Here is a 230,000-nt window from a genome sequence, read left to right as displayed (position 1 = left end):
ACGAGTAGACTGGGTTCGTTTATCGGCAGTGAATAGCCTAAACTACGGTAACGAGTCGGCAATATTTTGTCATATTTTAAACAGTACACATTTGATTTGCAAAGATTAGTTTTGTAGAGTAGACGGTAAAATAAAAATCTCTCTCTCTCTCTCTCTCTCTCTCTCGAGAGAGAGAGAGAGAGAGAGAGAGAGAGAGAGAGAGAGAAAGAAATTTTATGGCAGAACTCCTCTCTCTCTCTCTCTCTCTCTCTCTCTCTCTCTCTCCTCTCTCTCTCTCTCTCTCTCTCTCTCTCTCTCTCTCTCTCCGTAAGAAATAAAACCCTAGTTAACATATGGGAACTTGAGTTTAAGAATGAAATTAACATGACAATTGTTAGTTGTGGCGATCAATTCTCTCTCTCTCTCTCTCTCTCTCTCTCTCTCTCTCTCTCTCTCTCTCTCTCTCTCTCTCTCTCTCTCTCTCTCGTGTTATACAATACTTACAAATAGATGAAGAAACCAAACTCGGTTTTCTTAGTGTCAATTAAATACAAAACAAAAAAATTATACCGTGTATACATCCATTTCAATCATAGCTTAAAATACGGTATCCGAATTCGTCAGCAAACCGCTATTTTTTAGGAAACACCATTCTATTCCAGAAAGTTTTTACTCTTTAAATAGTCAATTGCGCTATAATAAAACATGTACTTGGGTTTTTAAATTTCGGGTGTGTTTTAAAAATCGAGTATTGCTGACTTCTTTTTGTTTTACTTTTGGCTGTGATTAGATCAGCTGATGTCTAGCTTCCGCTCTCACGAATATGCGCGTACGAATACGTTAACAAAGAATTGTTTACACCATTTCTTAATTTATTAAAACCATCAATACAGTTAATATTACATAAGGACCAATGTGTTATAAACTATATTTATTGTTTAGTACATTTAAAACCATCTCTCTCTCTCTCTCTCTCTCTCTCTCTCTCTCTCTCTCTGTCACATCGAACGTAATAGCGGTAACCTAATTGTTCGATGACTTTAAAAATAGGCCTAGTACTTTCTTCTTTTACCATTTTTGCATATGGTTTTCCTAACTGAAGTTAGGAAAAGTATTTTGGATATGGAAAGGACAATTATCTTTTGTAACAGTTTAGAATTATCGTAAATTATCATTCTGTCATTAGCGGCAGTTTGCTATTGTGGATTAAACGCATAAGGAAAAAAAAAGGTTTCCAGCTTTGCTACGAATTTAGGAATTTATATGGATACGGTAAGTAAAATATTTGTAATAACAATGTTTACTAAATGTTTGTAATATCATTAGTTATCACTTTGATCATGTGTGTTTAATGCGTTCGTTTGTTTATTATGATCGAAGATGGAGCGTAAACAAATGGAAGGTTTCCGTTTCAGGCGGCGTCATAAATAAAAACATTATATAAATGGCATTCACTTCATTTATTTGGAAGTTCTTAGAAAAAAAATTAAGTAAAGCATTGGTAATAACAAAATCAACATATAATCAATATTGGTAGGATTGCTGTGGATGCAAAAACTAACCTATACACAGATGTGTAAATGCGTCTGTTTCTTCGTTATGATCAGAGATAAACGTAAACAGAACTTTGGTTGTCGTTTTCTATTGTGCTTTTTGGCGTGTTTAGGAAACGCATGATATAAAATCTCCTTTATATTGATAATTTTGGATTTTCAATCATACAACAAAAGCTAGTCTATAGAGTGATGGTTTTGCTATTCACCAGTTGTCTTAAACAATAGATATGACAAACATTAAAATTTGTCTGTATTTTGGGTCATGTTATAACGGGAAATATACAGTGTTTACACCCATCCTGGTTGTAATTTTAACCATTTTTCAAGTTATTAGAACTTTAAAGTATATTAAAAGTTTGATTTATTTACAAGAACAATTTGATATTATAAAGAAATACAGTACAGTACAAAGAAAGTAATGGAAAAGGGTAGTAAACACGTTTGAATAAGCAAGTTGCCGGTTGCCATGGCCAAATGTAATTATTTCTGTTAGTTGTGTGTTTCGAAATCTGCAATTTTCCATTTATACGAGGTCATTCATCGACCAAATTCTCGCATAATTCGGGACCCTACTGTATATATATATATATATATATATATATATATATATATATATATATATATATATATATATATATATATATATATATATATATATATATAGTCCCTTTCGGTGTGGGAATACCTTAACGCGGTGTAAGGTTTGTGTATTGCCATGATCAGCAGAACTGTCCTAGTCAGTGCCACTCATACTATGTTGGTTTGCTGTGACCGACTCCTCCCACCATCACCAATCCACCGTGGCCAACGTGGTGATAAAAATTTGCCAAACCCAGACATGAATAAGGGCATGTGTGAGAGACCTTTGTTCTGTGGTAGACTAAAACCGACTGTATTTGTTGATGTATGTACTGTATAATTATATGCAATATAAATTCTCGTTTCACGGTACTTTGTACATGATCGGCGTAGACCTTGGTAAAGTGCATACAACTTTTTTGCATTTGATAGACAATCCTCCTCAGGTCAAAATTTCTGCCCTATGAAACCGCTTGTTGCATGGCAAGTGTCATAGACATTATAAAATTAAAGAGGTACGTATTGCATATTGTCACATATTCCCCCATATATCTTTCCTAAAGCAGTATTATATGGGTGTAATGTGTCATCTCCTTGTTGAATGTCACTGTAGGACATGTCATTTTCAAATTAAGAGATTTTTTTTAATAACGGGTTCTTAACTTTTATATATCTTACGATTTTCTCTGCGCATTATATGACAATTGCTTCCACGGTCTTTACCTTATCTTTTTCATAGACTGAAACATTTATTTCTACGCTTTCTCTTTTTTTCGATATGATGTCAGGAAACCCTGAGTAAGTAGGCCTATCTATTATTTGCCTACTGCATGCATTCTATTTTAATATCATGAATCATTGACATTGTTTTTAATTCTTCGTTTTATTTTGTTGTAGAATTAGTAATAAAGTCAACCGGGCCAATTGCTTTATTTACGTAATTTTTTCTTCATATGTTTTAACTAATGTTTTTCTTCAGCCTCATTTGTTAACTATCATGGGAAATTGAGTAGGTACTCACGGGCAAACTAATGATTTATCAGATATTATCATTCGGGCCATCGTCATACTGCACATCCCCGTAACAACCGTATCATCTGAAAATGTCCATTTCATAATCATGTAGCAATTACTTTAAATATTATTTCTTCTGCCTTACTTGCACGGTAAACTTTCCATAGCTCCAATTTTAAATATAATCTTCCCACCTAAATTGGGATCTTTGAAGTTCATAACTCCACTTAGGTCACATTTTCACATTTACTCATTTCACTTTGAATTTTTTCAAGTTTCAAATTTTTCCTTATTTTACGACCTCGTCATCTGTAAATGTTTCTATAATTTCATCGCTTCTCAAGTTCGTTTTCGGCATATTTAGACCTTGGTTTTCCGGAAGTGCCGTATGATACTGCACTCCCACTCTACTGTACATTTTCATGTAATTGGAAAGTACAAATATTCAAGAAGTTTATTGTGTTCGTGAATATTTACTTAATGTTCTCAGAATCAGGGATTTGTGTTAGATTATAATAAACCTACCCAATGAATATCAAATTAAACCCCGGAAGGCATGTTGATCAACAAATTCTTAGCGAATTTAATTGAAATTTAGTTGAGAACTCAGTGTCGGTGAATTTTTTGCAGACCCAACTGCGAAGGGATTACAATTGACTTCTGCATGTACAACGTTAATCTGACATTAACTAATCTTGGCACACAACTGGTTAAAAGGAAATCTTATAACCTCCAGATTTATCATGATTTTTTTCCAGACTTCTTAGTCAAAAGTAACTGTAGGCTGGATATGTATCCGCTAAGGGTGGTTCTACTGTATAGAACCAGGTAGTAGGTTGGCCATGGCACCAGCCTCCCGTTGAGATACTACCGCTAGAGAGTTATGGGGTCCTTTGACTGGCCAGACGGTACTACATTCCCTTTGCCTACACATACACCGAATAGTCTGGCCTATTCTTTACAGATTCTCCTCTTTTCTCATACACCTGACAACACTGAGATTACCAAGCAATTCTTCTTCGCCCAAGAGCTTGGGTAGTGCCCTAGCCTCTGTATCATGGTCTTCCACTGTCTTGGGTTAGAGTTCTCTTGCTTGAGGGTACACTCGAGCACATTATTCTATCTAATTTCTCTTCATTTTGTTTTGTTAAAGTTTTTATAGTTTATATAGGAAATATCTTAAATATTTTATTTTTCCTTGTTTCCTTTCCTCACTGGGCTATTTTCCTTGTTGGGGCCCCTGGGCTTATAGCATCCTGCTTTGCCAACTAGGGTTGTAGCTTAGCAAATAATAATAATGATAATAAAGGCGTTTCAGCGTTTCGAAAGATTTTCCTTATGCTGTCTAAACTACGCCATGTTAACAGTGCTTATTCTTAGTTCTTCTAAGTTCTACAAGATTTTTTTTCTCAAGTTCAACACACACACTGGTGTGTGTGTGTGTGTGTGTATAAAAGACTCCATTAGTACAAAATTTTCTAATACAGTATATTGCAAGTAATCTAAACTTTTAGTACGTTTCAATGTGTTTATAATTCAACTTGCACTGATAAATTGACCATCATTATGTAAGAGAGCTTGTCTTGATAGGTTGGCAAAGATTCCAATGATTTAGTGAAAGTTAAATTAATTAATCTTTCACTTATTACTTATTCGGATTTTTCATGGGCCATATTAAATGTTGCTTTAAGGGTCTTATTTTTATGGCAGTAGTAACAAATTCAAATGTTGTAAGCCTTATGCAAGGTTTTATACTCATATTTTTCTTTTATTCCTTTTATAGCGTCTACCAATTAAATGATTAGTTTTTCATTTGTTCTGATGTATCACACCGTCAGGAGACAGATTAGATAACAATGTTACAGATTAGTCAGTAGTATTGGTGAAACATTCTGTGGTGATTTTTACTCTTTGATGCATTGTAAATGAATTTCTGGTTTCGGTTAATTAAATTTCCTATCAGCTCTGTAAAAATTGAAAGCGTGGAGTGTATAGCCTCCACCTGGCAGACTTACCAGTATAGCAGTATTGAAAAGCGAACAATGCTATACGGGGTATCATATATTCGTAAAATGTCTACATAACAACAAGGTTCGAGTAATTTTAATGGGATATCTATTCAATGTGATTTAACCATATATATATATATATATATATATATATATATATATATATATATATATATATATATATATATATATATATATATATATATATTTATATATATATATATCTATCTTTTAACTCAATTTAATAGATCTGAATAATCTGCTCAATAGTCCCAAGTCATCTGTACTTTTACATAAAGGGTATTGGAAATTTAATATTGCTTATAGGGATCAGTATTTCTTGTTGGATGTTGGATTGCCTATCGTGAAAGTAATTTTTCTCTTAACTGTAGAGTTTAACAGCTGAAATGAAAGTAATTATTTCTATAAGTTTTCAACACAATGTTACGAAGGTACATATTGGTCCCTAAACTATCTTCTGGTTTTAGCAAGTTACTAAAATAACTTATCCGACTAATGTACTTTTTTTTTCTTTTTTATGTTCCAGGCCCAATGCAAATGGACGAATATTTGTAGTTATTGAACATTTTGAAGATGCATACAGGATTTGAGCTGTTTAAAACTATAACATTGCTTAGTTGTTGAAGGTAAAGTATAGTGGTTATCTTATATTCGTTGGAATATACAGTAGTTCATTAGGCCAGTTCCCTTTTTTACACCTTTTCATATTAATTCAACATTTCTAATAGCTACATAATAGTTTTTACCATTCAACCCATTGTTATTTAGAATGCCCTTTTCACTTGCTTTATTTTTAATTACTCAGAATTATAATTTTTTTCCGGTTATAAGAATTTTGGTCATGCGTTAAGACAAAGGGACCTTCAAAATAGGAGCAGGTTTTTTTTTTATATCATGTTGATTCTTTCTTTCACATAATCTATTTTAAGTGTTATGTAGCTCAAGTAATATCATGAACCATATATGTTGGAGAGTTGATATAGGTAGCAATATTTTGTTAGCCCCTTAGTTTTCAAAGTCCAGCCACACCATCCTTCACATTCCATGAGTAAGTCATGCTGGTGCAAAGGGCACCAGTCACCCGTTGAGATACTACCGCTAGAGAGTTATTGGGTTCTTTGACTGTCCAGGCAGTACTACATTGGATCCTTCTCTCTGATTACGGTTCATTTTCCCCTTGCCTCCACATACACCGGATAGTCTTGCCTATTCTCTACAGATTCTCCTCTGTCCTCATACACCTGACAACACTGAGATTACCCAACAATTCTTCCTCCCTCGGGGTTAACTACTGCACTCTAACTGTCCAGTGTCTACTTTAATCTTGGTAAGGGTAGAAGAGACTCTTTAGCTAGCAGCTCTTCTAGGAGAAGGACACTCCAAAATCAAACCATTGTTCTCTAGTCTTGGGTAGTGCCATAGCCTCTGTACCTTGGTCTTCCACTGTCTTGGGGTAGAGTTCTCTTGCTTGAAGGTAAACTTGGGCATACTATTCTATATAATTTCTTTTCCTCTTATTTTGTTAAAGTTTTCATAGTTTATATGGGAAATATTTATTTAAATGTTACTGTTTTTAAGATATTTTATTTTTCCTAGTTTCCTTTCCTCACTGGGCTATTTTCCCTGTTGGGGCTCCTGAGCTTATAGCATCTTGCTTTTCCAACTAGGGTTGTAGCTTAGCAAGTAATAATAATAATAATAATAATAATAATAATAATAATTAATAATAATAATAATAATAATAATAATGGAGAGGAAAAACTAGGTATATATATTATAGTTGATCTCTTCTGCACCACCCTACCCAAATGACAAGGTCTTATGGAGTCTAGGTTATATATAAAGTTTAAAGTAACATTTTAGTTTACTGGTAAACTGCTTTGTTGTTGGGTAACATTACTGTACTTAAACAATTTAACCCTTAATAATTTTTAATATTTGTTTATTTCTAAAATTGCATTCCATTTAAATCCCCAGATAACTTTCAAATTAATGTTTAGTAATGGTTAATGTGTTTTTGTGAATAACATTTATTTTCTTGGACAGCTTATGATAGGAATAAATTCAAATAAAATAAATTTGTGGGGGTAAAATGCTAAGTAAAAAATTTTTGAAGAAGGAAAAGACCTATTTTTGGGAAAGTGCTGTGTGGTCTCCTATGATTTTCCTGTGAAAGGTTAGAACAGGTAATCCTATACTACATAAATACCAAAGAAATATTGTCTCCCCTGCTCTAGGGCCAGTATATCAATGTGCAAAACATGAATTGTGTATACTGTGTAAGTGAGACCCTCGTGTTCAGACACATTAATACTCGACAATGCACTTCAGTTGCTGAAATTTCTCTGCTGTGAGTGACGCCATTACTATGCCCTGCACCTCATAACAAGGAACCAACTTCCCAATTGACTACCAGGCTACAAGTGCATTAACCAGCACCCATCTGCCACCAAGGAACCCCAAAATGAAAAAAAAAAAAAAATTGGCTCAGTCCCCTGCATGAGGCCAAGGAGGATGGAGGTTCCTGGAGACCACACAGCACTCCCCCCCCCCCCAAAAAAAAAAAAAAATAGGTTTTTCCTTTGTCAGTAACCCTCTTTTGTGGTTAAGGTTGTGTGTGGTCTCCAAGGAATAGCACCAGAGTATTAATAAGTAAACTCCTGCACCTGTCTACAACCAAGCAGGATGTACAACACGTGTAGGCCTACATGTTTCCATGAGGAAGAAGAGAGACTAACATAAGTACTGACTGAAGAATACTGGCTTCCCGACATTTTGTCTTTCGTCCATCTGCTTCTCCCGAAGGACCTAGTCGACTTGGTTTTTCTCTTTGACTACCACTGTAGGGGTCACGAATGTACCAAGTACCACACATGAATGTTGTACTGCTTGGATTTGCTTCAAGTAGTGTTTCTTAAACACCTTATGCTTAGACCAATCCTCAAAACTCTGGAGTGCCCGGAAATTGCATATTAGCAAAGAACACTAGGGAAGAGGCAATTATTCTCACATCGTGGGTTTTAGGGAGGGAGACAGGATCAACTTTTGTAAAAAGAGAGGTTATCAAAATACGGATAGCCCGTGTTGAGAGGGACTTGTTGGTCTGAATATTTTGAAAGAAAAGCTATCTTCTTACAATATAATTGTAAGGTTGATACGGGACAGTGGTTACTGTCTCCAGGCTCTAGAGCTGAAATGTAAAATGGATCTCATCTCTGAAGAGGCTTTTTGTTTTTGGGTAGAAACTGGAGACCCAGCGCTAGGAATAGAAGATGACCCGGGATTATTGTAAAGAACTCCTGGTCCCTCGGAAAGGTAACCAGTTCAGGTCCCTCCAAAGACAGCTAACTCTTGCTCCTGAGGATAAAATTATGAGAAATAGGCCTTTTTGCAAAAGTTCTTTAAGGGAGATGGAGGAATTATTCAATCTAGCCAAAAACAAAGGCACCCTATCCAGAGACCAAGATACCACAAGGATTAGTGGCAATGGTCTATGTAAAGCAAAAGACTGGGTGATCTTATGGAACGCCTTCTAGTCTAGATCCACGTCAAATGCATGCTTGAGAGGTTCTGTTAAAAGCTGATTTAAGACTATATAAAAGAAGCCAAGAAGTAATAGAGTTATCTGACTAGGTAACTTATTCCTTTGCAAAACCGTCCAAGTCTTTCACAGATTGGTATTGTCTTGTGGCTGAAGACCTCTTGGGGCTCATCAAATAGGTCAAGTTGTGGGCCAAGAAATCTTTCTTGAAAATGCAGGAGGGAAAATCCAAGCATGAAGGTTCTGGGTCAGAAAGGAGGAAGTGAAGATAATCTGATTCCCTACTTTCTGACACATTTGTGCAGACTAAAGCGAGTGTAGTCTTTATCTCAGATGCTGAAACAGTGGATACCACTATTTGGCCAGTGGCACTATTAGCATAGCTGTCCCTGAAAATTCATGATGGATATTCAAAGCATGTAACGGAAAGGAAACAGATGGCAGGCCAACACTACCTGGAAGGGCATCACCTTCAGTGGGCTGACCGTAGAAGGAGTTGATCAAAGCCTCTGACTATTCTAGTTATAACTGAGGTGTCCAAGGGAGATGCAGGCTTACCAAATCCAGGCGGGTGTGTCCCCTGCTTAGCGGGAACCTTGACCTGGATCAAACTTAAGACAGCGAGGTGTCTCCTGAGGGATACTTCTAGAAAACTGAAACATTTTCTGAAGAGCCCTGCTGTAAGGCTTCCTCTTCTGTAGTCTAGGTTGTCTTTGGATCTAATCGAAAACATAGAAAGGGGTCTTGTTCACTAAGACCCCATTTCCACAATCACTAGCTTTTGAAAAAGGTTAGATCAAGGCTAATAAGATCTCTGACATCCATGGTGGGTAAATTCTTGGCAGTCCCCACAATTGTAGTAAATCCTTTCACCCACATTGAAAAGAGAAAAAAGGCCTTGGCTGTTATGTTTCCCACCAGAGGATCCATATTCCAGGCAGAATTGATCCACTGCAAAAAAATGTAACATTATTCTATGTCCCAATCAGGAAAACAATCACTACATACCCGACAACACTTGTGGCCCCACTTGGCCAGTTTGTTGCATCCAACCCAAGTGCATTTAGTTTTGTTTTTATGCATCTTTAATGGAAATCTTATAATTGAAAAGCCCCATTATAAAAATCACTCTGAAAGGATAGCTAAAAGAGAGATAGGCTCGTCCAATAAGTGAGAAGACAGGCTAGGATCCCCTCCTTGCCCGTATATCATTGACCTTATGGTTTACCAAATCAGAGGTTGTAGGAACGAAATACAATAAGGGCACTTACCAAGTCTTAAAATAAAACAGAGATTTAATTAACCATACTGTATATGATTCTATCATATCTCCCGACAGTACCCATATCAGGTAAATGTAGAAGAACATCTATAAAGAGGGGAGGCTGCCCACTTACTTCTTATCATGGCCATATACCCAAATGGGGAGGACGGGAACAACCCCTCTCCACAATTACTTAGTATTCAGATACATTTGTGTATGTGAGAATACTATCTGATTACCAGGTTCTCACTTAATGACATATCAGCTGTATGATTATAGTAAGTTATAACACTGCTATAAAATAGCCAAATAACCAGAAGAATCATGGCTGTCACCTAACCCTATCAAGGTTAGAACTACTGTACCTAGCAACAATTAAAGACAATATCAGTTCAAGGATTCATCTAACATTTATACCAGTAACATACTTGGTTGTTCATAAGTGTACTAATAATTACTCCAACAGACAAAGCCCAATTCATGCTCTGCTAGCCTAACCATAATTGTAAATTTACCAGAAGTCTAATATGTTGATGGAGTGGTGAGAGAGGTGAATGCTTGAGTGCTTGGACGAGGATTGAAACTGGTAGACAAGAGTGACCATGAATGGGAGGTACTGTAAATCAGTTGTTGTTTGCAGATGAGACTGTACTGGTTGCAGACACGGAAGAGAAGCTTGGCCGATTAGTGACAGAATTTGGAAGGGTGTGTGAGAGAAGGAAGTTGAGAGTTAATGTGGGTAAGAGTAAGGTTATGAGATGTACTAGAAGGGAAGGTTGTGCAAGGTTGAATGTCATGTTGAATGGAGAGTTACTTGAGGAGGTGGATCAGTTTAAATACTTGGGGTCTGTTGTTGCAGCAAATGGTGGAGTGGAAGCAGATGTACGTCAGAGATTGAATGAAGGATGCAAAGTGTTGGGGGCAGTTAAGGGAGTAGTAAAAAATGGAGGGTTGGGCATGAATGTAAAGAGAGTTCTGTATGAGAAAGTGATTGTACCAACTGTGATGTATGGATCGGAGTTGTGGGGAATGAAAGTGATAGAGAGACAGAAATTGAATGTGTTTGAGATGAAATGTCTAAGGAGTATGGCTGGTGTATCTCGAGTAGATAGGGTTAGAAACGAAGTGGTGAGGGTGAGAACGGGCGTAAGAAATGAGTTAGCAGCTAGAGTGGATATGAATGTGTTGAGGTGGTTTGGCCATGTTGAGAGAATGGAAAATGGCTGTCTGCTAAAGAAGGTGATGAATGCAAGAGTTGATGAGAGAAGTACAAGAGGAAGGCCAAGGTTTGGATGGGTGGATGGAGTGAAGAAAGCTGTGGGTGATAGGAGGATTGATATGAGAGAGGCAAGAGAGCGTGCTAGAAATAGGAATGAATGGCAAGCGATTGTGACGCAGTTCCGGTAGGCCCTGCTGCTTCCTCCGGTGCCTTGGATGACCGCGGTGGTAGCAGCATAGGGGATTCAGCGTCGTGAAGCTTCATCTGTGGTGGATAGCGGGGGAGGGTGGGCTGTAATACCCTGGCAGTACCAGCCGAACTCGGTTGAGTCCCTTGTCAGGCTGGGAGGAATGTAGAGAGGAGAGGTCCCCTTTTTTGTTTCATTTGTTTGATGTCGGCTAACCCCCAAAATTTGGGGAAGTGCGTTGGTATATGTATGTATGTATTCTATTAACTTTGTGTTTAACCCTTCTAATTGAATTAATCGAGTGATGAACAAATGGAGCTGGAAATTTTAAAAACTCCAACACTTAGATTACAGTTATGAAATTTATGTACGTAAGAGGCCAAGCTGACTAAAGAATACAATTAATTCAATTTTATAAATCAATTTAGATATGTTATCAAATGTTAACACTGGGAAGGGAAGATAATCAAGATCCAACCCTAAATGAAAAAAAAAAAAAAAAAAAAAAAAGACTTGCAAGAATGATAACAACACAAGCCGAAGCATTATCAAACCCAAAGAATTGAGTAACAAACAAAATTACTCGACTGCCAAGGCTCTAACAGAATTCATGCTTCATATTATCAAGTTAACATAACAAAAAAAAGAAAGCCCGAAAAAGTGTTTCTTAACTTAAGCATTAAAGGTAGTAGGTTGGCCAGGGCACCACCCACCCGTTGAGATACTACAACTAGAGAGTTATTGGGTCCTTTGACTGGCCAGACAGTACTACATTGGATACTTCTCTTTGGTTATGGTTCATTTTCCCCTTGCCTACACACACACACACTGCATAGTCTGGTCTATTCTTTACATATTCTCCTCTTCCTCATACACATGACAACAAAGATTACCAAACAATTCTTCTTTACTCCAGGGGTTACTGCACTAATTGTTCAGTGGCCACTCCTACTAGTAAGGCCAGAAGAGAGACTGTAGATATGGTAAGCAGCTCTTCTAGGGGAAGGACACTCCAAAATCAAACTATTGTTCTCTAAGTCTTGGGTAGTGTCATAGCCTGTATACCATGGTCGCACTGTCTTGGGTTAGAGTTCTCTTGCTTGAGGATAAACTTGAGCACACTATTCTATCTTATTTCTCTTCCTTTGTTTTGTTAAAGTTTTTATGAGATATTTATTTTAATGTTATTACTCTTCTTAAAATATTCCATTTTCCTTTCCTCACTAGCCTATTTTCTCTGTTGGAGCTCTTGGGTTTACAGCATCCTGCTTTTCCAACTAGGGTTGTAGCTTAACAAGTAATAATAATAATAATAATAATAATAATAATGTTAGATGTTTGCAAAGGTCGTGGTGGCCTACTGGAAACTTCCCTGCCTGGAGTTTTGCCGGATGGGAGATAGAGTCCCACTCAAACAAGATATTTTCTTGTAGTGTCTGCAACCTCACCATCGGTGTGAGCTAAGGATGGGGTTTTGGGGGAGCCTGTAGGTCTACCGGCCGAGTCATTGGTAACCATTCCCTGGCCCTAGCTTTGGTATAAAGGGGCTTGGGCACTGATCATAAGGATATATGGTCAGTCACAAGGACATTTCCCTGCTAGCTTGAGCAATGTTGCTGTCCCTTACCTTTGGAATTCATGAGCAGCCTTTAACTCTTTATAAGAGCACATGGTGTAGTAATGACGTCACTGACAGCAGATGAATTTCAGCAACCGAAATGCTTTGCCAGTTCTAATGCCTGAAATCGAGGCTCTACCTTAAACACACTGTGTTAAGATTGTAGTGTGGCAGAGCAAAGTAAAGTCTGGTGTCTATTTCTAAGACATTTTTAATAGTAGTCGCACACAGCTGTTACTCCTTTCCCTCTCCGGTCCCCAATAACAAATGAACTGCGTGAAGCACAATGAGACCTTCGACACATATATATTGAGGTTTGTTAACACACTGGGTGCTGCTTTGTACTTGATACACTGGCCCTTGAGCAGGGGTGAAAATATTTCTTTGGTATTTAATCTGTATTGGCTTCTCTGTTCTAACCTTGCACAAGAAATTTTCTGGAGACCAAACAGAACCTCAACTCCTTTAAAACCAGGAAAAGGCTATACATACATACATATACCATGGCACTTCCCCCAAGTTTGGGGGTAGCCGACATCAACAAATGAAACAAAAACAAAAAAGGGGACCTCTACTCTCTACGTTCCTCCCAGCCTAACAAGGGACTCAACCGAGTTCAGCTGGTACTGCTAGGGTGCCACAGCCCACCCTCCCCCGTTATCCACAACAGATGAAGCTTCATAATGCTGAATCCCCTACTGCTGCTACCTCCGCGGTCATCTAAGGCATCGGAGGAAGCAGCTATAGTTAGGGTAAATAGAAGAACAAGAAACAAATTGTATGAAAAATTACACACAAGGATCAAATATTTATATGTATACTGTATTTCCATACAAGATGGCTAAAAGGAAATAATACCAATTATGATACATCAAACAGATCAAGGATGAGGATGGAAGATTTTTGTCAGAGGAGGAAAGTATAAAACTAAGTTGAAGGAATATTTTGTAAAGATTTTAAATGAAAAGAACCAGTAGAACAGAATGGGCCAATATGCAGTTAGATTGGTTATGGTGTTGTAAAAAATATAGTGAAGAAAGCACTTAATAAAATACAGAGGGGAAATAGGCAGCAGGATCTGCTGGTATACGTCGAAATGTGGAAATGTTTGGGAAGTGAAGGGATAGATATATTGGATTTGTTGTGTAACATCTACCACCAACAACAACTTCAGGATACATCTATAAGAATAACGTTCGGGTCCAAATATATAAAAAAGCAATATAAGATTACTTTCATTATTGAGGGATAAAACTGATATTCCACTAAATGAAGATTAAATAAAAGTTATAAATAAATCATAGAAGAATGAGAAAGCAACTTACAATAAGTATAGCAATTTTGGGCATGCAATGGGAAGGGCACTGTTGATGCAATCTTTCCATTAAGACATGGGAAAAAACAGAAAGAACTATTGTACACCCTGTATTTAATGATTTTGAATACAGTACTAATCATATAACCAAGCACTAAGGCAAGAATCTTTGTTATGTATGAAAAGTGTTGAGTTGTACAAGATATGTATGCAGAGGTAACCACATAAGTAAAAACCTCTGTTGGAACTAGAGGAAAGTTTGATTTGTTGGTTGGGCTACACCAGGGATCAGGCCTTAGCTACCCATCTTTGACCCCATGATGGACATCATAACAGATTTGAAATAGGAAGTCTCTTGAAGTGTGCCGTTTCCAACGACATTGGTTTGGTAAACTTGACTTAAGAAGGAGCAAAGTTGAAGATAGGAAAGTGTAAATACAGTAGGTAGGCCTACCTGAAGATCAAAGCCAAAAAATAAGCAAGAAAAAGAAAAGTGTATTGAAGGAAAAAGACAGACAGGGTACAGTGAAAATGAACTCATAAAATTAGATTCTATAAATAACTTAGATCATGTGTATAAGATTGAAGCCTTAAAATAAGTAAGACAAAGAAAAGTCCATTGATGGAAGGAAGAAGACAGGGTAGAGTGAAATTGGACTGATAAAGGATTAGATTCTATAACTTGGATCAAATGTAAAAAGAATATTGAGATATGGACTCAGAATATACTGCTTTGATGAATTGAAGTCATTAGGTATCTTGTGCACCAATAGGATAAGTTGGTAATTTAATTCTACAATTGTAACTAAAGACTAGCAATGGTTTACGAGGGTGAGATGTGGACTATAAAGAACGCCAAAGAATGAAAAATTGTAGTGACAGATAAGATATCAAGATTGATGTGTGGACTTGCAAGAGGAGGTAAAATTAGAAATAATTTTATTCGAATAATTATAGTGTAGTGATTTGGATTTAGAATAAATAGCCAATACTGGGGCCTGAGAAGAAAGCAACATAATATAACGCAAGTGCAGCTAGGGGCTGAAAGAATGCAGCAAAGTCCCTTAAATAGTCCCTAAATTACACATCATGAGGTGAAGTGACAGCACTAATCTCCTATGGAGGTAAAGTCATAAACAGAGCTGAAGGTAGGAGGCCAGAAATAAGGTCAAAAGTTTTCATGGAAAAATAACAAATTTGGAGATTTTGTATTTTTCCTAGCATACAAACCCATTTGCAGAGGTTCAGATCCGCCAGCCACCATCTGAGATCCGACCGTTCCTCTAGCCCTATATAGACTAGATGATCCCTGGAATTGCTGGACTAGATTCCATTGGGATTTCAGATGCCACTGGAGAGATCTCATCCTGAGGGGACTGTTGGGGACCAGTCTGGTCAGAGAAGTCTGGTGACCAAGAAGGCGAAGGCAACTCTGCGCCGGGAGCTCTTCCCGTCCGAGGAAGACCTGTGTCATCTTCCTCAGTCTCTGAATTCTTTCATCTGATGGGAAAAGCTTTGTGCCTTAGGGTGTCTATGCGCATGCCTAGGTATACCAGTTCTTGAGAGGGAAGCAGATGAGACTTCTCGAGGGTTACCAAGATCCCCAGATCTGGCAAAACCTTAGAAAGCTTGTCTCGTTGGCGGAGAAGGGCCGCCTCTGAGTCTGCCAGAATCAGCCAGTCGTCCAAGTATCTTAGAAGACTGATGCCGACTTTGTGAGACCAAGATGATACTAGGGCGAACACACTTGTGAAGACCTGGGGTGCTGTGGAAAGACCGAAACACAGTACCCTGAACTGGTAATGCTTCTGGTTGACCATGAATCTTAGAGATACTTCCTGGAAGATGAATGGATTAGGATCTGGATGTATGCGTCCTTTAGATCTAGCATGCACATAAAGTCCTGCGGTCTTATCGCTCGTTTGACAGTGTCGGCTGTCTCCATTCTGAACGGGGTCTTTTCAACAAACCTGTTCAGAACTGAGAGGTCGATGACTGGCCTCCAGATGCCTTTCTCACAAGAGAGAGTTGACTGTAAAAGCCTGGGTACCCTTCGAGGACCTCTTGGAGAGCACCCTTCTCCGACATGGTCCGGACTTCTGCCCTGAGGGCACACTCCTGTGCGGATCCCTTCGCATAGGAATTTAATGGAACTGTTACTCGAGTCAGTGAAGGGAGAGAGAGTGAACGGGACGCAATATCCTATCCTGAACGAATCAATGGACCACCCAGGGTTCGGCCGTGTGGTGAAGCCACCTCTGCCAGCGGCTTTGCAGGCATCCCCCCCACAGGTGGACAAATGGGAGGACTGCCTATTCTAGTGGGAATGGCCTCAGCCGGATCCCTGCTTTCCCTTTCCCCCCCACGAAAGGCTTACTTTGACCCTGTTGTTTCGGGTTTCTAGCCCTTTTTGCTTGTGGTTTCCATTGTGGCTGAGAGGGGTAAGGTCTGGCTGTCAGGACCTTCTGGATGAGGGAGTCCTGGCTGGTCTCCTCCACCTCTTTGCCACCCACTCGACATGCCTAATGGAGATGTCTATGGAATCTAGCTATGACAGCATTTCTCCTCTTTAGGATGGTGTTAGCCCAAAGATTCACCACCTGAAGGGAGAGGAACTCAATGGCCAGAGTTCCAGACAATAGGAAAATCTAAGTCTAGAGGACTCGCGAGACAGATCCTTAGATCGAATCAGTTGTCCTAAAGACCACAATCAAAAGTCGAGCCACAAAGTCGGCTGCATGGCGTACTTTGCCTCCTTCTTCTGGTTGAGGATCTCTGAGGCCGAAAACAAGACAAAGTCCCGTAAGCTTATCAAAGGGCTTAGTACTCGAGAATGCCTCTACGGAGTGGTCGAGATGCAGGGTAGGGAGAGATTCCCCGAGCATCTTGTAGTACCTGCTCTGAAACATATACGGCGGAGGGAGGAACTTGGAGGATGAGTTGGAGCAGAGTGAGGAGGTGGACCCAGTTGTCTGGGATACTGCCTTCTGTTTGGCACTCCTCAACCCCTTTGACCAGGGCAGAGCTGTACTGGCCCTCTGGGGTTTCCTTGTACAGTAAAACTGGTCAAGGACAGTTTCCTATCCATCTAGAGGAGCTACCGATGGATCTGGTAGCCCATTGATGGATCGGATGCAGGCTAAGATCGGCCAAAGGCATGATCAGACTCTTCCCCTCATTCTCTGTTAGCTTAGGGCTAGCGGCAGCTGGCAAAGCGTCGTCCTCGGGATCCCTTTGCCCTTCCACATCTGAACTCTCACCCATAGGAGCCTGGAATGGGTCGTAGTCGTCATCGGGATAGACCAAAGACAGGACTGCTAAGGAAGTACTCGCTTCCAGCGAAGAGGGAAGTCTGGCCGAGGATTTAGGGATGGTAAATGAATCCTTCGGCTCCCTGCTTCGAGGCATGCGAACCTCTGTCAGCGAGGGCCTAAAAGGCTCTGCTGGTCTATGGAGCGGGATGGAAATCCACCGCCGGAGGGAGCATGTCACACCCAGTCGTAGGTCGTACCTCCTTACACTATCTCAACTGGGAAGGGATGAAAGGAGTCCCTGTAGTAAGTTAACCTGTCTTCCTTTGGAGGCGAAGGACAGATCCTCTTCCTCTTCCCCCTAGGTCTGGCCTGTAGCATCTTGAACTGCATGTGGCTACCCTGGAGTTCTTGAACACACTCATTCCGAGGCCTCTTGCGAATGGAGAAAGGTTTGTCCCTACCAGAAGGACCCAGATGAGTGGCATCCTCCTAACTCCTACTAGAATCGGCAGGAGGGTAAGCCCCAGGGATGAGAGGTGGCAACAAAGGAATCCTAGGAGTACCTCCTAAGGACTGGAAGCGACGAATGACCCCCGTCACGGCTTGACGCATTACTGTACACTGAATAATGCTCCAAACCATTGGGGGATTATGGACTCCCGAAGAACTTATGTGGAGGTCCTTAGGAAGACACGGATCCTTGGGTTTAGGAACCTCGGCAGGTTTCTTAACCCTCTTGCCTGAGGGAGGCTTCCCAGCAGGCAAGATTGGCACAGGCTTACCCTTAGGGATAAGGTCTGGGCGTTGTCATGTGGGCGACTGATGTCTCTGATGCAATGGAAGCCTTTGAGACTTGAGATGGATGGGTGTCTCTCCTTGCAGGAGGGTTACCCTGGGAGGGGTGACCTTCTGCAGCAAAATATGGAGATGGTACTTCGTCCAAGGACAAGGTAGCCACCGGGGCGAGGCGAGGTTGGTTTTATGAGGATGGCAAACCACAAGAACCCTCTCTCGAACGAGAAGTAGGAACGTTAATCTCCGGCGTTTCAAAAGCGTCACAAGACGCTGTTCTGCCGCATGACGCAGCGTGAGACTAAGCTGGTTAAAGTGGTGGAAAACCAGGAGGGGGAGCAACAGTGGATCGTAAACCCCGGTTGCGCGACCCATAAGAGTCCACACGACGAGGACCTTGAGGAACCTCGTCACTAACTCCTGTTGGATGGATAATAGGATGAGGGCTGCGAGAACCCTAGGGTTCAGTGTAGCGCTGGTCGTGTGAGCACGAACGCTCTACGCGATGAGAGTCCGAAGACTCTGTCATGAGAGTAAAACTCAATGATGCGGGTTCGTGCGACGAGGAGAGAACTCCGTGCTACGAGAATCCGAGGGTTCAGCGTAGCATCCGGCACGAGAACCCACAGGCTCAGCGATATCGACGTTACAAGACCCCGAAGGGTCAACATAACGGGAAACTATGGTTTCCCTGCTACAAGACCCCCGAAAGATCAATGTGACGAATGGTACGAGTGCCTGAGGGCTCAGCATAACCTGGGTTGCGAGAGACCGTGAAGGGTCAGCGCAATGGAAAACCAAGGTTTCCCTGTCTAGAGACCCGGAAGGGTCAGTGTGACAAGAGGCACGAAAGCCCAAAGGCTCAGAGTAACCAGGGTTAAGAGAGCCCGAAGGGTCAGCGTAACAGGAAGCAGAGGTTTCCCTGTCACGAGAGCCCGAAGGGTCAGCGTAACTGATGGCACAAGAGCCCGTAGGCTCAGCCTAACCATCGTTACGAGAGCCTGTAGGCTCAGCATACAGTAACTGGAACTCGAAAGTTCCAAGTCGCGATAACCCGTAAGTTCAACGTGATGGAGGCCAGAAGGACTCCCAGGGTCTTATGATCACGCCAGCCCAAAGGGTGACTGTCACGAGACCCTGAGGGTTCAATGTAAGGAAAACCAGCAGGTTCAAAAAGATGTCTCCTCACAGACCGAGGAGACTGATCCAGCTCTAGAGATACCTCCGGAGAGGAACGCAGGCAGACTCCGCCCAAGGGGTAGACTGATCCAACTTTAGAGATACTTCCTCCGCAGGGAGGTTTGTTCTCCGGAAGGATAACATCGCTTAGGACAAGGCTCTCGTTCCGCCCCTGAAGGAGAACCAAAAGCGTACGGGCACCGCCAATGCCCCGAGTTGGTTTTTTCTCGCGAACAAGAGACTCATTCCCCCGAAAGGGGAAACCTGCCTCGGATAAAGCTTTGCCACCGCTTTTGGTGGATCAGCAAACTATTCGGCGTTGGAAACAGACTCAAGGCCTGACCAATTGGCTGCAGCGCCTGCGCCCACACAAAGAGGATCAACCTACGCGGAGGAAGATGACCGCCTTCACTCCGCTCCCCTCTGAAGAAGCTCAGAGAGCTTCCTTCGAAAGGGGGACCATCGATGCCCAAAAGAATACAAGATCCGAGATTCTTCAATTTCAAGGAAGACCCCGAAGGTGAAGAATCAGGCTTAGACTTCTTCTTCTTCTTCCTACGCCCAAACCCTCTTCCACTGGGAGGCAGGCCACTCCCGACACTCAACACAGGTGTCATCCCGTGAAAACCGATGGCCCCGCCAAGCCGGGCGCAGGAGGTGAGGGTCAGTTTCAAAGGATGACACGAAGGTAGCGCAGGTGCGGCCTTAGCGACCAGGACACATCCGCATAACGGGACAGCAAACACACGCACACCTGCACAAAAGAAAAAGAAAAAAACTTATTAATAGTCAAGGCAAGTTTTTAAGTTACGGGAGCCAAAGTAAAAGTGGTTACTCAGCCGACGGGTGTGAGTGAGCGTGGGTAACCGGTCTACCCCACCCGCTAACTACCAGATGGGAGTAGTTATCTCCCACTAAAATTGTCTTGGCTAGTTTTCAGCATTGCCGAAAATTTAATACCCCTATAAATAGCTTAGGAACTTGTATTTGCGTCTGAACAAATAACAGCAATTGACGGGGAAAAAGGCCTGAAAGAGCTTGAGTAGGTAAAGTTCATTAGCAGCAGCAACTGAAAAGAACAGGACTTATTTTTAACCAGGAAGATCTTTCCAAGAGATGATTTCAACTAAACCTTTTCCTTGAGTATTCTATCACAATGCCTTTTCAAGGGATGTTTTCAACTAGAGAGATGATGAATGTAAAAAAAGGCTAATAGGAAACGACCACATATAGAAATGATGAAAGGCTGAAGACAAAGATACGTATAGTCGACAAGTATTCAAAAGTACTGGAAACCTTGATCAACAGAAATTCTCCAAAAAGAAAAAAAAACCTTGAATGGATTGAAGAGGAAGGCATTAATTTTGTGCATAATAAAAGGCGGAAGCATGACGTCAGTTCGGACAATGAGTTCTAGAAAGACTGAATTCTACATAACAAATGACAAGCAACAAAAATTATTTGGAAATCAACACATCCTCGTGTAGCAGACAGCATTTATTAAAAAAAAATTCATACAAAATAAATGTCCTCTGCTGTTAAAGCAGCTTTTTTTTAATGTTACATACAAAAGAATTGTCAAAAGAGTGGGAACACTTTCTAATTCACAAATGTACATTTGCAATATCATATTGCAATATCATGTATATAATCTTTGCATTTTTAATGTCACTAGGCCTTGGAAGTTTTTATTTCTAAACACTGCTCATTCTAACACTTACAGTTCCAGAGGATTAGCAGCTATACACACAGGAACTTTATTTTACCAACCCTTGCTGTCATGAGGGAATAATTTTTTTTAGGAATAGATATTTTTCCAACAACCTCTATAAGTTTGTTTTTTCTAAACCATACTTCAATGTCCTCTAGAGAAAAATATATCTTCCAGCAATTCAAGTCAATAGTCGCATTCCATACTTTATACTTCACATACAATATAGTAAAATGACAATCATTACAGTGCACATATTTACAAGTTTTCCTACATGAAATAATATTGGCATTTATAAAAAACATTTATGGACTAGAAATATATCTGTGATAATAAAACAATTAGGAAAAGATATTATGAAATAGTACTGTAATGCTCCCAAATTAAACAGGTTTAAGATCTCTGTAGGTTCATGGGAAAAAAAAAATCCTACCAGCAAACACCACAAACTTCATAAATTCCAATACTTTATACAATACAATCACCAAACAATGAATATGCAAAATAGTATAACAGTAAAATTAACAAACCCAGTTATTTATGTTATTTAACATTATCCAAAATATATCACAGTCTTCATTAAAAAACTCTCTACTAAGAAAAAGTTTTGAATAAATACTTCAAAGAATCCAGTCTAAGGTATCCTTGTATATAGCAAATTCATATTAGAAAATAAAACTAAACAATTTCATAAACAATAAGAGAAACTAAAATAAACAATCGGCCCAAAACTAAATCAGAGCGTTCTTTTTTATTTTCATTATTTCCAAACAACAAAGTTGCAAAAACTGCAAAACAAAAACAATACCGGTACAGTACGCCCCACAATATGCTACATCCACTTTTTAGACAATAGTTGCCTAATCTAATTACCCACTGGAAGGGACAAGACTGGAGATCATTGTTTAGCTCACTTTGAGCAAAAAGTATACAAAAACTATTCATTACTAGCTTTTAACTATAAAATGGCCTCAATACAATATATGTACTCGAGACAAATATTTCCAGTTTATTATGGAACATTGTTGCTGGAGTCTTAGGTTGCGAGTTCAGTAATGTGAGATTGGTAGGCTACTTTCAGTTAAAAGATTAATAAGATTTTATGATAAAATATCTAAAAATTAAAAAAAAAATATTCATACAATATATATTTGCCAACTAAAAGTACAGTATTACTGGTTACAATGTCTGATAATGGTACAATTCTTCAAATTCATTCATAAACAGTACCTATATAATTGCCCAACATTGAAAATGTTACCACATTTATTTAAATGGCATGAATATTAATGAATCAAAATATCCAAGCAGTGTGGTCATATTACGTAACTACCATGATGCTCTTGATTTTCTCCACTTTTGGTGAAACTTAGAACTTGCACAACACAAACCCAATGAATATTGGGACAAGAATTTCTTGATACCACTACAGACAAAGCTAAAGTACAACAAAGGCATTATTTTCAAGTAATGGCACTTATTAGCTGAAACATTGTACATTTGACATTTTAGTTTAACAGAGGAAATGGTCAACAGAAAGAATTTTCGTAAGTTATGAAATTACTAACGAACATTTCTATCACAAATGGAGCATTACAAAATTTCTATTATATTGTCAAATTTTAATTAAAAACTATCCATAAAAAAAATTCAACAATACTCCATACGCTGATCTCTATATATTATTAAATGTAGGAGAAATTAACACATACAAAACTTGACAATATAGCATAAACCTAAAACAGTAATAGACCGTAGCAAGAAACAAATTATGGTTATTCAGACAAACACAACTGCTTATTTTCTTCTTGATGACTTTACAGAAGTTTTTGAATGCTTCACAAAGGTCTCTTCTACTTCTCTTTCCGAGGACGACCTGGCTTTCTCCGTGTCTGAATGTGAACTGGTTTTTTCAATTTTTGCATGGGTTCTGAAATGGGATGAATAATTAATATACAGGTTCGATAATAATTAACTAAACACTTCTTAAATAAGAATCACCAGTAGTGGCTTTAGTTACCAGTTACCAGTAATGATAAATAAAATCAGCACATCCTTACATCACATTATTAAAATAACAATCATACCCATTATGTGATACAGTAGTTCCTCTCAAATACTCTTCAAAAAGTTTCTAATAATTTTACTCAAAGTGAAGGAACAAACGGGTAACAAATTATAGTACCGCAACATATTTTCATTTCATTAAAACTGGGAACAAGTTCCATGAAATTTCCATAATTTCTCGAACGATACATACAGTATTAAAACTTGAAGGAAGAGTTGTCCCCTTAAATAGTTAAAGAAATGGAAATTTGATGACAAATTGTACATCCCATTATTTTCAGCTTTAATATTGTATTCATTGACTCTGAGGAGATTGCAATTAAGGTACAATATTTGGAGTCCCTAAAATAGAATAAAGAAACAGACTGAAATTAAAACAAGATAATTACTGGACCGACCCCTAACTAACTAACTATCTATCTATTCTATCTAGCAGGGAAAGGAAGAGATGATGGATTGGCGAGCTAAGAATATTTGTGGGTATAGACTGGCATAGAAAGACCATAAACAAATGCAAGAGGAAGAACTTTTCTGAAGCCTTTGTCCTGCAGTGGACCATCAACGGCACCTGCAGCTGATATAGAAATAGAGATATATCATATTATATACACGATTATCGATGGATGTATAGCGTCATCGTTTTGTTTACTGTACTAGCAATAAGTTCATTTAGCCATTTCTCACATCACACAATCGCATTAATATCGCCTTTGGTAGAAGGGAGTTAGCGAGTCATCAGCTGATTACCAAAAGAAATAACTTGCTATTGCACTACAGTATAATAAACGAAGCATAATATAAAAGTATTATTTTCTATTTCATATGAATGATAATTGGTGGTTTATATTTTATGTCTATTGAGTGAGTATTTGTAAGTGATTAGTTGGGTGTTTGAGGGTTGTCAAACTTCCCTATACAAATTTTTCCTAGTGTTAAGACGCAGGGTGAGTTTTGGGGTAATTTTTCAGGCAAAAAGCACCTTATGACTCGGGAAATACGGTACTTTAAAACAAAATTTGATACATCAATAAATTGGAGGCTCTTAGAATTTTCTTTCCATTTGAGAGAACTTCATTATACAGTAAATTATTTTATATGCAAGGTAAAATACATTTCATAGAATCACTATAAATAAGAAATGTTTCATAAACAACCAATGTACATACTTCAAGAAAAACTTACTGTATTTCCTCCACACAAAAGCTAACTCTTGTCTTCATTAAACCTTTAAATGACAGCATCTGAATTATTTCACAATTTAGAAAAAAGATCAATGATAACAACATTCAGCTGCCTCCTTCTTAGTCTTAAGATGGTAATTAGTGAAGTGTTACATGCAATAATTGTAACGTCTTCTACGTTGTTAGGATCCCACATAAAAGTTTTCGACTGGACCACAATGACCAAAATAAATTTGACAGGCTGCCCAATCTAGAGCCTGTGTTCCACATAAGGTGGGCCAATCATAATTTACTGAGCCAAAATAACAACTAGTTTACAATCAAGCAAATATGATATTCATGCATAATAGAAATCAGCAAAAAATTACACACAAACATGATTGGAATACAAATTCTACACCATATGACTGAAATATCCAACAAAAAATCTGTCCACAATTAAAAATAATTGAAAATCTAACACACCACAAAATGAACATTAATAACTTGCATAAAAGAACAGAGCTTGAATTTTTTTTTTTTTAAGTATCTCTTAGCTGAACTAACTATGTTCTCGATAATACAATAAGGCAACATTATTTGTGAATATATATTCACTTGTAAATGCCCTTTGAGATATTAATTTGTGCCAAACCAAAGCCATGACAGAAACAGTGGGTATGTTACTATTATTTATATACCTAATATTTTAGGATTTAAATTGAACATCTTCAACATACTTAACAATCCTTCCTTGAGGCTGTGGAGGTGAAAAGAGAAATTCAACTGCTTCCCCCATTAAACTCTGAAGGGCTGAAAGGTAAGCATGAAAAAATAACTAAAGAAAATTAGCAAACCCTAATAAAAAGATATTGCAAAAAAAATAATATACCACCAAAAAATATATGAAACAATCTACAGAAGCAATTTCAAATCAGCTGGCTTAACTAGACAAAAAAGCAAATCAGCTAGCTTAACTAGACAAAAAAGCCAAGTACTGTACAATGCAAAAGAAAATTAAGCGCTATTCGCTATGCCAATGAAATTACTTCTATTACTAATGCAAAATCTATAAATAAGTACAGTAACTATTAACCAGCATTAGCTCAAATAATTCTACAAATTGAAAGTGGTTGCATTTAAAAAAAAAACAACTAGATCATTCTTGTTGTACGAGTAACCATTCAATTATGTTACACTACTCTCTGTACTCTTTAATTCCTTTTCCTCCATTTCCCCTGGTCTATAAACCATATGCCTTTTAAAGGAAGGCTTAAAAAATTAATAACTTTGAAAACCATTGTAATGTAGTTTATAGTTTCTTTAGTACACTACTTATAATAAACCATCTGCCCTACCCATACAAACCAAAGAAATACCATTAATGATTTGTTTGCATAAAAACAGTATTTGTTACACAAAGTACATTATTGCAAATGAAAAAAAAACAAAACACAAGAAAAACATGGTTAGAATGAAACATTAGCAGGATGAGATTAGTAAAATCAAATGTTAGCAGGTAAAAAATACCTACACACAATACTGACTTTTGTACATACCTCTTGATTGTCTTGCGGTGATGACAGGCTTTGGTTCGGCAAAAATAAATTGTGGTTTGGAAGTGACTTCTTCTTTTTCAACTTTCTTCTCGGAATCTGTGCTCACTTCAATCGTTAATTTGGATTCTTTGTTTGATTTCTTATTCTCGTTTATATCAATACTTACTGCCTGACTTCCAGACTCTATTTCTAAAACAGATGCCTCAAGGTCTTTTGTTGTTCTTCGAATGGATTTGAGAGGCTTCTTTACCTTAGAGGATTCCGTCTCACTATCTTCTCCTGGTGATGATGCTCCATTATTAATCACTAATAAAGGTGAACCTTAACTTTATCGGTTAAAATCAATCCTAACTTTTGTACTCTACATAAACCTCAACTTATAAAAAAGGAAATTTCATCACCATTGCACCATTTGTATGATGAACATGGGTAATCCAGTTATTAATTTCACTAGTCAATAATTATTTAGATTTCCACCATAAAGACACATCAAACTATCATCAAATGGCATTTGCAAAGGCTGTCTATAAAGAAATCCATCCTTGAGATAAAAGTCACCACATACATACATACATACATACATACATACATATATATATATATATATATATATATATATATACATACATACATACATACATACATACATACATACACAGATATATATATACATACATACATACATACACAGAGAGAGAGAGAGAGAGAGAGAGAGAGAGAGAGAGAGAGAGAGAGAGAGAGAGAGAGAGAGAGAACCATAGTTAATGGATATTATAAAAGAAAATTAAGTTCAGACGGGAACAGACTTGATGCTATGGAATGCTCTGTATAACAGCTGGTGTTACAAAAGATTCTGTAAATACTGTAGTTGAATGCCAATATGTTGGATACAGGAGTTGATATTAACCCTTTTACCCCCAAAGGACGTACTGGTACGTTTCACAAAAGCCATCTCTTTACCCCCATGGACGTACCGATACGTCCTTGCAAAAAAATGCTATATAAATTTTTTTTTTCATATTTTTGATAATTTTTTGAGAAAATTCAGGCATTTTCCAAGAGAATGAGACCAACCTGACCTCTCTATGACAAAAATTAAGGCTGTTAGAACAATTTTAAAAAAATAGACTGCAAAATGTGCTGGGAAATAAATAACCCCCTGGGGATTAAGGGTTGGAAATTTCCAAATAGCCTGGGGGTAAAAGGGTTAAGAGATCATAAAATGAAAAAGCAACTGCCTGATTACTGATAAGTAAGAATACTGTATCCTATCAAAATTTGTGACATGTATGAGGCTGGTATATTTTATGCACTTGCAAAGAAATTAAGAAGTTTTGAAGAGATTTTATTACAAAATGTGGAGCTTCATGGCAGGAATGCACTGGAAGATCATATTGAAAATTAGTTAGTTGCTGCTAAGATGTGATGACCAGAGGCTGGAGAAGAGCTCAAAGATCGAGATGGTTCAGACATTGTGATGGTGTGGGGAGGAGATTTAGTCAAAATGGTAACAAGCATGGACATAGCATAAAAAGGACAAGTGTAATGCCGCCAAAAATTATGGATAAACACCAACTGCTATCTTTCAGCTTCTTTCTTTCATCACTTATTTCTACTATTGATCAGATGCTCCAAAATTTTATTTCTATAGTATAACCAGATCACTTGGTTATGTTTATAGATTGTCATGGAGCTGGCTCAAAAGAATTTGTAAAGTTATTATGTAAAAATTGGAGGAAGGCAAGTCAAGTTGAACAGTTAAATAGGAAGAGGTCGCCTGTAAATTTTGACCAGCAAAGAACTCTTACTACTGTTAGCTTTGAATAGCATAATGCAAACTGTTAGCAGTAACAGCAGTTAAATTCAGTGAAAGTTTGTGAAAAACAAAATACCAAGGCCAAGCAATGCAACTAATTGCTGAATAGATAGATTTTACTTTTATAACAGCCAGCAGTATGCCAAGTTACGTCCCGCTAGAAATGATATGCTTTATGGGGCATTCCACCTAAAATACTCTTACTTTCCCAACAATTTTTTCTTGGAAACTAATGATTTAATTTCACTTTAAATATATTTTTTGTTGGTTTAAATCCATCATTTTCCTAACTTCCTGTCTGAAGTTTTCCCTCCAGCCATAACTTCATTAAACCAAAGTTCTAAAAATAATCATAACCATTAGCAAACGAATGGTTTATAGTTATAAAACTTTTTTTATGAATGCACTCTTCAACTTCACCAGTTCTTGGGGCAAGTCTTAAACAGGTTGTACACCTTTAAAATACTGTATCATCACCACATGCGTATGTTACAATAAGGCTTTATAAGAAATCAAGAATTGTGTTGGAAACCAGTTTTTTTATATTTATTTCTAAACTGTATTAGCCTAATATTCATATTGCCTTTCTCTGGAAGCTGTTTTATTGGCATTTACCCTTGAAACTAAAAATTTTCCTGTTTTCTTTCCTTTCAATGCCTTTAGTAAAGTAATACAACAATCTAGTGGTTAACGGCAATAACCAATGGCTGTCTCTGTCTTAAGTCTCCAAGTCAAAAAATTTTCCTATCCTCTTGACACCATGTCAGTGTGGGAGGGGGTTAACATGTATATGAATAAGAAAAATTATAGAAATAAATTTTATTATTAGAATTTCATTTACTTCCACGAACCTCCCGTGATTCTCACATTGCTGGCCTATTCTTTCCACATCCTCCTCTGTCCTTAAACAAGTAACAACACTGAGATTACCAAACAATTCTTCCTTGCTCAAGGGGTTAACCACTGCACTGTAATTGTTCAGTGACTACTTTCATCTTAGTAAGGGTAGAAGAGACTAGATATGGAGAAGGACACACCAAAATCAAACCTTTGGTCTCTAGTCTTGGGTAGTGACAGAGCCTTTGTACCATGGCCTTCCACTAATTTGGATTAGAGTTCTCTTGCTTGAGGGTACACTTGGGGATGCTGTTCTATCTTATTTCTCTTCCGCTTGTTTTTTTTTATATATTATTTTCTTTGTAATAAATATTTTATAAGTTTGTAAATGACTAGGATATTACATCATTTCTAATCACTTTGTTCCTTCAAATATACTAATATTTGCTTATTGAACTTTTAAGTAAAAATGATATATTCTTTCTAAATGTGTTATGTCATTTTAACTAAATTTACAATAATAGCAAAGGTAATGAGTTACTTTATGAATAGATATAGAAAGATCTAAAAAAAAAAAATATAAAGGCAGTAAACAGTAAATGTTCTATAACAACTATGAACACTATTAATATTTTTGCAAATAGTTAAGATTCTATAAGATAGTATTGTAAAATATAAAGGAATCTTTATTATCAGTACACAAGACAATAAACATGATAGGTTGTGATGATTACTTTTAAAAAATAGCCTAAAAAATCATAACAAGGAGTGCAGCAAGTCAAAACACACTATCCCCTATAGGCCAGTGCTCCACACCGACCCACTATCCGTGGAGCCTCCGCACCCATTATTCCTGGGGTGATATGCCATGGCGCAATTATAAAGTTAACTGTGATGATTTGTAACGAAATAACAAAGTGGTAGAGGATGAAATATTTGGATATATGCTCGAAGTTAGTACAAAGGCGGTGATGGTATGCATTAGATTCTGAAGAATTGCATTTTTGTCAAGATAGCCACACCACCAGACTGGTGTAAAATGACATTGCTGCACTTTTCGGGTTATGTGCCGTATGAAGTTCGGTGCTGGCGTTATTACCTTTATCATGCCCACTATAATCAACAAGGTTAGTCTTCTCTGGATTTTCCCCAGAACTAAAAGGAAATTTCCTTTTAAGATTTGAGCTTTAAATTTGGTCCGCAACCAGAAAAACATATTTTTCCCCAAAACTATCCAACAAGAGAGACAAAGAGAATGTGACTCATGATTGCCTAATAACAATTTGCTTAAGCAATCTATGCAGTAATTACTGACAAAATTAGACACCACTAAAAATAAAATTTAAACAATGTTTGCTCAAGTCATTGGTCATTGCCATTTACCACTATACTGGCTCATTACTTTACTAAGGGCATAAGTTTATTGGAGAAAGAAAATGGGATTTTCTTAAATTTGAGGTGTAAATGAAGATAAAACTGAGCTTCCAGAGAATATAAACATCAAGGGAGGTTCATAGAAATAGTGTAATTAATAGAATGATTAAAAGTAACTACCATAGTTAGTTACTCCACATTTGCTAGTATATGTCCACACGAGCTTACTACCTAAAATAAAGCCAAGCAACAGATAACCATTGTATTCATCCAGATCACTAAAGTCCAAGAAAAACAAATCAGCATCTCAAATGAACTAACAGAATACAGTACAATCAATCCCCATTCATCATGCACTCCAACAAACAGTTAAAAACCAAGTCATAACAAAACACAGGGGAAACAAAATCCAAAACCCACAAAATTTTCACCTGCAGTGTTGGGCTCTGATCATTTAGTCTTATCAGTCATCATGCTTTCTATGAGTCACACTCCGATTACTGTACAGTACTATACTAAATTTAATCTAAAATTGAAAGAGAACAAAGGAAAAACTACGAAAGTAAAACTCCAGGAATTCCTAAATTAGATTAAAAGCCTTGAATGGTCTTGTAACTTGGTGCTTTTTGCATCGATTAAAATTAAATCATGGATTTATAAGATATGGAGATCAATCATAGCCCAACGAAGTACAGGGATTCAAAGTAAATTGAACTACAACTCACCTGGTGCTTCTGATGGCTCTGAGTATAACTTCAGTGAACTGATTGACCGTCTGGGCATTTTGAATTTCTTACCCTGAGAGATCATGGACTTTTTCAATAAACTACTTCGACGAAGACGTTTCACTGTTTTGCCCGCATCCAATAGTTTCAGAGCTATCTCTGGGCTCTCTGCAAGATGTTCAAAACCACAAGATCAATATAACAATCTTCATAGAAACAAAAAGATATGAATCTTACTAGTTTATGAAACAACTTATTACTATAAATACCTTATATTTTTTTTTAAATACAGACCATTACTTTACAAATGCTTTATTTGAGGAGTACCAAAATGAATTCAAATTCAGTATGAAGTAAAATTACTTAGAGTGACATAACCAAGTGGCGGAACCTAGTCTACTGAATGGAATTCTCTCCCACCTTGACAACTAGGTAGGTGAAAAGACAGTACAGGTAGATATGGGTAGGGATGGAGTTTTGAGTAAAAAGAAATTATTTGTACATTTGAAGCAGCAAAATGGGTGTTATTTGTTTTGAGTAAACAGTGAAAACTGAATTCAAGTACAGCATAGCCTAGATGTACTGTAGTTGAGTTGATCATCTAAAAACATGGAGCCTGGTGTATAACTACTTGGGTAAATAAGAGAAAAGATAAGCAAAAAATAAATATTTATTAAAATTATAAAACATTTCACTAGCACAAGACAGAAAGCTAATACTTCACAAGATCTCGACCATCCCTGCAACAGGTGTAAATAAAACTTGCCTGCTTTTACTTAGCTGAGAAAAAGATAAAGGCAAAATTTGAGACAATAATAAAGCATATGTTAAGAGAAGTGAGGTGAAGATTAGATAAAAATATTTTCTCATCCGTCATTGAGTCTATATTTAATATCATCACATAACTACAATTTTGGAAATGGCAATGTGAACTTTTAACTTTATTCATATCTGGACATTACTCTGCTTGTGTGTTGTATACACCACCAAAGAATGTTCACTGCACTGGTAATGTAGCTATTTATATGGACTAGATCTTTGGATGCAAAGATTTTGAAACTAACAATCTTTGCATTCGATGATTAACCCCTTTGCTACGATGACATCGGGATACATCAAAACATGACTGGTAATACTAACCATGACGTCTGGATACGATATCTTCATTATCATTATTACAAGCTAAGCTACGAAAGAGTATAGCACATTGTTATACATCACACTAAGTTCACACTCAGGGAATTTCATTAAATATTCTCCTCTCCCTAATATTAGCCCCTCCTCCTCCAGTCTTCAGCCAACCCACAGAGTTTTGGGGATTCTAGACTTTATTTCTGAATATTTAAGAGCTATTTTGTTACTATACAATAATCACATCACTCCCTCTAGCCAATGATGACATTCCCTACTCGAGGCATTACTCAAAACCCCCCTAACACCCCCAACTTGGAGACATTGGAGACCATAACATCTCATCCTAACACCAACCGAAATACTTGCGATTCTAGTCCTTATCAATTATTATGTAAGGCCTATTTTATTGTTTTTCGATGTCATAGTGTTCATAGTGAGTTAGTGGCAGTGACACGTATGGTAGAACGACAGACAAATGAACAAATCTCAAGTCTAATGAACTAAATATTACATCTCTCACTCTTGCAGAAATATGTATCTTCTATCATCAGTTTTTTTTTATCGTGTACATACCTTATAAATTACTGTATACATTACAGAATACGTCTTGTGTCAAAGGAAACAAACGAATATTATCATTATATTTGTGTATAACAAAGCCCATTACTACTGTCGGGTAGTTTTATATCTTTTGACAACTATATATCATGGAATTATTCCGGAATAACATAGACTACTTCAAATAATATATAAGTTTTTTACACAACATCACAGTGTTTTACCGTACCTTATAATTACAAATTATAGAATACTTCTTGTGTCAAACGAAACAAATGGATCTTTTCATTACATCTGTATAACGTAAAGTCCATTATTACTGTCAGGAAGTTTTATATCTTCCGACGGCTAAGTGTGGTACAGTAGACTTATTACAGAAAAACAGAAGTTTTCTTTTTATTTTTCACACATAACAGTACTTTACCATTATTTAGAGAAAATTATATAAAACAGAAATCTACGACTCATTTTTTTCTCTCTGTCTCTCTCTCTCTCATCAGTAGACAAGTTTTTTTTATCGTATGCCTCATAATTATACATTATTGCAGACATTTTATGTCAAAGGCAATAGATATTTTTTAATCATTTCTTTAAAAAGTGAAATATTTCATTAATGACAGTAGTTGTTTTATATATATTTTGAAGGCTATCTATCGTGGAATTATTAATAATCACTTGGTAATAACAAAATAAAAATGCTAATATAAAAACTAAGCATGACCTTCGATCAAAGGGATTAACCGGTGATGAGGTGTTGGACAGAGGTAGATGGAGAAAGCTGACCAAAAACATCGACCCCACATAGAAGTTGGAAAAGATGTAGACAAAGAAGAAGAAGAAGAATAAAAATATATCCAAGAGTCACAATTCTCGTATACAGCTACTGAGTGGGGACTGCTGCCTTGTACCGAAGGGGTTAATCATGATAAAATATCAAAGCAAGGCAATCAAATCTGCCATTGGTTACCCACCACTGAGACCCATAGGTAAGCTGAACAATTAAAAAATCTAAAATTCAACACTTGTAGCGAGTATTCCGGTAATTTCCTACCATCGGATTTCATAACCTGAACATACTTTGGTAGAATCTCCATCAAGAAAATTAACGATGCTATAAAGGATCAGACCTGATCCTAAGTGGCTTTTACAGTATCTAATTAGAAGTCTGAAACAGTTCATAAGGCTACCAGTGTTAAAAAAAAATATTTAAAGGCATCAATTATAAACATACCTATAACTTGCCCAGGTCTGGGGAACTCGGCCATATGAATTTGGGCCAAGTATGAATGGCAATTCTTTAGAACACTTGCAAACATTACAAAAATTTAATTCATGTACTTACCAACATTGTCGACATTCTGGTCTCTGTCCATTTCACTAGTGAAAACCATTTCCTTAGTATCATCAGACTCGTGAATAATCAATACTGAATCATCACTAGCTGTGCTCTTCTTTGATGACTTTCGGGTTTTAGTTTTTTCTGGTGTAAAATCTATTGTTGGTCCTTTATCTGCAAGAATTAAATACAACCTAATCATTTACATGTTCTGTACATTAAAGTAAATTATCATTTCAATGCATTTTAATATTTAGTATGTTATAATCTGCCTTTAGCTAATAACTGAACCATTCACTGGATGAAAAATGTTTGGGTTTCAATAAGCCAACGGGTACACTATACAATACCGTATGTAACCCTTGCCATACATTTAACCCTTTTACCCTCAGGCTATTTGGAAAATTCCAACCCTCAACCCCCAGGAGATTATTTTTTTCCCAGCACATTTTGCAATATATTTTTTTTTAAATTGCTCTAACAGCCTTAATGTTTGTCATAGAGAGGTCTGGTTGGTCTCATTCTCTTGGAAAATGCCTGAATTTTCTCAAAAAAAAAAATTACCAAAAATTCAAAAAAAAATTTATAGCATTTTTTTGCAAGGGTACGTCCATGGGGGTAAAGGGATGGCTTTTGTGAAACGTACCAGTACGTCCTTAGGGGGTAAAAGGGTTAAGAAGTGTCTACTCAATGCCCAGTGGTATAGTTATGTGCACTAGATATAAATATACTGTATCATTATTAGCCAAATTAAAATTTTAATTTCTCAGCTTTCCTTACTTACAAGGCAGGATTAACCAATCTTTTATATGGACTAAATCAGGTGGGAAAAATATCTCAAAATCATGTTATCGTTCTACAGTCATTTTCTGTTTTTATTTATACTGTATATATTTTTTTAAAATTATACACATATTCAACAAGTGCCTATTACCTACAGTGATCTACAGAACAATATTTCCTATTTAAGAAAATATATTTTTGTTTTGATAACTAGTTGGCATTACTCCACTTAAAGAAATGAGAATGCATTTATGAGAATTTACACCACTAAAGAAAACATACTGTACTTAGATTCCTTCTAATCTCTTCTGCTCTTGACAATTATTATTATTACTTGCTAAGCTACAACCCTATATGGAAAAGCAGAATGCTATAAGCCCGAGGGCTCCAACAAGGAAAATGGCCGAGTGAGGAAAGGAAATAAGGAAACAACATGAGAAGTAATTAACAATTAAAATAAATATTTTAAGAACAGTGACATTCAAATAAATCCATCATATATAAACTATAAAAACAAGAGGAAGAGAAATAAGATAGAACAGTGTGCTCAAGCAAGAGAACTCTAACCCACGACAGTGGAAGACCATGGTACAGAGGCTATGGCACTACCCAAGGCTAGAGAACAATGGTATGATTTTGGAGAGTCCTTCCCCTACTTTCCTCTTGGTAACTTTGAAGAGACTCTTTAGCTATGGTAAGCAGCTCTTCTAGGAGAAGGACACTCCAAAATCAAACCACTGTTCTCTAGTCTTGGGTAGTGCCACAGCCTCTGTACCATGGCCTTTCACTGTCTTGGATTAGAGTTCTCTTGCTTGAGGGTACACTCGGGCACACTATTCTATCTAATGTCTCTTCCTCTTGTTTTGTTAAAGTATTTATAGTTTATTTAGGAATTATTTATTTTAATGTTGTTACTGTCCTTAAAATATTTTATTTTTCCTGGTTTCCTTTCCTCACTGGGCTATTTTCCCTGTTGGGGCCCCTGAGCTTATAGTATTCTGCTTTTCCAACTAGGAATTAATAATAAAAATATTAAGAGCTGCTTACCATAGCTAAAAAGTCTCTTCTACCCTTGCCAAGAGGAGAGTGGCCACTGAACAATTACAGTGTAGTAACCCGTTGGATGAAGAAGAATTGTTTGGTAATCTCAGTGTTGTCAGGTGTATGAGGACAGAGGAGAAAGTGTAAAGAATATGCCAGACTATTTGGGGTATGTGTAAGCAAAGGCAAAATGAGCCGTAACTAGAGAGGAATCCAATGTAGCAGTCTCTTGCTAGTTAAAGGAACCAATAACACTCTGACGGTAGTATCTCAATGGGTGGCTGGTGCATTAGCCACCAACCTTTTCTAATTATTTCAAAGAAAAGGGTTTGCATACATATGCTCGTCCTCCCTTTTATCTGGGAGTATATAATTCTACACAAAACTTTTCTTACTTGCATCTAGCATCTAATCCATTAAATAAAAGTGACTGCTGCACTCCAAGGAAGGACAAGTCGATCCTACCACCCATACTCGACTTGCGATATGACCGCTTTCTTAGACAAGATGTTTCTTTTCCCGTGGAGGAGCTAGGTTTGCTACATATTCTGTTGAGCAACTACCACCTGGCAAAGATAAACATTCATGGACCTATGGGTATGCTTCTGTAAAATGGGCAGCAAAGGTTATCTATCATCACCAGTTTCCTGTCTTTAAAAACCCTGCCACTGATAGGTTCTTACTGACAGCTAGGATAGATGAAATATGTCTGACTTCGTGAGCTTGAATCGAGGATGCTCCTTTCGCCTTCTCCTCTGAAAGTCAATGAAGCCAGGGAAAAAAAAAATTCTTCGATCTCTTCTTATTCCTTCTGTTGCTCTAGGAGGAGTCAAAGTGTCCTTCCAGGACAGGAAGGTAAGTTGGTTCTTGTAGGGAAGAGATGAAGGACTCAAAGTTGTGAACAGCTGGATTCTAGGTCCTGGCAACAAACTCCTGAACCATGGTGAGGGAGTCATTCTACACTTCAGAATTCCAGCACTTGTGACACACGGCAACCTATACCATTCTCGAGGGGGGAGGTCTACTTGAGAGACCTGAGGACTTAAAATATGTTCCATGTAACTTTTGAGTTCCCTAGGAGGGCCAAATTGTCCCACACTCATAATCTTATGAGTATTGGTGATTCTCTTGAAGAGTCAAGGCCTAAGTTCTACTTGAAAACTTGGATCGAGGGCTGAGCAATATCCTTCACCCATAAGAGCGAGGAGCCTCCCTGAAAAAGGAAGATGAAAAATTGCTGATTATTATTATTATTATTACTATTATTATCATGCATATGCAAGTGCAGACTCTCTAAGATGAGGCAAAGGAAGAGGAGGAACTTCAAGTTCTTCTACAGGGTCATACAAGCCAATGATGACTCTCTCATGGGGAAATAGACTACAGGAACTTATTAGGAGGCAGCACAACCAGGTGATATGTCCTTAGCACCTTTCTGGAAGACACTGAAGACAGCAAAATCTCCTTTCTTCGTCAAACAAGTGATGACAGAGGAATTCCAATTTCCTTAGGATTACGTTGTTGTCAAAAGGCCACACTAGTGAGGGATTAAACAGCAACCAAGAATATGAGTACGGCAGGTTTGCACAGAAAACTGTCCCACACCTACAGTTATCAGGAAATACCTTCAGATTTTCTTCTTCCTCAATATCCCATAAACACAAATCTTCAAAACATGTTCATCTAAAAGAAAACACAAGGACGCCAGAAGTACGTTTTTACCATCCAGCGGCTGGAAGCGAAGTAAGCTAAGTAGCCTGGGGAGTAGGCAGAGCTTACCAGGCCATCTTCCAGCTAACTACTACCACCTTGTTAGAAGTTTCAAATGATAAAGGTTTGTATTCACGAAAAAATTAAAAATTTAGAAGTAATTTGTATCCTTCCTATCTAATACAGACCTGTAGCTATTTATATGGATAACCTCAAATCAATCAATCAAATAAATACTACACAAAATATAAACTTTTACTTTGCTTAAATCTATGTTCGATCGTAGGCAGGAATTAAGACGTCATTCAATTTCGTCAACTGATCTGTAGCTTTAGCCGACAACATAATGTACATAAACTGAAATATGTCTAAAATAATCCTGGTTTTCGATGTCATCTGAACTTCGTTTAATAATTTTTGTACTTTTCTATTATCAATTCAAGACGTATTTTAACAACAGCAATTACCGATTGTTTTTATTTTGGTCTTGTTGTGAGCTGTTTTCAAGGTCCTGACAGTACCACGATTATGCTCACATATAGTTAACAGAGTACAGTATTGTTGATATGATTTTGCTCCCTATCTGTGTTCTTAAAAAAAAGAACTGTTCAACGAACTCTCGACCAGTTTCTTATTAAAATGCGTATCGAACAACAATAACTACAATAACAGACGAATCAGCTGTTGATGCTGACAGCCATCTCCCTGGACAATTCTATCCTGTTCGTAATACTAGGCAGGCAGTTAATTCTAATAGCCAGGCCTTCTCCATCATGAGGCTCAATACTACGCAGTACTCAAGAAGTTTCATTCCAGCTGTTACCAAGTTGTGGAATGATCTTCCTAATCGGGTAGTTGAATCAGTAGAACTTCAAAAGTTCAAAGTTGGAGCAACTGCTTTTTTGTTGACCAGGCGGACATGAGTCTTTTTATAGTTTATTTATGACATATTTGTTTTCGATGTTGTTAATAGTTTATATATGACATGTCTGTTTTGACGTTGTTACTTTTTTTAGAATGATTTATTGTTAATTTGTTCTCTTCATTTATTTATTTCCTTATTTCCTTTCCTCACTAGGCTATTTTTCCCTGTTGGAGCCCCTGGGCTTATAGCATCTTGCTTTTCCAACTAGGGTTGTAGCTTGGATAGTAATAGTAATAATAATAATATGTACGCGATGTAAAAGATATTGAATATAAATATTGGTAAATGTAACAATTAAGTTTATTTTATACTAATGCAATATAATTTTTATAACTTAATTTGTTATTTAACCTTAGGGGTGTGTGTGTGTAAGAGGAGTGACCGGGAACCCCCGGCTCCCACTCCTACCCCCTACTAGTTCAACTTTGCTAAAATGTCTTATGGCTAGATTTCAGCTTTGCTGAAAGAATAATCCCTATAAATAGCGTAAGGTTTGTTAGTGCAGGAAAAAACAATTTATGTTTAGACATGAAAGCAGATGAGGCTGACAAAGCTATGAATTCAGGAACTGGCCATGGTGTAAGAATTGATCACAGAATTATTAATGAAATCTCTACTATGGCAAAGCAGCAGCAGCATATACCCATCAGAGAGAGAGATGGATCTGTTATAAAAACAGAAGATGAAATAAGTCAAATGTTGGATGGAAAAGTTTAGTGAGGTAATGAATAGGAGACATGAAGGGAATCATTTGATTGATATACCTGAGGCTGAGGAAGACCTTGATGTGCCCATGAATGAATTCAGTGTGTTTAAGTCGAAGCTATCCTAAAAAAACTAAAGAGATGGAAAGCCCCTGGATACAATGAAATAACTACCAAGATGATATTGGCCAAAAATTAAGTGAATCCCAGAATATTTACAAGATTATTTTGCAGAATGTGGCGTGGAGAGGCAAAACCTGATGAATGGGATTTAGGAGTGTTTGTGAAAATGGCAAAAAAAGATATGACTAATTGCAATAATTACAGAGGCATCACACTTACGTCAGTTGTCATGAATGTATATAGTACAGTATGCTCATTCTAAAGAGAATACTAGAGAGAAAGACTGATAAACAGCTGAGAGATGAACAAGCAGGATTTAGAAAAGGTAGAAGTTGTACTGACCAAATTTTCATTTTAAGACATGTGGTACAACAATGTGTAAAATATAGAAATCCATTTTTGATGGCATTTGTGGAGTATGAAAAACCCTTTGATAGCGGGCACTGGCGAATTTTGTGGAGAGTCCTGCATTATTATCAAGTTCCTCTTAAATATGAAAATTTGATTAAGTCTGTACATGAACATAGCAAGTGCAAAGTTTATGTTAGTGGAGTCCTATCAAATGAATTTCCAGTGAACAGTGGAGTACTCCAAGGGAATGTATTGTCACATATGTTGCTTATCCTTCTCATGGATTTTGTAATGATAGAGAATGGTGGAGAAGGATTGGACTGGATTGGTAACAGGATTTCAGCAGCCCTAGAGTATGCTGACAATGCTGTCCTTTTCAGCAGAACACCACAGGACTTACAAAGCTTACTTACCGGAATGCATAAAATATCACATGAGGTTGGGCTCAAGATTAATAGAAGAAAGACAGAGATGATGAGAACAAAATATGCAATGGAAGATAAAATATCATTGGAAGGAGAAAGTATTAATGAGGTAGAATCATTAAAACACTTAGGAACTATGATCTCTAATACAGGATGTTTCGAATTTAAGTTTAATGAAAGATTGAAAGAAGCAAATTAGGCAACAACTAGGTTAAGTAAAATTTGGAAATCAAATATCCAGAAATTAGATATAAAATTCAGGCTATATATCAGTTTAGTGAGATCGGTGTTACTATCTGGACACAAGTTGTGGTATAAGAATGAAACAATATCCAACAGATTTTGTAGATTTCAGAACAAAACCCTCAGAAGAATATTGGGAGTTAAATGGCAGGACAGGATTAAAAATGAAACTATAGGAGAGATTACTCGAGTGCCCTGTGTGGATGAGATCATGGTGAGGGGAAGATGGAGATGGTTTAACATGCTCTTCACACTCCCCAAGAGAGATTAGTTTACCAAACTTTCAATGTAGCTCCACAAGGCACTATATGAGTTGGAAGACCCAGGCCTACATGGCTGAGGACTATGAAGCATGAAGTGGGAGATGATGAGTGGAGAAGTATTGATTCAAAAGCTCGAGATAGAGATGACTGGCGAAATCTAACCAAGGCCCTTTGCGTTAATAGGCGTAGGAGATGATGATAATGATTATGCAATAGTGAGTATCTCAAGTTCAGTGTAAAATTACATGACTGGCAGTCTAGCTACTTTGTTTTGCTTGAACAGTATGGGCCTTTTTTCCATCAGTAAACCTATGTTATAAGGAAAAATCTCATGACTTCGGATGGTTAGATGTTGAGAAAACATATGAATAGTCTAGGTTTTTCTATCTTTATATCAACTACTAAAACAGCAACATAATTTATTGTCTACATCTTACCTTCTGAATAAATGTTCAGTGATTTAACAGATCGGTGTAATGACGAAGACTTAACAGATGAAGAATGAAGTAACTTTGTGGCAAGTGAAGTGCGCGTAGTTCTCTTAGCGCCTGATAGGACATCATCTATTGCAGGTATATTGGACATCCTTAAACTTCTTTTCCTTGAAATTCTTTTCCTTAAACTCCTCTCTTCTTCTTCACTGCTTTCTGAATCTGGAATATTTACCCCTTGTCTTAACACTATATATCACTGAGACAAATTATCAGGTTTTGGGAAATATTTAATCCAACATCTTATTGAAATTAATACTTTAGCTTCATAAAATCAATTTTCTGTAAGCTCAAAATGAAATGATTGATGGACTTTAGATGAACTAGTTCTGAATTCTGTATGCTCAAGTCAATCTATACAGTATAGATAATTTATAACTATGAACAAAATCTATGTACTCGAATGAAACAAACAACCAAGAACATCTGAAGTTATTTATAAACATCACAAGTGCTAGGTCATAGCTATATGATCTTTAATAAAGTCATGAAATGAGTTCATACAATCTTTAAAAAATTAACCAATTCAAGTAGAAAATTTTTTTCAAGCTACTTTTTCAAGAAAGATTTTAAATTGACAAAGTTTAATGTTATGAGGGTTTAAGTGTCAATATTATATTGCCTATCTGCAACTGATAAATTACATCTTTGGACTATACTCTATGTAATTAAACATCCACTTCATTCAACTTGAAAATGATTATTCAACCAGCTCAGAAGTTAAAATCCTTGACTTTCTGTACTGACACAGGGTCTGGTTCTTGGGGGAAAATATCAATTATATCATACAAGGCAAAATGTCTTACAAATTCGATAAAATGTATGATAATTATCTATTCTATAATAATGTAATATTTGCAGGGACACTTGATCATCAAAAGGGATGGAAAGTCAATACATAAAAAAAGTAAAAGTCTTCCTTTTAGATTTGTCCTGAAGACCTCATTATGTTTTTTTTTTTTTTTTTTTTGTCAGATTTCTCCTCCCCTTCTTTGGTCTTTCCCTCATATGGTCACTTTTATAAATCTTGTTCCAATCACCACCTCTTATTCAAGAATTGAAAAAAACTAAATTTTTACCTTTCACACTGGTGATGGGACTGGATGTCATACTTTTCACTGCATCTGCTGATGGGTTCTGAAAAAAAAATTACATAATTGTACTTGAATATTAATCCAAGAATATAAACTGGTAAGAGATTTTTATCCAGTAACTCCTGCAACAGTTGAAATCTTGCAATACCAATTTTCTACAAGTATATAAAGCGGCGTAATAATTTTTAAATGTGAATCATATCCCAGTAACCATGAATGACTATTTCAAATCTCGCTTCCAAATCAAACTATATAAAATTAACCATTCCACCTCTGAGGTCTTGTTCTCTGATAGCAAACTAACATAAAGGTCCTTAGAATGATTGGAAAAAAAAATCCAGCTGTCGTAAATATAGATAAAGACAGAGGGGTGTAAGCACTCAAGCTGATGCTAATAAGTTATAATACAACAATCATAATAAAAACAAATACAACTGCAAGAAATAGAATACTACATGGAAATAGAAAAAACACAGTTGAGTGCATTAAATGAAAAGGCAGTAAGAGCAAAAATTGAAAGGCAAGCAATATGATCATTATAAATAATTTTATAAATAGCTACTTGCAACAACTTGATTTCACTCATCTTACATTCCAAAAAGAAGATTTGCACCAAGTCCCCTTAAGGCAACGAGAATACTGCAGCAAACCAAAGGCTAGTATGTTTATCACAGAACACCACAGATGGCCTGAGCTGCCATAATATCATGAGTAACTGGAGTCAAGTTAGTTGGAACTTGACCATGGGTGGAAACAAGATTTGAAGAGAAATCAAGGTGAAACACCAATGCTTTATTGAAAATAAAAAGGTATTCCAAGAATGGGTTCTAAAGTTGAAAGGTCCATAAGTTCTACACAATTAGTCTTAGACATTCAGTTCATAACACTCGCTTATCTCCATCATTTTCCAACATTTAATATAGCTACTGCTAATGAGTTAGACTACGCAAGTATCAAGAATTCCAGCAAATATTTGCGTACTAAAAAAAAAGCTTTACAAAAAGAATTTAAGCAAATTTTATTTCATCTTACACCTTATCTGATTTTTTCTTTTACTGCACATAAAGGGTTTTAATTTTTGAAGGTTCTCATCTTTGGGACTACTTTACAGAACAAATACCACAGTAAACAAATCAATGACAAAATTTAATTGACTGCTTTGTGGTTACACAACTATTTCAAAGGGAATAATGAAAAACCTTAATAAGCGGATACATTGAAATTGGAAGTAAAAATATCCTAAACAAAATAAAAAGAAGTGCTTTGTCAATACACTCACTGATACAGATGATAAAAAGAACCAAAGCCATTATGACGTCAGAAATATTTAAAAAGTTCAGTCAATACTTACCAAGAAAGACTGTTTAGATGATTTTTCCTGTTTAGTTGATACAGGTTTCTCTATGAAAACCTCATCTTCGGACTCTGAAACTCTTCTGGAGGGCCTTCTCTTCCTCCCACTTTTCCTAACTGGTTGTTCTGGGGATGATTCTTTCACGGAGGGTGGAGTTCTTTCTCTGTTGACGCTAGACAAGCTATTTATGGATGAATCACTGGTTTTTTTAGATGCTGCTCTCTCCTTAGCATTCACAACCCCTGCTAAAGAATCTCCACTTCCAAGAGATTTCCTTGATCTTTTACGAGACTGAACTGGACTATCTGTCGTATCCTCAGCTGCACTTTCGCTAACAGAAGATCGAGACCTAAGAGTTCTCGATGGAGTTTTTGATTTCTTAGATTCCATTTTTGAAGAGACTTCAGTGTCTTCACTAATAGTCTCCAAGGTTTCGAAACCTTGACCAAGTCGGGAAGGTGTTTTCCTACTTCTAGATGGTGTAGACCTTTTAGAGGGGGTCAAAATTGCTTTGGGGGACTCTGACTCAGCTTTCACTGGGGTTCTTAAGTTATCATCATTGGAAACAGTAACTAGTTCAATCTTTGAGCTCTTCCCTTTCTTCTGTGTTAGTTTAGATTCTTCAAGGTTCAGCTGTTCTGAAATTGAGCTTCTACGACGAGATCGTCTTGCTGGGGATTTAACACTTGGTGTTTCAGGAGTTGCTGGATCTGCAGAGCTACTTGCTGGTTCATTTATTTGTTTTGATCTTCGTGAAGGTGTTCCAGGTGTTGTAGGATCTCCAGAGCCACTTGCAGATTCACTTATTCGTTTTGATCTTCGTGAAGGTGTTCCAGGTGTTGCTGGATCTCCAGAGCCACTAGCAGGTTCACTTATTCGTTTTGATCTTCGTGAAGGTGTTCCAGGCGTTGCTGGATCTGCCGAGCTACTTGCAGGTTCACTTATTCGTTTTGATCTTCGTGAAGGTGTTCCAGGCGTTGCTGGATCTCCAGAGCTACTAGCAGGTTCATTTATTCTTCCTGATCTTAGTGAAGGAGATGATGGAGGGGTGGGTATATCATCTTGTGACTGACCAGACGAAGACAAAACCTTTGGCTCTACTGCAGAATTAGTCACTCTAGCTGACCGCTCAGGAGACAGAAGTAACTTCTGAGCAACCTTATCAACTTCATTCTTCACAAGTTTGGTTCCAGAGGACTTCCTAGATGAGGGTGTGACAACTGATACACTTGGTGTAGCCAAATCAACTTTAGTTAGAGGAGTTGGTACATCACTTATCTTTCTACCAGATTTTAAGGCTTTATCAGCAGTGCCCAAACCTGTAGCACCCAAACGAGTTCTTGGCAAAGGGGTCACCTGAAGGTTGCTAACATTAAGTCTCTTACTGCTTCTTGTCGGAGTCGCTGGAGTAGTAGTGGTTGAGCTAAGACGCCGACTCCTTCTCAAAGGAGTTGTGTGTCCCAGCTCTACCATATGTTCAACGGAAACTTTGGCAAGGACTTCTTTTGCACTAATTGATGGTGACTGTGCAGGAGTAGCTACTGATGTACTTAGTCGACGGCTTCTCCGGCGAGGAGTTCTATTCCCTGACTCTACTGAATTATCACTTTGAATATCGGATGACTTTTCCATACCGACTACTTTACTTTTGGGTGAATCTACAGTAAAGGTTTTGTTTACAGTGGTTACATCTGCACCTTCCACATCATTTGATGCTTCCTTAGACTCAGACACACTACCTGTATCTTCATGGGGTTTTCTATCTGGAGACAATTTATGATGGACCTCTTCTGTTTCCATTTTATCATCTTTGATTATGGTTTGAGGTATTTTAGGTTCTTGTGAACTTGTTTCTTTATTTAACTCATGTTTTTCCATTACATTAGATTTTACAGGGGAGTCAATCTTTACCAACAAAACTCTTGTTTCTGGCAATGGACTGCTAGTTTCTGCCTTTCTTCTGGCCGGGGAGAATTTAGAAGGTGAGGGACTATGAGTGCTTAACTGTTGATCTGAAGCATCCTTTGAAGACCTTGTAAGTGTCAAAGACCTCTTCACTGTTTTTTCTTCTGACTGAGCATAGGATCTATGTAATTCAGGAATATTTTCCACAAAAGGACTGAGTCTTAACTCTAATGCATCATCCTTAGTAGAGGTTAACCTTGTATTTCGTCTAGTTGGTGTTGTGGGAGGGGAACTGGTTTCCATAAGACTTTCACCAAGGTCTCTGGGTTTGTCAGGTGTAAGCCTTAAACTTCTCCTAGGAGGACTTCTGTCAGAACTTAACTCTACTTGACTTTGATTGTGCAATATACCTGGGGAGTCCATTTTCTGCGGTGAGATTCTCGCACTACGGCGGGTAGGAGTAGAAGGAGCTGAAACGGACACTTCTTTAGCATCATCAGATTTTCCTTGCACCTCAGTGTATTCTTTCACCTCTGTCTTGCTAGATTTAGATCTTGCATTTTGTTGGTTTGAGGAAGTAGTATCTGATAAAGATTCTATTTCATTATCAAGGGATTCTTTCAGAGAAGTGTCTATTTCATTTCCTGAAGAAGGGCTACCTGATAATTCTATCTTGTGTGTTAGCTTTCCACTTTGGTCTAAAGTAGTGATAATTGCAATGGACTCTCCCTCATCAACGTAAGTACTATCAGAAATGGGTTTTTCGAGGCAGTCAGTGTGCCGTTGTGTGTCTGTAATATCGAGTGATTTTTCTTTTTGAGGCGTTATTCTTGCACTACGGCGGGTAGGTGTAGGAGGAGGCGAAAAGGAGGCAGCATTGCCGTCAGTAGAATCTTCAACTGCCCCAGGATGCTCTTTCACTTTTAAGCTCAAGAACTCTGTATTACTGGATGTAAGTCCTGTAGTTTGATCAGCTGGGGAAGTAGGGATTGATAAGGATTCCACTTCACAAACAACAGACTCTTTTAACATGACATCTTTTTTGTGTTCTGAAGCAGGAATTTCAGTCCCTATTTCCTGTTCTTTTCTTGTGGTCTCAAGGTTAGAGCTTTCGTAAGTCACTGTATTAGATAAAGATTGAGTAACACATTTACTATTATCCAATACATCTGATGAAGACTTCTTTTCCAAACTTAAATTGGTATCTTGCATCTTAGAGTCAGCCTCAATGGTCAACTCTTCTGGCTCTTTCTGCAGTCCAATTTCAACGGTTTCTTTATTCTGAAACACACTATTACATTCCTCTATCTCCTTATTTTCCCTGATGGAAATGCATTCAGTTTCTCTTGTCATTTGTGTTTGTACTTCAGTGATGTTTGACTGCAACTCCTTTCTCTGGGTATTACTTTCTTTGATGCTAGCTGCTACAGTGCAATTTTCATCTGTTTCCATTTCTTCAATACCTTCACTGATCCCGTTACTATATTCACTACCCTGAAATTGTTCACTGTGAGTAGTTATTTCTGGTTTCATAACAAATATGTCATCTTTTTCACATAGTGAAGATTCCTCACTTACTCTAGTCTCCACAATTTCCTTTCCATCTGACACTGCCTTCAGATCAGATTCCTGAACCTGGTCCTCTGTTTTTAATTTCTCAAACTGATCAAACTCGGCTGAAGAATCTGATTTGGCAGAATTTGTAACTAGAGGTTTGCCATGTACATCTTTTGCATGACCTAACACTTCCTGGGGTTTGTTCTCTGCATCACCAATTTCCATTTCTGGGATTACTGGTTCCGGATCATTTTCAGGAACAATTTCGTCAACTCTCCTTGAAACGTCAAGCGCGCTTGCCTTCACACTTTCCTCTTCTGGCATGTTAGCTTCCATGCTATTTTCTTCAGCACCTTCAGCTATTGCCACCTTTGCCTCATCAACAGAAATGGGTTTCAGGATGCCTTCCCTTGATAAAAGAGCCTCTTTAATATCTGGAGATGATTGATCAGCTTCCTCTGGCTCTTTCTCCAGGTCTGAATCATCCGAGAAATTGAGAGGACTAAAATGCTCAGAGGCATCCAAATTTAAAACAAAACTTTCTTCTTCAGAAAGGGCTTCATTAATCATTTCTGGAGTAATCATTTCCTCCTCTTTCTCACTCGCAAGTTGTAAGATGTTATCTTCTATTCCATTTCCATCACTTCTAATAGTTGTGTCACCTAAAATCGCTTCACCAAGACCCAAATTTTCCATTACAAGGTTTTCATTTAATGCTGCAACTACCCTTCCTTTCTGTACTTCCATCTTGTCCATGATTGATAAATTCTTTGTTTCGTCACTTTTGTTTTCCTCAACAAAACTTTTCTCTGCATCACTTTCAGAATCTGAGAACCTCAGAGATGTGATGTACTCTGAATCATTTAGATTTTGGGTTACACTCGATTCCACTGTAGTTTCAACAGTAACAGATGTTTTACTTTGCTCAAATTCCTCAAATACAGTTCCATGCCCTTTATCATCCTGACTGACTTCATCCAGCATTAGTTTTACACCTTCACCATCATCCACTTCATTTATTACATTTTCCTCTGAACATTCCTCAACTTCATCTGATTTCTGTGTTTCATGAACTGAAGTGTCCTCATTTTCCATTTCAAGAGTCAGTTTCATTTCCTCTTCCTTTTCCGATTCATTTCCTTCGAGGGGTTCACTAATTTGGTCTTGGTCATCTACATCTTGTCTTCTATTTTCAATGGTATCCTCTTCCTCATGCACAGAATTTTTCAATTCATGTTCTGCCTCCAGACAAATTGGCTCATCTTCATCATCCCCACCAACTTCAAAGGACCTCTCAGCACCAGCTAAATTCTCCTCAGATTCTCCCTCTTTCTCCTCTACACCCTCTGATATTTGGGTATCAGATATTTTCTCCTCTGTAAAACTGTAAAAGGAGTCTTCTACAACTTTTTCTTCCTCTATGCTGAATTCTTCAGTTAATGTCGCTTCAATTTTACCCGTTATTTCTTCATTGCTGAAAGGATAAAAAATTATGAGTTCCCGATAATAAATAACAACAATGTCATGAAAGACTGGCAATTAAAAGCAAAAACTAAATTGAAAGCATCTAGTGTTAAATAGATATTATAATAAAAGCATAAATAGATTCAGAATGCCACCACCACAAAAATCATCCCTTATGATACATAGAAACAATACAAAAATACAGCACACAATACACAACTTCAAAGTGATGTATTTAAAAATAAGGTGTGCAATCCTCGCAACTAAATACTGTAACATCTAATACAGTATAACACATGTACAATTACCACTACCCCAATCACTAGTTTAGATACAAAAAAAAATAATAGAAATGACAAATTCAGAGATAATTTGTATTTTCCCCTAATACAAACCTGAAGTTATTTATGTGGATTATCTTTCAGCATAGCTGGAAGGTAGCCATTAAACTTTTACTGCGAGGTGGCAACCCTGCCTAATCGCTTGAGTGGGTAGGCTGAGAGTGGTTGGGGGGGGGGGTGCTACCCAGATGCCTCTATATACACTCTCACAGCTGTGAGACATCAGTTTTGATTGCAGGCAGGACTTCTGGGGAACAGGTAATGGCAGGCCAATTTATATAAATAACTACAGGTTTGTATTAGTTAGGGAAAATACAAATTATCTCCAAATTTGTCATTTGTTCCCATACTAACAAACCTTCTGTTATTCATATAAATGACTCACTCTTAGGTGGGTGGAAGTCCTAGATCTGGCATGGACATTGACCCAATTTTACCTAGCACAGTATATGACCGTGGTCTGGGGAAAACTTTGACACCTCGCTGAAATATACAAAGTGAGTATATTAGCGGCCTGTGCAAGGCAGTGTAATTGCTCCATAGCAGAAAGCAATAAGGACGTGGATGGTATAAAACTTTTATAACTTATACTAGGTTATACAAGGGAAGTAATAATTACCTGCTGAGGTTGAAGCCAGCTTGCATAGGTACCCATTTTAACCAACTGCTACTTGTCCATTAAGAAGCCTGAGGTATCTTAAACCACTTGTTGAGCAGCCACCACAAGACCAATAGTTAACGTATCGAGTCTCCTGTGGGTCGCGTCTTTTAAATTATGGCTGTAAAGGTAGTCTGCCTCTTTTACATGCCCGCTTAAAGAACTTGCAACATGGAAAAGTTGCGTTTGAATGCCAGATTCTGATTTCCCTGACATCATGGGCTTTAGGTCACGGAGTCTGAGTAGGATCAGGAGCCAAGGTTCTTTCAAAGTCTTGGCGAATCCAGGAGGAAACCTTGTTTTTGGTAATCCTCCTCTTTACTCTCCCTGAACTAACAAACAGAGGTCTCCATTCTGAACTGAGTGTTGAACAAACTTGTTCAGAGGGGAGAGATCGTTGACTGGTCTCCAGCCTCCAGTCGCCTTTTCGCCAGAAATGTTCGACTGTAGAAGCCTGGGGACCCGTCCGCAACCTCTTGGAGAGCGCCCTTATGCAGCATGGTCTGGAATTCGACCCTGAGGGCCAGCTCCTTTGCATAGAAGCTTAGATGCACTGGATCCAGAGTAAGAGGAGGGAGAGATTGAATGAACAGGACGCAATACCCTAGGGCAATCACTTTGACCGTCCAGGGATCTGCCCTGTGGAGCGACCACCTCTGCCAGCAGCGCTGTAGGCATCCTCCCCCAGGTGGTAGATGATGAGGAATGCCATTCCTACTAGGAGTTGTCACCTCGGACACCCTTCTGTCCTTCCTTCTTTCCTCTAAAGGACTTGGACCCTTTCTGGCCTTTGGATGGAAAGGGCTGCTTAGACACCTTAGAAGGTCCAGAGGACCTAGATGTTAACAGATGAGAAGAGGAAGGTGCTCACTGAGGCCGTGAAGACTGGGAAGGTCTACCATAGGGCCGCGATGACATGGACCTATGAAGGAGAGAATCGTTCGACGATTTCCTCCATCACTCAGCAGCCCTCTCTATCTCTTCTGGGAACGAAGAGAGATGAACCCTTAAGGGTGGAATTGCTCAACCGAGAGAACTCCACCTTCGGCACCTACTTGTAGAACCTACTTATGACGGTATCCATTCTCGTGAGAATGGCGGTCGCCCCCAGGTTGACAACGTAGTGCGGTAAAAATTCAAGAGTCCAGGTACCTGACAACAGGAAAGACTACAGTCTTCCTGGCTGGCTCCTTTGAAAGATTGTGGGAACAAACCATGAAGCCTAAGAATCCTAGCCATAGATCAAGCCATGAAGCCGCCTGCATGGCATACTTCGCACCTCTCTCTGTTCAGGCGTTCCACTGCCGAGAAGGAGGCCTTCAGCGAGGAGAGGGTTCGAGTCGGTACTCCCTTAATTAGGGACTCTACTGAAGGGTCAAGGGTCATGGTGAATGTGTTTCCCTTCGATTTCGTAATATTTCCTTTGTAGAACAAAAAGAAGTGGAAGGGACCGAGAGGAGGAACCTGCCCTCAACGAACTAGAAGGTCCAGCTATATGGGCGATAGCTTTCCTTTTGGTGGCTGTCAAACCCTTGGACCAGGGCAGAGCTGCACTGGACCTGGAAGGCTTCTGGGTCTCGAATATATCGTCAAGAACAATATCCTTCCCTTCCTGGATGGTGGAACCAGGAGTAGACAGGCTGTTGATGGCCCTCATACAGGCAAGGACCTGCCAAAAGGTATGCTCAGACTCGTCTCTCTCTTGCTCGGAGTGATAGTTCGGATTGGCCGCCTTTGGAAGATTCTCATCCTCAGAATCTAAGGGGCCATCCACCTCCAGAGTCTGGGGTAGGTCAGGGTCGTCGACTGAATCGCTGGGAGGATCCGCCACAGGGGAACGCCTCTGTGCCTCAGCCATTCTAGATTCCCATGCCGCAGCATTCTTAGGTTTTTTCTTAGTGTCCTTTGATTCCCTACACACAGGACATTCCTCCGTGGTCTTAGAAGGAGGGAACCTGCGAGGTTTTTGAGGAATTTGACGAAGCCTTGGCAGTAGGAGCTGAAGGATCTTTCTCAGGAAAACCTCAATGTCTCAAGGGTTGAAGGGATGGATCGTTATCTCCCTCGGCGAACCTATGTCCCTACTGTCCCTTTTCTGTCTCTTAGTCATGACCTCCTTTACCTTCACTGGAGTATAGGGTAAGTTAGCCATATAAGAGTCAGACGAAATAGGACCTTCAGCGCGCAATCGGGGTCGTCAACTTCCTTCTAGGATCCTGACTCCCAACTGACGATTTCGACGAGGGTTCCAGGGGGATCCTAGTGCTTCCTTGAAGGAAGCTCTGATCCTCACTGGAATTCCTTAGGAGAGTGTCCTTTGGGTGGAACTCTCGGAGGAGCTCCAGTCAACGAAGGTGATAACCTCTGAGGCAGAGGAACACGTTCCTTCGGATGCGAAGGAAGGTCTGGACCAATAGGACCGTTCGCGAACCTATTAGGAGTCTCCTTCAAACCCTCTGGAAAGGGTGTCGGTCTTCCGCTGGAGGTGGAAGAAGCCGAGGGTCAAGGCGAAGGTGTTGGTACCGCACTTGCTTGCGGTTCTGACACGTCTGCTCATGCATTGCTCGCGGAAATCGCCGACTTGCTCGTGAAATCGCGAGACTCAAGAACAAAATCACAAGATTCACAAGCTGAAGTGCTTGCAACAGGAGCACTAGGAGCCACATAGGAAGAGGAAGGTCTAACGACTTCTTGTGGCCCCAGAGAAGCACCTATGTCCAACAAAGTCGGCAGAGAAGGCCTCTGAGTAGGGACTACTCTATTTGGAGAACGTGTCACAGCAGGATGAGTTTCCAAGCGTCACGTAGGAGAACGCTTTGCTAAGAATCCCCAGGCGGCGAAAGGCGCTGAGGGTTTAGCTGAATGCCTGTTTGAGGAATGGTCATTCGCATCATCAGGTCCGGTCCGAGGTCGTTTGGAAGAAGGTCTGGTTGAGGGGCTACGCACTAATAGACTGTGCTTGCGTCTACCTCTACCTCTGGACAAGAAATGTCTAGACCTTGATTGCAAAAGCATGGTTCATGATTGTGAACGGGAGCATCTAGATCTCATTCAAGAATGGCGTGAACGTCGCGAATGCCTAGCTCACGAACGTGAGGCAAAGGGAGAATGGTTCGCCAGCGGTTGGAGGTGAAATTGCTCCTCTAGAGAGGATTGCCAAGGAGTTAGTCAGTCTGCGCTCCTACTTGATCGCCCCTCGGAAGAGCGCAAGCGAGGAGCTTTAGAAAGAGATTTAGGGGTGCGTGAAGAAAAAGAACACGCTTTCCTCGCCCGTGAGGGAGAAAGATCACGCTTCGCCTTCTTCCTGCACTGCCAAAATTTCTTCTATTGGGAGGCAGGCCACTCCCTACACTCTGCGAGAGCGAACCCTGCTCGCAGCGATACCCTCGGCACGAACGACACAGAATGCGGGTTGGTCTCCAACAAAGACATGAAAGTACCCCACGCGGCACCCTCGCGCCCTGGACACGTTCGCATGAAGGCCATCGAAGAGAGAACACATACACCTGAAAAGAGAAAGCAAACACGTCCGATCTCTACCGAGCCCAAAAGAAAGAGTGACGTCTCACTGCTGTGAGAGTATAGAGAGAGGTGGCTGGGTGCACCCCGTCTACCCCCAGTTTACCGGCTCAAGCTTTTAGGAAGGGTTGCCACCTCGCAATTAAAGTCTACTGGCTACCTTCCAGCTATGCTGAAAGATAATCCACATAAATAACGGAAGGTTTGATAGTAAGGGAACAATGGATTATTAATTTGCATATTTTAAAGGACTTTCCGCATATTAAATACGTCATTATAAAACTTCTTTTAAATAACATCTTGCAACACATTCCAAATAACAAAAATTTACTTCAGATCATACAGAAAAACTTGTAAAGCCCACATAAACAGCAGCTAAATAGTAGACAAAATAAAAGAAAATAGTTCCTGGTAAGAGAACATTCTGGTTTGGCTCTACAATCTAAGATGACCTATACCGAGGCAAAATACGATTATAAAATTTCCTATTTATGACATCCCAGTCAACCTTGAAATTTACGTTTTTATGAGTAGACACAATTCCTTATAATTGTGCAATGGCTAAAAATAAATGTAGCATGGGATTGAAATGCAAGAAAAAGAATTAAATTACCATTAAATAATAAACATCAGTTGCCATATAACGACATATTTTACACCCGCAGGGCGGTGAATGATCTATCTTCCTTACAGTTTACCAATGTGTAAGACAACACAAATGCTGTATTTGATACAAAAAAAAAGTAAAATAACTAACATAAGTCTATGTATTCAAGTAAAATATAAGAAGGATGATGACATGTTAACACAAATAAGAATTTGGAAATTTCAAAATACCTTCCTTTAAGCCTACCCAAACTGGACGGCTACAATAAAGGGCTTGAGATAAACTGTATGTTCATTATAATGCTAGGAAGCTTTTTAGAGATTTTACTTTTATTGCTACCAGGTAGTTTAACCAGGCCAGTGAGTAAATATTAAATAATAAAGCAAAAATTCATGTTACAGCAATTATGAATATATTTTGGATTTGCAATGAAGTTTTCAATACGATATACAGTACTATCAGAAGATTTGCAGAGATAAGCTATGATAAAAGAAATGTATAATCATCTTTTGCAAGACGTTAATAAAGCAGTTTAAATCAAACAGGTCTTAATCGACATAGTTAAGCCAAAGACTTCGTTCACTACGTTATAATACCAAGAACAGAATACAGTAAATTACACTTATATATCATTTGAGCAAATTAGAGCAAATGCTATTGAAAACCCTAATTTTTCAAATTTAAAATATAAGTATTGTATAATTCATATACAGTATTTGAGGAATATTTTGTTTTAGAAAATATTAATAAATATATTTCCCTTGATATTTCTACAATTCAAAAAGTTTATCATTTACGTTTTCCAATAATGCTAAATTCACTGAGGATTTGCATATTGATGATTTCGGGAAATGTGTGCATACGTGTAATGGCTTTCTAAACGCCTCCCATTACTCCAAATTTAATGCTGACTCTAATTCTTAAACTATTATTTGTACTGTTGGCAATAAGGATTCTCATCATAAATTTATAAAATTATCAAATATAATTTTGATGTAATATACTAGTGTATTTGGTGTCAGTTCTATATATAATAAATGAAATCTTCAATTTATATTAAAAAAAAAAAAAAAAAGCTAAATACAGTGGGGTTATTTTTGTAGAAAAAAAAAATTAGTTACGAATGATAAGCTTCCAACTAAAATTATAATATAGAATGAAAATTAATTCACTTTTGGCATACTTGGATTTGGTTTTTCCTTTAGTATATGCAGCATAAAATATTGCAGAAAACATATCTAAACTAGTATAACAAGATTCCAACAATTGGATAGGCTCTCCTTACTGCTTACAATTCAGATATTTCTTCTCTACCCTAATTACTGGGAATTATAGGAGACCCATTTAACACATCTAAGAGCTCTAGTCTAAAATCAGTAAAGCTTTCACTCTTTCCAAAAATTAATATGTCCCACAGTTTTACCTTTGCATCAACTCCCTCTCAATACCAACAAACACATGTAATGTCACCTTCAGTCAGACTTCTGAGAAAAGAATTGCTTACTCTACACTCTTATGTTAGCTTCTTAATTTTAAGTGCCCTCCTCAGGGCTAACAGTAACGATATGTTAGTGGAGACGGAAGCATTAATCATTTGGGACCCTTGACTTTTGCAAGTGGCATACTGTATAACAGTATAATCTAACAAGATAAAAACAGACAAGGTGACAAGGAATTATGCTGAAACTGACAAGTCCATATTTTAAATTTCCGGCTAAATATATTCTCCTATCCTGCTCCTTTCACACTCCATTATATGAAATATCTAATGTTTAGTATTACTGAATGCCTTGAAGCCTACTACCTGGTCTCCATGCATCCAAGATATCTTTGACTGCTGTATCTAATGTTATTTAGATTTTAAATTGATGCAAAAAGATCTTTTCTTTATATTTATTCATCTAAACTAAATTTTTAATAAATTCTTTAGCTTTCATTTTACAGCAAATACTACTGAAAAGTAAGAAGACTAAACATTATGATAATTCTAGCAGAGCATACAAAAATTAAAGAAACTAAATTTTCGTCAAACCCAGAAAAACTTATCTACTACATTACAACTAAGGTCTGCAACATAATCTCACATTTGAATGTAGGTTGTTAGTTCATTTCTTTTCAAATGAATCAATGGCAAATGTTTGTTTTAAACTAAAATCATGAGTGCATGATATGGCTGCCAGCCCAGGTCTCTTTTTTTGTCAAGCTATTGTACTGAGACTTCAAAACTATAATTTTTCTACCAAAGTTATTATAAAAATATATTGAATGCATGGCCAATGTTACAAGCTTGTACAAAAGTAGATAAAAAAATTAAATAAAAATTGTCATTTCAATACAACTAAGCTATCTGGTAAATTTACATAAAATAATATGTACTTAGGGACATAAAACCTTCCAGATATCATTCACTTTATTCATCTTGCTTGAAGCTGAAAACCAAAAACACAAATCAAAGAAAACTGATAACATCCAAATTCCAATTGCAATGATTTTTTCATTTCAAACTTTTTGGAAGCTCCAAAAACATCCCAACTATTCATACAAGTGCCAAGAAATACTATGCAGGATCAATTCCATTACATAAGCAAAGTCTTCGCTGATTAAAATTTTAGATGATAGATCTCGCACATAATAAAGCTTCATGAAGTAATAACAAATTAAAGCCCAATCAAAATTTATCCCAAAATGCTAAAAAAGCAGTTATAAAAGTAAGTATTATGAAGCTTATACCAACACAATAATACCAATACTGTTTACAAATACCCAGCAAGATTATAGGATTTATCCATGCAAGTAGTTAAAATGACAGTAAAAATGAAATATGGGACTGCCTTTCAAAGCTAAACTGTATAAGTCTAACCTCCTTGTTGTACCACCCATTAGTTCGGCACTACTGCAGGCTCTGAGTGGTTGCCGTGGTGTTGGAACTCCAGAAAATGGATGCCTAACAGATGCAAGTTTAAATGTAAATAACTTAACATAAGACAGAGAACAGAACTATTAAGAAATTTAAAATACTAAATTCGTAGCTTGCTTTAGTGACAATTGTAAAAAAAAAAATAATGTACTGAATATGTAGGTCAATTCAACATTGAAATGACTGTAGTTATATATGAAGGTGCTACTATCATTCTATATTAGAAATAACATTCCAGCTTACCTTAAAACATTTATTTCAACTGAGCTCTGTTCTGCAGGTTCTCCTCCAACTTCAATGGATTTCTCTAGTACCTCTACCTCGGCTTCACGGTCTGTACCCTCCTCCCCCTCAATTTCCTCGAGGGAATCCTCGAATACATCTAGAGAGGCCTCTTCCTCCTGTACTTCAATAGACCTTTCAAATTTATCGCCAATATCGACACTCATGAAGGAACGTTCATTATCCTCATTCTCTTCCTCTTGAACTTCCATATATTCAGCATCAGAAAGGCTTTTCTCCAATTCTGAAGCCTCCTCCTTTTGGAAACTAGTCCGTTCATCACCATCATGTTCTTCCTCAACATCAAAGGTTTCCTTTTCTAACTCTTCTACTGGAATAAGGACACTTTCATCTTTACTAGATTCAGTAAATGACTGATTTGAAATGCCATTTGCATCTATCTTACCTTTGGGCAAATGGAACCTTAACTGCTTTGGAGTCAGACTACAATCAGTAGCTCTGATTTGTTGGCTCTCTTCAGCTGTAAATTATAAATTCAATCATTTTTTGTGCGAATAATTATCTTCTATAATACAAACTGGCCAGAGCCTTATGCCTAATATTATTAAACAAAAATTTAAAAAAGGATCCAAAAAACAACACTGAATATGTGCAAGTTAGATTATAAAGTATTCATGGCTTCAAGCAACAAGACAACGGTTCACTGGTGCAAGATATTTTGTCAAAACAGATTTGAAAAATAATGTTTTTGTTTATATATATTCATACATAATCTAAAAAATATTGTATACAACAATAACACTTCAACTTGAAAAAAATAATAAGAAATTATCCCTACTCCATCTACAACAAAACCTTTGGAATGTCTCATGCAATCCTAGAAATGTGATTAGCTATTTCATGAAACCATCGTACAGTAATTTCTCTTTTGATTTTTTTTTGCAAATTCCCTATTCAGTTTATATACCATTATTTGAGAGCTTTTGAGAGCTTTCATTCAGGCACTCCCTGCAATAACTGATAAACCATGAAGTTTATCTATCTATCTACCAAGGGACTTAAAAAAAAAAAAAAGGGGGGGAGGGGGGACTTTTGTCTTCCTTCGCTCCTTCCAGCCTGACGAGGGATTCAGCCGAGTTGGGTTGGTACAGTATTGCTAGGGTGCCCCAGCCCACCCTCCCCAGTTATCAGCTGATTAAGGCAAACTACAAAATATTTTTTTTTCTCTCTTGCTTAGAGACTATTATTATGGGAGCTATCATTTTTATTTTAACATATAAATATATGTAATACTTGATAAAAAAAAAAAAAGTTTTTCACTCTCATTTACTCTCAATTTTAATGACACAGTGAAGTTTTGAGGCATTTCATCCCTGTTGTGGATTCACGATAATTTTAGTCTTTACCTTTACGGTGCTTGATTACAAAGCTTAGGAAATTATTGACTTATTTCTTCCAATTCTTTATGTAACTTTTGCACAATTTGGTTTACCTTTTCATAAACAGAAAAAGGTAGCGTAATGTAATAATATATCACTCATATTCTACTTAACGTCATTGTAACAATTACGGTGATTGTTTACTATCGTACAAGTCGAAATGAAAGCAAGACAGGTGCGGTTATCCGAATTGATTGTTTATAGCCTAACAGCTGTTTTTCTTACGGTTATTTATAGCCGTGTGCATGACTAACGATACTTTTAACATGCATCCTCTTTTTATGGATGAAGAGGGAGAAAAAGAGGTTATTTTATTATAACGTGGTCTCAAAATAGGAACTTCCATATTGTACAATGACTCATGATAAAATCTATTTTTATTGGTGAAATTTTGGAGGTCACATAATATGCAAGATTACGAGTTACACGAGTATATAAGGCATAACTGTAACTTACTTTATCAAATTCTAGCCACAAAATCAACTTTAGAAAAAAAAAATTAATTAATTATTATTTACCGAGGAGTTTGCAATATACATTTACATATATTTATAAATCGGAGATGTACTGAGGGAGGGATAGGTGAACTGCGATATGGTGATGGATTACTCAACTATACTTTCATTTCACCTCTAGTATGACACCAAATCTTTTAAACCCAATGACCCAGGAAATTGCTCAATCGACAAAATGTTGTGCTTTTGAAAAACAATAACATGGGAGATTTAAATGAATTACTTAGATTCATATACAATAAAATTCCCAACTTGTAAAGATTACAGTATTCTTTAATTTTATTACTATTTCAATATTTAGTTATGAAACAATATTCTACAGGTGTATAAAATTTCTAAGGTAAAGTACCAGATATCATGATTTTTTTTTATTTTAATGGATACAAACGAGTAAAAAAGTAAGAGAGTTTTAAAATACCTAAATAAAACACAGCCTACATCAAAGAAACATTAAGCATCCTATGGAAAAAAAAACATAATATATTGGTATAATTATTATTATTCCTTGCTAAGCTACAACCCTAGTTGGAAAAACAGGATGCTATAAACCCAAGGGCTCCAACAAGGAAAAATAGCCCACTGAGGAAATGAAACAAATAAATAAATAAACTATATAGGCTACAAGAAGTAATGAATAAGAATATAAACTAGAGGGACACTCAGTAGAGCTTAAACTTCCGCCGCAGCAGGTTATTTCTCGACCATTTGCTCGACCTTGACCTTTGACCTTAACATTTATATATTAATTGGCGCAGATTTTCACACTCAAATATGAACCAAGTTTGAAATTCGGTGACAACTATGTCCAAACTTATGGCTGATTACATGAATTGGACCTTTTGCTTGACTGTGACCTTGACTTTGATCTTCCAAATTTAATAATTTCCGGCTTTTTACACAAGATTTATGCCTTGCTAGTTTCATTACTCTACGATTAAAATTGTGGCCAGGAACTTGTTCACAAACAAACCCACACACAAACAGGGGCGAAAACATAAACTACTAACTTCTTTGGAGAAGGGAACTAGAGGGGCATTCAGTAGAACGCAGACCTCTGCCGCAGCAGCTTATTTCTCAACCTTTTACTCAACCTTGACCTTTCCTCTTAACATGTATTAATTGGCGTGGATTTTCACACACTCAAATATGAACCAAGTTTGAAGTCTCTGTGACAACAATGTCCAAACTTATGGCTGATTACGGGAATTGGACATTTTGCTTGATCGTGACCTTGATCTTCCAAAATTTAATTATTTCCAGCTTTTCACATTACAGTTAATCCATCAAAGTTTCATTACTCAACGATAAAAAGTGTGACCAGGAAGCTGTTCACAAACACACGCACACAAACGGGCAAAAACATAACCTCCTTCCAACTTCATTGGCAAAGATAAATATGTTAAGAACAGTAATAACATTCAAATTTCATAATTTCCTTATGAAATTTCTTAAACATCAGCAAAGAACTAATTTCTGGTAAAGTAAAAAACAAGCATCTCTTCTATACCAAAAACAAAAGAATGAAATTCTATTGCCTCAGGTATGCAGACATAAATATCGTTTCATAGTTTATATTTTTTATCACTTTTCATTTATTGTTTATTCGATACTTCCCTATTTCCTTTCCGCACAGGGCTGCTTCCCAAGTTTGAGACCTTGGGATTGTAGCATCTTGCATTTCCAACTAGGGTTGTAGCTTGGCTACTTCTAATATCAGTAATAATAATTACTACTGTACATTAAAAAAAAAAAAAAGTACACATACCCATTTGACTTTTCCTGGCACTAGTTGCAATTCGAGGGAAGACTGATGGAAGGGAAGTCTCACTGGAGGCAGGACTAATTGGCTTCAGTATGGTTTGCTTCACCTTAAATATATTAAAAGGCAGTGATCAACACACAGCAATAAAGGTAATCTATAATTTCCCCATCATTAATTTACATGCACTTGAAGCCAATATCAGTACAATACAGTATAATCAAAGCCTAAAAGACAGACTGATATCTGAAAAAGGAAGGCAGTTTAAGAATTGTGATCACAAGTGCTGAGGAAAAGTTAGTCAGGAGTAGCAGACATAAGGGAGGAAGGGGAAAACACAAAAAATCATGGAAAATCATTTCAATAGATTAAGAACTAAAGCAGATCCAAATTTAGGAATAAAACATTGAAAAGAGGGGACAATGGAGAGAATTCATTTTATCTCAAACTTTCATCATGAACAAGGGTGATAAAGTGAAAATTCATTGTATAGGGGATTTATATAGAATCATGGACTGTAAACATTATATGTATACATAGATCATTAAAAACTTTTCACTGCAGTCCATAGGTTTCCAAAGAGTTTTATATTCAGACTTTTTCTTTAAATGTTTCTTATTTACATACTACTGTAGGTCTTCAAACTAAGGTAATCCATAATTAAGTCTACGTGGTTCATTTAAAGCCAAAGGGCATCAGACCCTTTACATCATGAAAAATGATTTTGCAAGGTTTTTGGATAAATAAATGTAATTATATGGAGTATATACAAAACTAACCTTGAGAATTGACTGTGGAGTATCAGCGAGTAAAGAATCACCAGCACCACGCATTGACTGCCTCTTCTTGTGAGAAACCTTTGGAGTTCTAAGAAGTGATAACAGATCTGCAGATATAGTCTGTGCAGGACTGGAATTCAACATAAAACAAATAGGTTTAAATTTTCCACATTTAATAAATTTCCTAGTCTACTAAATCCTGTACTAAGAATAATCACATAATTTTTAATCAATTTGCACTTTTCCTAACTATATAAACCAGACACCTTTAATGAAAGTATGACTTCACCGAGGCTGGTAACTTGCTTAAAACTTTTAACGAGGTAATGTTAGTTAGTAGTAGTATCTGCCGGGTGGTGAGTAGATTCCGCCCACCCATCAGGTAGCGTAACCTTAACCTAGGAGTTGTGGTTGGTTGAGATGGGAAGTGTAACCAAAGGTCTCAGGTTTGTAAAGTTAGGAAAAATACAAATTGATAAAATAATTTGTGATTTATTCCCATACGTAATACAAACCTTCGACCATTAATAGGAGACTCATCCCAAGGAAAGGTGGAATTCCCTACCGACCTATGCTAGTTTCCTGACCCAAGAAATATCAAAGCACTTTGGTCTTGGAGAAGAGAGAAACTGATGATTCCTGTCAACATCTAAACAACCTGAGCAAGGAGATGTCGCATGTGCTTAGGTAAGATCCCTACCAAGAGACTGGTAGACAGTCGTGGAGGAACCTATATCCGTAATAATATTGTCTGAACATGTGGTCATATGAGGAATTGAGCATATATTCCATCCATCCTCTCCCTCATTTGGGAGGAAGGTGGCAAAGCTTCATTACAGAACTAGTCAAACATAATGAAGTCACTGCTTCAACCCAAATCAGAAATAAGACCGAGGAGAACTTCCAGATATTCTATCTCTCCTTGGAGACTACGTTGCAACTCTCGTCTTGGGACGAGTTGCTAGGTTCACAAAACGGCTTGTTGAGTAACTACTGCAGGACCAAGGATAGGGTTCTCCAGGAATCTGTGGGTAAACTCCCATGGGTAGGCTAGTGAAACAGCAAGGGTTGTTCGTTGTGAGACTCCTACCTTCAGGACTAGCACTACTAACAGGTTCTTCCTGAAGGTTAGAAAGGATCTGATATCCATGACTTTGAGTGCTTGAAGCAAGTTGATACTTCCAGAATTTCATAGTGTCAGCACAGCTGAGGTAGCATGAGTCAGAAGAAGCAATGTTCTTGGATGTCTATCCCACTTTTTGGCTTGGGGAAGTCTTTGAGCTTCCACAAGTGTATCAAAGATCTCTAACCAGTGACGTAGCATCCTCAAAGTACAGTGTCATTCTACACCCTTCTAAAAGAGATTGGATTTGTGCCAGGATAGAAGGCTGGCTCTGGGACATGACCTCTGGACAAAGGAGTAGAAGACCTCCCTTCAATGAGAATGACTCATGACATCTGACATGTCATTCAGTATGCTCATTCTAATTACTAGGCCAAGGCTCAAGAGTAGTGTAAGGGTCAGCTCTTATGATGGTCGATCAACCATACAGGAGGGTCAGCTTGAAAGACCAAAAAACACTGGCAATATCCCTAAGAGACTCAAGTTCCTTAAACAGAAAGACCATTTGAAACTACTCCTAAGCTCAGACTGGTCCTCTGAAGGCTGAGCTCTTCAGTTTCAGTCTGAGGTCTCGTTAAAAGTTGTGTGATAGCCTTTTCAGGCGAGACTAAGAGGGGCTTTCTCAGCGAAGGAAAATAAAGCAAACTATTGCAGAGGGGCCCGTCCAGTGACAAAATCCCTTCTATAAGATGCCACTAGCAGGATAGTTCTACCCGCTCATAGCAGAGCATCAGCAAATCCGGATGCCACCCAGGTGTTGCACTCATGACCCTTTAAAGTAACATGAATAAATGAATTCATCCACAGACTGAGTTAGGTAAGACAGGAGCTATTACTATTATTATTATTATTACTTTCTAAGCTACAGCCCTAGTTGGAAAACCAGGATACTATAAGCCCGATACCCCAACAGGGAAAATAGCCCAGAGAGGAAAGGAAAAAGTAAAAGAAAATATTTTAAGAATAGTAACATTAAAATAAATATTTCCAATATAAACTATAAAAACTTAAATATTTCCAATATAAACTATAAAAACTTTAACAAAACAAGACGAAGAGAAATTAGATAGAATAGTATGCCCGAGTGTACCCTCAAGCATGAGAATTCTAATCCAAGACAGTGGAAGATCATGGTATAGAGGCTATGGCACTACCGAAGACTACAAAACAATGGTTTGATTTTGGAGTGTCCTTCTCCTAGAAGAGCTGCTTACCATAGCTAAAGAGTCTTCTACCCTTACCAAGAAGCCACTGAAAAATTACAGTGCAGTAGTTAACCCCTTGGGTGAAGAAGAATTGTTTGGTAATCTCAAGTGTTATCAGGAGTATAAGGACAGATGAGAATCTGTAAAGAATATGCCAAACTATTCAGTGTATGTGTAGGTAAAGGGAAAGTGAACCGTAACCAGAGAGAAGGATCCAATGTAGTTCTGTCTGGCCAATCAAAGGAGCAAATAACTCTCTAACGGTAGTATCAACGGGTAGCTGGTGCCACGGCCAACCCACTACCTGTCAAGAAGTTAAAGTATCTAGAGGGTCTGATATGTTGGAAGGCAACATACATGCTGCTAATTCCCAGGAATGGAAGAGCAGCTTACTGGAAACCATTCAGGAACTGGAGTTCTGAATCAACTGGGAGGTGATAACAGGTTCTTTGATGGCAATACCAGGAAAGTGAAAAGCCTTTCGGCCAAGTACGAAAATAAGAGTTACTGATCATACTCCGAGGGCCTGGTGATTGAGTGAATCTAGCACAACATTACTATATATAAAATGGATCTGTGTGTGTGTGTGTGTGTAATTTGTGTAGGCCACAGATGACACTTGTAGGGAAGACACAGCACCCCTCCCCTGGCATTTAGCAGCAGTTCACCAATGGAGGTCCAGCGATGTTCAAAGAAAACCACCTTTTGGCTCATATTGTCAGCCACATACACGATGGAAAGGATAGCAACACCTGTCACCTCTGGAAATCTGGCAGGTTAAACAGTACCTATAAACCAATTACAGTTATAAGGAAGATAACAATTCCAACTGTAATATCCATCAGACAAGATTGCAAGACTAATATTCAAACTGAAAGGAAAGGCAAAAAATTAAAATAGCCAGGTGCGATTGGCAAATAGTGCATCAGTACTCATCGGCAGCCGAAGTCAAAGTGAAGGTTACGCTACCTGGTGAGAGGGCGGGGCTTACAGCTGTGTTTACCACATTAAAAGCTTAACAGCCAGTTCCAGCTAAGCTGAAGTCATATTCCTATTAAAGGTCCAAGGTATGTACAGTATTACATACATACATACATATACCATGGCACTTCCCCCAATTTTGGGGGGTAGCCGACATCAACAAAGAAACAAAAACAAAAAGGGGACCTTTGCTCTCTACATTCCTCCCAGCCTAACAAGGGACTCAACCGAGTTCAGCTGGTACTGCTAGGGTGTCACAGCCCACCCTCCCACATTATCCACCACAGATGAAGCTTCATAATGCTGAATCCCCTACTGCTGCTACCTCCGCGGTCATCTAAAGCATCGGAGGCAGCAGCAGGGCCTACCGGAACTGCGTCACAATCGCTCGCCATTCATTCCTATTTCTAGCACGCTCTCTTGCCTCGCTCACATCTATCCTCTTATCACCCAGAGCTTCTTTCACTCCATCCATCCACCCAAACCTTGGCCTTCCTCTAGTACTTCTCCCATCAACTCTTGTACAGTATTGTGTAGGAAAAAAACTATTTCCAGCATGCCATGTTAAACACTACGCCTACCTTTAATTTTTCATCAAGTACTACTATATCATCAGTGTTATTTACATAATCTTCCAAAATTACCAGAAGTCAGATGTCTTTGATCTATTTAAAATCTGAGCTTATGGTAGAAAACTTACACTGTATATGGCACTGCATGTATTTATTAATTGTATACTGTAATACTAAAATTTTGATAAAACTTTAACGAATGCAGCAATAAATATCAAGATAATAGTCTTCCACGTTAATCATATTACCCAGGCACATGAAACTGGAGCATGAAATATTCTGCAAGGAGGAATGACTACAGGCATGTACTTTTACTTTAGACAAGTTTCTGGTAACTGTAAAGTAGATACTAATCATTATAAAGTAATCTGTGTACCAATTATAAAAAGATTGCACTACAACAGATAAAAATTATTGTTCAGCTTACAGTCACAGCATATATGAAACCACCAGCTGTATGCACACCATAGACTAAAATTGACACTGTCCTTGGCTGTAAGGTGATTTTTAAAATCACAAATTTTAAGTAATTTGTATTTTTCCTAACAATACTTACCGAAGAAACACTTTATAGGAGATTACTGGTAACTCCTCTCCGACGACCAGATTTTTACGTAGTTTCCCCCTACTTCCATGTTCTATACTGTCCTGAATAACGGGAAATAATATGACCTGGGGGCATTGCCCGGGCAGGTCGTCCGTCTTTGAGAAGCTCTCCCCAGTAAGTTTTATGTAATGAACAAAACCACGAGGTCAGCGGGGCACTGCGGGGACGGTTGGGGGGGCCCTAAACCTAAAGTGTTTCTTCGGTAAGTATTGTTAGGAAAAATACAAATTACTTAAAATTTGTGATTTGTTCCGACACAGAGACTTACCTTGAAACACTTTATAGGAGACTTACACCTTAGGAGGGGGGAGTGCCCTTTAGCCCTGACCCCGATGGACAGTAGGGAAAACTACGTAAAAGACTCATTAAGTGTGGTATAACACTTACCCTTCTGCAATATCTTCGTTGTGCTTGATATGGCGAATTTTCGTCTTGTGTAATGAGCGATATTTCTTGATGACGACTGACGGTACGAGAAAGATAGAAAAGGGGGGAAAAATAGAACTCGGCTCCTTGTGTCTAGATACTTTATGTTTCGCGATTGAGCCTGGGGCTTGAGCCGTCAAACCGAATGCAGGGCTGAGATGACCGGCCCGATAGAAAACCCGTCTAGAGACTTTCTCGTACAGTCCTTGAGATAATGTGCGGTGAAGGTCGACTGGTTGGACCAAGTTCCCGCTCGAAGAACCTGCGCTACTGACATGTTCTTTTCGAACGTTAGAGAGGTGCTAATGCCCCGAACATCGTGAGCTCTGGGTTTCCCCGGTGTAGGAAGACCTTGTTTTAAGTAGGCTTGCGTGATCACTTTCCTGAGCCAGAACGAAACCGTATTTTTGGATATGTTTTTCTTCATTTTTCCCCATGAGACGAAGAGATTCTTGATAGACGGGCGGAGGTTTGCCGTTCTCTTAAGGTATTTCCTAATAGTCCTGACCGGGCATAATTTTAGGTCCTCCGGGTTTCCTTTATTCGGGATTGCCGGAATCGAAAAACTCTCAAACCTCGGATCCCACACCGAGGGGTTCTGAGTCTTGGCGACGAAGGATGTGACAAACTTAAAGGTTACTTCCTTCCATCCCCTAGTGTGCTCCACCTCGAATGACAGTCCGTGTAGCTCGCCCACCCTCTTAGCCGAGGCTAATGCTAGCAAGAAGACCGCCTTGAGTGTGAGATTCTTGTCATCAATGTCCTTTAAGGGCTCGAATGGTGGTTTCCGTAACATATCTAGGACTCGCGCCAAGTCCCAACTCGGGATTCTAGGGGCGGAAGGGGGGCATGATTGTTCGAACGCTCTGATAAGCATGGAGATATGCCTGGAGGAGCCGAGATCTATGCCCTTGAGAAGAAAGACTTGACCCAGGGCCGCCCGAACTCCTTTGATCGCTGGAACTGACATGTCTAACTTGTCCCTGAGATAAACCATGAAGTCGGCTATCACGGGCACTGACGCTTCCAAGGGCTCTAACTTCTTGTCCCTGCACCACTTCACGAATACCGCCCACTTAGACTGGTAGACGGCTGTGGATGATTTCCTCAGGTATAGCGACATCCTCCTGGCTGTCCTGCCGGAGTACCCTTGCTTCTTCAGGAGCCGCTGGATAATCTCCAGGCGTGAAGACGAAGGGCTTGCGGGTTTTTGTGAAACCGCTGAAAGTGAGGTTGTTTTAATAGGTCTGACCTGCCGGGTAGAGGCCAAGGAGGTAGGACGGTGAGGTTCCTTAGGTCCGCGAACCATTCTCTCTCCGGCCACCAAGGCGCTACCAAAGTCATCCTTAGGTTGGTTGCTGCTCTTACTCTGTTGAGGACCTGCCTTATCAGGGAGAAGGGGGGAAAGGCGTACACGTCCAGTCCGTCCCACTTGTGCTGAAAGTCGTCTTCCATTGCCGCCTTCGGATCTGGGACGGGAGAACAAAATACGGGGAGTTGCGCGTTCAACCTTGTTGCAAACAGATCCATTACCGGAGATCCCCACATCTGTATAATGTAGCTTGCCACTTGTGGGTGTAGGGACCATTCTGTTGCTATCACTTGCCCCACTCTGCTGAGGCCGTCTGCTAGGACGTTGTTCTTCCCTGGAATGAACCTTGCCGTCAGGATGATGTCCTTCTGTTCCGCCCATTTTAGGATTTGAAGGGCTAGTTCGCACAACTCTTTTGATCTCAGTCCCCCCTCCTTTTTCACGTAAGCCACCACCGTTGCATTGTCTGACATTAGGGCCACCGAATGCCCTCTCATGTCCTCCTCGAAGTGGTTGCAGGCTTCTTGGACCGCTCTCATTTCCAGGATATTTATGTGTAGGGATTTCTCCCCCTCTGACCACGCCCCCTTTGCTGTCTTTTCCCGGAGATGGGCTCCCCACCCGTCCTTCGATGCGTCCGTGAAGAGAAGAACCTCCGGAGGTTGGGAGGACAGTGGCATCCCCCTTAGGGTGTTCGACCGATCCTGCCACCATTCCAAGGCCTTCCTGGACTCCTGAAGGAGAGGGACCACAATGTCCGGGGAACTTTTCTGGTTCCAATGTTCTTTCAGGTTCCATTGAACCACCCTTAAGTTCTGTCTCCCGTGAGGTACCAGCTTCTCTAGGGACACCAGGTGCCCTACCAACCTTTGCCAATCCTGCGCTCTTCTGGGGCGACCCAGAAGGAAGGGCCGGAGCACTCGATCCAGGTTGTCCAGCCTTTCCGTGGTTGGGAATGCCTTGACCTGTAACGAATCCAGGACCATTCCAAGGTACGTCCTCCTGTTGGATGGGGTTAGTTGTGATTTCTCCAAGTTGACCACGATGCCCAGGGTCTTGCACAATTGAAGAAGATCTTCGCCCTGTTGTTTCAAGACTTCCTTTGAGGATGAAAGGAGTAACCAGTCGTCCAGGTACCTGATGAGTCGAATGCCCCGTTCGTGGGCCCATATGGAGACCGTCGTAAAGACCCTCGTGAATACCTGGGGGGCTGTTGAAAGACCGAAGCATAGGGCCTTGAATTGTAACACCTGGGTACCCCACTTGACCCGGAGAAACTTCCTGCTCGACGGATGAATGGGCACTTGGAAGTAGGCGTCCTTGAGGTCTATAGAAATCATAAAGTCGCCCTCTCTCAAGGACGCCATGACCGTTCTTGGAGTGTCCATTTTGAAGGTCACCTTCCTGAGAAACCTGTTGAGGGCTGACAGGTCTATTACAGGTCTCCACCCTCCTGTCGCTTTTTCCACTAGGAACAGGCGGCTGTAGAACCCCGGACCCGGGAATGTCACTGTTTCTAAAGCTCCCTTCTGCAACAACGTCTTGACTTCTCCGTCCAACGCTGCCCTCTTCGCCAGGTCCTTGGGCACCAACCAGTCTGCCTGCGTTGCTGGAACTAGGGGGGGTGTCTCTTCCATGAAGGGGATCCTGTAGCCCTCCTTTAGTACTGTAACTGTCCACGGATCTGCTCCGTGGAGCTTCCATGCTTGCCAAGTGAGTCTGAGGCATCCCCCTACCTGAGGCTTTGGCAGGGGAGGGGGGCCTCCCATCTTATCTCCTACGGGAAGAACGGCCTGTTCTCCCCCTCCTGGAGGAGTAGAAAGAAGACCTATACGTTGGGGGGTTAGAAGATGAACCTCTTCGGGGGGGAACCACAGAGGAAGACCACTGTCCTGACGAGGGTTCCCTCCTTCCTTGAGTTGGTGTGGTACGCGCGGCCATGGGTGCTTCTGTCACTGTCCTCCTGAAGATGGGGCGGCGTGCCGCCTGTGGCTTCAGGGTAGGTAGATCCCTCTTTTTGGCCAACTTCTCCACGACCTCTTCCGCCTTCTTCGTCGGAATAAGTTGCTCCCCCCAGACGGAGCAGGTCTTCAAGGCTTTAGCTTCCCTGTCAGGAATCTTAATGGGAAGGTTCTTGACTAGGGCGTCTCTTCTCCGGAGAATCCAATTTGCGGAGAGAGCCAAAGACTGAAAGGTCAGGAATTTAAGGGCGCGGCTACCTGACCCCAGCAACTCATTCAGAGCCTCCCGTTTTGCAGGTTCCATGGAGTCTGTAGGAATCTGGGTGCCTACTAGGGTGGTGGCCCACCAATCCAGCCAGGAGGCCACATTAACTAAGTCCTTGGACATCTCCTCCATCATTGCCGACTCGGAAGAGGAGAAGAAGGTAGATGCTGCCGATGCCCTCCCGTCGGAGATGCCCTGGCACAGGATGTCTATGGTTTCCTCGGTCTTGCACGCACCGGTCGGCCTGTTTTCTAAAGAGTAGTATTTCGACTGCGACCTCAAACCCTGTAGGAGCTTTGCTGAGCTGTGAGCCCTGCAGGAGTCGCTATTGCGGGATATGACCTTATCAATGTGAGTCTTCCCAATCCCCACGTTACTGGCCTCAGGGAGAGAGAGAGAAGACTTTTTCTGGGCGGGGACCGCTATGAACTTGTTCAGGCCTGAAGTCCAGGGTTCTTCCTCTTGAGTGGCGGGTTCTATAAGGTTGTTATAACCCCTAATTAACGCAAGGACTCTCCTGTACGCTGAGTCCTCCGTCACCGCCGACTCGCCCTCCCCTCCTTCCGACCGACGGGGCGAATCGTGATCTCGGTCTCTGCCGTGATGGCGGGGTCCACGGTTCCCTCTATCTTCGACGTCCGCTGTACCTCTCCTCTTCGTGGCCTTTTTCGGTGAAACGGTGTCCTCCGTGAGATAGATCGACGGAGGTGTCCTTCCCCTTCTGGGGTCTCGATGGGGAGACCTGTCGAGGCTGCCCGTCCTAGACGACGGCCCCCTGCGCTGGTCGGGATAAACGTCTCCAGGACGGGTCTTAGGCCTGCAAGATGTAGCCCTTCGCTCATCTGGTGACTCCCTGACGCGGGATGTGGAAGTCCTTCTAGGGGAACTGTCTCCTGCCCGCTCATGTGTCGAACCAATAGGTTTGGAACAGACTTTAAAATTGTTCTCTGGGACAAACACCCACGTCCCTTTCGGAGAGACTGGTCTCCTGCTTTTGGGTGTAGGGGAACGGGGCCTCATCCTGTCCCGAGATCCTGTGGGAGACCGCGAAGGGGAGTTCCTCCGCACAGACCGACCTCGTTTCCGCGTCCCTACTGGGGGGGTTGTTCTCCTGCTTTTGGATGTAGGGGAACGGGGACTCATCCTGTCCCGAGATCCTGTGGGAGACCGCGAAGGGGAGTTCCTCCGCACAGACCGACCTCTTTTCCACGTCCCTACTGGGGGAGTTGTTCTCCTGCTTTTGGGAGGAGGGGAACTGGGACTCACCCTGTCCCGAGATCTTGTGGGAGACCGCAAAGGGGAGTTCCTCCGCACCGACCGATCTCGTTTCCTCCTCTGTCGTCTCCTCCGTTCACTGCTTGACGAATCCGAAGAGTCACGTCCTGACGAGAAAGACTGACCTCCGTATCGTGACCTAGCACGTGACTGCGTTTTCTTGGGGCTACGCCGTACCCCTGACGGAGAAGGAATGGGGAGACTCTCCTGTAGCGAAGTCTTCGGCGGCAACCATCCCGACGGGCCCGCCAAACCGGGGAAGGCCCCGCCAAGGCCTTCCTCCATGTCCAGTGGGGACCTCATCGGAGTCCTCGGCACGTCCCAAGCCAATGGATCTTCTTGCGGGGACTCCTCTCTGCCGACGCCACCACTCGTCGCTGATGACCCTGGAACTTCCACCCAGGAACCTGATGAAGAAAAAGGGACACTATTAGACCACATGGGGTCCCTCGACGAGACGTGGCCCTTATGAGAGAGAGCCACGTCCCCCGGACCCCCACTACACTCACTTACGGCCGCTTGACTTGCCTTGGCCAACGAAGGACCGCCCACAAATTCCCTCTCTTGGGAAAGAGGAGCCAACTGCATGTTCTCCTTGGACTTACCTCGCCCCTTACTTTGGGTAGGGGACGGTGGATGTACCCTACCTGACCCTTCTCCTGCTGAAGTCGCAGGGGAAGAAACGCTAGTCTTCCTAGGAGACTTCTTCGATGCCTTCTTCTTTTTGGTACGGAATTTTATCCACTGGTCCTCGGGCCAATCGGCACATTCGGAACACTTATCCGACGGCGAACAAGCTCTACCCCTACACGAGGTACACAACGTATGCGGGTCAACCTCGGGCTTAGACAGAAAAGCCCCGCATGATCTACCAGCCCTAGGCCCAGGACAACGGCGAACGTGTTCCATAACGCAACACAAAGGGCCGTAGACACAAGCAAGCCACAAAGGAAAAGCACTAAAACACTAGGAAAGCACAAGGAAGCGAAATCAAAAGCACGTAGTGAAAGCACTAAACACACACTAAGAGATCCCGATCACGTGGGAAGCACGTGGAACTAAACACAAAGGGAATCGCACGGAGTATGAGGAGCTTCGTGAAGCACGTGTGTTCACGAACCGACCAGAAAACTTACTGGGGAGAGCTTCTCAAAGACGGACGACCTGCCCGGGCAATGCCCCCAGGTCATATTATTTCCCGTTATTCAGGACAGTATAGAACATGGAAGTAGGGGGAAACTACGTAAAAATCTGGTCGTCGGAGAGGAGTTACCAGTAATCTCCTATAAAGTGTTTCAAGGTAAGTCTCTGTGTCGGAACAAACATATTTTTGAGAAAAATATCTCCTACTTGATAGAAAATACCAACAGGGGGTTAGCATCCTGATTCTATAAAAAGAAAGAAAAAGTCTTCCTAAGTAGAGAGCAAGGATTCATTATAGGTAATTAGGATATTTATCCTATACGGCAAAGACAAGGACATTGTCGATAAAAAGGTAAAATATTCTAAAAAGCTGGAACTATAGAAGGTAGTCATGACCGGAGCACGGTGGAATCAAGTTATATTTGAGGAAGTGATAGCCGAGATGGGGCACAAAGAAATCCTTTAAAGAACTGACCTTTTGGCTTCTTCACGAACATCACACACACTTTTCCTGAGAATGGATTCCATCATTCTTGTCATGTCTTCACCCAGAAGGCCACTTTCTCCGTGACTCTTAAACTTAGGAACAGGACTGAAGAGGCCAATCTCTCCATCCTCGTTACGCAATGGGGAATGCAAATCCATAATTCGTGAAGGAAATACTACTTGAGAAATATCCCTGAAAGATAATCAGCAAATTAATATATGACAAAAATGATATTTTAATTATAAAATAAATTTTTGAATATACTTACCCGGTGAATATATAATAGCTGAGCCTCCGGCGGCTCGACAGAAAAACACAAAAACTCGCGAGCGATCGCTATGAAGGTTGCGGGTGTGCCCACTAGCTCCAACTATCGGCCAGATACCGCATATACATGTAAACAGACCCAATTCTTCTCATCCCGCTGGGTCTCTATCGGGGAGGAAGGAGGGGCCTTTAATTTATATATTCACCGGGTAAGTATATTCAAAAATTTATTTTATAATTAAAATATCATTTCTAAATATTTAACTTAGCCGGTGAATATATAATAGCTGATTCACACCCATGGTGGTGGGTAGAGACCAGAGTTAATTAAGTTTACAGCGTATATGCTTAGAGTTTTTGACAGTTATATCATAACAAAACCCAAATATATATAGGTACCTGGTAAGGAAGTTGACTTAGACGATTACTCTGCCATATTAGTCTGTCTTCCTCACGAAGCCCAGCGATCCTCTTAGGATGCTGAAAGACTCCCAGGAGCTGAAGTATCAAGGGCTGCAACCCATACAACAGGACCTCATCAAACCCCTAATCTGGGCGCTCTCAAGAAATGACATTTGACCACTCGCCAAATCAAAAAAGGATGCGAAAGGCTTCTTAGCCTTCCGTATAACCCAATTAAAAAACATTTCAAGAGCAGATTAAAAGGATATTGGAATTAAGGGAATGTAGTGGTAGAACCCTTACCCACTACTGCATTCGCTGTAACGAATGGACCCAGTGTGTAGCAGTCCTCGTAAAGAGTCTGGACATCTTTTGAGTAAAATGACGCGAATACCGACTTGCTTCTCCAAACGGTTGCGTCCATAATACTTTGCAGAGATTTATTTTGCTTAAAGGTCACAGAATTTGCTATAGCTCTTACTTCGTGCGTCTCAACCTTAAGCAAGCATCGGTCTTTTTCATTCAAGTGAGAATGAGCCTCTCGTATTAAAAATCTGATAAAATATGACAAAGCATTCTTTGACATAGGCAATGATGGTTTCTTAACTGAGCACCATAATGCCTCAGATCCACCTCGTAAGGACTTAGTACGAGCTAAGTAGAACTTAAGAGCTCTAACTGGACACAGCACTCTTTCAAGTTCGTTGCCTAAGATCTCTGACAGGCAAGGTATATCAAAAGACTTAGGCCAAGGACGAGAAGGCAGTTCATTTTTGGCCAGGAAACCAAGTTGAAGTGAACATGTGGCTTTTTCTGTAGAAAAGCCGATGTTCTTACTGAAGGCATGAATTTCACTGACCCTTTTAGCCGAAGCCAAGCACACTAGGAAAAGCGTCTTGAGGGTGAGATCCTTCAGGGAGGCTGAATGTAATGGCTCAAACCTGTCTGACATGAGGAACCTTAGGACCACGTCTAAGTTCCATCCAGGAGTTGCCAAACGACGTTCCTTAGAGGTCTCGAAAGACTTAAGGAGATCTTTATTGTTGGAAAGATCTAAGCCTCTATGACGAAAAACCGAAGCCAACATGCTCCTGTAGCCCTTAATCGTGGGAGCTGAGAGGGAGCGAACATTTCTCAGATGTAAAAGAAAATCTCCGATTTGGGCTACAAAGGTACTGGAAGAGGACACAGATGCTGGCTTGCACCAGTCTCGAAAGACTTCCCACTTCGACTGGTATACTCTGATGGTAGAAGCTCTCCTAGCTCTCGCAATCGCACTGGCTGCCTCCTTCGAAAAGCCTCGAGCTCTTGAGTCTCTCTCGATAGTCTGAAGGCAGTCAGACGAAGCGCGGGGAGGCTTTGATGAACAATCTTTACATGGGGCTGACGTAAGAGATCTACCCTTAGAGGAAGACTTCTTGGAATGTCTACCAGCCATTGAAGTACCTCGGTGAACCACTCTCTCGCGGGCCAGAGGGTAGCAACCAACGTCAACCTTGTCCCTTCGTGAGAGGCGAACTTCTGCAGTACCTTGTTGACTATCTTGAATGGTGGGAATGCATATAAGTCCAGATGAGACCAATCCAGTAGAAACGCGTCTATGTGGATTGCTTCTGTATCTAGGACTGGTGAGCAATAGATTGGTAACCTTTTGGTCAACGAGGTGGCAAAGAGGTCTATGGTGGGTTGACCCCAAGTAGCCCAAAGACTCTTGCCCACGTCCTTGTGAAGGGTCCATTCCGTGGGTATCACCTGACCCCTCCGACTGAGACAGTCTGCCAAGACGTTCAAGTCCCCCTGGATGAATCTCGTCAACAGGGAGATGCCTCGATTTCTTGACCATATGAGAAGGTCCCTTGCGATCTCGTACAGCGTGAGGGAGTGTGTGCCTCCTTGCTTGGAGATGTACGCCAAAGCTGTGGTGTTGTCTGAGTTGACCTCTACCACTTAGTTTCGAAGAAAGCTTTCGAATTTCATCAAGGCCAAGTGGACTGCTAATAGCTCCTTGCCGTTGATGTGCATGCTCTTCTGACTTGAGGTCCACAGACCCGAGCATTCCCGACCGTCCAGGGTCGCACCCCAACCCAAATCCGACGCGTCTGAGAACAACACGTGGTTTGGGATCTTGACTGCTAGGGATAGTCCCTCTCTCAGACTGATATTGCTGTCCCACCATTTCAGGCATGCCTTTACTGGTTCGGAGACTGGGAATGATACCGTCTCTAACGTCTTGTCCTTGTTCCAGTGAGAGGCTAGATGGAACTGGAGAGGCCGAAGGTGTAGTCTCCCTAGCGAGACAAACTGCTCCAGGGATGAGAGAGTCCCTACGAGACTGTTCCAACTCCTGACTGAACAAACGTTCTCTTTTCAGCATTAGTTGGACTTTGAGCAGGGCTTGTTCTATTTGGGTGGCAGACGGAAAAGCCCGAAAAAAACTGGACTGCGAATCTCCATCCCCAAATATAGAATAATCTGGGATGGGATCAGTTGGGACTTTTCTAGGTTGACCAAAAGTCCCAACTCCCTGGCCAGACTCAACGTCCAATGTAGATCCTGCAGACAGCGAAGACTGGACGATGCTCTGAGAAGCCAGTCGTCCAAGTACAGGGAGGCTCGGATTCCCGATAGATGGAGGAATTTTGCCACATTCCTCATGAGCCTCGTAAACACGAGAGGAGCAGGACTGAGGCCAAAGCACAGGGCTCGAAACTGGAACCCCACATTCCTGTAAACAAACCTCAGAAACGGTTGGTAATCCGGGTGTATAGGAATGTGGAAGTATGCATCCTGAAGGTCGAGAGAGACCATCCAGTCGCCTTCCATTAATGCTGTCAAGACAGCCTGGTAGACTTCATCATGAAGTTTGTCTTGACAATGAACACCTTGAGTGCACTTGCCTCTTACGTACTCCTGCAGTGAACATGGCTGCCAGATCATTGGAGCCATCCCTGATAGCCTTGTTTATGCATGACATAATTGTACAGCAAAACTTCAAACGCTCGAAAAAACTCCTAACAGGAGATGGTCTAACTCTGAAGCCGACCATAAAATCTTGGAGCGTCTCATGGCCAGGCGCCAGGGAGAGTCTATGAGGTTTGAGAAGTCTATCTGGGCAGAGGCAGGAACTCCCAAGCCGAGAACTTCTCCCGTGTCATACCAGACTCTCGCTCTATAAGCCAGCTTAAAAGTAGGGAAAGCAAAGGCTGTCTCCCCCAAACTCCTCCTGGTGATTAACCAATCGCCTAGCAAACGTAAAGCTCTCTTAGAAGAGCGAGAGAGCACTAGCTTAGAAAACAACAGCTTCGAAGTAGCTAGGCCTAGTGTAAACTCTGACGTTTAGGCAAACGAGGAGCAGCAGTTACAAAAAGATCCGGACAAAGATCCTTAAAAATCAGCAAGATTTATTTAAAGTCCATAGAGGGCTGAGTAGCTTTAGGCTCCTCTCCGTCTGACAGAGTCCCCAAGGGAATATCAGTAGGAGGGGGATCAGCAACTTCCTCATCTGAAGGAACCTTGTCCGACAATTGCCGAGTCTCAAGCAAGGGAGAGACCTGCCGTGGTGGCAATGCTTGACAAGCAGAGTCCACACGCAAAGGAGCAACAGTAGCAGTCAAGGACGCTATGTCATGTAACTGCTTAAAGGACTGACCAGCAACAACAACAGGTGCGGGAGGACGCTCGACGTCAACTCGAGACTGCCTTGACTGCCTAGACTGAGCAGTCAAAACAACTCTTGACTGCGGTGCTTGACGCTCAACGTCAAAACAAGTCAACTATGCTGGTTGGCGAACGTCCTGAACGTCAACAAGAACAAGCGGCAGCGGCTGAACGTCCACAAGCGGCTGAGAGTCAACACGGGACTGCATCGAGTGAGGCTCTACAAAACATGATTGACGTGACTTTGTAACGTCAATGTCAACAGGACGAGCAAAGGCTCGTTTGGGCGGCTGACGGCCAGGATCTCGATCAGCTAAGCGGCGAGGATCATCGTGAACCTGCTCAGCAGAATAGTCCTCCATAAGAGAGGCAAGCTTATTCTGCATGTCTTGCAGTACAACCCATTTAGGATCAACGGGAATGGGTGCGGTAAGAGACTAGGGTAACGTCTGTGACTGCAAAACCTTGCCAACAAAAAGACTCTCGGAGCCTGTGTTACGCTTTTGTTTAGGCGGCGAGCAGTCTTCCGATGACTGCATAGGGTCAGAGCTGTCCCAATGGCTATAACCAGGACGCTGGACCTGTCCTAAGGGGACTGACTTTCGCTTAAAGGGCCTCGAAACCTTGCTCCACGGTTTCTTACACGAAAAGCCTTCGGATGACGAGGAGAAAATCGTCTCGCTCGTCTTATGGTAGGGGCGGTCTTGATGAGACACGCCTGAAACCATAGAGGGAACGTCTGTTCGCTGATCAAGGCCTCTCGAACCCATAAGTCGTACGACATTACTTCTCCCCTGGGCTTGGGAGCTTGCAAGAGGTCCCGGACTAGGCGAACGACAGGCACGAACAGACGAACCCTCGGTCGCAACACTGATAACACTTTGCGCAATTATCACTTTATCACTACGATTTTCTGTTTTGCACTTACTTCACTGAAATCGAATTTTTCAACAATTCACATTAGGCATGAATAAAACTGATTTCTACCTGAAGCACGCAATTCTACCCTACATCAAAAGGTTATAATTGCGAAATAAGTCGTATAATGTAAGCACATTAATACAAGCAAAAAACAGTAAACATATTTTAAGATAAAAAGATCAGTGACTGGGGAGGAGACTAAACACTAGTTCATTCAAAACTACGTTTTCAATCTCTCACCGCACAGTGCCTTGGGACGAGAATAAAAACTAAAAACGTTTTATCCTTTCTACCCGTACAGAGACTTGGGACGAGAGTAAAAAACTGACTCGAGAACAACGTTACTCGCTTGGGACGAGAATAAAGATCGGAACGTTCTCTCTTCCTCTTTCTCTCTCTCTCTCTCTCTCTTTCTCTTGATTTCACACCGAAGAGAAAAGCCCACTCACCTTTCGTCAATAAACAGGTTATTTGACCAAAGGAAAAAACTGAAAGGACTAAGAAAATGAAAATTAACAAGTTCCTTTAAATTAGTATTTAAAACATTTACGTTTGAAAGAAGAATGAACAAAACGTCAGAATCGATTTACTCTTTCTGCAAAGTGAAACCGTGATACTCTCTCTCTCTATCGTAACGATAGAGCGCAAACTGCGTAGCATAAATAAACCAAACGTTAGTTCATCTTTGAAACAGTACGAAGACTATTCAAAGAAAATCTTTCATGAAATATCTACTAAAAATATTCATTTAATAAGTTTTAAATCATTTGCTCTGTAAAAGTTATTTACGATTGAAATGGCTCAACGTTGTTTAACTTCGGTTTCCAAGTTAGGACCGCCTACTCTCGGATTAGGGGAGGAATAGGTAAGGTCGCATATAAACAAATCATTAAAATTTATCTTGATGTTTATTATAAATGGAAAGCTAATCGAGGAGGCCTAATAAAGGCGGTTGAGATATAAAATATATAGAGGAAAATCTATAATTAACAACAACAATTTATAACGTGATAAGATAATTGCTAAAAGCCTAAAACACACTTCCGTACTAAGGGAAGGGTCGGCCATTTTTAAAAGTCAAAGAAAGTCCAAAAAACAATCCAAAGTCATCAACAATTAAATCTATCCAAAAAAGAGTTCAAGATTTAAGTTGAATATAAAACACCTGCACTGCAAAAGCTCAAACCAAAAGGAAGTACTTCACCAAGACTGTTGAAAAACTCCAGGTTAACAGCGAGTAATGGTACGTCTTGTCGTTCAGACCGACAGAGAAGAATTGAGTCTGTTTACATGTATATGCGGTATCTGGCCGATAGTTGGCGCTAGTGGGCACACCCGCAACCTTCATAGCGATCGCTCGCGAGTTTTTGTGTTTTTCTGTCGAGCCGCCGGAGGCTCAGCTATTATATATTCACCGGCTAAGTTAAATATTTAAAATTGGCTGCTGGTGTACTAATAGAGATATTAAGTAACAAGGGATATAATATACTCCGCAGGGATTAAATATTATGCAGATAAACTAATCAAAAGATATTACAAAACTTGGAAAAACTACAGTAGAGTGAAATACTTTTACATTACAATACAAGCAAATCCTTAGTTCCCTCATCTACAACAGAAACAAACTAATATTTTACAAACTGTACTCACTTGGTCACTGATTTCCTTTTCAATGAGATATCTTCATAGACATACTCATCAGGAAGGTCCAACCCCTGACGTCTTTGAGATTTATTTCTGAAGGGTGTGAAAGGTGCATTCATGCCATAAAAAGATGTTCCTGCTTTTTGTTTATCCTCCATTATCTTCTCTAACATGCCTGCATGTGACTTGGGGCTAAACCTTGCCTGATGAATCTTGGCAGATAGTGGCTGTGGCTTGTTAAATATAGTTCGAGCTGGCATTTGCTTTGCTGCATTACTTGATGTAATCTGAAAAAAATTTTTACCTTGTCACATCTGCTAAATTTCTGAGAAATTAAAAAGGCAGCTTTTCTTATGACTAATTTTGCAATGCAAAAAGTAGCCCTTTATTGTCTTTTCCAAAAGAAAGGAAACCGAAACAGCTATAAAATCCTATATGAGATGCAGAATTTTTTACAAAGTTTGGATCAATGACCTAAGGGTACTACCAAGATGCACAATAACATAGCTCTAAATATCAATTATTTTGGTTATTTAAAATGATGTTGTGATGTTTTCTATTATTCTCTTATACATATCATCCTATTACTATGCTTCCACCTTGAACAATTAATCAACACAGTATCCAATGAGGGGAATCCTGCTTAAGTTGGGATTTGAGTGATGGCAATTCGTCATCTTCTGCATTAACATTACATCATAATGAAACCAAGATGCAAACTATTTTCAAGCACCAAAGAGGAAATATATAAGAATAATAAATATATCAATAAAATCTGTAATTTTTCTTTAGAGGTTATACAAGGAACAAGTAACCCATTGCCATGTACCTCATCAATCACAATGTGCACACTCTGAAGGACTATTCCTAACAACCAATGAACAAAAGTAACAGCACTACCAGTAACTAGTTTAATCATTTAAGTTATGTACGGGTAAACAGCCTTTTCATAGTGTTATATCTAATTTACAGCAAAGTATTTAATAAATCCAAATTCTTCACACTATCAATTAATTTAAGATGATTGAATTGCCCTCCACTCCAAAGATTTATTTCTATAAAATTTTTAATATGACAAATTCGAAGATAATTTGTATTTTTCCTAACCATACAAACCTTAGCTATTTACAAAGGGTTATTACTTTTAGCGTAGCTGAAATGGCGAGCCATTAGAATTTAACGAGGGTGTATTACCCCCGCGCTAGTTAGCGGGGGGGTAGGGGAGTGGTAGCTAGCTACCCCTCCTCCCCCTCACACACAGGTGAATACTCACTTTCACTTAGAGGTAGGACTTGTCTTGGGGGACAGGGCTGGCGGGCAAATATGTGTAAATAGCTAAGGTTTGTATGGTTAGGAAAAATACAAATTATCTTCGAATTTGTCATTTGTTCCGTAACCGAAATACAAACCACGCTATTTACAAAGGGTGACTTATCCCTTAGGAAGGGTGGAAAGTCCCCAGCCATACTGGCTTTGGCTTTACCCGGGGACTCAGAATCCGAGTGAGTCGCACTCGAGAAAAGGAGTCCCTGCACCTCACAAGTTCCTTGCACCGCAAGGAACCATGTGGCCTACGTAAGCTTGTGTGTGAAGGAAGAAGTGTGACCCGTCTTAGGCAGTTGACCTGGAGTTCCAGAAGGAACTCTGGGTTAGGACGTTCCCAATACCACCTCGTCAGGGTATGGGGGACGCGACAGTATTGACTCAATACTCGGAACACAAGGAAGCATGGTTTACCTGCAGAGGTTCGAGGTCAGCTATGCAGAGACCAGGATGCTGCTTCCCCGTAGAGGGGATGATGAAGAAAGAAGTAAGGGCCAGACATACTTCTTTCGTTCATGCAGACTAAAACCTGATAACAATGCCCTCAACCTTCTGCTACCTGTCCAAAAAGGAGCCTGAGGTTAGACCAGCTGTTGTGTAGCCACCACAGAGCGATAGAAAACGTATCGAGACTCCTGTGGGTCACGCCCTGCAGGAAGCGGGCTGCGAAGGTCATCAGACGCTTCCAGACTCCAGCTTGTAGCACCTGCGTCACAGAGTAGTATTACTCGAAGGCGAGGGACGTTGCGATGTATCCAACATCGTGCTGTAGGGCGACGTGACGGGGGAGGGTCTGAAGACAGGTCGAGATGAATGTCCTTGAGTCCGGGCTGAAGAGGTATACTGGTGACTCTCCCCCCATGTCCTCCTTGTGTTCCCAAATCGGCTGCAACTGAGGCCAAACTGCAGCTGTTCCCAGCGCTAACCTCTCGATTCCTGTACTGGCAAGAAAGAGAAGGTCTTGGGACATCAGACACAGAATGGAGACTCAAAATCTTGAATGAATCGGACCGAAGGGTCGGGACCCTCAGATTCTGAGTCTAGCCAACAACTCAGGAGCGAGCCTGAATGTTGCCTTCCCCTCTTCCTTAGAAAGGGGGGGAGTAGTAAGAGACCAAGAAGATTGCTTACACACTGGCCGTGGCCAGAGTGAGCAGAAGACCCAAGGCGGAATACAATCCGAGGCCTGTCGTAAAAGGGTCTTGAGAAGATCTCTTAAAGGACTAAAAGTCCGAGCCATGCTCCAAGTTGGAGGTCTTCCTCCGACTAGGGCAGGGACGATCGTAGCTTCGCATGAGCGAGGATAGATCCAGCGGGCAGGAAAAAGTTATTCCTTTAAGCCTGAAGGTCAGGGAAAGGCCGAGCGACAGGCTTCATTGCCAAGAGCGGAAAGGAGTTTCCTCCCGCCGAAAGGCAATAAGACCGTTATTGCTGGAGAAGAGGCCTCACGGGAAGAGGTATATCTCCCACGGCACCAACCACCTTAGACTCTTCACTTTGCCTGGGAGACCCCTGTGGATGACTATCGCAGATGACGCGACCTCCGTACCGCGACTGTAGCGGGTTGTCTCTTCTAGAGGAGGAGGCGTAGTGTCTCCAGGCATGAAGCCGAAGCGACGCCCCGGTTCGGGAGAGATGTCGCAGTGTGGTTGCTTGAGTAGTCTGCGCCGTGGGAGAAGCTCTCCCGGGAGTTCCGTCAGGGGAAGCAGAGGGTCCAGAAACCGTTCTGCGCATAGTCCCAGTGGAGCTCTCCCATTGAAAGGTTGACAGACAACCTGGTTTTGTTGAGACCCATTGTCCGCAGACAAAAAGGAGGGAAGACGCAGGCGTCGAAGTTGTCCCACCATCACCGGAATGCATCTTGCCAGAGTCTCGGGGTCTGAGACTGGGGGGAAAACTAGCGGAAGCTTGAGGTTCCAAGCTGTCGCGATCAGGTCCCCCAGACCAGCACTTGCTGGTTACCCAAGGTCAAAGACCCCTAGGTACACTCTCTCTATGAGGCTCTGCTCGGATAGTCTGAGAGAAACATTCCCCTGCCTGGAATGAGAGAGCCGATGGTGGAATTGAGAGAATCTCAATCATCCCGGTATCTCTACTGCAAGATGTGAAGGTGTGAAAATGCGTCCCCTGCTGGTTAGCATGAAGTCGACACGCAACGGGGCGACTTGGCAGGAGCGGTAGGATCTGAAGAGGGGCCAGACTAAGGCCCTTAAGCCTGCCTGAATGATGGAGAGGTATCCTTCAGGTCTTGACCATAGGCCTGGACCGGAACATGCCCCCCCCCCTTTCCTTTGACGAGTCCGAGAACCGCATCAAGAATGTGGGGAAAGGACGAGAATATCCACTACCATCAAGAGGCTCCATAGGTCAACACCCATTGCAGGTTTAATAGTTCCGCTGGTCCCATAGGGCCAGGGAGTCCGGTTAAACATTGCCTGAAGCCACCGGAACTTGGATCGCCCCACATGGAACTTATCCTGAGGCGACCGTTCGGACTATAAACGGGTCAATGAGGAAAGAAGAACTAGGAAACGTTCCAAGGTAGGGCTGAAAACTCTGCTTGACTGAGAACAGGTACTGCGACTCTCCTCAGTCTTGCCACAGTCAACCGAAAGGAAGGCTCGGAGGATGTGGTAACAGAATCTGGCGTCCCCAGGTGGTCACCCATCCAAGTACCGACGTTGCTTAACCTCGCTGGACGGACGAGAAGCGGGGTTTCCAACGTGGTAAGGCGGTTGACTCAATATCATGGCCAGATACTCCAGATGTTGAGGCAGAGGAAGAGAAGGCTCCAAGCAAAATACCATGAGCCCACACTCATGGTCAGCATTCGGAAACTTTTCCCGGCGCTGAAGAAGGTCGAAACCCGAGCCTACCGGAGTTGACCAGCCCTCCAAACAGCAGAGGAGGCGGAAGTCTGCACCTGAGCGGCCAAGAGGAAGGCAGGGAGAGTTCTCTGGGGAAACAAACCTGCTATGCCACGGCGGGATAGCCACACTGCATCATAAGCAGGAATACTTGCAGTTTAGGCTGAATTCGACGAGCACCCTGGAAGATGGATGGAATGGAAACTGAAAGTACCCGTCCTTCCGATCCAGGGTTAAAGGAGTCCTGTCGCCTCGTTACCAGTCTGATCGATTCTGCTGGTCTACGCTGGCCGAAGTTTGTTCGACAAACTTGATCAGGGCTGAGAGGTCGACTATGGACATCCCCTCTCAGATCCTTCCTTACAAGAAAGGATCGACTGAGGGGGCCGGGGGTGAAGCCGTCGATGATCCTAAGGAAGACCTTCGCCTAAGGTATGGATCATTCTGCCCAACCGGGCAACTCTGCTGATGCTATGGCATAGAGGTTCAGAGACACTGAATTCGCTGACAGAGACGGCAGGCGCGATATCCTTGGCTACTCACAGAGATTGTGCGGGAATGGGCATCAGGAAGCTGTCATTCGGATGAGTAACCTTAAGCATCCTCCCAGCGAAAAACCTGCAATCCTAGAGTTCGTGAACTCCTTTTAGGACTATGCCCCCCCGGGGGAGTCTCCCGTGCCATCTGTTCCTGACAGGAGGAAACTGCAATTGGACACCTTGTCCCAGTTGTCGTAGCCGATAACTTAGGCCGACGTGGTTGAAAGAAAAGGGAGCTGGAGCCCTGCAGAGTCTGGAAGAAAGCGCCTTGGAGGAGTGAAACCGGAAGTCGATTTACTCCGCACAGCAGATGTTTAAGTCTCTGTCCTTGGGCAAAGACAAAACTCTTCTCAAGGATGGAAGGGTGTCTGAGGTCGTTGACCTCCACAGATGAGACACCCGAAGGAAGCCTTCAGTCAGTGCGTCCAGATGGTACAACATCGAGCTTGTCCGCAAGTAGATACTTAACGACGAAAGGCCAAGGTGCCTGAGCTCGAGAGGAGGAAAGTACCCTTGATCTTCCTGTAGCTTCCTTGAACCAAACCTCGGGCCGTAACCGAGGAGGGAAAGAACCTGGTAAGCTCCCAGAGGAAGAGGTAAGCAGTCACCCCTTGTCCGATGGAGAAATCTTCGACGGAAAGCCCCCCCCCGCCAAAAATCCTTCCAGGGCGGGAGAAGGAGAGAGTACTCGTGCAGGAGAGGGGACCCTCGAGACCGACCTCTTGGGAACCAACTTCGCCCTGGGGGAAGTCACCACGAAGTCCACTCCTCTCTTTCTCTTCAGCGTAGGAGAGACAGCCGCTGGTTTGTTACCCTGGCCGGTGAGTGCTGGTTTCATAACCCTCATTAACGCCCGTGCCAGCGGATCAAACCATGTCTGCTGCTCCAAGGACACAGAGTCCGAAATCCTCGCTAAGGTGAAAGGGATCGGGCGATCCTTTGGAGAGGACACGACGGTTCCTGCCTGAAAAGAAGGTGGGAAGAATGCTGTACTGACCTGTCTTCGTCCTGCACTACCAACCTGTGCTTGGATGGAGGTGATCCCGAGTGCCGCCTAGGAGCACGCGTCCCTGCTGCTACCACCGGCTGTGGAATTCGCCGCGAACTATGGTCGCGCGAGGGCGAACGGTCGCGCAAAGGCGAACGGTCGCGCGGGCGCACAGGCGAGTGGTCGCGCGGGCGCGCAGGCGAGCGGTCGCGAGGGCGAGCGATCGCGCGGGCGCGCAGGCGAGCGATCGCGCGGGCGCGCAGGCGAGCGATCGCGCGGGCGCGCAGGCGAGCGATCGCGCGGGCGCGCAGGCGAGCGATCGCGCGGGCGCGCAGGCGAGCGATCGCGCGGGCGCGCAGGCGAGCGATCGCGTGGGCGCGCAGGCGAATGGGCGTGACGGCGAGGGATCGTGCTGCCGCGTAGGTGAAGAAGATCGCTGGCGGTAAGCGATGGCGAGCAGCATGTGTAGGTGAATGATCGCGTGATAGGGTGCGATGGTGATCAGCATCCGCAAGAGGGCGATCGTTCAGGGTTGTGCGATGAGGAGCAGCATGCGTAAGCGGGCAATCGTTCAGGGTTGTGCGATGGCGAGCAGCATGCGCAGGTGAATGATCGCGTGAAAGGGTGCGATGGTGATCAGCATCCGCAAGAGGGCGATCGTTCAGGGTTGTGCGATGAGGAGCAGCATGCGTAAGCGGGCAATCGTTCAGGGTTGTGCGATGGCGAGCAGCATGCGCAGGTGAATGATCGCGTGAAAGGGTGCGATGGTGATCAGCATCCGCAAGAGGGCGATCGTTCAGGGTTGTGCGATGAGGAGCAGCATGCGTAAGCGGGCAATCGTTCAGGGTTGTGCGATGGCGAGCAGCATGCGCAGGTGAATGATCGCGTGAAAGGGTGCGATGGTGATCAGCATCCGCAAGAGGGCGATCGTTCAGGGTTGTGCGATGAGGAGCAGCATGCGTAAGCGGGCAATCGTTCAGGGTTGTGCGATGGCGAGCAGCATGCGCAGGTGAATGATCGCGTGAAAGGGTGCGATGGTGATCAGCATCTGCAGGAGGGCGATCGTTCAGGGTGGTGCGATGAGGAGCAGCATGCGTAAGCGGGCAATCGTTCAGGGTTGTGCGATGGCGAGCAGCATGCACAGGTGAATGATCGCGTGAAAGGGTGCGATGGCGATCAGCATCCGCAGTTGAGGGTCGCGCGATGGCGATCAGCATCCGCAGTTGAGGGTCGCGCGATGGCGATCAGCATCCGCAGTTGAGGGTCGCGCGATGGCGATCAGCATCCGCAGTTGAGGGTCGCGCGATGGCGATCAGCATCCGCAGTTGAGGGTCGCGCGATGGCGATCAGCATCCGCAGTTGAGGGTCGCGCGATGGCGATCAGCATCCGCAGTTGAGGGTCGCGCGATGGCGATCAGCATCCGCAGTTGAGGGTCGCGCGATGGCGATCAGCATCCGCAGTTGAGGGTCGCGCGATGGCGATCAGCATCCGCAGTTGAGGGTCGCGCGATGGCGATCAGCATCCGCAGTTGAGGGTCGCGCGATGGCGATCAGCATCCGCAGTTGAGGGTCGCGCGATGGCGATCAGCATCCGCAGTTGAGCTAGTAGCTGGCGAACCATGTTCCTTCAGAAGTGTTGGAGAACGTTGGCGTGCCAGCTGTAACACACGTGGGCGATCCGGAGATCGCTGGCGAGCTGATGATCGCTGACGAGCTGACGATCGCTGGCGAGCTGATGATCGCTGACGAGCTGATGATCGCTGACGAGCTGATGATCGCTGACGAGCAGAAGGCTACGCGTGGAAGCCTGCGCAAAGAAGAAGAGTCCTTGACCCCGACCTGAACCGAAGTTCTAGATCGCGAGGGCGAACGTGGGCGCACAGGGCACGTAACAGGAACCGCAGGGAAGATCATCTTGAAAGCGCTGACGAACAGGAGAGCGCTGACGAACAGAAGGGCGCGCAGGGAAACCCTGACACGCAAGGGAAGAACCCCCGTGGGGGCAACCCTTTGCCCCGAAGGGATCGTTGTCCGCCGGGAGACTGATGTCCGTCGGAAGACCGCTGTCCGTCGGGAAGACCGTTGTCCGTCGGGAAGACCGTTGCCCGTCGGGAAGACGAGATTAGACTGCTGTCCATCTGCACCAAGACGGAAGATCGAGAAAAAGAAGTTGTAGGCTGCAAACGGAGATTCAAAAAGGCGCCTCAAGCACCCTTATAGGGAGATGAGAGGCCCTTACGACGAGGCGGACGGAGAGCCTTACGGCGAGGGAGGCCAACAGCAACAGCAACAGAAGAAACCTCCGAAGAGGAGTCTCTATGAGTGTACTCTCTCGCGAACGAAAGAGAAACACTTCGTGGAAGAGACTGGTCAGCCAGTGACCTAAAAGGGGCAATCCTCCGAAGAGGAGCTCCTGCAGTTGCCCAGCCCCTTGAGCGAAACTGCAGGTGCGACCGCTCAGCACCAAGAGCATAGTCGCACGAAAAAAAGGCAAGAGAAGAACCCCCCAAAAGAGGAAAAGCTCAAGCCTGGACAGGAAAAAACTTCCCTCGGAAGGAAAGTTATCCGCCCAAGGAGGCAAGCCTCCTGACTGTTCTAAAATGAACTGGAGAGCTGTCCGTCGACACGGGAGTACTACCAGTAGAAGGAGACACGCCCCTGACGACAATACAAGGGGGGAGGCAGCAACAGCCGAATCCCCAGGACTCAACCAGACAGCTCACACCGTTGCTATATTACAGAAACGAACTAGATCGGTAACTGTAAAAAAATAAAACAAATAATATTAGTACACATTCATTCCCCCGGGAAGGCTCCGAAGAGGAATCCCGAGGAAAAGGAACAAGAATTACACAACAGGCACGTGCCCTCACAACCACTTACACTCGCGGAAGGAGAGCTGTAACCAAAACAGAATTATAACAATTATAATTATGTAACTATGTAATTATGTAATTTAAAAATGAATGAACACTAAAGAAAAAAACGAAAACCCCGAAAGGAATCGTTCTACAAGCTGAAAAATTAACAACTACAATTAGATTCATAAACTAATTGAGACAAAATGTACGGCGTAGCAACCCCACCCACACGGGAAGGAAGCTACAAGGGCGTAGTAAAACATAGTAAAAGGGTGAACGACCTCAAGAGAGAGAGAGAGAGAAAGACCGAAGTCAAACTCGATCGCAACCCATAAAATTAGGCCGTGGTGGCCTAACTGCCGAGGCCTCCACGTAGATATCGTACACTACACACACACATCTGAAAAGGAAACTTACTTATTTCTATACTCAAATATATATACAAACATGAAAACATGTTTACATATATATTGAGTAAAAGAAAAGTAAGCGATTAAGTAAAGACAAAACAGACAATGGCTGCCAAGCGAGGACCAAGACAGAGACGTCTGTCACAGTCCGAGCCAAAAGTGAAAGTGAGTATTCACCTGTGTGTGAGGGGGAGGAGGGGTAGCTAGCTACCACTCCCCTACCCCCCCGCTAACTAGCGCGGGGGTAATACACCCTCGTTAAATTCTAATGGCTCGCCATTTCAGCTACGCTAAAAGTAATAACCCTTTGTAAATAGCGTGGTTTGTATTTCGGTTACGGAACAACTATGTTTTTTAAAATTCTACCATATACTGTATCCACGCTTAATTGAAGCTGCAGTATCTTAAGGCCAAATCTATCTAAAAATATCACACTTTCAAACATAATTTGATTTTTCCTAACTATACAACCTGAGTCCTTTAACAGGAATATGTTTTCAGCGAAATTGGAAACTCGGCTGTTAAAATTCATAGTGTTGGTTGCTACTGGCGGATGGGAGAGAAGACACCCCCACCTTCTGTCAGCTCACTGACTAGCCCCATTTATATTCACCTTGGAACTGCAGGGTGGATGAAGCAAGATGCTCACTGAAAGGGCTTCTCTGTCACCTACCAGTAGCTACCTACAATTCGTTATGAATTTCAACAGCAGAGTTTCGAGCTTCGCTGAAATCATACACCTGCTAAAGGATTCAAGTCTGCATTTATGTAGGAACAAACAGTAATTATGATTCAATTTTCATGCTACCCAAATAGCGTTGACATTATCGTGTCATTCGAGGGATTGAAAACTTACCTTCTTTGCAACATCTGGGAGATGAGTAAGGTAGCCATGAATGAGGGCTGATCGCACCCCCTGACGTTTCCTTTCCATGCCGTAGCCTCCGCGAATGATGTCTTGAAGTAATGCAGCATCTTCAAACCTGAGCATGATCATGAAAATTATTTTTTCTATGAAAATGGTTGCCCGAAATTCATCCACCTACCTAACAAATTCCACCAGCTTATTGTATACTACTGCAATTGTGATACATTTATTCTATAAGAATGTGAATCTTCAACTGAGATTCAACAGTATTTATTCATTCCTGTGTCCATAATCTTTACAACTACTGATCATTGGCCCACAAAACTTCATTGTCTCTGAAGATATTCCTAAGGCAATCTTCTTACTGACAAAATGGTGGAAGAGTGAATAACAGTTCACTCATGGCCGTAACTGCTTGACATTTTCTAATCTTGTTAGGGATATTTTCAATTCCCAACACTAATAGGTTTATATTCTAAAGAACACCTTTCATCTTGTCAACCCTCGGTTAACCTCTCCCTGAAGGAATCCTGTCAGTCCTAAAAATTTCAAAGCCAAAAACAGTAAAAGGAAAATTGCTAATCTCAACAGATATCATCAAGCAACTCGACAGTAGTAATAATCTATTACGTATGAACTTCATAAAAGCCAAAATATTACCCAAACATGTAATCTTTCACTAAGAAGATATACAGCTTAAAAAATACTCAGGGGTGCAAAAAAAAGTAAAACATAATACTGAATGAAAGGATCGATCAATAAAAAATCCAAAAAATGCACAAAGGCTTTTCAATCTTGACAATTATGATTTTAATGGAATATTTATATCTGTAAAACTAGGTAATATATATAGTACGTAATGGGGTTGTGATGAATCAAGCAAAATCTACAATTCCTAAAAATGACTAAACTTCACATGCTTGTATAAATTTAACCACTGTACTGTACTGTATATATATTTAGGCTAGTCAAATTACAAATGGAAAACTTGCCTCGACCGCTGAAGATAATACACCAATAAATAATCATGTGCTGCCTTGTTGGGGGATGTCTGAAGGTACGTCACCAAAGTTTCTTCCTCCATTGGAGATAACGGCAAATGTATAACGTTCTCCAGTTTTCCTAGTTGTTCACAGCCTTCAAAGACCAAAGACAAAATAAAATCAAATAAAATATGATCAGTTGGAATCATGTTGTTCATTTACAAGAGTACCTCAAATTTAGAATCTACAAAATATGTCTTGTTCTTTTCTTAATATGAGTTTCACGTGGCCTCTTTCTCTAGTCATTTTGTCTATTTGTAGGTCTTCTCTAACTACATACAATAAAATTTATCATAATTAATTTTGTTACGCTATGAGTCTTGATTATGAATTGTGGCTTGATGTTCATGGGATGTTAACCATGGAATTTAATCTAGTAAAGGTATTACAACATTACAAAAATAGGTTTGCCTTAAACTCATTTCTATAACAAATTCACCTCTTAACCAGAGGGTCAGTAAACATACATCTAACTTTTTTTCTGCAGAAAAAACACCTGCCCAGACCAAATTCAAAACAGTCCTCGTCCCTAATAAGAAGAGGTACAGTATTTCACAATTGAACTATCTGTACTTTATTTTTGAGATTGATTTTGTCCCTAAAAAAACATGCAATAATAAAAATTGTTTCATGGTTCGTTAATACCCTCAACTTCTCCTAGGTTATAACAGTAGACAATTTCTCACATACAAAAATAAATTTTTTCCAAGTTTAGAACAATTCATTCATATTAATAAAAGACAAATAAAAAATCATCCAAAATTTATCATTAGACATATTATTACCTATGAAGAAATGGTTTAGTAAATCTTCGGCATTATCCTTCAGGCGATGCTGGCGTTGAAAGTGGAAGGCTTCCCTTATGAGTCCATTAGCCAAGAGTAGAGTTAGATGAAGTCTTATATCATCCATGTTCACACGAGGGGGCTGGCGAATCTGATTGTATGTTAGGGCACGAGTGTGTTCTCCCTGGAAGTAAAGAAAAATTATATTTTATGCAATTATCTACACCTAAATAGGAAATAATGATTTAATAATGATGAGTGCAGGAGTGTCGAGTCTCAGAGTCAGATGGCATACTCATAGTTCACTACCATCAAAGGAGCCAAAACCACTCGACGACAAATCCAAGGTGTAGTCGTTAACAAAAACCAAAAGGAATTCTAAATAAATTCAATTATATCAGAATGTTGGAGCGGCAGCACAAACGTGCTTCTGTGACAACAGATGATTAAAGAATGAATTAAGTTATACAGGATGAGTGCGAGACAAATAATGATTTAATAATGATGTAAAAATATACAGGACGGCTATATGTCAATAATTTCTTTTACATATATTTTTTATAGTACTTAACAAGTAAGATATTTAGTTTTGTAATGTGACTCAATTGTATAAAACATAAAATAAATGTAATTTAGTTTAATGTGAGGCCTTTCCAAAATTAAAATGATAAACTTTCAGATGCACAACACATCGAGCATTTCCTAAAGTGATGTCATTTGTCCAATATTTTACCATTTGTTGAATCACATTATAACCCATTTTAGTTGTGATGCCAGTTTATATATTCAAATCACACAGCCTAACATAATTCAGAAATGACAAATTCGAAGATAATTTGTATTTTTCCTAACCATACAAACCTTAGCTATTTACTAAGGGTTACCTTTTAGCGTAGCTGAAATGGCGAGCCATTAGAATTTAACGAGGGTGTATTACCCCCGCGCTAGTTAGCGGGGGGGGGTAGGGGAGTGGTAGCTAGCTACCCCTCCTCCCCCTCACACACAGGTGAATACTCACTTTCACTTAGAGGTAGGACTTGTCTTGGGGGACAGGGCTGGCGGGCAAATATGTGTAAATAGCTAAGGTTTGTATGGTTAGGAAAAATACAAATTATCTTCGAATTTGTCATTTGTTCCGTAACCGGAATACAAACCACGCTATTTACAAAGGGTGACTTACCCCTTAGGAAGGGTGGAAAGTCCCCAGCCATACTGGCTTTGGCTTTACCCGGGGACTCAGAATCCGAGTGAGTCGCACTCGAGAAAAGGAGTCCCAGCACCTCACAAGTTCCTTGCTCCGCAAGGAACCATGTGGCCTACGTAAGCTTGTGTGTGAAGGAAGAAGTGTGACCCGTCCTAGGCAGTTGACCTGGAGTTCCAGAAGGAACTCTGGGTTAGGACGTTCCCAATACCACCTCGTCAGGGTATGGGGGACGCGACAGTATTGACTCAATACTCGGAACACAAGGAAGCATGGTTTACCTGCAGAGGTTCGAGGTCAGCTATGCAGAGACCAGGATGCTGCTTCCCCGTAGAGGGGATGATGAAGAAAGAAGTAGGGGCCAGACATACTTCTTTCGTTCATGCAGACTAAAACCTGATAACAATGCCCTCAACCTTCTGCTACCTGTCCAAAAAGGAGCCTGAGGTTAGACCAGCTGTTGTGTAGCCACCACAGAGCGATATAAAACGTATCGAGACTCCTGTGGGTCACGCCCTGCAGGAAGCGGGCTGCGAAGGTCATTAGACGCTTCCAGACTCCAGCTTGTAGCACCTGCGTCACAGAGTAGTATTACTCGAAGGCGAAGGACGTTGCGATGTATCCAACATCGTGCTGTAGGGCGACGTGACGGGGGAGGGTCTGGAGACAGGTCGAGATGAATGTCCTTGAGTCCGGGCTGAAGAGGTATACTGGTGACTCTCCCCCATGTCCTCCTTGTGCTCCCAAATCGGCTGCAACTGAGGACAAACTGCAGCTGTTCCCAGCGCTAACCTCTCGATTCCTTTACTGGCAAGAAAGAGAAGGTCTTGGGACATCAGACACAGAATGGAGACTCGAAATCTTGAATGAATCGGACCGAAGGGCCGGGACCCTCAGATTCTGAGTCTAGCCAACAACTCAGGAGCGAGCCTGAATGTTGCCTTCCCCTCTTCCTTAGAAAGGGGGGAGTAGTAAGAGACCAAGAAGATTGCTTACACACTGGCCGTGGCCAGAGTGAGCAGAAGACCCAAGGCGGAATACAATCCGAGGCCTGTCGTAAAGGGTCTTGAGAAGATCTCTTAAAGGACTAAAAGTCCGAGCCATGCTCCAAGTTGGAGGTCTTCCTCCGACTAGGGCAGGGATGATCGTAGCTTCGCATGAGCGAGGATAGATCCAGCGGGCAGGAAAAAGTTATTCCTTTAAGCTTGAAGGTCAGGGAAAGGCAGAGCGACAGGCTTCATTGCCGAGAGCGGAAAGGAGTTTCCTCCCGCCGAAAGGCAATAAGACCGTTATTGCTGGAGAAGAGGCCTCAAGGGAAGAGGTATATCTCCCACGGCACCAACCACCTTAGACTCTTCACTTTGCCTGGAAGACCCCTGTGGATGACTATCGCAGATGACGCGACCTCCGTACCGCGACTGTAGCGGGTTGTCTCTTCTTGAGGAGGAAGCGTAGTGTCTCCAGGCATGAAGCCGAAGCGACGCCCCGGTTCGGGAGAGATGTCGCAGTGTGGTTGCTTGAGTAGTCTGCGCCGTGGGAGAAGCTCTCTCGGGAGTTCCGTCAGGGGAAGCAGAGGGTCCAGAAACCGTTCTGCGCATAGTCCCAGTGGAGCTCTCCCATTGAAAGGTTGACAGACAACCTGGTCTTGTTGAGACCCATTGTCCACAGACAAAAAGGAGGGAAGACGCAGGCGTCGAAGTTGTCCCACCATCACCGGAATGCATCTTGCCAGAGTCTCGGGGTTTGAGACTGGGGGGAAGAATAGCGGAAGCTTGAGGTTCCAAGCTGTCGCGATCAGGTCCCCCAGACCAGCACTTGCTGGTTACCCAAGGTCAGAGACCCCCAGGTACACTCTCTCTACGAGGCTCTGCTCGGATAGTCTGAGAGAAACATTCCCCTGCCTGGAATGAGAGAGCCGATGGTGGTATTGAGAGAATCTCAACCATCCCGGTATCTCTACTGCAAGATGTGAAGGTGTGAAAATGCGTACCCTGCTGGTTAGAATGAAGTCGACGCGCAACGGGGCGACTCGGCAGGAGCTGTAGGATCTGAAGAGGGGCCGGACTAAGGCCCCTAAGCCTGCCTGAATGATGGAGAGGTATCCTTCAGGTCTTGACCATAGGCCTGGACCGGAACATGCCCCCCCCCCCTCCTTTCCTTTGACGAGTCCAAGAACCGCATCAAGAATGTGGGGAAAGGACGAGAATATCCACTACCATCAAGAGGCTTCATAGGTCAACACCCATTGCAGGTCTAATAGTTCCGCTGGTCCCATAGGGCCAGGGAGTCCGGTTAAACATTGCCTGAAGCCACCGGAACTTGGATCGCCCCACATGGACCTTATCCTGAGGCGACCGTTCGGACTACAGACGGGTCAATGAGGAAAGGAGAACTAGGAAACGTTCCAAGGTAGGGCTGAAAGCTCTGCTTGACTGAGAACAGGTACTGCGACTCTCCTCAGTCTTGCCACAGTCAACCGAAAGGAAGGCTCGGAGGATGTGGTAACAGAATCTGGCGTCCATAGGTGGTCACCCATCCAAGTACCGACGTTGCTTAACCTCGCTGGACGGACGAGAAGCAGGGTTTCCAACGTGGTAAGGCCGTTGACTCGATATCATGGCCAGATACTCCAGATGTTGAGGCAGAGGAAGAGAAGGCTCCAAGCAAAATACCATGAGCCCACACTCATGGTAAGCATCCGGGAGCTTGTCCCGGCGCTGAAGAAGGTCGAACCCGAGCCTACCGGAGTTGACCAGCCCTCCAAACAGCAGAGGAGGCGGAAGCCTGCACCTGAGCGGCCATGAGGAAGGCAGGAGAGTTCTCTGGGGAAACAAACCTGCTATGCCACGGCGGGATAGCCACACTGCATCATAAGCAGGAATACTTGCAGTCTAGGCTGAATTCGACGAGCACCCTGGAAGATGGATGGAATGGAAACAAAGTACCCGTCCTTCCGATCCAGGGTTTAAGGAGTCCTGTCGCCTCGTTTCCAGTCTGATCGATTCTGCTGGTCTACGCTGGCCAAAGTTTGTTCGACAAACTTGATCAGGGCTGAGAGGTCGACTATGGATATCCCCTCTCAGATCCTTCCTTACAAGAAAGGATCGACTGAGGGGGCCGGGGGTGAAGCCGTCGATGATCCTAAGGAAGACCTTCGCCTAAGGTATGGATCATTCTGCCCAACTGGGCAACTCTGCTGACGCTATGGCATAGAGGTTCAGAGACACTGAATTCGCTGACAGAGACGGCAGGCGCGATATCCTTGGCTAATCACAGAGATTGTGCGGGAATGGGCATCGGGAAGCTGTCATTCGGATGAGTAACCTTAAGCATCCTCCCAGCGAAAAACCTGCAATCCTAGAGTTCGTGAACTCCTTTTAGGACTATGCCCCCCCCGGGGGAGTCTCCCGTGCCATCTGTTCCTGACAGGAGGAAACTGCAATTGGACACCTTGTCCCAGTTGTCGTAGCCGATAACTTAGGCCGACGTGGTTGAAAGAAAAGGGCGCTGGAGCCCTGCAGAGTCTGGAAGAAAGCGCCTTGGAGGAGTGAAACCGGAAGTCGATTTACTCCGCACAGCAGCTGTCTAAGTCTCTGTCCTTGGGCACAAACAAACTCTTCTCAAGGATGGAAGGGTGTCTGAGGTCGTCGACCTCCACAGATGAGACACCCGAAGGAAGCCCTCAGTCAGCCCGTCCAGATGGTACAACATCGAGCTTGTCCGCGAGTTAGATACTTAACGACGAAAGGCCAAGGTGCCTGAGCTCGAGAGGAGTAAAGTACCCTTGATCTTCCTGTAGCTTTCCTTGAACCAAACCTCGGGCCGTAACCGAGGAGGGAAAGAACCTGGTAAGCTCCCAGAGGAAGAGGTAAGCAGTCACCCCGATGGAGAAATCTCGAACGGAAAGCCCCCCCCGCCAAAAATCCTTCCAGGGAATGACGGGGAAGGGCTAACCCAGGTTCAGGAAAGAGGAGTGTTGCTCAGATCTCCCTTAAGTTTCTCCTATTCTTGCAAGTGCCATGCTCTGTGTTTACGGGGTGAGGCCGTGTTCTGGAAATACGCTCCAGAGGAACTCGCCAGGCTGGTCATGATGCGAAAACCCCATTGGGAATCGTGGTCGCAATCGCCCTGGAGCTCGCGCGACGGAAATTCCTGGTGGTCGGCGAGCGATAACCCATAGACGAGCAATGGATACTGCAAGAAATAAGCCGACATTTGTGCGAAGAAACACTGTAGGTTCGCGCGACGGAACACCATCCGTCCGCGCGATGGAAAAACCGTTGGTTCGTTTGTGGGCTAACATTGGAGAGCATGAGCGTAAACGTGCAGGCACGTGGGCGTGTGGGTGCACGGGTGAGTGGTCGCGCGGTTGCGCGGGCGAGCGGTTGAGCGGGTGAGCGGTCGTGAGGGTGGGCAGGTGGATGAGAGCGAGTCCGAGGCGGCGAACGCAAGCGTTAGCGCGATAGCGAGGAAAAGCGCTGCCGGGTGGGCGAGGAAGACCGCTGGCGATATGGATCAACAAGCGATCGGTGGTGAGCTGGTGAGCGCTAACGCGCAGGTTGGCGATGGCGCGTTGTGTTATGCCGACGCAATGGTCGAGCAGTATGCGCAGGTGAGCGATCGTGCGTTGGCGAGCAGTATGCGAAGGTGAGCGATCGCGAGCAGCCTTTGCAGGAGGGCGATCGCGCGATGGCGATCAGCATCCGCAGGTGTGCGGTCGCGCGATGGCGATCAGCATCCGCAGGTGTGCGGTCGCGCGATGGCGATCAGCATCCGCAGTTGAGGGTCGCGCGATGGCGATCAGCATCCGCAGTTGAGGGTCGCGCGATGGCGATCAGCATCCGCAGTTGAGGGTCGCGCGATGGCGATCAGCATCCGCAGTTGAGGGTCGCGCGATGGCGATCAGCATCCGCAGTTGAGGGTCGCGCGATGGCGATCAGCATCCGCAGTTGAGGGTCGCGCGATGGCGATCAGCATCCGCAGTTGAGGGTCGCGCGATGGCGATCAGCATCCGCAGTTGAGGGTCGCGCGATGGCGATCAGCATCCGCAGTTGAGGGTCGCGCGATGGCGATCAGCATCCGCAGGTGTGCGGTCGCGCGATGGCGATCAGCATCCGCAGGTGTGCGGTCGCGCGATGGCGATCAGCATCCACAGGTGTGCGGTCGCGCGATGGCGATCAGCATCCGCAGTTGAGGGTCGCGCGATGGCGATCAGCATCCGCAGTTGAGGGTCGCGCGATGGCGATCAGCATCCGCAGTTGAGGGTCGCGCGATGGCGGTCAGCATCCGCAGTTGAGGGTCGCGCGATGGCGGTCAGCATCCGCAGTTGAGGGTCGCGCGATGGCGGTCAGCATCCGCAGTTGAGGGTCGCGCGATGGCGGTCAGCATCCGCAGGTGTGCGGTCGGGCGATGGCGATCAGCATCCGCAGTTGAGGGTCGCGCGATGGCGATCAGCATCTGCAGGTGTGCGGTCGCGCGATGGCGATCAGCATCCGCAGTTGAGGGTCGCGCGATGGCGATCAGCATCCGCAGTTGAGGGTCGCGCGATGGCGATCAGCATCCGCAGTTGAGGGTCGCGCGATGGCGATCAGCATCCGCAGTTGAGGGTCGCGCGATGGCGATCAGCATCCGCAGTTGAGGGTCGCGCGATGGCGATCAGCATCCGCAGGTGTGCGGTCGCGCGATGGCGATCAGCATCCGCAGTTGAGGGTCGCGCGATGGCGATCAGCATGCGCATGTGAGCTAGTAGCTGGCGAACCATGTTCCTTCAGAAGTGTTGGAGAACGTTGGCGTGCCGGCTGTAACACACGTGGGCGATCCGGAGATCGCCGAGAGACAGGTGATCGCTGGCAAGCTGATGATCGCTGGCGAGCTGATGATCGCTGGCGAGCTGATGATCGCTGGCGAGCTGATGATCGCTGGCGAGCTGATGATCGCTGACGAGCTGATGATCGCTGACGAGCTGATGATCGCTGACGAGCAGAAGGCTACGCGTGGAAGCCTGCGCAAAGAAGAGTCCTTGACCCCGACCTGAACTGAAGTTCTAGATCGCGAGGGCGAACGTGGGCGCACAGGGCTCGTAACAGGAACCAACAGGAACCGCAGGGATGATCATCTTGAAAGCGCTGACGAACAGGAGAGCGCTGATGAGCAGAAGAGCGCCTGTGTGCTCATACTGAGCAGGAGCAGGAGAGAACACAGCAGAAGGGCGCGCAGGGAAACCCTGACACGCAAGGGAAGAACCCCCGTGGGGGCAACCCTTTTGCCCCGAAGGGATCGTTGTCCGCCGGGAGACTGATGTCCGTCGGAAGACCGCTGTCCGTCGGGAAGACCGTTGTCCGTCGGGAAGACCGTTGCCCGTCGGGAAGACGAGATCAGACTGCTGTCCATCTGCACCAAGGCGGAAGATCGAGAAAAAGGAGTTGTAGGCTGCAAACGGAGATCCAAAGAGGCGCCTAAAGCACCCTTATAGGGAGATGAGAGGCCCTTACGACGAGGCGGACGGTGGGCCTTACGGCGAGGGAGGCCAACAGCAACAGCAACAGAAGAAACCTCCGAAGAGGAGTCTCTATGAGTGTACTCTCTCGCGAACGAAAGAGAAACACTTCGTGGAAGAGACTGGTCAGCCAGTGACCTAAAAGGAGCAATCCTCCGAACAGGAGCTCCTGCAGTTGTCCAGCCCCTTGAGCGAAACTGCAGGTGCAACCGCTCAGCACCAAGAGCATAGTCGCACGATAAAAAGGCAAGAGAAGAACCCCCCAAAAGGGGAAAAACTCAAGCCTGGACAGGAAAAACTTCCCTCGGAAGGAAAGTTACCCGCCCCAGGAGGCAAGCCTCCTGAGTTCTAAAATGAACTGAGAGCTGTCCGTCGTCACGGGAGTACTACCAATAGAAGGAGACACGCCCCTGACGAAAATACAAGGGGGGAGGCAGCAACAGCCGAATCCCCAGGACTCAACCAGACAGCTCACACCGTTGCTATATTACAGAAACGAACTAGATCGGTAACTGTAAAAAAATAAAACAAATAATATTAGTACACATTCATTCCCCCGGGAAGGCTCCGAAGAGGAATCCCGAGGGAAAGGAACAAGAATTACACAACAGGCACGTGCCCTCACAACCACTTACACTCGCGGAAGGAGAGCTGTAACCAAAACAGAATTATAACAATTATAATTATGTAACTATGTAATTATGTAATTTAAAAATGAATGAACACTAAAGAAAGAACGAAAACCCCGAAAGGAATCGTTCTACAAGCTGAAAAACAAAAAACAACTACAATTAGATTCATAACTAATTGAGACAAACGTACGGCGTAGCAACCCCCCACACGGAAAGGAAGCTACAAGGGCGTAGAAACACGTAGTAAAAGGGTGAACGACCTCAAGAGAGAGAGAGAGAGAAAGACTTAAGTCAAACTCGATCGCCACCCATAAGATTACGCCGTGGTGGCCTAACTGCCGAGGCCTCCACGTAGATATCGTACACTACACACACAAATCTGAAAAGGAAACTTACTTATTTCTATACTCAAATATATATACAAACATGAAAACATGTTTACATATATATTGAGTAAATGAAAAGTAAGCGATTAAGTAAAGACAAAACAAACAAACAATGGCTGCCAAGAGAGGACCAAGACAGAGACGTCTGTCACAGTCCGAGCCAAAAGTGAAAGTGAGTATTCACCTGTGTGTGAGGGGGAGGAGGGGTAGCTAGCTACCACTCCCCTACCCCCCCGCTAACTAGCGCGGGGGTAATACACCCTCGTTAAATTCTAATGGCTCGCCATTTCAGCTACGCTAAAAGGTAACCCTTTGTAAATAGCGTGGTTTGTATTCCGGTTACGGAACAAATAGCACATTTAACTGTGCATGGTTGGATACTTTACTAACATATATATAGAAGTAAAATTCTGGAGCACAACGAAAGGCAATGGAGGTCAACATCTCAATTCTCTATATATCCAGGACTAACACTAATTAGCATCAATTTCCATTTACCATGTAAATACAAATAGTTTGGGAAGACCCTATTAATCTCAAAATGTGACTGACTGGTCTCCCTTACAATTATTCTTAATAACTAGGAGGAGGGTAAGGCAATTCTTTTTAAATACATCCTCAGTAATAACAAGAAGACTGCATTTCAAAATTATTTCATAAACCTATGAAAAAAAATATGATAAAATATTCAAGGATATGTTTATCTAGACATCTAAAGTATTAAAATACTTGCTCTTAATCTTTAATCTTGCTGCTGCTTCCTTTGCACAATGGCGAACAAGCTTGCAAAGCCGATTGACTTTAATAATACTATTTCTCAATTAAAATGAGAATTTCCTTCATGTTTCCATATTCCTATAGCCCATGTGATTAATTAAAACTGAATAAATTGATAATGAAAGCTAATATTCATAAATTTTACTCTTAAATGATTATCCATCTCATGCAAAACTTACCTGGTACAGAAATGCTTTAACTATCCTTTGATGCTGCAGGGGTGTAATATCCCTGGTATTGACTAGAGGATCCAGAAGAACATTCAAGCCTTCCTAAGATTCAAAAAAAAATAAAATTTGAAATTACTTTTAGAGTTGAACAGGCTAAAAAATAAATAGTATAATAGAATTTCAACAATATATGATTAAGATGACAAATCTAAAAGTACTTTGTATTTTTCCCTAATGAAAACCTGTAGCTATTTATAGGGACTATCATTTCAGCTTAGCCGAAAAGATAATCCCTATAAATAGCATAAGGTTTGTTAGTGCAGGAACAACTAAAATACTGTATAATTAATCCTTCACAAGTTTTAACACCAAATGCACATTCTATCTTCTCGAGAAATAAACATCAACTATAGTCCATTTCTTTTAGCGATGCATATTTGCACCGACTCGCGGCGGTGCCCTTTTAGCTTGGAAAAGTTTCCGGATTGCTGATTGGTTGGACAAGATAATTCTAACCAATCAGCGATCAGGAAACTTTTCCGAGCTTTGGGCACCGCCGCGAGTCGGTGCAAATATGCATCGCTAAAAGAAATGGACTATAGGAATAAAGCTTGGTTTCTTGGCCTTCGAAAAAGAAAACCATACTAAACAAAAGGTGAAGAAACCTCATCCCCATCCGAGTGAAGAGTACTAAATGCCAAACTTAATGAGTGGCAGGATTTGAGACAAAAAAAAAAAAAAAGAGGGGGGGGGGGGCGTTTTCTCCAATCTCCATCTAAAACTTTGCTTATTTGGGAATGAAAACTCAAAGTGCATAAAAACTTCTCAGTATTTTTCCAAACTTCTCAGTTTAATAATTATTAATTTAAACCATTTGCAGCTTTTTATTCTTAAAAAAATTTGTCATTTACCTGAAAATCCTTATGGTCAAGTAACCAAAAAGCTTGAGTTAACTTGATATGTGAAGGTGACAGCGAAAAACTGGATGGGTACTTCACTAATTCCTCAACAACCCTTACATACCTGTAAAATAAGACGTGAATTCATTCACCAGTAGAAAATATGCAAACAACTACACATAATACCATTTGTCTATCACAATAATACTCTTACAAACTGATAATGTCAATATATAAATACAGAGGAATATGCTTGATACTTTACATTCAATCACTGAAAGCTTATAGTTTGTATATACTAGTAAAATATACAAGCAGAATTACTTAATTACAGGTTTTTCAGAGCCTTATGTAACAACACCTCCTGTCAATTCAACCTTAATATTAAACTATTCCAGCTAGGCCTGTGTCTTTTTCAAATTGTACAAACATATGAAGTGGAAACTTAAAAACATATCTCAAGTTTCACAAACCAAATACCCAAAACTCACCCATCTGACAACAATGAGGCCAAGTCCAAGAATAGGTACTGCACTATTCGATGTTTGGTGGTCGTCGAAACATTGGGGAGGAGGAAGATGTCCAGGAGAGCATGTAAAGAGGGTGGAGGATAGGCGCCTTCGATGTAGCTGCCACTTTCAGCCTCATCTTCATCCTCCCTCACCCAAGTTTTGTTGATATGCCCACCTGCACCACCAACTGCATCCTCTAAAAGTCCATCAATCAACAGTATTTCATTACCTTTAAGGGTCGAACTAAGATTCTTGATTTCCAAACGCCTGAAAGATAAGCAAAGTAATTAAATAGCAACTTACAAAATATCAAAGTAGTCTACTCTGAAAGGAGTAAATTTATTCTTTTAGCAAAAATATAATTCTTCATGCACACAATTGTTAAGTTAACCATTCTGATGGAAGAATTAAATTCCTATGGGGTATAAATGACCGATACTACACAGCTTTCATTTATAATCCTACATCCAAAGGCATGAGCTTTCTTATATTTTGAAATCAAAGACGGAGTAGCAAAAAGCAAGAGCTCATGCACACAACAATACAACCTGCCACCCAACCTTCACTGACCACAAGTACTTAAAAAGGTTTTCTTTACGACCTGTGCTTGCTACTCAGCAGGTTGTGCAGTGTACATAGCTCCCTTATGGGACGAGAAATATCTTCTAAGATAGCGGTCGTAACATTACTGTATTATTATTATGATTATTATTATTACCATTACCATTATTATTATTATTATTATCATGAGAGAAGGAAGTTAAGAGTTAATGTGGGTAAGAGTAAGGTTATGAGATATACGAGAATGACCATGAATGGGAGGTAAATCAGATGTTGTTTGCGAATGATACTATACTAGTTGCAGACGCAGAAGAGAAGCTTGGCCGATTAGTGACAGAATTTGGAAGTGTGTGTGAGAGAAGGAAGTTGAGAGTTAATGTGGATAAGAGTAAGGTTATGAGATGTACGAGAAGGGAAGGTGGTGCGAGGTTGAATGTCATGTTGAATGGATTTACTTTTGGAGGTGGATCAGTTAAAGGACTTGGGGTCTGTTGTTGCAGAAAATGGTGGAGTGTAAGCAGATGTACGTCAGAGAGTGAATGAAAGTTGCAAAGTGTTGGGGGCAGTGAAGGGAGTGGTAAAGAATAGAGGGTTGGGCATGAATGTATAGAGAGTTCTGTATGAGAAAGTGATTGTATGGATCGGAGTTGTGGGGAATGAAAGTGACGAAGAGACAGAAATTGAATGTGTTTGAGAAGAAGAGTGAGGAGTATGGCTGGTGTATCTCGAGTAGATAGGGTTAGGAACGAAGTAGTGAGGATGAGAACGGGTGTAAGAAATGAGTTAGCAGCTAAACTGCATATGAATATGTTGAGGTGGTTTGGCAATGTTGAGAGAATGGAAAATGGCTGTCTGCCAAAGAAGGTGAAGAATGCAAGAGTTTATGGGAGATGTACAAGAGGAAGCCAAGGTTTGGGTGGATGGATGGAGTGAAGAAAGCTCTGGGTAATAGGAGGATAGATGTGAGAGGGGCAAGAGAGCGTGCCAGAAATAGGAATGGATGGTGAGCGATTGTGACGCAGTTCCAGTAGGCCCTACTGCTTCCTCCGGTCGCCTTGGATGACTGCGGAGGTAGAAGCAGTAGGGAATTCAGCATTATGAAGCTTCATCTCTGGTGGATAACAGGGGAGGGTGGACTGTGGCACCCTAGCAGTACTAGCCAAACTCAGTTGAGTCCCTTGTCAGGCTGGGAGGAATATAGAGAGGAAAGGTCCCCTTTTTTTTATTGTTTGATGTTGGCTAACCACAAAAATTGGGGGAAGTGCCTTAGTATATGTATGTATTATTATCATTATTATTACTAGCTAAGCTACAACCCTTATATAAATTATAAAAAAGACATGTCAACTTGTTCAACTTAGAAACATTTGCTCCAAGTTTGAACTTTTGAAATTCTACAGATATAACTACCTAATTAGCAATATCATTCCACAACATGGTCACAGCTGGAATAAAACTTCTAGAATACTGTGTAGTATTGAGCCTCATGATGGAGAAGTCATTACTATTAGAATTAACTACATACATAGTACTATGAAATGGATGGTACTGGGGAAGATCTGAATGTAAACGATGGTCAGAATTAAGAAAACTCTTGTGCAACATGCATAACGAGCTAATTGAACGATGGCACCAGATTAATATGTAGATCAGGAATAAGAAATTCAATAGACCACAAAGTTCCTAACAAAAAAATTAAAATGAGAATCAGCAGCTGAAGACTAGACAGGAAAAAAATACTTGAAACAAGGTCATCATCATCAAGGTAGAATGAAAGCTATAAAACTTCAGAATAGATTGGTCACCAAAAATCTTGTAAGGATTTCTCAATAAACCAATTTTTTGTGCGATTGAAGACGACACTGGCTTAGTTTGTTTCTCAAAAGTAAATTTGCCGTCCAGAATCACACCTAAAATTTTAAGTCATATATAGTTAAAGAAACATTTTCAATGTTGAGATCCAGATGTTGAGGAGCCACTATCCTCGACCTACTTACAATCATACTTTGAGTTTTGTAAGGATTCAACTTCATGCCTCATAATTTACACTATGGACTAATTTTAGCTAGATCTCTATTAAGGGATTCAACAACTCGAGATCTACATTCAAGAAATGGAACTGATGCAAAGATAGTAGCATCATCTGCACATGCAACGAGCTTGTTTTCTAGGCCAAACCACATGTCATGTGTAAATAGTATGAAAAGTAATGGCCCAAGAACACTACCCTGAGGAACACCAGATATCACATTCCTATACTCACTATGGTGCCCATAGTTAAGGATGAGAGTGAAAATGCCTGTCCTTTTTTCCTCTTTCAGGAATTCCCCTTCCATGGGGCCCAGCGGGTGAACTGTTATGTTGCTAGAATGGACCTTGGTGCAAGTAAGTTACCATCCATCCATCCATATACCAAGGCACTTCCCCCAATTTTGGGGGGTAGCCGACATCAACAAGAAACAAAACAAAAAAGGGGACCTCTACTCTCTACGTTCCTCCAGCCTAACCAGGGACTCAGCCGAGTTCAGCTGGTACTGCTAAGGTGCCACAGCCCAACCTCCCACATTTTCCACCACAGATGAAGCTTAATACTGCTGAGTCCACTACTGCTGCTACCTTCGCGGTCATCTAAGGCACCAGAGGAAGCAGCAGGGCCTACCGGAACTGCGTCACAATCGCTCGCCATTCATTCCTATTTCTAACACGCTCTCTTGCCTCTCTCACATCTATCCTCCTATCACCCAGAGCTTTCTTCACACCATCCATCCACCCAAACCTTGGCCTTCCTCTTGTACTTCTCCCATAAACTCTTGCATTCATCACCTTCTTTAGCAGACAGCCACTTTCCATTCTCTCAACATGGCCAAACCACCTCAACACATTCATATCCACTCTAGCCGCTAACTCATTTCTTACACCCGTTCTCACCCTCACCACTTCGTTCCTAACCCTATCTACTCGAGATACACCAGCCATACTCCTTAGACACTTCATCTCAAACACATTCAATTTCTGTCTCTCCATCACTTTCATTCCCCACAACTCCGATCCATACATAACAGTTGGTACAATCACTTTCTCATATAGAACTCTCTTTACATTCATGCCCAACCCTCTATTTTTTACTACTCCCTTAACTGCCCCCAACACTTTGCAACCTTCATTCACTCTCTGACATACATCAGCTTCCACTCCACCATTTGCTGCAACAGCAGACCCCAAGTACTTAAACTGATCCACCTCCTCAAGTAACTCTCCATTCAACATGACATTCAACCTTGCACCACCTTCCCTTCTCGTACATCTCATAACCTTACTCTTACCCACATTAACCGAGCACTATTCTACTGAGTCGAAACATTTCCACCATTACTTCCTCAAATTCTGTTGGTAAAACTAAGTAATTTGCTAAAGACAATTACGCATGGAATAATTTCAGCACTTTTTTCTAACTTCCCTCCTTACTATGACAATCATCGAGGTCTCACACTGATCCCTTTCTCTTGCATAATGTTAATAAGATCCAAAATATATAAAAAAAGCAAAGAAGAAGCCCTAGCATTAGTTCTATAATGAATAGATTGAAGAATAGATTGAAGAATAACTGTCTTATGTCTAACTGTAAACACTGTAACAGGGAAAATCTGGAGGATGAACATTTTGATGCAATGCACAGAAACATTTATCGCCATCACACCTGTTATTGTATATTCGATGGAGAAGCTCAGCTGGAAAAGGAACATGGTGAAATTCTTCTACATCCTCTACAGCATTATCGTGAGAAAGGAGGCCACAGTGATAGAACCAGAGGACTACGTTTATATGGAGCATAAGAAGTTCTACTACTTGGACTCGACTTTCAAGTTCCCCAGCACCTAGAATAGAAAAGTAAAATATGCTAAAATACAATAAAGAAAACATGAAATATAAATAAAATCTATTAATTGAATCCATTTCTTTCAACTAACTTGACATGACAATACCAATTCAAGTCACCTCTAGGTGAAGATTACATAGAAAAGCTAATATTCAATAAAAGATTTTCAGTATCAGAACCCTTATGAAAATGGTACAACAAAGCCACAAATTTTCCTTTCAAACAGCTAACTCAAAAATTTGTTCTAATGTGAAAAGGGAACCTTGATGCAAAGTAAACCTGTAGTAAAGTCATTGGCCTTTAGAGAAAGAGCCATGAAGAACATGAACTAAAGCTAAAAAAGGAAGCTACACTGAAGAAAAGCTCCATAATGTCTAGTTAAAGGAGAAAGATATTTTCACGAAAGCGTTACCTTGTAGTGTTATCAGGTTTGTTTGGGCACAATCACGTATGGCGGTGATGACAGTTGTCAAAGATGATAGACTAGTTAAATTCTGATGTAATGCTAGAATACTTGAGGAGCTCATCACTCCAGAGTCTATGTCAAACATAGGCATACCTGAAATTCAAGATACTGATTAGCAAAAGAAAACTAATGCAATTACTAAACTAAAATTTTACATAATACTAACATCTAATATATATCATAATAAATCTAACATTACCATAACTTACACAAACTGTCATTTGCCGATTTCAAGGAGCAAACACGTGACCATGACCATTCCAGCAAAGATGGCAATGAACATCCCAAATTTGTGAATCTCCCTTCTGCAAATTCATTGACACACTGCAACAAAAATGACACCAGCTGCTCATCCAAAGCCACTGTAAGAAGAGCTTCACGTTCCAACATCTGTAATTAAAAAACAAAATATAAAGCACTGGTTTTATTACCAAAACTAATTTCACCAGCCCACTGGGATAAGATTCTCAGCTAAACACATTTAATTTAAACATTATTGCCATTGTCATTATGCAGAATATAGTAAATTAAAAATATATTCATATTTGTAATAAATTGAAAGGCCATTTTCTCAAGCTAGAAAACCAAGTAATTCATTCCTCACCATTGACGACCCTGAACTTGGTGGAGAATCGTGGGCTATTAGACCCGAAAACAGACACATGGAATACGCTGCTTCTGGGTTAACAATTGCAGACGGCCCACAACTTGTGAGATAGTTCAATGCTGCCTGTTGAGCACTCTGACACTGATACTCCATCAAACCTTCATTAGTTAGCACATAGCAGTCTGCAATGAGTAAACAAAAGATAACCATTACTATTAAGAAAAGGAAAACATAAGTCTTGCAAAGTTAAGCAGCCTATTTAGTTCATAACATTTGATTTATCAATCATCTTCGGGGCAATGAGATACAAGGTGTATAATTACTTAGGCTAATTAGTAAGCCTGGAATAAATTAAAATGACGAGTTTCTTATATCATTTCAATCACCTCAGTAAGTTTAATATTAATTTGTATCTTTCATGGATTAGTTTCAATCCTATCAACCACCTGTATAGGAGCCATTTGGATTCTCCCTTAACATCCTACTAAGCTGAAGTGGGATTTTCTCCCTACAACCCTTTCACCTCAGAGAGCAATACAGCCCCACGTAACCTCAAGTGGGGCTATTGAGAGAACTTGCATAAAGATACAAATCATGTTCTAAACTACATCATAACCAGACAGGGCCTAAGCTTCCACTTGCATAAGGGAATATATTTCCTATTCTTCCCTTAACTAGTTTATTATGTAGTTGTCATTTCACATTTCCTCTATTCAGAAAAAAAAAAGCTATTAAACATATTTCTCCTTAAAGCAGCCTGGGGTGGGAGTGGGAGAGGGAGATGGGAAGAAAATTGAAAATACCCCATTTACATATATCCATATCCATATACCAAAGGCACTTCCCCCAATTTTGGGGGGTAGCCGACATCAACAAGAACAAAACAAAAAAGGGGACCTCTACTCTCTATGTTCCTCCAGCCTAACCAGGGACTCAGCCGAGTTCAGCTGGTACTGCTAGGGTGCCACAGCCCAACCTCCCACATTTCCACCACAGATGAAGCTTCATACTGCTGAGTCCCCTACTGCTGCTACCTCCGCGGTCATCTAAGGCACCGGAGGAAGCAGCAGGGCCTACCGGAACTGCGTCACAATCGCTCTCCATTCATTCCTATTTCTAGCACGCTCTCTTGCCTCTCTCACATCTATCCTCCTATCACCCAAAGCTTTCTTCACACCATCCATCCACCCAAACCTTGGCCTTCCTCTTGTACTTCTCCCATCAACTCTTGCATTCATCACCTTCTTTAGCAGACAGCCATTCTCCATTCTCTCAACATGGCCAAACCACCTCAACACATTCATATCCACTCTAGCCGCTAACTCATTTCTTACACCCGTTCTCACCCTCACCACCTCGTTCCTGACCCTATCTACTCGAGATACACCAGCCATACTCCTCAGACACTTCATCTCAAACACATTCAATTTCTGTCTCTCCATCACTTTCATTCCCCACAACTCCAATCCATACATCACAGTTGGTACAATCACTTTCTCATATAGAACTCTCTTTACATTCATGCCCAACCCTCTAATTTTTACTACTCCCTTAACTGCCCCCAACACTTTGCAACCTTCATTCACTCTCTGACATACATCTGCTTCCACTCCACCATTTGCTGCAACAACAGACCCCAAGTACTTAAACGGATCCACCTCCTCAAGTAACTCTCCATTCAACATGACATTCAACCTTGCACCACCTTCCCTTCTCGTACATCTCATAACCTTACTCTTACCCACATTAACTCTCAACTTCCTTCTCTCACACACCCTTCCAAATTCTGTCACTAGTCGGTCAAGCTTCTCTTCTGTGTCTGCTACCAGTACAGTATCATCCGCAAACAACAACTGATTTACCTCCCATTCATGATCATTCTCGTCTACCAGTTTTAATCCTCGTCCAAGCACTCGAGCATTCACCTCTCTCAGCACTCCATCAACATACAAGTTAAACAACCACGGCGACATCACACATCCCTGTCTCAGCCCCACTCTCACCGGAAACCAATCGCTCACTTCATTTCCTATTCTAACACATGCTTTACTACCTTTGTAGAAACTTTTCACTGCTTGCAACAACCTTCCACCAACTCCATATAACCTCATCACATTCCACATTGCTTCCCTATCAACTCTATCATATGCTTTCTCCAGATCCATAAACGCAACATACACCTCCTTACCTTTTGCTAAATATTTCTCGCATATATACATATATACATTGATAAAACTATTAACTGACATACACTTCTCAACTGATTATCTCTTAATACAGAATTGTGAAAAAAGCAATATTCCTGACCTATATTCATGTTCTCACTTATAAAATTTATTAAAAAAAAAAAAAAAACAAAAGTCTGGGTAGACACGCATTTATGATATAAACAGCACAAAATATTCGTAAAAATGGCAGCAACTCTTACCATATGAAAGAGAAGCAGGAAACCAATCATTTTCAGTACAAGAATGAGACATGTGGCGTGCCCAAGATGCAGGTTTAGGAGCAGCACCTAAAACCACCTCTGACAAGCTTCCATCCGTACTACAGCCAGGAACACGATCCAGCATGTGAAAACTCATGAAAGGGCACAGGTGGTTTTCTAGTAGTTTCAGGTTTGATGGCATCTGAGCCTGGGAAGAAAAATGAGAGAAAACAATTCTTATTTGTATATAATCCCTTAAAAAAATTTCCATATAAATTCTTATATTCATTTAAACAATCAGCTCTGAAGAAACTGACTAAATTCCTTACCTTAATAGCAAAATGTCTTCTTAAACAATTGAAAATCCTTATGAATTGAATAAATAACTAGACAAGATTCAAGATTTTAACATGATATATTAAACGGAACCTGAGTTCATATCTTACCATTACATTCCAAGATGAAATTAAGAAAATCACATTTATGTTTAACAGTTCAATTTGTACGACAATATTCCTATGGGGATTGGATCATAAACAGTCATTCGTCATTAGATAAAAAGTGAAGTACCATTAGGTTACACAAGCTTCCCTTCATTACCAAATAATATTTTTGGTTTGTCTTAATGTTTAAAAGCTCTAGAATTTATCCTACATCATTTGCAATGAATTGAATGTCTTCAAGTTTTAATCCTAAGGTCTGGTCAACTGAATATTTGTCAATCAAGTAATTACCTGATACCATTGATTTATGTCAAATACAGCCAGATAGTGGCTGAGTTTAAGGGATCCCTCGTCTAGTACTTTCCCTGCCCATCCAAAGAAGCACAGACTCTGCTCAGGAACTGGCCCAGCTGGAAATACAAAAAAAATAATAGAATGCGGTACACAATTGGAACAGGAAGTAAACAAAGATCATCTAAAATCTCTATAGGGTTTTCATTTTCATTCCAAAAGTTTATTATTATTATCATCAATTTTAATAGCCAAGCTACAAACCTTGTAGGAAAAGCAGAATTCTACAAGCCCAAGGCCTCACAAATATTTTCATTTCCATCATATTAATCACAAGTAGTTTTTAGCTAGAAATTAAAGTACTGCATTTTCATACTGAAAACTTTTAATAAATTCATCCAAAAAAAGCATCAAGCCTAAAAAGAAAGCTTATGAATATGTTTATAATGTAGCTACAAAACAAACAGGTCTATTGATAAACTAAGGTGTTACTCTATTAAAATAAAGGATAATTTATGAGAATAACTTACAGTCTTCATCTGGTGTGGCTAGGGTGGAAATTCCAGCAGATGCCCCCGGGGTCATGGTAGAGTTATGTATTGCCTGCTGAACCGTCATGGCAACAAACACACAGCTGGGTAGAGGAGGCTGGCCCTTAAGACCTAGTCCCCCCGTAGCAGTGAATTCAAATCTTGGGGAAATAGACGCTAACCCTTGATACCAGAGGCCATGTCCTTCTATCCAAAGTTTCTTATCGTAATTCATGGCATACATGGTGCATAGTGCAGCCATAGGAGTCTCCCTCTTATGTTTCTCTTGCTTTTCAATATGTCCATCTGTCAATATACATAGAGCATTAAGATATAGAAAATTTTGAAGTTATTTTGTCTAATAATGTATTTCTGGACTACCGTATCTGGGAAAATTATACTCAATTTTATCATTTCTTAAAACAGAATTCTTTTTTTTAAAACAAAAATACAAATAAAATTCTTTTTCTGGAAATAGGCTAAAGCTGACGAAATCTAGTATTTATACCTGTACTGCATAACTAAACGTGAAAAAAATTGGGGAGCACATTAACTTTATATAGATCAATATATTGTTATTTACACACAAATATGATAGACCAATTTGTCACATTTCTAAAATATTTACCATATAATCAGCCCTCAATCTTTGTGGGAGTTAGGTAACAGAGACCGCCATGATAAAAAAAAAGCCAATAATTATTGGTGCCGCCGGGTCAGTGCACTAACTAATACCCCTTAATCAATCAGCCACTGTATATCGAATAACTCCCTAAATCAAGCACTACAGTGTTTTCAAGTAGTCCACTTACGTTAAGTGTTCAGTAGTGCCCAATTTTTACATCCTTTCCGTCATAAACTCCAAAATCATCTAAATAAAATAATTCTAAATATCATTCTATTCTTTTCACAATCCCAATTCATTAAACTTAACGATTCAATTATATAGCATTGAGTTTAATGTTATCAATAATTTAGTAAGTAGGATTTTTACTATTCCCAAAAATTTTAATCTATTATACCTTCAATTTATTTTTTTCCCTTTTATAATTTTCATTTAATTATATCCCATTAATATATTTTGAATCTTTCTTGTGCAAGTTACAAACATTGTACTGTAGTTTAAATACATAGAATGGAAAGGCACGACTACTCCACATTTAGTACAAAATATCACAAAATTTTTCCATTCTTTCTTCTTTTCCAATTTCCTTTCCATTTCTGCTATTCATACATTTTCATTGTTCATTCACATCTACGTTTATTACTTATACCCTTTCTTATTGCGTATTATCGTTATTCCCTTTCTTATTTCTTCTTATGCTCTTCAATACTTCTCACGAGGTATGTATTAATCTTATCTAACAGAGATTTTGTAATGACAAATTTACAGCATTAATCTTTGTATATTGTTTCCAATATCTTTCTTTACTTTCCCTGAACACTTTAACCTTGACTGATGGAAAGGCAAGACTACTCCACATTTAGTACAAAATATCACAAAATTTTTCCATTCTTTCTTCTTTTCCAATTTCCTTTCCATTTCTGCTATTCATACGTTTTCATTGTTCATTCACATCAACGTTTATTACTTATATCCTTTCTTATTGCGTATTATCGTTATTCCCTTTCTTATTTCTTCTTATGATCTTCAGTACTTCTCACGGCGTATGTATCAATCTTATCTAACAGAGATTCTGTACAGTATTGACAAATTTACAGCATTAAACTTTGTATATTTCCCACATCTTTCTTTACTTTCCCTGAACACTTTAACCTTGACTGAGCAACACCTGGGAGTATTACTCTACTTATAGTCACTATACAACCTGCGTTACATTGATTTGTTTGATTGTTAAAGAAATGTTTTTTCTTTACCTATTATTTGTTAACAGAAAAGTATGAACTTTTTTTAAACTTCTGAAGATAGCATAACCCATGTATATGAATATGTTCTGTTCTACTTTTCATTTATTTTCAGTTAAAAAGCAAAGAACCAGACAGAACCAATGGTCAGGAAAAAACCTAAGTTATCATTAACTATTTGACTTCAATGAGCTAACTGGTTGCAAAATGAAAATTAATTTCTTGTTTGCCATGGTGCCTGATACTGGAATTAAAAATTAATATTTAGCACAACTAAATAATACCATGTAATGGAAACTTATCTTATATATGAAAATATAATTTATGATTTTCATTATGCATATTATCAAATATTTAAAGACTATACGAGTCTCTTTTAATAATTTCCATTATTAAAATTTATTTTGAATGGATTTATCGCAGAATAGTTTACAAATGATGGCTATACAGTTACGCATATTTGCTATTTTACAATCATAATTATTAATGTTATCCTGGGTAGCATAAGGTTATACAGGACAATAGAAAATGTAAAAAGTTAAGAAAAGAAACGGAGAACAAGAAAGTCACACTAGGCAGAAATCTTAACCGTGACGACTCCAAAAAGGTCCGTAAAGAATTATATTTTAATTCCTCACATTTTTTAAATCTAAATATGCGGGATATTTGAATCCAAGAAGACTGGGGCCTGTCTGGAATTTGATTATAATATTCTTGATTTTCCTGAAGTTATTATTCCTTACATTGTGTTACGGTATGGTACTCTATATGGGTGCGATACTAAGTGTCAAGTTGTTATTAACCTTTTTACCCCCAGGCTATTTGGAACTTTCCAACCCTTAACCCCCAGGGGTTATTTTTTTTCAAGCACATTTTGCAGTACATCTTTTTTTTTAATTGCTCTAACAGCCTTAATTTTTGTCATAGAGAGGTCAGGTTGGTCTCATTCTCTTGGAAAATGCCTGAAGTTTCTCAAACAATTATCAAAAATATGCAAAAAAAAATGTAAATAGCAGTTTTTTGCAAGGACGTACCGGTACGTCATTGGGGTTAAAGGGATGAGTTTTGTGAAACGTACCAGTACGTCCTTTGGGGGTAAAAGGGTAAAGCATCACTACAATATGATTGACATCCTTTGGGGGTAAAAGGGTAAAGCATCACTACAATATGATTGACAAAGTTTTTCAAGTATCAAGTTGTATTTAAACATCACATCAATATGATTTACAAAAGAAAAGGTTAAAAAACTATATCAAACTGAAAATAAAAACTAAATAATCAGAAATGAGGCAACCAAGTTCAGTGGAACATAAACCTAACCTAATATAATACAATACATATACAAACCTGCAAAATTCCAACTCCTACAAAGCCACAAGTAAACAAAGTTCTTGGGATCATTTTCTGGCTCTTGACATGCAAAAGAATGCACTGGTGGGACATTATCCTCATAAGGACTTGTACAACTGGAATGAAAAATAAAGGATTTAGCAACATTAAGTACTCGAGATCTTCCACAAATATCTTACAATAAATAATAACCTTAGAGCTCAATTAGTACAATTCTTTTATCCTTATAATGCAGTTTCTTAGCTTGATGCTTTCATATTATTATTATCATTATTATTACTATCCAAGCTACAACCCTAGTTGTAAAAGCAAGATGCTATAAGCCCAGGGGCTCCAACAGGGAAAAATAGCCCAGTGAGGAAGGAAATAAGGAAATAAATAAATGAAGAGAACAAATTAACAATAAATCATTCTAAAAAAGTAACAACGTCAAAACAGACATGTCACATATAAACTATTAACAACATCAAAAACAAATATGTCATAAATAAACTATAAAAACATTTGCTCCAACTTTGAACTTTTAAAGTTCTACTGATTCAACTACCCGATTAGGAAGATCATTCCACAACTTGGTAACAGCTGGAATAAAACTTCTAGAGTACTGCGTAGTATTGAGCCTCATGATGGAGAAGGCCTGGCTATTAGAATTAACTGCCTGCCTAGTATTACGAACAGGATAGAATTGTCCAGGGAGATCTGAATATCACACAAACAATATTTAGACGACTAAGCTTGCGAAGTTCAGCTAATTACATCATTAATTATGAACCCTGACCCAACATAACTTTTCAATTATTTACCAAGGCAACTATCACACAAGAATTTGCACATCTTTCAGAAAGTGAACACATGGAGATGATATTGCTCTCAGACCTGTAACACATTCCAGAATAAAGCAGTCCATTCAAATGAGGGATTCCATTTTATGGATCCAAAAAGTAGCTCTGATGAACAGACATAAGAATATAATTAAATTGATGAAAAGTAAAATGCAAATAGAAGAGAACTGCAACCCAATGGGACTTAAGTCTAAATACCAAGGCTGTATGGAATACCCCTAATCTTTACAGTCATCCACATGGTATTACTGCACTTGAGTTTAAATTTCAATTCTGAGAAAGTTTCATCCTAGACTTGTATATAGACATAAGGTCCATACTCATACTAAGAAAAAATAAAATTTACTCATAATATATGAAAAATCATAAAAAAGGGAGAAGACTACTGTATTTGAAAACTTGTTCATTGACAGTTACTATAGAAAAGTACTTACTCTATGGTTAATGTTGAAAGATTAATGATCTGAAAAGCGCCAAAATTATAGCCGACAACAAGAGACGCTAATTGGGGAATAAACTTGATTGCTGTGATGGTAACAAGATGACTGGATGTCTCAAACAAAATACTATCATCTGGCCCAATAAGCTGAAATCGACCACCATGACTCATACCATCTGAAAATGAACAAGAAAAATAATAAATTGACATCAATCAGCTTTCATGTTTCATAATGAAACATTTAGAACATCCTATATAATAATTAGGTACACAACAGGCAACCTTCTCATCTCCCACATTCCTTTGTAATAGTTACCAAACATCCAAATATGTGCACAGTATCAGTATTTACTCAACAATTTAAAATTTTTTTGGAATACAATTAATTTTATAAATAATTATTTCTTAAAGAAAATCCATTTCTCAAAACCTGTTGTATTTTACTTTATACTCTATCACAACATACAAACTTGATAAAATTGTAGGTGTCCTAGTAAAGGACAAAAAATTGAAAATCATTATTCACAAATGTTTAAACCTATTATTCAAAAATGTATAAACCAGTTATGAGTTATGGCAGTTGGCAATATAGGAAGTTATTTGGATACTTTAACCTGAACTGAAGAGGAGAGAATACAGTATGCATTATAAAATAAAGTGGCTGAAATTGTAGGACATAAAAATATAGTAAGACTTATTATAATCATCATTAACTGAGTGCTACATTAATACTGTCAAACTGGAGAATGTTAAGAAAAAGACAAAACAAAAAGTTGTGATCTCAAGGAGACTAATAAATCCTTAAGTTCAGGCCAAGCTATGTTCAACCTGCATGCTTTCAAAGAGAGTGGTGAAAGAGGCTGTGCTCAGGCCTAACAACAGTAAGTGTAAACATGAGTTAATTACCTTAAACTATTATTCTTATAAACAGAAAACATTAATTAACCCTTTTACCCCCAGGCTCTTTGGAAAATGCCTGAATTTTTTCAAAAAATTATCAAAAATATGAAAAAAAAAATTTTATAGCATGTTTTTGCAAGGACGTACCGGTACGTCCATGGGGGTAAAGGGATGGGTTTTGTGAAACGTACCAGTATGTCCTTTGGGGGTAAAAGGGTTAACACACAGTAATGTACATGAGATTTAGTTGTGGCGAAGGGTATGTTTTGATAGGCATATATTTTGTACGTCTGTCTATGTTTGCAATTTGCATAATTCAGAAACTATTTGACCGAATCTCACAAAATTTGTTGGGATGATTGGTCATTATCCAAGGACAATTTGATTAGATTTTGGGAGATTGGGTCACAGGTCAAGGTCACGAAAAGGTAAAATCTCTTTTTGCAATATCGTAGTCAATTTTTATCCGATTTGCATGAAACTAGTGCCAAACTGCGCATAATTCAATTGCCTATCTTGTGATTTGAGTGATATGGTTAAAGGTCGATGTCAAGGTAAAATAAAGTCATTGCTATATAGTGGTCAATTTCATCAGATTTGCATAAAACTAGCGCCAAACTGCGCATAATTCAATTGCCTATCTCGTAATTTGAGTGATATGGTCAAAGGTCAATATCAAGGTAAAATAAAGTCTTTGCTATATAGTGGTCAATTTCATCAGATTTGCATAAAACTAGTCCCAAAATGTGCATAATTCAATCACCTATCTCGTGATATACATGGTAAAGGTCACAAAAAGGTTAATGTCTATTTGCTATATTGAGGCCAAATCTTGTGAAATTTGGTGGGATGATTGGCCATGATCCAAGGACAATTAGATATGATTTTGGAAGTGATTGGGTTAATGGTCAAGATCACACACACACACAAAGTCTTCTTTGCTATATCGTGGTTACAATTTGCATGAAACTAGTGCCAAAATATAAATGAAACTAATGCCAAATTATAAAAATATGCATAATTCAATTGTCTATTTTGGTGTCAATATATCAATAATTAATTTACACTAATCAAATGCTAATCTTATTAATATCAATTCCAACATGTTGAAAACCTAATCATATGAATGAAAGCTAGGAAAGAAAGGAGCACATATATTAACTCAAATAAAAGTAAAGGAACCTCTTACCACTTAAACACATAGTTAGATGACATTGCTGCCTCACCACACTGATACGATTACGTTCAGCTTGCGGATCAGGCGTTGCAACGCTCCTAAGGGAAGCTGGTGACAATTCATCTGACGTCACTTTGTGACCTAGAAATAGATAATTTAATCTGTAAGTCATCATAAATTCAAGAACATTATTTCAAGAAGACAATCTGTTCTACAGTACCACAGGTGGATACCTTTAAGGGGAACATCCGCTATGGGTATGGACATATAAACTTTCAGATACCAAAAATCGAGATATTACTTCTATCTATGGCAAAACATGTCGTACGTGCCCTTCTAGAAGTTTCTGGCGTTAATTCTTATATATAAAGAAGATGTAGCGGTTTTTTAAATGGTTACGTCATTCTACTTGCGTCTTCTGCTGAAGATTATGAGGGAGGTGCTTTCTAGATCCCGCAAAAGCTAAACCAAGCTACAATAAGGCAGTTGGCATCTCCTGACACCCTCACCTTGAGTGACCAATACCCCTAATAGGGGGGGGGGGGGGGACTTGGGGCCATGCTTGCGGTAATAAGTAGAAATTGTATCAGGTAAGAGTGTTAGTTGTTCTTCAAGTAATTTAGACTTGTTCTAAATAAGTATCGATAATGATATTTGCTAATGAGAGCTATAATGCCTTGCTTTCGTTCATGCTCTCATAGAAAAAGTTTGAACTTCGATATCTCAAAACTATAATTATTGCCATTCAAAACTTTTTCTCTCTATTTATCAGCCAATTTCAGATCCAAATACATCGTTGTAAAGAAGAATAAATTTACAATATTTTCTACGGAGGAATTTTTTCTAACGTTTTCTTTTATTTTTTAGAATTTTTCCAAATTTTAAAAATATGTAAATATATAAATATTTATATAAAATAAAATACTGAAAATATGGAAAATTCCTCCAGCCATTTTGTTTATATTGTAATAAAAAAGATTCGTGGAAATTTTTAGTTAATTCTATTCAGTACTTTTTGATAAAAATTGAATTTAATCTTTTTTGGTTTAATAGTTTTTATTCATTAAAAAAAAATAATAGGCCGAATTCAATGAAAATTGCACAGATTTATCCTTGTACAAGTAAGTATAACATATAGAAAAATTTGAATATTCCAGTAATAAATAACGGTTTTGGATTCAATGCAGATGCTCCCCTTAAGGATATTCCAAACAGGTGAAAATTCAAGCAAGACAAATTAAGATCTGTAGCAAAGATAAGTTGGATTAGGAAGAACAAAGATATAGGGAAAAAAACAAGTGATATCAAGCAAACCAGATAAAAGTGATTAAATGCTGCAGGTAAGTTATAACCTTGTCTACATTACATATAAAAAAGTAGAAATTTGGCCATACCCTCATACAGGGTCTGCATTCACAATCTGTTAGTTAGTAACAATCCTGTCAAAAATCATGTCTATAAGAATTTCCAACCAATCCTTTGCCTGCGCAAACACCGAATAGCTTGACCCCTTATTTCTTTACACATTCTACTCTTTCCTCATACACCTGATAACATTAGGGAAATCAAATAATTCTTCACTCAACTGGTTAGCTATCTTCATTGTTCAGTGGCTACTTTGCACTTGGTATGGGGTAAAGAGACTCTTTAGCTATGGAGGACAACACTCCAAAATCAAACAATTGTTCTCTAGTCTAGGGTAGTGCCATGGTCTCTGTACCATGGTCTTGCACTATCTTGGATAGGAGTTCTCCCACTTGAGGGTAAACTCAGACACACTATTCTATGTTTTCTCTTCCTCTTGGATTTTTAAATGGTGCATTGGAAAGGCTTAACAGAAGTGCCATAGATGGCTGATGGTTTATTGAGCGGTTGTCTTTGATCTTCATGAAGAAACCATGCCATTTCTTTGAAATAAAGGCAGTAAAAATTCTGAACATTTTGAAAACAGGGAATATCTATTATCTCTGTCATACCTGACAGATATATTCACACACATTAATGAACTTACTATGCAAGGGACAGGGATGCATACAATAAAAATGATAAAAGTTTATCTGCCCTCGCTGAGAAGCTTCCAATGTAGATAAAGCACATTGAAAATGGAAAGCTTGCTAGCTTTCCTTCTCTTGATGAGGCTACTATTACTGAAGATGAGCTGCCCATTGTGAATAAAGTAAAAGAACCTTCACAATACCAGTTTCAGTCCAACCAAGGCTGTTTTCACTTTAGAAAAGATTCTGTGCAACAAAGATGGTTACGAGATCCATTTTCTAACCTTGATTTCATGGATGATGATGATGATATAAGAGATGATCTAGTGGAGTAACTAACCAATAACAAAATCTAAATAAAGTTTGAAAAAAAAAAAACAACTGGATATGTTTTGGTGTGCATAACTCAAAACACCCCACAGTTAGCAGGGAGAGCTTTGAAGGTCCTCATGCCATTTACAGCTGTATAATTTTTCAAGGCAGGTTTGGATAAAAATTATGACATATGTAAGACGTTTTCAAAGAAATAACCTAGTATGAACATCATCACTAATGTGAAACAAGAGCGCCACTAAAAATGTGTTGATGTGCACTATGTACTGTAGTAAAATTTATAATCATTATTATAATGTGCATTTTTTGTATCCTACTAGTTGAAACTTGTCATTCGATACCCGTTCACTGATTGAATACACCGAATGATTTCTAAACAAGGTTTGTGTCACTAAACCTTATCATATGTTTTTATTGTATTTATATTGGATAGAGTACAAGAATATTTTCCGAAGTAATAAGGGGTACAGGTATTGGAAAAGGTCAAGAATCCCAGCTCTATGGTATTCATATCCAAAACTATCATTATTGTCCTTCCTTCTGTCAAAGTGGCTATCCTGGAGGGTACTAAACCCACTCATGATGAGTTGGCTCTGCCATAGTGACCAATTTTATAAAATATTTTGTATTTAATCTATAAGTTGGAACTTTATTTTCATGTATAATGAGACTTTCTTTTTGTTTTTTATTTCCTATTCTGTCTGGAGATAAAACGCAAAATCCAGTGCCAGTGCATCCTAGACTTTGCATGTGTTACCTGATGTATTGCAATATTTGTGGACTATTTTCCCTTTCGGAGCCCTTGGGCATGTAGCATTCTCCTTTGCCAAGTAGGGTTGTAGCTTGGCTAGGAATAACAAAAACAACAGTAGGTGGTATCTATCCCAGGACCCCTAGCTCTACTCTACATGCTACAATATTGCCCTAAGGCATGACAGCCATCCCCAATCACGGCAGCTGTAAGAGGGCAATGCAAACTTTAGTGTCCTAATCCTTCCTCTACCCAGCATCCTGGACTGGATAGGTTGGGGGAAAAGGGTGAAAAGTTGTCTAGATCTGGTCCTGGATGTCGCAGGAGTCTTCTTCAGCGCCAACTTCAGGAAAGAGACAGGGTTCGATGGTCAGCCATAGAAGAACTCGGAGGAGGCACAGGTCAAAAAATGGTAGGAGAGAAGAGCTAAAATTCAGCAAAAGCTCGGGCATTACCACATTCGAATCCAGACAATCTCTCAGCCTTCTTCTGCTTACCAAACTCTACACACTGGAGAGGTGGCCCCGATTGCACCTGTCACAAGGGGATTACTATAGCCAGTTTGAGGCACTAGAGAAATATGTATGTAATGCACAGAAGCCAATATCAAAGTGACTGCTCAATGGCCTGTTGAGTGGGCAGCGCTTACACATCAACCACCAGCTAATACCATTACCTTTTTAAAAGACATGCTCCAATAGAATCCTCAAGAACAACACCAGTATTAAAGTAACACAAGGACAAATTGTATTGCTTCCACACAAAAATAAACTTGTTTTAGTATTACAAAAAGAAAACATCATGGGTAGATACTATACCTCCTAAATCGAGGGCTAAATCAAGCAAATGGAGAGTGCCATGTGCAGTTCCAACAACAATAATACCATGCCATGGCCGAAGTTCAGGGGCTAAAGTACCAGAGTCAATGCTCACTTCTCCTCCCGACACCATCGCCAAGGATGTAACCTTGAAGAAAATAGAATTTCAATAATCATTCCTTTCAAATTTATCTTTTTAACAAAAATATGCAATTCTCTAATAAGAAAAAAAAAACTATTGAACTCAAATTAATAATTACAGTATAAATAAATCTTCCTAAATAGAATCTGTCACAGAACTAATGGTATTTATAAAAGTGTCTTAAACTTTATGATTTTTCCAGGAAACAAGTCAATAACAAATAATTTTACAAAAATATTCATAAACACTAAATTCTATTAATTGAGGCACTTGACATTTAGCAAAATGTTTTAAGGAATAAATCTTTTTAGTTTTAACCAATTGAGGAATTGTGCTACATGAACCAATCTAATGGGTAATTTCATATTTACTTTCTATTGATTGTACAGAAAAATCCACAATGGATACTTCAGCAATAATCTAAAAACTATTTTACATCAAATACAGTACAGTAATTATTTCTTGTCAACAATTCAAAAAGTTGCAAATGTGTTAAGTGATTAACATTCCTCATAGAATACAAACTCAAGAGTCTTTTACAGAGATATCTTATTCACATGAATCTCTCCGATGTTCGCAATGTGACAGCTGAAAAAACAGTGTAAAGCATGTAAGCAAAACCTCAGGAAGTAGTAGAGGATAGGAAATACTCTCACACCTCCAGCACTCAAGTTCTTATACACAACTGGGAGCAACATCTTGAAAAAGAATAATCAAGACCGATTTACCTTATGTGTGAAATGGAACACTCTTGTTACTCTTGAAGAATGGAGAGACAAGAGCGCTACCAAACCCTGCACAGCACGATCAGCACCAAGATCCACTCCAATAGCTACCTGTGACACTGTTCCTAAGCCCACACCACATACTGTTGTTACCTGAAATCATTCAAAGTGCCATAGAATTAGGTCATAATGGAAGGGCAAATCTTAAGACTAGCCAGTGATAGATATGAAAACAATTTTCATTTTTACATTTTCAATGTCTTTTCATTCAAGACTGTTTAACAAAATATTTAGTTAGCATCTAGATTATCAAACAAAAAGTTAAATTCAACAGAGCAACATTCAAGATAACACCCCCCCCCCCCCTTATAAGAAATTAATAGTTAAATATTACATTGCAAAATTATATCTCAATTGTCGGAGATCCTATCAATTCTGGGAATGTTCTTCATATCTAAGTTACTTTGCCCAATGAATGACACAAGAGTATTGTAGAATTCAGAAGCTATGTTTTTATAATATGAAATAAATACTGCATAACTTGATAATATCCTAACATCCATAAAAAAATCCTAATGTCCTAATATGTATAAAAGCAAAGCTTTGTTTTACCCAAGTTCTAGCAAAAAGCTGAGAGGCTACTGAAATGTGCCTTATATATAGTACAGTACTGCATATAGCAGTACCAATTTAACAATAGAACATACACAAATTTTCAGGTATGGGATAACTGACAAGAGTACTGGTACTGTAACTTACAATGTCTGCAAAGACACACTATACTGGAGCAAGTACATTTTTCAAAATGTTATTTTCATTAGTAAAATAAATTTTTGAATATACTTACCCGATAATCATGTAGCTGTCAACTCCGTTGCCCGACAGAATTCTACGGGAGGGATACGCCAGCTATCACTATACTAGAAGGGGGTGTACTCACAAGCGCCACCTGTGGCCAGGTACTACAGTACTTGTTGTTGACGCCACCTCACTTTTTCCTCGGTCCACTGGTTCTCTATGGGGAGGAAGGGTGGGTCAATTAAATCATGATTATCGGGTAAGTATATTCAAAAATTTATTTTACTAATGAAAATAACATTTTTCAATATTAAACTTACCCGATAATCATGTAGCTGATTCACACCCAGGGGGGTGGGTGAAAAACCAGTGTACAAGACTAAAGGATAGCTAAGTATCCCGTATTTCATATAATCAGTTATCCACAATAACAATGAAATAATAAGTACCTGGTAAGGAAGTCGACTTGAACCGTTACTCTGCCTTTAATAAGATCGTCTTCCTTACTGAGCGCAGCGTTCCTCTTGGAAAGCTGAATCAACTCAAAGGTGCTAAAGTATACAGGGCTGCAACCCATACTAAAGGACCTCATCACAACCTTTAACCTCGGCGCTTCTCAAGAAAGAATTGACCACCCGCCAAATCAACAAGGATGTGGAAGGCTTCTTAGCCGACCGTACAACCCATAAAAAGTATTCAAGAGAAAGGTTAAAAGGTTATGGGATTATGGGAATGTAGTGGCTGAGCCCTCGCCTACTACTGCATTCGTTGCTACGAATGGTCCCAGGGTGTAGCAGTACTCGTAAAGAGACTGGACCTCTTTGAGATAGAATGATGCGAACACTGACTTGCTTCTCCAATAGGTTGCATCCATAACACTCTGCAGAGAATGGCTCTGTTTGAAGGCCACTGAAGTAGCCACAGCTCCCACTTCATGTATCCTTACCTTCAGCAAAGCAAGGTCTTCTTCCTTCAGATGAGAATGTGTTTCTCTAATCAGAAGCCTGAATAGTAAGAAACTGAGTTCTTAGAACTTGGAAAAGAAGGTTTCTTGATAGCACACTATAAGGCTTCTGATTGTCCTTGTAAAGGTTAAGACCTTTTTAGATAGTACCTAAGAGCTCTAACTGGGCAAAGTACTCTCTCCAGTTCATTCCCCACCAAGTTGGACAGGCTTGGGATCTCGAACGACTTAGGCCAAGGACGTGAAGGAAGCTTGTTTAGCAAAAACCGAGCTGCAAGGAACATGTAGCCGTTTCAGATGTGAAAACAATGATCCTGCTGAAGGCGTGGATCTCACTTACTCTTTTAGCTGTTGTCAAGCACACGAGGAAAAGAGTTTTTAATGTGAGGTCCTAAAAAGAGGCTGATTGGAGAGGTTCAAATCTTGATGACATAAGGAACCTTAGGACAACGTCTAGATTCCAGCCTGGAGTGGACAACCGACGTTCCTTTGAGGTCTCAAAAGACCTAGGGAGGTCCTGTAGATCTTTGTTGGTGGAAAGATCCAAGCCTCTGTGGCGGAAAACCGCTGCCAACATACTTCTGTAACCCTTGATCGTAGGAGCTGAAAGGGATCTTACTTTCCTTAGATATAACAGGAAGTCAGCAATCTGGGTTACAGTGGTACTGGTTGAGGAAACTGCATTGGTCTTGTACCAGCTACGGAAGACTTCCCCTTGAGACTGATAGATTCTGAGAGTGGATGTTCTCCTTGCTTTGGCAATCGCTCTGGCTGCCTCCTTCGAAAAGCCCCTAGCTCTTGAGAGTCTTTCGAAAGTCTGAAGGCAGTCAGACGAAGAGCGTGGAGGTTCGGGTGTACCTTCTTTACGTGAGGTAGACGTAGAAGGTTCACTCCTAGAGGAAGAGTCCTGGGAATGTCGACCAGCCATTGCAGTACCTCTAAGAACCATTCTCTCGCGGGCCAGAGCGGAGCCAACCAACGTCAGCCGTGTCCCTTTGCGAGAGGAGAACTACTGAAGTACCCTGTTGACAATCTTGAACGGCGGGAATGCATACAGGTCGAGATGGAACCAATCCAGCAGAAAAGCATCCACGTGAACTGCTGCTGGGTCTGGAATCGGAGAACAATACAATAGGAGTCTCTAGGTTATCGAGGTAGCGAACAGATCTATGGTTGGCTGACCCCACAGGGCCCAAAGTCTGCTGCAAACATTCTTGTGAAGGGTCCACTCTGTGGGGATGACCTGACCCTTCCGGCTGAGGTGATCTGCCATGACATTCATACCGCCCTGAATGAACCTCGTTACCAGCGTGAGCTTTCGATCTTTAGACCAGATGAGGAGGTCCCTTGCGATCTAGAACAACTTCACGAAAGAGTCCCTCCCTGCTTGAAGGTGTAAGCCAGGGCTGTGGTGTTGTCAGAGTCCACCTCCACCACTTTGTTAAGCTGGAGGGACTTGAAGTTTATCAAGGCCAGAAGAACCGCCAACAACTCCTGCAATTGATGTGAAGTGTCCTTTGCTCCTGATTCCATGTTCTCGATCATTCCTGTCCGTCCAAAGTCGCACCCCAGCCCGTGTCTGATGTGTCCGAGAGGAGACGGCGGTCGGGTTTCTGAACAGCCAAAGGTAGACTTCCTTGAGAAGAAAGCTGTTCTTACACCACGCGAGAGAAGACCTCCTCTCTTCGGAAACAGGAACTGAGACCGTCTCTAGCGTCATGTCCTTTATCCAGTGAGCAGCTAGATGATACTGAAGGGGGGGAGGTGGATTCTCCCTAACACGATGAACAGGGCCAGCGATGAAAGTGTCCCAGTTAGACTCATCCACTACCTGACTGAGCATCGGTTCCTTCTCAGCATGCTCTGGATGCCTTCTAGGGCTTGGAAGATCCTTGGGGCCGACGGAAAAGCCTGAAAAGCTCGACTCTGAAGATCCATACCCAGGGAGACAATGGTCTGGGATGGGATGAGCTGAGACTCCTCAAAATTGACCAGGAGGCCCAGTTCCTTGGTCAGATCCATAGTCCATCTGAGAATCTCCAGACAGCGACGACTTGTGGGAGCTCTTAAAAGCCAGTCGTCTGACGGAGCCGGACACAAGATCATGGTACTGCTGCACAGTCTGTGAACTGTCAACCATGGGGAAGCGAGGAAGTACAGTGACAACCCGAAGCTGTCTAGACTGTCTGGGTCGTACAGACAACTCCTTATCGGGTTGCTGAGGTTGCCGCACTGCGTCACAACAAGTCACTTCTGCTGGTTGTTGAACGTCTTCCCAGTGACACACTGACTCCGTAAACAAAAAATCCTTTAACAAGGACTAAGCTTGGACTGCATGTCTTGCAACACAGCTCAAGGTCTATGGGAGCAGGTGTGGTAACAGACGGGGTTAGTGACTGAAGTGGAACCATTACCTTCCCTGGAAGCATGTTATGCTTAAATAAAAGTCCAAAGGAGGTTACGCAGCTAAAGGCTCCTCTCCAAATGACAGAGTCCTCAAGGGAATATCAGGAGGGAGAAAAGCACTTTCTCATCTACAGGGACCATATCCGAGAAAAGTTAAGTTCTCTCAGTGAGGGTTTCAATGGTGCAAAAGCAGCAGACTAGAAGGCAACATTATGAAACTGCTTGACAGTCTAGTGAGTTGGCAACAACCAAAGATGTATGACTGAGAAGCATGAGGTAAGGTATGCAGAGCATGTTGTATGCAGAGCATGCTGTATGCAGAGCATGCTGTATGTAGAGCATGTTGTATGCAGAGCATGCTGTATGCAGAGCATGTTGTATGCAGAGCATGCTGAATGCAGAGCATGCTGTATGCAGAGCATGTTGTATGCAGAGCATGCTGTATGTAGAGCATGTTGTATGCAGAGCATGCTGAATGCAGAGCATGCTGTATGCAGAGCATGTTGTATGCAGAGCATGCTGTATGCAGAGCATGTTGTATGTAGAGCATGCTGTAAGGTAAGCAGAGCGTGTTGCATGGCGTTAAACATTTCTCAGAAATTCCATGACCAGTGCTAGAGTGCTTCATGCATGCTTGCATGGGGTTTTAATATCAACATAATATTTACCTTACATTCATAACTCATGATTCATTTTTGTTTTGAAGATATTTTTGCCATATTCTGCGATATTGTTAAAAAAAAATATATTGCAAGGAATACATATATATTTTTATATAAGTAAGACAAATAACCTCCATTATCATAATGTTTGTGTAGGCATACTGCAAGTTATGAAAGTAATGAGGTGTTATTATTGTCATTTGTTATTTCTCAAGTTGAGGAGAAAGTAGCAGATGCATGCGTTGAGGTGGCTGACTCATAGCATGAGGTTGCTGCCTCAACAGTTGCGCTTGCTGTAAGGTTGATGGATGCGCAGTAGCAGGTTCCTGAGGAACGAGTTGAGGTTCCTGAGGTGTGAGCTGCGAGCGTTCAGGAAGTGGATGCGCAGAACGCAGTAATTGTCTCGCGAGTTGAGGTTCCTGAGGCGCAAGGCTAAGGTGTTGAGGTTCTCGCCTTGAGGAGGGTTGAGGTCGCTGCAGCGAGAGCTGAGGAGCCTGCCTCATGGATGGGAGAGGTTGTTGTACCTCAAGAGAGTGTTGCCTCACTGGTGGAACCGCAAGTGGAAGCGGAGGAAGTAAGGTAAAAGCTTCCTGTTCCCATTGCTGAGGTTGCCTTAAGGAAGGCGGAGGTAGCTGCACACCGCTGGAAACTGGCAACTCAGTACGTGGTAAGGTATCCTGAGGAGCCTCAACATCGTACGCCTGGCAGACAGGACTGCGGTCAGGCGGAGCGATCGCAGGAGAAGGTGTAACCTTCTCCGCCTGACACTCACGCATCAGGACCGCAAGTTGTGACTGCATGGACTGCAGTAGAGTCAACTTGGGGTCGGCAGACACTAAGGTCTGCTGAGGTGAAGCCTTAACAGAAGAGATCTGTTGCGGCAGCACCTTACTCCTTTTAGGAGGTGTGCAGTCACCTGATGACTGAGGAGAGTCAGAGCTAACCCAATGACTGCATCCGGGTTGTTGAACTCTAACTTCGTACGTCTGGCATAGGTCTGGACTTTACGTTTAAGAGGTCTTGAGACCTGAGACCAGCATATTCTCCCCGAAATTTCTTCTGCAGACGAGCAAATTAAGGGCTCAATCGTCTGCGGGTGGGAGTGACGGTCTCTGAAAGACACGCCCGCAACCACCGAGGATACTTCTGTGCGCCGATCAAGGCCTGCCGAACCCTTTTGCCCTTCGACATTGCTTCTCCCCTGGGCTTGGGAGCTTGCAAGAGGTCCCGGACTGGGAGGACGACTGGCACGCACAGAAGTACCCTCAAGCACAACACTGACACACTTTGCGCTAATCACTTATCACTTTTGATTTTCTGTTTGCACTTATTTCACTGAACTCGAAACTTTAAGTGGTTTGTACCTGAAACACGCAATTCTATCCTTTCTCAAAAGTTAGTAATTGCGAAAACAGAATTACAATGTAACAGAAAAATCTAATGAAAGATAAATAATTCAGTGGCTGGAAAGAGACTAAACACTAGATCAAATAAACTACGTTTAAAATCTCTCACCGCATAAAGCTTGAGAACAAGAAAAAACTCTAGAAACGTTTACCTTCTTCCCCTAAAGAGACTAGGGAGAAGAGCAAAAACGATAACAACGTTACTCGCTTGAACGAAACGTTTATCCTCCTCTTTCTCCCTCCGTCTCTATCTCTCTATCTCTCTCTCTCTCTCTTGACTTAGAACCTGAGAGAAGAGCCCAATCATATATATTGTTAAAACATATTATTGTTAAAGGAAAAAACTGAAATATTTCCCAATTTATTAGAATTAAAACCATTAAGTTAAGAAAGAATGAACAAAACGCTAGACACGGTTACTCTTACTGCAACGTGACACCGTGAAAATTCTCTCTCTATCGTGACGATAGAGCGCAAGTTGAACGTTCTGAACGTCAACAACTGCAGAGACAAAACAAAACGTCAGTTCAACTTTGAAAACAGTACGAGACTATCAAAGAAATTCTTTCAAAAACATTAAAATAGCAAAATATGTTAACAGGTAAAACCGAAATGACGGGCTCAATGTTAATTAACCTCGGTACCAAGAAAAGACCGCCTACAATTAGGAAAGGTCGAATATAAACAAATATAAAAATTAATTTTAATAAGTTTATAATAAAAGGAAGTTAATCGAAGAGGCCTATAAAAGGCGGAGAGATATAAAATAAATCTATAACTTTTGTTAAGCAAAATTAAGAAAGAGAGTATATACTCTCTTAGACACCAACACTTCCGTCTAAGGGAAGGGTCGGCCATTTAAAGGTGAAAGAGAGTTCATACTCTCTTCGTCACCATAATTAAATTAATTCCAAAAGCTAACTAAGCTAATATAGAAGTTTCTAGTATAGCGAATAGCTGCAAATTTTAGAGAAATACTTCACCAAACCGTGAACAATACTCCAAAATCATAAGCGTATCCAAGAACGTCTTGCCGGAAGCACGACAGAGGAAAAAGTGAGGTGGCGTCAACAACAAGTACTGTAGTACCTGGCCACAGGTGGCGCTTGTGAGTACACCCCCTTCTAGTATAGTGATAGCTGGCGTATCCCTCCCGTAGAATTCTGTCGGGCAACGGAGTTGACAGCTACATGATTATCGGGTAAGTTTAATATTGAAAAAATACTTTTCAAAAGTAATCACATCATTGCAACTTAGTCAAAATATTTGTTAAATTGTTGAATAAGAAAGGTTATCATTTTCAACTCTTGTCCTGCAAGCTAAAACAGGTTTACTTTCATCCGCCCTTAGATACTGTACCTTCAATCCAGTAATGTACTTATTAATGTAGTGCAATTTTTTTCCTATAAATTCAACTTATATTGCCATATATACAGTACATGGTCTTTGATATATATATATATATATATATATATATATATATATATATATATATATATATATATATATATATATATATATACATATGTGTGTGTGTAAATACATAACTGTATATAATATATATATATATATATATATATATATATATATATATATATATATATATATATATATATATATATAGATATATTATACATATATATATATATATATATATATATATATATATATATATATATATATATATATATATATATATAGATATATTATACATATATATATATATATATATATATATATATATATATATATATATATATATATATATATATATATATATATATATATATATATTATACATATATATATATTATACATATATATATATATTATACATATATATGTGTATATATATATATATATATATATATATATATATATATATATATATATATATATATATATATATATATATATATATATATATGAGAGAGAGAGAGAGAGAGAGAGAGAGAGAGAGAGAGAGAGACTTGCCTTAGCTCCCGCATTGTGCATTATAGCACCGAAAGTCCACGCTGCCTTACGAGCACCTGATCCTGGATCCACTACCTCTACTGTTGGGCCCGCTGCTCGCCAAGCCAGCTGACCACTCCCAATAAATCCACCTATAACGGGGTACTTTGAAACTGTTCCAATTTCCTCATCGCCATGTTCTTGGCCCAAATTTAATTCCAGGCTGCTGGCAAATGGGGGAAGGGGAATATGGCGGACGCCATTCCCAACCTGCACCACACTCCCAGTCGCCATCATCACCTGCAAGATAAGAACTTAGTTATATTTATATCAAAACCACCACTATTATTGTCAGCAATTTCATTCATACCAATGTCATGTTAGTGTAATCTTTTGCTATTAGTCTCAAAATCAAGTTGCCTACACAGTACATACAGTATATGCAATACCTTTTTATCATATTGTGACCAATTCAAGGAATAAAATACTGTAGAGTAACAATAATACAGACTAGCATGAGAAACTTCTTCCCATACTATAAAAAAAACAACTTTCAATCCCTGATAAACATCAGCATAATAAAGTGCGCACTCCAAGAAATGACAAATTCGAAGATAATTTGTATTTTTCCTAACCATACAAACCTTAGCTATTTACAAAGGGTTATTACTTTTAGCGTAGCTGAAATGGCGAGCCATTAGAATTTAACGAGGGTGTATTACCCCCGCGCTAGTTAGCGGGGGGGTAGGGGAGTGGTAGCTAGCTACCCCTCCTCCCCCTCACACACAGGTGAATACTCACTTTCACTTAGAGGTAGGACTTGTCTTGGGGGACAGGGCTGGCGGGCAAATATGTGTAAATAGCTAAGGTTTGTATGGTTAGGAAAAATACAAATTATCTTCGAATTTGTCATTTGTTCCGTAACCGAAATACAAACCACGCTATTTACAAAGGGTGACTTATCCCTTAGGAAGGGTGGAAAGTCCCCAGCCATACTGGCTTTGGCTTTACCCGGGGACTCAGAATCCGAGTGAGTCGCACTCGAGAAAAGGAGTCCCTGCACCTCACAAGTTCCTTGCACCGCAAGGAACCATGTGGCCTACGTAAGCTTGTGTGTGAAGGAAGAAGTGTGACCCGTCTTAGGCAGTTGACCTGGAGTTCCAGAAGGAACTCTGGGTTAGGACGTTCCCAATACCACCTCGTCAGGGTATGGGGGACGCGACAGTATTGACTCAATACTCGGAACACAAGGAAGCATGGTTTACCTGCAGAGGTTCGAGGTCAGCTATGCAGAGACCAGGATGCTGCTTCCCCGTAGAGGGGATGATGATGAAAGAAGTAAGGGCCAGACATACTTCTTTCGTTCATGCAGACTAAAACCTGATAACAATGCCCTCAACCTTCTGCTACCTGTCCAAAAAGGAGCCTGAGGTTAGACCAGCTGTTGTGTAGCCACCACAGAGCGATAGAAAACGTATCGAGACTCCTGTGGGTCACGCCCTGCAGGAAGCGGGCTGCGAAGGTCATCAGACGCTTCCAGACTCCAGCTTGTAGCACCTGCGTCACAGAGTAGTATTACTCGAAGGCGAGGGACGTTGCGATGTATCCAACATCGTGCTGTAGAGCGACGTGACGGGGGAGGGTCTGAAGACAGGTCGAGATGAATGTCCTTGAGTCCGGGCTGAAGAGGTATACTGGTGACTCTCCCCCCATGTCCTCCTTGTGTTCCCAAATCGGCTGCAACTGAGGCCAAACTGCAGCTGTTCCCAGCGCTAACCTCTCGATTCCTGTACTGGCAAGAAAGAGAAGGTCTTGGGACATCAGACACAGAATGGAGACTCAAAATCTTGAATGAATCGGACCGAAGGGTCGGGACCCTCAGATTCTGAGTCTAGCCAACAACTCAGGAGCGAGCCTGAATGTTGCCTTCCCCTCTTCCTTAGAAAGGGGGGAAGTAGTAAGAGACCAAGAAGATTGCTTACACACTGGCCGTGGCCAGAGTGAGCAGAAGACCCAAGGCGGAATACAATCCGAGGCCTGTCGTAAAAGGGTCTTGAGAAGATCTCTTAAAGGACTAAAAGTCCGAGCCATGCTCCAAGTTGGAGGTCTTCCTCCGACTAGGGCAGGGACGATCGTAGCTTCGCATGAGCGAGGATAGATCCAGCGGGCAGGAAAAAGTTATTCCTTTAAGCCTGAAGGTCAGGGAAAGGCTGAGCGACAGGCTTCATTGCCAAGAGCGGAAAGGAGTTTCCTCCCGCCGAAAGGCCATAAGACCGTTATTGCTGGAGAAGAGGCCTCACGGGAAGAGGTATATCTCCCACGGCACCAACCACCTTAGACTCTTCACTTTGCCTGGGAGACCCCTGTGGATGACTATCGCAGATGACGCGACCTCCGTACCGCGACTGTAGCGGGTTGTCTCTTCTAGAGGAGGAAGCGTAGTGTCTCCAGGCATGAAGCCGAAGCGACGCCCCGGTTCGGGAGAGATGTCGCAGTGTGGTTGCTTGAGTAGTCTGCGCCGTGGGAAAGCTCTCCCGGGAGTTCCGTCAGGGGAAGCAGAGGGTCCAGAAACCGTTCTGCGCATAGTCCCAGTGGAGCTCTCCCATTGAAAGGTTGACAGACAACCTGGTTTTGTTGAGACCCATTGTCCGCAGACAAAAAGGAGGGAAGACGCAGGCGTCGAAGTTGTCCCACCATCACCGGAATGCATCTTGCCAGAGTCTCGGGGTCTGAGACTGGGGGGAAAACTAGCGGAAGCTTGAGGTTCCAAGCTGTCGCGATCAGGTCCCCCAGACCAGCACTTGCTGGTTACCCAAGGTCAAAGACCCCTAGGTACACTCTCTCTATGAGGCTCTGCTCGGATAGTCTGAGAGAAACATTCCCCTGCCTGGAATGAGAGAGCCGATGGTGGAATTGAGAGAATCTCAATCATCCCGGTATCTCTACTGCAAGATGTGAAGGTGTGAAAATGCGTCCCCTGCTGGTTAGCATGAAGTCGACACGCAACGGGGCGACTTGGCAGGAGCGGTAGGATCTGAAGAGGGGCCAGACTAAGGCCCTTAAGCCTGCCTGAATGATGGAGAGGTATCCTTCAGGTCTTGACCATAGGCCTGGACCGGAACATGCCCCCCCCCCCTTTCCTTTGACGAGTCCGAGAACCGCATCAAGAATGTGGGGAAAGGACGAGAATATCCACTACCATCAAGAGGCTCCATAGGTCAACACCCATTGCAGGTTTAATAGTTCCGCTGGTCCCATAGGGCCAGGGAGTCCGGTTAAACATTGCCTGAAGCCACCGGAACTTGGATCGCCCCACATGGAACTTATCCTGAGGCGACCGTTCGGACTATAAACGGGTCAATGAGGAAAGAAGAACTAGGAAACGTTCCAAGGTAGGGCTGAAAACTCTGCTTGACTGAGAACAGGTACTGCGACTCTCCTCAGTCTTGCCACAGTCAACCGAAAGGAAGGCTCGGAGGATGTGGTAACAGAATCTGGCGTCCCCAGGTGGTCACCCATCCAAGTACCGACGTTGCTTAACCTCGCTGGACGGACGAGAAGCGGGGTTTCCAACGTGGTAAGGCGGTTGACTCAATATCATGGCCAGATACTCCAGATGTTGAGGCAGAGGAAGAGAAGGCTCCAAGCAAAATACCATGAGCCCACACTCATGGTCAGCATTCGGAAGCTTTTCCCGGCGCTGAAGAAGGTCGAAACCCGAGCCTACCGGAGTTGACCAGCCCTCCAAACAGCAGAGGAGGCGGAAGTCTGCACCTGAGCGGCCAAGAGGAAGGCAGGGAGAGTTCTCTGGGGAAACAAACCTGCTATGCCACGGCGGGATAGCCACACTGCATCATAAGCAGGAATACTTGCAGTTTAGGCTGAATTCGACGAGCACCCTGGAAGATGGATGGAATGGAAACTGAAAGTACCCGTCCTTCCGATCCAGGGTTAAAGGAGTCCTGTCGCCTCGTTACCAGTCTGATCGATTCTGCTGGTCTACGCTGGCCGAAGTTTGTTCGACAAACTTGATCAGGGCTGAGAGGTCGACTATGGACATCCCCTCTCAGATCCTTCCTTACAAGAAAGGATCGACTGAGGGGGCCGGGGGTGAAGCCGTCGATGATCCTAAGGAAGACCTTCGCCTAAGGTATGGATCATTCTGCCCAACCGGGCAACTCTGCTGATGCTATGGCATAGAGGTTCAGAGACACTGAATTCGCTGACAGAGACGGCAGGCGCGATATCCTTGGCTACTCACAGAGATTGTGCGGGAATGGGCATCGGGAAGCTGTCATTCGGATGAGTAACCTTAAGCATCCTCCCAGTGAAAAAACCTGCAATCCTAGAGTTCGTGAACTCCTTTTAGGACTATGCCCCCCAGGGGGAGTCTCCCGTGCCATCTGTTCCTGACAGGAGGAAACTGCAATTGGACACCTTGTCCCAGTTGTCGTAGCCGATAACTTAGGCCGACGTGGTTGAAAGAAAAGGGAGCTGGAGCCCTGCAGAGTCTGGAAGAAAGCGCCTTGGAGGAGTGAAACCGGAAGTCGATTTACTCCGCACAGCAGATGTTTAAGTCTCTGTCCTTGGGCAAAGACAAAACTCTTCTCAAGGATGGAAGGGTGTCTGAGGTCGTTGACCTCCACAGATGAGACACCCGAAGGAAGCCTTCAGTCAGTGCGTCCAGATGGTACAACATCGAGCTTGTCCGCAAGTAGATACTTAACGACGAAAGGCCAAGGTGCCTGAGCTCGAGAGGAGGAAAGTACCCTTGATCTTCCTGTAGCTTCCTTGAACCAAACCTCGGGCCGTAACCGAGGAGGGAAAGAACCTGGTAAGCTCCCAGAGGAAGAGGTAAGCAGTCACCCCTTGTCCGATGGAGAAATCTTCAACGGAAAGCCCCCCCCGCCAAAAATCCTTCCAGGGCGGGAGAAGGAGAGAGTACTCGTGCAGGAGAGGGGACCCTCGAGACCGACCTCTTGGGAACCAACTTCGCCCTGGGGGAAGTCACCACGAAGTCCACTCCTCTCTTTCTCTTCAGCGTAGGAGAGACAGCCGCTGGTTTGTTACCCTGGCCGGTGAGTGCTGGTTTCATAACCCTCATTAACGCCCGTGCCAGCGGATCAAACCATGTCTGCTGCTCCAAGGACACAGAGTCCGAAATCCTCGCTAAGGTGAAAGGGATCGGGCGATCCTTTGGAGAGGACACGACGGTTCCTGCCTGAAAAGAAGGTGGGAAGAATGCTGTACTGACCTGTCTTCGTCCTGCACTACCAACCTGTGCTTGGATGGAGGTGATCCCGAGTGCCGCCTAGGAGCACGCGTCCCTGCTGCTACCACCGGCTGTGGAATTCGCCGCGAACTATGGTCGCGCGAGGGCGAACGGTCGCGCAAAGGCGAATGGTCGCGCGGGCGCACAGGCGAGTGGTCGCGCGGGCGCGCAGGCGAGCGGTCGCGCGGGCGCGCAGGCGAGCGATCGCGCGGGCGCGCAGGCGAGCGATCGCGCGGGCGCGCAGGCGAGCGATCGCGCGGGCGCGCAGGCGAATGGGCGTGACGGCGAGGGATCGTGCTGCCGCGTAGGTGAAGAAGATCGCTGGCGGTAAGCGATGGCGAGCAGCATGTGTAGGTGAATGATCGCGTGATAGGGTGCGATGGTGATCAGCATCTGCAAGAGGGCGAGCGTTCAGGGTTGTGCGATGAGGAGCAGCATGCGTAAGCGGGCAATCGTGCAGGGTTGTGCGATGGCGAGCAGCATGCGCAGGTGAATGATCGCGTGAAAGGGTGCGATGGTGATCAGCATCTGCAGGAGGGCGATCGTTCAGGGTGGTGCGATGAGGAGCAGCATGCGTAGGCGGGCAATCGTTCAGGGTTGTGCGATGGCGAGCAGCATGCGCAGGTGAATGATCGCGTGAAAGGGTGCGATGGTGATCAGCATCCGCAAGAGGGCGATCGTTCAGGGTTGTGCGATGAGGAGCAGCATGCGTAAGCGGGCAATCGTTCAGGGTTGTGCGATGGCGAGCAGCATGCGCAGGTGAATGATCGCGTGAAAGGGTGCGATGGTGATCAGCATCTGCAGGAGGGCGATCGTTCAGGGTGGTGCGATGAGGAGCAGCATGCGTAAGCGGGCAATCGTTCAGGGTTGTGCGATGGCGAGCAGCATGCGCAGGTAAATGATCGCGTGAAAGGGTGCGATGGTGATCAGCATCCGCATGAGGGCGATCGTTCAGGATTGTGCGATGAGGAGCAGCATGCGTAGTTGAGGGTCGCGCGATGGCGATCAGCATCCGCAGTTGAGGGTCGCGCGATGGCGATCAGCATCCGCAGTTGAGGGTCGCGCGATGGCGATCAGCATCCGCAGTTGAGGGTCGCGCGATGGCGATCAGCATCCGCAGTTGAGGGTCGCGCGATGGCGATCAGCATCCGCAGTTGAGGGTCGCGCGATGGCGATCAGCATCCGCAGTTGAGGGTCGCGCGATGGCGATCAGCATCCGCAGTTGAGGGTCGCGCGATGGCGATCAGCATCCGCAGTTGAGGGTCGCGCGATGGCGATCAGCATCTGCAGTTGAGGGTCGCGCGATGGCGATCAGCATCCGCAGTTGAGCTAGTAGCTGGCGAACCATGTTCCTTCAGAAGTGTTGGAGAACGTTGGCGTGCCAGCTGTAACACACGTGGGCGATCCGGAGATCGCTGGCGAGCTGATGATCGCTGACGAGCTGACGATCGCTGGCGAGCTGATGATCGCTGACGAGCTGACGATCGCTGGCGAGCTGATGATCGCTGACGAGCAGAAGGCTACGCGTGGAAGCCTGCGCAAAGAAGAAGAGTCCTTGACCCCGACCTGAACCGAAGTTCTAGATCGCGAGGGCGAACGTGGGCGCACAGGGCACGTAAACAGGAACCGCAGGGAAGATCATCTTGAAAGCGCTGACGAACAGGAGAGCGCTGACGAACAGAAGGGCGCGCAGGGAAACCCTGACACGCAAGGGAAGAACCCCCGTGGGGGCAACCCTTTGCCCCGAAGGGATCGTTGTCCGCCGGGAGACTGATGTCCGTCGGAAGACCGCTGTCCGTCGGGAAGACCGTTGTCCGTCGGGAAGACCGTTGCCCGTCGGAAGACGAGATTAGACTGCTGTCCATCTGCACCAAGACGGAAGATCGAGAAAAAGAAGTTGTAGGCTGCAAACGGAGATTCAAAAAGGCGCCTCAAGCACCCTTATAGGGAGATGGGTAGTAGGTTGGCCTGGGCACCAGCCACCCGTTGAGATACTACCGCTAGAGAGTTATGGGGTGTTTTGACTGGCCAGACAGTACTACATTGGATCCTCCTCTCTGGTTACGGTTCACTTTCCCTTTGCCTACATACACACTGAATAGTCTGGCATATTCTTTACATATTCTCCTCTATCCTCATACACCTGACAACACAGATTACCAAACAATTCTTCATCACCCAAGGGGTTACTGCACTGTAATTGTTCAGTGGCACTTTCCTCTTGGTAAGGGTAGAAGGGACTCTTTAGCTATGGTAAGCAGCTCTTCTAGGAGAAGGACACTCCAAAATCAAACCACTGTTCTCTAGTCTTGGGTAGTGCCATAGCCTCTGTACCATGGCCTTTCACTGTCTTGGGTTAGAGTTCTCTTGCTTGAGGGTACACTCGAGCACACTCTCCTATCTTATTTCTCTTCCTCTTGTTTTGTTGAAGTTTTTATAGTTTATATAGGAGATATTTATTGTTGTTACTCTTCTTAGAATATTTTATTTTCCTTTTTTCCTTTCCGCACTGAGCTATTTTCCCTGTTGGAGCCCCTGGGCTTATAGCATACTGCTTTTCCAACTAGGGTTGTAGCTTAGTAAGTAATAATAATAATAATAATAATAATGAGAGGCCCTTACGACGAGGCGGACGGAGGGCCTTACGGCGAGGGAGGCCAACAGCAACAGCAACAGAAGAAACCTCCGAAGAGGAGTCTCTATGAGTGTACTCTCTCGCGAACGAAAGAGAAACACTTCGTGGAAGAGACTGGTCAGCCAGTGACCTAAAAGGGGCAATCCTCCGAAGAGGAGCTCCTGCAGTTGCCCAGCCCCTTGAGCGAAACTGCAGGTGCGACCGCTCAGCACCAAGAGCATAGTCGCACGAAAAAAAGGCAAGAGAAGAACCCCCCAAAAGAGGAAAAGCTCAAGCCTGGACAGGAAAAAAAACTTCCCTCGGAAGGAAAGTTATCCGCCCAAGGAGGCAAGCCTCCTGACTGTTCTAAAATGAACTGGAGAGCTGTCCGTCGACACGGGAGTACTACCAGTAGAAGGAGACACGCCCCTGACGACAATACAAGGGGGGAGGCAGCAACAGCCGAATCCCCAGGACTCAACCAGACAGCTCACACCGTTGCTATATTACAGAAACGAACTAGATCGGTAACTGTAAAAAAATAAAACAAATAATATTAGTACACATTCATTCCCCCGGGAAGGCTCCAAAGAGGAATCCCGAGGAAAAGGAACAAGAATTACACAACAGGCACGTGCCCTCACAACCACTTACACTCGCGGAAGGAGAGCTGTAACCAAAACAGAATTATAACAATTATAATTATGTAACTATGTAATTATGTAATTTAAAAATGAATGAACACTAAAGAAAAAACGAAAACCCCGAAAGGAATCGTTCTACAAGCTGAAAAATTAACAACTACAATTAGATTCATAAACTAATTGAGACAAAATGTACGGCGTAGCAACCCCACCCACACGGGAAGGAAGCTACAAGGGCGTAGTAAAACATAGTAAAAGGGTGAACGACCTCAAGAGAGAGAGAGAGAGAAAGACCGAAGTCAAACTCGATCGCAACCCATAAAATTAGGCCGTGGTGGCCTAACTGCCGAGGTCTCCACGTAGATATCGTATACTACACACACACATCTGAAAAGGAAACTTACTTATTTCTATACTCAAATATATATACAAACATGAAAACATGTTTACATATATATTGAGTAAAAGAAAAGTAAGCGATTAAGTAAAGACAAAACAGACAATGGCTGCCAAGCGAGGACCAAGACAGAGACGTCTGTCACAGTCCGAGCCAAAAGTGAAAGTGAGTATTCACCTGTGTGTGAGGGGGAGGAGGGGTAGCTAGCTACCACTCCCCTACCCCCCCGCTAACTAGCGCGGGGGTAATACACCCTCGTTAAATTCTAATGGCTCGCCATTTCAGCTACGCTAAAAGTAATAACCCTTTGTAAATAGCGTGGTTTGTATTTCGGTTACGGAACAAACAAACTTTCAACTTCTAAAATAGTTGGGATGAGAGCAAAAAGTGAAAACCAATTATAGTAAGAAGTAAGCATATGATACCCTATGTTTGATTAAACACACCAGTAACATAGATTAGCTACAAACTGATACCCAAGAAAGTGGCCTCTTGCTAAGTGTTATATCTAGAATAAGGATACCCAACTTCCCCCACCTTGTCTTTATAAGTGGCCAGGGAAGGACGCGAGATTGCAAGTCTGGTTAGATCAAAATACAGTATATCACCGTGGTGTGGATTACATCTTAAACAGTATATCCCTGTGGTGTGGATTACATCTTAAAACAGTATATCCCTGTGGTATGGATTACATCTTAAACAGTACATCCCTGTGGCGTGGATTACATCTTAAACAGTATATCACTGTGGTTTGAACTACATCTTAAACACAATGTAGAGAGGCCAACCATGTGGTTTTTGGCATATCATGTCGCAGCTCCCAAAAATTCACCTTGCGCATTTGTTGTAAACTTTTAATTTGCTCTGTTAACAGTATACCACTTTGATAGTTTTTAAAGTTAATTTGTATTTTTCCTAATTAAATAAACCTCAATCCTTTAATACCACAGTAAAATGCATTCAGCTAAGTTGGATAAGACAAATTCGTACAATGTAATAAGATGGTGGTAGTTACTACGTGGTGGTGGGGAAGCCCTGTCCATCCAACAGTCCTCACTTTGACCTAAAGCCTAGGATTTGCGGGGTAGTTGAGGCAGAATGTATAACTTAAAGGATTCAGATTTGTATAGTTGGGAAAAATTACGAATTTGGAGATCATTCGTATTTTTCCTAACTACGTATACAAACCTGAGTCTTTTCCATATTAACAGCGAAGCTGGAATATGGCAATTAAACTTAAATAAACGGTGTCCGTATTTGGCCGATGGTTACCGGCTAGGAATGAGGAGACCCAGCCATACCTGCTTACTCAGTGAGTAGTCACTTTGGTTGCAGCTGGGGTTGTCAAGGGGGTTGGTAATGGCGGGAAGGTATGACTAAAGGACTCAGGTTGATATAGTTATGAATAATATGATATTTTAATTATAAAATAAATTTTTGAATATACTTACCCGGTGAATATATATAGCTGCAACTCTGTTGCTCGACAGACAAAAAAAAGTAAAACTCGCCAGCGATCGCTATACAGGTTGCGGGTGTGCCCACCAGCTCCAACTGTCGGCCAGATACCATACTCGATGTAAACAAAGACTCAATTTCTTCTCATCCCACTGCGTCTCTATTGGGGAGGAAGGGAGGGTCATTTAATTTATATATTCACCGGGTAAGTATATTCAAAAATTTATTTTATAATTAAAATATCATTTTTAAATATTTAACTTAGCCGGTGAATATATATAGCTGATTCACACCCAGGGTGGTGGGTAGAGACCAGTTAAATATGTTTACATCGTTTAAGCTAAGAGTTTTTATTTCATTTTGGAAGTTATCAATATAACGAAAACAAAATAAATAGGTACCTGGTAAGGAAGTCGACTTAGACGATTACTCTGCCTTGTAAGTACGTCTTCCTTACGGAGCCTCGCGATCCTCTTAGGATGCTGACAGACCCCTAGGAGCTGAAGTATCAAGGGCTGCAACCCATACAACAGGACCTCATCAAACCCCTAATCTGGGCGCTCTCAAGAAATGACTTTGACCACCCGCCAAATCAACCAGGATGCGAAAGGCTTCTTAGCCTTCCGGACAACCCATAAAAAACAACATTAAAAACATTTCAAGAGAAAGATTAAAAGGATATGGAATTAGGGAATTGTAGTGGTTGAGCCCTCACCCACTACTGCACTCGCTGCTACGAATGGTCCCAGTGTGTAGCAGTTCTCGTAAAGAGACTGGACATCTTTCAAGTAAAATGACGCGAACACTGACTTGCTTCTCCAATAGGTTGCGTCCATTATACTTTGCAGAGATCTATTTTGCTTAAAGGCCACGGAAGTTGCTAAAGCTCTAACTTCGTGCGTCTTAACCTTAAGCAAAGCTCGGTCTTCCTCACTCAGATGTGAATGAGCTTCTCGTATTAACAATCTGATAAAGTATGACAAAGCATTCTTTGACATAGGCAAGGATGGTTTCTTAACTGAACACCATAAAGCTTCAGATTGGCCTCGTAAAGGTTTAGTACGCTTTAGGCTAAATAGAACTTAAGAGCTCTAACAGGGCATAAGACTCTTTCTAGTTCATTGCCTACGATCTCCGATAAGCTGGGAATATCGAAAGATTTAGGCCAAGGCCGAGAAGGTAGCTCATTTTTGGCTAGAAAACCAAGTTGCAGCGAACAAGTAGCTTTTTCCGACGAAAATCCGATGTTCATGCTGAAGGCATGAATCTCACTGACTCTTTTAGCCGAGGCTAAGCATACCAGGAAAAGAGTCTTAAGAGTGAGATCTTTCAGGGAGGCTGACTGTAAAGGCTCAAACCTGTCTGACATGAGGAATCTTAGTACCACGTCTAAATTCCACCCAGGCGTAGCCAAACGACGCTCCTTAGTGGTCTCAAAAGACTTAAGGAGGTCTTGTAGATCTTTATTGTTGGAAAGATCTAAGCCTCTATGCCGGAAGACCGATGCCAACATGCTTCTGTAGCCCTTGATAGTGGGAGCTGAAAGGGATCGTCCTTTTCTCAGGTATAAGAGAAAATCAGCTATTTGGGCTACAGAGGTACTGGTCGAGGATACAGAAACTGACTTGCACCAGTCTCGGAAGACTTCCCACTTCGATTGGTAGACTCTAATGGTAGACGCTCTCCTTGCTCTAGCAATCGCACTGGCTGCCTCCTTCGAAAAGACTCTAGCTCTCGAGAGTCTTTCGATAGTCTGAAGGCAGTCAGACGAAGAGCGTGGAGGCTTTGGTGTACCTTCTTTACGTGCGGCTGACGTAGAAGGTCTACTCTTAGAGGCAGACTTCTGGGAACGTCTACTAACCATCGAAGTACCTCGGTGAACCATTCTCTCGTGGGCCAGAAGGGAGCAACTAACGTCAACCTTGTCCCTTCGTGAGAGGCGAACTTCTGCAGTACCTTGTTGACAATCTTGAACGGTGGGAATGCGTAGAGATCCAGATGTGACCAATCTAGGAGGAAGGCATCTATATGTATTGCTGCTGGGTCCGGGACTGGAGAGCAATAGATTGGAAGCCTCTTGGTCAGCGAGGTTGCAAAGAGATCTATGGTTGGTTGACCCCAAGTGGCCCAAAGTCTCTTGCACACATCCTTGTGGAGGGTCCATTCTGTTGGAATTACTTGCCCTTTCCGACTGAGACAATCTGCTATGACGTTCAAGTCGCCCTGGATGAACCTCGTTACTAGGGAGATGTCTCGATCTTTTGACCAGATGAGCAGGTCCCTTGCGATCTCGTACAACGTCAGTGAGTGGGTACCTCCTTGTTTGGAGATGTACGCCAAGGCCGTGGTGTTGTCCGAGTTTACTTCCACCACTTTGCCTCGAAGGAGATACTCGAAGCTTTTCAAGGCCAGATGAACTGCCAACAGCTCCTTGCAGTTGATATGCATGCTCCTCTGACTCGTGTTCCACAGACCTGAGCATTCCCGACCGTCCAGCGTCGCGCCCCAGCCCAAGTCCGATGCGTCCGAGAAGAGAACGTGGTTGGGTAACTGAACAGCCAGGGGAAGACCCTCTCTTAGGTTGATATTGTCCTTCCACCAAGTCAGACAAGACTTCATCTTTCCGGAAATCGGGATCGAGACCGCCTCTAGCGTCTTGTCCTTTTTCCAGTGGAAAGCCAGATGGAATTGAAGAGGACGGAGGTGTAGTCTTCCTAGTGATACAAATTGCTCCAGGGATGACAGCGTCCCTACCAGACTCATCCACAGCCTGACTGAGCAGCGTTCTTTCTTCAGCATCTTCTGGATGGAAAACAGGGCTTGATCTATTCTGGGGGCCGACGGAAAAGCCCGAAAAGCTTGACTGTGAATCTCCATCCCTAAATACATAATAGTTTGGGATGGGACCAGCTGCGACTTTTCCAAATTGACTAGGAGTCCCAATTCCTTGGTCAGATCTAGAGTCCACTTGAGATCCTTCAGACAGCGACGACTGGAAGAGGCTCTGAGAAGCCAGTCGTCCAAATAAAGGGAGGCTCGGATGTCCGATAAGTGGAGGAATTTGGCCACATTCCTCATCAGCCTCGTAAATACGAGAGGAGCTGTGCTTAGGCCAAAGCACAGGGCCCGAAACTGGTAGACCACATCTTCGAAGACGAATCTCAGAAAAGGTTGGGAGTCTGAGTGAATGGGGATGTGGAAGTAGGCGTCCCTTAGGTCTAGCGAGACCATCCAGTCTTCCTTTCTGACCGCTGCTAAGACTGACTTTGTGGTCTCCATGGAAAACTTCGTCTTTGTGACAAAGACATTCAGAGCACTGACGTCTAGCACCGGTCTCCACTCTCCTGTCTTCTTTGATACTAGGAAGAGACGGTTGTAAAACCCCGGTGATTGAAGGTCAGAGACTTTGACCACCGCTCCCTTCTCTAGCAAAAGAGACACTTCCAGTTTCAGGGCTTGTCTCTTTTCTACCTCTCTGTACCTGGGAGAGAGATCGATGGGGGACGTCACTAGAGGGGGTTTGCGTACAAAAGGGATCTTGTACCCCTCTCTGAGTAACTTCACAGATTGTTGATCTGCGCCTCTCTTCTCCCAGGCTTGCCAGAAGTTCTTGAGTCTGGCTCCTACTGCTGTCTGAAGTTGCGGGCAGTCAGACTGCCCTTGGAGGACTTGGATCCTTTCCTCTTCCCTCGCTTCCCTTCGGCACGAGCACCTCCTCTGCTGGAGGCTCTGCCACGAAAGGGCGGAATAAAGCGAGACGCTGGAGTGTCTAACCTCGGTCTAGCAGACAATGTAGGCAAAGGGGAAGCTTTGCGAGCCGAGGACGCAACTAGATCGTGGGTGTCCTTCTGAACTAAAGATAGGGCAATTTCCTTTACCAAGACTTCAGGAAACAGGCACTTGGAAAGGGGAGCAAAGAGAAGCTCGGATCTTTGGCATGGCGTCACTCCAGCAGACAGGAAAGAACATAGAGACTCTCGCTTCTTCAGGACTCCGGACGTGAATGAGGCGGCTAGCTCGTTGGACCCATCACGGACGGCCTTGTCCATGCAGGACATAATGAGCAAGGAAACGTCCTTATCTGCAGAAGAGATCTTCCTGCTCAGGGCTCCTAGGCACCAGTCTAGGAAGTTAAAGACTTCGAAAGCCCTAAAAATCCCTTTAAGAAGGTGGTCCAGGTCCGATGGTGACCAACAAATCTTCGAGCGTCTCATGGCAAGGCGGCGGGGAGAGTCTACAAGACTTGAGAAGTCGCCCTGGGCAGAGGCAGGAACTCCCAAGCCGAGAACTTCTCCCGTGGCATACCAGACGCTCGATCTAGACGAGAGTTTAGATGGGGGAAAGGCAAATGCTGTCTTTCCTAAACTCTTCTTAGTCTCTAACCAGTCTCCCAACAGCCGCAAAGCTCTCTTGGATGAACGAGAGAGAACGAGTCTAGTAAAGGCAGGTGTGGTAGCAGGCACGCCTAACACAAACTCTGACGGCGGCGAACGCGGAGCCACAGAAACAAAGTGGTCAGGGAACAACTCCTTAAATACAGCCGACTTTTCTAAAGTCCAATGATGGTTGAGTTGCCTTAGGCTCGTCAAGTTCTGAAGGTTGATCCTCTTGCGGTTCAGCAACGTCCTCATCTGATAGTTCCTCATCCGAAAACTGATGAGGAAACGGCAACGGAGTGGGCAACGTTTGGCTCGCTGAGTCCGGTCGCACTGGTGCATGCGTGACGGATCCGGACGCAACGTCATGGAACTGCTACACAGTCTGTGAACTGTCAACAACCATGGGTGCGCGAGGACGCACAGCGTCCACCCGAGACTGTTTAGACCGTCTGGGTTGTGCAGTCAACACCATACCGGGTTGCGGAGGTTGACGCACCGCGTCAAAACAAGTCACCTCTGATGGTTGTTGAACGTCCTGAACGTCAACAACCACCTCCGTGCGTCGCGTAACGTCAACGTGCGGCTGGCAAACCACACTGGGTCGCATCGGTGGGGGTACAACCTCAACTGGTAGACGCGAGAAAGTAACCTCAGCGTCAACAGGACGCACAACAGACCGCTTGGATGGTTGTTGGCCAGAAGGTTCAGCAGCAACCTTCTCCGCATTGAAGTCCTCCATCAAGGACGCAAGCTTGGACTGCATGTCCTGTAGCAATACCCATTTAGGGTCTACGGCAGCAGGTGCGGCAACAGACGGGGTGAGCGACTGAGGCGGTACCGCTTTGCCTCTCTTAGGCGGCGAGCAGTCATCAGATGACGGCAACGAGTCCAAACTGACCCAGTGGCTACAACCGGGACGTTGGACTTGTCCTGAAGGGACCGACTTACGCTTCAAAGGTCGTGAGACCTTGGTCCAAAGTTTCTTACGAGAAACACCTTCGGACGACGAGGTAAAAACGGGCTCTCTCGTCTTACGTTGGTAGGGGCGATCTTGGGGAGATACGCCTGATACCATAGAGGGAACGTCTGTTCGCTGATCAAAGCCTCTCGAACCCATGCGTCGTACGACATTGCTTCTCCCCTGGGCTTGGGAGCTTGCAAGAGGTCCCGGACTAGGAGGACGACAGGCACGAACAGACGAACCCTCAAGCGCAACACTGTTCACAACACTTTTGAGAAACACTAGGCACTTTATCACTTCCCACGGCACTTTGGCACTTTAGTTCCTTAACATCCGCCATGAGTTGATTGCGGTCACTTGCAAGGGACTCAACTCTCTCCCCCAAGGCATGGATAGCACGCATCATGTCAGCCATCGATGGTTCCTGAGTTAGGAGGGGGGTTAGGAACAACCACTACAGGGGAAGGATTAGGTTGAGGGGCATGAGGAGAGGAAAAATCTACCGACCTAGAAGAACTTCTCCTTACCCTATCTCTCTCTCTAGTCTGCGTGTATACTTCTCAAATTCGATAAAATCGAATTCCGAAAGGCCCACGCATTCCTCACACCGATCTTCCAATTGACAGGTTTTACCCCGACAATTGGAACAAACAGTGTGAGGGTCGAGAGAAGCCTTTGGAAGACGCCTATGACAGTCCCTAGCATTGCATTTTCTAAACTTGGGAACTTGTGAAAGGTCAGCCATTTTGAATTGGTCAAGGGAAAAATCCAAAAAACGATCTAAGTCATCAACAATGAATCCGATACAAAAAAAGAGTTCAAGGATTTATTTGAAGAAAAACCCTGTACTGCGAAAGCTCATAACCAAATTAAAGTACTTCACCAAATATGATGGGAAAAACTCCAGGTTTCAACAGCGAGTAAAGTACGTCTTGTCGACACGTCTACAGAGAAGAAATTGAGTCTTTGTTTACATCGAGTATGGTATCTGGCCGACAGTTGGCGCTGGTGGGCACACCCGCAACCTGTATAGCGATCGCTGGCGAGTTTTACTGTTTTTTGTCTGTCGAGCAACAGAGTTGCAGCTATATATATTCACCGGCTAAGTTAAATATTTAAAAATGAATCATCTCCAAAATTGTCACTTGCTCCGGTACAAAAACAAACCTTTGTCCTTTACATTGGAGACTCATTTTTAGGAAAGGGGAAGTCCGTACTCCAAATGGCTGGAAAACTAATCCTGGGATTCTAAACTTGGACCTTGAAGGTCACGAAAGTTCAGGTTCCTTACATCTCATTCACTGGTGGTGTGGTTATACCAATGGTGCAATAAAGGACACTAGAGCCTAAAATCTCTGTTATAACTCTAAGGCATATACTGTAATAATGGATCCGTCCGGTTTCAACCAAGAGACTGGATTTGCTTTGGCAACATATGTGGCATATACTGTTTACTGTACAGTAATAGGTTTGCCTGGTTACTAAACACTCCCCGTAAGGTGTGAGGAATGACATTTCTATGTTGTATTATAGAACAGCTACAGGCTGAGTGGGGCTTGTGTGCATTCGAATCAAGTCCAGCGGCAAGGTTTCCGACGCTGTACCCCAAGAGAGGGGAAGACTGAAAGGAAAGAAAAAGGCCAGTCCTTCTTAAATCATCCAGACTTGCGTAACCTTTACCTTTGATCCAATGCTAATGTTCCTGTGAGAGGAGCTGAGGTGGCTATACCAACTGCTGTGCAGCTACTATGGGTCCTAGGGAAAAAGGGTCTTGAGATCTATTTGTCAATTCTTACAGGTAATGGATAAACATTGTCCGTCTTTCCACACTCCTGCTTGTAGTATCGTGTTACCGAGAGATTCTTCTTATATGCCAGGGTGACACTCTAGACATGGTATGTTCTATCTCAAGCTCTTCCTGGGGAGGAAAGTGAGGGTAGTGAAAAAGCTCAATCATATTTCTGGTCACCCTTTCTTCAATATCCCATGTTAGGAGAAAAGTGTTGCAGGTGTAGTCAAATTGTGTGTGTACATTTAATGTAGCACCACAGTACCCTCACAGAAGACTAAACTGATCAGGATCATCGGTTATTTCTTTCAGGCTCACAACCTGAAACGATAAAAACCTGGAATCAGGAATTAACGGATTCTGGGTTTCGGCAACAAACTCAGGGACGAAGGAGAATGAGAACTGCCTCCACACCTTGAAATGGGAGAAGTTATAGGAAAGACCAAACCGCTTGCAAACAAGTTTGTCCAAGGCTAAAGCTATCAAGAAGACTTGTCTCAAAGGTGAGGTTCCTATCTTTGACCATGATCCAGGGTGGGGGTCTCAAACTATGGATGAGCATAGAAAGCTCAACCAAAGAGGAAAAATCAAATGCTCTTAGCCTAAAAGGTTGACTTCAGGCTGAGCAATAGCATTTCACTGCTGATACCAAGTAGACATATCCCTTCAGGAGGTTAAATAACAAATCGGCTATCAGTGGATTAGAGGCTCTGATAGGAGAAACAGCACCTTCCACAACTCCAAGGACATAAGATGTCTCACTTGGCTTGATAGACAGAGGTTGATGACCCGTGGAGGTATTCATACATCTCTCATGCAACTTCATGTGAAAAGCCTTTCGCTCAGACACTAAATACGTCCAACCATGAAGTCAAAGTGATTTCACTGTGCTGTGGAATCTCCACCAGCAGAATTAGAGGGTCAGGGCACCAATCTAATTTTGGGTGCTTCAGAGGCTCAATCTCTATTAATAAAACTCTTTATCAGGCAGAAAAGCACAAGTTTCTGGACCAGTCCATGGGTACTAGAATGCATCCTCAAACGCCACTCTAAAATCTGATACCAGCGTAATAAACGGCCAGCTTTTGGTTTAATGAGGACACAAAACAGTAGATCGTTGGTGAACCTCATAAAATCAGGATCTCGGTCGCTATTCAAGGATCCAAAAACCATTCGGAGCCAACTACTTGCATCTTTCTGCTGAATTTGTCCAATACAACATTCTTTTAGCTTGGAATAAATCAAGCTGTGAGAGTAACCAAGTTGAGCTCTGACCACTCAAGGATCTCTATTGTAAGCAGGCAAAGTTGCAGTGTCACTGTACCTCCTTGCCTGTTCATGTCTGTCACCATGGTAGTATTGCCACTATTCAAAATGTTGGAGTCCCAGAAGGGCTACTCACAGTTCCAACACATTTATATGGCATAGAAGCTCTTATCCAGACCACTGTCCTGATACCATATACTGGCGAAAGCGTGCTCCCTTGATGAGTCTGTGAACAAAAATACTCTGGAGGAGGCATCAAAAGAGAATAGCCCCTTAAAAAGCTTGTCTCATCCAGTCACCATTCTAGGTCTTGCCTGGACTTTTCTCTTATTGGCACCAATGAAAGAGGAAAGTTGAAATGTTGATACCAGAGTCCCTTCAACTCCCACAAGAGACATTCCAGGGAAACTAGATGCCCCCGTAGTTTCTTTCACCGATGCACAGGAAGTTTGGGCTACGGAAGGAAGGGGAGTGTACTGTGGGGCTGTCGAAGAAATTGGAGTGGTACAGTACTTCCCTCAGTTGTGCTACCCTATCCTGAGATGAAAAGGTCTTTCTGAGGACCATGTTGATGTTCACTCCAAGGTATACGAGTCTGCATTGGCACTAACATGGACTACTTCCGGTTCATCACAATTCCTAGATCATGACAAAACAAAAGGAGTCTGTCTCAGTAAAGGAGAAGGACTTCATCCAAGTCTGCCTAGATCTGTCAATCATCTAGGTATCAAAAGAGACAAATGACGTTGGCATATGCCCATGCTGACATTAGCATACTTTGCTGAATACTTGTGGTACTGTACTGTCAATAGGCCGAAGCAAAGCACCTTGAACTGGTACACCTTGCTGGCTACAACAAAGCGGAGGTACTTCCTGGAGGCCAAATGTATTGGGTGTCTTTTAGGTCAAACATCAGCATGAAGTCCAGGTCTGATCACTTGCCTGTCCGTGAATGCACTCTCCATCCTGAATGTTGTTAATAACACAAACTCGTTTATGGCTGATGGGTCTATGACTGGTCTCCAGATGTATTTTCAACAAGAAAGAGTAGACTGAAGAAGACTGGGAGCTGTCGTCGACTTCTTGGAGAATGCCATCCTCCATCATAGCCTGGCCTTCTGCTTGAAGGGCTACATCCTTCGCTGATCCCTGGCGATAAGATGACGATGTAGCTGGTGGTGAAATTAGGGAAAAGGGGATTACTGATGAAAGGGAGGACGTATCTGGATTGCAGGATGTCTACCGCTCAACTTTCAACCTCGTGGTACCACCACCACCTATACTTAAATAGGGGGCATCTCACCACATAAGGCATCATGATAGGATTGCCCCTTAACAGGCTTGTTCTCATCCTTGTCCTTGTTGAACCAAAAAGGTCTGGTTAATCCCCGCTTTAAAATGAATGCAGCGAAGCACAAGTCATTTCTCTGGGTTGGCCTTCTGTGCCTGCCTAGCCGGGGTTGATGATCTAGCTTGCTCGTAAGTGGAAGTGGAGGTGGAGGCTGTCAGGACACTGTCCAGTGTAACATCAAGTCCCAGTTGAAAATTATCCACTTCTCAATCGCTGCCCCTATTTCCTTCAAAGGGAACAGAGCAGGAACTTTGAAACTTTGAGAGAAGCTTTAATCAGGTTTAGGATCCATCTCCACCCAATGTAATTTGGAGGCAACAACATCGCATCTCTAAGGGCCCCTTTCACCAACTGATTGGTAGCTTGTTGGGTCAGCAATTCCATGGCTCTCCCTCTAACTGGGACAATGCCTTCGAGAGCTTTTCTCTCGTTGGGGTCTGACAAATCCTGGGTGTCTGCAAAATAGCCAACTGTGCCTGACCAGGGGTCAATCCACGAGGCCGCCTGAAGAGTCGCCATCACCGTGCTCTCCTTACTAGTAGAGTCCGCTACAAAAAATCAGATGTTCTGGGTGGCTAGACAGTTCGTGGTGGCACTTAGCGTCAACGCCACCACTACAGAATCAAGGAGTAAGAGTAAAGAAACCTCTTTCGTGTAGTATTTCTTCTAACGTGCAAAAGCTAGCAGTATTACATGGCAGGATCTTCCCACCCTCAAGGAAACCTTTCTCGCAGAGACCTGCAAGTCCAAATTGTCTACTGCTTTTAAGGCAAAGATTGACCATGGATGCTCTAGACGAGATCTGGTGGCACGAAGTCCCTGACAAAGTCAATCTATAGCTGCTTTTCTCCCCTTACGAGGAGAGCAAGGAGCAGCATCTCCCAGTACACAGACCCTCCAGATGCAACTCAGCACCTGATCTAAGGTAGAATCTGACTGCCCCTCCTTCATACCCAGAGCATTAGGTACAGTTAATTGGGGAAGGGCAGTCAGATTCCTTAAAATCATCAAAATTGTAGTCATCCCTCTCCGGTACAGTAACCGGTCAGTGTCGGGAGGGATCAAATTCTAAAAAGGTATCACATTCCTCTCTCCTGAGAGGAAACTGTGATGGGGGGAGGTGGATGCTTACCCTGGGTCGGAGAGAGGTTGTTCTGGACTGTGCCGGAGACAACCAATAGTTGACAACCAGGGTGATCACTCTGGGTGAAAAGGACCCCTATAAGATCAGGTGAACCCCTTGGAAAAGGAACTGGAAGGTTGTCTGATGGGCTGCACGTTTGTATGAAATTTTGCAAGGTGTGACCTCAAGAAGCCCTTCTTCCTAGCATGTGTGGAGGTGTCTGCTCCAACGGAAGAAGGCGAACTGATCATATGGTAAAGGAGAGCGCGCCCATATATCGAGCTTATTGGTGAGAAGTTTCAATTCCTCTCGCTGTATGTTGGAGTGTCTCAGATTTACGAGCTTCTTCGCAAGTCTTTTCTTCTAGATTCTCACACGACTCTGTTTCACTCGCACCGTGATGGCATACTTCCGCAGATTGGCGATGCTTTACTGGTTTACGCTTTTGTTGGTAGCACACTTTAGCCTTGCACACTGCTGGAAAGCTCGTTATAAACCTTGCAACACATACTACAGGGGCTCATTTTGAGAATCTATGCTTAACTGAGCTAAAGATTAAAGATAAAAAAATGGTTTACAGCCATCCCAGAAAAGAAAGCGGGGCTATAGCTAAACGAGGAAACAAAATCTCTATCATTTTAGAAAATGTACATGGGCAGCTTAAGAGAGCATTGGTGGAACAGGGCGCTTATATGAAAATTGGAGAACTTTGGCCTGAGTACGCTCAATGGCCGGGATTTCCAAAATTGAAGAAAGGAGCTCCTGTACTTCTCTAGGGGATGTAGGGAGGTCTTGGGATCTTGCTGTATGAATGTAAGGTCTACTATTTCCTTCGGCTTGTCCTCCAAAGAGTTAAGGGAAGAATGGGTGGAGTGACGAGTTTCAAAGGTCGGAAATAAAAATTTCGTCATTTTCCCGACCTTGAGGACAAACCTGAGGGAGAGCGATTGTGTTCTTATTCCTCCTACTCCAAAATTTCAACCATTCCCTGCACACATCACAAGGCAAGTCTGAAGTGCAGCAGTACCCTCTACACTACAGACGTAAAGAGTGAAGATAAACCTCAATTTTGCTCATAAAGGTGCCGCAGTGTCCATTCGACATCCCTAGACACGAACACATTCGCATGCTGCTTCGTTGTCTCACATTTATATTGCAACTAAAAAAAAAATTATTAGTGAAAAAACTGCTGACCCTTTGGGAAGCATCAAGAACACGGCCAAAATCTGAATGAAGGCTCTGTATGCAAAACCAAGAGTGGCTAGCCGGCGGCTGCCCATACCTCGACAATTTTTTGTTGCCCGTTTCCACCTTTCGCCAGAATCTTACCCTTATTAAAGGACATGAGTTTGTATTCACGTAAGGACAAACTGTTTTTGAGTATGGTTATGAGATGATTTACATACTGCATGTCAACACTATTAAACTTAGAACAAAGGTCTGAGAGCTCACCAAGCAGTTATTTCTTACATAACATAAATTGTAGGGGTTTTCAAGTTATCGAACGAATCCCTCATATAAAAAGGAAATGTAAATTGCTCTTTGAGGTACAGTATATGCTGGCATCTTCGAGACTGGTCTGCTAAGAAGCATGATTGATGCTCCCATCACCCAGGATTAATTTTGAATTAATGACTTATTATAGGATAAAAAAGCCCTCCACTAGTTACAAAATTCATGCTGGGTACCAATGGTTCATTTCAAATCACCCACATCGCTAATGATCAAAACATGACCTAGAGTAAATTCTAGGAACTATAGGAGCAAGAAAAGCATGTCAAGGAAATAAGCTAGGCCAACAAAATTTTGCAGTACAGTAATTTTCTCGATCTTTAAAAAATTATTGATCATTCAAGTACCTGTACTGTATAGCTGTAGGTTTTAGAACGTTGAATTTATAGGAGTTTCAGGGTTAAGCCTCTAAACTGCTAGGTTGGGTTAGGAACGAACATGAGGTTCCTCTATACAGTACTGTATATATCTTTAGCCGATGCTACATATATTTTATTCCCCAAATTTATTTGGGCCAGCTTTGTAGCAGTCAAGTTTGTCACTTTTAACTGGTAAATCTTCATCCCTTTAAAATAAAGGAGTTATGTTGCATTCGTTAATATTCAGATAGATATCTCATGGTTAATGCAGTTTGTTGGGAAATGTATAACCTTACTGTATTACCTGTCAAATTAATTACTGGTTACTGTATTTTTTCATGACACAATCTTTGTAACGGCACCTCCAAAGTTTATCCAGATATACTGTTTTGTATTTTCCTCGGTTATTATAATTTCAAGAAGGTAATGTATAGAGAAGAAAAGGCTTGTTTTACGTTTATATATCGATTCCCCAGTATGTTTTCCCCACCCAAAACCCCGAGTTCCCACTGGGGGTCCCCCATTATTGGAGGATATAGATGTACATATATTTCTGAAACTATTAATTTGCGACGGGAACGAGTGCCATTTTCGAAGAGCGTAATTTTTTCTATAAGAAAAAGTAGTTGTTTTCCTAGGTTACATTGCCCTGTAATACACTACAATGAAACCGGAACGACTATGTGGGGTGTCTGCCGTTTATGGGGACAGGGATATCTTTCTTATTACTAGCCAAATCGTATTTCATTATGGGGTTGATGTTCTTTACAATTTTCTAACATACCATAATATGATGTTAATTTATCGTTTTGACTAATAACACAATTTACCTTTACCACGGCAATATTTTCTAAGTTCAGCATGGTCCGTACGCAAGTCACGGGTAGCTCCTGCATAGTTTCCAACTTTCCCGATAGACAGAGCCCGTGTCATCCCAGTCTAAGAAACGTTCGGTTTTACAAATTAATACTGTCCCGTCAATCTACATATTTACCCCTTAGTTAAGTATGTAGTTTTTAAGGACACGTCATGTTTAGTGACATTTGATACTGCTGGGATATTTATCATGAAATGTTATGTTAGAAAAAGGCCGTTACAATGCGTCGTACGCTGAAGCCACGGCCAACTTACTCGGTCGTAAAATTTCCCGCAATCATTGTTTCCTGCCTGATTATAATAACACCCGTTTGGCGGCGCTCGATTCGCATATCAGCTGGTCGCGCAAGCATGAACAGTTTTCGATGTTCGTACGTATGTTTTCGCTAATTTCAACAATTTTCATTTTAATCTCTTGTTAAGATGGTTATTTCTTTCGAAATCGTCCCAAAATTATGCCGAATACTATTTTGTTTTATATACAAACAAAGGTTAGGTTATCCAGCATCTAGTTAAGATATTTCGTCAGATAAAGCCAGTGTCAAACAAAGCAACCGAACTAACCCTTTCGTGGGCCGCGTGATTTCAAATTTTTAATCCCCCCCATGACCCGAGATTGACCTACAGTCGACCCTTTCCAACTCTAACCGCCGTGATGGATAGACCTGTTCTGTATAGTTTCTCTGTGAGTGATATTTTCGAGTTTATCTCCCGTATTGATCAGATTGATGCAATTAAGACCCTCAGATATATACATCTACGTGATTTCACTCGTGTTACCCCCGAATTCTTTCACTATTTATTTCGAGAAGGCCTCTTAAGGGATTTTAGAGGTACATGTAAAAAGTGTAAAACAGGTGATGTGGCCCTGATGTGGTTTTAGCGACTACGAAATTTAAGGTAAGCCTGAGTAACCTATAATATGATCATGTGGATAAGATATAATTTTGAGTGCTACCCAAAGCTTCTTTTCTGTAGGAGAGAGACTTACGAAGGGGGTCCGGGGGCTTGCCCCCGGGTAGGGGTAGTGACCTGGGAACTACTAGGATTGGTTAGGTTTGGTTCGTGGGGTTTGTATGTTAGCAACAGTGTTTGGGGGGTCGCAGGGGGGCGTCAGCCCCCCCGTTTAGTTCACGATGAAGGTAAGGACATGGAACTTCTTTTCTGTAGGAGAGAGACTTACGAAGGGGGTCCGGGGGCTTGCCCCCGGGTAGGGGTAGTGACCTGGGAACTACTAGGATTGGTTAGGTTTGGTTTGTGGGGTTTGTATGTTAGCAACAGTGTTTGGGGGGTCGCAGGGGGGCGTCAGCCCCCCCGTTTAGTTCACGATGAAGGTAAGGACATGGCTTGTAGGTCAGGTTAGGAGGGGAATTTTGGGTTAGTTGTCCATTTTTCTCGCACATTTCCGACATCCATGACCAGAGGGTTCCTAGTATGTAGATTGTTGGGACAAGCATTTACAAAACCAGTGAATTTAATATTTCATTCCGTGATCATTCCCGCGAAAAAGAGCAGATTTTCCTACTTAGTTTCCAACTTTCCCGATAGATAGAGCCCGTGTCATCCCAGTCTAAGAAACCTTCGGTTTTACAATTTAATACTGTCCCGTCAATCTACATATTTACCCCTTCGTTAAGTTTGTAGTTTTTAAGGACACGTCATGTGATCATTCTCGTAGAAAGAGCCGATTTCAGAATTTTTTTTACTCGATTTCAAGAAACATTCGGTTTTACAATTTAATACTGTCCCGTCAATCTACATTATTTAACAAATCATTCCCGTAAAAAAGAGCCGATTTCGGACTTTTTTACCTCGATTTTCGGCCGGTCAAAGGGCTGTCCCCATAAACGGCAGAGGCTCCGACTATGTTAGGTTAGGCGGGTTTGCTAGATTTTGTACCCTTTTACAAATCTCAAAAGTGTTAATCACGTTTTGGCCTGTTTTCAGTCACTTACATGAACCACATATTTTTTCCAACTGGTTATCTTGTGCTTATTTTAATTTCTAACCATTATTATTTCTTTAAATCACTCATTTATGACATTCCCCTACCCAAAAAAACCAAGGTTTCCCACCGGTGTCCCCGATAATTGTCTTTATATGAGGGGGTCCAAAAACTCATGAACGGGTAGTTTATTCCAATAATAAAGGTCATAAATGTATAAAACACAAGATGGTGAGTCAGAAAAAGATATGTTTTATGTATTTGGCTAGAAATTTAAAGTACGGTATATTTACCTAAACACGTAACTCCATTAATACAGTTCAACCATTTATATATAGGATTCAAAATAGCGTATTTGAAAGGACCTACTCAAATATCAGAGTTCCAATGTCCTAATTAAGGAGCCTCTGCCGTTTATGGGGACAGCCCTTTGACCGGCCGAAAATCGAGGTAAAAAAGTCCGAAATCGGCTCTTTTTTACGGGAATGATTTGTTAAATAATGTAGATTGACGGGACAGTATTAAATTGTAAAACTGAATGTTTCTTGAAATCGAGTAAAAAAAAGTCCAAAATCTGCTCTTTTTACGGGAATGATTACATGACGTGTCCTTAAAAACTACAAACTTAACGAAGGGGTAAATATGTAGATTGACGGGACAGTATTAAATTGTAAAACCGAAGGTTTCTTAGACTGGGATGACACGGGCTCTATCTATCGGGAAAGTTGGAAACTAAGTAGGAAAATCTGCTCTTTTTCGCGGGAATGATCACGGAATGAAATATTAAATTCACTGGTTTTGTAAATGCTTGTCCCAACAATCTACATACTAGGAACCCTCTGGTCATGGATGTCGGAAATGTGCGAGAAAAATGGACAACTAACCCAAAATTCCCCTCCTAACCTGACCTACAAGCCATGTCCTTACCTTCATCGTGAACTAAACGGGGGGGCTGACGCCCCCCTGCGACCCCCCAAACACTGTTGCTAACATACAAACCCCACAAACCAAACCTAACCAATCCTAGTAGTTCCCAGGTCACTACCCCTACCCGGGGGCAAGCCCCCGGACCCCCTTCGTAAGTCTCTCTCCTACAGAAAAGAAGCTTTGGGCAGCACTCAAAATTATATCTTATCCACATGATCATATTCTAGGTTACTCAGGCTTACCTTGAATTTCGTAGTCGCTAAAACCAAAATCCTCCGGTTCTTGGTCCTTCACTCAAAGAATGATTTATGCCGCATTGTGAACTTTCGGCGACACTTGCGGTTCCTACACCTCCAGAAATAATTGGATTTTTCATTGCCCACATTGCAGCCATCACGCATGAGGGCCACATCACCTGTTTTACACTTTTTACATGTACCTCTAAAATCCCCTAAGAGGCCTTCTCGAAATAAATAGTGAAAGAATTCGGGGGTAACACGAGTGAAATCACGTAGATGTATATATCTGAGGGTCTTAATTGCATCAATCTGATCAATACGGGAGATAAAATCGAAAATATCACTCACAGAGAAACTATACGGAACAGGTCTATCCATCACGGCGGTTAGAGTTGGAAAGGGTCAGCTGTAGGTCAATCTCGGGTCATGGGGGGATTAAAAATTTGAAATCACGCGGCCCACGAAAGGGTTAGTTCGGTTGCTTTGTTTGACACTGGCTTTATCTGACGAAATATCTTAACTAGATGCTGGATAACCTAACCTTTGTTTGTATATAAAACAAAATAGTATTCGGCATAATTTTGGGACGATTTCGAAAGAAATAACAATCTTAACAAGAGATTAAAATGAAAATTGTTGGAATTAGCGAAAACATACGTACGAACATCGAAAACTGTTCATGCTTGCGCGACCAGCTGATATGCGAATCGAGCGCCGCCAAACGGGTGTTATTATAATCAGGCAGGAAACAATGATTGCGGGAAATTTTACGACCGAGTAAGTTGGCCGTGGCTTCAGCGTACGACGCATTGTAACGGCCTTTTTCTAACATAACATTTCATGATAAATATCCTAGCAGTATCAAATGTCACTATACATGACGTGTCCTTATAAACTACATACTTAACTAGGGGGTAAATATGTAGATTGACGGGACAGTATTAATTTGTAAAACCGAACGTTTCTTAGACTGGGATGACACGGGCTCTGTCTATCGGGAAAGTTGGAAACTAAGCAGGAGCTACCCGTGACTTGCGTTCGGACCATGCTGAACTTAGAAAATATTGCCGTGGTAAAGGTAAATTGTGTTATTAGTCAAAACGATAAATTAACATCATATTATGGTATGTTAGAAAATTGTAAAGAACATCAACCCCATAATGAAATACGATTTGGCTAGTAATAAGAAAGATATCCCTGTCCCCATAAACGGCAGACACCCCCTAATTAATATTGCAAAGTTCTAAAATGAAACCATTAGTATTTACTAACCAATATAGGCTTAGACTACCGGTAGCCTATACGGTAAAAATTTGGCAGAGTTAGGCTAGCCTTGACACAACCATTAGCTACAATATAAACGACCCACCCAGAGGCAAATTATTCAAATTAACGTAACATAGTGATATCTCTTAATTTAGTTGGTTTCGACAGTAAATATCCACCATAGCGTATTTGGTTTTACCTCAAGCAAAACGAAAACATTAGGGGAAAGGTAAATATCATAGACCGATTTTCATAGAACACACCTTACATAGGTGGATTTACCTCTTTAAACGTGTATCTAAGGCATTTTAATTTACATTACCTCGTTGGCGAGTCCTTGCAGGTATTCAATTGTGCTTCATAGAATAAATATTAATACTGAGGCGATTTAAACGTCATATCACGCGGAATAACAAACCGCCATGATGAACTAGAAATTGAACCAATCACAAAACTCGTTCGAGTTTCAATTGTTTTCGAATGTAACTGGCTTTGACTTTAACTTCGTATTGGAGATGTTCGTGTTCTTATTTTATCCAATCCCCGCTAATATAAATCCATTCATAAAATGAATACCAGAATAATAATCAGATATTGAATAAATCACGTAATCCCAAAAAGATAACCTAACCATCTAATATTTTACTAACAAAAGTCACATCAAACGATCTGATGCATTTTGGTGGTTTATGTGGATGCTTTTCTGATGACATCACAAAATGTTGCAAACCATAATATTTTACCTTAAAAATAATAAAAATGTTTTTGATCGCATGACTTGAATTGGCAGTCTTCGGTATTCCTGAAAAAAGATTTTTCTCATTGATATATGTCTGGTCATTATTCGTTGAGATACTACAGCTAGAGAGTTATTGGGTCCTTTGACTGGCCATACAGTACTACATGGGACCCTTCTTTCTGGTTACGGTTCTTTCCCTTTGCCTACACAGACACCGAATAGTCTGACCTATTCTTTACAGATTCTCCTCTGTCCTCATACACCTGACAACACTGAGATTACCAAACAATTCTTCTTCACCCAAGGGGTTAACTACGGCACTGTAATTGTTCAGTGGCTACTTTCCTCGTTGGTAAGAGTAGAAGAGACTCTTCAGCTATGGTAAGCAGCTCTTCTAGGAGAAGGACATTCCAAAATCAAACCATTGTTCTCTAGTCTTGGGTAGTGCCTTAGCTTCTGTACCATGGTCTTCCACTGTCTTAGGTTAGAGTTCTCTTGCTTGAGGGTACACTCAGGCACACTGTTCTATCTAGTTTCTCTTCCTCTTGTTCGTTAAAGTTTTTATAGTTTATATATATATATATATATATATATATATATATATATATATATATATATATATATATATATATATATATATATATATATAAAAGAGATGTTTATCTTAATGTTGTTACTATTTTTAAAATATTTTATTTTTCCTTCTATCCTTTCATCACTGGGCTATTTTCCCTGTTGGAGCCCTTGGGCTTATAGCATTCTGCTTTTCCAACTAGGGTTGTAGCTTAGCATTTAATAATAATAATAATACTATCACAGTCAGCTTCTCGTCTCAAAAGCCTCCCTCTATATTTATTATTATTATTATTATTATTATTATTATTATTATTATTATTATTATTATTATTATTATTATTATTATTATTATTATTATTATTATTAATATTAATATTTAAGCTACAACCGTAGTTGGAAAAGCAAGATGCCATAAGCCCAAGGGATCCAATAAGGAAAAATAGCCCAGTGACGTGAGGAAACAAGGAAATAAATAAACTACAAGAGAAGTAATGAACAATTAAGATAAGATATTTTAAGAAAAGTAACAATATTAAAATACATCTTTCATATATGAACTATGAAAATTAAAGAAAAAAATAAGAGGAGGGGAAATGGAAGAGAAATAAGATAGAATAGTGTGCCCGAGTGTACCCTTAAGCAAGAGAACTCTGACCCAAGACATTGGAAGACCATGATACAAAGGCTATGGCACTACCTAAGACTAGAGAAGAATAGCCTCATTTCTGAGTGTCCTTCTCATAGAAGGGGAGCTTACTAGAGCTAAAGAGTCTCTTCGGCCGTCGATGTAGAATTGATTTAACTTTTTTTATGCACACAATGAGAACATATCATTGCCCCTATGTAGAAATTATGTTTGTATGTGATTTTCTGGAAAACTAAACGTATTGGGCGCATCTTAACTTTTTAAACAGAAGCTCATATCTGCTTCGGCTATTACATAGTTACATTCATCCAGCAATATCATTTTCAGTACGAACTTTCTAACCCAGCGGGATGTGTAAGTCATGATAATGTTATATAATGCAAGGACCACTTGGTCACATAATCTTGTGTCTTTATCTAGACTTAGTCCCCTAAAATAGGAAGGTGGAAAAGAATTGTAATATAGATCTCCCTTTCGATGGGTGGTCACAGTCAGGAGAAACTTATAAGGTTTGAATATAAAGGACAGACGATCAAGGAAACCGCGCGGCATTTGACTTCCAAATACACAATCTAGATTATACGATAAATTCCCACTTGACATAAAAAGGATAAGTAATATTTTCTTTTTTTTTAATATTACTCGAGTGTCATGATAGTGTGGACCCGATGATTGAAATGGCCAACCCCGTATAATTATTTACACGTGTGGTAGATAAATCTTGGGATCATCATCATACAAGCCGTAACTATAGTCCATTTCTTTTACCGAGGCAGATTTGTACAGACTCGCAGCGGTGCCCTTTTAGCTCGGAAAAGTTTCCTGATCGCTGATTGGTTAGAATTATCTCGTCCAACCAATCAGCGATCAGGAAACTTTTCCGAGCTAAAAGGGCACCGCTGCGAGTCTGTGCAAATCTGCATCGCTAAAAGAAATCGACTATAGTCCACTGCAGAACAAATACCTCAGACATGTCCTTTCACTCCCGTCTGTTTATGATCTTTCTATGCCAGGCTATAAACGAAAATTTTCTTAGTTCGTCAATTATTCGTCTTCTCTTCCTTCCTCTGTTTCTTTTGTAATCTCTAGGACCCATTCTGTTATCATTAATGTCCACCAATTATCTATCATTCACATTATATGTCATGCCCAAGTCCATTTCTTTTTCTTACAAGTTGTTAGTATATGCACTACTTTACTTTCCTCTCGTTTCTACGTTGCTCTCAGAGATCTTTGAGCTGTAACTAGCTTATGTACGTTCTAAGGCTTCAGTAAGGCTCCAAGTTTCTGATGCATAAGTTAATACTGGTAGGAGCATCTGATTAAATACTTTTCTTTTTAGAGAAAGGGGCATTTTACTTTTCATAATCTCATTTTGTTTACCAAAAGCTCTCTGTCCCATGCCTACCCTTCTTTTAATTTCGGTCTCATGTTCTGGGGAAACACTTATGTCTATCCAAAGTACAGTATGTATCTAGAAGTTTGTCCATAACCCTTAACAGAGCAATTGGATATCATTGTTAGTTGGGGAGAGAGAGAGAGAGAGAGAGAGAGAGAGAGAGAGAGAGAGAGAGAGAGAGAGAGAATCTAATATATAACCCGGAAATAACACGGATGGCATGATTCTTATTTTCTTCTACGATAATTGTGTGATATGTTCCTAAAGATATTTACTTATCAACGCTGCTACCTCTGCATCCACTTGATGATATTCCTTATCAGTTATAGACATATTTTTATCTGTTCCTTATCAGAATCACTCAGTACTGCACGAGGGGCTACAAGTTTCATAATTATATCCCGATCGAATACTGTGGTATTTAGTATCCACAATCCAAATCATGTTTATACTTTCAGCGAAAACGTCTCAATTTTACACCAGGGCAATTTAAGCGGTCCTACCCACTTTTAAAATTGTACATTCTGTAGAATTATCGGCAATAGAAAAAAAAAATAATGGTTTTATTATGTGGTATAATGTTAGTTTTCTTTACTTTTCCACATAAATCTAATGTCTTTTCTTCCACATTAAGTTTTAAACCTAATGTGGAAGAAAAGACAAAACAGTACAAGAAGATAAACGTTAGAGGCACCGTTGTAAAGGCTATGCCTCACCCCAGAACCTGAACCTGAACATATACCACTGGCAGAGAACCTTTCTCAGAAACCTATGGTGTTTGCCAGCTTAATCTCTCTAGGTTTGGGTACCGCCATAGCCTCTGTACCATGGTCCACAACTGTCTTGGGCTAGAGTTATCTTGCTAAGAGTACACTCATGCACACATACCCCATCTGTTTTCTTTTCCTCGTGTTTTTTTAACGGTAGGCTATGTAGGGCACACTTAATAGAAGGGTCATCGATAACTGGTAGTTTATCAAGAGATTTCCTCTCCTTTATATGTTCCTTTATCCTCCTCTCAGGTTTTCATTTTAAAAATCATTATTACTGTCCTCCACTTCAGTCTAAGTGGCTCACTGGACTAGTTTCCGTATTGGAGCCCTCAAACTTATAGCATCATGCTTTTCCAAATAGGGTTGTAGCTTAGCTAATATTAATAATAATAATAATAATAATAATAATAATAATAATAATAATAATAATAATAATAATAAGTGGCCCAGTGGTTAGAATATAATAGTCTTATGGAACCCGGGATCCTCAGAGGCATAGTTTCGAATCCTCGCCTCGTAGGTGTTCCCTTGGGTAAGATTCTTTACCATGAGTACCTCAGTCCACTCAGCTGAAATTGAGTACCTATCCCTAACTGGTCGGGCCCAGCTATGGGTTAAATAGCAAACTCAATAATGATGAATACACATACAGAAATCAACCTCAATGACGAAAATGGATCTCCTAAAAATAGAAGGGCTTCGTGCGGCAGTCAGGTGGGTACACTCAACAGTAGAGAAAGGTCAGGTATATGATGGTCATCATCAAGAAACTGATCTAAATAGAAATGAATAACTATCCTCTCCATGGATTACAGAAGCCCAACAAAGAAGAAAATGGCAAAATAAGAAAATAAATAGGTATGGAGATGCTACATTTGGAGTGATCCGACAGAGAGGATTTCGTAAAAGAATGCATAACATCTGGCAACCTAGGAATAACTTCCCACATACAGAACAGAGATTGGTCGACCAAATACAAAATAGAGAGAAGAAAAAATGGTTATCAAAACTGAGAGAAAATAAATAGAAAGGGAGATGACTCTCAAGGAAGATACTGAGGAAAAATATTGTTTATCAAAATAATACACATTTTATAAAAATATATAAATTCTATAAGAAGTTAACAATTCAAAATTGACACCAAAATTAAATCACTCGAAATGTTAAATCTTAACTAAACCTTAGACTGAGAAAAGATGATACTCTATAAACATTATACAATCACTTGTTTCACTAAAAATTGATTTATAAAAAAAAAAAAATTTATTTTGACAATTGATGAAAAAGTTGACCCTTTAACACTATAGAAAATAAATCAAATTTACACTTACATATGCTTAACTGATACCCTAACGTCTTTTGGCTCACACTAGATTACCGATCGGTTAAGGAAAATAAATACACGTCATTGTTTAACCTAAATCTCACAGGGCCACAAAAATTTGTACTATAAAATGTACTTACATTAACAAACTACACTTTTACCTAAAGGGCTGATAGAACTGCAATGGAAGGATGCGATGTTAACAGAGTTAATGTACCGTGTGGTGGACGAGACGGAGGTGCAGCAGTCTCCCACTTGTTATTATCTTAAGGATGGATTGCTTATGAGAAAGCATAGACCCGCCAATATCCCTGGGACTGCCGAATTGGGGATATACTGTCAGATATTGATTCCCACCCCGCTGAGAAGACAGGTGATCACTGTAGCGCATGAGACAAGACACATGGGAATAAGGAGAACGACGGAGAAGATTATGAAACACTTTTTCTGACCTGTCATGCATTAGGATGTGACCCAGTTTTGCCGTGCATGTCATGTTTGTCAGATGGCTGGAAAGCTTAATAAGTACATAAAGAAAGATCCCTTACAGCCGATTGAAGTGCGAGGAAAACCCCTCTGCATGGTAATAATCAACATTGTGGGACCGTTACCAAGAACGAAGAAAGGTCACAAATATATATTAACCTTGATGTGTCCAGTGGTGAGATACCAAGAAGCCTTACCCGCCAAGAACATTAGTGTCAAAGTAATTGCTAAGAAGTTAGTGAACATTTTTGCTAAGTTTGGTATTCCAGAAATTGTTCAGAGTGACTGAGGAACAAATTTCACATCAAAATTGTTTCAGGACGTGATAAAACTGTTGGATGTGAAACAACACCTGTCTACTGCCTATCACCCGGAGACCCAAGGTGCATTGGAGATATTTCATCAAACCCTGAAGAGTATGTTAAAGTACTGCAACAAAACAGGAAATCAATGGGACATCAAATTACTGTTGATGCTATTTGAGGTATGCAATGCTTATCAAGAAAGCATGGGATGTAGCCCGAATGAAATGGTGTTTAGATGAGAAGCACGAGCACCAATTAAAATGTTGGCAGAAAAATGGAAGGATTAAGAGGAAACAGATGGAGAACATGTCAAGAATTTGAGGAAAAGGATTGGCCAGATAAGGAAATCTTCCTTAGAAAACCTGAAAACAAGTCAAGGTAAAATAGTAAAGGTTTGATATGAAAAGTAAGGACAGATAGTTTGTGGTAGGACAACAGGTGTTGGTTTTCTTACCGATAAGTAGATTCCCACTCACCAAGAAGTTCCAAGGACCTTTCAGGATTTTGGAGAAGATCAGTGACCTGACCTACGTTATCGAAACCCCAGGAAGAAGGAAAAGTCAAGGGAAAGTACACGTTAACCTACTGAAACTCTACTCAAGTGAAAACGAGACTGATGCTTCACAGGAGTGTATGGCATGAACCATTCCATCCACGGAAGACGACGATGGATATGAGGTAGGGGCGGTAAGCAAAGTGAATAATTCACCCATCATTCGGAACCTGGAAGCGACTTTAACTCATTTGAATAAGGAGCAGCAAGAGGAATTAAGCCGATTGATTAGAAGTTTCCCTAAAATTGTCTCGGACGTCTCGAAATAAACCAACTTGACGAAGTATGAGATACACCTTAAAAATACGGAAAGACAATTCAAACAATGCGCTTATCCACTGTCGCCGTATCACCGAGAAGTCATGAGAGAAGTAGACTATTTCTTAAAAAACGGATTAGCTGAACAAAGCCCTAGCCTTTACAGTTCTCCATGCTTGCTCGTGTAAAAAAACCAGACAATCTTTCAGGATGTGTACGGACTACAGAAAGTTGAATTCGATCAGTGTGGCCGATAATTATGCATTGCCGCTCATAGACCAATTACTCGACAACATAGGACAAGCCAGGTTCGTGTCCAAGATCGACTTGTTAAAAGGCTATTATCAAATTCCTTTGGAAGACAATGCAAAATTGTTATCAGCTTTTATAACCCCATCAATATACAGTCATGCTTTTTGGTCTAATAAACCCACCCGCTACCTTTCTGCGAGTGATGGATACCCTACTAGGATCTATTGAAGGAGTAGTTGTATATCTCGGCGTTATTTTGATATATTCATTAACCTGGGAGGAACATCTCCAAATCCTGAAGAAGATATTTCAAAAGCTACGAGGAGAATACCTGACGATTAACCTGGAGAAGAGCAAATTTGGAAAGGCAACAGTTTGGTACTTGGGAAGTCAGAAGAGGACAAATTGCCCCAGTAGCCGCTAACGTCGAAGGAATAAGGGAAGCCTAACCCCCCCACGAGGAAGCAATTACAACGATTTTCAGGGATGGCAGGATTTTACCGACGTTTTTGCTTAAACTTTTCAGCTGTAGTAGCTCTCATGGCAGATTTGACTACCCCTAAGGAAAAATTTGTATGGACCAGCGAGTGCCAGTAATCCTTCGACAAGATATAGACCATAACTTCGAAACCGATACTGCGAGCACCTGATTTCAACAAGAAATTCCTTATCCAAGTAAATGCATTGGATAATGGGGTTACAGCTGTCTTATTGTAAGAAGACAAGGAAGGAATTCTTCACCCTGTTTGTTTTATATCGTTAAAGCTGAAGAAGCGTCAGCGAGCCTACTCGAGAGTTAAAAAGGAACTGCTAGCACCAATCACAGCGATAAGCAAGTTTGGAGTTTATGTGAATAGACCACAGAATGATGAAATTACCGTTTACTTGGCTCACAATCCTTTAACTTTTGTTAATATAATAAAGAATAATAATCCAAAGTTAACTAGGTGGTCATTATGTTTGCAACCATATTGTATTGAAGATAACGTGGTTCCAGATTACCTATCTCGGACTGAATTGGTGGATTAAGGACCAGAATAGATAATCTTTTTGGGGAGAGCTATCTTATGAAGCCGGTCTAGCATGAGAGTAAATATTTTATCTATGTATATCATTTTTGTATTTAAGAGATGCATACCCAGCTCGTAAGGTGAGTACCCCTCATGTAGGTTCAAGTAAATATATGTAAATTACATAAGACTTTCGTCATTCATTTAATTGTATTTTCACTCAATTCAGTATGTGTAAATTTATGTTATTTTTAAGAGTTAACTTTTTATTTCATGTAGTTTTGTTACAAAGTCTTATGTAATTTTGTTAAAAGGTATGACATACATGAGTTATGATACGAAGGATTACGTCATCTTTATGTTTCCAACGGGTTAGAAAGTGCATGAAAATTCTCGAATTAGATTTACTCTTTTTTTATTGTCACGAGAGATCAGTGGGCAGAGTTAGGTGGGAGAGAGTTGTCTCGCAAGCAAGGTTAGTACCCCTTCTTCAAATTTACTACGTTGGCAACCTTACGCCGCTAGACCCTGCCCCCACGCTTACAGTAGGCCGAACTGGAAGGTTCTGGAATAATTAAGTCAATATCCCTTTGAAAGAGCTAACATCCACTTGCTCTCTCTCCTCTCAAGTGTTTGTCCTCTCTAACGTGAATAAGGGATTTCTATCCAACATATATTGTGTATAGTATTATTCAAACGTTGGTTAAATTATTGGATATTAATTCAACTGTACAACCGTTCTTTACCAACCGTGTTATACTCATATAAGCGGATGAGCAACTTGGTGGAGTAATGAGAGCTGTGGGTGTGGAGAAAATGGCCCCCTAAATCTCGATGAACTCACTAGCAGCAGGGTGACAGATTAGGTTTAAGGTGATTGACAAACTGTCTCTTCAGCTTTTACTCCTGATGCCTGGCGGTTGATTTTACTAGAATTAGTATGGACTGGCAGAGGTCACTTGCCTTAGTTAGATAGGCACTGCGCATCACTAGGAACTGGCTAGCCTTTGAATGTATCTAGCCAATGAACCCTCTATGGATTTAGTCAGTCATGGAAAGAGAAGATGACAGATTGGCCCCTAGTCCCGGGCATAGCAGGGTGCTAAGAATCTCCCGGTTTGTAAATACTAAAGAAAATTGAAAATAAGTATTTGGAATGTTAGAGACGACTGACGAAATATAACTGAGGCCCTTTGCATCAGTAGGCGTAGGAGGAGATGATGATGATGATGAATTCAAGTGTAGTGTGTTAATGTAAGTACATCTAACATAAATTTTTGTAACAGCCCCTGTGAGATTTAGGTTAAACAGTTAAGTACATTAAAATTTTCTGCCTAACCATACTGTAACCTTTTGTGAACCAAAAGACGTGTGTGTAACAGTTACATATATGTAAATTTTATTATTGTATGTTCATTGGAGTGTTAAAGTATTAACTCTTTTCATTAATCATAAAAATTAAATATTTCTTATAAATTAATTTCCAGTAAAACAAGGGATTGTATATATATATATATATATATATATATATATATATATATATATATATATATATATATATATATATATACAGTATATATATTTTAGAGAATATCAGTTTTTAGTCTTAGTCTAAGGTTTACTTCAGGATTAATATTTTGAGTGATATATTTTTTGGCGTTAATTCTTGTTGATGGCTGTTAACTTTTTATAGAATATATTCATTTTTGTAAAGTGTGTATTATTTCAATCACCAATATTTTTTTTCTCAGTTCTTTGCTCGCATCCCCTGACAAAGAACCGAAGTAAGAGGTTGGTTTAGAATAGTTCATCTAAAGTAATCACCTAGTTTTTGTTTTGAGTGTAACGTAAGAGACCTTTGGCTATTCAGTGTTAGTATATATTGCCGTCTGGGAGTTGTGTAATGTTCTCAGAGCTCGGATATTATTTTTCAAGTGTAACAGATTTGTGTAAAATATAAACAGGTGAGTTTGGAGCTCGGAAGTTTACGTAATTCGCCAGCCGTAATAATAACTATATATATATATATATATATATATATATATATATATATATATATATATATATATATATATATATATATATACATATATATATATATATATATATATATATATATACATATATATACATAAATATACAGTATATATATATATATATATATATATATATATATATGTATATATATACATAAATATACAGTATATATATATATATATATATATATATATATATATATATATATATACATATATATATACTGTATATATATATATATATATACTGTATATATATATATATATATATATATATATATATATACATATATATACATATATATATATATATTTATATATATATATATATATATATATATATATATATATGTATATATATGTATATATATATATATATATATATATATATATGTATATATATATATATATATATATATATATATATATATATATATAAGAAAATGGGAATAAAGATAATAAAATCTAAAGCTAGGAGGTAATGAAATCGTTCGTGAACGAAACCTCGGCAAATCATGATCATACGTAATCCCTACGACTCATCTGTTATTAGAAGCCACAAGACATAATAAATCCTACTGGATAGGATTTACTCGGATTTAGGAGTGAAATAAGCTGGAACTAAGAGGATAAAGGCGAGAATCAAATAAGACTTTAAAAGAGTCAAAATTAACGGAAGGAACAACTTTATGTTCTTTTCTTGCCCTGAACGAAAGAATTTTTTTTTTCCTTGTCACGGTTCATCATACTTCCTCTATTCACTTTTGCAGCCCCCATCAGTTTTATGTGATCTACATGCACCTCTCTCCATTTTAAAATCATCGAAATGTAACTTTTCTCTCGTGTGATTCAAGAAGTTCTTTTGTTTTTCTGTTCACCTTCGGAATTTAACTATCCTGCTTTTCTCAATTTTCACAACTATATCCTTTGTCTATTGTTACACCGGTGTTATCAAGCTTCAAATCTATTTAATCAAGTTTCCTGTAACTAACTCAAGTTTCTTAGCAGAATATATAGGCCTTTATAAACAAACGCATTTATGGGTGCTATCTTGGGCAAATTTTTTTCTAATTGTAAATTTTCTGGCGTTCCTATTATTAATATTATTATTATTATTATTATTATTATTATTATTATTATTATTATTATTATTATTATTTTCTTCGCTACAACCTTAGTTGTGGTTCATCTATAAATTATAAAAACTTCAAGAAAACAAATGGAAGAGAAATAATATAGAATAGTGTGCCCAAGTCTACCCTCAAGCAAGAGAACTCTACCCCCAAGACAGTGGAAGACCACAGTAGAGGGGCTATGGCACTACCCAAGACTAGAGAACAGTGGTTTGATTTTGGAGTATTCTTCTCCTAGAAGAGCTGCTTACCATAGCTAAAGAGTCTCTTCTACCCTTACCAAGAGGAAAGTAGCCACTGAACAATTAAAGTGCAGTAGTTAACATCTGGAGTGAAGAAGAATTGTTTGGTAATCTCAATGTTTTGAAGTGTGTGAGGGCAGAGGAGAACGAGGAAAGAATAGGTCAGATTATTCTGTGTATGTGTAGGCAAAAACCAAATGAGGCGTAACCAGAGAGAGGGAACATATATAGACCTTGGATCCAATGTAGTATTGTCTGACCAGTCAAAGGACCCAATATCTCTAGCGGTAGTATCTCAACGGATGGTTGGTGCCCTAGCCAAACTACTCCCTTTCATTTCTACATCTATAACTTCTCAGAGTTCTTTGAAACGTTCCTTCAGTATATGAGAATGGTTAATACTTTTTTGACATAGATATTATAGTTATATAAACAATAGCTATTTAAAACGATTAAATAGTTAAATTTATTATTTACGATTGACTGAAACGTCAATGAATAATATAAATTTCAGAACTTTAAAAGATCAAACTTTATAGTTGTTACTGATCTTAAGATATTTATTTTTCTTTATTCATTACTTCTGATATATAGTTTATTCATTTCCTTTCCTCACTGGGATATTTTTCCTTGTTTGAACCCTACCCTGCTTTTCTAATTATAGGGTTATAGCTTAACTTATAATAATAATAATAATAATAATAATAATAATAATAATAATAATAATAATAATAATAATAATAATAAACAGTGCCGGGCCTCTTCCCCGAACTAAATGTAAACACGTGGTGGGGCCCACACGTGGTGTTGCCATGTGGGTGTGCGCGTGCGGCGTGAACTTAGAGCACATCTGAATAGCAACCATAAACACATACCAGCAAAGCCATCCATTTGAAAGGGAGTTAAATCAATAGCGATGGCCAAAAAATGTAACCGATTTAATATTAAATTAATCTTAAAGGTATAATATGAAACAAAATAATAGCAGCTTCATCATAACACGTATTTTTAAAAAATAATCAGAATTACTTACAGAATTTTTTAACTAAAAGATGGCGTGGTGCGCATAGCGATTTTCTTCTTGAAAATTAGGCGTAAGTCTTTAGACTAACAAGATGAGAGTTGTGTTGGAATGATAATGTTTATAAATGAAATGAATAATGGGTAAAGAAAGTTAAAAAAAAAAAAGATGCTGCAAGTGAAACAGGTTGCCAAACAAAAAAAAAATACAAATGAAGCACAGGTCTTTAAGAAGACGCAGCAGTTAAGTAGCCTAAAGATATGCAGGATGACTAATAAGGAGAATAAGAATAATAATTGAATAACGATTAATTAAAAGCACCGTAAAAATGTTTGCAAAACTAATATAGTGAATGACAATTGATTACAAATCGAGAAAAAATGCTGCTGACGATGTAAGACGAGATATAGTTGTGGAGAGAAACATTACTTTATTCCCTAATTACCACCTTGAAATTAAAACTGAAATCACCCAACAGAAAGGTAGATAGAATACCTAGGTTGGATACAACTGAGCTTTTAGAAGAGGAGCACAGAGAAACATTTTCAATTGAATTTAGGAATCGATTTGCAGTCTCAGAGACTTTTAGAGACGAAGAACAAACAATTAATGAAGAATGGTGTGATATTAAGAACATATATCAGTCAGTTGGTAATGAAGTCTTGGGACATGCAGTTACAAGGTGAAAGCCTTGGATATCAAATGATACTTGGGATACTATAAAAAGGAGGCAAAGACAGAAATTGATTGTTGAAAGTTTTCGAGGAAGTAATGAAAATTACAAGGTAGAGCATGCTAAGTATTCCAGTATTCACAGCGAGGTCAAAAGAAAAGCCAGGAATGACTGGAGAGAATATTTAGACAGTAAAGTAGATGAGGCTGACAAAGCTATGATTTCATGAAGTGGCTATGGTGTAAGAATTGCTCATAGAATTATTAATGAAATCTCGACTGGGGCAAAGAAGAAGAAGCATATATCCATCAAAAAGAGAGATGGAGCTATCATAATAACAAAAGATGAAGAAAGACAACGTTGAATGGAACACTTTAGTGAGGTCATGAATAGGAGATATGAAGGGAATAATTTGATTGGTATAACTGAAGCTGAGGAAGACCTTGGTGTGCCCATGAATGAATTCAGTGTGTTTGAGGTCAAAGCTATCCTCAAAATACTAAAGAGATGGAAAGCCCCTGGATACGATGGAATAACTGCCGAGATGATACTGGCCGAAAATACAGAGGCATCATACCTACGTCAGTTGTTATGAAAATATATAGTATGCTTATTCTAAAGAGACTGGGGAGAAAGATTGATGAAAAGCTGAGAGATAAACAAGCAGGATTTAGAAAAGGTAGAAGTTGCACTGACCAAATTTTCATTTTGACATATGTACAGCAATGCGTATAATAAAGAAATCCAAAGCCTTTTATAGCATGCACCAACCAATTTTGTGGAGAGCCATACGTTATTATGGAATTCATCTTAAATATGTAAATTTAATTAAGTCTGTTCATGAGCATATCAAGTTCAAAGTTAATGTAAATGAAGTCTTATCAAATTGAATTTCCAGTGAACAGCGGAGTACTCCAAGGGAATGTGTTATCACCTATGTTGTTTATCCTCCTCATGGAGTTTGTAATGAGTAGAACAGTCGGAGATGGATGAGAAGGATCGGACTGGATTGGTGATAGGAATTTAGCAGACCTATAGTATGCTGATGATGCCGTCTTTGTCAGCAGAACACCACAGGATTTTTAATGATTGCTTACCAGAATGCATGAAATATCACACGAGGTGGGGTTGAAGATAAATAGAAGGAAGACAGAGATTATGAGAACGGAGCATGCAATGGTAGATGAAATATCATTGGAAGGAGAAAGGATTAATGAGGTAGAATTATCTAAGTATTTGGGAGCTATGATCTCTTTTACAGGGTCTTTAGAATTAGAGTTTATTGAAAGATTGAAAAAAAAAATCAGACAATGGCTAGGTTAAGTAAAATTTGGAAATCAAACAGCCTGAAATTACATATGAAAATCAGACTATATATCAGTTTAGTGAGATCGGCGTTACTCTATGGACGTGAGTCATGGTATGACAATAAAACAATCTCCAATAGATTTAGTAGATTTAAGAAAAAACCCTCAGAAGGATATTGGGAGTTAGATGGCAGGACAGGATTATAAATGAGATTGTGAGGGAGATTACTAGAGTGCCATATGTAGATGAGATTATGATGAGGGTTAGATGGAGATGGTTTGGGCATGCTCTTCGCACTCCCCAAGAGAGATTAGTTCACCAAACGTTCAGCTGGGCTCCACAAGGCACTAGAAGAGTTGGAAGACCCAGACTTACATGGCTGAGGACTATGAAGCGCGAAGTGGGAGATGATGAATGGAGAAGTATTGAATTAAAAGCTTAAGATAGAGATGACTGGCGAAATACAACTGAGACCCTTTATGTTAATAGGCGTAGGAGGAGATAATGATGATGATATCAGTGAAATCAACAGTTAAGAATAACGCCAGAGATAATAGTCGTACAAGAGCAAAGCCTTTGTGTATTGATTGATTTATTTATTTAAAGTTTTCTGGAATGTCAACGATTCATTGTTCACGGTGTAAGCTACTATTCAAGGTATAAACATGAAAGCGTGGTACTATTGATCACTTCATTAATACGAAGTTGGAAGTGAAGGAACGTATTTTGTGAGAACGAGACTTTTGGATATTTATTATTAAAAGATTAACTACAACTCATAGAATGAATCTATATAACCCAATATTTACATTCATCATAGACGTGTAATTGTTTATACATAATTTAAATTTGTAGCTGTACTAACACTTACTCTTTAGACTGAAAATTGTTAGTTTCTTTCTAGCGTCGCCTCAGCTTGTTTAGTAAGTCCTGAAGTCCACACCTGGTAATTTATACCCTTTGAAACATTAAGACACGCCTTAACTGTCTTTACTGGCCACCTATGCTGGCATAAGATCAAAATTCAAACAATCTTCTTACGTGTTTGAGGTTCGAACCCATCCATTATTATTATTATTATTATTATTATTATTATTATTATTATTATTATTATTATTATTATTATTATTATTATTATTATTATTTCCTAAGCTACAGTCCTTGTTGGAAAAGTACGATGCTGTAATCCCATTATTATTATTATTATTATTATTATTATTATTATTATTATTATTATTATTATTATTATTATTATTATTATTATTATTTGCTAAGCTACAACCCTAGTTGGAAAAGCAGGATATGCTATAAGCCAAGGGGCCCAACAGGGAAAATAGCCCAGTGAGGAAAGGGAACAAGAATAAACAAAATATTTTAAGAACAGTAACACCATTAAAATAAACATTTCCTACATAAACTATAAAAACTTTAACAAAACAAAAGGAAGAGAAATCAGGTAGTTTCAAGAAAACAAACACAGTTGACCTTATCATACGGGTTGAGATGGAAACAAGCTTCCATTAATTGACTGATTGATTAAATGGAAATTCTTTTATCAACTGTTAGTAAAAATTATGTGAGGAATTAAAACAATACTCTATTTAAAGACCGATAAGTTCCCAAGACCTGAAGGATTAACATAAGCAATGCCTAAAACTAGAAACCAGCTAGTTTCCTAGATGTTAAATAAATACCATGCTTATGCTGCTATCAGATTTGAATCATAGACATCACTAAGCCAAAAATTACCAAATTGGACTTACAAACAGCATCTTGGAACCAATTAAGTTTGTAAATTGAGGACCTGTAGTTCTTTATACTTCCCTTCACGTATTTCCTTCCTTAATTTTGGAAAATGAGCGTTTACAGCTGACAAACGTCCAAATCTTGCAAACACCGGGGACCTTGCCATCCTGATATGGTGAATGGGTAAATGCTGTGCTTGGCTTCTTCCACACGCTTCAACTTTACCGGGCCAGATTACTTCTGCATATTTCTTGCACACTGATGCTGGCCAGAGTAAGAACAGGAGACGGTAAGACCTTTGAGAAACATCTAAAAGTGGTCGGACTTGTTAAGGTTCACGATGGCAAGAGGTTTGGACTGGGCAATGGGGCCATCCTCATGTCGAGGTTCTGGTATGGCAGATTAGGCTGCTATGTAACCAAAGGTCATCGGCAGCAGCCTCCTTGGCCTGTCATGTCTGGATTTGTCTGTGTTCTTGATAAACATTTCAGCGTCTAAGAAAGTCACGGAAAACGCACAAAAATATATAAAACTTGTGGACTGAGGTAGACATTTAATTTGTCCCGTGTTACCACTCCATCAGCCATGATGGCTCTATCAGCAAAATAGCCCAGTGAGGAAAGGATATCAAGAAATAAAGTATATATAAGAGAAGTATATGAACAATAACAACATTAAAACAAATCTTTCGTACATAAACTATAAAAACTTCAAAATAACAAGAGGAAGAGAAATAAGATAGAATAGAGTGCTCGAGTGTACCCTCAAGCAAGAGAAGTCTAACCCAGGACAGTGGAAGACCATGGTACTGAGGCTATGGCACTAACCAAGATTGGAGAACAGTGGTTTGATTTTGGAGTGTCCTACTAGAAGAGCTGCTTACCATAACTAGAGTCTCTTTTACTCCATGGAAGTGATATCTTGATAATATAACACTATAGTCAATTATTTTTAGTGAGACAGATTTGCACAGACTCGCAAGGGTGCCCTATTCGCTCGGAAAAGTTTCCTGATCGGTGATTGGTTGTACAAGATAATTCTAACCAATCAGATAGCAGGAAACTTTTCCGAGCTAAAGGGGCACCGCTGCGAGTCTGTGCAAATGCGCCTCATTAAAAAGAAAAAATTGAGTATTATTATTATTATTATTATTATCAAATGCTAAGATACAACCCTAATTGGAAAAGCAGGATGCTATATATAAGCCCAGGGGCCCCAACAGGGAAAATAGCCCAGTGAGGAAAGGAAACAAGGAAAAATAAAATATTTTAAGAACAGTAAAAACATTGAAATACATATTTCCAATGTAACTATAAAAACTTCAACAAAACAAGAGGAAGAGGAACTAGATAGAACAGTGTGCCGGAGTGTACCCTCAAGCAAGAGAACTCTAACCCAAGATAGTGGAAGACCATGGTACAGAGGCTATGTCACTACCCAAGACTAGAGAACAATGGTTTGATTTTGGAGTGTCCTTCTCCTAGAAGAGCTGCTTATATACCATAGCTAAAGAGTCTCTTCTACCCTTACCAAGAGGAAAGTGACCACTGAACAATTAAAGTGCAGTAGTTAACCCCTTGGGAGAAGAAGAATTGTTTGGTAATCTCAGTGTTAGGTGTATGAGGACAGAAGGGAATCTGTAAAGAATAGGCCAGACTATTTGGTGCCTGTGTAGGCAAAGGGAAAGAACTGTAACCAGAGAGAAAGATCCAATGTAGTACTGTCTGGCCAGTCAAAGGACCCCACAACTCTCTAGTGGTAGTATCTCAACGGGCGGCTGGTGCCGTGGCCAACCTACTACCTCTAAGCTATATCCACATAATCAGCTGATTGTCAGAAGAAATATATTTATGAGAATGCGTTGCATTTGTGAAATCTTTGCTGTTCCGTCAAATGTATTAATTTTATGTAACCTTCAATTTGATATTGCTATAAGTAAACTTCATAAAACAAGACGTCTGTGGTATCATAACTAGGCTAATTATATTAATCGAAGTGGGAGAAATATTCGTATTTTACACATTATTGAGGTTGATACCAGTGAACCCAGAAGAAAACATTCTCCCAAGCCAAATTCTCAGGGGTTGATACCCTAGAGGACACGATACCTAGTATACCACGTGTCTGGGATACAGATTCCAAGGGACAAAACCCCTGAGACGCAATAAGAAATGTCTATCTCGGTGACCGTGTATTACATTGGTAGGTTTAAAATCATTTTGCCAACTAAATAAACCGTAGTTCAGTGAAGGTGTCCAACGTTTACATCACCTTGAATATCCGTTAGGATTAAATAAATGAAAATGAAAGTAGGCCTAGCGCCTTAGCATTCTTTTCATTGTCAGTCTTATTATATAAGATACACTTGTCTTCGGTACTGGGTTTATATTTTCTTTATTTATTTCTCATCATTCAAATCAATTTAAAGTTTTATTGTAAACTACATATAACTATTTTCCATTTATTATAATGAGCTATTTATGTACTATACATAGGTAGTAGGTTGGCCAAGGCACCAGCCACCCGTTGAGATACTACTGCTAGAGAGTTATGGGGTCTTTTGACTGGCCAGACAGTACTACACTGGATCCTTCTCTCTGGTTACGGTTCATTTTCCCTTTTGCCTACATACACACTGAATAGTCTGGCCTATTCTTTACATATTCTCCTCTGTCCTCATACACCTGACAACACAGATTACCAAATAATTCTTCTTCACTCAAGGGGTTACTGCACTGTAATTGTTCAGTGGCCACTTTTCTCTTGGTAAGGGTAGAAGAGACTCTTTAGCTATGGTAAGCAGCTCTTCTAGGAGAAGGACACTCCAAAATCAAACCATTGTTCTCTAGTCTTGGGTAGTGCCATAACCTCTGTACCATGGTCTTCCACTGCCTTGGTTTAGAGTTCTCTTGCTTGAGGGTACACTCAAGCACACTCTTCTATCTTATTTCTTTTCCTATTGTTTTGTTAAAGTTTTTATAGTTTATACAGGAAATATTTATTTCAATGTTGTTACTCTTCCTGAAATATTTTATTTTCCTTGTTTCCTTTCCTCACTGAGCTACTTTCCCTGTTGGGGCCTCTGGGCCTATAGCATCCTGCTTTTCCAACTAGGGTTGTAGCTTAGCAAGTAATAATAATAATAATAATAATACTATATCTCATTTATTTTCATGTAGAGTTCCATCATTTTACGTTTCGAAAATTCAAGAAGGTGGTAATTAAACAAAATTCAACATATCGTGTACATCTCTCTTGGCAGTTTATCTGTTGTAGTTGAGCATTCATATTCCCACGCGAGCTCTTATCGTGAATCAAACATTCTACAGATAACACTAAGAAATTCACAATACATGATACATGGGGCATAAGTTTCTGAGATAGTCTAGTTCTTAAAATACATAAACACATACATCCATCCGCAATTCCGGCACGTATATGAATTAATAGAGTTGGCAATAGAATATGTTTTGTCAAGATATCTAATTTAGATGGGTTTAGCGGTAGGCCTATTATTTTTTTGTCCTGTGGCAGGTGTGTAAGAATACTAGGCTACCACCATACGCCCTGCGTGTCGTATAAAGCAACTGAAAGGACATCTGCTGTCTTGCAATTGAACTACTGTATTTCCTCAAAGTTTAGGCCCACTACCAATAATTGTGGTTGATTACAAGGACAAGTCTTCGTAAGAACCCTCTACCAAATTATAAACCATGCTTGATGCTATTAGAAGGCGCATCAGGCAACCGACCCCTTAATGTAGGGTTGTGGTAGATTGATAACAACGTCCCTGCTAAGCAATCTGCGGGACTCGGATTCGAGTCCTACTCGAGATCGATAGCTTCTTGTAGCGTCTGAAACCTCACCATCTCTGTGACCTACGGATGGGTATTGGGGGAGCCTATAGGTCTACTTGCTGAGTCACGAACAGCCATTGCCTGGCCCTCCCTGGTCCAAGCTTAGGCAGAGAGGGGCTTGGCGTTTACCATATGTATATATATATATATATATATATATATATATATATATATATATATATATATATATATATATATATATATATATATATATATATATATGGTTAATCTCAGGGGTATTATCACGCTAGCTAAGGCACTGTCACTGTCCTTTGTCTCTGCCATTCATGAATGTACTTGAAACCTTGAAGCTAAACGGTGGGAAAGAAGCAGATCTAACGATAATATTAGCCTATGTTTGTTTCGAAGGCTGCAAATAAAAAATAATATTCAGGTTGTACCTGGTGTTAATGATTAATATATCTACGCATGTTTGTAAAAATCTTACAAGACAGAAGATATGAATTGCGTTTTAAATTAAGGGTCTCACACTTGTTTTCCTCAGTTCAGGTTGTCCGGACATTGTTTATCTTGGCTCGCTAGACTAATGACGTCATCGGAACGCTTCAGCCCACGCCCACGTCCACCTATAGCCCAATTGCGTTATCAAACAATGACGATTCTGCTTTGTACCGTTCGCCAGCCTCACACACAATTTACCTTAATTTCCAAAATTCCTATTCTGTACCTCTGTAGGTAAATGAAGAGACTTCAGGTAACAGTTTTAATTATCTATCTAGATTTTGTTTATTTTTTTTTTATTTTTAATAGTTTATTCTATTTTTTGTTCTTATTTGGGAATAATTAAGGGGTTGTTTATCGAAGATGCTGTATTGTCCCAACATGGTGTAAAAGGAATTACGAGGGTTGGTGTAAACATTGGCCAACTAACAGACGATGACACATTACTCCCACGAGACTCGCATGACTTGTCCCGGGTTTCAGAAACAATCTTAAAATCTTATGCAAAAGGAGAGGAGTCATCTTTATAAATGTTTCTTCAGGACAATCTTCATAAATTGTAGTATTAGCAACATTTATTTAAGTAAACACATTGTGATGTATTTAAATTTATCCTTTGTTAAACTTAAAAAGGATCTATTTCATGAAATCGTTCGCGTCACCTTTGTCAAATTTTATTTCAAAACTACTATAATAAAGAACATGGTTTCCTGTAACTATAAGCAGGCATATCACAATTAGTAGGCCTACTGGTTATATTTGAAAGGTCAGTAGGCCTATTACCAACCAAGGCTTTAGTAATAATTTAAGACCTTGAATCTAACTACGACAGAAGAGGAAAAACAAACAACCCTTTGTTTTGGAAGTCATAGTTTAATGTGTTTAACAACCAGCTCTTCGCTGAAATGATAATATGAAAAATACCTAACCATAATCGAATTATTGATAGACAGGAAAATATGATCAAATACACTTCCACAACCAAATTTCCTTAATTATAAACAATTTGATAAAGGTAGTCACTGATCGCGTGCTTCATATTAAATCGATGAAGAAAAACAATGATGCTAACTTGGTAACTAAACAAATGTTTAAATCTCCCCACTGATAAATCACAGCAGGCTGTTCAGACCAAGAGCCCGGGACAACAATAGGCCAAATGGCCAGTGCATATTCTAGGTTAATCCCTGCCAATGTACTTTTACTTTCCCGAACATATGTTTCCCTTTTATTGTTGTTCTTGCATCTTGTATTAAAAAAGAAACCTTCTGACGATAGTGTAAATGATTTAGAATAAATGAACACTTTGAAACTACATTTACTATACTGATTTTCTAGCATTGGCAGTCTTTAGTCTCAGGTGTTTCGTAACCCTCAATTCGTGCACACTGCATAGTATAATATAACAGATGTTATAGTTGTGGAACACATGTTACTAAATCTCATCTGTCAATGCTATGAAGTGGGAGATTAAAGACAAAGGAACTCATATAAAACGAAGCGTCAATTCTATTTAATCGTGTATTTTAACTTTAATTTTCACAAAAATTAAATTATAGATTTAGCGGAATGGTCGAATAGGAAACATACAAAACGAAACTACTCTGTCACTTAATGCTTACCCCTTTCGTTTGGATAACACAGCCGCACCCGATCTCCCCCCCCCCCTTTCCTCCTTTTATCCTATCCCTCCAGGGAAGAAGAGGGAGTCTGTTTTTTTTCTTTTAAATTAGTAATAAGATAGCAACGATTTCATAGTTAAAAATCTATAATCATTTCACACCAGGCCTTATTTTGAAATTATTTCCCCATAAATTGCATTTCATCATAGATATCTATGGTATTTGCTTACATCAACATGCTAACATAACTTGAAAATAATGATTGAACACTTTCATTAGATTGAATGCTATTCAGTATCCAGATTGTGAATATTTTTTCTTTCTTCTACCAATAATAACTGAATTACTTAAAGGTGTTTGATTAAATTCTTTTGCGCTGCTTTTAATGTTTTTTGTAAAATGACATACCTTTCTGTTCATTTCTGAAGATAGATCCAGGTCAAGTAGTGGAGTGAAATGCCAAACCACCTAATAAGAAAAATTCCCTAATAATTTGTCCCTGAAAAGCATAAGAAAGACTGCATTAATATATTTATAGACATGATCTTATACTATATTTTAAGATGAACCAATATTTAAACTGGAAATGGCCATCATGGTTAGAAAATAATCAGAAATAAGGAACAAAGAACTAGTTCATATCCAAGACTCGATACGTATTTATACCGAGTGAGATTGGCCAGAGGGATTGCGAAGTCCGAAGAGTGAAGAATGAGTCGCAATGCGTGAAATCATCAGACGTAGTTACTTCGATGTACATTGGAGGATTTGCGAAGGAACCTGTCTCAGTTTGGTAGTGATGTGTGTCAAGATGTGAAGAGAGAAAACACACGGACAGAGGCTGCTTAGGTGTAGGCAGGAAGTCAACGAGAGGAGAGAAACTGTAATAGACGTTGTCTTTTCATTGTTTTGGCCAATCAGCTGATCGTGGGAAGCAACTACGAAGAATGTAAAAAAAAAAAAAGTGACTGGTGGTTCTCAAGTAGTTTTTTTTTCTTTTTGTAGTTAAGATCTGTTTTATTTAGCTGATAGTGTTGAGAATGATGTGGAAGAATAATTAACCCAAGATTTCTGTTTCATCTGACCGTAGGCTAAAGCTACTTTTGTTTGTTCACTGTATCTTGCTGTACAGTAGATTGTTAGGCTACATTAGCCTGGATGCTAAAATGTACTGTCAACTGAAAACCACATCGTATGAAGTAGATTAGATTAGCCCCCCAGTTTGAACGACGTTGATTTTAAAATGTCTCAGAATTTCCAAACTAATTACCAGCCCCTTGGAAATGACACCAATGAAGGTGACCAAGATGCCACCAATGTCAGCCTGGACAGAGAGAGGGAGGATGACCTCTCCCCTGACACGCACTCGAGCATGGTGTTCCATGTTGTTCCAAAGTCTTGCAAGTCGAGCTGGAATCACGTAGAGGATTTAGACACTTTCTTCCAACGAGTTTACCAGTATCACCAAGGTAACGGCTTGTTGTGCATGGTTTTACAGTTCGTGTTGGAGTTGGCACAGTATGCCTTCGTGTGTGCGCTTTCGATATTTCTGTTTACTTGCGTCGATTACGACATACTCTTCAGGAACAAGACGCCACATAATGTTCCAATGAACTTCACCTCGAAGATACACATCCGTGATGCAATATATAGTCGTGACGAAATCCGTGGTAATTTTTCGTCTCTTCTGGTGTTCATAATTCTAATAGCGTCCATTATTTGGATAGTTCGCACCGTTTATGTGATATTCACCCTCTGCCACTACCGGGAAGTCAAGTTGTTCTTCAACAATGCACTGGGAATTCAAGACCAGGATTTGTGTAACATTACTTGGGAAGAAGTACAGCAGCGCCTCATGGAAGTCCAGGTGGGCCTATGGTGAACTTTTTTGAATTGATAAGAATATGAATAATACTAGTCGGTGTTTACCTGTGCTATTTTCTGCTTAATATCTAACTTCCCTTTTCCCTAACCCAAACTAGGAGGACTTGCCAATATTTATTAGGGACTTGATACCCAATTTCCTCACTTACCAAACTGACTTGGAACTCATTTGGTTTTATTAAATGTACATTAAGTATTTTATCATAATGGCACACTGGTAAAGATTTACATTGATATTTTGATAAAATTAGGAGGTCTGAACTTGAGTAATTTATTCTTTGATGCAGTTGTTATATAGGTTGTGTATGACGGGAGTTCATACATCTTACTTAAATTGTATTACTGTCAATCTCTAATATTTGACTTTTGTCATGGAAAACCTTTTCCAATTAAAATGATTACAAAGTTATAAATGCTTATAGTAATATTCATTGCCTTTGTTCTTATGCATATACAAACCTTTCATCCTATAGATAGTGAATAAATTTTCACCACAAGCTGAAATGGGCGTTGAATTCGTTAACGACAGGCGGTGATTGTGGACGAGAAGCCCCGCCCCTCATTTGGTGGAAGTTCACCACTTTGGTTTTCAGCCTCATGCAATGAGAAAGAATCAGGCGACTTACAGGTCCAGTCAGCTACCCCTTGCTCTTCCTCTCCTGAAAAAGCTTGGACAGTGCTTTTTTTGTTCACCTGTGACCTGGCCTGCAAGGTAGAGGGATAGAAGGAGGAAAGGATCATGGAAATCAGTGAATTACCGGAGCTTCTATGAGCAAGTACGTGCCGGTGTGACAGTCTGAACGATCCCCGGTCTCAGAACTCTCCTTGATAATCTGCGCATGCGCGAACATTTTGTTAACTTCCGGCCAGTCTGAAATGTCCCCATCCATGCTTCTTCAACATGTGCCATTCGACAACTTGTCGCCGGGTGTTATTGCTCGCGATGGACGTCTCAGAAAGACGAACACAGCGAATGACAGAGTTCAGAAACAAATGCGAACGTATTGTAACTTATTTATCAACTGGAAAGCATATACATACATACATACTGCATACGCATCATTTTATATGTACATATGATGTTGTAGTTTTTTGTGGTAACTGTGTTCAAATCTAGAAAAAAATATTAGAAACAAAAAAGTACAAGTCACTATTTAGAATGCTGGGATTGCTGAGACCAAAGGGTTGTATCATGGACATATCTCTCTTATCCGTCCATGATAAGTTATTCAGTTTAACTCTTAAGCTGTCAAGTGATCGATTGTGGATTAAACTTAATGCTACCAAAACAAAGCTCCAGTCAATGATTTCCCCTTGTAACATACATTACTTTAAGGAAGAAAACACACACGTACATATATGTGTATATCTTTTTTATCACCTTCTCTTTAAATTTGTGATATAATAAAACTGATACGCGTAAAGGCGCAATCTTAGAGTAAATGGTTTCATAAATAGCGATCCAGTTGCACAAATATTGAAATAACGTATGTTAACTCCCTCTATGTAGTGGAAGGGGAACTATGAGACCGGGGGATTTCCCAGTACACGTCTGCTACGTACCCAGAATTCCCCTGTTAACCGCGCATGCGCAATAATGTCAAGGAGAATTCTGAGACCGGGGGATTGTTCAGACCGTCACACCGGTAAATATGTTGCGCAACAAAACGTTCAAGATCTGCTTGTCAGTTTTGTTCGTGATCTACCAAAACTCACCCATCAGTTACAGGAACAGAGGCAGCATGAAGGCTGTCGAGAAGGTTTAAGGAGTCCTACAGATTACTCATGAATGAAATAGATGACAGGGATTTGGAGACCAGTCATCGGTCTTCAAGCTTGGTTCCCCAGACTCAATTCAGATTTGTTATGGCTATCTGCATACAATCCGTCATAAAAAGGATGACCACTCAGTCCCTGTAGACTCGAAGATATCCTTAGATCCATTTCCTCTATCCTACGGGATTTCTCCTCCATCTATGTGAAAATTAGCTACTAAATCAAAGTCTGGTGCTTCAGATTGGCTATTATTCCCCAAGTGTTCACGCTAGATTTTTTTAGTACTTTCATTTGGCATGCGTCTACCAACAGGTCTCAGTGATTACCAGTTTCTCACATTCAACAAATTAACCACTTCACCATCAAGATAGACTGTGCCTCTTGTCTCTGTTGAGTAAGATATATGGAGTACAGTAAAGCTCTTTAGGACTCCCAGACAGAGGGTGAAATATTTGGGATTACCTTATCATGACACAAACGGGGGCTTCCTGTTAAATAATCATAGCAAAAGTGTAATTGTTCTGTAACTGGAATACAAACCACGCTATTTATTAGGGGTTATACTTTCGGCGAAGCTGAAATGATGAGCCATTAAAATTTAGCAAGGGTTAACTACCCACACAGCTAGTTAGCAGGGGTAGGGGTGGGTTAGCTTGCTACCACTCCCGTTCACACACCTGTGATTTAGTCACTTTACTTTTGGCTCGGATCGAGAGCGGTTGTTTCCTCTCCCCCTCCTCGCGTATTCTGGACTGCCATTAATTTTTGTCTTTTAACTTACTTTTTCTTATACTTGTATATATATAAAAACATTCTTAATGTTTATGTATATATATGTGTATAGAAATGTGGTAAGTTTCCTTTTCAGTGTTTGTGCTGTGTGTGTGTGATACATATATGATGACGACAGTTGCGTAGTAGCAAGGCCAGCACAGTTCCACTTCGTGGGGAATGACCTCTCCCTCTCTGGTCCATCGGTCTTCCCGTCGGCATATAACCATTAACTCGGCCGCCGCAGAGGATTCGTCATCGTTTGGACCCTCATTATTCAACTATTGTCTTCGCCTTTTCCTTTTTTTCCTACGGGAAACATGGATTCTGAGCGAAGGGAATGTGGCCTTTCAAAGATTGACTACGGTTTCTCTCTTCTCGAGGTCGTTCACCTTTACAACAACAGTGTAGTATTGAGGAAGCTCCTTACCCGTGCGCGGGTTAGGTTGCTCTTCCGATTATTTGTCGCAATTATTTTTAGTGAAAATATGATTGTATTTTAACTTTTCAGCTTTCTCTGTGGGGAACACTTCCCTTCAGAGGGTCAGTGGTTCTCACTATTAGTGAATATTCTTAGCTGATTTAAATAATTGTAATTCTGTTTTATTACAGTTACTCCTCTCCCCCCTTCTCCCGTGGATGTTGACTGCGGAAGGAAGGGAGCAATACTTAATTTTATGCTTTCCCCTCCTTTTGAGTTCCTCTTGGGGTATTTGTTAAATAATTAAGTTTTTGTTGGCGAATGCTTATTCTATGTTGTTCCCTCAGGGTTCCTCTTTGGAATTCCTTCCTAGGGAATTTGTTAAATAATGATTTAATTTTATTTTTTCCCAGTTAGCTATGCAGTTTTTCTTCGTTCGACTAGGAGTGCCAACGAAGCAGAGCTGTTCTGTTCATGCGTGGGGAATCTCCTGTCACTACCGTCCCTCAGAGGACGTCGTCATGGGCGTCATCCCTTCTCTTAGAAGTACTCCCGTGACAACATGACCAGCACTTCAGATCATCTTAGATCGCTAAAGGAGGTTCGCCTCCAGGGGTTGGAAAACTTCTCTTCCGAGGGAAGTTTCCTCCTCAGGTGTGAGGTTGTTTCTCCCTTCAGAGGGAGAACTTCCCACATCTTAATAAATTCATCGTCTCCGACTGCTGTTGCTGCCTTCGCCCAGACTTCTCTCCCCCCTTGCTGAGTTTCTCTTCCTTCAGGGGCGGAGCACGGTCTTGGCAAGTCTCTTTTACGAAGTGTTCACCTCTCTCGTTCGCAAGAGAGGCCACTCATAGAGACTCCTCTTCGGAGGATCGCTACTGTTAAGGTCAGCTTGCTGATCCACCGGCCCTCAGGGGGCATCATCATGGGCGTCATCTAGTCTGTTCTACGAAGTTTTCACCTCTCTCGTTCGCGAGAGAGGCCACTCATAGTGACTTCTCTTCGGAGGATCCCTACTGTTAAAGGTCAGCTTGCTGATCCACCGGCCCTCATGGGCGTCATCACGGGTGTCTTCAAGTCTCTTCTACGAAGTATTCACCTCTAGTTCGCGAGAGAGGCCACTCATAGAGACACCTCTTCGGAGGATCAAGCAGACCTACCAGGACCTTATCGGTGGATGCTCGCCCTTCCAAAGGGCACATCTCAGTTCCTGATCGTCCTGCCAGCTGACCTACCAATCTACCAGCGCAACCTTGTGCTGTAACGTAGTCCTTTGGACTTCGGTCCTGGATTCTAACACGGACCTTTTTTACGGTCCCCATCGGTGGATGCTCGCCCTTCCAAAGGGCACATCCCAGTTCCCGATCGTCCTGCCAGCTGACCTACCGATCTACCAGCGCAACCTTGCGCTGCAACGAAGTCCTAACGCAGACCTGCTTACGGTCCCCATCGGTGGATGGTCACCGTTTTTTTAAAGGGCAAGTCCCCGTTCCTGATCGTCCTGCCACTGGTCATCCTACCAGCTGACCTGCCAACCTACTAGTGACAGTCTTACGCGCACGTGCCAACAGTCTTGCACGCGCGTGCGCGCCGACGATCTTCCGCGCACGGGCGGCGATGGTATCCCGCGCACGCCCCGATGATTTTCCACGCTCGCGCGGACCGACGATCTTCCGCGCGCGGGTGCCTATGGCCTCCGGTGCGCGCGCGCCAACAGTCTTCTGCTCGCGCACGCTGTCGATCTTATGCGCGGGGGGCACCGATGGTCTCCTGTGCGCGCGCGTTAGCGCCAATGCTTTTGCGCGCGCGCGTTAGCGCCAATGCTTTTGCGCGCGCGCCGACGATTTTCCAGGCGCGCAAGCGCCAATGCTCTTGCGCGCGCGCCAGTAGTCTTGCATGTGCGCGTGGGCACCTAGGGTCTCACACGCGCGCGCACCAACAGTATTGCGCGCATGCGCTCCGACTTTCTTCTGCGCACGGGCGCCGATGGTCTCCTGCACGCGCGCCAACATTCTTGCGGGTGCGTGAGCTCACCAACAGTCTACCGCGCACGCGCACCCACGGCCTTACGCGCGTGCGCACCGACGGCCCTCGACTGTGCGCGCACGCAGCCTTCCGCGCGCTGACGCCGATGGTCTCCCGCACGCACGCGCCAATACACCCACCCTTGCTCAACCAGTCACACACTTCAGCGCATTCTAGGGAGAATTTACAAAACTACACAGTGCCTTACTGCACGCCATCGCTCTTCCTCACTTTCCTGCGCCCTCCTGCGCATTACGATCTCGGATCCAATGTGCCAGCTCTTGCCAAAGAGTCAAGGTTCGCAGATCCAATGTACCAGCTCTTGCCTAAGAACCAGCGCTTGCCTGCTCTCCAGGCAGATATTAAGCACCAGCATCATCCTGTGTGCCATCGCTCCAGTACTCTCCTACACACTCGTGCAATTGTCAGTAAAAAGGAATAAAACTTTTTGGACAGGTCACCATTGCCCCATTCCTCCCTGCAAACACATAAACATTGCCACCGGGAAAAGAGGAATAAGGCTTCACAGAAGGATGCAAGATCCCGAAGAGTCGATCCTACAAGGGGAATCGAAACGGGGAATCCTTGGTCCCTGTCTCTTCTGAAGTTTTTTTTTTCCTTGACAGACCACCATCAGCAAAAAGGAAGGCATCAACAGACTGATCTCTAGATCACTGTTTGCTGATGGCTAGTTCTCAGTTTACTGATCGTTAGGTTGCCGATCACCAGATCGCCAATTGCTAGCTCAATGCTGATCTTTGACGTCTAGTCCCTCCAATTGCTAGCGTTTCCAATCACCGATTGCTAGTCAATAACCAGTCATCAGCTTGCTGATCACTAGATCACCGATGGGCAGCTCATCTTTCTTCGATCATTGAACTCGGCTCGCTGATCTCTGACCAGCCCATCTTCAGCTTGCTCATATCTGACCAACCAGGGGGGACCATAATCAGCTTGCTGATCTCGAACTCACCATCGCCTTACAGACCAAATAAATCGGTGTCATCGGCAATTTGCCAGCAGTACGTGACTCGAACTTACTAGTCAAGCGCTTCCTGTAGTTCCTAGATCAGAAGGTATACAACATACTTCTCGCTACTGGCCGTTTGCCATCACACTAAAGTGATTGGCAAACGTTCGACAACCCTCATCAACGGCTTTCCGACAGGGAACTACTTGCGAGCACTCTCCAACTGCACAGTAACCACGATACCCAACGGTTAACCATTGATTAACATTCGCCTGATTGATTCTATTCTAAGGAATAGCATCAATCCCATCAGGGTGCATGGTAAGGCTAAGCGTTGCCTTCCTTCTGTTAGTTAAAGAAATTCTCTCTCTGAGAGGAATTCTTACACTGGGTATCGCGCCTGATCCTTTACGACACGAGTCAAGACTCCAGCGTCGACAATCTTCCATGCAAAACGATCAGCAAGGAACTGTCCCTTTTGGTCGATGTCCACACCATGTTGGAGTTCAAACAAGGGCTAAGACCTCAGGTCTTCATTTGCACACTGGACCTAAAGGACACTTACTCCCAGGTCCAAACCATCCATCTAGGAAGGTTCAAAGATTCAGTCTAGACAAACAAGAAACACCAGTTCAAGGCACTGTGCTTCGGTCTTTCCACTACACCCATCCTGGTCTCACAGGATCGGCTTCTGTCTCCTCTGTCTTGGGACGACTGACTAACCTTAGCAGACTCAGTGGCAACCTTGCATTAACACTGGAACTTCTGAAGTCTTTTTACCAAGATCCAGTGATCAGGGTAAACCTACGGAAGTCTTCAATACTTCCCTCCCAGGAGACTGGTGTATCTGGGAATGATTCTTGACACCAATCTCCACCAAACCTTCTCGAAACGAGAACGACTTCCATTCCAAGAGACTTGAGTCGGAAAAAAGAAGAAAGGAGGGACCATAGTGCTGCACCCCACAACCTCAGCCCTCTGGACAGAGCCTGAAGGGACCTTCACTTAAATCTCTTAGGAGATGAAGGCCAACTTTCCGGTCCTTCGGCAGCCTCATCGGTTCCTAACAGACCACTCAGTGATGTGATGGACGACACACCACATAGAGACTCACATCGACAAGCAAGAAGGAACTTGCTTGTAGCCTCTTCCCATCTAATAGGATAAACACTGAGATGGGCTGAAGTCCGTTCGGTACCACTATCAGCCCGCTTCATTCCAGATTGAAAGAACGTGCTCGCCAACAATCTGTGCACAGCATCTCAGATAAGGTATACCGAATGGACTTTGGATCGCCATGTAGCCAACAAAGTCCCGACTTTACGAGGTCCTCCAACCACGGGGTCTGTTCGCAACGCTCCTGAATCTCAGGCTACCGTTGCTCGCCAGCCCTAGACCCCAAGGCTCTCTGGCAACAACGGTAGGTACGACAATGACGTTTACGTCTCGTCCCTGTTTTATCTGGAGAAGGGCACTCAACTAGGCTAGAACATCGGGCAACCTCTCAAGGACTCTCCTAGCTCCGCTATGGTATTATGCAGAACGGTCTCCAAACCTTTTGCAGCTCCTGATAGAGTCTCAAAGAGAACCCTCTCCACATAACAGACAACCCACTTCGACACCTACCACAAGCTATATCTTTGCTATGATTGTGCGACTGAAGACTACCCAATACCTCTTTGTGAAAATGTTGTCTAGATATCTGAGGAATTCCTCAGCATCAGTCTACCAGGCAGTATCGCGTCTTGTGTGGTTGGTGTCATGTGAAAGTGTCTCTCCACTCGATACCTCGATTCCATCAATAGCAGAATCCTCGAGTATATACAAGAGGAAAAGACAGGTAAAGATAATCACTAAACCTTGATCCTTCACCTTCAAACTGAAAGAAAGGGACATCCTCTCATCGATAGACTTTTCCTAACTCATACGGACTTACAACTTGCCTTTCCCCAGTCGGAATTGAGACCTTCCTCTCAGAACATGGTTCAAATCTCCGATCCCTAAAGGGACCTCCTTATGTTCCACTTCACCAGGCAACAAATTTTCTCCTGATTTAAGAACACAATGTTCCTACACACTTGGACAGCAACCATACGAGTCAAGGAACTTCATGGTCTCTCTTTTGACATTGCCCATTATTGAGAAGGGCGAAAGACAATGTTCAGTTTCGTCCCTGAGTATGTCGCCAGACACAGTCTCCAGAGGTGACGGATCCTACACAAGTCTCAACTCGGTAACGGACGATCCAGATCATCTGTTACTGTACCCGGGGTAAGGTATGAGACTTTACCTAAAGAAAACTGCAACAGCCTGCCTGGGTCCCTCCTCTTGTCAGCACTGGGAGAGACTAGAGGAGGATCACCGAAACATCATCTCGACATGACGACTCACAGTGTCGGGCATAACTATGCCCCTGGTCCTTCTTAGCAGATTACTCTGTGACGCATGTTTTACAATAAAGGATGTGAATGCTCCAGGTGACTTTCCCAACCTTTCTCCTGCAAGACGGGACCCACAGGAACTCGATACGATCTCTATCGGTCCGGTGGTGGCTGCACAACAGCTGGTTGTATACCTCAAGTTCCTTATTGGACAAAGAGCAGAAGGATGAGGGCACTGTTACCCGTTTTTAGTCTGCGTGAATGAAAAGATTTGACTGGCCCTTATTCTTTTCTTCATCTTACCCTCTTGTGGGGAAAGCAGCATCCTGGGTTCTCTGCATAAGCTGACCTCAAACCACTGCAGGTAAACCATGCTCCTTTGTGTACCTAGTATTAAGCTAATACTGTTCCATCCCCAAACCCTGGCGAGGTGGTATTGGGAAGTCTTGGTTACATCAGGTTTTTCCTACATAGACTCGGAATAACTTTACCTAGACAGTCACACTTCTGCACGTCTCAACACACAACTTGCGTAGGCCGCGGACCTTGCGTAGCAAGGTTTAGCGAGGGTAGGGACTCCTTATTTTTGAGTACTAACATACTCAGATAAGGAGTCCCCAGGCAAAGCCAGAGTGGCAGGGACGTCCAACCTTCCTAATGGGTGAGTCACCCCTAATAAATAGCGTGGTTTGTATTCCAGTTATGGAACAAATGACAAATTCGTAGATAATTTGTATTTTTCCTAACTTTACAAACCTTAGCTATTTATACAAACTTGCCCGCCATCCCTATCCCCCTTGAAGTCCTACCTCCAAGCAAAGTGACTAAATCACAGGTGTGTGAACGGGAGTGGTAGCAAGCTACCCCCCCCTACCCCCGCTAACTAGCGGTGTGGGTAGTTAACCCTCGCTAAATTTTAATGGCTCTTCATTTCAGCTCCGCCGAAAGTATAACGCCTGATAAATAGCTAAGGTTTGTATAGTTAGGAAAAATACAAATTATCTACGAATTTGTCATCTTGCTGATCCACCGGCCCTCAATGGGCGTCTTCAAGTCTCTTCTACGAGGTGTTCACCTCTCGTTCGCGAGAGAGGGCACTCATAGATTCTCCTCTTCAGAGGATCGCTACTGTTGAAGGTCAGCTTGCTGATCCACCGCCCCTCATGGGCGTCATCACAGGTGTCTTCAAGTCTCTTCTACGAAGTATTCACCTCTCTCGTCCGCGAGAGAGCCCTCTCATAGAGACACCTCGTCGGAGGATCAAGCAGACCTAACGGCGCAACCTTGCTCTGCAACTTAGTCCATGGACTTTGGTCCTGGACTCTAATGCGGACCTTTTTACGATCCCCATCGGTGGATGCTCGCCCTTCCAAAGGGCACATCCCAGTTCCTGATGGTCCTGCCAGCTGATCTACCAGCGCAACCTTGCGCTGCAACGTAGTCCTTTTGGACTTCGGTCCTGGACTCTAATGCGGACCTTTTTACGGTCCCCATTGGTGGTTGCTCGCCCTTCAAAAGGACACATCCCAGTTCCTGATCATCTTGCCAGCTGATCTACCAGCGCAACCTTGCACTGCAACGTAGTTCTTTTGAACTTCGGTCCTGGACTCTAATGCAGACCTTTTTACGATCCCCATCGGTGGATGCTCGCTCTTCCAAAGGGCACATCCAAGTTCCTGATCGTCCTGTCAGCTGACCTGCCAACCTACTAGCGCTACCTTTGCACGTGTGCGAGCCAAGACGATCTACCGCGCGTGGGAGACCATCGGCGCCCATGCGCGGTAGATCGTCTTGGCGATTTTCTGCGTGCGCCAATAGTCTTGCACGCGTGGCAACAGTGTTCCGCGACCGCCAACAGCAATAGTATTGCACGCGCAGCAACAGTGTTCCGCGCGAGCGAGCGCCAACGCCAATAGTCTTGCACGCATGTGGCAACAGTATGCCGCGCGCGTGCCAACAGTATTGCGCGCTGACTTTCTTCCGCGCGTGGCCGCCGATGGTCTCCCGCGCGCACGCGAGCTCACCAACAGTCTACCGCGCACGCGCGCCGACACACTTTCGTGCACGTGCGCCGACACACTTTCGTGCACGTGCGCCGACACACTTCCGTGCACGCGCGCTGACGGTCTTCCACGCATGCACGCCTGTGGCCTTCCGCGCATGTGCACGCCGACGGCCTTTGCGTGTGCGCACGCCGACGACCTTTGCGCGTGCGCGCTCCAATATTCTTGAGCGCAGTCTAATGCGCGCGGGTGCCGATGGTTTTCCGTACGCGCGCGCCAACAGTCTCCACATAGAACTCTCTCGCACCCGCCAATGCACCCACCCTTGTGCAACCAGTCACGCTGCGGCGCATTCTAGGGAGAATGCACAAAACTACACAGTGCCTTACTGCGCGCCAGCGCTCTTCCTCACTTTCCTGCGCCCTCCTGCGCAGTTACGGTCTCGGATCCAATGCGCCAGCTCTTGCCAAAGAGTCAAGGCTCGCAGATCTAATGCACCAGCGCTTGCCTAAGAGCCAGCGCTTGCCTCCTCTCCAGGCAGATATTAAGCACCAGCATCATCCTGTGTGCCATCGCTCCAGTACTCTCTTACACACTCGCGCAATAGTCAGTAAAAAGGATTAAAACTTTTTGGACAGGTCACCATTGCCCCATTCCTCCCTGCAAACACATAAACATTGCCACCGGGAAAAGAGGAATAAGGCTTCACAGAAGGATTCAAGATCCCGAAGATTCGATCCTACAAGGGGAATCGAAACGGGGAATCCTTGGTCCCTGTCTCTTCTGAAGTTTCTTTTTCCTTGACAAACCACTGTCAGAAAACAGGAAAGCATCAACAGTGTGATCTCTGGATCACGGTTTGCTGATGGCTAGTTCACAGTTTACTGATCGCTAGGTTGCCAATCACCAGATCGCCAATTGCTAGTTCACAGTTTACTGATCGCTAGGTTGCCGATCACCAGATCGCCAATTGCTAGCTCAATGCTGATCTTTGACATCTAGTCCCTCCAATGACTAACGATCTCCAATTGCTAGCATTTCCAATCACCGATTGCTAGTCAATATCCAGTCATCAGCTCGCTGATCTCTGACCAGCCCATCTTCAGGTTGCTCATCTCTTACCAACCAGTGGGGACCATAATCAGCTTGCTGATCTCTAACTCACCATCGACTCACAGACCACCCATTCATCGGTCATCGGCAATTCGCCAGCAGTTCGTGACTCGAACTTAATAGTCAACTTCTTCCTGTAGTTTCCTAGATCAGAAGGTATACTACATACTTCTCGCTACTGGCCGTTCGCCATTTCACTAAAGTGATTGGCAAACGTTCGACAACCCTCATCAACGCTTGTCGACAGGGTACTACTTGCGAGCACTATCCAACTGCACAGTAACCACGATACCCAACGATTAACCATTGATTAACATTCGCCAGATTGATTCTATTCTAAGGAATAGCATCAATCCCAGGCCACATGGTAAGGCTAAGCATTGCCTTCCTTCTGTTAGTTAAAGGAATTCTCTCAGAGAAGAACTCTTACACTGGATATCGCGCCTGATTCTCTACGACATGAGTCAAGACTCCAGCGTCGATAATCTTCCATGCAAAAGGATCCACAAGGAGCTGTCCCTTTTGGTCGATGTCCACACCATGTTGGAGTTCAAACAAGGGCTAAGACCTCAGGTCTTCATTTGCACACTGGACCTAAAGGACACTTACTCCCAGGTCCAAATCATCCATCTAGGAAGGTTCAAAGATTCAGTCTAGACAAACAAGAAACACCAGTTCAAGGCACTGTGCTTCGGTCTTTCCACCACACCCATCCTGGTCTCACAGGATCAGCTTCTGTCTCCTCTGTCTTGGGATGACTGACTGACCTTAGTAGACTCAGTGGCAACCTTGCATTAACACTGGAACTTCTGAAGTCTTTTTTTTACCAAGATCCAGTGATCAAGGTAAACCTGTGGGTACCTTGCTCTTTGCATAACCTAATATATATGTATATATTTATAATGTTCTTGTCCTCCATGCGAGGTGGAGTCGGGCAATGCCTAGGTTAAGTTAGGATTTAGCTCCAACCTTATGGTTACCTAGTCAAGTCAAATTGCTAAATTCTACACTAGCACTGATTGCTCAGGCCATCATCCTTTAGAATCACGAGGTTTCAGGGTTTCCTCTAAACAGCTTATGCATAGCACAGATGGGGCTTTTAGGGACTTCCACACACCATGAGGTAAGTCTCCTGTGTAAAGAGTGCCAGGTTTTTATCTAATGCTGGAAAAAATCACAAATTTGGAATAATTTGTATTATCCTAACTACATATAAACTTGAAGCTCTTTAAACATACTGGTCCCGCCATCACCTTCTCTCAGAAGTCCTCCTTTAGTTGTGAAGTGACGGTGTTTACTAGTGCTGGTGTGAGCGGGGTGGTGGGTTACCCCCGCTGCTCCCCTCCCGCCAACTGGTGGAGGGTGGTTACACCTCGCAAAATCTTAACATCTGGTTTTCAGCTAGCATCGAAATAATATTCCTATGTTCCGACACAGATACAATCCTTCGCTATTTATAGGGTATTACTTTCGGCAACGCTGAAAACCAGCCAAGACAATTTTAGTGAGAGATAATCACCCCATCCGCTAGTTAGCGGGAGGGGGTTGGGGTAGACTAGCTACCCCCTCACTCACACCTGTCGGTTGAATAACCACTTTTGCTTTTGGCTCGGTAGAGTGCAGAAGTGCCATCTCTTTCTCCCGTTAAACAAACTGCCTTGACTTTATTACTTTTTATTTTTCTTTTATGTGTGTCGGTGTGTGTATGGTTATTGTCCCGCTATGCGGACATGTCCAGGGATTGAAGGCCACCGCTGCGGCACCTTCATGTTGTCCGTGGAGACGGACCCACACCCTTTATGCCCGGCTTGCCGGGGAACTCAGTGTTCGCGGGACAGTACCTGTTCTGAGTGTAGGGAGTGGCCTGCCTCCCATTGGGAGAGGTTTGCGCGTAAGAAGAAGTCTAAACGCGAACCTTCGCTTTTAGGGTCTTCCTCAAAATCGAAGAAATCACAGGCTTCTGCTTCCTGTATGCCCAAATCTCTGCCCGAAGCTAATCCTCGACCAGGCCCTTCCAGGGCACGGTCGAGCAGTAGCGCAGGGCTTGTGACTCCAGGTAAACCCTGTGGGATAGACGAGGGTGGCGGCTCCCCTATTGAGTCGGCTCCTTCTCTTCCCTCAGGGAGCGCCTGTTCTTTTCCAGACCTTGGGTCTGGTTCCGACACCGAGGAGTTAGCTAACCCACCAGTGGCGGTGGCAGGGCTCTCTCCAAGGCAAGCTTCCCCTTCGGGGGAACAGATCTCTAGTTCGCGAGGGAAGGTTGCCTCTGTGCATTGGCAATCTCCTTACACTTTAGGTTCTCCTCCAGGGGCGGAAAGAGAACCTTGTTATAAGCGTTGTTCTCTTTCGGGCGAACTCTCCTCCCCTGCGGAGGAATTATCTGTTGATATTAATCAGTCTCCCCCTCGGGCGGAGTCTGTTGAACTTTTCTCTCCGGAGGTTCGTAGAGTGGAGGGGTAGGTAACCCCTCTCCACCCCGGATGTTCTCCTCCTCGAGCTGTGAGGAGACGTCTTTTTGAACCTGCTGGTTTTCCTTAGTTGACCCTTCGGGGTCTCGTGATGATCACCCTTTGGGCTGGCGTGATCGTGAGCCTTCGGGCTCTTGTCATGTTGATCCTGCGGGTTCTCATGACAGCAGGAGTCCTTCGGGTCTCTGTCGCACTGAACCTTCGGGCTCTCGCGACTTGAAACCCTTGGGTTTCTGTTACGCTGAACCCTTGGGCTCTCGTAACGACGGTAACGTTGAACCTCCGGGTTCTTGTACCGTCAGTCATGTTGATCCTTCAGGATCTCGTGACAGAGGAACCTCGATTCCTCGTTACGTTGACCCTTCGGGGTCTCGTAACTTGAGTTACGCTGAACCCTTGGGCTCTCGTAACTCTAGTCGTGCTAACACTTTGGTGTATCGTGACAGAGAAACTCCGGTTTCTCGTTGCGTTGATCCTTCGGGTTCGCGTAATACAGTTCACGCTGAACTTTCGGGTTCTCGTGACCAGAGTCATTCTTGTTATAACAGAGAGTTTTTAAACTCTCGTTGTGTTGATCGTTCGCGCTCACACAACACAAGCTATCGCGAACCTTCGGGTGAGCGTAGCAATGAGTTCTCTCACCAACCTGAGAGCTCTCATGCGCACAATCGACTTTGCACGCACGGCGCAAACAAAGGGGCGATCATGGCGCGCGGGTTCATCCTATGGCGCGCCATATGCGCAAACTTCCTGTTGCTCGCCATGCGCGCGAACAACACACTGCGCGCCATGCACGCGAACAACCTTATGCGCTCCACGAGCTTGAAAAGGGTGCCCGCAATTGGGAAAGGTGCACGCACGAGCTCCCTTCTGCCTACCAACAGTTCGGCGCAAGAGCGCACGACTATCTTGGCGCTCACAATCAGTCTCCCGAGCCCCTTAGGCCTCAACAGAGACAACAGTCGCCTGCGCGACCGAGACCAGACCCTATCCCTAAGGGCAGGCCTGTGCCGATCTTGTCTGTAGGAAGCCTCCATCAGACAAGAGGGTTAGGAAACCTGCCCAGGTTCCTAAACCCAGGGAGCAGTTCTTTCCTTAGGACCTTCCCCTTAGTTCCTCTGGAGCCTGTGACCCCCCGTGGCTTAGCACCTTATTCAATGTAATGCGCCAAGCCATGAAGGGAGTCGTTCTCCGCTCCCAGTCCTTAGGTGATACACCTAAGATTCCCTTGTCGCCTCCTCTCCTCCCAGGGTCCTCTCCTCCCTCTGATCCTAGGAAGAGGTCAGAAGTTCCCACACAAGTGGGTCCTTCAGGTAAGGGAAGATGATCATCCCCTTGCAAAAGACCTCTGGAGGAGATTAGGCATGAACCTCAGGGTAACCCCCTGCAGTCCAAGACGCCACAGGCCAGGTCAAAGGGGGAAAGGAAAAGGATTCGTCATTCCCCCCCCCCCCCCAAGGAGGATAGGGTTACGTCCTATGGAGACTCCTTCCTTTCTTTACCGGTCGAGATAGTGTCTAAGGAGCCACGACCTGTGACCGAATGGGATTCACCCCGTACGGCAATGGACTTACATTCCACCCGTAAGCCGACAGAGTCCTCTAGGCCCTTGTGGGACAGAGGACCTCGGGCCTCGTGGGAGGGAACCGAAGGATTTGTTCACCATCCCCAAATCCTCGGCCAGGCTTCCTTCCTCACTGCCTCCCAGGCAGCTGGAATCGAGCACCTCCCCGGTAATCTTGCTATCCCCAGTCTATACTGTTGACGACTTCCTCTCCGGGCTCCTATGGATGAGAGCTCGGACTTGGAAGGGCAGAGCGATCTCGAGGACGACGCTGTGCCAGCAGCCGCTAGCCCTAAGCTTACAGAGCATGAAAGGAAGGAGTCAGAACACGCCTTCTGGCAGGTCCTAGCCTGCATCCGTTCCGTCAATGGACTTCCAGATCCATTGGCAGCCCCTCTAGATGGAAAAGAAATGGTCCTTGACCATTTCTATGGCACTCAGAAACTTCTTAGATCCAGTGCAGCTTTGCCCTAGTCAAAGGGATTGAAGAGTGCCAAAAAGAAGGCTGTGTCCCAGGCAACTGGTTTCACCTCTTCTCTCCGCTCCAACTCATCCTCCAAGCTCTTACCTCCTCCCTATGTGTTTCAGAGGAGGTACTACGAGATCCTCGGGGAATCTCTTCCAACACTGCCTCTCGATCACTCTATAGAGGCACTCTCGAAGGCCACCTCCTTTGAGAAACTTGCTGGACTTCCAGTCTCCTTTTCGGCGTCTGAAATCCTAAACCAGGAAAAGGTGGCGAAATACGCCATGCAGGCTACTTCGTGGCTGGATTTCTGGTTAGCATCCTTAGGACAACTGATGCAGTCTAAAGACTTGTCTCGGGAGTCCTCCAGGAAGTCTTTGGAGACTTTCCTATTGTCTGGCACTTGGGCCATCGAGTTCCTCTCCCAATAGGTAGTAAACCTTTGGGCCAACACTATCCTGAAGAGGAGAGATGCCGTTATAGGCAAGCTCTATAGTCATCTCCCTCAGGCCGAAGTAGCGAGACTGAGAAATGCTCCTTTCGAGGGCAATTCTTTGTTCCATCTTGAAGATGTCGAGCGGGTGTCAGAGAGGTGGAGAAAGTCCAGTCAGGACTCCCTCATCCAAAGGTCTTAACAGCTAGACCTTACCCCTCTCAGCCACAGTGGAAAGCACAGCAAAACCCGCAGCCAAAAAGGGCTAGAGACCCAAAACAGCATGGTAAAAAGTGTGCAAAGCAGGCCTTTCACAGCAAAAAGTCCTTCCGTGGAAGAAAGGGTAAGAAGGGATCTGGCCGAGGCGGGTCCCAATAAGACAGGCAATCCTCCCATTTGCAAACCTGTGGGGGGATGCCTGCAGAGCCGCTGGCAGAGGTGGCTTCACTACGGGGCCGAACCCTGGACGGTCGAGGTGATTCGTTCAGGGTATCGTATCCCGTTCACGCTCCCTCTCCCTCCACTGACTCGAGTCCTGATTCCATCAAACTCCTGTGCGAAGGGATCCGCATAGGAGTTTGCCCTCAGGGCAGAAGTCCAGTCCATGTTGGAGAAGGACGCTCTCCAGGAGGTCCTCGACTGGTCCCCAGGCTTCTACAGTCGACTCTTTCTTGTGAAAAAGGCGTCTGGAGGCTGGAGACCAGTCATCAACCTCTCGACCCTGAAGAGGTTTGAGAAACCTTTCAGGATGGAGACGGCCGACACAGTCAGACAAGCGATAAGACCCCAGGACTTCATGTGCACTCTTGATCTGAAGGACTCATACTTCCAGATCCCAATTCACCCGTCTTCCAGGAAGTGTCTGAGATTCATGTTCAATCGAAAGCATTACCTGTTCAGGGTACTGTGTTTTGGTCTTTATACAGCACCCCAGGTATTCACGAGAGTATTTGCCCTAGTATCATCTTGGGCTCACAGAGTCGGCATCCGTCTCCTAAGATACTTGGACGACTGGCTGATTCTGGCAGACTCGGAGGCGGCCCTTCTCAACCACCGAGACGAGCTTTTAAGGTTTTGGCAGGATCTGGGGATCGTGGTGGACCTCGAGAAGTCTCAACTGCTCCCCTCTCAAGAACTGGGATACCTAGGCATGCGATTAGATACACTAAGGCACAAAGCGTTTTGATCAGACTAAAGGATCCAGAGACTGAGGGAGATAGCAAACAAGGCGGTACCTTTTTGCAGAAGCTGTGCCATCTTGCAGTAGAGATACTCAGATGGGCAGAGGACAACTCGGTAACTCTATCAGCTCACTTCATTCTGGGCAAGAGGAATGTGCTAGCAGACGAGCTGAGCAGAGCGACTCAGATAGTTGGCCCCGAGTGGTCTTTGAATCCGCTGATAGTCAACAAAGTCCTGACTTTGTGGGGTTCCCCGACTGTGGATCTGTTCGCAACGGCCCTGAATTTCAGGCTCCCTTTGTACTGCTCCCCAGTCCCGGATCCCCAAGCTCTTTGGCAAGATGCTTTCCAACAACGGTGGATAAACCTGGACGCTTACGCATTTCCCCCGTTCTGTCTGATGAGATAGCTCCGCTATGGCATCACGCAGAATAGTTCCCGGACCTTCTGCATCTCCTCACAGAGATCCCGAGGGAGCTTCCTCCACAGCACGACCTCCTCAAACAACCACATGCCAACATCTTCCACAAAGCCGTAGCCTCGCTTCGACTTCACGCCTGGAGACTATCCAGCAGCTCCTCACACAGAGAGGCTTTTCGCAACCGGTTGCTGGTTTTCAGCGTTGCCGAAAGTAATACCCTATGAATAGCTCCAGGTTTGTATTTTAGGAAAAAAACAAATTATTTCCAAATTTGTTATATTCCTCTGACAAAATTTTTTAATTTTTATTTATCTTTCTAATGATGTCTTTGAATTTGAAATATTTTGTTAAAATATTAAGAAAAATTGTTTTGAATATCAATAACTCTAAAGCTGAGTTATCAGCCCTCAAAGTTTTACAACAATAATGCGAAGAAAAATATCACTATCACCATTTAATACTATTTCCATTGTCAATGATAATTAGAAACTACTCTCAATTTAAAAATAAACCTACTTACTGTACAGTATAGTTTTTTCTGTTAATTACCACAAGCATGGCCCATTGCCCCCCCCCCCCACATCCCGTGGGAGTACTACTCACTCAAGATGAGGGTATCAAGAGGTGCCACCTCCTGGTTTGTTACTTAGTTCTGTCTTACAAGGGCTGTCTTTTTCCTATACAATACTTAGAAAAGATTCTTCTTTTGGTTTTAGGCATGATAAGGATACCACTACAGATAACTAGCGCAAAAAGTGACCAAACCAAGAGAGCAAGACACAACTGTTCTCTTCATTAGTGGTTTCTGGTATTCACTGATGCAATGAGAGAAAGTATTGAGCTGCCAAACATACAATTTCTAGTTTGATATTTCTCCCTATTCTTTAAGAATAGCGTAATTATCACAGGTTACCGTGAGTTCGAGAACATTGTTTTGCGTTACTATGATGACCCATGTAGTACCATATAACTCTAGCACAAATAAATGCAATAACTCTGGTAATTATGACAGAATTAGTATGAAGCTTTCTCAGGTTACTTTTAAGTTGTGGTGCAGTTCACTGCCAAAGATTCACTATTTTTGATAACCCGAAGTATATCCATGAAAATTAACCATGGATGCTCCCCTTAAATATGTAAGTTTGATTAAGTCTGTTCCTGATCATAGCAAGTGTAAGTTAATCTTAGTGAAGTCCTTTCAAATGAATTTCCATTAAATTTTGTAATACTTTAAGGGAATGTGTTGACACTTATGCTGTTTACCCTCCTCATGGATTTTGTAATGTATTGAACAGTTGGAGATGGTAGAGAAGGATTGGACTGGATTGGTAATAGGAAATTAGCTGACCTAGAGTATATTGATGATGCTCTCCTTATTAGCAGAGCACCACAGGATTTGCAATGCTTGCTTACCAGAATGCATGTAATATCACAGGAGGTCAGGCTCAAGATTAATAGAAGACAGATAGATGATGAGAATGGAATATTGAGGATGAATTATCATTGGAAGGAGAAAGGATATATGAGGTAGAATCATTCAAGCATTTAGGAACTATGATAGCTTATACAGGGTCTTTAGAATAGGAGATTATTGAGAGATTGAAAAGCAAATCAAACAATGGCAAGGTTAAGTGAGAAGCAAATCAAACAATGGCAAGGTTAAGTAAAATTTGGAAATTGAATTGCCTGAAATTACATATAAAAATCAGCCTACCCTATATATTAATTTAGTGAGATCTGTTACAATATGGACATAAGTCATGGTATGACTATGAAACAGAAACAAACTCCAATAGATTTAGTAGATTTGAGAACAATTCCTTCGGAAGAATATTGGGAGTTGAATGGCAGGGCAAGATTATATATGAAACTATGAGAGATTACTAAAGTGCCATATGTGGATGAGATCATGGTGGGGGGGGGGGGGGGTAGATGGAGATGGGTTGGTCTTGCTGTTCGTACTCCCCATGAGAGATTAGTTCACCAAAGTTTCAACTGGACCCCACAAAGCGCTATAAGAGTTAGAAGATCCAAGTCTACATGGCTGAGGACTATGAAGCGTGAAGTTGTTGATGATAAATGGAGAAGTATTGAATTAAAAGCTCAAGATAGAGAAGACTGGCAAAATTGAACCGAAGCCCATTGCGTCAATAGGGGTAGGAGGTGATGAGGATATATCATCCCATACAAATTGAATCTATCAGATGGTAGAAGCATACATTTGTTTACTAAACTTTCGTGATAACCTGTGCCTATTACCACAGGCATTTTTGTGAAATGACTCTATTGATATCCTTCTTCAGTAGAAGTTTAAGCATTTGTAAAATGTTTAGGTTTGTGCAGATGAAAAACAACTTTGATGCAGTGTTATGTCTGTAGATTAGAAATATTAAGACTTGAGAATTTTGTTAGAATATATGCAGATTTTATTAAGAATTTGAATGTTTCATTTGATTATTTGTTTAGCAGATATCACAAAATCTTATTTTTGTTACATTTGTAGGTTGAGCAGCGGATGTGCATCCACAAGGAAGTGTTGACAGAGCTCGACATTTACCACAGAATTCTTCGGTTCGACAATTACTTCATAGCCATGGTGAACAAGAGCGTAATACCTCTCAAGTATGAAGTTCCCTTTTTTGGAGAAATTGTGGTGCTGACAAATGGCCTCAAATTCAATATAGATATGTTACTCTTTTGGGGCCCCATCTCTCCCTTCAAGAATAACTGGCACCTGAATGATGAGTATAAACGAGCTGAGAATCGTCAGAAGTTAGCAGAAGAACTTTCCAAAAAAATTTTGATTGTTGGCATTATTAATCTTATTTTCTGCCCAATTATATGTCTTTTCCAGGTTGTATACACCTTTTACTATTATGCAGAAATTGTTAAAAGAGAGCCAGGTAGGCTGGGTAGCCGTTGCTGGTCACAATATGGACGTGTATACCTCAGACACTTTAATGAATTGAATCATGAATTATCAGCACGTTTGTGTAGGGGTTACAAAGCTGCAGCACAATACATGAACATTTTCTCTTCACCCGTTATGGCCATATTAGCTAGACATATGTCATTTATATTGGGAGCTTTAGTGGCTGTGATAGCTGGGTTATCTCTTTGGGATGAAGATGTTATATTAGTGGAGCATGTGATCACTCTTGGATCAGTATTTGCCATTGGTGTTGGGATATGTAAAGTGTTTATCCCTGATGAAAATTTGGTGTTTTGTCCTGAGTTACTGATGAGAAGAGTGTTAGCCGAGGTTCATTATATCCCAGATCACTGGCGAGAGAAAGCTCACACCAGTAAGGTTCGCCAAGAATTTTCTCAGTTATTCCAATACCAATTAACATATTTGCTGGAGGATTTGGTTTCGCCTATAATCACTCCTCTTATTTTCATTTTCAAACTGAGGCATAGAGCACTTGATATTGTCGACTTCTTCCGAAACTTTACGGTTGAAATAGTTGGTGTTGGCGATGTTTGCTCTTTTGCCCAGATGGATATCCGACAACATGGTAGTCCAACGTGGCAGCCTGATATCCTTCTAGATGACCTCGAACAAGGTGAATTCAATAAGCAAGACACAAAAACTGACGGTGGGAAGACAGAGTTGTCACTTCTGCATTTCACTATGACCAACCCAAAATGGAAGCCACCACAGGAATCCTCAGCATTTATAACTGCCCTGAAGACTCAGGTTCAGCGAGATATGACTAATCTAGCCGCAGTTCAGGAAGAGAATGCTTTATTGTCTTCTTTGACTTCTATTTCTTGTGGTGGAGGTGGGCTGGGAGTTGGAGGTGTTAGCATGTTCTCCCCTTGGATGAAAGGTCCTGCTCACCAGCCTAACACACTTTTCCAGCAATCAGGCTGGTCTCCAAAAAGCTATAAATGTAACACCTCCCACATAGAAGGATCAATACAGGGTCCTAGTAGAGGTATTTTGTCCTCTATTCAGCAGCATCAAATGGGCCAATCAAGTGTTGATCCTATTGAAAATAGTAATATTACATCTGGTCCTATTATTGACCCTGTTTTAGCTCCAAGTTCCATGCTACCTTCATCCATTTGGAATACAAATCTCACAACGATGCCCCAAGATATCACTGCCATAGATATGAGTTTGAGCACAATGTACCTGCACGAAATCCATCACCGTCATAGACATCGGGCCACTTACACAGATAATCCTGTTCAACCATCCAGGCCTTCTACTTTACCTCCTAGCGGAGCATTCCAAAATGTCTCATTTGCGGGACAGCCTTCAAATATGCAACCTGATGGTAGTAACACACCTACAGTCTCATTTCAGCGAGCGAAGGAAAATACCCCGTTACTCGCAGAACCTTAATATGCCTTTACACATCCTCCCATTTTAAAGCAGTTAAGCCAGAGGTGATCAGCAATGTTGTATTGAAGTGATTGATCACAAGTTTATTGTATTTCATATACACTACAGTACTGCTAAATCTTAATATATATATATGAAGATATATAGAATACATAATTTGCCAAAATTATTTTGGGCACAATTTTGTAAATATGTTTTCATATGTTTTCTACATTATGGTAGTCATATGTTGGGAGCATATCTAAGGTCACTAGTCCTTTGAATTTTTCAATTGTAGGTTTTAGTTTTTTATGATAAGCCAATAAGTCTAAGTTATTATTTAAAATATTTGAATTGTGACAGCTGGTTTTATGATATTGTGTTATGAAAACTTTTATGTAAAAAGTGTATCATATAAGTATTTTGTATTTTCTTAAAAGTTAATGCATTGGGTCTGATTTTATGCATCTATTTCAATTAATGTAGATAGTAATGAAAGAATGAATGAATAAGGTTTTCATCATAGCTTTGTGAAATGACTACTTTGTTTGTAAGTAATTTGATTAAATGATGCTGTGATTTTGAATTCTTTCATTCAATCATATTTTTATAGTTCAAGTTGATTGTTGAAGTGAGCTGGTTTCTAAAGGTTTTAGAGTAGTTGGCCTTTCATTACAGAGTACTATATATCCTTTGAAGAAGGAAAATTGAGGAAACACAAATAATTGGTAATTATGCTGGTCAAGATCATTCCAATTTTTTTATGATTTGTTGAGGTGGATTCAAATACTGTGAATTTTTGTGTACGTAGTTTACCCTGCTATTCACTATGAGTGTAGACATCTATACTGTGATTTAAAGACAAGTTAAGTGTATATATCTATCATTTGGAAATTGCTGTCAATGCTTGAGTGCCGTTAGGAGTACAACATTGTTTAAAGGAACTGACTTATATGGCAAGATAAGGTTGAAAATTTTATATGATGAGAAGCTTTTGAAGGTAACTGTCAATTTAGCCAATGTTTTTACTCAAAAAGTAACATGTTTGAAGTATTATTTATTAGTTGATTTAATTAAACTTTAACATTTAAATGATAGGGTGGGGAAAGATTGCTTATCTCTATTTCCTGTCATAATGACTATTCCATAATATCTTACCCAGTCATTAGTATAATTTTGATACTCCTAAAAGGCTGGCTTGTACAGTTCTTTCTTAAATAAGGCAGAATATTGAATAAAGCAAAAGAAGGTTGGCTTAAAACCAAAGATGAGTATAGATAGTGCAATCATGTAAATTACAGTACTATACAGTATTATCTCTGATGGGTGTTAGTACTGTCAGTCAACCTTTGGCATTATTAACCCAAAACATGCTTTACGTCAATTTTATCGATGCCTTATGAGCTGTCAAAGGACGTCGTCGATATTAGCGATGCTTCATTGTTCAAATTTCTCGGGATTCAGTCTCGAACCTCCTGAGACTATTATTATTATTACTTGCTAAGCTACAACCGTAGTTGGAAAAGCAGGATGCTATAAGCCCAAGGGCTCCAACAGGGAAAATAGCCCAGTGAGGAAAGGAAATGAGGAAAAACTACAAGAAGTTTAAGAACAATAACAATATTAAAATAAACATTTCATATATAAACTATAAAAACTTGAAAATAACAAGAGGAATAGAAACAAGATGGTATAGTGTGCGTGAGTGTACCCTCAAGCAACAGAACTCTAACCCAAGACAGTGAAAGACCATGGGACATGGAGCTCAGGGACATAGATATATTCTTTACCTAATCAGCTTGCAGCTGGAGGAAAGAGTTGCCAGATATTACATGGTTTTACATACAATAAAGGGGAAAGGGTAACATCTACTTCAGGGGGTGGGCGGAGCTATCGACGTATGTTTATGTGTTAGCGGTAAGAATGTTTTTCATTTCAGACACATTTTATCATTATTTTCTGTTTTTATTCATTAGAATGGCCTTTCATGATGATAATAATGATTCTTTATCATATACTAGTGACTTTGACATTGACAATGACAGTGATTGTGATATCAAATGATGAAAGTGACGATTGTCCAAACGCAATGGGTAAAATTTATGGGTACGAACAAATCTGCCTGAAAAGGATGTATAACACAAAATTGAAGTCTTTAAATATGTAGTATACAATATGAATAGGTTTTATGTATTTTTCACATATACTTCTGCCTTTTTTTTTTTTCTTGTTTCCTAAGGTAGGTAATAGTGATGGCTGGAGTGTGCGTATGTAAATACAGTACACACTTACAAATACACATACTGTATTATTATTATTACTATCCAAGCTACAACCCTAGTTGGAAAAGCAAGATGCTTTAAGCCCAAGGGCTCCAACAGGGAAAAAATAGCCCAGTGAGGAAAGTAAATAAGGAAATAAATAAATGATGCGAAAAAATTAACAATAAATCCATTCTAAAAACAGTAACAACATCAAAACAGATATGTCTTACATAAAAGCATTTGCTGCTAGTTTGAACTTTTGAAGTTCTGATTCAACTACCCGATAAGGAAGATCATTCCACAACTTGGTCACAGCTGGAATAAAACTTCTAGAATACTGAGTAGTATTGAGCCTCGTGATGGAGAAAGCCTGGCTATTAGAATTAACTGCCTGCCTAGTATTACGAACAGGATGTAATTGTCCTGGAAGAACTGAATGTAAAGGATGGTCAGAATTATGAAAAATCTTATGCAACATGCATAATGAACTAATTGAATGATGGTGCCAAAGATTAATATTTAGATCAGGAATAAGAAATTGAATAGACTGTAACTTTCTGTCCAATAAATTAAGATGAGAATCAGCAACTGAGGACCAGACAGGAGAACATTACTCAAAACAAGGTAGTATGAAAGAATTAAAACACTTCAGAATAGATTGATCACCGAAAATCTTGAAAGATTTTCTTAATAAGCCATACTGTAAACATATCTATTCAACAAACAATTATTTATTATAAATTTTCGTACGGTCATTCAGTAAATTTTCTAGCATTCTGACATGAAAAAACTTTGAATGCATCAAAAACTGTTTTATCAAGCCATCAAAAATGAAAAAAGTTTTTTACATGTTTTATCATTTTTAATGTTTAAAATTTTTTTTCAAATATATTCTTTACACATCTGTGAGATTTAATTATGTTTTGATATATTAATATTGGGTAATTTGATTTGTAATAAATGAGAAAATATTAGTTTTGTGATAAAATTGTGAAAATCATGATGCGGCCGCTGTCCTTTGGCAGTATTCCCCTAGCATTTATTATTATTATTATTACAGTGATACCTCGGTACTCGACCATAATCCGTTCGAGATCCGTGTTCGACCTCCGATTTGTTCGAGTACCGAATTTTTTTTCCCCATAAGAAATAATGGTATATATTCTATTCCGTTCCCAAGCACTCGAACAGGCCCAAAATATTAATAAAACGTGTACCTAAACAACAATAATTATCTAAATGTGTATGAAATTGGTCAGAAAATCCTATAAAACAATTTTAAACCATTTACTGTACTAAAATAAAACAATTTTAAACCATTTTCTGTACTGTAGTGAACATACCTTTGAGCAGCGGTTCGATGGCATACAGGGATGGATGTGGAGAGGATGGAAGGGGGAGGTTACTGCTTGGAAGGAGAGTCCCCTTCCATGATGTGGCGGGGTAGTTCTCCTTCAGGAGTTGTTTCTCTCTCCAATGAAAGGGTGGGCAGATCTATTTCAGGGGTTTCTTCTCTTCTTTGTCTCTTCTTTGGAGGAGAAACAGGCTTTGATGTAGCAGCTTTCTTTTCTTTTGTGAAAAACTGGTCTATTGTTAATTGTTTCTTCCTCCTCTGCAGTATTCTTCGAAAATGATACATGACACTATCATTAAACATATGCACTGCCCGGTTTGCTACTGCAATTTCTGGGTGGTATTTTTCAGCAAAAGCCTGCACATCTGCCCACTTGGAACAAATTTCATTGATGAGAGAACTTGGAACATCCTCCCTTACCTCATCCTCTTCTGAAGATTCCTGCTCCACAATCAGATCCTGCTGCTGTTGTTGTTGCAGGTGCAACAATTCCTCCACAGTCAACTCGGTAGAATGGCTTTCTACAAGCTCATCAATATCATCCTTGTCGACCTCAAGCCCCAAACTCCTGCCCATGACAACAATTTCCTCAACGACATCAGTGTCATCAGAAATTACAGGGGTAGCAGTGCTTGGACCCGCCTCTGGTTGGAAACCTTCAAACTCCCTCTCTGTGACACATGATGGCCACAGCTTACGCCAGGCAGAGTTCAATGTCCTATAGGTCACACCTCGCCAAGCTTGGTCAATCATGTTAACAGAGTTGAGGATGCTGAAGTGTTCCTTCCAGAATTCCTTTAGGGTCAACTTCGTGTCACTGGTCACTTCAAAACACTTTCTGAAAAGGGCCTTGGTATAGAGTTTTTTGAAGTTTGAAATGACCTGTTGGTCCATGGGCTGGAGTATGGGAGTAGTATTGGGGGGCAAGAATTTGATTTTGATAAAGCTGTATTCTTCTTTCAAGTCATCCTCGAGACCTGGAGGATGTGCAGGAGCATTGTCCATAACCAGAAGACATTTCATTGGCAAGCTCTTTTCAATGAGGTAAGCCTTAACCTGGGGGGCAAACACTTCGTTTATCCACTCAGTAAAGAATTGTCTTGTGACCCAAGATTTAGTGTTCGAGCGCCACATAACTGGTAGTGCACTTTTACAAATATTATTTCGTTTGAACACCCGGGGGTTGTCCGAGTGGTACACTAACAAGGGTTTGATCTTGCAATCGCCACTTGCATTTGCACACAGCAACAATGTTAGCCTATCTTTCATTGGCTTGTGACCTGGCATCTTCGTCTCGTCCTTGGTAATGTACGTATTGGCTGGCATTTTCTTCCAAAATAACCCAGTCTCATCACAATTAAAGACTTGTTGTGCGATCAAATTTTGTTCATTTATGTACCGATCGAATTCCCCCACGTATTTATCGGCTGCAATTTGATCCGAACTAGCTGCCTCCCCATGCCTAGTAACACGATGAATACCTGTTCTATTACGAAACTTTTCAAACCAACCCCTGCTCGCTTTAAATGTAAATGAATCACTTTCACTGGTACTCGGACTTTTCTTCACTAATTCTTCATAGATATGCAACGCTTTTTCACAAATGAACGCTTCACTAACACTTTCCCCGGCCAACTGTTTTTCTTTAATAAATATTAAAAGCAACTTTTCCATCTCCTCAATCACTTGTGGCCTTTGCTTAGTTACCGCCGTAACTCCCGTTGCAACATTCGCCTTCTTAATCATTTCTTTATGCTTTAAAAACGTAGAAATGGTCGACTTCGCCATTCCGTATTCTACCGCTAAATCGGACACTCGTACACCATTCTCATATTTCGCTATAATTTCCTTCTTCAACTCGATCGTTGTTCGCACTGTTTTCCTCTTCTCCTTCCCCTTAACACTCATTACTTTCTTGGGACTCATTATGAAAGCTAAAAAAGCAATTAAAAGCACTGAAAATCACTAAATCACAACGAATGCTGATCGCGCGTTGTCTGAGTGACGCTCTCGAGAGAACTGATGCTTCCCGAACAAGCGAGAGTGGCCGAGATGGCGCGATCATCACAAAGCCCATGCGGTCGTCACGTGTTCGGCTGGTCGAGTACCGAATTTTTGGTCGAGCACCGCAGCAAAAATTTCTCGAAAATTTTGGTCGAACTCCGAATTGTTCGAGTATAGAGTCGTTCGACTACCGAGGTATCACTGTATTATTATTATTACTAGCCAAGCTACAACCCTAGTTGGAAAAGCAAGATGCTATAAGCCCAAGGGCTCCAATAGGGAAAAAGAGCCCAGTGAGGAAAGGAAATAGGGAAATAAATAAATGATGAGAATATATTAACAATATATTCTAAAAACAGTAACAGCGTCAAAACGGATATGTCCTATATAAACTATTAACAACGTCAAAGACAGATATGTCATATATAAACAATAAAAAGACTCATGTCAGCCTGGTCAACAAAAACATTTGCTCCAACTTTGAACTTTTGAAGTTCTACTGATTCAACTACCCGATTAGGAAAATCATTCCACAACTTGGTAACAGCTGGAATAAAACTTCTAGAATAGTGTGTAGTATTGAGCCTCATGATGGAGAAGGCCTGGCTATTAGAATTAACTGCCTGCCTAGTATTACGAACAGGATAGAATTGTCCAGGGAGATCTGAATGTAAAGGATGGTCAGAGTTATGAAAAATCTTATGCAACATGCATAATGAACTAATTTAACGATGGTGCCAAAGATTAATATCTAGATCAGGAATAAGAAATTTAAAAGACCGTAAGTTTCTGTCCAACAAATCAAGATGAGAATCAGCAGCTGAAGACCAGACAGGAGAACAATACTCAAAACAAGGTAGAATGAAAGAATTAAAACACTTCTTCTGAATAGATTGATCACCGGGTTAAAGGCTCTTTGCAGTGTTCCTTCAGCCTAGTCCAGCTGCACCCTCTTTTTATGCTTCCTTTCATCCACCCTGGTCCTCTCTACTAATGACGAGAGGCTTTACCTTGTTCCAGGTGATGAATGACTCAATACAATCAATTAAAGGTTAGTAACTTATGCCCCCTCCATATTGCTTTAGTTGTCTAGGAACCATTAGGTATATTCATGACGGCTTTTCTTTCTACTTATGTCAGGTACTGTAGTCTAGCAAAATGAAATGTCGGGCTACGTGCTGTCAGTGATTTCGGTGGTTGATTTATGGATTCAGAGGACATAATTATGATCAAATTAATTACTTAAACAATAATTGAAGATGAATTTGTGTTCATTGACTTAATACCAGCATTGCCTTTGGAATATTGCTTGAAATATAAACTGTTGCCATACTAGAGTCATTCGATTGTTGAGTCATTGCACCTCTGTTGTACTCTGTAGGCATTTAAAAGTGTCTTAGCAGTGTTCTTTCAACCTCTATCTGCTCAGACTATTTAGCCTTTTACTATAACTGTTCATGCTTCCTTTCTTCCATCCTGGCCAAGGTCTTTCACCTTTAAGTGCCACAATGACTGGTTTCCCCTAATTATATCTTGATGCTGAAGAGCCTCCCAGGTGCCAGCTCTCAGCATTATGAAGCAAACTTCCCATCTGTTAATCAATTTTACATGAGCCCATTACTTATAAATGCAGAGAGTATTAGTCAGGAATATACAAAAATGCTCAGTAACTATTGATAATCCTTATTGATCTGAAACAAAAGTAAGAATTTTAATTCCTCTAGTACAAATTTGTTCCTTCACAAGTACCAATCATCGTCTTTTAATGGGTTTATGACCTAGGGAAGTTTGAATAGCCGTGTAAATCTTTAACGAGGTAAACATAGTTGTTGGCACATGGAGGGTAAACCCCTCCCACCCACTAGGTGAACAAACCTAAATTTGACTTTGGTCGCAGTTCAGTACTTTTCTGCTGCATTAAAGTTTGGCTGTTTAACCCTTTTTTCTCTTCAGTATTTGTGCTATTTGTATTTGATAGCAAATCCATGGCTCATGTGCTGCTTTGCCCAGGTAAACCCAGTCATAACTGTGGCCGGTACATGAACAAGCCAGAGTTTGGTCCTCATCAGCTGCGAGTTTTCTGCAGGGGGCATGATTGCAGCTGTCCTCCTGTGAAGTGTGTAGGGCGCAGCCTCCTCTTCAGTGGGGGAAGTTCGCGAAGAAGAATCGACATCTAACTTGGCAAGGCTTAACTTGAGCTGAAGAAGCTTTATAGCTCCTTTTTTTTAGTTTGAAGTCTGCGGTGTCAAATTCAGGTTCCTCCGTAAGAATTCGTAAGAAGGGATACTCCACTGTGACCTCAGGAAGTGCTTTAAAGAACGTAGAAGCGTCTTCTGCCTCTATTATTATTATGATTATCATTATTATTATTATTATCTATATATTAATACGATAGCGTGTGTGTTATTTATTTTTTGTCACGCTTTAAAGAAAACAGAAATGATTTCATGGTATACTCTTACAAATTCACATTAGACTTTGATTACTTAACCAAAGCACTTCTTATATAGTTTTCCAAATTCATGTATTGCTCATTCTTTAAAATAAATGTACAAGTCAAAAAATCTTATCACAATTTTATACAAACATGTATAGGTTAGGAACAAGATAATTAGTTTTGAAAATATAATTTCGGGTAATTTACACGGGTTCCGCTAGTTATTATTATTATTATTATAATTATTATTATTATTATTATTATTACTACTACTAAGCTATAAGCCTAGTTGGAAAAGCAAGATGCTATAAGCCCAAGGGTTCCAACATGGAAATTAGCCCAGTGAGGAAAGGAAAAAGGAAATAAACTACAAGAGAAGTTTAAGAACAATAATAACATTAAAATAAACCTTTCATATATAAACAATAAAAACTTCAAAGTAACAAGAGGCAGAGAAACAAGTTAGAATAGTTTGCCCAATTGTACCCTCAAGCAAGAGATCTCTAACCCAAGGCAGTGGAAGACCATGGTACAGAGGCTATGGCACTACCCAAGACTAGAGAATAATGGTTTGATTTTGGAGTCTCCTTCTCCTAGAAGAGATGCTTACCATAGCTAGTCTCTTCTACTCTTACCAAGAAGAAAGTTGCCACTGAACAATTAAAGTGCCGTAGTTAGCCCCTTGAGCGAAGAAGAAAACGTAATAGCCCCTGCCTCTCTCTCAAAATACTCTCATCAATGTGATGCCTAACGACGACCCTTGCAAGGACTTAAGGACTTAGACCTGGGAAAGTTATGGTCTTGAGGATTGACGGTGCACCATTGGTGGAAAGACTTCTCGAGTTAGTAGCATACACTAGGACCTTGAAGTCTTCCCTTGCTGCAACCTCCTCTTCCATTGTACCACCTCCAAAGGAGTGGTGTGACATGGTGCCTCTTGACGAGTCCTTGCCTCCTGTTGCACCAAAAGATTCTGTTTCTTTGCCCTACCACAGGTGTCGACACCAGCCCGGAAATCTTCAGCTGTGAAGCATGGTTTGCGGGAACTGAAGCGTATCCGCTTGTTTTTCCCTCCCACCTCACCTGCTTCTGTGTCTTCTTCCTTGCCTGCTGCCCCAAAGAGAAGAAAGATGAGGTTATCGAAACCTGTAAGGTCTGATTGGACCAAGACTTTAGACAGCGATCAAACTCTCCCATGGTTCATTTGGAATAAGCATTGCTGTACTGAAACCTGACCCAATCTAGGAAGGTGTCTCGTGTGTCCATACAAGGTACAAGAACTCACACAACTGCTACCAATGCTTGGTCTCGAGTGAAACCCTGCACAATCATTACGGGTCAGGAAGTTGGCCACTGCCCTCATTCCCCTCCTCCTCTGGATGTTCCCGTGACACCTTGATTATACCTATGATAACAACTACTCTAAAGAGCTCTGTTATAGGTAGCAGATATACTTTGTGTGTTGTTTTTTCTTTGCAAAGACACAAGAACCTCCCTCACGCATAAGGAGGAAGGCGGTAGAATGTAGTTATGCTCATCATTCACCGTCTACGTGTGGTTGGTCTCCAAGCTCTACTTCAAAATTCATGGTCTTCACACATATATTCGTCACACACTCAGTGTCTACCTGTACTAACATGGTGTGATCAATCACAGCGTGTTTGGTCTCTCGTACGAATACCTTGCTGTCGGAAACATAGTGATAGAGCCCTCCGTGCTTTAACTTTCAGAGACCCTGACTCCAGTTTATTGAGACTCCAATCCCCTGTCACCTGTATGTAAGCAGTTATTGCATTGGAACCTTCCATCATGCCTCGATTCCTCCAGCCAACAAGACCATTCTACGTCATGAGAGTTCTAGGGACGTTATAGCGCCGCTTCCAGAGATCTCTCTTCATGCTGAGATCAGATTGTTGCAATGACCCCTTCTATCTTGTCTCCACGATGGGGATTAGGCACAGATGACACCTCAGACTCGATCTCCGTACTTTCCAGAGTATCGAGAGTCCTCATTCATGCTCATATGATGTCCTTCGTTGTCCTTCTCTTGGCTAAGGTAGGCACTGGGTGGATGAACCCTCAGACTGTTCAGTACCACACTCTCCCTCTTACCCCTCAGAAGCCAAAGAACCTCATACCTCTTCACCCTTGGAGGGGAAGGGAGCGAGTGGTAACTTGGCTTCCTAAGTGGAGTCCAAGCAACTAATGCTGCGGAGTACCATCCAGATTCTATTTTCAGACAGGTCCGTGAATACTCCAAAGGGAAGGGTTAACCTTCGTTGGTTCATATCAAGTCCCCTCCACATGAGGGGGGAGAAGACTAGGGATGTTATCGACCCTACGGCATCCAACTCAGGTCCAGTGCCAGCAGAGACGAAGAATTCTGAGATACTTTCGTCAAAGTTCTCACCCTCATCCATGAGTTACGCGACTTCGGGGAGGCTTCCACGAAGCCTGCCAAAATCTGGAGAACAGTCATTGATAGACACTTCTGTCCCTCTAAATTGTCAATACCTTCCCTTGAGCTATTACGGTCAGGTCTTGCTTGGGGTGTTCTTGAGAGGATGAATTCTCAAATTTCTGGATTGAAGAATTCCATTTACCTGAGTTGCTCAAACAAAATCCTGTCTCCAGCCCTTTCACGACAATGCAGGTTCTACATGCCAGAAGAAGTGGACCTGTCGCCACTCTGACAAATCCAGTAATAGGATTGCTAACGGCAAGGACCTCAACGGAGAGAGACTATTACAAAGACGCCTCATTCTCGGCCTCTGAGTATACTGCTATAGAAGCTGCTTTGGTGGTAAGCCACAAAGTAACATCCTAGATCGACAAGTGATTAAGGGAGGTCGTGTATTTTGCTTCATCTCAGGATTTGTGAAATCTTGATACGAATTAGAAACATACCAACTTAGTCTTCTTATGTGCAAAGGTGGTAACATATTTGGCACATGAGTCAGTGAACCAGTGGTTCAAATGGGAGTTGAAGAGAAGAGATACAGTGGCTTCATGCTTCACTAGTAAAATGGGACAGAAAAAGCTCTTGCCCTTAAGAACACAACTTTACCAGATTCTGCAGCTCTCCTCCTGCAGAAGGATGTTAAGGTCACCATGGAGAAATTGAGAAAGACAAGTCACAACGCCCTGATCCATCGAGCGGTTACCGTTAAGGGCTCAGACCCATCTAAGACGACCACCCCAAGAGCTTTTTTATTCTTGAAAGTTGGAGCTGAAGAAGTTTATATCATCCTCTAGATCTGGCTCTGCAACTCCAACCCCTTCTATCGTAAAGAAAGGCAGAAACAATGTCCCTTTCTTTCGTCCCTAACCTGCCCATGCCAGGAAGAACTGAAAAGGTAGGAAGGGGAAGCTGAAGTTGGTAGTTCCCTTCTCCATCTTCTGCGAGCAGGTGATGTGTGTCAAGCCATTGGGTAACATGGCAGTGACATGGAGCAGAAGGTTGGGTGATTGGAGGTCCTACAGGACTGATACCGCCTTCCCTTCATCTGCTCTTACCCTTCCCTCTTCGATGACATCCCTGACCTACCCTTCGAAATTGCCAAAAGCCGGAGGTGAAAGAGCTGATGGAAAAGAACGTGCTTAAAGTTGTCTGAAATAAGTCTCAAGGATTCTATAGTCAGCTGTTCCTACTGAAGAAATCAACTAGAGGATGGTGACCAGTCATATACCTTCCTCTTCTCAAAAGGTTTGTTTTACAAACACTTTTCAAGATGAAAACGCCAAGTTCGATACATGCAGCCATCAGGAAGGGAGATTTCATGCCTTCTGTAGAACTTAAAGATATTTTTAAATACTGATCCATCGGTCCAACAGAAAATATCTCCGCTACGTCTTCGAGGGAGTTATGTATCAGTTCAAACCCCTGTGCTTTGGACTGTTTACCAGTCCAGAAGTGTTCACATGAGTTTTAGCATTCTTCTCGCCTCGGGATGGGATTCGTTTTCTAGGGTATCTCGATGATTGGCTAATCCTGTCATACTCGATGAGGCAGTTGTCATGTATTGAGAAATACTAGTTTCCTCTTACCATGATCTTATTATTATTATTATTATTACTACTACTACCTAAGCTACAACCCTTGTTGGGAAAGCAGGATGCTATAAGCCCAAGGGCTCCAATAGGGGAAAATAGCTCAGTAAGGAAAGGAAATAAGGAAATAAATAAGCTACAAGAGAAGCATTCAACAACAAAAATAAAATACTTCCAGAACAGCAACAACACAAAACAAATTTTTCATATATAAACTGTGATACAGGAGGAAGATAAACAAGATAGAATAGTGTACCCTCAGGCAAGAGAACTCTAACCCAAGTCAGTGGAAGACCATGGTACTGAGGCTATGGCACTACCCAAGACTAGAGAACAATGGTTTGAGTGTCCTTATAGAAGAGCTGCTTACCATAGCTAAAGTCTATTCTACCCTTCCCGAGAGGAAAATAGCAACTGAACAAATACAGTGCAAATTGTGCAATAGTTAACCCTTGAAGCGAAGAAGAATTGTTCGGTAATTTCAGTTTTGTTAGGTGTATGAGGACAGAGTAAAATATGCCCACGTATCCTACCCTCTACCTTATCCTTCGAGACAAGGTTAACTCTATTCGGGGAAAGATAACCTTGGCTTGTTATTAACATGTCCCTAACTTATACACGATATCTCTTGGGATATTCGCTCCAGAGGTCAGAACTCTGTTGATACCTCTAAGGTAAAATTTCTCTGGTATATCATTTGCAGAAATATCCTAAGTAGAAGCTGCCTATGAAGAACTTCCATCAGGACGACATGGCTATCTCACCCAAAAATAGATTTCTCCTATGTCAAAATCCATTAATTGTTCTATGGTTGCAACTATCATCAAGGATAGACATCACATCCTTGATCATGTGAAAGGATCTGCCTTTATGAAGATGACCATTATTACAAAACAATGCAGTGGTCTCATGATTGAGAAGGAGAGGTTGTTAGTTGTCTGGTTGGACAACCAGAATCAGCGACATATCCCAGTGAGCCTTATGGTGATTCAGGAGAAGGCTAAGCATTTTTTGAGATGTTGAAAAGTCAAATGATAATAATAATATTAATAATAATAAAAGAAGTGAAGAGAGTAAGGAAGGGTGGCTCAAGAATTGAAGAGACAGTGAAAGATGGAAATGGAAGGTTGTTAAAAGGAGAGGAGGCAAGGAAAAGGTGGGCAGAATATTTTGAAAGTTTACTGAATTTTGAGGATATTAGGGAGGCAGATATAATTGCTGTTGCAGGTGTTGAGGTGCTGGTGATGGGAGATGGGAATGAGAGAGAGATTACAATAGAGGAAGTGAGGAGAGCACCAGATGAAACGAGAGTAGGAAAAGCATCTGGTATGGATGGTGTGAGAGCTGAGATGTTGAAGGGAGGGGGTGTGACTGTACTTGAATGGTTAGTGAGATTGTTTAATATGTGTTTTGTGTAGTCAATGGTACCAGTAGATTGGGTTTGTGCCCGTATTGTAACAATATATAAGGGTAAGGAAGATGTGCATGAGTGTTGTAATTCAAAGGGTATTAGTTTGATTAGTTTGTTGAGTGTAGTTGGAAAAGTTTATGGTAGAGTAATGATTAATAGGATTAAGGATAAAACAGAGAATGCAATCTTAGAAGTACAGGGTGGTTTTAGAAGAGGTAGGGATTATATGAATCAGATTTTTCCAGTTAGGCAGATATGCGAGAAATATTTAGCAAAAGGTAAGGAGGTGTATGTTGCGTTTATGGGTCTGGAGAAAGCGTATGATAGAGTTGATAGGGAAGCAATGTGGAATGTGGTGAAGTTATATGGAGTTGGTGGAAGGTTGTTGCAAGCAGTGAAAAGTTTCTACAAAGGTAGTAAAGCATGTGTTAGAATAGGAAATGAAGTGAGCGATTGGTTTCCGGTGAGAGTGGGGCTGAGACAGGGATGTGTGATGTCGCCGTGGTTGTTTAACTTGTATGTTGATGGAGTGGTGAGAGAGGTGAATGCTCGAGTGCTTGGACGAGGATTAAAACTGGTACACGAGAATGACCATGAATGGGAGGTAAATCAGTTGTTGTTTGCTGATGATACTGTACTGGTTGCAGACACAGAAGAGAAGCTTGGCCGATTAGTGACAGAATTTGGAAGGGTGTGTGAGAGAAGGAAGTTGAGAGTTAATGTGGGTAAGAGTAAGGTTATGAGATGTACGAGAAGGGAAGGTGGTGCAAGGTTGAATGTCATGTTGAATGGAGAGTTACTTTTGGAGGTGGATCAGTTTAAGTACTTGGGGTCTGTTATTGCAGCAAATGGTGGAGTGGAAGCAGATGTACGTCAGGGAGTGAATGAAGGTTGCAAAGTGTTAGGGGCAGTTAAAGGAGTAGTAAATAATAGAGGGTTGGGCATGAATGTAAAGAGAGTTCTATATGAGAAAGTGATTGTACCAACTGTGATGTATGGATCTTAGTTGTGGGGAATGAAAGTGATGGAGAGACAGAAATTGAATGTGCTTGAGATGAAGTGTCTAAGGAGTATGGCTGGTGTATCTCGAGTAGATAGGGTTAGGAACGAAGTGGTGAGGGTGAGAATGGGTGTAAGAAATGAGTTAGCAGCTAGAGTGGATATGAATGTGTTGAGGTGGTTTGGCCATGTTGAGAGAATAGAAAATGGCTGTCTGCTAAAGAAGGTGATGAATGCAAGAGTTGATGGGAGAAGTACAAGAGGAAGGCCAAGGTTTGGGTGGATGGATGGAGTGAAGAAAGTTCTGGGTGATAGGAGGATAGATGTGAGAGAGGCAAGAGAGCGTGCTAGAAATAGGAATGAGTGGCGAGCGATTGTGACCCAGTTCTGGTAGGCCCTGCTGCTTCCTCCAGTGCCTTAGATGACCGCGGAGGTAGCAGCAGTAGAGGATTCAGCATTATGAAGCTTCATCTGTGGTGGATAATGTGGGAGGGTGGGCTGTGGCACCCTAGCAGTACCAGCTGAACTCGGTTGAGTCCCTTGAAAGGCTGGGAGGAACGTAGAGAGTAGAGGTCCCCTTTTTGTTTTTATTTCATTTGTTGATGTCGGCTACCCCCCAAAATTGGGGGAAGTGCCTTGGTATATGTATGTGTAATAATAATTATTATTATTATTAATAATTATAATGGGAGAGAGTGGGGAGGGCTTTTGGGTGGTGTGCGTATGTGTTGAGGAAGACTGGTGAGGAGGGCTTTTGGGTGGTGTGGGTATGGAGTGAAAGTGCGGTATATGTGGCCAATAAGGGGTGGTTTATGAAATTTAAGGCGTGTGCCAATTTACATAATCTTAAGGTGCACTGTGAAGCTGCTGCTAGTGCTGTTAATGAAGCAGTAAGTAAATTCCTTGATGCCTTGGCTGAGATTATTAGGAAGGTGAGTTATGTGCGGAACATGTCCTTATTGTTGATGAGACAGGCTTATTCTGGAAGTGTATGCCAAACCATGCCTGCATCACTAAGGAGATGATGGCACCAGGACACAAATTTGGCAAGGAGAGACTCATCTTGCATCTTAGGGGTACTCCTTCTTGTGACTGCAAGCTGGAGCCTATGCTGGTGTATCAGGCTGAGAATCCCTGGGCACTAGGGAGGTTTAAGAGTCAGCTACCAATTAGGAAGTCTAATAGGAAGGCATGAGTAACCCTTTCATTGTTTGAGGACTGGTTTTTCAACCATATTATGCCTGGGGTTGAGGTGTATTGTGCTAAGAAGGGCCTACCCTTTCAGGTTTTGTTATTGCTGGACTATGTACCTGGTCACCCAGCCAACTTAGCTGACTTCCATCTCAATGTCAAAGTGGTTTACTTGCCACTTAACACTACCTCCCCGTTACAGCCTATGGATAAAGGAGTAATTGCTTCCTTCGAGGCTTACTACCTCCTTAGGGCAATTCCTTTATTTTTGAAGGTCCCATGTCTTGGAGTAGAGTTTTCTTGCTTGAGGACGCACTTGGGCACACTATTCTATCATATTTCTCTTCCTCGTGTTTTTTTTAAAGATTATATAGTTTATATGTGAAAGATTTGCTTTGATGTTGTTGCTGTTCTTAGAATATATTTTTTTAGATTGTTAATTACTTTTCTTGTAATTTCCTTATTTCCTTTCCTCACTGGGCTATTTTCCCTGTTGGAGTCCTCGGGCTTATAGCATTCTGCTTTTCCAACTAATAGTAATAATAATAGTAATAATAATAGGAGATATCATCAAGAACATTGCCGAAGATTGGGATGAGATGAAGTAAACAAACATGAATGGTGTTTGGAAGAAGCTTTGCCCCCAGTTTGTCAACTATTTCTTTGACTTTGAGGAGACTGTTGAGGCTCTCACCAAGATGGTTGTTGACCTTACCAACAGCTGGATCTTATGGTAGATGGTGGTGATGTCTATCACTGAGGCCCTGGCATCTCATGGAGAGGAGTTATCTGCTGAGGACCTCATTAAGCTACAGAGTGAGGTGATGATTGATTTACATCCAATTCCCTGGCAGGTTATGCCCTGTTGAAGGGAGCCGATGACAAAACGCGAGGAACAGGATTCCAGCATGGAAATGTTTATGAAGGTGTCTTGTGGGGGAGGGTACATGGATGTTGTGTGTTGTTACAAGACAAGATCTTGGTTGAGAAGAGGATGCAATCCCAGAAGACAAAACTGTTTTTGTACTTCCTAGAGGTAGAAAGGCCAGCACCAGAACCTTCTCTGCAGCTTCTCCACCATCTCATCGCCTTCTTAATGAAAGAATGCCTTAATGAAGTCATTGAGCTTCAGCACAGCTTATCATTCCCGTGTTGAAACTTGGTGAAGGGCAAGAGGACTCTCGAACTTGGGGAAATTGCTCCCCCAGTTCGAATCTAAATTTCTCTCTCTCATCTGTTTCTTCCTCTTAATATTAATTCGACCTTCTCCTAATTTTATAAACTTTCTTTCGTGTTGCTGTCCCAACTCTATGAGTAAATTTTCCCATATATATATATGTACATATATGTGTATTTGTCTTTCTTTTTTAATGGTGTCGATGTTTTTACATCCGTTATTATCACTGGCATGGATGTTTCTACATCCGTTATTGCTGCCTGCTTTGATGAATGGGAGGAAGTGTCATGGTTAGGAGGTATTTGCACTCAAAGCTATATGTTAGAGTATTGTATGATCTCAGCCATCCCGAAGATGGTTTGGACCTTTTTGGTGGAACTATTTTCAAGTGTTGGGTCTTCGGAATCCAGAGGGATTCAATGCTTGGGGTAGGACTCTTGACTTTTGGTTGGAAGCCCATCATTACAGATATGGGGAGGATGATTCCATAATTTCTTGGTCTCAATCCTAACAGGCAGGTTTAGCGTACACCTGTGCCTCTATATCTGTTTTGATGCTATCCTTCGGGTAGGGTATGGAGTGGACCATCTGGGAAGTATACTCTCATTGTGCCGATAGTGGAGAGTGCAAATTTCCTTTCTGACGTGTGATGCCTTGGTATTCTTGAGCAGGCAAATCAAACTCCTCTTCTTTTTAATTTCAACCCTGTCTCATGGAATCTTCAAACAACGGACCCCATCCCCTAGATACGCTGACTCTCCCCCGGCACTGTTGACGACTTCTGTTGATGACCTCGGAGCTGGAAAGGACTATTCTACTGATATTCCAAAATTGAGTAATTTGGGTAACATGAGGAAACTTCGAATCCTTCATATTACCCAAATTCCAATAGACAAACTATGATAATCTATATAAAACATTTGAGTGCTATGGATGTATATAAGAAATAAGAATGAAACTTGAAGATGATAAATGGGATTCATGGATATCTTGCAGTAGTCATGATGAAGCATTTAAAGCAATAAATAACATGAATAATATTAAAATAATATCTTGAATGTCATGGCTGCTCTCTGCGATAAGGTACCAAAGGATTCAGATGTACTGTATATAGGCATGCCGACTGGTTGGAAAAAGTCGCCGATTTAGTTTGCCTTCCCAGAGAAAGCCAAAACCACCAATGTGGCATGTAGCTGAATCAAAGGGGGTTACAGTGAATTATTTCAAAATATGCAAATTAATTCAGAAAAAAAGTAGGAACTATTGCACCAGGAGATATATCTCGTTTTGGAAAAAATAGTTTCTTTATCCATGCCAAATCGAGCACATAATCTATAATACTTTCCAACCTAAAACAGCTAATGATGATATCAAGTTAGATGTCAAATCCCACCTAAATTTTAGTTACGGAAGGGGAGTAGTTTTTAACAGAGATCTGTATGAATTTAAAGAGGAGGAGATACTGACCATGTGTTCACTAAATGTATGGAAAGTACACAAAGATCCGGGTACATCAATGATTATCCTTACTTTCCAGGATGATAATGTACCCTTCCATATTATTAATGAAAACGAAATTATTAAAGTACGACCATTCAAGCAGAAGCCACAGCAGTGTTTTAATTGTTTTAAATTTGGACACCCGTTTAAAATTTGCAAAAATGAGAAATTGTGTGGTATTTGCTCCAAATCTTACCATGGAGAATGTGCACTTGGAGAGAGGTGTTTAAATTGCAACTCGAAACATAAATCCACAGACAAGAGCTGTGAGCTGTATAAGTTGGAAGCTGCCCTTAACAAATCTAATTTAGAACAAATAAGTGTGGGACATGCCAAAAGACTATTATATAAATCAAATAGCTATGCTAAGGCATTAAGATAAAACCCACCTAGTATTGCCAATATCTCCAAAAAAAAGAAATATACCATCTGATAAAATACTGAATGATAAGGTAAGCATATTACCTCCTAAGGCTTTACCACGGTGTATCCACACTAGGGCATTGCTCATCTCTGTACAGCCCATCACAAAAACTAGTACAAACCTCTCTCAGGCCATGTCCTTGCCTGATTTGATGGAGGTTCCACTTAAAACCAGCTTACCTGATGTACCTTTAGTGGGAAAGGAGCAAAGACCTACAATCTTACCATCTATTAATCGTAAAAGAGAGAGAGAGAGAGACCACTATCTCTCTCCCTCCATTAGATTAAAGTTATGACATCGAATAAATTTGATGTTTTGTCTGTTGATGTTTCTAATGAACCGGAAGATAAACTGAATAAATCAGAAATTCAAGTGGAGGTCCACCATCCACCTCAACAAGTATATCAAAAGGACACAAAGAAAAAGACAAACATAAAATCAGGCAAACCAAGACCATCTCTGAAGAAACCTATAGGTAATAATGTTAGATTAGAAACTGCAAATTGGAAGACCTCATCCAAGATGTCTTCCAGAAGTAATCCATAGTTATCTCCACATTATTATTATTATTATTATTATTATTATTATTATTATTATTATTATTATTATTATTACTTGCTAAGCTACAACCCTAGTTGGAAAAGCAGGATGCCATAAGCCCGAGGGCTTTAACAGGGAAAATAGCCCAGTGAGGAAAGGAAAAAGGAAAAATTAAATATTTTAAGAACAATAACAACGTTGAAATAAATATTCCCTATATAAAAGTTAAAAACTTTAACAAAACCAGCGGAAGAGAAATAAGATAGAATAGTGTGCCCGAGTGTACCCTCAAGTAAGAGAACTCTAACCCAAGACAGTGGAAGACCATGGTACAGAGGCTATAGCACTACCCAAGACTAGAAAACAATAGTTTGATTTTGGAGTGTCCTCCTAGAAGAGCTGCTTACCATAGCTAAAGATTCTCTTCTACCCGTACCAAGAGGAAAGTGGCCACTGAACAATTACAGTGCAATAGTTAACCCCTTGAGAGAAGAAGAATTGTTTGGTAATCTCAGTGTTGTCAGGTGTATGAGGACAGAAGAGAATATGCAAAGAATAGGCCAGATTATTCAGTGTATGCGTAGGCAAAGGGAAAATGAACCGTAACCAGAGAGAAGGCTCCCATGTAGCACTGTCTGGCCAGTCAAAGCACCCAATAACTCTCTTGTGGTAGTATCTCAATGGGCGGCTGGTGCCCTGGCCAACCTACTACCTGCAATGGAATTGTCAGGGTTTAAGGGCCAAATATGAAGAGCTTAAGCTCCTAATTCATGATTATTCCCCCATAATTGCATGTCAACAGGAAAGTATGCTTGATGCTAACACTCCTTGTCCTCGAGTGTGTTAGCTATAGAACACCATATAATCAACAAACAGGGAACCATGGCGGAAGTCTCATGCACGTTCGTCGAGGTGTTCTCCAAATACCTTTGTTCTATTCGTACACCCCTGCAGGCAGTGGTTGTGCAAATTGATATAGGGAGAAAATATACAATATGCTCATTGCACTTGCCTCCAAATGATAATATTTTGTATGATAATTTAGTAGAGGTGATTCAACAACTCCCTCAACCTTTTTTCTTACCGGGAGATATGAATAGTAAACATCCTTTATGGGACGATGTTTTAGCAAAAACAAGGGGCAATATTATATCATCAATTGTGGAAAATGAGGATGTCGGGCTCCTTAATATAGAAGAGCCCACACACTTTCATGTCCAAACAAGTACATTGTCATGTATTGACCTATCAATCGCAACCTTTAACTGCTTTCTCGACTTTGATTGGAGGACATTAGATGATTGGCATGCTAGTGATCATGCACCAATCATTATTAACACCAACAATGGTCCACCTTTCCAGAGATCGCCACGATGGAATCTTGACTAGGCGAACTGGGATAGATTTCGTGAGCTAAGCGAAATTGAAGGGAATGCAGAACAGTTTGAAAATATTGATGATACCATAGACTTACTGAATGGAACCCTTCATACAGCAGGAGTTAATTCAATTCCCAAAACAACAGGGTTATTCAAACGACGACCAGTCCCTTGGTGGCCTTCGGAACTAACTGCCATGCACAGAGTCACAAGAAGGTCAACTCGATTGCGTAGGCCCGTACTGAGGACAATTTGATTATATACAAGAAATGTAGAGCACAGTTCTGTCGTTCCATGAAAGAAGCTAGGCGCCAGTCTTGGGTATCTTTAGTTTCTTCCATTAACAGTAGAACACCTTCTGAAGGGAAGGCCTGTGCCAATCTTGCCCACAGGTAAGAGGGCTAAGATTCATGCAGAGGTTTCTAAGCCCAGGGATCCATGCCGCCCCAAGGACCTCCCTCCCAGCACATCGGGAGCCAGCGACCCCCATGGCTGCGAGCATTATTTAACGTATTGTGGCAAGCTGTGACTGGGGTGATTCCCCATTCCCAGTCCTTGGTTAGCACTCTCGGGATTTCACTGTTGCCTCCTCTCGTTCCAGGTGCCTCTCCTCCTGCTGATTCCAGGAGGAGTTCAGAAGACTCCACCCCGGCGGAGCCTCCATGCAAGGAGAAACCCATCTCTCCTCACAAGAGGGCCTGGGAAGAGAGTGCTCCAGAACCACAGGGAAGTCCCTTGTAGTTCAAGTTACCACAAGCTAAACCCAAAGGGAGGAGGAAGAGGATATGACCATCTCCTCCTAAGGAAGACAGGACAATCTCCTATACGGACTCGTTCCGCCCTACCCCTGTTGAGGTAGTGCCAAGGGAGGCGCGCCTTCCGACTTAGTGCGACGTGGTTCCTCTTCCTGTGGGGTCCCATCTCCCCCGCAGGACTAGAGGCCGTGAGGCCTAGACTGATGGAGGAACTTCTGCCCCAGCGCAGAGAACCAAAGGATTTGTTTACAATCCCTAAATCCTTGGCCAAATCTCCCTTACCTCAACCTGAGAGGCAGAGGGAGTCGGGCACATCCACGAGGATTGCCCTGTCCTTGGCCTATCCATATGATGACCTTGACCCACTATGGATGAGAGCTCGGAAGTGGATGAGCAGAACGACTTTGAGGATGACGTTTTGCCAGCTGCCGCTAGCCCTAAGATGATGGAGGCTGAATGAAAGGAGTCTGAACAAGCCTTTTGGTAGGTGTTGGCCTGCATTTGTACCATCAATGGGCTGCCATATTCATCGGCAGCCCCTCTTGAAGGTAAGGACACGGTCATCTGCCAGTTCTATGGTACCCAGAGACCCCTGAGGGCCAGCGCAGTTTTTCCCTGGTCAAAAGGGTTGAGGAGTGCCAAGCAGAAGGCTATGTCCCAGGCTACGGGCTCGTCTTCCCACCTTTGTGCCAGGAACTCCACCAAACTCCTCCCGCCACCTTACGTGCTACTGAGAAGATACAATGAAATCCTCAGTGAGCTTCTCCCAGCGCTGCCTCTTGACCACTCTATAGAGGCACTCTCGAAGGGCACATCATTTGAGAAGTTGAAGGGACTGCCAGTTTCATTTTCGGACTCCTAGAACCTCAATTAAGAAAAAGTCACCAAGTACGCATGCAGGCTACTTCGGGGCTTGATTTTTGGTTGGGTTCTGTGGGACAACTGGTCCGGTCTCAGGACTGGTCTCGGAAGTTCACAAGGAAGTCTATGAAGACTTTCCTATTGTCTGACAATCGAGTTCCTTTCTCATCATGGGGTGAACCTTTGTGGTAACACCATTTTGAAGAGGAGGGAGGCTGTCATAGGGAAGTTCCATAGGCAACTCCCTTAGGCCGAGGTGGCGAGGCTTAGGAGCTTTCCTTTCGAGGGGAGCTCCCTGTTTAACCCTGAGGATTTCGAGTGGGTGGCTGAGAAGTGGAGAAGTTCCAACCAGGATTCTCTCATCTAGAAGGCCTTAACATCAAAGCCTTACCCTGCTCAGCCACAACAGAGACCAGCAGCTAAACCGCCAATGAAAAGGGCTGAAAACCCAAAACAATAGGGTCCAATGGTGTTTAAGCAGACCTTTTGAGGCAAAAAGTCCTTCGTGGAGGTAGGGGGAAGAGGGGACCTGGGCTTGACCGATCCTGCTAGGATGGGCAATCCTCCCATATGACCACCTGTGGGGGGATGCCTGTAGAGCTGCTGGCAGAGGGGGCTTCATCACGGGGCCGAATCCTGGACAATCGAGGTGATTAGTTCAGGGTATCATGTCCCATTCATGCTATCTATCAATCCACTGACTCGAGTGCCACTTCCATCAAACTCCTATTAAAAGGGATTTGTACAGGAGTTAGCCCTTCGGGCAGAAGTTCCGACCCTGTTGGAGAAGAGTGCTGTCCAAGAGGTCCTCGACAGGTCCCCAGGCTTTTACAGTCGATTCTTTCGTGTGAAAAAGGCATCTGGAGGCTGGAGACCAGTCATCAATACCTCAGCCCTGAACATACATGCTTCTGTAGGCCACTTATAGTGCATAACACTTGATTTTAGCGAGGGTAGGGTTCCTACTACAATTGATCACATATCGAGGTAGAGAGAACCCAGGGTCATGACCAAGGCCAGTTGGTGAGGACTTCCCCCCTCCTAAGAGTAAGTTACCCCTATGAATAGCGGAAGGTTTGTATTTGCACAGGAAAAAATGACAAATTTGTAAGTAATTAGTATTTTTCCTTGCATACAAACCTGGAGCTGTTTATACAAGTTGGCCTGCCACCCTGTCCCCCAAGAAGTCCTGCCAGAAAGCAAAGTGGTTACTCAGCCCAGGTGTGAGAGTGAGCGGGGTAGCAACCACACCCGCTAACTAGTGTTTGGCATAGTTATCCCTCACTAAAATTATCATGGCATGTCTTTCAGCTTCGCCGAAAATAATACCCCTTTAAATACCTCCAGGTTTGTATGCTAGGAAAAATACAAATTACTTACAAATTTGTCATTTTTATTTGTCATAACTATACAAATGACGAAGTTAAACTGTGTGCATTATAACATTAAAATTCAAGAATTGGACATGACAGTTTGATGACAAAGTCTTGTCAAACTTGGCCCTGACTGTTTTTCTATATCAGTATCATAATATAAACCAATATTATTTCACTTTAACCACAGAAAGAACATTTATTGTCTACAGAGCAGAAATCAATAGGGCAACTGCATGCAATCACCCTTCACTTTTGTATTGCTTCCACATAGTCACTTCATTTCACAATGTCTATACATCTCAGAAAGGCTTTACAGGTTTTAAATGTTGCTCATGAATGGCAGAGGTGAGGGACAGGAGAATGCCCTAGAAACGACTATATAGACTGTAAGGACATCGCTCCCTCAGTCATTCAGCATTCTCATCGAATTCTCCATTTCATTTGAATTCGCCTTTCGCCACACTGTGGCTAATTGTATATATTTGTTCCGCTCCCTCAGAGCTACAATTTTATGTATTTCT

General features: G+C 41.6%; 2 protein-coding genes across 5 annotated transcripts; one reads left to right on the top strand and one right to left on the bottom strand.

Annotated features, from left to right (window-relative positions):
- Positions 1–21,009: 21,009 nt before the first annotated feature.
- On the bottom strand, positions 21,010–159,603 carry LOC137614325 (protein ELYS-like). 4 transcript variants are annotated; one of them, XM_068344082.1, is made up of 34 exons: positions 159,449–159,603; positions 130,770–131,048; positions 122,563–122,712; positions 121,693–121,840; positions 117,809–117,937; positions 115,715–115,895; positions 114,436–114,554; positions 111,223–111,528; positions 110,693–110,811; positions 109,959–110,166; positions 107,528–107,712; positions 107,133–107,313; positions 106,870–107,016; positions 106,278–106,455; positions 101,999–102,286; positions 101,520–101,631; positions 100,618–100,710; positions 90,947–91,130; positions 90,111–90,255; positions 89,107–89,233; positions 79,269–79,549; positions 72,360–72,563; positions 61,015–61,144; positions 60,242–60,344; positions 56,523–57,042; positions 56,223–56,306; positions 43,309–48,247; positions 41,943–42,000; positions 40,810–41,025; positions 33,811–33,978; positions 30,777–30,944; positions 26,025–26,303; positions 25,206–25,278; positions 21,010–23,168 (listed from the first exon to the last, which is right to left on the bottom strand). In XM_068344082.1, the coding sequence occupies exons 2-34, from the start codon at positions 131,043–131,045 to the stop codon at positions 23,036–23,038; spliced, it is 10,632 nt and encodes a 3,543-aa protein (XP_068200183.1). In that variant the 5' UTR covers positions 131,046–131,048; positions 159,449–159,603; the 3' UTR covers positions 21,010–23,035. The 4 variants fall into 4 exon arrangements, with proteins under 4 accessions (XP_068200183.1, XP_068200185.1, XP_068200184.1 ...); XM_068344084.1 differs by lacking the exon at positions 26,025–26,303; XM_068344083.1 differs by lacking the exon at positions 56,223–56,306.
- Positions 159,604–182,193: 22,590 nt separating this feature from the next.
- On the top strand, positions 182,194–206,337 carry Atg9 (autophagy-related protein 9). The gene is made up of 2 exons (XM_068344081.1): positions 182,194–183,414; positions 203,928–206,337. The coding sequence occupies exons 1-2, from the start codon at positions 182,791–182,793 to the stop codon at positions 205,776–205,778; spliced, it is 2,475 nt and encodes an 824-aa protein (XP_068200182.1). The 5' UTR covers positions 182,194–182,790; the 3' UTR covers positions 205,779–206,337.
- Positions 206,338–230,000: the final 23,663 nt, after the last annotated feature.

The sequence above is a fragment of the Palaemon carinicauda genome, chromosome 20 (genome assembly GCF_036898095.1).
Source record: "Palaemon carinicauda isolate YSFRI2023 chromosome 20, ASM3689809v2, whole genome shotgun sequence".
In the NCBI taxonomy this organism is placed as follows: Eukaryota; Metazoa; Arthropoda; class Malacostraca; order Decapoda; family Palaemonidae; genus Palaemon; species Palaemon carinicauda.
This window is presented reverse-complemented; position numbering and strand designations above follow the sequence as displayed.

Coding starts and splice junctions, on each gene's coding strand:
- LOC137614325 (XM_068344082.1), bottom strand. CDS start 131,045: ATGATGGCGACTGGGAGTGTGGTGCAGGTTGGGAATGGCGTCCGCCAT. Junction 117,938..121,692: donor TTTAGCCCTCGATTTAGGAG/GTATAGTATCTA, acceptor ATCTATTTCTAG/GTCACAAAGTGACGTCAGAT. Junction 23,169..25,205: donor CCTCAAGGAAGGATTGTTAA/GTATGTTGAAGA, acceptor ATCCCATTTCAG/AACCCATGCAAAAATTGAAA.
- Atg9 (XM_068344081.1), top strand. CDS start 182,791: ATGTCTCAGAATTTCCAAACTAATTACCAGCCCCTTGGAAATGACACC. Junction 183,415..203,927: donor AGCGCCTCATGGAAGTCCAG/GTGGGCCTATGG, acceptor TTACATTTGTAG/GTTGAGCAGCGGATGTGCAT.